Genomic DNA, 286,136 nt, shown 5'->3' with positions numbered 1-286,136 from the left:
AGGGGTACAAATGGTTTTGGGTTACACAGATGAATTGTATAATGGTGATGTCTGGGTTTTTAGTGTACCTGTCACCCAAATAGTGTACATTGCACCCAATAAGTAGTTTTTCTTCCCTCACCCCCCTCCAAGTCTTCCCTCCTTCCCTCCCCACTTCTGAGTCTCCAGTGTCCCTTGTACCACTCTGTGTGCGCCTGCATACCTGTGGCTTAGTTCCCACTTATAAGTGAGAATGTGCGGTATTTGGTTTTCCATTCCTACATTGCTTCACGTAGGATAATGGCCTTCAGTTCCAAGCAAGTTGCTTCGAAAGACATTATTTCATCCTTTTCTATGGTTGAGTAGTATTCTGTGGTGTATATGTATCACATTTTCTTTATACACTCCTTGGCTGATAGGCACTTAAGTTGGTTTCATATCTTTGCAATCGTGAATTGTGCTGTGATAAACATACAAATGCATGTGTCTTTTTTATATTAATACTTTTAGCTCTTTGGGAAATCTCCACACTGTTTTCCACGGAGGTTGTACTAATTTACATTCCCACCAGCAGTGTATAAGTGTTCCCTTTTCACTGCATCCACCACCAACATCTTTTGTTTTTTGGCTTTTAATCATGACCATTCTGACTAGTGTAAGATGATATCTCACTGCAGTTGTAATTTGCATTTCCCTGATGACTAGTGATGTTGAACATTTTTTCAATGGTTGTTGGCCATTTGTATATCTTCTTTTGAAATATGTCTGTTCCATGTCATTTGCTCACTTTTCAATGGGATTATTTATTTTTTTCTTGCTGAATTGTTTGAGTTCCTTGTAGATTCTGGGTATTAGTCCTTTGTCGGATGTATAGTTTGGGAATATTTTTTCCGACTCCGTAGGTTGTCTATTTATTCTATGGATTATTTGTATTGCTGTGAAGAAGCTTTTAGTTTAGTTAAGTCCCATTTATTTATTTTTGTTGCATTTGCTTTTGGGATCTTAGTCATGAGTTCTTTGGCTAGGCCAATGTCCAGAAGGCTTTTTCCTAGATTTTCTTCTAGAATTTTTATTGTTTCAGGTCTTATATTTAAATCTTTGATCCATCTTGAGTTAATTTGTATATATGTTGCGAGATAGGGACCCAGTGTCATTCTTCTGCATGTGGCTATCCAATTTTCCCAGCATCATTTATTGAATAGAGTGTCCTTTCTGCAGTGTGTATTTTTGTGTGCTTTGTTGGTTGTAGGTATTTGGCTTTATTTCTGGGTTCTCTCTTCTGTTCCATTGATCTATGTGTCTATTTTTATACCAGTACCATCCTCTTTTGGTTACTACAGGCTTGTAGTATAATTTGAAGTCAGGTAGTGTGATTCCTCTGGATTTGTTCTTTTTGCTTAGGATTGCTTTGGCTATTTGGCCTCTTTTTGGCTCCATATGAATTTTAGGATTGTTTTTTTCTAATTCTGTGAAAAAGGACATTAATATCTTGATAGGAATTGCATCAAATCTACAGATTGCTTTGGGCAGTATGGTCATTTTCACAATATTGATTTTTCTAATCCACGAGCATGGATTTGTTTATGTCTTCTATGATTTCTTTCCTCAGTGTTTTGTAGTTCTCCTTGCAGAGATCTTTTACCTCCTTGGTTAAGTGTATTCCTAAGTGTTTTGTTTTTTGGCAGCTATTGTAAATGGGATTGAATTCTTTTTATTTTTTTTTCTTTTTGAGACAGAGTCTCACTTGGTTGCTCTGGGTAGAGTGTAGTGGTGCCATCATAGCTCACTGCAGCAACCTCAGACTCCTGGGCTCAAGCGATCTTCCCGCCTTGGCCTCCCAGAGTGCTAGGATTACAGGCATGAGCCACCATGTCTGGCTGGGATGGAATTCTTGATTTGATTCTCAGCTTGGTCATTATTGCACACCCACTTTCTTTGGACGTGCTTTTAGCTTTGAAGGCACCACTGTCTCCTGGATTTCTGTCCACAGTCTGGCCCAGCTTTTCAGCTCATCCTTGTTATAGATGAGGCTCCTAAGTGTTGATGCACTTGGTCTTCTCTTTTCACTCCTCACAGTTTCCCTGGGTGAGTCCATCCATTGGGTGGCTATGGTTGCATCCGTATGCCAAGGACTCTTGACTCTCTCCAACCTGGGCCTTTCTCCTGAGCACCAGACCTACATATCCAACTGCCCACTGGGCATCTCTATTTGGGTGCCCTTCAAGCTCCCATGTTCACGCAAACCTCAGCATCTTCTTCCCCAGGCTCTCTGTGACAGACAGTGTCACCTCTATCAACCACCACCCAAGCCAGAGACTTGCGAGGCCCGTTTGGCCCCCTCCTCTCTCTTGCTCTTCTACTTCCATCCAATCAGTAGGCCCTGCCAGGTCATCTATCTACTTTCAAACATCTCTTGAGTCTGCCCCTTCTTTTCTGTTGTGAATACAATCTCTCCAGTCTAGGCCCAGCAGCATCTCTTGCCTAGATACTGACACAGTCCCCCACTGGCACCCCAGCTTCTATCTGGTCCCCCGATCCCAGCAATACCAGCAGTGCTCTGCCCCAGGGAGGAAGTGAGATATCTGCAGAGGTCATTAAGACAGGCCTCTGGCCCTCCCATCCCCTGGACCCTGGTGGAACCTGGACAGACCTGGAATTCTGATTCCTTGTGAATCAGGTCTTAGCCTTGGGGATAAGGGGCACATGCATGCATGTGTGCTGCCTGGGCATTGTGTGTGCATGCGTGTGTGTGTGTGTGTGTGTGTGTGTGTTTGTATGTGCTGGAGAGGGAAGATGATTAAGGAGGCGTTCCTATCCCCATGGTCCCCAAAGATGTTTCCCAAGAGCCTGTCTCCTGCACGTTGCCTGCCCACGTGGGAGAACAAAGCTTTTTCCAGCTGACTGCGCCCGTGTTAGCTGAGACAAGAGTTGTACATCTCAATTTTTATCACACAAAAATGAGATAAAGAATGCTAGAATGGATGCTGAGGAGACGAAACGGAAGAGATGACTATTCCTTTACTGTGGAGACCCCTCATTCCCTCCACACCTCCCAGTAGAGCTGTCCCTGTTGAAATACAAGCACTCTCTCTCTCTCTCTGGGGCCTTCAAAGAGGGTGTCGTGGCTCTTACATCTTAAAACACAGGGAGAGTTAAACATGTGACAGTGGCAAGAAAAGCAGCTCCGAGACGCATTGAGTGTGTGCTGCCAGCCCGCGCGGCGCCGCCTTCACAGTCCTGCCTTGATGTTGCTGCCTCGACTAGACAGAAGATGTTTTCCCTCTCGATTAGGAAAAAAGCCACAGCTTCACGCCTGCCTGGGAGGTGGCAGTGCTGGAATTAGCACTGGGGGAGGGGACCAAGGCGACATCCGTCTCCCTTGTCTTGCTTTCAGCCCTGGCCTGGCCCAGACGAACATTCTGGCTTCCTTGGGGTCTTTCTGTCCCTCCCTCCGTCCCTCCCCTCCACTTAGTCACACAATCAATATGAACTTGAGCCGCTTTCTATCTGTGCCAGGCCCTGTGGTAGATCTGAGGTCACAGAGGAATAAGATGTGGTTCCTACCCTGGGGGAGCTCAGAGCTAGACAAAGAGACTGATGGAAAAATAAATAAACCCAGGTAGCAGGGAGGGTCTTCCTGCCCCTAAGATCTAGGTCAGATCGGTTCAAACCCCCATTCAACAGACTAAATCTGAAAGTCTCCCAGGGTTCCTGCAAATTCCTGGAGGGCTTTTCACGTACAGTGGTTAAGAGCACAGCCTGGAGTCGACTGCCTGGGTTCAAATCCCAGCCCTACGTCTAGCTAGAGCGCCCGGTGTTACTCAGCGGCTCTGTGCCTCCGTTTCCACATCTGCAGAAAGTAGATAATAATAGTACCGACTTCCTAGGGTGTTGTGAGAATTAAATGAATTAGTTTATGTGCAACGCTTAGAGCAGAGCCTGGTGCATCCTAAGCACTATGAAAGATTAACTCTTATTGTCATTGTCATTGCTAGCTCTGGGCTCCTGCTTGCATTGAATTAATTCAGTTTATGCATCTTCTTACCCCCTGCTGGTGTCGTCGGTTTCACCCTGAGTCAGCCCAGACATGGACCTCAATCCTTTTCTTTATGTTCCATTAAAAAAAAAATCAGCCTCACCCCTAAAACAAAGCGTGGCTGGGCACACAAAGTCTCTGTGGGTAGCCAACATTTCCAAAGGATGGGGAGAAGAAGGAATTTATAGATTGCAAAAATGCCAGCAGTGCAAAAGTCCATCTTTGATATTTCCATTCTTGAAAGCCCCTCAGCTGTTTCCACCACCTGAGCTTCTGCCTCCTGTTACATTGTTTTATTATTTTCCCCTTTGCTCCCTCCCTCTGTCCGCTCCCTCTGAATTCCCACTTGTTCCCCATGCAGAGCAGTTTAGCTATCTCTTTTGGTTCTTTGTCTCTTGTCAAATCCTACCCTTAGGATGTTACTGCCCTACCCAAGGGCCTTATCAACGTATTTTCTTATACAAAGACATTTGCTTCCCTAAGAGCAATTCTGGTGTCAGATGTCACATCAGTCAGGATCCAGCCAGGAAAAAAGAAACAGAGAAAGCTCCCTCAGTGTCGGGACAGAAGGGATTTAATGCAGCGTGTGGGTTACAGATGGTGGCGTGGCTGCTCCAGTGGAGAATGTGGTGAACTGTGCTCCTGCTCGGACAGAGCCACTGTCCCAGGCCCTCAGGTACCCCCTTCCCTCTCCCCATCCAGTCACTGGAAGGTTCTCCAGACACAGCAGCGAACCTCCAGGATCTGCCCCAGGGCGTCTTTCTCCCGTTGTTAGATACTTGGAATGTCACTGCGGTCTGGATGAACAGGGCGAAGGGGTAGCAAAGGCAGATGTGGTCACTGTGGAGGACACAGCAGGTGGGTGGGACGGAGGCGGTGTGGCCAGACCAGGGAGAAATCTGACACCCGATGCTGGTTTACTTCTCAGCAGCACCCTCCCACAGAGGGTGAGACCTGTGGGGAAACTGAGGCCCACGTCATAGAGCAAATGAGGGCCAGCTGGGGCCCCTGAAGCCCAGCTGAGTGCTCTCCCCTGACGTCCCGTCCCCAGACCTGTATTGTAACCACATCACAGCAGCGTCAGGAGGAGGAGATGAGGAGGAGGGAGGAGGCGAAGGTGAGCAGAATCTGCTGGAGGCGAGGACGAGTTCCCTGCAGGGCACGCAAGGCCGCAGGGGCCTTTGAGACGCTGCAAAGGCAGCCAGGCCAGCCAGGCGGAGCAGCCACGGGCGCACACAGCCCCCTTCCGTGAAGGAAGGAGTGGGAAGCACTTCCAGGGTGGCAGTGGGGACAGGGAACCCACCCTCAGCCTGACACGGGGGCTGGTTCACTGCCGGCTGAGCTCCGCTCATCTTATAAACACACAGCCCGTTGGAACTAAAAGGCGTCAAGTGGAGATGGGGCATCCGGTCCTTCTTGGGTTAGTCCAGGTCAATCTGGCTCTTGTTTAAAAGTAACAGGCATGAACTTTGGGCGACTTAAGCCAAAGGGCAACGACCGGAAGTCTTTGAGGTTGTCCCAGACTCAGGAGGAGATGTGAGGACGGGCCTAGGAACAGACAGGAGCTGAGGTGGTGATGGTGGGCCAGGCGGACAGAAGGTGGTCTCGAAGCCAAGGTCATGTGCTTGACCTCCAGCCATGGCCTCTGCCTTGGCATCCCTCAAGAGTCACATGGGAGGGTGAGCTGAGGTCCCACGCCTGCTCTCTGGCTGTGTAGGGTCAGGAGAAAGAAAAGCTGTCTTTCCAGATCAAAAGTTTTTTTCTTCCCACCAAGACAATATTCAATCCGGGAGAGGTAACTCCCTGCCCCTACCCCCAAAATCTGAGTGATGTTGGAAAATGGGCCTTGGGGAATCAATGCCCAACAAATACCCACTGACCGGAGCTCCTTGGGCCTTCCCTGGTCCCCAGGGACCCCCCCCTCCACCCTGTGCTCCCCATCCTGGTCTCCAAGGACCCCCCCTCCACCCTGTGCTCCCCATCCTGGTTCCCAGGGACCCCCCCATGCTGTGCTTCCTGACCTGGTCCCCAGGGACCCCCCTCCACCCTGTGCTCCCCATTCTGGCCCCCAGGGATCCCGTTCCACCCTGTGCTACCCGTCGAGGTCCCCAAGGCTCTCCTCCCTCCCTCCAGCTGTCCTAGGGACACAGTTTTTCATTTAAGCTGCCGCAATATCTGCTCAGACAATCATCTCTCCCTCTCCACTTTCCTTTGGCAGCGTGTTGCTGTTCACTCTGCAGCCAGGACATATTTAAAAGAGAGAAACTTTAAATTAACTTTGGGAGAGTTTAAATGAAAGAAAACAAACGCTCACTATTTTCACAGGTGAGAAAAGGGCTCCTGGCTCCTGGTGGAGAATTATGGGCTTCCCTTCATTTTAGAGCCGGAAAGAGAATCAGGCAGTTTTTTTCTTTCCCTCATCCCCTGACACCCCGCCAGCCCCCACCCACACCCCACCAGCCATGTGCCAGGTTAATGGAATAGGAGGTGTTAGCCCTGTCCTCCCCTGGATCCAGGCGGGGCTTGCTTATGGGCTCCGCAGGGTGGGAGGGAGCGGGGCCCCAGACCCAGGGATTATTGCATTCTCCTCCCCAGAGTCCCAAGCCTCTCTTCTGGAGGAGGCGCAGTGGGGAAGGAAGGAAGGAGGCCAGCTCAGCCTCCACCTGTAGGCTGCCTGCTTAACCTGGGGTCCCCCGAGGAAGGGCTGTCCTGTCCAGGCCTCTGCACTGGCCCTGAGACTCTCCTGGGATGAGCGACTCTCTGATGAGGTCCTCTCCGGTCCTCGACCCTGTCTTGGTGCTGCTAAGAGGGCAGGAGGGAAGATCTCCTTCCATTGCTTCCTCTGCCCACTGCCACCTCTCCCAGAGTGGGCTGGGATCCAGCACAAAGATGGGTATCAGCCACTGTGCTGGGATACGGAGCTGCACCAGAGCTTGGGGGCTTCTGCTGAAGTTCTCTCTCCCCTCCCCCTCCCCCTCCCCCTCTCCCTGTCCTTCTCTCTCCTCCTCCCCTCTCCCTCTCCCGCTTGCTCTCTCTTCTCCTCTGGTTTTAGGCTCCTGGGAGGACCAAGCAGTTGGGCTCATTCTGGGTGGGCATCTCCAGAGTGTCCCACGTGTTGAGACGGGTCTGGGGCTGCCTCTTGCTCAGGCGCTGTCCCTCCCACGGGGAGCAAGTGATGGATGGTTAGGCTGGTTCTGTTCTAGGCACTGGGACAAATATTCTTTTCCTCTTCTTTCCTGTCTTGCTTGCTTGCCTGCCTGTGGTGCGATTTACGGGGGCAGGCATTTGAGGTGCGGATGTGGGGGAAGGTGCCAAAGAAGCTGCCGGGTCTGTTTGCTGTTGTCAGCTGCAGGCTTGCCCGAGATGCAGACGGAGCTCCAGAGCTCCTTGTGGCCCAGCTCGGGCCCTAGGACAGCAGCTGGGGTCTGGGGCTGAAGCCTCATCCTTGGAGAAGCCCCTCTGCACCCCCTCTTGTCCAGGCTCCACAGCAGCTGGCTGCTCAGGTTCAGAGGTTCTGTCCCTGCCACCTGTCCGAAACATCGCTCTTACTACGGGCCAGGTTCAATGCGACAAGTTCCACTGACATTTTCTTTCTCTCTTGTTTTTCACTGTGGTAAAATATACATAATATAAAATTTATCACCATTCTTAAGTGTACAATTCAGTGACGTTAAATACATCCACATAATTGTGGAACCATCACTACCATCTAGTTCCACAACATTTTTATCACCCTAGATCCCTCCAGCAGCCACTGCCTATCACCCTAGACCCCTCCAGCCCCTGGCAACCACTGGCGTGGTTTTAGATTAGTTCTATGTTTAACTTTTTGGGGAAACTCCAAACTGTTTTCCATAGTGGCTACACCATTTTACATTCCCACTAGCAATCATGTTTTTGCCAATACTTATTCTTTTCTCTTTTACCAAAAAATTCTTATAACCATGTTGGACCTTGTAGCATTTATTGCTCACAATAATCCCAGGAAGCAAGCCCTTTTAATTACTCCCATTTTACAGATGAGAGAATGGAGTTCAGAAAGCGTAAGTTAACGTGCCTAGGTCACGCAGCTTGCAACGACCAAGTGAGAATCGAACTGAGTCCTGCTGACTCCAAAACCAAGGCTCCTAATCACAAGGCTACACTGCGTCCCACCTCTACCCACAGCAGACTCTGCCTTTGATGTGGGGAGGAACAGAGAGGCAGAGTTAGCAAGTTCAACTTGACCAAGTCACTTAATGCCCTCGAGCCTTAATTTTTTCACCTGTCAAATGGAAATGATGCCTGTTCCGCGGTGTCCGGGAAAATAGTCCATGGAGGGCTACATGGCTGTGAGGGAGGATTCTCGTTTGCTGAGGGCTCCAGACACTCATTTCCACACAAGCACAGCAGAGACTAAGTCAGAGCTCACAGGCAGACAGACAGATACACAGCCAGGCCCTTTTGAAGGATAGCACTGAGATGCGGAGGAGGTGGGGAAGCATTAGCATTAACACTAGCATTAGGGTGCAAAGACTTTACCATTAAATAAACAAACAGATAAATAAATACCCTTTAATACTATTTGGATGATAAAAGCAATCCATGTTTTTTTGGGAAGCCAGGAAAACACAGAAAAGCGTAAAGAAGGAAATAAAAATGACGCACGGTTCTACCAGCTAGCAGCACACACTGTTCACACTGATGTGTTTTCTCCAGTCTTTTCTTAGGCACGTGTGCAGGGTCTGGGGGGCTTTCCTGCCTATGCCTGAGTGTGTCCTGCTCTGGCATTCAGCCATGCTACAGCATATCCGATGAGCTGGTGGCTCAGGGCCACCACCATTTCTTCTGGGATTGAAGTGCCTCCTGGAAGAAAACGTATCCTGAGGGAGGAGGTGTCCAGGCAGGGCCCACTCAGCATCTGTGAACTCCCAGACAGACAGAGCTGGGTCTGAACACCAGCTCCACCATTGGCGCGTGGGGAACTTGGACCCATTTCCCTGCTTTACAATCTGTAAGGTGGGGGATAATAGTGGTGCCCAACTCACCAGCTGTTCAGAAGATTGAATGGGAGAATAATACATGTAACAAGGTACAAACTACAGTATTTTTTTTAAGTTTTAATTTAATTTTCTTTTTTCTTAGAGACAGAGTCTCACTCTGTCACTCAGGCAAGAGTGCAGTGTCACGATCATAGCTCACTGCAGTCTTGAACTCCTGGGCTTGAACAATTTCCCTGCCTCAGCCTCCTGGGTACCTGGGACTACAGGTGTGTGCCACCATACTCGGCTAATTTTTAAATTTTTTTGTAGAGACAGGGTCTTGCTATATTGCCCAGCTGGTCTTGAACTCCTGGTCTCAAGTGATCCTCCAGCTTCGGACTCCCAAAGTGCTGGGGTTAGAGGTATGAGCCACGGTGCCTGGCCAACAAACTACAGTATTTTCATATCCAGAAGCCACCATCTATTTCTCTGTATAAACCAGAGACAAAAATGGAGCAGAGTTTCTTTGTTTGAGGAAGCTACGGGAGGCTTTCTCTGAGTAATGCAAATGTAAGGCTAGCAGGTAAACTTATTGAGAGGTAGCAAGACATTTTGGTGTGTGTGAGCCCATGTGCACGTGTTGCCTAACAGAAGAGCTGGTACCCTGCATGCTCAGGTGGTGCTGGCAGCATTCACACTTGTGCACGGGCAGATTTCCACTGGGCAGACAGGATCAGTTTTTAATAGGAGCATCCTGTTTCTCTCTCCACTGGTATTTAGAAGCAAGTCTGACCCTCTAGGGCTTTTGAATAATGTAGAGAAGATGAGGGCTGAGGCCTCAAGATGGGGTCACTGGACTCTGAGATTAAGATTGGTGGGCACTTAACTAATTGGAAACATGCTAACAGATGTGTTTGTGTTTGTACCCTCACCTGCTGGGCTGGGCCATGCTGGTATAGGCATGTTAAGTACTCGGAGTGCTTGGCACACACAAGGTATGCAATGCATAGAAGTGGTTACAAGGCTGTAGGGCCAGGTGGGGATGGTGAGGCTGAGCATTTCATAGGGATGAAACACAGATTTTCCCATGGCCCAGACCCGTGGACACCTATGTATGTCCCTGGGAAGAGGGAGGGGACTTAAGCAAAACTAAAAAGAGCAGTTTGAGTATAAGCCCCATAAGCCCTTGGGGACATTGACAGCACTCTCTCCAGGAGAGGAATGTGACCTGCCTGCCTGCCCCTGTCCCCTTCGTCTAGGGGCTTCATCTCCTATTCCACCCAAGCCCATGGTCCAAGTGGGAGCTGCCCATCACAGAATTCACCCTGATCCTCACGTGAGTGAGCACATGACCCAGGCCCAGCCAGTCAGGAACTTTCCCTGAGAATTTTCAATTGGAACTAAGGGAAAGGAGCCAATCCTTCTCTGAAGGCAACGCCATGAGCTGTGATCCTCCAAGTTGCTGGCAACCTTCCCCACGCTGTGGGAGAGAGCAGTCTGAGCAGGAAGGAACAGAGCTAGCACATGGAGAGAAGCAGAGGTGAGACACAGAGTGGGAGGGGATGCTGGGGGGGCATTCAGGCTCCTGGCTCTGGTCACTTCTGCAGTCCAAGCACACCCCTCCACTTCCCGAGGTTTGGACACATGACCCAACAAACTTTTCTTTTCATCCAGCTATTTAAAGTTGGGATTCGAGAACTTGAAAGGCCCTGGGTGCTAGATGATTCCAAATGCGTTGATGGTGTCTGGCTGCACATGATAGAAGCCTGTTAGGGGTCATGGTGCCTGCTGAGAGGGGCAGTGCCCAGCCAAGGTATTATTATCCCAGGGGAACGGCAGAGACAGCCAGGAGAGAAGCCAGTTCTACAGAAGACAAGCAGCACCTTCTACAGAAGGCAGATGCAGCAGAAAGTTGCGGGTGGTGGAAGTAGGGCCAGGTCATATAATTGCACAGACTTATTTGTGAAATCTATCATATGTACACGCAATCGATGCAGTCTGGTATTCGCTTTATTTCCACTTGACTTTACAGCTTGGGCATTTTCCCTTAAAATTAAATATGATTTGAGAATGTGATTTTAATGACCATGTAGCATTCCATCATATGAATCTAACTTAATCTATTTAACAAATCCTCTAGTGCTGGGGATTATAAATAAATTGTCTTCATATTTGGGGGGAGTTGTTTTAATTTTTTTGTTATTGTATACTATGCTGCTAGGAGCTTCCTTGGAAATAAATCTTTGTGCACATCTCTAATGATTTCCTTAGGAGAAATTGTTATAAATGAAATTGCCGTATCAAAGGGTATGGACATTTTAAAGCCTTTGATCCATATGAATAAATTGCCTTGCAGAATGGTTGTGACAATTCACACTGCCACCATAGGGTAGAAGAGTTTCCTTTCCTCTGAACCTTTGCCAGCCCTAAGTACTATCATTTTTTAAAAGCTTGGTTAAGGTGACAGGCAAAATGTATGTCTCATTGTTTTAATTTGAATTCCTTTTATTACTAGTGATGCTTAAATTTTTCATATATTGATTGCCTATTTGTGGTTTTTCTATTGTAAATTTCTTATTTATGTCCTTTGCTCATCTTTCTAATGGGGTTTTCAGATTTTATTGATTTGTAAGAGTTATTCACCTTGCCTGTGATATACGTTACAAATATTACTTCCTGGTTTCCCAGTTTATAGTTTGATTTTTAATTTTGTTTGTGATATTTTTATCTACATAATGTTTTAATTTTTGTATTTTCATATTTGTCATTCTTTTCCTTTGTGCTTGCTTCTTGTTAAAACAAATAGTGCTTAAAAATACTTTCCTTACTACAAAGCAGTAAATATTCACCCATATTTTCTTATGGTTCTTTTAAAATTTAATAGTTTAAACTTCCTCATCCATCTAAAATTTATTCTGATGAAGGTGAGGTAAGCTTCTAACTTTTTCCCTCTCCAATTAGTCAATCATTTGCTCCAACATCATGTGTTAAATGATTCTTTATTTTATTGATTTTATTTTTATTTTTTACCACTCATTTGAAAGGGCACCTTATCACCCACTGAATTTTTTCTGGTGCTAGGATTTATTCTGGGTTTTTTGTTAGGTTCGTCTGGTCTATTTGGATATTCTTAGACTAGAACATAATTTAATTTATGGTTTTTTAAAAAACTTATATCAAGGGTCCTTGTTTTTCAATAGGGAAATTTAATCCAGTTGTATTTGTTGTCAAAATTTATCATGCGATTTTGCATTGTCATTGTGTTTTTTTTCTTTTTTCTTTTTCTTTTGGTCTGTCTTGTTCGTTGCTGTATCTCCATTGGCTAGAACAGTGCCTGGCATAGAGTAGGAACTTGATAAATGCTTATAAAATTATGGAATTGTGAATTTAATATAGGATAAAGGTAACCATTTAAATAAGCAAATAACCTCCTTTGCTTATCTTGAGTCAGTTGTCTAGCCATCCAGAAAATAAATAAATATAGATTCTTACCTTATATCATGTACAACAACAGATTTCAGATGAATTAAAAACTCAATTTTCAGAATAAACTAAACAAATCTTAGAAAAACTGTAGGAGGATATGTTTATAACAGTGGAGTAGAGAAGATTCTCTTAAATAAGACGAAAAATGCAAAAGCCACAAAAGAAAAGATAGATTATTCTGTCTGCACCCAAATTTAAAATTTCTTCACGATAAAGGATGCCATAAACCAAGCCAAATAAAGTAACACGCTAGGAGAAAATACTTGCAATATATATATCAGACAATAATCTCAGCATAAATGAGATCCCACAAATCTGAAAGAAAAATAAAACAAAATCAGTACAAAATAGGACAAAAGATATGAATTGGCAATTCACAGAAGGGAAAATGGCCAAAAATACATTAAAAATATTTTGATAATCAGGATCATAAAAACTAAAATGACAAGGAGACAGTTTTCACTCATTTGGTTAGGAAACATCAAGTGTGGATTGGCTAGGATGTAGGGAAGAGGGTGCACTCGTACACAGCAGGGGCAAGTGTAAATTAGCGACATGCAAGGCAGTTGGGCAGAATCCATTAAAATTAAAAACAGTGCACCTATAGTCCTAGCTAATTGGGAGGCTGAGGTGGGAGGATCTCTTGAGCCCAGGAATTTGAGACTAGCCTGGGCAACATAGCAAGACCTTGTCTCTACAAAAAAATGAAATGCAAATAAATAGCAAGGCATGGTGGGATACATCTGTAGTACCAGCTACTTGGGAGGCTGAGGCAGGAGGATTGCTTGAGCCCAGGAGTTCAATGCTGCAGTGAGCTGTGATCACACCACTGCACTCCAGTCTAGGTGACAGAGGGAGACTCTGTCTCTAAAAAACTAAAAAAAAAAAAAATACACACGCTCTGACTCAGCAATTCCACTCCTTGGTATTTACCCTCCAAGAATTACTTCCACATGTACAAAAAGAGGCAGATATAAAGATGCTTCTTTCATTCTTATAAGACTAAACAACTGTAAAGATTCTTATTATTTTTCTATAGAGGAATAATGAAATAAACCAAGGAATATCCATAACAAGAGTTTTAACGTAATTGTGCCATGAACCTGTCTGGCAGTCTGGTGAAGCCTGTCGATTCCTTCTCAGAATAATGTTTTAGTACATAAAATAAAATACATAGGATTACAAAGGAAGCCAATTATATCAAATACAATTATCAAACTTTTAACAGTAATATATCATGATATATGCATTTTTTATTAATATATTTAATATCAAGATCTAGAGGCAAGTCTATTAACTACTGAACATTTGAAGTTGAGTGTAAACAGTATTTTGAGATACCTGCAATAACAAATGTGATATGACAACATCTGCGATTTCGACTGGTGACAAGGTGCTAATCCTGTTGTTTGTTGCCCATTAGATCTGTTTCCTATTGCTGCTTAATGAATCACCACAAGTTTAGTTTCTTATCTTACATTTCTGGTCCAAAATCGGTATCAATGGGCTAAAATTGAGGTGTTTTGGGAGCTGTTTCTTTTGGAGGCCCTAGGGGAGCATGTCTCCTCATCTTTCCCAGCTTCGAGAGGCTGCGCATTCCTTGGCTAGTGGCCCCGCCTCGTGGCTTCTGGTTCCGTCATCTCGTCTCCCTCTCAGACTCCCACTCTCCTGCGTCTCTCTTACAAGGATGCTTGTGATTACATCAAACCCACTAGGAGAATCCAGGATAATCCCCCCATCTCAAGATACTTGATTCAATCACACCTGCAAAGTCCCTTTGGCCTTGGGTCACATAGTCATAGATTTGGGGAATTAGGACATGGATATATTTGGGGGCCATTTTTCCACCGACCACTCCTGCATTCATAACTAAAGGAAACGCTAAGTCACAGTTAGAGTTTAGTAAAAATAAAGATGCAAAACTGGCCACTCAAGTTCATAGACTCCTCCTGAATATACCCATGAACCCTAGATCCACAGTACTGATACCCAGTAAATTGCCATCCAGAAAGGTCGTACTGACGGGCACTCTTTCAACAGGCTATGAAACTGGCCATTTCCCTCAAGCTGTTACCTATACCAGGTTTTATCATTAAAAAAAGGAGGGGAAAGGAAAGTTAGAAAGAAAGAAGGAAGGAAGAAAAGAAGGAAGGAAGGAAAGAAATCTCTGCCAATTTAAAAAGGGGAAAGACACATATAACTGAGAATTTGTCTCTAGCTAGACATTATACTACCTTTTACTCTCAAAACTTGCTTGAAATTTCCACACCATATTTTGGTATTTATGACTCTAGAGCAGAGGTTGGCAAACTTTCTGAAAATGGAAGATAACAAATGTTTTATGCCTTTCAGGCTATGTGGTCTCTGTTGTAGGTACTCAATTCTGCCATTGTAGTGTGGGAGAGACGTAGACAACATGTAAACAAATGAGGGTGATGTAGACCTTTATTTACAAAAAAGCATTGGTGGGCCTGAATTGCTGTGTAGGCCGTAGTTTGCCAACCCCTATTTTACAGCTTCACTTTATATTAAAAATATAATGCAAGCCACATGGGTAATTTAAAATTTTCTAGCAACCACATTAAAAAGGTAAAAAGAAACAGATGAGATTAATATATTTTATTGGCTTCAACATATCCAAAATATTATATTTCAACAAATCATCAACATAAAAATTATTGGGATACTTTACAGTTTTTATTTTGTAGTATGTATTCACAATCTAGTATGTATTTTGCAATTTCAGTGCATTTCAATTCAGACTAGTCACACTACAAGTCTCAATAATCCTATGTGGATAGTGGTTACTGTATTGGACAGTGCAATTCTAAAGCACAAGTCTAAGCATGATTTTGTTTTTTTCTTTGCAGGAAACAATTTTTTTTTTCTGTTAAACAATTAAATTTAGCTAGGATATGTTTAGGCCTTAATTTTTTTCAATATTTTTGTCTATTATTTAGAGATTTCTTTCAAACTGTGGACTCAGCTTTTTAACACAGGACACATTTCTTCTATTATATCTTTGATTATTGCTTTGGTTCTGTTCTTGTATGTATTTTAGAAGCACTAGTTATTTGGGTGTTGGGTCTCAGCTATCTCTTACTTACATATTTTAGTCTCTTTTTTCCTTTGTATTCTAGGGAAACTTAAAGTTTATCCTCCTCATCGCTAATTCCATTTTTCTGCACTGTTTTTTTTTTAATTTTGTGGGCTTTTATTGAAGATACTGTAAAATTTATAATATTTCCTCATCTAGCCCTCTTTTTATTTCTGCCTGCTCCTTTTTCGTCTAAACCTTTTGTTTTATCACATCTAAACCTTTTATCACTTACTTTCCTCCCATTTTAAATTCAATTAATTGAACATAAAAATAAGCTTATTCACTTAACCCTCTTTTAAAAACCTTAATATAGTATCTTTAAATTGTCTAGTGTATTTGTCAGCTACTGCCACAATAATGCTGTGTAACAAACCACCCAAAACAGCATGATGAGCAACAATATGTATTTATTCTCATGCTCACAAATCTGAAGGTTGGTTGGGGTGCTTTAGCCTCGGGCTGTGGCCTGTGGCTCTGCTCTATGTCTCACTCTGGGCCAGTGGCCACCTGGGACATGCTGTTTTCATGACAAGAGTCAAAGCTCCCTGAGAGGCAAGAAGAAACACTCTATGGAGCTTAAGGCTGAAGCTCAAAACTCACACACTGTCACTTCTGCCCACATACCATTGGCCAAGCTGGTCACATGGCCAAACTCAAAATCAATTGGGTGGCATTTTATCATTTCACCTTTTATCACTTGTTTTAAAGAGCCAATTTATAAAACCACAGTGATATACTACTACATACCTATTAGAACAGCTAAAGCAAAAAAAAAAAAAAAAAACCAAAAAAAAACCTGACAACAACATGTGCTGGTGAGGCTGCAAAGAAACTGAAATTCTCATTTCATGCTGGGAGAAGTGCAAAATGGTACAGCCCCTTTGGCAAACAGTGCAGCAGATTTTTATAAAGTTAAGTATATATCTACTATATGACCCAGCCATCCTGCCCCTAGGTACTTACCCAAGAGAAGTGAAAACTTATACTAAGTGAAAAAAGCCGGGTTCAAAAGGCTACATACTGTCTCATTCCATTTGTTAATCTATGACATTCTGGAAAAGGAAAAACTGTAGCGGCAGAGAACAGATGAGTCAGTTAATAAATGATTGCAAACGAAAACTGGGGCTTTCTAAAAAGATCTTTTGTTTTCTTTATTAAATTGTTTTTATCAGAAGGCTCTTCTCCTTAGTATAAAGTGATGCAAACACTGTTTTATATTATGGTATATTTCAAAGTCTGTGCTGTTGGTTTTTTCCTCTCTCTAGTTTTGAATGAAAAAAATTTCTAAGTCTAGTGTTTAACCCTAATTAGAGAGGGTGACTCTTCTTTGGTTCTTCTCGATCTACCTGGTTGTAGTTTTTCTATCTGATTTCAGACAAGAAGGTCAGTTTTCACACTGGTTTTCCTATCATTCAGAGCTGGGCCTGGCCCAGCTGGTACCTCGGCAGGACCAGAAACAGTGTCCAAGGGGCACTGTCTGGGGTACCAGGGGAGCTAGTCCTGGATTCAGGAAATCCAGGTTTAGGATATGACATGTGATACCTTTGGTGAAGCTTGAAAGAAAACTCTACTCAAGAAAGGGGTCCCAGGACAACAGAGACTCAGGCCTCCAGATTGCTAGGCTAGGTGACAGCGGAGCCAGAAGAAGTTGCAGGGACTGAGGGGACAGGACTGAGGGAGTTCAGACAGAGACATTCCATCCCCTGACCCTGCCCCAAGGGGAGGCAGGGGGACCAGGTGCCATCTAGGCTTGCCAGCCCTAGGGCCCCTACTCTGCCCAGCTTCTTCTCTAATTGAAACCCTCCTTGTCTTCCGCCATCAGCCCCAGCTCCGGTGCCCGGCAGGCAGAGTGCGTGTTAATCATTAGCAGATTTATGGCTACGCAGCCTGCATAGTTCTGCAGAGATGAGCTCCCCAAAGGAAGTTGATGGGTTTGGCTGGTGCCTCTTGCTTCCTCCCTTGTTTCTGAAATCACCTCTGGGCAATCAGTGACTTGCTTCCGTCCTGTGGTCTACTCTGGGTGTGCAGGCAGCCCACTGGTCTCCTTGGGCCGGCCTTGCACTTGGGGGATGCCCTGGGGCAGTGGCAACATGAGTGCCCAGTGGGGCTAGGGCAGGGCCTGCTGCCCGCCCCCTGCCCCATGCTACAGGCCTCCTCTCCAGGTGTAGCATTGACCCCTTATCCCTGAGCTCCACTCGCTTCCCTGGATCAAGCTCCCAGCTTGGCCTGTCTGGTCTTGGGCAAGGCCCTTCTCCTAGGCCTCAGCCTTCCCTTCTCAATTATCCAGGGCAGTGACTAGTCCTGGGAGGGGAAAGGAGGATGGGGTGGTGGGTCCTGGACTGAGTGGGGGAGAGTCACCTTCCTCTCCTGGGCCTGTGTCAGTGGGGCCAGGACGGAGCTGAGCAGCACTGTGGGCAGCCCAGGAGTGCTGGGCCTGCAGATTCAGAGAAGCCACATCCAACAGCAGCTGTGTGTCGCTCCATGTCACGCTTCCCTTCGGTTACTCTCAAACCTTCAGCAGTGACCTTGTTAAATATCACAGCCTTGTCTCCAACACACTGGAAAACACAGTGAGGGGCTCTCCTCCCTGTTTAGGACAGAGTGCTAAGGGGGGTAGCCCCGCTTTTGCCAAAGACCCTTTGGTGGTATCAGCTGGCGCCCCATGGAGGTGGGGTGAGATGAGGCATTTGTGGAAGGTGGTGGCAGTGACATCTTTCTGAGTGAGTGTCAGACAGTGCACTGGGGAGCATTTCAAGGTGGGGTAGGCTCTTGCAAGGGTTGATGGTGGCCGACAGTCCAATTTACTGTAATTTAAAAACTCCTGGGGATAGGGCCTCCTCTTGCAATATCCACGGGAGAAGGTGGGGACGTTCTGGTGACAGGTTATCACTGTTTGCTGTGCCGGCCCTGGGGAGGAGATAAGAGAGGCTTCCCAGATGGGCTGTCACCTGAGTGGCTCTTGCAGGGCAGCTCAGCAGCCAGCTTTGCCCGCACACACTTGTCTGTGTCTTAGACTATTTCTTTAGCACAAATCCCCAGAAGTGAAATTTCTGTGCCAAAGGATAGGGCATCAGTCAAAATTCTTTTGGCTGTGGTGACAGAAAACCCCTCCAGCGGCTTATGAGACCCTAGACACGTGTGGGTGGGGCTGCACGGGCTCCCCTGCAGGAGGGGACAGATGTGGCTTCCCCCGGGGTGGGCACTGGGACTCAATCAGTGCTTCCGGGGCCCATTCTCTCTCCCTGCATCTCTCTTCCCGGCTTTCCTCAGAGGTGACTTAATTCCCAGGCAGGCCCTACTCCCTGCAGAGCCCCTGGAAGCTCCAGACTTGTCTCCTGCCAGCTCAGCCATCTGCACAGAAAGAGACTCTCTCTTTCCAATTCACTCTGCACATGCCCCGGGCCGAGTCCCCCTGGACCAGCTTGGGCCCTGAGTTGGACACGAGGGCTGGGAGAGACAGTGCCTCGGCCAGCTAGTCCTGTGTCCCAGCCCACTCCTGGAACCTGGTGTGGGGTGTCCACCCAAACTCGTGGACTGAGAACGAGAGAAGGGGGGCTTCCCAGAGCAAAACCAGGATCCTGGTACCAAAAGATGCTGCACAGCAAACTCCACCAACACCCACCTCCAGCAGGGACATTTCTAACCCTCTCAATATTTAATCAGATTTTGTCCTCAGCAGTCACCAGCGGCTGCAGAGAAACCTGCTGGAGCAGAGGGTCAAGGGAGCCTACAAATCCGCAAAGGAGTCATTTATTGGTGTCACATGGGTTCAAAGCCACTGCCCGTCGGGAGCTGCTGGGAGCCGGGAATGGAGAGTGGCCCTGTGTGCTGGGCACTGTCTGGGCCCAGGGCTCACTGCCTGAGAGAGCTCCCATCGTGCGTGGGGGATGCGCACACAGGGATAACGGACGGGCGAGTCAGCAGGGCACAAGGTGCTCCGAGAGCACAGAGGCCGGGCCCTCAGGCGAGCCTTGGGTGGGGGGTGTGTGCCTGGAGAGGAGGCTGGGATTTGAGACTGCGAGGATGACTGCTAAAGCCAGGAGGGGCCTGGGGGTGACGTTCCAGACAGAGGACACAGCCTGAGCGAAGGTTGGAGCCCCGAGAGAGGAAAGGGCATTTAGTAAATTCTGACGAGCACATGTGGCTGGAGGGTTGGCATGGGCATGGGCATGGGCTGTGGGGACAGTGGTGTCTGCTGAGTCCCAGGGGCCTTGGTAAAGGACAATAATGGGGAGGGACATCCCTGCCAAGGGCTTGGGCTTGATCTTGGGCAATGGGACGCCAGTAAAGGGTTCTGAGTGCAAGGGAGGCGCGCTCAGGTGTGTGTGGTCTGAGGTAGCCGGGCCGTGGAGGTAGGGCCTGTGCCTAGGCAGCCGGAGGGAGCAGGGGACCCACGGAAGATGAAGGGTGACACAGGGCCATAGCTCTCGCTACTGCTCCCTCTCCTTCCTCTGGTCTGCCTTCCCTCTCCTTCTCTTTCTACCCTCCATTCCCTCTTCCCTTTTGTCTCCTTAGAGGGCGGGAGCTGCCTTTCCAGAAATAGAAGTTTATGGGGAAGTTTATCCTTGGCACGAGAGACATCCGCCTCACTCCAGAAAACCCAGGGTAAAATAAATCTAATTAAATCTGTTACTGTTCACAGAGACTAGTTTTGTGGGCAATTGACCTGTTTTATTTATTATGTAAACCATCATGAAACCCGAGCTCCATATTATTTATGCTAATGGAAGGGAATAGGTAATAAATCCCGCGTGAAGATGTGGGCAGACCAGATGGTGCTGGTGGCACTTTGATGGCTCGTGCTGGAGGAGCTGGTGCCAGACGTCGCTCCCAACCCCACGAGAAGGACTGGGAGGTGCTGGGAGCGGGTGGGATTGCATCTTGGGGGCAGCCTCACTCTCAGCAAATTGCAGAGTGCTGATGAGAAGAGAGGTCTTTCTGGATCAGCTCCTGCTCCCTCTTGGAGGAAACTCCAATCTGTGTTATGTCCCTCGGAGACATCGGAATAAAATTAGACAGCACGCCTCCCATGTGCCACGTGCTAGGGCAGGCCTGTCACCTGCGTGCTCGGATTGGATTTCCACAACCACCCTGAGAAGTCTCAGGGTTTTATAGGCGACAAAACTGAAGCAGTGTCAGGGCTGGGGCTTGAACCCAGGTGTGTTTGAACCTGGATGTGTAAGCCTGAAATCTTTTCAGGGTGCCCTGGCCTTGGAGAACACGGATCTGGGAACGAAGTAAGGGTGTGGACCGAGAGGGAGGGAGGCAAAGAGGGTGGGAGCAGTGAGGGAGTATGGGAGGATTGGAAGAGGGGCAGGGAGGCGGGGAGAAGGAGAAAGGAGAGAAGGACGGAGGGGAGGATGGGAAGGGGGGAAAGAGGAAAGGGAGAGAGGGAGAGGCACTTCTCTCTCCCCCTGAGAGCAGCTGGCCCTAGGTCTTCTGGGGAAATGAAAGACAAGATGTGTGAGCAAGAGCAGGGACAGTGCACGTGCAGGCCGTGTCTGTGTCTAGCTGTGAGGGCAGCTGTCCCTTAGAGAAATGGAAAGGCAGGGGGCATATTTACTGCCAAAGGCTAACAGCGTCATCTTTTCTTCAAAGAAAGGAAGGCAGACACACAATCAGGAGGCCACGAAGAAGGATCTGAGTTTGCAGTAGCCTTGCAAGTAAGCGGAGTTGGCTACCAGCCTGCACTGCCTTCCCCAGCCCGCTCCACCCCCTGCAGGCAACACCAGGCAGGTGCAAATTCTTGCTTTGCTTTGGGCAAAAGGGCCAAAAGAAAGGAATTTAATCCCAAAGTGGTGTGATTTATTTTCAAAGATAGCAAAGGCCTTGGGGCTGCTGTGTGGCAATGAAAAGGGTTTTTTGGACTTGCTATGTGAACTTGAACAAGTTACTTAGTTGTTTATAAGCCTCAGTTTTCTCAGGAGGACAGCAGTGCCCACCTCCAGTGTTGCTGATGGGAACTGAGCAGGGCAAGGCACAGCCAGCATGGTGTCTTGCCCAGAGGGGGTGCACGTCTAGGTCTCACAGGGACACCAGTAAGAGGTTCCCAGGGAGGCACATTCTGAGATGGGGGGGGTTCCAGAAGCTTATTGCAAGGTATGGAAGAGGGAAGGAAGTAGGATTGGGCAGAGGTTGTAGTTGCAACAAGGGGCTTAGCCCTTGAGAGCTCTGGAGCTGGGATGTGCCTGCAGTAGAGTGACCAAGTGACCCACTGACCCAGTTTGCCCAGGACAGCAGGGATTCCTGGGATGCAGGACTTTTGGTGCTAAGATTGGAAACTTCCTAGGCAAACTGGAATGAACTGGTCACCCTACCTACAGAGTTTTCCTGCTTAGCAAAGGAGCTGGACCTTTGTATCTCCTTGAATGTGGGCTGCCTCAAAGGAGGGGAGTTAACCTTGAGCCAGGTGGCTTTCCTCGGCTGAGGGCAATTCCTGGGGAGAGACTCAGCTGTGAGCCATCAGTTGCCAACATTCCAGGCAGTTGGGGGAATGAGAGTCTTGTTTCTGAAGGTAGGATCTGGGAGGCATATCACAGCATCCACTGCAGTTGCTGGGTGAATTCTCTCCCCCTCACCTGTGATACAGACCAGGGTAGTTATAAAGAGAGGTTCCAAAGGTGCCACAACTAGTGTCAGCTGCTGCCATCCTTTAAGAGCTCAGGGAGGTCTCCTCCAAGCCCTCATGTTGGCTTGTTCCAGGGTAAGATCTTGCACCTCTGCTGCAATATAGACCCATAGGGTCTGTACTCCAGGGCCCCAGAGGTCCCCATTACAGGTATAGTCTCTTGGAACACCACCTCGGGGCAGTGGAACTCATCAGATTTTTCATCAGGAGATCTTTGGCTTTTCTTCCTGGTGATTAATTTTTTTCCCTTTCTCTAGTATGGGAGTCTCAGACTATCCTCATCCCAGATAATTACAATAATTATAAATAATAACAGCTGACATTTATAGAGTCTTTACTAGTGTCAGGCACTGTTCTAAAATCTTTGCATATAATAGATCATTTTATCCTTCCAGCCATCCTATCAGGTAGATACAGTTATCCCTATTTTGCCAGTGTAAAAGCTAAAACCCAGACAGGTTAAGAAATTGATAAAGTTAAGCTTTATCATAGCTAAGAGGTGGTAGAGCCAGGATACAAACCCAGACAGAGTGCCTCCTGTGCTCTTCTCCATTGTGCAAATGACACCACTAGATTGAGACTGCCAAGTCAGTCAAAACTTGTAATTGGTTCTGGCTGGCAGTTCTGTCCCTGCCTCCTTTCATAATGATAACAATCCTAAAAATAATCATAGGTACAACTTATCAGGTTCTAACACTGTCAGACACTGCGCCAACAGGTATACCTTCTTATCTTTTTGATTGTTATCATAAGTCTACAAGGTGGTCACTCTTATTATCCTCATTTTATAAATGATTGTCACTTACCTAGGTCATAAAACTGGTAGGGTTGTTCTGGCTACTTATTGCTGGGTAGCAAACTCCCACAAACTTAGTGACTTAAAACATCCACCATTTTATATCTCACTGTTCTGTGTGGGTGAGGAATTCAGGTGGGGCTCTGCTGGATGGTTCTTCTGCTCCTCACAGCATTGCCTGGGGTCCCTCAGTGATATTCAGCTAATTGCTGGATTGGTCTGGAGGATCCAATACAGCTTTTCTCATATGCCTCGTGTCTTGGTGGGCCCAGCTGGGTTCCTCTTTCTCTACTTACAGTCTTAGGGCATCCTCATGTGGTCTCTCCAAGCCAAATCATTGGACATCTTATGTGGGAACTAAGGGCTCCAAGTGTGAGTGTGCTAGGAGGCAGCAAGTGGAAGCTGCCAGTCTCTTAGGGCTCAGGCCTGGACACTGGCATAGCATCACTTCCAACATATGTTGGTCAAAGCCATCACAGAGGTCACACCAATGCAAGAGAGAGAAACATAGACTTCACTTTGCTGCCATCTTAAATCCACCCCAGAGACCAAGTCTGTTTGTCTCCAAAGTCCTGGTGTTTAACAGGCTCCCTGCATGTGTCTCCCCTTTCTTTATGAGCTTTCTCTTTCCTCTGTGATTCCTTTTCACTGCAGAAAACTCAGCAACCAGCAGTTCCTCTGCTCCTCAGCTCTCAGGCTCCTGAGAGTGGCTGGTGGTGTAGAATTGCCTGACCTTCTGAACCCTCTTCTCCTTCCCCTCCTTCTTTGCTTGCCTTCCATGTCTGTGCTCTCAGCCTTCAGCTGCCTGGCAGCTCTGTCCTGAATTGGCACGTGGGCCCTGGCAGGGGATCAGGCCACCCACCAGGCAGCACGGTGGGTCAGAACTGAAACCTGAAAGTGAGGCTGGCAGCTGGGGCAAGTGGCAGGTAGAGTTTGCCTGGGGCAATGCTGATGGTGGCAATAAGGCAGCACAGTCCTGCCAGGCTTGGGGGGCTCAAATCTGGTCAGGTTGTTCTCCTGCTGAAAACTTTCTGTGGCTCCCCATTGCCCTGAGGCTAAAGTCCTGTAGGATCTGAACTCACCTACTCTGTAGCCTCACCCCTCCACACTCCTCCTTTGTGCTCTCTTCTCTGGCCCACACATCTGGGAAGATGCAGGGGTTGGAGCTGCTGTAGCCATCTTGAAACCATAAGAGGCCTGGGCGGGGAGTGGGACATGGGCCTGAGAGGCAAAGATAGAACCAGAGAGGGGGGTTAGGCAGAGAGGGAGAGAGAGGAAGAATCTGGACAGGTGGTGTAGACTTGGATTGAACCAGACCTGATTACGTATACCCAACTTTTCGGTCACTGAAATGACATATTCCTATATGCTTAAGCCAGTTTAGGTTGGGGTTTCTGTCATTTGTAACAGAAGAGCCCCAGTGGTGGTGGGAACTGAGGCTCAGCCTGGACATTCAGACTGAGTTCAGCCCTGGGTAATGGTAATACCTCTGTCCTCTGGGGAAGGAGCCTAGAACCTGGCTGTCTTGGCTGGATGACTCCAACTTGTTCTTGTATAGATGGGGAAACTGAGGCCCAGAGAGGTGAGATCACATATGGAGAGAGTGAGGTCTCTGGACTCTCAGCCCAGTGGTCCTTCTACCACTGGAGATGCTTCAGAAGGGAGCAACTTTCAGATCTGGGGCTTCCTACTGAGGCCCCTGACCTTGCCCTACATTGTGGGCAGTGTGTAGGGCTCTGTGCACACACAGAGGACAGACAGAAAGGCCCAGGCTGCACTTATGGGAAACGATGGTAGTTGGACCTGTCTAGCCTGGGAGGTGGCTGAGATGCACCAGGCAAACCCTGTGTCCCTGGTCTTAGTGGTACACAGAGGCTGCAGGGCTAAGGGCCAAGAGGGCCTCATGCAGGCAGCCTCAGGACTGCCCACTGGCCAGGGGGCTGGAGAGCCACGGGCTAGGCCTGATTAAGTGGGGTGACACCCCATTGTTCTGGCCAGCTCACTGGATTCCAGCCACCCTGGCCTGCTCTGTTTCTGGAATGTGCCCAGCAGTTTGTGCACCAGGGCCTTTGCACATGCTGTGCCTGCTTCACTGAAAGCTCCTTCCACCCTCCCGCTCTCTGCCTTGGTATCCTCTTTTCATCTTTCAGGTCTCAGCTTAAATATCACTTCTCAGGAAAATCCTTCCTTATCTGCCTTCAATAATTCAACAAATATTTATTGAGCTGCTAATATTATATATGCCAGACATATTTTCTGGCGTATATTTTCTAGAGGCCAGTGGTGAACACCAATTTGAACTTACAATATCCCTGGAGGTAGAGGCAGGTGGGTAGAACACACACACACACACACACACACACACACACACAGACAGGGGCACCCAAACACAAACATACACAGACACGGACAGACACAGACAAAAACACACACAGGAAACCGAAGTAGGGAACAGGGCGAATAAATGCTCGGGGAGGAGATGAGGAATTTCGGATTCTACAGTTAGAAAATGGCGCTCTAAGGAGGCTACATCTGAGAACAGACTTGAATAAAAATAGAAGGTAGGAGGCAAGGGGAGATCTGGGGATGGGACTTCCAAGCAGAGGGGGCAGCAGATGTGGCCGGTGGGGGCCCTGGATGGGGAGCAGTGAGGGAGGGGGAAGAGGTGGGGCCCCAGGTGCAGACAGGGATGCAGGTCAGGGGCCTAGGCTTTCTGGTCCCAGTAAGGATGTGGGGCTTCACTGGATTTTGCCATGAGAACCCATGGCAGGCTTTTAAGCAGAGGGTGGCAGGGTCTGAGTCACAATTTTGCAGGCTCCCTCTGGCTGCCGTGTGGGTGGCAGGCTGTGGGCGGAGGAGTGTGGCAGCAGGAAACCACGCCAGGGGTCCAGGCAGGCACCATGCTTGCTGGGTGTGGGACCGTAACCATCGTGCTGGCTGCAGGGGTTGGCTTCTGGATACAGGTTCCAGGTCGAGCCATCGAGACTTGCCAAGGACCCGGATACGGCATGTGGGAGAAAGCTGGCAATGGCTTTGGCCGGAGTGGCTGGGTGCTGCTTACTGAGAGCGGAAGACCGGCAGGGAGGGGTCGGTGGGGAGGCCCAGGGTTCATTTAGGTTGTATACAATTTGGGTGCGTCTCAGGCCAGTGGAGATGTGCAGCAGGCAGTTGCATATAGGAGTTTCAAGTTCAGAGACGGGGCTAGAGCTGGAGTGACACATTCGTGCAGCCTCGGTTTAAAGAAGGCATCTGGTGCCACCGCGTCCTCAGATGCACTCGCCCAGGGAGAAAAGGAGGAGAGGGAAGAGGGGAGTCCAAGTCCCGAGCCCCAGAAATCTTCTCCACTTGCTTCTGGGACATCACCCTCATCCGGCTTCCCCCTAGTTAGTTCAGAGGTCAGGACTAGCGGGGGGCTTGCACCTGTCATAACAAATTACTACCGACTGGTGGCTTCAGACAACAGAAATTTATTCTCTCAGTTCTAGAGGGCACAAGTCCAAGATCAAGGTATCTACAGGGCCACGCTCCTTCGGGATGGTCTAAGGGAGATTCTTTTCTTGCTTTTTCCAGCTTCTGGTGGCTCTAGGGCTGGGATGTGCCCCCAGGTGGCAGGTGGGGGGCGGGAGTGGGGGGCCCTGCAGAGCAAGTCGCTGGGTCAGGCCCCGGGGGCTGCTTTCAGGGCTGGATGGGCAGAAGTTTTGAGTTTTTCCTCTTTCTGGAAGGAAAATTCACCCTCAAATCCTCCCCTAACACCTGGGGAGTGTCACCTACTCTCTTCAGCCAAGGTGCCAAATGCTAATCCTGGTCTGGGCCCAGATAAGCTGCTGTTTAAATAGTCAGAGATTAGTTTTCAAATTGACAAATAGAGCCCATCTGGAGTGCTTGGAGCCGGCCCCTCCAGGGCCTGGCTGAGCAAACTCAGTTTAATTAGTCCTGGTGCTCAGCCCGGCAGGGGTGGGGACAGGCTGGGGGAGGGGGTGGTGGCCATCTTCCAGCTCAGTGGCCTCGCCAAGGCAGCTGGACTCGCCCTTGTCTGTCTGTCTGCCCAGCCTCCGCCTGGCTGTGCTGAGCCCCCAAGGGCTAAGGGACAGGAGCGGGGTGGGGGGGGTGGGGAGAATTTACTCTGCCTGTCCCCCAGGAAGGACAGATCTCAGCACCCCCTTCCCCAGCCTCCCCCTGCTTCTCCCCACTCCTTCACACACCTCATGCTTTTACCCAGGCCTGTGCGTGCACTCCATCCATTCATTCACTCATGCACTCATTCATCTGTCAGATAATCCTTGAGCACCTACTGCTGGCCAAGCATCGGTCTAGGCACAGAGGGGCGAGGGTCCTGCCCTGGGAGGGGCAACAGATATTGGTCAGATAATCACACAAACAGATCTTCAGTCATAGACTCACGGAGATGCACAGTGTTGGGAGAGTGGAGGGGGGCTTGCTGTGGTTGGCAGAGGGGGGGCCCCAGAGCTCTGAGGAGGCCCCAGAGGAAATGCCACTGGAGCTGAGATTTGGAGCAATGGGGAGTCAGCCAGGGAGGGGGAATGGGTTTGAGAGTGTGTGTGTGTGTGTGTGTGTGTGTGTGTCTACACATGTGCACACACATACATGACATTCCAAGCAGAGGGAGAGCTGGGTGCCAGCCGGGTGTGTGTGTAAGCAGGGGGAGCACTGGGTGCCAGCCAAGGTGCAGAAGCCTGGCACTTCTGCGTACCCAGGTGAAGCCTGTGTTCTGGGGACAGGGAACAGGGTGTAGCCCAGAGGGGCCAGGGCGCAGGCTGGGCTGCCTGAGGTCCAATCTGTCTCAGGCTTCGGTCCCCAGAGCAATGGGACACCTTCCCAGGCTCGGTCAGACCTGCATTCTGCAGAGATGGCACCGCTGCAGCGTGGCGATCAGACCTCCCTCTGCTGGAGTGCTGCTCCCCAGCCACCTCGCCCTCCTGGCCAGCTCCCACCGCAGACCACCCAGCTGGCTGCGTGGCTGCTGCCCGACCCCACGTCGGAGGCTCCCCTTGCCTTTGTCTCTGTCTCTTCAGGGTCCCCCTGTGCTAGGCAAATGCAATGACAGAACGGATGGAGTCCTGGCTCTGGCAGTACCTCCATGGTGAGTAAAGACAGTGCTGACCGAGCGTGGGGCCCTCGGAGTCACCCACTCTTCCCTGCGTGTGCTCGCTGACCCTGCACAGACATCTGTCATCTCCCCGGCCCCAGGAACTGGTGGTGTGTCGGCAAACATTGAACAGCTGGCTCTCCAGAGGGGAAAAAAGCCCTGAATTGTGGCGTTTGCTGATTTCAGTAAACATGCCCCCCATGGCCAGTCTGAAGCTCCGTACCTGCCATTGCTGAGCACAGAGCTGGGCAGGACGTGCGCGGTCAGCACCTGGAGGCTGTACCAGGCAGCTCCAGCCACCACTGTCTGGAGCACAGTGTGTTACGGGAACCCAGGCCCACAGGCTGGGCAGGGGTGTTTGGCCCAGCCGGGCCTCTGGCTGTCGCTGCTGCGGGGGAGAAGCAGCACAGTTGGAACACGGACTCTGGAGCCAGGCTGCCTGCGTTTGAGTCCTGGCTCTGCCACTGAGCAGCTGTGTGACTGTGAGCAGGTTGCGTGACCTCACTGTGCCTCAGTTTGTGAGACAGGGATGGTAACGATACTAACGCCTTTCCTGGAACGGTGGGATGACTAAATCGGGCACCATTTGCAGAGCACTTGGAAAGGTGTCCGGCACACAGGAAGTGTTTACTAAGTCCTGGTGGTGACTTCAGCATCGAGGCATCCTTTGGATCCCCACCCCCCACCTGTCCCAGGCCCAGGACCTCACTTCCCCTGAGCCCAGGCAGCTCTTCTCGGGCCTTTCCTGTGGTCTTCAGAAGGGCCCTCTGGCCTACGGCCAGTCCAAACAGCCTCCCAGCCCTCTGTGCCCAGATCTGGGATCCCAGACCTGGCCCTTTGTGGAACCAACAGACACTGCTTAAATGCCAATGACTCAACTCAAATTCTGTCAGAGAAACTGGGGTTTTATGTCAAGTTACAATTCAGGAATTTTTAATTGAGGCATCTTAGAAATGTTCAATATCATGAGATGTACACCCCGTAAAAGGCACTGGAAAATCCCAGCCATGACCAAGGAAACAAGGAACAAGTCCCAGGCGGAATGGAGCAAGAAGAGCCCAGTGTCAGTTTCTCATTAAGAACCATTTCTTCCTCATTCGTTTTATTTTGAGTAGTCATAGACAAGGACTTGATGTTAAAAAAAAAAGTTAAAAGGGAGAAAACCCTAAAAATGGGGGGAAATTGTATCCATTCATGTCATTTTTCTTTTTTCCTACAGATTTGTAAAAGACAAGTGCATTGGGAAGTCCTGGTGAGGTCCAGTGTCCTGGGAGGAACGGTACTCAAGTGTTTATAAAGGTGAGGGCAGGGTGTAGGAGGGCCACCAAGGTGATGGCAGGGGCTACCGCCACCCTGGGCTCCAAGGATGTAGAGAAGTGGCCCTGGGGCACTCGCCAAGGCCGGATCTTTCCTGGGGTTGTGCACAGGAGCACCGGGGCTGGGGGTTGTATTAGGTCATCCCGTCCTTGAACCCTATGCCTGTTCTTCTCCCAAGTTTGCTGCAAGTCCCAGCGTGCAGGAAGATGGCTGGGGCTTGCTGGGAGGATGTCTCACGTGAGACCCTTCCTTGCAAACAGTCTCCAAGGACCCCAGCCAGGCTTGGCCTGGACTCACACATGCCCAGTGGACCAGCAGCTCTGCCATCCTTCAGGACACAGAGGAGAGCTGGCCCTTGAGTTGAAAAGGTGGCAGTTGGCACAACAAAGGCAGGGCCAGGCTGGGCGGAGGCCAGGGCTCCCTGACGGGTCTGCTTTCTTCCTGGTGATTACCCATTACCTCCCGTCAGTGCTTGATAAACCGTTATCAAGGAATTATCCGCCGCAGGCTCCAGCATCAGTATGAAATCCATTACTGTCCGTCAAGCCCTATGGCTAATGGGAAAAACCCGGCAGCTGCCCGGTGTGCCAGGCGGGGCTCAGGCTGATTCGTTATCTGTCTATTACTTCAGCAATCACACCTCGTAATGGAATCTGGGATGGGAAATGACAAGAAGTCCCAGGATGTGTTGTTCTGATGGGCAGCTGGTGGGTGGGGCTGGCTGGCTGGCTCTGGAGCACGGAGTGTGGCAGGAAACTGACCCAACGGGTCAGCCCGAGTGCCGGCCCCATCAGCTGGGGGGAAGCCCTCCACTTGTGGTCCACGAAACGTTCCCAATACAGAGCCAGACAAACATGTTGGGGACAGAAGCCTGAATGGGTGGATGGATAGATGAATGGATGGACAGACGGATAGATAGATGGATGGGTGGATGGATGGATGGATAGGTGGGTGGATGGACAGGCAGATGGATGGGTGGGTGGATGGATGAATGGATGGATTAGTGGATGGACAGCGGATGGATGGATGGAGTCCTAGGCCATATCCCAGCAGTCTGAGGTCTGTGCCTCACTCTGTTCCTACAAGCCCCGTCTTCCTGGGCTGAGTGCCTCCCTTGTCCAAATGCAGAGATCAGCTGCTGTAGCAGCCTGGTGTGAATGTGGGCACTGGAGTCACACCTGTGTTTGAAGCCCAGCTCTTGAGCAACATGATCTCAGGCAACTGACTTGACCTCTTTCTGCCTCTGTAAAACAGGGTGATACTAGAATATTATCACTTGGCTGAGAGTCTGTGGTGCTGGTTGGCCAGGAGGCATCCCTCATCTTGTCCCTCCCTGTTTGTGACACCCCGGATGATGGCAGCATGCACTCATTAAGTGAGCTGGCTCAGGAGCCAGCCCATGCTTGAGTTCTGACTCTAAGCCGTGCTGCAAACTTCCCTCCACTCCTCCCGTGCCTCCCCTGTGCAGTGGGGCTCACGGTAGGTAGCTTGTGTGGCCGAGGGGATCCGTGAGGTACCATCACCTCTCTGGCTGCATTCCCAGTCCTCTCTGCTCACTCACTCTGCTCCAGCCAGGTGGGCCTCTTTGCTGTTCCCCGGACATGCCAAGCTCACTCCCACCTGAGGCCCTTCACGCCGGCCGTTCCCTCTGCCTGGAATGCCCTTCCCCACGTGTCCACACATCTGGCTCCTTCAGCTCATGCAGAGCTTCACCATATGTCACCATCTCTGCAAGGCCTTTCCCAGCCACCTGATCTGAAATGACAACCCATTTCCCATCCTGCCTCCCTGGTTGTTTTCCTGCTCAGCACTGACACCTACATTTTACCTGTTCATTGTCTAACTCCCTCCCTCTGGGATGGAAGCTCCCTCAGGGCAGGGAGTTTTGTCTCTCTGGTTTGCTGCTTAGTCCCAGCAACGAGGGCAATGTTGGGTTCTAGTAGGTGCTCACTAAATATAAATATGAGTGAGTGAATGATGGATGTACACATACAGCACACAGGGAGACGCTGTGTGCTCATGCCTGCCCCAGCCGTGAGGGTTCCTTTGGCCCTAACTCGTCTTTGGCCTCTGTATACCCTCAACGTCAAGTTGAATTAACTCATGGAAGCAGACGAGGGACCTTGGGTGGGGAAGGGCTGGGGAACAGCTAAGCAGCCTACTAGCTCAGCCAGGCCCTGAAGAGACTCCCAAACCTAATTATCAGTTTTATTAAAGACAATTGGATTAGACACGTCTGCAGCAAACGTTTACTTGCATGAGCTGGGGGAGTTTATTCATTTTTCATTAACGTGCCTGCTCCCCTCTCAATTGTCAGCCCTTGGAGCACTTGGCTGGCCGGATGTCCACCCTTGTGGGCTCTGCCCTCTCACCTGGCTGTACCTGTCTTCTCCTGCCACCCACTCCCACCTCCTCCCTATCCCCCAGGACAGCACCCTGCCTCTCAGTCTCCCTGCTCATGGGACGGGGCGCCCAGCGGGTCTGTGACTGACCCCAGAAGAGGGGAGCTGCACAACAGCAATACTGCACTGTCCCTCCCTCCACTGTCAGCCCCTCCCCCACACACTGTCCTAACAGGGGGGCCTCCCCTCAAGGCAAAAGAGGGCACTTCACAGCCCTGGGCTCCTGCCCCTGCAGGGAAGAGTGCCACCCACATTCCCATAAACAGATCTCTTTTGTTACTCCCCTCCTCTGGGCTTGTGCACTTGCTGTTCCCTCTGTCTGGCATGCCCTTCCCCAGTCTTGGCACGGCTGGTGCCTTTCCACCCTTCAGGTCTATGCTCAAATGTCACCTCTTCAGAGACGACACTTCAGAGTCAGCTCCCTGACAACCCTACCTCAAGGGGCCTTCCAAAGTCAACTTGTTTATTTCCCTCGTAGCTCTTACCCAAGTGGAAATTATCTTGTTTTACATTTGTCGTGTAAGTAAAGGATCCTCATGACAACCATGTAATGTTAGTATTAGATTACCCCCATTGTTCTGGTTGGGAAGCGGAGACACAGAGAGGTTAAGTAACTTGCCAAGGTCACCCAGCAGCTTGGTGGTGGAGCTGTGCGTCCTGTGAATGCAAAGCCCCTGCCCTTTCTGGAGAGTCACTTCTTAATGCATATAGGGTCCTGGGATGACCTGCATTCATGACTTCTGCATGCACAATCTCGTTCAAACCAAGACCACAGGCGCCCTGCTCTGGGGTGGGTAGTGGGTAGTTCAGCAGGCCAACCGCCACATCCCCAAGCTGCCAACCGCTACAAAGCAGAGGTCATCCGGTGGACCCAGGTGCAGGAGGGCAGCCCCAGCCTGCGTGTCCTCCAATCCTCAGGCCAGTGGGGCCAGGAGGTGTCACCACACCCAGTGGCAGTATTTTCCCACCTGCTGCAGATATTAATTTGGGGTTTATAGAAAAATCCATACGATGTGAGTTATCCAGGGTGACGGTCACAGGCAGAGGCACAAAATCAATGGTGAGAAATTGTCCTATTTCACGGCTTCTGTAAACGGGGCTGCCTGGGCCACTCTGGGTAGGTGCAGGCAGGCGAAGGTCAGCGGGCTGCCTGGCCCTGTGTGGCTGGCGCTCCGCTGGCTGCCAGCCCTGGGGGACCGCTCTTTCAGCACCTGCTGGGGCTGATTTGTACTCTCCCTCGGCACTGTCAAAGGGCTTGGTAAATATTTATTAACACTTCTCCGCAGGCGAGAGCGCCTTCTTGGCTGCGGCTCCCTGGGCATCAGACTGCGCAGAGACGCTCCTTGCTACAGCCCAGGCTGGCCTGTGTCAGACAGCAAGGGAGCCCCAGGCAGCCCAGGGACCGGGGGCCCAGCCCAGGGCGGGAGCAGTGGCTTCACCTTCAGAGAGGGCTCCCGAGGTTTTGTAAGGGAGTAAAAGTTATGGCCAGGCAGATGCCCAGTCTGGGGGGATCCTACCCCACCCCACTGGCTCCCACTCGGGGCTGGGCCACGTGACTTCGTTGGCAAGCTCAGTCCTGCCTCCAGGCTGCGTCTCAATTCTGGTCAGAGGCTCTGGAGCAGTGCTGTCTGGTCGAAATCTAATGTGAGCCACAAATGCAACTTTTAAATTTTCTAGTAGCCACATTAAAAAAGGTAAAAAAGAAACAGGTAAAATTAAATTTAATACCATCTTTTACTTAACCCAATAGATCCCAAATATCATGGCAACATGTAATCAAAATCGAAAAGTATTGAGCCATTTTACCTTCTTTTTGTTATGCCGAGTCTTTGAAATTGGGTGTGTGGTTTGATACTTACAGCACACCTAAATCCGGACCAGCCACATTTCAAGGGCTCAACAGTCATGTGTGTTGGACAGCACGGTTATAGAGAGCGTGTCTGGGATTCACGTCTCTGCCCAGTGCCAACAGGGGCCAGCCCCAGGGTGGGCGTCGGGGGCTGAATGGGTGGCATGGCTGTGATTGCCCACCAGATGTTTCCAGTTCTCCTGGGCACAGTCCCTGAAGGTAGGGGTGATCACATGCCTTGCTGTGGCTAGTGGCGTGGGTGTGGAATGTGTATCTTTAAGCACATGTGTGTGATTGATTCACCGTGCTTTCCTTCCTTGCACTGCAGTGACCAGCAGCGATCCATCCATGTGGTGGCCGTGCTGTCCACCCGAGTCCCCAGGGTGAGAAGCTGCGGTGCCGGCACTGTTGTCTGGTGAGGGCTGCTCTCTGCTTCCAAGACGGCACTTTGTTTTGTCCTCACGTTGCAGAAGGCAGAAGGGCAAGGGACGCGGGGTGAAGTCTCTTCTGCAAGGTCCTCAATCCCACTCACAAGGGCTCCACCCTCACGACGTAATCACCTCCTGAAGGCCCCATCTCTTAATACTAATGCGTTAGTGATTGATTCTTTAACACATACATTTTGGAGGGGGACACCATCATTCAAACCTTAGCACCGGGTGTCGCTTGCTGTGTCCACCCTCTGGGGTGGTGGGATGCCAACCCCGGATCCCTGGCTCTCACAGCAGGCTGCAGGTGTGTGTGGCAACACCTAACAGATGAGAATTCCCGAGTGGCTCTTGAACTACCGTGGGGCACACGTGGGCTGCTCGAAGTGCTGCCCGTTTTAAGCCCCGTGGAGGCCTAGCCCCTTCCCACTACTGATCACTGTTTACGAAAGCCCCGGGTGAGCTCACAACTGGAAAGGCCACCTCTGTCCCTAGAACTTTAAGGGGATGGGATTTCCTTGGATCCTTTGGATGTTTTCCAGCCAAGGTCGTATTGGGGCTCGTTGAGAGCCTGGGTAGACGGCATGCCTGGGGGAGGATGGCTGAGGCCAGGCTGGACGTCGTGTGCCCACCACGATGGCTGCAGAACTATTTGTAACCACTCCTTCTGGAAGCAGCCCCTGGCCCATCACTAAGGGGTCTCTCCCAGCCGACGGATGTGGCCGTGCTGATTCCTGAGCAGCGTGGGAAACCCTCACCTTGGCTGGTGCTGAATGGCACCGGGGTGCCCGATGACTGACTGCAGTCTTATGAGATGTGCAGGGAGGCCAACGGAATCGCAAAAGGGAAGGTGTGGGGAGCCAGAGGATTGGGGGGATTTTCCCTCTCTTTACTGTTTGTGGGGTGGGAGAGTGATCATTTACCACTACTCCGATTTCTAGGAGAAGCGTTTCCACTGGGATGAACCTCAGACCCAGCTCTGCGTGGGCTCGGCTCACCCTCTCCTCCCCGCGGGAAGAGGAGGCCTCCTTTGATTGGTGGGTTTGGACGAAGGCACTGAGCACGCGCAGCTCTGCCCTCCTGTCCTTGGGTGCTGCCTGCCTGCAGGGGGTTCTCTGCCATCGCTCTGTGTCCCTTAGGGCAGCGGGCTCTGCCCAGGTGAGGCAGGTCTGTGGCTTGGGGGAGGAGGTTGAATTCTGGGGATCATCTTAATAAGATCACGTGGCTCTTACACCTAGACCAGGTTCTCCTCTGTCCGAAGGCTGGAATTTTGATCTCCATTTGTGTGATTCCGTTGGGAAGAGAGGGATGTCATTTACTGGACTTTCTTAAGCCTCATTGGTGTCAAAAAAAAAAAAAAGCATCTTGTTAAAAAACAAAAAAGGAAATGAATAATTTTTTTAAAAGGTCTGTTTGTGAATTCTTGGGCATTGCCCTTGACGCTTTACTTGGCACACCCCACTGAATGCCAAGGATGACAGGCCCATCTCACAATATGACTGGGCACAATAAAAAGTACCTGAATCTGGAAGTGGCTGGGTGGTGAAGCCAGAGATGTCACCCAGCCAGCAGGACACTTGGCTGCCACTCACTACCTTGAGACCTTGGGCAAGGCACCCAAACAAGTCTGGGGTGTAGGCTTCAGAGTCACACAGACCTGGAGCCTGACTTCCCCATTTCCTGTGCGATCTCAGAAAAATCACTTAGTCTCTCTGAGCCTCAGTTTCCCCATTTACCATGCCTCTCATGGTGCTGGCCATGATGGCCTTTCCCCACTGGTGTCAGCTGGGTCAGATGGACAGAGGTAGCCCAGGAGTACATACGGGATGAGGAAAGCTCTGGAAATGGGCTGTCTTCCCTGCCTCCCCCATCCTCTCTCTTCCTCATCTGTCTAATATCCTTTCAAAAACTCACCACACCACCCACAGCAGGGGCACAGAATACGTCCATGGACAGCGTTCACCTCCCAGCTCCGTGTTTCAGGCTGATTTCACGCCAACACGTCTTTGCATTTTGACTCTGCCGGATCGGGGCTCTTTATTTCGCCGCAGAATTGTGGTTTTTTCTCATAAAGTGTTTACTGGGTATGTAAAATATAATCACAGCTTTATGAATATGAACTAGATTATTTTAATGATTGCAGGTAATTTAGAACTTAAGGGCAATCACATTTTCCAGCCGTCTCAGGGTGCCTGAGGAGCACGGGCGAGCGGTCCTGAACAGCCTGGTCTCGCTCGCCTGCCCTCGGCGGCATGGCCGATCCAGCCCGGTGTTACAGTGATCTGATTATTGTAATTGACAACATTAGGAATAAAGAATCCGCACAGAATAGCACTGGTGCCTGTCATGCCAGAGTGGCTTTATTCATTGTCAGAGAAGTTCATAAAGTTGAAAGAAAGCATCTACGTGGGTTAGAACACCACAAAGCATGTTTCAGTCCTTTCTTAATTTGTAAATAAAATGATGAGTTACAGAAGCCTACTTTAACTGAATTGAAATCAGCCCTGTGCACCCGCCTCTCTCTGCTCTGTGTCCCTGGGAGTCCCGCGCTGTCGCCCAGTCTCTGCGGGAATCCCCTGCCCTGCCTGCCCACGGCGGCTCCAGGGCCTCTGCGTTTTCTTTGTCCCAAGGTCCCAGCATTCTGCTTATTCTCCTTTCATGCCAGTGTCCCCCAGTCTCTCCCTCGGGGTACCCTCTCCCCAGTTTGCCGCAGAGTCAGAGCCTTTTGGGTGTGGCTGTTCATAATACACATAGGGATCTAGAAGCTCTCACTCTTTTCTCTAGAACCTCAGATCCTCTTTTTAGGGGGCAGTTGTAATCTCTATGAATTTCTGCTCTCCATTTTATAATTAAATATACTAACCATCGTTTATTGACTGTTACGGTGTGCAGGTGTGGTGTTTAACCACACATGGGTTATCTAATGGAACATCTTACAGCCACCTCCTATCATCAATTTCGTTATGCCCATTTTACAGACCAGAATGCTGAGGCTCAGAGAGGCTAAATTGCTTGCCCAAGAAAGTACATTTTAGTTAGTGGCCGTGACAAGATTCAAAGCCAGGTTTTGTATGACTCTTAAAGGCCACAAAGTCACTTTTTCTCAGAGAGGTGAGGGAGGAACAAAGTGGGGTGTTCATGCAGGAAGTGTGGGTGCAGGGGCGAAGAGGAGTGGGATCTGGGGGGCATTCCTGATTGGTGGCGGTTGTTGCTTCTGGGAACGGGAAGGCAGGCCCTTGGCGGAGTGAGAGGAGTTAGTTGAGTGGTGAATTGCAGATTTGTGAAAAGGAAAGGAATTTTAAAATATGGAGGGGGGTTGGGGGGAGAGTTTTTATTGATCAGAGGCACTTAGAAGGAGGCGAGAGTCCAGGTGAGGGAGAGAGATGTCTAGGAACGAGGAGGCACTCCAGGCCATGTGGGTGTGTGATGTCCTTCAGCCGTGCCGGTGGCTGCAGAGATGGAGAAGAGGTGGGAGGGGAAGAGAGACGATGTCAGGCTGCTCCGTGGTCCTCACCAAGGTGGGGGCAGGCAGGAGCATGAGTCGCGCAGCTCCAGCCCCCTGCCCATGGGGACCACAGCCAGGCTGCCCTCACTCCCCCACCTCCACCTCTCAGGTCCAGCGGAGCCACTTTCTGCAGGTGATGCTATAGATTCCCAGTTTGGGGACCCAGTTAAGGCAGGACGATTTTCCTCTCATTCCTGCTAATTTGCTGCTTCTGCTTAAGCTCATAAAAAGTTTCCCAGCAAAACCATTCCGGCCTGAGTTCCTGCTGGAGCCCGCTGAGCTGCGGTAATTAAGCTTTGATTAGCCAGCTATAAATTCCCTTTTGGAAGCCAGCGTTGCCCTTGGAGGGCCTCGGCAGAGCGTTCAGTGCATGCATGCCCCAGAACGCGGGTCAAGTTTCCCGGGGTCAGTGGTCAATGAACGTCGTCAGGGATGGAGGCGGGGGTCATTCTACTCTGTCTGAGATGGCGATGTGCAGGAAAAGGACCCAGGCCAGCCTCGCCACGTCCCAGAAGTGGGACAATGTTGGGCTGGGCTTCTGGGTGTGCAGGATACCGGTGTGAGACACCCCTCTGGAGAGCCCTTCCTGGCCTCTGTTTTACAACTCGAAACAATAGGCCCCAGCCAAATATATTTTTCTAACATCACAAGCTTGTTGCAAAGTCAGTTTTATGGATGCACTAAACCTGCCTTTTAAATTATCGTCAAGTGTAATAAAACGGCAGAAAATCGTCAATTTTCCTGAGAATGTGAGTAAAGTGAAAGTTAGTTACATGTTGGCGTGTGAGCTGCGGTCCAGCTGTGTCTGTAATCGGAATTAAGCCCTGCAAGCTTTGTGGGAACAGCTGTTTTCTGGTGGAGCAGCAAGGCTTAGATTTTATTTGGAGGAGGTAGGGCCCTAATCTTGGAGAAGTGGCCCCTGTCTGGGAGGTGGAGAACTGAGAGTCACACAGAGACCAAAGAGGAGGAACGAAGGATTCAAAGTGTTTCCAAACCGAGGACCCCGCCTTCCACCCCCAACCGCAGCCCAGCGACTTCAGCTAGGAGCTCAGATGCTGTAGGATGGTCTAGACTACATCGTGGGGAGCAGGCAGCAGTGTGCTATGAATGTTTAGTAACTGGCTCTCAAAAAAAAAGAAAAAAAAAAAAGAAAGAAAGACGCAATAATGCCTGATGTGTAGTGTTTGCCAGGTTTCATGGTGTAACACAAATTCTTCCAATTTCAAAGTACCAGGGTTGGTGTCACGGCACGTGGGTTTGGGAAGGGACACCCTGCAACGCAGCCTTATATGGCATTTCTGCCGTACAGACGCAAGAGATGTAAATGAGAGCACAGATAATGAACTATGTTATGAAATAAGTAAAATATAGCACAATAATTAAGACGCGATGAGTTCTGAGCATTTATTACTGTTGTTTCTAATACAATTTACTTAATTGTAAGCTAATATAATTTGATTTTTAATAATGGCTGTGTTTAACAGCTGGCTTGAAAAGTCTTGAAAAATCAGCGCTTGACTCTCACGAGCTGGTTTGAGCCTGCACCTGCAAGCACTAGAACAGGCTGGAGCAGCCACCGGATGGCGGTCTCCAAAGGCGGGACCACCTCTGTCGTGCCCGCGGCTGGATCCTTTCCACCGAGCTCAGCGTTCAGCGCTCAATAAATATGTGAGTTTATGAATAACAGGTGGCAGGAAATGTCCTTTCCAGTGCGTTTTCCTGTGACAGGACTGATTCAAAGCCAAACAGCTCTGCCCTCCTACTGCCTGGAGCTGCCAGGGGCCCGACCAGGTCATCCTGGGAAAGAGAAGGGAAGGGAAGGGACAGAAATAGATACAGGATGCTGACACCTTGACTGTAGCCCCATGAAGCTGATTTTGGAATTTTGGTCTCCAGAGTTGTAAAAAGATAAATTTGCGGAGTTTTTTTGTTTGTTTTTTAGAGGAAGGAATACATCCCAAGTTATTAAATTTTGCATTGTTTTAAAGTTGCTAAATTTGGGTGATTTGTTACAGCAGCAATAGGAAACTTATACACACACCCTGAGACACACACCTAACTTCCACCACCCTCTCCCCTCTGACTGTGACCTGCAAGGCTCACCTCCAACCTGACCTCTGGGAGTCCCACTGAGCTCTAACTTCCAACTCCCCCCCCCTAGTCCTGACCACTCAAGATTCGCCTCTAACCTCTGACCTCTCCAGTCTCATCCCTGACTGTGTACCCTGATATCTCCATTCTCTCACCTCCCAAGGTTTCCTTCCAGACTCCAACCTGCCACTGTGCACCCCAACTTCTCATCCCTCAAGGTTTCTCTCCAGTATCTGGTCTTTGAGCCTCCTGCCTCCTTAGCTCCCCGGGACCTCACCCACTTAGAGCTCCCCATGGGCACCCTGTAGTCCCACACGGGCACAGCCTCCTGTCTGGCAGGCTCTCTATCCCGTGTCCAAGGATGGAGGAGGGGGCAGGTGACTTTGGGTGGCCCTGCCTTCCCAGTGTCTTGCATGGTCCAGTGGCTGCAACCACATCATCAGAGCGACTGGTGTTATAATCAACCAGAGTAAAGAATTGGCTTATTTTGATGACATACTTTAATGACTTCAATGAAGTAGTCAATAAATAAGGACCTGAATTGACCTGAATAATCTAATAATAATCAAAGCTATTGTTTATTGAGGATTTATTGTGAGTCTGACTCTTCAGCTACATTTTTCATCTAACTCCCATAGCTACCTCTGGGAGAGGAAGTATTATTATTTCTGTCATATTACAGGTGAGAACATTGAGGTTCGGAGAGGCCAAGGGACTTGCCCAAAGACACACAGCTAGAAGGTGGTAGAGCCAGGATTTAAACTAAACAGTGCAGCCCAGTGCCCATGTTCTTAACCACACTTTATTTCCTCTCATTCAAGCCTCAGTTTCCCCAACTGAGAAAGGGGATAATGGCAGTACCAACCTCATAGACTGGCACAGTGGTACCTGGAGAATTTCTCTGGGGGTCTTAAAATGCCAGTGGGTCAGCTGGCCTCTGATGCCAGCCCCCAGCCTGGCCTGGGCACCAGTCACTTGGGGTCCTCCAGGACTCTGCTCCTCTTGCCTGGAACATGCTGCTCCCAGAGAGCAGCCACTCTCCTCTGGCCTTCTCTGAATTTCCTGTCATGGGCTGCTTGGTGCCTGGACAATGCTCCTCATGAAATGCCGTTTGTCCCTGAGCGCTGCAGAGCAGGGCTGGCTGCAGAAGGAGGCGGCTGTCCTGCTATTCCCTGCATGTGACAGTCTTCCTGCACACTCCTGCCACCTCTACACTTCTCAGAAATGCTTTTTAAGTGGCAGATGCAGCTTATGTGTCCTCTGTGCCAACAGGGCATCAGGAGCGCTTGTTGCCAGCACTGATGGCCGCCCTGAGACTCGGAGGTGGCCTCATGGGTCCTGGGAGATGCAAAGGCTTAGAGCAGAGGCCTTGAGGTGGTGACAGGTGGCGTCAATGGACACTGAAAGGCTTCACCTCACCCGAATCTCCCCCGTCCTAATCCTGCTGCAGTGCCCTATCCCCCCCATTAGTGCCTGAGGGGAAAGGGCTGAGCTCCACACGGCCCTGATTAGGATGCAAATTGGTATCTAAGGTGAATGAGACATTAGCAAAGCTTCTTGGCTTCTTTAGGGACCTCCCAGAACTAGGTACACGGTGAGTCCCCCAAGGGAGGCACTGAAACAGGGTTCAGGCTGCTGTCTGGCGTCAGAGGTAACCCAGGGCGTGACCCGACTCTGCCTCCTATCAGTTGGGTGACCTTGGGCCAGCATCCTAACCTTGTCCCACCTCTAAAGTGGAGCTAACGCTGGAGTCTGTGTCAAAGAGCGCTAGGAGGGTTAAGTGGGAGAATGCGCATCAAATGCCTACCCAGTGCCTGCCTCCCGGTAAGGGACCAGTAACAGACAGTCGCCTGAGCCCCTGAGGACCCCTGGTGCTCTGGAGCCTGAGCCGTCTTCTGCCTGGCCCAGGCACCCTCAGCCCAGGACAGGGTGGTCGCTGCCCCTGCCCATTTCTCTTGCCTCCAAATTCGGGCCGAACCTCCCCAGTGGATACGGGCTCATCAGATGTGCCAGTCCTCCTCTGCGCTCGTTTGCCCTCTGTCCTCCCGCCTGGCGTCCTCTCTCCTGTGCTGCCTTCACCCCCAGTTCAACTCCAGCCTGCACCCCATCTCCTTGCTCTTGCTGCCGGGCCCTCGGCATCTCCTAGTGCCTGCACCTCCCACCCTGGGCCTAGGGGTGCAGACCTCACATGCCATCCGCCTGAGGCCCTGGGAGCTGCTGGCCCCTGGTTTTCTCAGATGAGCCCTTGAGCGACAGCGCTGAAAGCACCCTGGGAGCTGCAGGCTCAGCCCTCCCGGAGCAGCCCAGAAAGGGAAGGACTTCCCAAGGCCCTGCCAGGTGCCAGGGACAGTGCCTGTTTTCTTCACCTCCTCTGTTTATAGAACAGGAGACACACGGCTCTGGGATTAGACGGGGAGGACATCCACGAGGGACCCCAGAAGAAACTCCCAGTGAATTATGGGGATCTCATGACTCTTTGGGGACCCTGTTTCCAACAATGCGCTTTCCTTGTTGTCTAAGTAAGAAGCTCTGCCTTCATTATCCCAGTTAGCCTCCGAGGAAATAAAAATATTTCATTCCTTTGACATGATTTTGTGCTGTTTTGCTTTTACAATCATTCCCTTTTAAACGCATTTAGTTTTAAGCTCCTCAAATCCTGTTTAAGTACATGGGGATAAGTCATCAATGAATAAAGCAATAAACAGAGAAATAGGAAGTGTTGCGAGCTTCCTCTGCTTCCTGCTTTGCTCCACTCTCCTTGAAGCTAGAACCAAATGCCCCTCCTGACTCGCACCAGCTTGAGGCCAGTCCCCCCAGGCAGGGACCAAAGTTCACCCAAGGGCACATAGCTCAGTGTCTGGGCATGAGGCCAGTTTGGCTGGTCAGCCTGGGCCAGCCCGAGGTCACCCCTAGACCTTAGACCCTGTTTCTTGGAGCCCTGTTTGGTGCCTGTCTTAGGTTCTCTAGAAGCAGAGCCTGAGATGGGGATTTGGGTGCCCAAAATGTGTTGAGGGGATGCTTCTGGAGAAGGGGAGTGAGGACGCAGGATAAGGCAGGGTCAGGAGTGAACAAGGGCGAGGTCCCAGCAGGGGCCTGGCTTTAGGATGATCCCCCGGAGAGCCTGGAGCACACAGAACACCACAGGGTGGGTCCCATCTTAAGGAAAGGGGGAGGCCTTTTGTGTGGCCACATCGTGTGTCACTGGCTGCCCCAGGGGTGGAGGACGGGAAGCGTAACCTCATGGGGGAGAAGGCACCTGACACAGGGACAGCTGGGAGCCATGACCAGCCAACACTCCCAGCAGCAGAGGGGTGAGTGCGCTATCTTGTCAAGGGATCTGGGCAGGGAACCTACTTTTCCCACTACAGTGGCCCAGCATGTCCAGAACGGGCCTCTGCCTCCCTCTCACCAGGCTTAGCCAATCGGGGGCCAAACCTGAATGGGCTGAACATTTCCTGTCCATCTTACTGCAGTTTTGCAAGTTTACAAGGCTGGGCTCTGAGCACTGCTTTAGGAGGAAGCTTCCTCTCTGAGGAAGCTCAGAGAGCTTGAACAATTAATCCCAGGTCCCACAGCTGTTGGGTGATAGAACCAGCATTCAAATCGAATTTCCAAAGCGCGTACCTGCACTGTGTTCTTGTCCCTGTGCTTGTCAGTCCTGCCGGATGTCACTTGCAGGGACTCTCGTTAACTCCTACCCAACTGCCCGCATCTTTTACACGGTTTCTCTTCTGGGCTGCGGCTCAACTTTACACATCACCCTCACCCACAGAAGTCGGTCACTTCTGGTTTCTGATTCCCTGCCCTTTGCCCCCACAGCTGCATGTATTTGCCCCGCCCCGGCCCTGCCTACACCCTCTTCTAGGGCCTGGGTTCTGCCAGGAGCTGGGCATACCTGACTTGCCCACCAATTACACCTCGCGGGGGAGGGGTCCAGGTCCCGCCACCGCTGTCTTTGCCGACACCTCCGTCGGCGCAGTTCCTCCGTCAGACAACAGGCATTTATCCCTGACAGTCAGAGGCACAATTGCAATCAGATGCTGGAGGCCTGATTCTGGGTTGTCACCAAATTGATGATGGCTCTTCAGTCAGAGGGAAGGTGGCAGCGCAGGGGTGGGGAAGGGCTTTAGAAATAGCCCGACTTCTGCAAGAGACCGTGTCCTCTGGGCCAGGGCTGGGCTGTGGCCAGGGCACAGTGGGCACCTGCATCTCCTCTGCTGCTGTTTGGGAGGTCACATGACAGAAATGGGGGGATGTGAAAACCTCGGACAAGGTCCAGGAAAATGCAATGGACGTGTGCAGAGAAGGGCCAGTGACACCAAGTATGGAGGGAGGCTTTACTGGTGCTCACTGGGGTCTGGCTCTCTTCTGCCTGCTGGGCGCATGAGAGACCGACTCCCACTCCAGACAGCTGGAGCCACATGTCTGGCTCTGGCCCCTGACCTAAGACAGGCCACATGTCTGGCTCTGGCCCCTGAACTGTGAGTGGATGGAATGTGTGTCACTTCCAGGCTGAGGCAGCAAAAAGCACTTACACGATCCTCCAGCCCATTTATTCCTCAGCTGAGGCAGCTATAGAGCAGGCCTTGTGTTGAGATGGCAGAGTCACAAGATCAGAGCAGCCTGGACAGCTGATTTCACGATGGAGGACACGTCACCTGACCACGGAGGAATAAAGGTGCGTGGGAAATAAAGATTTCTATGTTAAGGGTTGGTTGTCACCGCATCGCCTGCCCTACTGATGCAGTTGCTGTTTACTGTTCACCTACTATGTGCCAAGCATTGTGCTGCATGCCTCCTTGGTGTCATCTTACTAAATCCTTGTGGCACCCCTTCCAGGCAGGCCCTACTATCAGCTGCTTTTCACAGATGAGGAAAATGAGCCTTAGAGGGATTGAGTGATGTCTACAAGCCGTCAGACAACTAGCAGGTGGCAGAGCTGGAAGTCAAGCCCAGCTTTGTCTGATTCCAGAGCTGTAATTCTTAGCACACACACTCCAGAGAGGACACTTTGGGTTTTCTGTCCTTATTGGCCTCCAGGCACCAGGGCTTGGTAGGACACTCGGGAGCATGCAAAAGCTGTCCCCAGCATGTCCCAAACATTAGCAGAGTCCCTGAGTTGTGCTTAGTCCAGTGAGTGGGAGTCAGTCAGGGGCCACAAGCACAGCGGTCTGTGCCCCTGTGCAGCTCACAGCCTGGGGGAGGGGCCGGCTAAGCAAATGTGTGGGGATTGGAGCGAGCGCTGGGTGTGTGTGTGTTTGTGTACCCTTGTGTGTGTGTGTGCGTGTGCACGAGTGAGGGTGAGAAGGAATGGGTTCAGCAGGAGGCTGGCCTGGCAGAGGGGACAGTGTGCTGACAAGGAGGGTGTGTACCAAGCAGAGAGAGCAAATGGAGGCCCCTGGCCTCTGCAGGGGGAAGTGGAGGTGGTGGGTTTGGTGGGGGCCGTGGGTCTGCCCTGTACCCATGCCCAAACCCTGCTCCCCAGCTCTGTCCTCCCAGGAGGCAGAGGGCCGGGTCAGTGCACCTCTGCTGGTTTCGGGGTACAGAGTGGGGCTGTATGAAAAGGCTAATGAACCCGGGAAGCAGAGTGATGGACCCATTTGTGGACTGTGGTCCTGTGTCCCCTCCAGGGGCCAGGCTGTCCGCCCACCCAGAAGACAGTGAGAAGCATTGTTTGGCTTAGTTTTAGCTTTTACCGAGTCAAAGGCTGAGTCCTGAGCTGGGCATGAGGCAGTAAATAGACTAGATAGAGGCAGACAGATTTGAGTTCAAATACAGTTTTACCGCTTCCCAATGAGCGACCTTGAACAAGTTTTGTTCTGATTCTCGATATCTTCATTTGATAAATGAAAACAACCACATTTCCTTCAAAATCCACTTATGAGGACTAAAGGCACAGGGGACATTCCTCTGCCTCCCTCCCTTCCCACCCTTCTGTGGGTGCTCCCTCCAGCAGCCCCCGGAGGACAGAGGGCAGGCCCAGGTCTCCTTCCCTGGCTGGAGAGAGCCCTCCTTGGGCCCTTCTCCGGACCCATGAAGGGAGGCCTGGAAAGGCCACCACGGGCCCTGCTGTGGGTGGCCCTGCCTTCCTCCGGAAAAGAAAGATCAACTTGAACATAAAGCAGCCCCAAGTTCTCCCAGCATCATGTCCCCGGAGGGAGTTTGCGGGCCGAGTAATGTATGGCTCCATTTTTAGATGTTGCCGAATTCCATTTGCTGGGGATCTGTGTTTTATTGCCGTATCAGTGTTTCTAAATTGCACTATATTTTCTTAGCTTGATGGGAATTTACAGCAACCGGATTGGAGCAAAATTGGACTCTCCCCGAGGCTGGGAAATCACTGGGGTCGATTGCTATAGCTGCTGCCTCCCCTCTGACTGTTTCTGCTAATTATTCATATTAAGAAGGAATCGGAATCTGAGGACGGAGGCCCAGGAGGCTCCCTTGGGGAGACATTCATCAGGGCTGGGAGGTCTGTGGCTGCGCCCTGGGGAGGGCTGTGGCGTGGGGTGGGTGCCCAGGCAGAGAAGAAGTCCAGGCTGGGCAGCTGGGGAAGGCCCCGCCAGCAGCCAGCCTCAGGCTTGGTGTGGCCCAGGGAATACCAGACATTCAGTTGACAACCTCAGTAACAGGAGCAATAGTGCTGCACGTTAGAACATTCCTTAGTGGCCTCAAAGCACCTCCATGTCTTCTTGATTCTCCTGTGACGGAAGAGGACACGGAGTATCAACCCCATTTTACAGATGAGGACGCTGAAGCCCTAGGGATTAAGTCATGCGGTAGAGCTGAGATTAAAACCCAGAACTGTCTGGCTCCAAACTGGTCTTTGCTCCTCCCTGCACACATCGTGGCTTTTCGTCCCCTCCATCTCCACACCAGAGACTTGGCTGTCATTTGCAGAGCCCTCACTTTGCACTGGGCACCGTGCTGAAGGTCCCAGGCACTGTCTCATTCAAACCTCCTACGGGGGTAGTTAGTACTCAGCCCATTTTATAGCACAGCCTCAGGATGTTAAGGTACTTTCACAAGGTCACCCTGTGACCCCTAAGTGGCAAAGGTGAGCTTCTGTCTCTGCCACTGTGCTCTCCTGTTTCTGGTGACACCAGCTCACCCAGCTCCTGCTGATGGAGGAGCGAGCTGCCCAGCGAGGGGTGGGGATCCCGGTGCATTCTGGGAGTCAGATGGCGCCTGTCTGGGGCCGACATCCAGCAGGCTGCGGGTTTGCACCAGGAGGCCGGGTGCTCAGGCTGCACCTGCATTTGCAAGTCACCACTTTCCTGGCTCTAGCCTCCCAGGGTGACACGGAACCACCCGGGGCATCGGACAGAGTGAAGAGGGAGTCCCGAGGATCCAGCTGGGGACTGCGGGAAGTTCTGGCCCGTCCCTCTGGCAGGTCCGGGCAGTTTATCTCACTTGGCAGCGATCCTCTGTCTTAAAAGCACGTCTGACGTTTTGTGCAATAAAGTTAATGGACTTCTCCATCTTAGAGCAGCTGAATTCTCTTGGAGCAGATGCTGAGGGTTATGGATGTTCTAATTAGGAAGCTGCCTTTGGCACTGAGGACGGGAGGGGAGGCTGGTGATGTTTCGCACGCCCTGCGCAGACCCCCTGCCAAACCGCTTTCCCGAGCTTGCTGGTGCAGACGCGCTGCGGCAGAGGAAGGAAGAGAAGACGTTGCCTTCCTCTCGCGTCTCCCATTCCCCTTCCGGCACCGACATCCTCCTCATCTAGCCGGAAGTGGCCAGGAGGGCCAGGCAGCATGGCCAGAGCCTCCCAAGTCTGAGCCACCACAAGCGGGGTTTACTGTTGTGACCAAATAAAACTCACAACCAAGTTAATCTGACACATTTATTGATGTGCGTAATTGTTATTGGACTGCACTGCAATTAGGCATAAATGGTAGGTTGTTCCTGTGAGTGACTATAATTAGTAATTCTCGTTTTTGGCCCAATCAAGTTTGGATGTTTGTTTTCCATAAGCACAGAAGTTCCCGCGTGTCTGCAAACAGCACTGGTATTGACTGTTTTCTGATTCACTCGTTCACTTATTTGTTCATTCATTTACCAAATCTAGGAGACAGAGGTCCCAGACTGGAGGCCTCATTCTGCTGCTTACGGGGTGATTGTGGGTGAGAAATTCCATTTCTCTCTGCCTTGGTTTTCCGCATCTGTAATAAGGGGATGACATCTCTGGCTCATGGGGTTAGGGTGAGAATCTTGTGAGATGAGGCATGCAGAGAGCTAAGCAGTGCCAGGCCTGGGGCTGTTGCTCAACTAGCTGCAACTTGTTATTACTATTATTACTGATGACAACTTCTCCTGAAAAGTAAGAGCCATGTACTAAGAGCTCTCAAGGCTTCGGTCCTCAGATGGGGGTGCAGAGAGGGTCTGTCCCTTGGACTTTGCAGGGCCTGGAGGTCTGGTTTATACAAGAGGCCACAGAGCCAGTGACGTTTGGGTTATGGCGACTGTTGTGACCTCATTCTCACAAGTAGGCGAGTGGGGCTGGGAAGCTTCTGGTTTTCCACACCTTTAATCTCACCGCTGCCCAGACCCTGGGGAATAAGAGCTCCCTGCTGGGCCCCCTGCAGAGGATAGCACTTGCACAGGCCCCGGGCTCAGATGGCGCTCATGAAATGCTCGGCTCTGTTTCTGTTCCGGAAGACACATTATTGGAGTTTAGGGAATTCTTAGTGACCCCAGGCTGAATTCAGGGGAAGGAGGGGAGGCTGGTCCTCACCGCAAACTGTCAGTAAAGGCTTTGGGCCAGAGGGACTGGACAAGAGCCTGTGTCCTCTTGGAGGAAAAATCTCTCCACATCTGGGAGCCGCTGGACTCACCGGGGAGAGTGTGTGCTTTGCCAGCACATTTCGCACTGGGAGAAAATGGCCTGGAGACAGCCTGGAGCAGGGAGGGATCGTGGGGCTGCAGTGAGACCAGAGCTGCAGGAAGGAGCGTGTGGATGCTGGACGGGGACCCTGGGAGCCTGAGCCAGGAGGGAGCTGCAGGGACCAGGCGGGAGTGAGGCACTGTTGGCTTCTTGAGCTGGGGAGGCAGAGAGCCCTGGGTTGGACTCTGCCACTTATTTATTGGACCTTGGGCAGGTTATTTGGCCTGAACCTCAGTTTCTTCATTTGTAAAACGGGGTCACAGCAGATGCTGTCAGTGTCTTGCATAATCTCCTGTCCTGACCACTTCTGTGCAAGCTACCCAACTTCCCACTGCCAACATGTGCATTGCTCTTCCTGAGGCTTCTTGTCCTGGCCCAGAGCCCTCCTGGCCACCCTGTGGCATGCCAGGGGTAACCCCGACTGACCACCGCTAGGGGACCATCCGTTACCAAAGATTGACGGGACGTGTTGTATACATACTCCAGCTCCCTCACCTCCTGAAGGGAAACTCTCGAGTTGCATGTTCTACACTGGCTCCCAGAGTTCCCCGCAGGACTGAGCTCAGTTGCCTACAGAGGCAGCTGGGTCGGTGCTGCATCCTTTGTTGGCTGCCTTCCTTTGGCGTCTCACGTCCCTGTTCCCCTTTCTTCATCTTGTATTCAAGTCCTGGTCTTGAGTCCAAGTTCAAGGCCTCTTCTGGGGGGATCTCAAACCAAGGGGGCAATAGTGTAGCCTTCTCCTCGCACTATGGGGCTTGATGTAGGTTAAGTATCTAATACGTTTCGCTCCCATCTTTGGCCTTATATCCTGTTGAGTGCTGGCAATGCAGTCTTCAAGGGGCTCCGGCTATTGGGGAATTAGGAACAGAGTCTTGAGCCAACCTGGGCTGACACTCAGGTCTTTGGAGATAACAGACCAGGGCACTTCTGGGACGGAGGCAGGACCCGGGGGCTTGCCTGGGGGGAAGCCGAGTGTTCCAGGCGGGATGGCAGCTCCGGAAGCCATCTCCATGGGGCCTCCTCATCCCGGATGCTGTCTGGAGGCCGAGGCAGGCAATAAATCCCCTCGGTGGAGCTGGTCCCAGCATGGGCCACCCTGCAGAAAGGCTTCATCAGCGGCTTCATTTGCATAAGATAATGAAACCGCAGTAAAAATAGTAAAAGAAAAAATGGCCTGGCAACTTTGTTTCCATAATGACAGATGCTTCTTAAACACTCAGCTTCTGTTTCCCAAGGAAGTGCCATCAAGGCCCTGGAGGAGCCGCGTGCCCTGGCCCAGCTTGATTCTTGGAGTGGGGACCTGCAGCCCCAGGAGTGGCCCAGCCCTGACCTCCTCCTGCCTTGGCTTCCTCCAGGTGCACCTGGGGGGCGGGGGGGAGAAGGGAGCAAAGGGGAAACTGACAGAGGAGTGGAGAGGAACTCCCACCCAGGAAGCCCGATGCCTCTCACTCAGCACACGCTTTCATGAGAATCGTTCTGTTTCATTCTCATGTGAGCTCCCTGATGGAGTTAAAATGGGCATCCCCAGCACATAGGTGAGTAAACTGAGGCTGGTGAATTGTCCAAGGTCACCCACTTAAGTTAAGATGTCAGAGGTGCCTTGGAACTTGTCTCCTATGTGTCCTTGTTTCCTGTCCAGGTGCCTCCTGTCCGGGCATATGTGGCCTTTGCCACGGGGGATGACTGGACAGAGGGCAGGTCCCTGACCTAGAAGGGTGGTGAAGACCTGTGGGAGGTGGAGCCGGCTCCGTGGGTCTCAGGCCTCTGTGCCCTGAGTGGGGTGAGGTGGCCAAGGTCAAAGGAAAGGGGCCCCTCTGGGATGGGACTCTCCTGGGCCTAGAGACCAAAAAAGAACTCAACCAAAGTGTGTTTTTGAACTGTTGTCCTGTCATCTCCAAGCCACCAGGTGCTGCAATGACTGCCTTGGAAGCAGAAATAGCAACAGTAATAATGATGATGAATAAAATAATGGGTGAGGGAGCTGTTTCTCCAGCTCAGAGGGAAACCTCTGGTCTCCTTGCGCTTGGTCCTGCCACCTCCTTCCACCTTAAGTGTTCAGAGCCCTGATTTCCTGATTCTGTGAAAGATGGCTTGGCCACACAGGGCGGGGACAGTGGGAACTGAGCAAATTCTCAGGGTGCAGATGGGTCTTTACTCCTGCAAGATGGCCAGTGGGAGTCACCCAGCTGCCAAGGAAGGTGTCCTGTGGAGGGACTGAGCAAGACATCTGGTGAGGCCACTCTCCCAGGCTCTGCGCTGACTCCTGGAGGTGGAGCTGGTGGGTCACTTCCTAGGGCTCCCTGAGGCTGGAACTGAATACGCACGGCAGCAGGGCCTGGGGTTCCTCCGTGGCTGACTGCATTTCTGTCTGTGGTCCCTCCCCAGGCTCCCTCCTGCAGCCTGTGGAATCTTTGGCCTACTGGGAGGGAGAGGAGGGGAAGCTTCCAGATGCTTTGGGTCTTAGACTGGAACTTAAAAGCTGAGTATTTGGCCACCTTGGTTTTCTGATTCCTCCATGCCTGGGCCAGTCCGGCATGTGCCATCTCATCAGATCCTGGTAACGGTCCTCAGAGGTGGGTCTCCCCATCTGAACCCAAAGAAGCCCAGAGCAAGGGGCTGAACCCACAAAGTTAGACTCCAGCATTCCTGATCCTACAGCTAGGAGGGGCTTGCACATCAGTCCTGGCAGAGGGACTTGGGGCACCCCCTCTAGCACAGACTTTCTGGGGCTAAGGGTAGGAAAGCATTTCATATGGTGGGGGACTACAGGCTAAACGGGGAAGGAGGGCCCAGCTCTGCGCTGCTCTTGAATGGGCGGGGTGGAACCTGTGTCCTCAGAGGCCAGATCAGGAGGCTCCCTGAGGCCTCTGCTGCATTAAGTGCCTACCCCCCACCCCCATCCCCACCCCAGCCTGGCTGCTTACTGTGCCCAGCGGGCCAGCAGCCCCCGAAACCCCTGTGTGCCTGCGGGCAGTGCAGACTCTCGGGCCTGTCCCAGACTAGCTGAACCACAGCCTTCATTCGCACAAGATTCTCGGGGCATCTGTACGTGCTTTAAAGCCTCACAAGTGCAGGTCCGGAGCCACGTCCTACACACCCCCCTTCTCTGAGAGCTTTGCCATCCAGCTGTCTCTGCTGGAGGCGTGGGCAGACAATGTGGAAGTGGGACATCCTCACTATAGGTAGTTGCTGTTGGGCCCTGGAGCCGCGGGCACCTGAGCGGAGATGGGGGTGGCCATTTCCTGCCATGAGCAAGGAGGGGGGAAGGGAGGGAGGAAGGGGGAGAGACGGAGAGAGAGAGAAACAGAGAAACTGGACTGTGCTTCTGTCAGACCCCTTCTAATGAAACCCCCTTTTCTCTCCAGTGGGTTGGAGCGGGTCTCCGTTCCTTGCCACAGTGAACCCTGAGCAATGAACCTCCTTGAATGTCCTGCTCCTGGGGCCCAGTGCACCAGGACTAGGAGTCCGCCTATGTCCTCATTCCTGGAAACAAGAAGAGCACAAAGTACATGGGCTGGGGCAGAAATGGCCAGGCTCACAGCAACTGGGGCCCGAGCCGGGACAGCACCTGGCTGCCCCTGCCGCACCGTGCAGTCAGTGGGAAGCTGGTGCCGTGCTGCGTGATGTGGGCTCCACGTCCTCCCTGGAGAGGGAGCAGCAAGGCCCCTCTGCCCGAGGGAGAACCAGCACCCCCCACTCTGCTCTTGGGGGGGCGGTGCAGGAAGGGCGAGGCCCAGCATCATTTCCTTGCTTCCTGGAGGGAGAGACGTGGCAGAGTGCTCCGTGCCTGGCAGGGACAGCCAGGTGGAGGCGGGCTCTGAGAGGCTATGACGGGCTCTGAGAGGCTCTGAGAGGTAGTGTCCGGGTTTCTCAGAGAGGCTGGGGGCCGTGTAGGCTCTGCCCAATCCAGAGACAATCAGAGCCACTCGAGGGGCTCGAGAGGCCTGGCCGACCCTCGTGCAGAGCCCAGAGTGCCAGAGATGGAGGGAGGAGTGACCACGCTATCTCCGGAGAGGACTTAGCCCATAGGAGGTGCCAATTTTTCTTCTCCCCTCTTCCTCCTCTTTCTTAATGAATTACTGTCATTTACTGTTGGCTTATGATGTGCCCCCCTGTGCTATGTACTCAACATGCTTTTTCTCATTTAATCCCCACAACCGCTCCATGAGGGGGTGGTTGTCACAATCATGCATCTTACAGATGAAGAAACTGAGGCTCAGGGATGTTAAGTTGCTTGTTGGAGGATACACAGCTGGTAGGTAGAGCTGGGACTCAGACACAAGATATTTAAGTCTGTGAGTGAGTGGATGGATGGACGGATGGATGGACGGGTCCTTTACCTACTCCCCCACCCCTGCCATAAGCCTCATTTCTACCAGGTCTCTTTCCACGTCCCCCTATTTTCTGATGGACCTAGAGTCCATCCTGAGCCCTGGTGGGCTTCCCCCAGGCACAGTCGTTACCTCTGCCCCTCAATGGCTGGGACATCCTTCAACCCGGGGCCTTTCCGTGCCTCCTACCTGGCTCAGACCAAGGCCTCTTCCTGGGCTGTAGCTCCAGGTTAGACCAGAGCTCTAAGACATTGCAGCCCACCGGGTCCCACCTCCTCTCCATTCTGCAGAGACCACTGGGGCCTGGGCTTGGCTTTCTGGCACTTGTCAGCTGAAGGAACAGGAGGGTGCATATTTTAGGAGGCTTGCCAACCCACGTTGCCTTCTTTGGAATTTTCCATCTTTCTCAACCATCCTAAAGTGATGAGCCTGGGTCCCACGATTATATTATGTGTTCCCTCACTTACCCAGGCCACAGACGATTGGACCACAAGTGACCACTTGACCCAAGCTGGTCCAATCATGGCCCCTTCCCTGGGAATTAGACCTGGGACGCCCGGGCTCAGCTGAGTCAGGGTCTGGGCTGTGTCAGCGTCTGAGGTGAGAATGCGGAAGGGTAAGAATATGTGTTAAGAGCTTAGCACAGCGGCTGCCACGTGGGATGTGCTCAATAACTATTAGCGATTTTTAGGATGATGTCAGAGGGGAGCATGGACGGTTCTGGATGGAAATCAGTCTCTCCCAGTGAAATGTTTGCATGAGACTTGGAGGCAGAGGTGAGGCAGAGGCCGCCTTCCTGCCCCCTTTGGGGCTGTTTCCGTCGTGGGAGCAGGGGGCTTTCCAGAAGCACCACGCCCTTACCCATCTCCAACTTCCTGGGTGGTGAGAAGCAACTGGGATGCGGGTGGTGGCCCCGCCTCCTGATGCACACTGCCTGAACCTTGGATTGCAACTCCGGGCTGTGTCTCTCCCTCTCAGCTCTGGCACTGGGCCCAGAGGTGGCCGTGCCCCTGCTGGGTCAGTCCTTGTTGTTCTCGGAGCTGCTCCTGGGTGCCCAGGTTGGCTTTGCTCCCTCATCTCTTCCCTTCCTGCCCGAAATATCCTGCCGGGAACTCTGATTGAATATACAGTTTCCATCTCCAACGTAAAGCTTCCTCTCTTCCAGTTTAAAAAAGCTCAGGCAAGATCTCTGGCCAAGCTTGGAAAAGATGTTTACCCAAACTCACCAACTGTGACCAAAGGGACAGGGCCACATGAGGATGCGGCAATTCTCAAGGGAGCACATGGATGGGGATAAGTTGGGGATAGATATGCCCCAAAGAAGAGAAGGCAGAGTCAGACAGACAGTCTCAAGGACAGACCCTACACCCTCGAGGTCTGCACCAGGAGGCTCCTCTGCACCAGGTCCCCTGCCTGGGACACAGTCATCCCTGGGGGAAGACGGCCAAGTTCATTGCCCAGCACCCTCCGGTTCTAAGGAGAGAAGAGAAACAGAAAACACATCTCAGGGGGGCCCTGTTTTCTAGAAACATTTCTTTATTTAAAATTTAAAACCATATTACTTCATACAGCAAACTGTGCACTTTGATATATCACAGTGTCTTAAAAAGGAAAATAATTGGATTTGTTTGGAAATTTATTTACATCAGCCTAGAATGATTGGCAAGTAACACAGTTACTATGAAACCCAAATTGTTACAAAATGCTTACAAAAAACTATATTCATAGAAATTCTGCATGTCCACAAAGGGCATCCCCTGAATGGCCCAGAGACCAGTGTGTGGGAACCATGTTGAGCGAGAGTGGGGGCATCCAGGCACTCTGGTCTGGGTAGTGGGACAGGCCAGGGGTCTCACAGGCCATGGTGCTGCCTGGGGGCTCAGGCTGGGGGCTGGGAACTGAAGTCCCCATATGGGAGGCCCAGCCAGGAAGTCGGCCCAGGCAGAGGCGGGCTGGGGACTTAAAGCACAGTGGCATGGGGCCCCCTGGAACCACTGATCTCTGTGCAGCCAGGACAGGCCCCTCCTCGGGAGGCTGGATTCAGATGTGCTTGGCCAGGGCCCCAGGGCAGACCCAGAGTCATGCACAGCCCAGCCTGGCATCTGGCCGCCGAGCGCAGGGAAGCCCACCCTGCCCTTCTCCCCTGCATGCTCCAGCGATGCTCAGACCTGTGAAAAGGGTAAAGGACGGGAACTGCCGAGAACAGACGGATGTGGGAGAGACAGGGACAGAGGTCTACAGTCTACCGGGGGGAGGCTCTCTGCCAACTGCCCTGCTGGGGAAGGTGCCACAGGAGAGAGCAGGGCAGACAGATGGCAGGGGCTGTGCCAGGACAGGAAATGCCTTGTTGCCTCTCATCTTTCACCTCTCTGGCTCCGTGGTCACTCCCTGACAGCTGGTCTCTGGTCAAATGGGGCTGGGGAGGTTGCCCAAGGTGTGACAAACTCTCGGCTGGCATTTGACTGAGTCTACGGCTGCTTCCCCGTATCTGGAGGCCTCGGGGTTTTGATCCATAAAATAGAGACAGACTGTGGGGTGATCTGAGGTCCACTGTTCTAGAAGGCAGGGGGCATGAGGGCAGGACCAACACCTAGGGCATCAGGACATTGTATCGTCATGCTAGCAATGCCCTCACGCCACTCTCTTTAGAACGTGTTTCACGTAGCTGAGAGCTGTGGGGAGAGCAGGTTGTGGTCCCCTCTGTGTGCGGGTGAGAATCTGACGCGGAGGCCTTTGCTCCCCCCACCCCCACCCCCCTTTCCAGGATATTAGGGGCAGAGCCTGACACCTACCTGGCAACTCTGCAGGCAGGTATGGGAGCCTGCCTGGGGTGGCCCCTCTTCCCCAGCCCTTCTGCCCCCTATTAATCACCCTGGGACTAGAATGTAATGTCGGCACAGGGGCCAAGTACTAGCATGACGCTGCTTCCCAGACATGCCCAGCTGCCTTGCCTCAGACAGACTCCGATGGAGGCAGGGCCTCCTGGTCACTCCCGCCCTCCCCAGGAGGCACTGGCTGTGCCAGGCCACCCGGCAACCCCATGCAGCTCTGCCCTCTTCTCCAGGGTCTGAGGCTCTGATGTATGCAGGGCCTTCCCCACCCACAAGGGGCTCCCCGCAATCTCCGTCCCAGACTTTGCTGCTGCAGCCCCTATCTCTCACCTGGTCCCCACCCATGCTGGCTGGGTTATGTACACTCTGTGTGCAGACGTGCGGGGAAGGGTTGTATACACATGGGCTACAGGTCATATATACACTGTGCATATATATATATATATATATATACAGTATATATATATATATTTTTACATTCATATATATATTGTACAGAACATTAACCTTCTACCTAAAACAGTTTTGTGACTTCATGTATGACCTCAGCTCTGAAATTTTAAGTCCAGGGCAAAGCCAGGACCGAAAGGAGGGCTTGATTCAAACTGGCATGGGACAGAGGGCACGGCCCTTCCACTGTGGCGAGTGGCTGAGCCCATTCCAGACATGTCCAACCAACCTGGGACTTGTGTCTAATCCCCAGAGCTGCCCTCAGAGTTGGGCCCATTTCTTTATCTGACCATGGGGCTGGGCCCGCCCCAGATGTTAAGTCCGTACAGCTGTTTGGCCAAACCTCTAGGCCCTTCATAGATGGGTGTCCACACAGGACCGTTCCAGATGTAGGCCACAGGGCGCGGCCTGTTTTCAGATGTTTGTGCATATCGCTGGGGATGGCGCAGGGAGGGATCAACTTCATGCTGAGCGATGAAGCAGCAGCTGCACCCCCCACTTCAGCACCCCCGGAAAAGCAGGCAGGGAGGGGGCTTCTGATTGTTCTTGGCGAGTGCGTGCCTGGCAGAGAGGGGGCAATTTCCAACCTGTTTGGCCCTTGCCCCAGCCCGGGCCAGGGTCCCGTCTTCCAGTTCCTGGGGCGCGCGGCAGCAGGGGGAAGCCAGGGCGTGTGCTTCCATCGGAGGCAGAGTCTCGGCCGTGAGGAGAGGTGGCCCTTCCACCCCTCAGAGACTCAGAGTCCAGCTAATCAGCCACGGGGACATTTCCACTCTTGACAGACACTTGCAGAGTGGAGCCACCTGAACAGAAGTCTCAGGATTGTCCTCTGTCCAGAGCAGGGCAGTCAGCAGCAGGTCCAGGGGAGAGAGATCAGGCGGGCTCCCTGTACAAACGCCCCAGGGCCTTGGTGGGGTGTGGTAGGGTGTCTTCTCACTGTCGCCCCTCAATTTGGCCAGTTTGAGCCGGTAGAGAGGAGGCGCTGGCATTTTGGGGTGAGGTGGGGGCATTCTTGCGTTCTGGGCGGGGATGTGGGATTAGACAAGGACATGCGGCACCTGCTCAGGCAGGGTCCGTCTTGGGCTCCACCCAAACCAGCTTTCCCGCTTCCCGTCAGCCCTCGGTGCCTGCATGAGTGCACGTCACACGCGTGCACCCCCTGCAGCTCAGCTCCACGCCCGCAAGCAGGGCAACACGTGACCTGCCTCGCTGGGAACACTCCCCTCCACCTCCCACCTCACAGATCCAGTGTCGCCTTCAGGCCCTGGGAGAGACACGGCGCACACGTGGGCAGAAGCAGTCCCCACTGCACTTCGAACACAAACACAGGCCATAGCTAGAGGCTGAGCATCAGCCGCGCCTACTGACGTGAGGCTCGAGGGGCCGGGAGGTCAGGCGGTGCACCATCCCACTGCCACTGGCGCGTCTAAAGAACATTCAGGGACTTTTGGGGGATTCCCAATTGAATTGTGCCTCTGTTTACTATCATTCTTCACTCCTTTTGTGAAAAGTCTTCCTACCCCATGGCACTTCCTTTCCTTCCTCCCGTCACAATCCACATATGTGCATTGCCTCAGAAGAGCATGGCATGCTCACATAGCGTCACGCACACAAGTACACACATGTGCGAGATGTGCACATGAACGAGGCGTGTGCTATCAAACTGTGCTGGACAGAGGAAGACGGTAGTTAACGACTGTGTTTGCTGAGAGCAACTTGGCAAATACCTTCCTTAGAATCCTGTTACCTGGACTTTGCAAAAAAAAAAAAAGTTTTCCCTTCAAACAGGACGTGCCATCTGCAGCAAAGCCACGAGTCCCTGAAGGGTTTTGCCCCCACTTGGCCAGTCTCCTGGTGCGTACGCCCACGCATCAGCGGGGAGTCTCTGGGACAGATGATTTCCCCGTGACTCCAGTGCACAGACCCCGTACCCTGCCTTCCTGACTGCCTCTGCTCCCACTGCGAGCCGGAACATACGTGTGCGGCACACACACTCACAAGCCACAACTGCACATGGCTCTTGTCTACGTCACGCATGGCCCTGTGTCCCACGACAGTCTGGTCCTGGCCTCCCCCTGCTCTCCACTGTGCGCACACACCTACACACACGTTTACACACATGTTCACACACACAGACCCCTTGGTGACATGGCTTCTCCTTTTACGTGTATTTGGCTAGCTGCAGGCTTTATCCCGTCTTCCATCCTCTGCCATTCAGTGCACAAAGGCGCACACACACACGCAAGCACACACACTCGTGCACACATGCACACACATGCATACTCACCGGAACCCCGTTACAACATGGCTTCTCCTGTTTTTACATACGTGGGGCTTTGCTCTTCACCCAGATTTGCCTCCGTCGTCCCTTGATGTACACACAAGTGCACATGAGAGCCCAGAGGATTCACCTATCACTGCGTGCCCTGAACTGTCCTGTGTCCACATCTGGCCTCATCCCAGCCCCCAAAGCTCACACACACAGAGACAGACACACACCCCGCATACACCCTGGAGCTCACCACAGCATGGCTTTTCCTGTCATTACGTGTGGGGGCTACACTGTGCGTCTGGCCCTCTTCTCGCGCCTCCAACGTACACAGCCAGTCAGAGCTGTTGTGACTCTGGGAACCAGCTGGTTTGGTCCTGCAGCTCCTGGCCTGGAGGAGCGACAGTATTTACCACATGAGCCCACTGTGGCCTTCGGCTTTGTTAGAGACTCCCCTTCACCCCAGCTGAGAAAGCCTTGAGATCTAAACGTCCCTCTTCCCTAACAGGCTCCCAACAGCAACGGGGCAGAAGTGGGAGAGGGTGGCTGGTGTCCCCTGCTTCCCTGTCCAGAGTCTCCAGCCTCCCTCCCCTGCTCAGATGGCCCTCTGTCCTCGGCCACAGCAAGCCTGCTGGCCCCATTGTATTCTCTTTAAGGACACTTTGTTCCTAACCCTCATGTCTCATTCTTTTCCAAGAATCTTAATGTCACACACCTCCAGAGCATCCATCACAGCAAGCTGGAACCCCCAGATCATTGGGTCCACCCCCTGCCTTGTACCCCACCTGCTGCCACTTCTCTGCTGTCTTCCCTAAGCCCCACAAGGTCGCAGCTGCTCTGGACTAGAGACAAGGGCCAGGGTGGTCTTGTGTCTCTGAGTGGGGTCTTTGGTTAATTTTCCAGGAAGCAGCTTCTCTCTCCCCACCCTTGGGGCCTCTGCCAGCTAAGACATCCTGTCCCTGAAATCTGCTTTCTTCTGGAGAGCATCTTAAGGTTTGGCCAGTCCAGGAGGCCAGGAGTTCTCTGGGTCCCCTCTGGCTTTCCTCACCCACCCCCAAGTCAGCCTGTGAAGTGGGACACTGACCCCTCTTTTGAGGAGGGGAGGGTTGACTTTCACTTCAATCTTGGCTACTCTTCTCCTTCCAGGAAGACAGAGGGAGGCGAAGGTCAGCCAGCCAGGAATGGGAGTTGCTGATGAGCAGATGGCGAAGAGCCCAGGTTCCCGAATGCCAGCAGGAAACAGGAAACAGCTCGCCAACCAGCACAGTAAGAACCATTGGCTTCAGGGCCTGCAGGATTTCCATGCAACCTGCTGTTCCTCTGCTGGGCTTCAAATATCGGCTGAGTCTCTGGGCATCCTTTGTGAGAGATTTAGGGGGTCCTCTCTCTTCTGGCCAGAAAGTGGAGAAGAATTTTCTGTGACTGCTCCCCCACTTATATTCCTAGGGACCTCCTAGAGGAGTGGGAGCCATTGGGACATTGTCCGTAAGAATCCAAAATGGTGGCCTCTATTTGTGCATTCTCTTCTCTCTCATACCGCAAACTCCTCTCTTCCCCTGTCTTCAGCTTTGCCAAGACAGGGACTGCCATGGGTGGTGCCAAGTCCAGAAGACCATGACTGTGTGAACAGCTGTGAGAGATGACGCTTTCCTTCTGCCCAGGCATCTGGGTGGCCACCCTCATCGTTGGCTCCTGTTGGCAACCACACTACAACTTCCTTAAGGCGCCAAAGGCTTGCGTCTCTGGCCTTATGGCCAACCCCTAGGAGGCCTGGGCTCTTAGGGAAGGAATGGCAATATAAGAGCTGTTTCCTATTTTCTGTGGCCTCTGCAGGGCCATGGCAGAAACTTCTGAGTCCAGAGGAGAGGTGAGGGGCAGGTGAGTTTGGCCTGAGAGAGGCATGTGCTTCCTTTGGCCTTGGCTATCTCGGCTGGCAGCTTTAGAAACCCATAGAAGAAACAAGAGGAGAATGAAGCCCAAGCAACTGGCCTGAGGGCCTGCTGGTGTCCTGGTAGGTAAGGGCAGAGGGCTCCTGGCCCAACAGGCAGGCAGCAGCTCTGGTCCCCAAGCCCGGCGTGGGGGTAGGGGACATTCCTTCCTGTCTCCTTTGCTTTCCTCTGCCCAGCCCCCAGGCCTGTGGTCCCCACCCCAACTGTGCCTAGGGGAACACGGGGGCTAACGATGTGCTGCAGGCCATGCTGTCCTTGCCCGGAAGCCGGCGGTCATTGAATGTGTGCATGTTGATGACAGCGTCAGTCTTGACCATCATGGGAGGCTGCGGCTTGTGCTTGACACGACGCTGGCAGGTGAGGGAGAAGCGGATCTCATCGGCCACAGTGCTGCAGAAGGAACGCTGTGTGGGGGACAGGAGGGGAAGAGAAGGACGAGTGGGTGAGGCCTGGTCCTGGCCAACTCCTCCCCTTCCTCCCAGAGGCTGCGCCGAGACTACCCATCTTTCAAACCTTCACCCCACTCATCGCCCCTCTCTACCCTACAAGAAGTTTAGGAAGCAGTCTCCAAAGCCCCACATTCTTGTTTGGAGACTAAGGTAGGTAGCGCAGGGGTTGTCATCTTATGCCCATTTTACAGGTGAACTAACTGAGGCTCTAACTGGCATGTACATTAAAGTTTCAGAGCTCTGGTTTACCTGTCTGATTTTTCTCCACTAGACTCTGAGGGCAGGAACCAGCCAGTTTCGTCACCATGAGCCCAGCTCTTAGCACTAGGCCTGGCCCAGTCAGGGCTCAAGAAACACTTGCCACATGTATGGCTATCGCTTCTCCTGGAAGGGCTTCCAGCTAAGGGGAGGAATGACTGTCCTCCCGTTCAGGAAAGTCCAGCACGTTTCTCAAGGTGGGTACTGGGAGGCAGGTCCCTGTAGGGCTGTTGGGTGGCAGTGGTTTCCTTCTGGCCTGGGTCCCTGCAGGTAGCCAAGAGGGACAGCAAGAGTGTTGCGTTGCCCACAGGTGTCTGATGGTGGTGGCTTTTATGAAACCAACTGCCAGAGGTTGTCCTGTGGCTTATATGGAAGGCAGTGGAGGCTACTGATGCCTCAATTTACCCAGTGAGGCCAGGACATTAGCACCAGGACCACTGGTATGCAGGCCATGGGGTGCAGAGGGATAGGGACCTGGCTTTGAGTTCTGGCCCTGCCTCTTCCCAGCTGTCACCTCTCCAGGCCTGCCCATCCTCACCTACTAAATACAGAATATCATCCCTTCTCACCCCCTTCTCAGTCCACAAACACCTAGTGTGACCCCACTATGTGCCAGGCTCTGTGCCAGGCCTTAGGCATATAGCAGTATGGAACGTGGACAAGGTCCCAGCCCCCAGGGAGCCTGTGGTCTAATGATGGGACAGAAAGAGATGACAAACATGTGAACAGAAAGAATTCCAGATAGTGACAGCTACTATTAAGAGAATAAGGCAGGGACATGGGACAAAGAGGGGCTGGAAATGGGGACAGGTAAGGAAGCCTACATGAGAAGGTGACATTTGGGCTGAAACCTGAATGGCCACAAGGTGCCAAGAACACAGCCCTCTAGGGGAGGGGACCTGCCAAGTGGCAGGTGTGAGGGCCCTGGGCAGAATGTGCTCGGGTGTTGAGAGCTCAGAAGCAGGCTGGTGCTCGTGGGGCAGAGAGGACCAGGCAAGGGCAGGATCCCATGAGCTTCTTGGTGGCATTCGGAGCTCGTTCCGACTGTGATGGGAATTCCTAGAGACTGGCTGTTCTTCTCTGCCACGATCTTTAGTAACCGTTCTCTATTGTTGAATCGTTCAAAGGTTCCCCCCTCCCTTATTTTTTCACGCTATAATTAACACTTCAACAAACTTCCATGTAAATAAAACCGCACATATCCTTCGCTACTTCCACGGGGAGCGTTTTTTAAAAGTAGAACACGACTGGCCAAAACGTATGGGTACTTTGAAAGACTCTGAACCTGCTGTGAAGCTGCCTTCCAGAAACGGACTGTTCAGATCCCCTCAGCAATACTGGGAAGCATCCCTTCCCTGAGACCCTCGCTGACTCTGACACCGAGTATAACACCATCTTCCCCCTCCTCTTTGTTGACTTAGGCTTGCTGGTTACAGAGGACGCCATTTCGCCATTTCGTTTTGGTGGATTTGTAAGCGGCTTGTTTATGTTCTCTCTACACAGGGCTGAACTGCAATCTCCTTGCATGCTGGACCTGGACCTCTTTGAACTTCTCCATGAGAGATGCGTCCCTCCAGCCCAGCAGCCCTCAACACAGGTGCACATTTAAATCACCCCGTAGGCTTCCTTAAAATGGCAATGCCAGGCTCCACCACAGACCAATTAAAACACAGAGTCTCCGGGAATGAAGCCAGGGCATTAGCACTTAAAAACTTTCTCCCTGTGATTCTAATTTGCTACTGGGACCAGAACCACTGCCCAACCATGCTTGAATTAATCAGACGGCTGGAGCCTGGTTCTACCATCTGTACGCTTGGGCTGACCGGCAGGTCTTTGCTCCTCTTTTTTTAAACTTTTGATTATGGAAATTTACAAATATATGCAAAAGTAGAGAGAACAGTATAATGAACCCCTATGCAACCATCACCCACCTTTAACAATTACCCTCGAGGGTTTTACGCAGGGAAATAATATGGTTCGAATTCAGTTTTGAACAGGGCACACTGGCTGCTGTGTGCACTGTGGACCGCAGTGGGGAAGTGTGGGGGCTGCAGGCCAGTTTGGGGGTTTTGGCAGACTCCAAGCAGGAGGTGATGGGGGCCTGGCCTGGGGTGGGCGACAGTGATGGGAAAACATGCCCATCAGGACCGAGGTGGAGCCGGCGGCACTTGCGGGTGGACTGGATGCAGGGTGGGCTGTTAAGAGGGTGAGACGAGACACCACTGTGCTCCTGGCACCTAGGACGGCGAAACCAGCACAAGCCCTCCCTCTCCCTCCTTCTCCGTCCTGTGCAGGCCCCAGCTCGGCGGCTCACCTGCTCTCTCTCTGCTGTTTTGCGGAGCTTGTACACAAACTCGCCCACGGCCACCAGCACAGACAGGACCAGCCCGGCAGCCAAGACGATGAAGATGCCCCCGATCTTCTGGATGCCCAGGGCGCTGGCCTCTTTGTTCTCCTCCTCGGGACACCCGCTGCCCCGCCACCACTTCTCCTTCATGATGTGCAGCTTGTCCTCCTCCTGCAGCTGAAGGATGGCAATGGTGATCTTGTCCCGGTAGGGGGAGCCTGGGTGGGCAGAGGGGAACCCTGGCTGTCAGTGGTGTCTGGCCCATCCTGCGTTTGTCCCGCCAACACCTGGGTCAGTGCCAGCCACCATCACTAGCCCCCCAGTTAGCTCTTAAAAAGGGGGACCCTATCACTGTTACGCCCTCCGCTTAGATCTGTATAAGGTATCTGAGGGGGGTGGAGGTGTCCTGATTTGGGGAGGGGGGTCTTGCCCATTGGGTATCGTCCCTACCGTACCTGTGCTGCGTCAGCAGGGGTGGTGAGAGGCGGGTTTGCGTGGCTGCTGGGGACCGACCCCCACCTGTGTTGGCCCCGTCCTCAATGCTTAGGCCAGAGCCGCCCTCGAGAGGCACGTGGCTCATCCCCTGCTTCTGGGCTCAATGGAACGAGCTGGGAGAGGGAGCACGAGAGGACGGGGGGACACGCCCATGCGTTGTCCACACCCCCGGCCCCTGCCCACCTCCAGCCCCCGCTCACCCATGGGTGTGCCGATGCCATAGCCCTTGGAGTCGATGAGGCCGCCGATCTGCGTGAGGTTGCAGTTCCTCTGGGTGACGTACTCAATGGTTGTGGACTCCATGAGCAGCGCGTAGTCGGCCGTCAGGGTCCTCTGGATGCCCTCCTCGTTGTTCTTCACCAGCGCCGAGGGCTTGCTGCTCATGAAGGCCCACATCTTCTCGAAGGTGGAGATCTTGGATTTCTGAGCCGGGAGGGAAGGGGTGATGCACACATGGTTACTGGGCACACCAGGGACCAAGCACCGCATACCCCACCCGCCAGGGCTCGGGGCACTGAACTCCGTCTATGGTCTTCAGAGTAAGGGAGTGCCACCCACTGCTCAGATGTGGAGACTGAGGCCTGGGAGCAGAGGTCCCAGGACACACAGCTGGTGAGTGAGAAAGGTGACGCAGACTCAGGCCCACCCCCTGGAGACCCTGAGTTCCTTGCTGTGGCACGAGTGGTCTTCAGACTGAATTTTTAAAAATTAATTTTCTTTCTCTAATATTTGTTTAACAATTAGCATGTGCAGGCCTTGTTCTAAGTGCCTTACCTGCATTAACTCACTGATTCTTCACAGCGATCGCACGAGGCAGGTATTAATATTACCAAGGGCCCTATTTTTCAGATGGGGAAATTGAGGCATGGCCAAGTGCTTGCCTAAGCCTACCCAGATACTAAGTGGCAGAGCCAGGCTTTTCAAACCCAGGCCACCTGGCTCCGGAGTCCATGCCCCTAACCACCCAGCGGCTCTGCCTCACAGAAACCACTGTGTGGGCGGGGAGGGAGACATGGGTGCCGACGAAGGCAAAGCTGGGTGGGTCCTGGGCCCCCACCTCCACTTCAACCAAAGCAGGTCTCTTTTCTGTGCTGTGTTTCAGGGGAAGACTTTGTCTGCAGCATGTGCTCCTGTCTGTTCCACTTCGTCAGTGAGAGAGAAGCAGGGTGCGAATTGCAGGGAAAAGTGAGGGCGCTCAGAGCGGGTGGTCGGCAAGTCCCTCTGGCTGCTCCAGGCCCAGGGCTGTAGGGCTGGGACACCATTGTGTGAGCAGAGCCAACGTCCCCAAGACCAAGTTGGCGGGTGGGCTGCTGTGCCTGCCCTGGGGAGACTCAGAGAGGTCACTGGGGTCAGGAGAGAGCGGGGCCAGGGCTGAGTGTCTTTTGCTGCCTGGGGAGACTGGACGGACCAGGATGCAGGGCATTCGGGCGATTTCTTGGGAACGTAGTGCCTGCCAGCTGCCTGCTCCCAGCAGGGATCAGCCCTGCCCCGGTGGGCCCAGGGGAGCAGGTGGCTGTGCAGGCCCCACTGTACCCGGCTGCTTCCAAGTCTGGCTGTGCCTGTCTGTGATGTCAGCCTGTCTGACTGGCACCCGGCCAACTCCAGTGTGCACGATGGCATGGGTGCGCTCGAGCAGGCTGGCGCAGGGCTGGGGGCTGGGCGGGAGGTGGGGAAGAAGCTGTGCCTGCCAGGAGGAGGCCGTGGAGCCTGGGAGGCAAGCGTACGTTCTACTCTCCTGGTGCTTCCTGCTCTGGCAAGGGTGGCCTCCCAAAAGACTGGCTCCTGGAGTCCCAAGTACCCCCTGGGGGGGAGGCGACAAGGACAGGAGGGAGCCCCAAAGCGGCAGGCAGGACCCCTTGGAATTCCATCTGAGCATGGAATCAGTACCGGTGATGCCTCCCGCTCGCACAGGGCCTGGGAACACCTTCTTAGACAGGTGTCCTCTCCCCACCCACAAATGTACCTGCCCCAAAGCCAAAGGCACGAAGGACTCAGATGCCTGCAGCTCTCACTGGGCTGCTCCCGGCCCCTGGTGGTCCTCAGCCTGCCCTACTTTAGGCTACTCCTGCTCCGCAGCTACTCCCAGCTCAGCATGACTCTCTCCCCTCTGCGACTCCGGCCTCCAGGCCTTTGTGCCCTCTGCTGTCCCAGCTCCCCGGCTCTTCTTGCCCCTCGGCTCTTCCTGAGGTCCCGGGCTCCCCCTATTCTATACTCTCACCCTTAAAAATACTCCTGATGTCCAGCTCTTCTGACCACTCCCTTTACCCCTGTTGTTTCCTATTTTCTAGATAATTTCTGGTATGCAGATTTTCCCACTTCTGACTTCTTTTGCTCCCTCCGTTCCTTCCTCACTGTGCCATGCGCCCACTGACTCTCCTGTAGTGGAAAGTCCCTAAATGGCTCCCAGGGGTCCCCGTCTCCTGGTGTTCATATGTTTGTGTAATCCCCTCCCCTTGAGTATGCACTGGACCTAGTGACTTGCTTTTAACTCCCCCAGGTGATGGCATGTCACGTCCAAGATTAGGCTAAAAGAGACTGTGACTTGTTCTCTCTCTGGCTCTTCTCGCTCTGATGGAAGCCCGTGGCCACACGGAGAGTTGTCCTATGAAAGGTCCACGTGGCAAGGGGCAGCGGGCAGCCTGTGGCCAGCAGTCAGTGCAGAACTGAAACCCCAAGTCCAACAACCCGGGAGGAACTGAGTCCTGCCAACAACCATGTGAGTGAGCTTGGAGGCCACGCCTGGACATGACGGTGGCATCGGCCCCCACCTTGACTGCAGCCACGTGAGAGACCCTCACCCAGAGGACTCGGCTAAGCCACCCTGGGTGCCCGGCCCACAGATTGCGAGGTCATAACTGTACCTGCTTTAAGAAACACAGTTTCTTAACACAGATAATCTGTTATGCAGCAATAGAGAACTTAACACCTTCTTGCCCACATACTCACCTAGGCTACTTCTGTTCCCAATACACAACTGAATTCCAGCTATTCCTATAATCAGATTATCCAAGTCCAACCATCCCTGCTTTGCCAGATACACAACCTCCCCAGACACTCTATCATCCTGGTCACTGGAAGCTAAATGCTGTTCTCTCTCCAGTGACCCCAGCTCCTTTCCATCCCTGTCTCTTCTGCTTTCTAAATTCTCTCTCTTCTACTGGAGGTGGGAACCAAGGGTGGATGAAGCAATCAGGGCTCCCCTTACACCTCCTAATGCTCCACCCATCCATCCACCCATCAATCCATCATCTATATATCCAACCACCCATCCATCCATCCATCCATCCATTCATCCACTCATTAGTCTGAGCATGCTCTCACCATGTACCATCTACACACTAGTTAATTCAACTAACTATCCCAACTATCCACTTAGTTACCTATTTATCCACCCATTCATCCATCTACCCAACCATCCTTCCCTCTCTCCTCCTCACCCTTCCTACCCACCCACTCTCCCATGCAACCAGTCATCCATCCAGTAAATCTCGAGTCCTGGCAAATGCAACTTGACAGTGAACCATTCCGAGCCTTCCCCCACCTCCTGCTTTCTAAGAATGGGATGAGAACTTCTCCTCTTTCTCCAAACTCCTCCTTGCATACTCCCCCACCCCAACACCTCATTCCTCCTATATCTAGGCCTGCCTGACACCAAAACACATGCTCTTTCCAGTAACACACCAGAGATGGAGACGAGATTTCAGTTGGGGGCTGGAGGGAGAGTTGAGACAGATGGGCTTTGCAGAAGGACAGATGACAGCCACTAGTGGGTAAAGGAACTGAGTGAGGAAGATGGGAAAAGACACGAGAGAGCGTGGACAGTTAAGATGGGAGGTGACAAGGCATGAAGCTGGCTGTGATGCTGATTTCAGGAAGCTCCACCTTCCTGGCTCCAGTGCCAACAAGTTTACTGCCTCCATCACTTTTAGGCAGATGGGTCTGAAATCTGCTTCCCTAGAATGGCCACCCACTGTTCTTGTCTTACTTCTTGGGGCCCCCATTCTCAACCATGTCTGTTCATGGCCTCTGCGCACCCTTAAGTTCTGTCATTCTGTCCTTGAGTGATTCTGGGGCACAACCCTGCAATGTTTCCCTCTGGCACGTCCGAGGCAGACAGAGATAAGGCCAGGGCCACCCTGGAATCTCAGCCCCTCTCCTGTCCCTGGTCACCGCAGGCCTGAGTTCTTGTCACCGGTCTGAGCTGTAGTCACCACCCCAGAGAACAGAGTCCCAAATACCTACAGCTCCTGTGTCATCCTGCCAGCCCCAGCCCCTTTGGGAACCTTAGTAAGGATCGCTTCAGGGCCAGTCACCCAAATCAATTAATGGAATCGTCTGCAGCAGCCAATACAGGGGCGAAGTGCCAGGATGGAGATGCCTTTTTTATCAGGAAAACTGGCAAGAAAGTAAGTTTCAGGCTCACGACTTTCAATTCCAGCCTCCTCAAAGAAGTAAATTGATTTTCCCCAAGTGAAGATACTTAATCTTGAGAATTTAACATTTCTGTATGAGAGAATGTATATAGGTCTATACATGCATACATAAATACATATTTCAGTCCCAAAGGCAGCTGAATCCCGGGGAACGTGTGCAGAGGGGCTGTGGCAACGAGACTCCATGCAAGGCCCTGGGTATTTTCCATACTGGAAAGGACACCTTTTCTAAATTAATTGGCTTTCTTATCCTTGGTGTGAAGTCTTTGGCCTTATCGGATCTGTGGACTTGAGCAGTGAATCATTTCTCTTGGGTTGTTTCCGTGGGGACCGGGAGTCCTCTTGGAGCCCACTGCCTCTGCCTGCTATCGCAGCCTCCCCATCCCCCGTGGGACAGACTCGGTGGGCCTCCCCCAGCAGCAGCCCTTGCTGTCTGCATGTGCCCTGAGGCTGCGTGCGAGGGCCGGGGGCTGCAGGCTGGCCCCTGCTGGGCAAGAGTCTGAGGTGAGGCCTCGGGCTGGGGGTGGAGGGAACTGCATTGCTCAGACTTGGGTGTCATGCCAGCCTGGGTTCCAATGCCAGCTCCTTCTGTGACCACAGACCAGTGACGTCACATCTCTGAGCCTCACTTTCCACATCTGTAAAATGGGGGTTATCAGAGTGCCTACGACATAGGGTTATTGTGAACATTCAATGAGAAGAAGGCGTGTGAAGTGCTCAACACAGATCCCGGCCCCCAAGTCTGCATACGTGGCTGGTGTCATCGTTTCTCTTTAAGGCTCAGTTTTCTCATCTGGAAATTGGGGATAAAAATCTCTGTAGTGCCAGGGAATTTAAATGACATCATACTCAGAGGTAGAAGACTCCAATGCTGATGGGCCAGGCAGAAATAACCAAAGATGGCTGGGCAGGACTATACCAACTGGAGACAAAGGTTGCCTCTCAGATCCTGACAATTGCTGCTAATTGTTGTTTTAAAAATACACATATATAAGTAAGCAATGTGTGCCCCCCAAAATCATAACTATGGGCTGCACAGGCCTATCGCCAGTTTGCAGCAATCAGCAATAAGAATGGTTAACATTTATACCATGCCTACTCTGTGCCAGGCACTGCTCTAAGCTGTACACATGAACTGTGACATTTAATCATCTCCATAACTCTATGAGGTGGCTGCTATTATTACACCCATTTCACAGATGAGACAGCTGAGGCACAGAGGGGTCTTCAGTAGCTTAGTGGCTTTCAACAACTTCCTCGTCATTACTGGCCCTCGCCTGCCCCTGTCCCTGCTCCACTGCCTGGTCTCTCTGGGTCTCTCCCCCTCTGAGGACCTCAGGGCAGAGGGAGTTGGCCACCTGGTGAGAGGAGGCACCAGTGTCCCTCACGAAGCTCAGCAGGACCCATCCGGAGGGACCTGGAAGAAGGGAGCATCTCTAGGTGTCCGTTGGCTGGTCCTCTCCAATGTGCTCTGGTTAAGTCATCTGCCCAAGAGGGGATAAGGGTCTAGCCAGCTTCCCTGTCTTCTGGGTCAGCCAACGGGAGGGGTGTGCAGTGGAGAAAGCCTTTGCCCTCAGTGCTCTGATATGCCCGGCCTTGGGCTAACCACTGCACGTCCAGGGGCTCACGGAATCCTCTCGCCAATTGCTGCATGCTGGGAATCAGTATCCACCTCATCCACGTGAGCAAAGTGAGACTCAGAAGCGCAGTGACTTGCCCAAAGTCACCAGCAGCAGAGATATCACCCAAGACTCAAATCCTGGTCTGACTTTGAAACTGATGTAACTTGACGGCACCAGGCTGCGCTGCACTGCATTCTGCCTGCTCACCGCACCCTGGTCCTCCCCCTGCTCCTGCTTGCAGGCAGGGATGAGGCTGTATGTGAGAGGCCAGCAGACGGGTCAGGAGAAACTGGAAGCTGAGTTTGGGGAGCATCATTCTGAGCCCTCCAGCTCAGGGATGAGTCTGCGGTGCAGCTGGGAGGCAGGGGGTGGGCCGGATGGCCTCTCCACGCACCTTCCAGATGAGATGCTAGGATGGAGTTGTGCCAGGGGGAGGGCTGGGGAATGCCCAGGGACCCGGGAGCCTGGAATTCTCAGCCCCAGCTCCCACTCCTTTCCTAAGCCACTATCCCTCCTGCCTGTGCTGTGTCCCCTCCCCCAAACACGGAATACGGCTAAGTGCTTGGAGAAGCTGTGTTCCAACATCCTCTCCTTTCAACGCCACCCAGCCCTCCCCGTAAAGAACACACTTTCCCAACGTTCTCCTTTACATTTTGCCTACATATTTTTACAGCCAAACAGTGCTTTCAAAGGCCTCCTTTTTCATCTCCTAATTAATTTTTATCTTCCAAGACGGAGGGAGGACAACACAGGAGACGCTGTTTGTGATGTCTGCTGCTCCCTGACAACTCTTCAAATGAAATTTCCTTTGGAATGATGGGGCCGCCTCCAGCCACGCATCTCCCCGGCTGCAGGGCGGGGGCCACGGATTTAGAGCCCCTGGAGGGCCCGACGTCCTGCTTCCTGCTGTTGCTGTGTTTGGACATAAGCTGGTTCGCTCCCTCGCATTTGACTCTTGGCCAGGGGCTTTTAAAGACCGTGTGCAGCCTAACCAGGAACCTGCGAACCACAGAAGTGCAGTTCATCCGTCCTGCACTCTGAGACCTTCAGGGGATGACACCTGCTCGGTTCCCGTCCTCAGCACTGTCTCCTGCATTTGTGCCACTTGGCTCCTGCCGTCTTTAAGTCCACTCAACATGTGTTATCTGAGTGACTATGATGTGCTAGGAATGAGCTGGGATGGGCACATGGTCAACTGACTGTGGCTTCGCTCTTCCCCAGTGGGTTCCTGAGGACTGTGGCTGGGTCCTTAGGGATGCAATATGGACATAGTGACCAAGAGCATACGCACTAGAGTGAGACTTCTTGGGTTCAAATCCCAGCTCTGCATTCCACTAGCTGTGTGATGTTAGGCAAGTCAGTTCGCCTCCCTGAGCCTTACTTTCATTATGCATAAAATGGAGACGCCAATAATCATCTACCTTCCTGGGATGTAATGAGGATAGTATGAGTGAACATAGGTAAAGTGCTTGGAACCACACCTGGTACATGGTAAATGCCTAATAAGTGTCACTGTTATTGTTGACTTTGCTAATGTCCCCTGGACATCTGATGGCTATTCCTGGAGCTGTCCTCTGCTCAACCCTAGTGCCAGCCTTGCCGTGGGCAGGGGAGAGGACCACCCCTCCAGGAGAAGGCCCTAGAGTGGATGTGGCAGAGGGCACTGTATGTGCAGACGGAATGACTGACCTTGTTCCTGGCTCCACCATTGACCTGCTGTCTGACTGTGAGCAAACCGCCCAGCCCTTCTGGGCCTCCGTTTCTCCAGGTTAAACTCAGGTCTCCTCCCAGCTCTAACTTTCAAATGTTCTGTGATAATAAGGAGGCTGCCACCTGGTCCAGGGGTGCAGGTAGGACTAGAAAATCCAGCTAGAGACGGCAGGGGGTGGAGAGGCAGGGGAGTCAGTCTGTCCAGGGACCTTTGGGGTGGCCACCTTGCTCCAGCTCATTGTTTGGCTGGGGCTAGGGGGTCCACACCTGGGCTCCTCTCTGCCTCCACAGCAGCCCCACTGCCTCTGCCCATGAAAAACAGCCTGGGCAAGACAGGCGTCATTTGAACGAAGGTAGGAGACAATGTGGCCAGACATAAAGAGCAATGGATTGACCATGAGGAGAGCGACAGAGTGGGGTTGGTTCTGCAGGGGGCTGTGGAGTTGCTCTTTCTGGCCTGCAGGCCCTTGTGAGCCTGGGCCCGTGAGCCCCAGCATCCCAGCTGGGTGGCGGCATCTGTGTCCCTTCTCTGTCCTCCTTGCTGTGCCGTTTGCAGGGAAGGTGGGTGAGGGCAGAGGAGGCTGCGGGAGGTGCTGCTTGATGCTGAGGATGGCGGCTCGGTGGGGAGCTGGGGCCAGGCTCTTGGAAGCCAATCTGAGCATCTTAGCATGGAGGGAGGCAAGGGCATCCAATCAGCGGCAATGAGCCTGCACCGGGCTTATTTATGCTGTTTCCCTTTGATCGGGAGCCCTGCTTAGAGACGGGCTCATGGGTTATGCATGAGAGATGCTCTGGCACAAAGGGCTGGGCTGCAGCCTGGGGACAGGCACAAGCAGGCAGGCATGCACACATACACACACATACACACACACAGACACACGTGGGTCACTGCACACTCACACAGAAGCTAGTATGCACACCCATGCAGACACATATGTATGCACGGAGCATCACACACACAGAAACTAGTATGCACATATACATGCAGATACACATACATGCATGGGCCATCACACACAGAGGCTAGTATATATACACACATGCAGACACACATGTATGCATGGGCCATCACACGCATACAAACACACATGGGCCATTACACACACACACACACACACACACACACACAGGCCCATCCTCCCCACTTATCCAGGCACATCTCAGGGGACATTCAAGCAGACAGAAGTGCATCTATTGTCTGCACACATATACATGTAGATTCTCTGGCACACACTTGCATACACTCGCAGGCACATATCTACATGCCCAGATCACAGAGCTGCATCACACATATGCTCAAACACTCATGTCCAAGCACAAATACATCCCCTCCACAGACTCTTGTGCATGGGCACACGTGTGTGCATGTGTATGCAAATGCATATTTCCACATATTATGTACTGCTACATGCACACATGCAGCCATGCATGTATACACATCCTCCCATGCTTGCTCACACTCATGAATGCAAACAGAGTCCCATCGTGCTCCTAACATGCCTTTGACAATACTCTTATCTCCTTGTACTCTAAATAAGGAGTGGCCTCTTAGGCAGGTTGTGTTCACAGCTTCCTGTGGCAGCAGCAACGTCCAGGAGGGAAGCTGCTTTCCTCTCTCCTTTCTCTTCACTAAGTAGCTACTTCCAACCTCAAGGAGGGACACCAGGGAGGCTGGGCGGGGGGCAGAGGGAGAGCGCTGGGGGCTCCAGTGCTCAGGAGGTGGGAGGATTTCCCACCCAACCTCTTCCTTCTCCCTTCACTCGGGCCCCTCTGGAGGCTCCATCCAGCACCCAGAGGTTTAGCCTGGGCGGAGCCAAGGGCTGGGGGTGAGGACTGGGGCCCAGAGGAAGGGAAATAGCCCAGGCATCCAGGCTGATTGAGAGCAGTTGATTAATTAAAAATAAATGAAAGAATGGATCTGTAGCCACAGAGTTCCCAAGTCTTGAGCATTTCCGAGAAATAATTGGAGCAGCGGTTCTCAAAGCACGGCCCAGCCCTGCAGCAGCAGCATCTCCTGGGGACTTTTTGGAAGTGCACATTCTTGGGCCCACCACAGACCTACTGAATCAGAAACCCTGAGGGTGGGGCCCACAAACTGTATTTGAAGAAGTCCTCCAGCGGGTTTGAATGCACACTCAAGTCTGGGAACCACTGGCCTAAAACACGGGCTTTGGAGGAAGGCAGACTTGGGTCAGTAACTGGTTTCTCCAGGTGTGAGTCCTTGGACAAGCCACTTAACAGCTCTGAGCCTCGGTTTCCTCACATGTAAAATGGAAACAATTATAGCACCAGCCTCACCAGATTTGTCATGAAGGTTAAATGAGGCCAAGCATTTAGCACAGTGCCTGGCCCACTGTGAGCTCTCTGTGGTGGCAATTACTCTTATTACTTTGATTTCTGGAAGAACATTTACAGCTGTTCGTTCCCAGCGTCAGCCTAAGAGTCTCCTAAACCCCCAGCTACTCTGGTAGAAGGTGAAAAAACACTGGGGAACTGAGCCAACGCTTTCCAAAGCAGGAGGAGCAACAGTCACGGTGGAAATTCATTAGAGCAGTGACTCGCGCAGGTGACAGGGACTTTAGCTGAAGACACCAGCATTCCAACAATGTAACATGTTAAATAATGTTTGTAGACACTTGTTCAAGTTTTAAGCCTCCTGCCTTCCTTTGAGGATCTGCCCCCTTTGCTGCTGTCTCAGTGGTGCAGAGCTCCCCCCTCCCAGGCCAGCCTCGCAGAGGGATGGCGCTGAGACCCAAAGCCAAGGGCAGGGAGGCCACCGGCCCCAGCGCCTGTCTGTGTGTCTGGGCCACTCTTCTCCTTCCCCCACCCCCCACCTGTATTCCTCCGATGGCTTAAGGAATCATAACACATTCACAGGGCTTGTCTCGGGTACAGAAACTTCTAGGATTTGTGCTGAGACCAACCCATATGGCCAACATCACCACACATCCCCAAAGTCAGCTCAGCTGAACAGAGAGGGGCTGGGCCCCGGGGGCCCATGGGCTCTGTGTGGTTAAGGAAGGACAAAGATGCCTTTTCCTCTTCTGTTCAGTAAAGGGTTTGGGGAGGGTCAGATCGTGGTGCTTCCACAGGAGGGAGAGGGCCTCACCTTGAAGAAGGTCATGGTGGCGCCGTCCTTGACAGCCCCATACTCGATTTTGGTTTGCTTGGCCAGGTCATCGGCAGAGTCGATGGGCGACTCCATGCGCTCCACGGTCAGAAAGGCAGCCAGGTTGGCCGTGTAGGAGGAGATGATGATGAGCGTGAAGAACCACCAGATGCCGCCGATGATACGCGTGGACAGAGCTTTGGGCATCAGCTCGGACCCTGGGCGAAGGGAGGAGACAGGCGTTCTCTTACAAGGTCTAGACCAGGACCACCTGGGGCTCCTGCGTCGTGGACTCCACTGATGCTCTACTGAAAGCCGGTTCCCTTTCTCTAGACCAGCGGTTCTCAGAGGTGTGGTCCCTGGATGGGCGGCATCAGCATCACCTGGAACTTGTTAGAAATGCAAATTCTTGGGCCCTACCCCAGAAGCTACTGAGTCAGTAATGTCGGAGGGCAGGACCGAGCAATCTGTGCTTCGAACAAGCCTTCCAGGGGACTCTGATGCAGGCTGCAATTGACCAACCACTGCTCTAGAACAACATACACATTCACAACATTTCACCAGCTCATCAGAATCTCAGATGCCTAATCACGGGCCACCTGTGTGGACCTGGGTTAAGAACACCTGAGCGTCGCAGCCCCTGGGTTCTCCAGTGAATCCTGCTCCCAACTCTCCGTGCGCTCTTGTGCGTGACACTTCCCCTCTCTGGGACTCCGCAAAGAGTGGAGAATTGTCCTTCCACTGTCCCAGCCTCCCATAAATATCGTGATGCCGCAATGATATAATTTGAGGAGAGATTGCGTTGGCAATACAAGTGGTATACAAATTCAAGATTGGCGTGCAGTGCTTTGCAAGAGGAGAAAAATCAACATTTTTTGAAGCTCTTTGCTGAAATATTATCACTCTTCCTCCCCGACCTTGGGTGTGGAGCACAATTTAGATGAAACCTTCTAACTGAAGTAATTAACTAGGTGGCTTTCAAGAGATTTAAATAGCAAGTGACTGCTGAACTTTCCAGAATATTTGGACCTGCAATTTGAAAAGCATCTGCTTTGATATGGATGTTTTTTTTTTCCTCAAAGAAATCACTCAAGGGAGAGTTTTTCAAATACATAACTATTTTTCTCCCTCCTAATCAAAACCACACGGAGAATACATCGGGGGCCAGTGCTTTGAATAGCAGCAGGAGGTGGAAGAGGAGAAGCTATTACTGCATTGAGGGGCTTCCAGGTCTTTCCCAGCTGTCACTGAACAAAGATGATGGACAAAAAAGCAAGGTGAGGCTTCAGGATACTCATTAATAGCGGGGACAGATTGCGGCACTTCTCTTGAAAGCTGCCTGTCACTTCGGAGCTGCTGGAGACCACCAAAGCTGGTCAGCATCCCCCCCCCAACCAACCAGCCACTCCCAGCCTCCCCAGTTTGCACCAAGCTGAGGTTCAAGCTGCTCCCAAAGGAGAGTGGCTGGACCCCCGCCCAGGCCCGAGCTGCTGCCCTCATCTCTGCCATGGCTGAGAGGTCCCTCCTGTGTGGGGCAGATTCACCTTCTCCTTTCCTCCGTCACTCAAGTGCGCAGCACAGGGCTTGGCATGGAGTGGCACTCAGGACACATTGGGATAGCACCACTCATTCATTCATTCATTCATTCATTTGGCGTTTGCTGATGGATGTCTACTGGGTCTTTCGGTTACACACAGACGAGTGAGGGACAAGGAAATTTTCTTTGTGCCTTGAAGCCCCTTCCCTCCCCTGCCCCCTAGTCAGTGGGGCTCTAACATGGGCAGAGACTTTGGTTGTCCCCATTTCCTGAGATAAGCGGCCCTGGACGTGGGACTCCATGGGCAGAAGCAATGAGCCCATGGCTCCTGGCCAGCAGGGCTGGGGGGTGGTGTCCTCCCTGGGGGTCTTTTCCTGGCTGGTTGTCCCCGTTCCAGTGCTCGCCCTCCTGTTCCTTGGTGTCTCTGCTTCTCACACCTTGGAGTGAGAGCAGGTGCTCTGCTTTCTGCTATACTTGAGTAGCTGCAGGTATTTCCAAAGGGTGGGCCACCAGCGCAGGGCCAGGTGCAGCACACTGGCCTTCCCTCCGGAGGATGTAAGAGAATCGTGTCCTTCCATGACCTCACCTCCGATGCACTCACACGGAAGTCCCTGCCTCAGCCACGGCCCCTCCTACACCAGGCAGCCCCCGGCCAGGTGGTCTCCTGAGTCCTGTCTGTGCTACATCCTGAAGTTCTTTTAGTCTCTCCGTCCTCCACCCCCAGGGCCACTACCCTGATCAGATCTCATCATGTCATTCCTGTACGGGCCTCCACCCAGCCTCCCAGCCACAGCCCGACTTTGCCCCAGCCAGCAGGATGCTCTATGTCCACCACAGCTGGGGCAGGAGGTGCTGGGGACACGTCCTGCATGCCAGGGGGCCGGCGGACTATCTGCTTCGGGCTCAGCCCCTGAGCTGGCTCCAGCCAGAGCAGTGGTGTGGGGTGGTCGGGCGGGGGGGATCCAGGGCACCCGGGTAGCCCGGGTGTCTCCAACCTTCTGACGGCCTGGCAGGCTCTGAGCCTGCCCTGGGAGAGTGGGCTGGCGCTGCTCACTCCACAGAGGCTGAGGGCCCCTTGGGGAGAGCAGACCCCAGAAGAGGAGGCCCCGAGAGAGGGCACCTACCTTGCTGCATCAGGGACCCCATTCCGAACCAGAAGCTGTTCAGCAGAGTGAAGTTATTTTCCACCACCTCGGAGCCGGGGTTGCAGGGGTGAGCGTCGTACCACTCGTAGGGGCTGAACCTGCCGCAGGAAGAGAGGGGCAGTGAGGCTGAGTTGCAGGGACATCGAGGGAAGGGGCGTCCGTGTGGCGGCAGGCGGAGGTTTAGCAAACACCGCTGTGCCAGCCACTTGAGCGCTGATAGCCTTGTCGTTCTGCGGGGAGGCAGGGAATGGGAAATCAGGCCATTTTTCTTCTTGTTCTTTATTGTTAGTGCCTGTTTCTGGTTATAAAAGTAATTCAGCAGCATCTCTTAAAATTAAAAGTGCATGTGCCCTTCAACCTAGCAATTCTGGAACTCATTATCCACCCTGGGAAAAACATTTGTACGTGAGCATGAAGAGGCGTGCACGGGTGTTTATCAAAGCATTGTTTGTAATAGCGGGAAACTGCAAACAACCTAAATGTCCTTCAGTGGAGGAATGATTAAATAAACCACACCACAACTATATTTTGAAATATTATGTGGCTGTTAAGAGAGAACGAGACACTTCTAGAAATACCAATAGCGAAAGACCTGCAACACACATTGTTTGGTTACAGAAAGCAATAAAACATAAGAACAATATGACCACATTTATATAAATAGATTCCTGAAGGCATAACCATACAGCTCTTTATGTTTATTCGTATGCAAATGCATACCAAAGGGTCTGGAAGGATCCATATATGAAAAATATCAGTGTTTACCTCACGGGAAGGGAGTTAGCGTAGCAGAAGGAAGTTCAGGAAGGCTTGTTGCTTTATATGGATCATATGAATTTTTAAAAATGAGAACATGCTTTTAAATTTTTTGTATAATTTCCTTAAAACGGAAAAATGTAAGAAACACTCTTTCTAAAATATTCAAGCAGTATAGAAGAATACAATTTGAAAGTGAAAGTGCTCCAGCATCCTACCCCCCCGGAGAGAACAATGTGGTATGTAATTTTTCAGATTTTTGTCTTTGAATGTACAAATACATATATGGCAGGGAAAAAAATTGTTAAAGCCCCCTACTGCCTTCTAGGGAAGAGGAGTCCTGATTACTGAAGGGAATCTTTGTTTACTGTGTGGGCTCCAGTGGGAGGGGCCCTGGAGAAAGTCCCCGGCTGGCAGACGGGTGGGGGTGTGTCCTGGGATGAGGAGAGGAGGAGAGACCTGGAAGGAGAGACAAGTCCAGAGGAATTTTGTTTTGTTTTTTAAGTGCAATGTGGTGGTGACTGTCCTTTTCCATCTCCTTTCTCAAAGCTTTAAGATTATACTGATCACCGGTGCTCACGGTGGGAAGAACTTTGTTTTCATGAAGCAGGAAGATCCCTCAGACAGGAAATCCCAAAGTGAGGCTTCAAACCAAGAGGGGGATTTTCAGAGGAAATGACCATGAACTGGTTAGAGGCTCTAAAATCCACAAGGAAGAGATGTAGCATCAAGAGGGCAGAGATGAGAGGCTGTTGTGAGAAGGGATTTTGGAGAAAGCCTTTGGAGCACCCTCCCTGCCCCCGCCAGGTGGAGAGAGGGGTCTCACAGGGGGCTGGGGGCTCAGGGTGCAGCCCTAGACCTGAGCAGGCGCACGCGGCGAGGGGTGGGCTGCTGCGTGCTCCGCAGGTGGAGGCGGAAGAGTCCCTGCTGCACAGCATTGGCCCCCGGGCCTGGAGCCCGGCAGGTCTGAGGACGCAGCGTCCACGGTGTTCCCCTGGACCAGATGGACACGTGCAGAAGAGAGACCCAGCCCAGCCCACCTTCACTGCCATCCTAGAAGGGCAATGGGACTGTGACAGGGAGAGGCTACAGGGACACGGGCTGCTGGAAGACCAGGGGCTGAGCAGGGAGTGGGCTGCAGAGGGGGCCCTGCCGGAGGGGCCGTGGGGAGAGCTCCCACCTCTGGACACTCCGGAAGGTGGGGTGGGAGGAAAAATAAAGATGATTTTTGATGAGATCCCATGAGTCCTGCTCTTTCAATGTACCAGTTACACACACACACACGCTATATATATATATATGATATCTTTTAAAACAAAAAATACCATATCATGCATTACACTGTCCTAGCATTTCATAATTCACATAACATCATCAACCTCTTTTAAGGATCCAGCTGATCATCCATAACCACTTTGTAGATGTTTCTAACCATTCCTCTACTGATGGCATTTAAGCCGTCCTGTTTTCCACTGCTGTGTTCTCTGCTGGAGTAAACATCCCTGGACACACCTCTGTGGGCACCAACGCCAAGGGGGTCCTCTGGGGCTTTGCTAAAAGGCTTCTGGGAGCCTCTAGAGGGTGGCTCAATGGGGGTGTTGCAGCGGGGTGAATTCCTAGAGGTGGGATTGCCTATCACGGGCCTCTCGGTCACCGAGTGCCATTGCAGGCTGGGGTCCTCACCACCTCCTGAGAGGCAAAAGCACGGTGGGTGCTCATTTCACCGACAGGTCACTGGGATCCTGCAGTCAGTGGGATGGAGGGTGCAGACTCTAACCCCGAGGCCACAGGAGAGAAGAGGAGTGAGATGGCCACTGGACAAGGGAGGAAAGTGCCACTTGAAGTTCTTATATTTGTGGATCTTGGGTTTATAGCCTGTGGCTGCAAGGGCTGCTCCAGTCTTGCGCGCAAACAAGAGTTAGAAGAAGCCGACCTGGAGACAATCTGGGTCTTCACAGAGAAGCCTACACTCCGGCTGCAGCCACGGAGGTGTAGACAGGGCACCCGCTGTGGTCGTAGCTCTCTCTTCCCTGGGACACTTATCTGTGCCAGGTTTGGCTGAAATGTGGCTCCCAGGGGCTGGAGGGGCAGCTCACCCTCAGCCCTGCCTCCTGGGTCAGGCACTTAGGACTACCTCCCTGCCACGAGCGCCCACTGTCCTGCTCTCTGTGCAGAGCAAGCCCCCTCCCCTCCCTCCCTGTTCCCTCCCACTTCACCAGGCAGGAAGTGGAATATCCCAGTGGCAAGGGAAGTCCTTGCACAATCCCTAGTCCCCTGGTGCGGGACAGGCACAGGCCAGGCCAGTCTGCAAGACAGACAGCCCTGTGCCAAGCCGGAGCTGCCTCACAGTGGGCCTGGGGACTTGGGGACCTTCACAGACCCCATCCCTTGCGGGTGTGGGCAGCTGTGTCCAGATCTCCAGCAGCCGGCATGGAGTGGTCCAAAGAGCACAGGTCACTGGGGGTGGGGTGGGAAGACACCTGCCTTCACCCTCCAGATGTGTTGTGCTTGACCCCAACAGTGTGGTAAAAAATCAAATCAGTGGCCACAAAGAAAAACCATGAGATGTCACATAAAAATCTGAATTTTCCTCTGAAAATCATGAATTCTGCAACACTGGCCCTGCATCTCTGCCTAGTGCAATCCGTTGGGGCTGAGTGGTAGCTGCCCCCTTTAGCCAGGTGTGAGCTTTCCAGTTTGCTGCAGTCCCCACCACTCCCTGCCACCTGTCACCAGGTCTGCTTCACGCCCTTACGCTACCTGTCTGGCCCCGGCAGGCACCTGTGTTGGCCACCCTTGTTGCAAAGTTGGGCAGGTCGGGGTTTGAAGCCCAGCTCTGCAGAAGAAATGCTTCCTGACTCTGGGCAATGACTTAACCTCCTTGAGCCTCAGTTTCTGCTTCTGCAAAGTGGGGATAGTTATAGCCACCTCACAGGACTGTCGTCAGGATTTGACAAGATGGGTGTTGTGTTATGTGGGTGCTGCACAAGGTGACAACTGTACTACGACGCTCTCCCAGGCTCTGTGGCCAAAACCCTTATCCCTCTCCTCTCTTCTCAGAGATCTCCTACCATTCCAGCAGCTCTAGAAATCACATCTCTTCCTGGAAGTCTCCCCAGACTAAGCTTGGGAAGGGGAGTCCTGCTTCCCTAGCAAGAGCAGAGGAGAGAAGCAGGCTGGGCTGGCAGCCGCTGGAGAAAGGCCAGGACTCGGAGGGGACGGGACACGCGTCCCACGGGCAGAGGTGGCGCTGGAACAGCCCGAGTCTCTGAGGGGGTGGGAGCCGAGAGGCCGCTGGAGCCACCAAAGTCAACGTTGAAGCTTGGAGAGGGGCTCCTGGCTTTCAAGGGCTTGTTAGGCCATTAGAGGCAAGGGGTGTAATGAAAGCCTCTCTGCCACCTGCCACCTGCCACCTGGCCGACCAGGCAGGGTCGCTGTAGCAGGGCCAGGCGAGCAGCACAGGCTTGGGGGCAGGGTGATCTCGCCTCTGGCAGCCTCCCCTTTGGTCTCTCTCTGTGTGGGAGGGGGAGTGGGAGGGAGCAGAGTTGGGGGAAGGCTTTCAAAGGAGGCTCAGGAGAAAAAAGGCAGAAACACCAAGTCCTTGGATCTCAAATTGCCTCTCCAGAGATGTCTCTTTGCACTGTGCTAGGATTTAGAGAAAAAAAAAAAACAACAGATGAGGGGCGTGGGCTGGGCCTGGCCGGAGGGGGCAGAGGGCCCAGTGGGGAAGGGGGTGGGGTGCTGGGCCCAGCAGCCACAGACATGGGGCAGGGAGGACCCCCGGCCAGAGGGGGTGGTCACAGAGAAGACGCCTGGGGACCCAAGCTCAAATGCCTCATGTGTCACCTATTGCTGGCATGGCCTTGGCAAGTAGTGAGACTTTCCGAGCCTCAGGTATCTCCTCTTCCAGGGAGGCTGTGAGAACTACATAAGACCACGGCTGTAAAGGGCAGAGCACAGTGCTTGGCAAACACTAGGCGCTCACTAAAGGTTGAGTGAAACCGGTCTCCTAGTGACCTCCTCCCGCCACCCACCAGCAAGGGAGCACTACGTCCACTCCATGTGAACAACTGAATGTGCAAGCATGTTGCTAGCATGTATCCCAGACGGTAGGGGTGTGTGTGTGCCATGTTTCTGCATGTGGGGGTGTGCATGAGTTCATGGGGCACTGTTCCCCTGCTGTTGTGGATTAGATAGACACAGCCCGTTTCCCAAGTGCTAAGCCACCCGCCAGGTCACCCAGTGCACTGCGTGTGCTGTACCAGGCAGCTGGGCCAAGGGGTGCAGCTTTGGGCAGTGACTCAGCCTCTCCAATCCTGCAACTGCTGCATCTCAGAGTCGTGGATATGGCCCAGGGTGAGGACTGGGTGACTCAGGCCTGGGGGGGCCATGGAGTGTTCCCTGAGGGATCCAAAGGGATCCGAGACACAAGGAGCGGGAGAGGAGCAGGCAGAGCGGTGGCCTGAGCCTTGGGCCGTCTGTGCCAAGGGCTGGCGACGTGCCGGCTTGCCTGGCTCCCTAAAGCTTCCACCTTGGGCCCGAGCTCTGGCCAAGGGATTGCCTTACCTGGCGATGACAAAGAGGACACAGCTGACACCCAGGTAGGCGAGGAGCACATACATCCAGATGTCCGGGGACAGGGGGTTGAGGAAGGAGAAGACGCTGGGGTTGGTGCCGTTGGGCTTGCGGTACAGGATGCTCACCCCGAGCGTCATGAAGGGCTTGGAGAAGTCGATGGCCTTCTCGCGGACGTGGGTGATGGTCAGCGGCGCCACGGCCAGATCTGCCTTCTGCAACGACAGACAGACAGACAGACAGACAATGAGCAAAGCCTCAGATTAGCCGGGCACAGAGCACCCTTCCTGGAGGAGGAGAGAGAGCGGGGAGTCAGTTGTCCGAGCCCCAGGTCACTTTGCTCTTTGGTGACAACACTTACTAACCCTCCTCTGGGCCAGGCCGTGCCCAGGATGTGGGGACACAACGTGGGATTGGACGTAACCTTTGTCCTGCAAGAGCCGTGGCCTTGAGGCGGAGGACATGGTGAACACATGCAGAGGATGGAACCCTATTAAAGCTGTAACCACGTGGTCCCTTCTCAAAATGGTGCTTTGTCAAATAAACACAGTCCAGCAACCTACAAACACTTAAAAATAGCTCATGTTCCCTATTCATGTCTTTCAGACACCACGAAGAGGACACAGAGTCCCCCACAACGCTCATTTAACCTGCATTCCTCTCCCATCCGTGGCTCCGCCCCAGTCTGGATAGTCTTCATATCCTAAAAGTCCTGCAGAACGAGCTGGGCAGAGACAGTCCCCTCCTTGGAGGGTCAGGGCAGGTAAGAAACTGAAACAGGCGCGTCCAGGCCCCTGAAGAAGAGGGGGTAGGGCGGGGCGGGGAAGCGCATATGTTAACAAATTTTAGCCCATCACAATTTTAATGAGGGGATTAAAGTTCTGTGTCTCTGGTCTGAAGCTTTTCCTGATTAAAAATCTAAACTCCCTCATCTGTCATTCCCATGCCATCTTTCCAGACTCACCCCACTGGTCTCCTCCCACGTGGGGCCCCGTGGAACGGCTTCCTGTTTGCCATGTTCCCTTTCCCAGCTGCCTCTGCCCCGTGTGGATCGCCCTCTCCCTGCTGTCCCCTTCTCACCCCGTCCGTACTCCTCTGCACATGCTGCCCCTTCCAGAAACCCTCCCTGGAAGCCTCCAGTGCCGACCACCCGTGAGGCTGGCGCTGTCCCACCGTAAGGCCCCACCCAGCCCTATTGCAATGGCGCGGTCTGTGCCCCCACAACCTCGTGTCTGATCTGCTCCTCGGCCTGTGAGCTCCTGAGAGTGGCTGGGGCTGTGGCAGCTCCCCGGCTTCCCTTCCCCATCCCCGAGCTCCAGCTCAGCCTCTGCAATGTTTGCTCATTAGTAACGTTACCGTCCGGAGGCTGCCTCTCGGGCGCCGGTGGATGTTTACTCCTCAGACTGCGGACAGTTATCAATTCCATTCCTCAGGTGGGGCAGACCGGAAAGACGGCTGGGTCCTGCAGGCCAGCACTGAAGACCCTGTGCCAAGTCCTGAAGGCCAGCAGTAAAGGCCCTGCCTCGGAAACCCCCTCCCAAGGCAATGCCTACAGGCGGCCACCCCCTGGCTTGGTCTAGCTTGCTTCATTCAATCATTCATTCATTCATTTATTCATGTCCACTAGGCACTAGGGATCCGGAGTTGCCCAGACAGACCTGATTTCTGCTCTCATGGGGCTTATAGTCCAGTAGGGAAGAGGGACATTAATCAAACTGTTTACCAAATGGTAGCTGTGAACACTATCTCTAACTTTACTTAAATTAGCATAGGAACTAGCAGTCCAGCCAAAATCAGACTTCAAGGAGGGAAGGGCTAGTGTTGGTGGAGCCCCAGCTTCCAGACGGCTCTGCAGGCGCCCCAGGCTGGGAGGAGCTGGGGCACTCACAACTCTGATACTGCTCACCCTGTGTTTCCCCTTCTCATGGCAGCACCCCCACGCCCCAGCGCTGATACTTAGAGCCCAAGGATTCGGTGAACTTCAGAACCCAGGAAAAACAGGGAGGAGGAGTCTGTTATAAAGGATTATTATACTGGGACCTTCCTTTTGCAGATTTCTGAATGTATGAGTTGGAACTCGCCTGGCTTTGAAGGCAGAGGAAGAAGGAACAGGGCAGCTACTGCCGCCCCAGCTCCCGGAGCCCTCTCAGGTCAGGGCGTGCGCAAAGGCAAGCGACAAAGGGAGGCAGAACTATCTGGGAAGGTGCAGGGTGACTCGTGCGTCTGCTCCAGACCTAGTGTGCACGGGCCTTGGCCCAGTCTGGTGAGCGAGAGACCAGACCCTGTGGTCACAGAGCTTCCGGTCAACTGAGCCATTGCTGGCGGCTGTAGGTGGGATTCCTGGGTGGCGTGGGAGCCTGGGTAGGACACCCTGGAAGGTCCCTTTCAGTCCTGAAATTCTGAGATCCTCTATAATGCCAATGTGACAGGGACGTGGACGGCCTTTGATTCCTGAACTTGGCCTCCCCTAGTCCTGTCGCTTCTAAGTACGGTCGTGTGCCGTATAATGACATCCCAGTCAACTGTCAGTGGACCACATATATAACAGTGCTCCCCAAAGATTATACCATACTTTTACTGTACCTTTTCTGTGTTTAGATATGTTTAGATACACTAATACTTACACTGTGTTACAACTGCCTGCAGTATTCAGTACAGTAACATGCTGTACTGGTTTGTAGCCTAGGAGCAACAGGCTAGATCATATAGCCTAGGGGTGCAGTAGACTAGACCATCTAGATTTGTATAAGTACACTATGATATTTTCACAATGATTAAATCACCTAAAGATGCATTTTTCAGAACGTATCCCCGTTGTTAAGCGATGCTTAACTATACGTTGCTTTGGGAGGCTCTGACTCCAAAGTTGTCAGCAACACCCAGAATGCATTTGGAACTGGTCTCTGGGAGTGGCCCCGGGGCTTGCAGTGGATTCTTGGGAAGAAGCTCAAAGTCAATGTAGGTAGAACTTCCTTTGACCTTTGATGGCAAGTTGGATGAGAGACTTGTGGCTGGGAGATCAAGGTGTTTTCAGCCAACACTAAATTTCACCAGAAATATTCCAGGGGCTGGTGAGGAAGCCAATCACAGGGCCATAGTCCCTGTTTCTTCACCCAAACCCTGTCTGAGTCTTCTGAATCTCCCTGTCACCGTTCCTGCTCTCTGGCTTTCCAGGGCTGGGAGGTGGAGGTGTCTGCGGCATTCTGCACCTACAGCAGCCAGACAGCTGGCCCATGTGACCTGCACTGGGAGTCTGGATATGTGTTGTCCCGTGGGCTGCAGGAGGGCTGGAGTTCTCCACTTCACCTTCGGTTTAGGCAGGAAATACTACATTTCATCATTGGTTACAATTTCCCTGAAAAAGGCATTATTTTGTCCAACTTCCCTTGAAAGATCGGAACAGATGTCAGCCTTTGCCGTTTCAGTTCATTACTCAGAATGAAAGGCCCAATCTTGGCAGGTTCTTCTCACTTGCGCAAGTTTTCTTTGAGGATGATTCATAAAATCATAGGCTGTCAGAGCTGGATGAGAGACCTTTAAGTCTTTTCGAGAGAATACATCTATTCCAACCCCACATTTTTTTTTTCAATAGAAGGAAACTGAGGCTTGGAGAATTCCTGGCTCTTTGCTGTCATATGTACGGTAATCATGTCCTCGAACACCAGACCTCCAACCTGTCCAACACTGTCACTGGTCTTACAGGTGATTTGTTGGCCCCTTCTGCCTCACTGAGGACCCTTCTGCACATTTTCTTAACCTCCGGAGCAGGCAGGACGGCCTTCCCAGAACGTGCTTCCACCAATAAGCAGCTCCACTTACCAAGGATCTGCTGGGACCTGCATGGCTCTAAGCCCCTCCTAGTCTCCTCTATCCTTGCACGAGGCCACCAGCCCCAGAACTGAAGGCAAGAATTATTTAACCAGCGACAACTCCACATTTTGGGCCTCAGTATCCAGGCTACTAGTTGACAACCTGGCTGCTAGTTGAACCCTGCCTTGTACCCTAGAGTGAATGCAGGACCACCTCCTGCCAGGTTCTAGGGATGGGGCTGTGACTGTGGTCCCAGTTCTGGCAATTTGTCACTGATCAGCCTTCTCTTAGGAAAGTGGTCCTCCCTGGGGATTAAGATCTGGTCCCTGAATCCCAGCTTGCTACCTGTGTCTGGTGTCCCAAATATGGTCTCCACCAGGTATTAAACGGTATCACCATACTCCGGATGAGGATAGGGTAGCTTACTTAGGCTAGGATGTTTGTTTAAAACTGGTGAGGGCAGCCAGGTGTGGTGGCTCACACCTGTAATCCCAGCGCTTTGGGAGGCCAAGGTGGGAGGATGACTTGAGGTCAGCCTGGGCAGCATAGCAAGACCCCATGTCTAAAAAAAATAATAAAAAATTTTAGCCAGATGTGGTGGTACACAGCTGTAGTCCCAGCTACCTGGGAGGCTGAGGCAGGAAGATTGAGCCAAAGTTGCAGTGAGCTATGTTAGCACCACTGCACCACAGTCTGGGCAACAGGGTGGGACCCTATCTCAAAAAACAAACAAACAGGCCAGGTGCAGTGGTTCACACCTGTAATCCTAGCACTTTGGGAGGCCAAGGGGGGAGGATCGCTTGAGGCCAGGAGTTCAAGACCAGCCTGAGCCAGAGTAAGACCCCATCTCTACAAAAAAATAGAAAAATTAGCCAGCCGTGGTGGCTCATGACTGTAGTCCCAGCTACTCAGGAGGCTGAGGCAGGAGGATCACTTGAGCCCAGGAGTTTGAGGTTGCAGTGAGGTATGATGACACCACTGCACTCTAGCCCCGGGCAACAGAGCGAGACCTTCCTTGTTTCAAAAAAAAAGGGAATTAAACATCAGTAGCCCAGGGCAGAGAAGAAGTCTGGGAGACTCTGTCTCAAACAAACAAATAAGCAAAAAACTGTCGAGTGGCTGAGCCAGTACTTGGACCCAGTTCACTATGACCCCAAAGCCTAGTGTTTCACCACTCTACCACACAGGCCCCTTGAAATGGGTTGAATTGTGCCCCTCAATTATGTTCAAATCCTAACCCCCTGGAACCTGTGAATGTGACCTTCTTCGGAAATAGGTCTTTGCAGATGAAGTCAAGTTAAGAGGAAGTCATATGGAATTAGGGTGGGTCCCAGTCCAGTGACTGGTGTCCTTATAAGAAGAGGAAAGGATGCACAGGTACACACAGAGTAGAAGGCCATGTGGTGATGGAGGCAAAGCTTGGAATGACGCAGACATAAGCTCAGGAATGCCAAGGACTATAGGCAACTGCAGAAGCTGGGAGGGAGCATGGGGCAGATTCTCGTTCAGAGCGTCCGCGAGGCACCAACCCTGCTGACGCCTTGATTTCTGGCCTCCAAAACCACAGGAGATTGAGCTTCTGTTGTTTTAAGCCCTGTGGTTCGTGGTCAGTTGTTGTGGCTGCCCTAGTATTCTAATGCATCCTGTGCATGATGCATGGAGCTCCTTCCACGGCCTGCTCCCGGCCCCAGCCTGGCAGCTCTCTCATTCTGAACAGCAGACTTTATGGCTGGTCCCACCCTGCCTTGTCCTGAGCCCAGTGTTACATTCCCAGAGACCTGAACTTGACTCTGGCTCCCGACCTTGGGGCTTCCCAGCATAAAGTTTCATTGCCTGGTTTGAGGGCCCTGTGGCCGCAGGAAACTACTGACACACCCCCGCCTCCCCCCAGGTCCCTCTGCTGCATGAAAACCAGCCTCACTCCTGCCATGAGTGCAGGACTCATCCCTGGGGCTCTGTATGCTGGCTCCCTGCCCACATCTCTGGTGTGTGGCATCGTGGAATTCGCCTTCTGATCTTCCCAAAGTGGTGTTTCTCGAGCCAGACTCCCCCATGCTAATTAAAATAGGTTAGGACTTCTCAGTGCTCTTGGGGTAAAACATTCTTACGGGGGGTTGCTAAGCCATACACGATCTAGCCCTGTGCTGTCCAACAGAGCTTCTGCAGTGATGGAAAGACTCCACACCTGCACCATCCAGTATGGCAGCCACGAGCCACATGTGGCTGTCAACCACTTGAAGTGTGGCTTGCGTGACAGAGGAGCTGAATTTATACTTTTATTTAATTTTAATTAATTTAAGTTGAAATTTAAATAACCCCATGTGGCTCGTGGCTGCAGTGTTGGCAAGTGCCCCCCAGCACCGCCCGGCCTGGCGCCACCTGTTCTCTCCCTGCCACCTCCTTTCGGATCCTCCAGCCCCGTCGTCTCTCCTGCTCACCTGGAGTCTCTTCCTCCCCAAACTCTCTGTCTAGCGAGTGTCTCCTTCGCCTTCAGATCTCGGCTCAAACATCATTTCCACAGACTCACTCCCCAGAGGAAACCAGGTCTCTGGTGACTACGCTCGTCACACCAGGCACTTCCAGCTCCTGGCACTGATCACGGCTGTGATTGTCTTGGGAGCTCGTGAGAGTGACGCCGGAGCCTGTCATCTTTTCCCTGCCGCGTGCCCCCAGCTAGCCAAGCGCCTGGCACCCAGTAGGCCCTCGGTAGAGATTCTGGGAGTGGAGAAATAGGACCTTGTCGGTTTAGAAGAGACACCACTGGGCCAGCATGTCCTCAGAGTCAGCTGGCTGAGCACACGGCAGCTGACGACAGGCGAAAGCAAGTCACAGACGGTGTCTGCCGCTGACCTACCTGCCCCTCAGCTTAGGAAAACGCTGTGTCCCTGAAGGGCCCTGGACCCTGGCCTGACAAACCAACATCCTGAACAACCCGCACATCTGAATAGAGGGGAAACGGGCGCTGGTATGTTCATAAGTGCCAACCAGTGGGTCAGCGACTGACACCTGCGACCCGCTCACTGGCTTCCTGAGCTGGTGGCAGCGTCCCTGCCTGACGGTGAAGAATGATGTGGGTGCCTCTCCCAGGCCTGGAGAAGTGCCCAATTCCTGAGGCCCCGCGGGCCCCACCCTGTGCCTCTGTCTCTCAGGAAGGCCAGTGGGTCTTCCCTGCTTCTCAGCCCCGGGGCCCCGGGATGGATGCGCCACAGGTTCCACCTCCAGCTGACCCCACTGTCCAGGCCGTCACTGCAAGGTCTCTTCCCTCACCCCGTAGGTCCCTGACAGTTGTATCTGCCCAGACAGGGCAGGTCCTGCCCTGGAAAAGTCCCAGGGCAGCGAGTGCCCTGCCCCCACAGACCAGGTTAGGTGCTGGTTATGTGCCCACGTGGCCGCTTGCACGGCTCCTCAGTGCCCTGTCACAACTGAGTTGTTATTTGCAAGTCACTCTTTAATATCTGGCTCCTCCGCCAGCATATAAACTCCAGGAGGGCAGGGATTAAGCTTGTTTCGCTCACTGATGTATCCCCAGGGCTTAGCTCAGAGTCGGGCTCAATCACGTTTGTCGGAAGAATGAACATCCAAACCCCATCGGGGTCCCGACCTCCTGTCCCCACCCAGTGGGCTGAGCTCTGGCCCCAGGTGCCCTGCTCAGCACCCCATGCCCCCCCTCCAGCTCACCCGACCTTCCCCTGCCTGTTTCTCTCCGGCGAGTGGAGCCTCTGCTGTGCCCTGAGCCCTGACGGGCTCACCTGCACCTTGGGAGCTCCTTCCTTCCGACTTGTCAGTGGATCCCCAGCACTGAGAGCTCTCACCTGCCCTCGTGGGCCACCTCAGGCAGGTCCTGGTGACATCCACAGCCCCATAGAGCTCCCCAGTCACTGCCCTGGGCAACCTGGCTCACTTGGGGAGGGTCCATCTTTGGAGCCCACCTGTCTTCCCCCCAACCAGCCTGCCTTGCTCCATCCAGGACTCTGCCCTGCCTCCAGGTGAGCTCCTAGCACGGCTGGCTTTAAAGTGCCCTGCCCCCGGCTGGGGCACAGCCTTCCCTGGCCTTGCAAGCAGGGGCTGGGACCAGTACAGGCAGGCCAGAACCAAGGTCTGCTTCCTGGTTGGGAGGAAGACAGGACCCGGTGGAGCAATGGTGGTGTCTTTGATACCAGATCTTCCCGTCACTCCTGCCAACCCACCTGGAGGCTGGGAGACCAGAGTCCACAGTGCCATGGCCATACTGGTGTGGGGGAACAGCACCCCAAGTCCAAGTCCTCCTTCACCCAGCCTTCAGCACCATCCTCTGCTAATTAATACCACGGAGGCAGAAATGACCCAGACGCCTTCCCTGGACGCCTCTGACTGTCGCTGGCCAGGAGGACAGGGCATGGCTACCCCTGTCGCTGGCAAGTCTCCAGGATCTTCCTCCAGGGTTTCCGAGGATGGGTCACAGCGACTCCCCCTGCTCTACTACCCATAGGACCTGTCGGCCCAGGCCCCGATCTGGGAGCCAGGGAAGGTCTTCTACTCGGCCGCATTCCTTGCTCAGACACTTATCTTGTTGAATCTACATCTAGTCCCATGTGCATAGACAACTGCCTGTTTCCTCCATTGGAAAGCAAGATCCTGAGAACCAGGGAAGCGGTCCTGCCTGTTTTGCTCACCGCTGTATCCACAGCACCTAGCATGGGGCCTGACTTAATAGATTTAGTGAATAAACGAGTAAACTGGTCAATGGAAGCACTGGAGATTTAAAGGGGTCCCCCAGCGAGCCCTCCCTCAGGAGTGCCACCATGCAGTGTTCAGGGGGTGCATTGGTAGTCATGGGGAGTGTCTGCAGACCACCCGCCGGCCAGCTGCCAAACGCAACCATTGGCCCGGAGCCACGGATAGCCAGAAAACTGCGCTCTAAATAGTCACGAGTGTCGGAAGAGATGGGTAATAGGTGCTAGAAAATTCGTAAGTGTCAGCTGAAGGGTCATGTCCCTGTGGTTCACAAACAGGCCTCCTGAGCTGACGGCCACCCAGCAGTGAGAAAGGATGGGTGTGGCTTTTGCAAGCCTGGAGAACTGCCTGGAGCCTGAGTGCCCATGAGGACAGTCCTGTGCCTGTTAGGGAGCTCAGCGGGATTTCCGGGCTCCATGGCACACTCTGAGGGATGCACCTCCACTGCCATCTCTAGAAGGATCCCCTGTCCCCACTCCCCATGTGCCCACACGGTGTGTCCGCCCACAGCCAGCCAGCGCTCCAGGGCTCCATGCGCTCAGCTGCGGCCTCAGCCAGCCCCGTCCAGGTGCGGACTGCAGCAGCCACAGCGCCCTGCCCAGGTGTGTTGCCTGGGACATCTCTTCCTCGTTCCCAGGGAAGCCTGAGTCACTGTCCTCTGGTTTGCACTCTCAGCACCTCCTGTAATCCTCTTTGCTGCAATGATCAAAATCTTAATGAAATTTCACTTGTCTGATTCATTGTTTTTTCCTAGAGGGCAAGAATCATGTCTGCCTTAGTTATCCCCACCCCTAGTCACTGCCCCGGGGTCTGGCACATCGTGGGTCGGTGCTGGGCTCAGACCCCTCTCGGGCACCATTTCAGACCCTCTGGCTCTGGCTGACCTCACGGAGGTACAATCCGACAGCATTTCATCTCTAGCCCTGTGGCTTCTTGTAGACGCTGCTGTAGGATCCTGATCAGCTCCCATACCCCCTACGCCAAACCCAGAATGCATGGAAGTTACCAGTGGGTAAACCTGTTCCCTCTACTCCAAGACACGGGCCTAGATGCACTCTGTAAGGCTCTTCCAGGGTGCAGACTCAGTCTGAGCTATTGGTCAGACTCAGTGGAGACCTGCTAGATTTTGCATCCTCGAGTTGACTTCCCCTCCTCGCTGCTCTGCCTCCCTGGCCCCTCGCTCTCTCCTGGCATCACACTCCCTAACCCAGTGGTGGCAGGAGGCCCCCCGCAGGCTCCACTCTCTAGGAGCCCAGACCCAGTGCTGTTGAACTGACGAACAAAGGGATGACACCCCATGGGGGATGGAGAGGTGCACATTCCAGTTGCTCCCTCTGGCCTCAGTTTCCCCCAATACCCCCTTCACCCTGAAGTGCTATTGCTCTCCTGCGCCTGTTTGTCTGGACCCTGACCCCCTGCCAGGTTGTTTCCAGGCCTTCCCCAGCTGGTCTGAGCTCTGTAGTGACTCTCAATGGGGCGCCAAGTCTTTCCTGAACCCCTCACCTGCTCACCTGGTCCTCAGACAGATCCTGTGACACCCTGAGCTTCCCCAGAGCTCCTCAGCCACTGCTCTGGGCAACCCTGCTGCCCTGACAAGTGTCTACCTTTGCTGTTCCTGTTTCCCCTGCCCTCCACTGCCCCGTCCCACCAGGATTCTGGCCTGCCCCAGGTGAGTTCCCAGCATGCCTTGCTTCCAAGTGAGCTTTCCCTGGTCACACAAACAGGGGTATGGAGCCCCTCCTAACACCAGTGCATGTAGGCCAGAAATAAGATCTGGTTCTTTGTTGGAAGACAGGAGACACAGTGGGCGATGAGGTCATGGCCTTGACCTTAGGCTCTCCCCTTGCACACTGTGGCTGGGAAGCCCATGGGTCAGGACTCTGCAGCTGCATCTCCGGGCAGGTGTGCAAGTCCATCTGCTCATTCATCAGTCCTTGCTCTGCGTGTGTCCGGCCTCGTGCCAGGCTTTGGGGTAATAGCTAAGTTCGGTCCATCAAGTGCTCACTGTCTGGAAGAGGAGTCATGCAGGGAAACAGGCACTTCCAGCTGTGCCACCCTCCCTGGTCTACACTCGGTGTTATGGGGAAGCAGAGGGGACACGGGGTGGTGCCAAGGCTACCCATAACCACTGCTGGTCCCCATCTTGTTTTATACTTCATCTGGGTCCAGCCCTATCTATGCGCAGGGAAAACTCATCTGGCCATATGTACCACTGTGAGAGGGAACAACTTACAGAGAAGAGAACTAGTGGCTTCCTGTGGCCTGGCAGGTATTTTCCCATCACCTTCATACCCTCTCCTGCCCTTTTCTCCCCCAATTTGCCCACCCCTGTGCGTCAAGGGCCTTGGAGGGCAGCCACGGCAGGATTCTGGGTCTCTGAGGGCAAAGTGTGAGGCCAGGAGCGCTCGAGGACCACGCTGGGGCTGGCCCTGGCCCTCAGGAGGTCACGCTTGTGCCAACTCATGGACGCTGCTCATTCCTCATCTCCCTTGACCTCCCTGCAGCCTGTGACCCTGACCTGTTTCCAGTAGCTTCTCCTCCTCAGGCCTCTGTCACCCCGTGCTCTCCTGGTTCTCCTCCTTCCTCGCCACCCTTGCCAGCCCAGGCGTCTTGTAGATTTCTCCTTCATTCCTGCTGTTCAGGGTCCCTGAGCAGTCCCCGTCTCCACCTCCCGGGCTCCCCGCAGGCTGTGGCGACCACCCACATGCTCAGCCTCCAGCCCTGCTCTCTTCTCCAAGTGCCCAGCCACAGGGCCGGCCACCTACCCGACCCCCATCCCAACGTGCCCCTAACTGACCTCACCACCTCTCCCAAATCCTCGACTTCTCCAGGGGGCTCTTGGTCGGGGGATGCCACCACCACCTCCCTAGCTGTTCAGAATTCCTCGCTTCCTCCTACTTCCTCCATCCAGCCAATCATCAATCTCATCAATTCCACCCTCTCGTCTCCTTCCCTGCTTTCCCACGGCAACACTCTGAGTCGAGGCCACCACGCTCACCCCCACCTAATCCCAGTGGTGGCCTCCACGCTGGCTCCACATTGGCCCAGCAGCAGAGAGACTTTCCTCAAGTGCCAGGCTGATGTCATATCTTTCAGTTGTGCCCTGTAGCTCTCAGGATTAAAATCAAACTCCTCAGTTTAGCACTCAGGACTCTTCAAGGCTTGTCTCTGGCCCCCTCCTCCAGCAGCAGCTCTCCTCTTGGCTTTAGGCTCTCCACTCCTGGGGCTCTGTTCCCACACTCCCCAAGCAGGCTCCTGGGCAGCTGGTGCCAGGACACAGAAGCTCTGGGTGGCAGGACACAGGGGAGTTCGTTCCCAGTGTGAGAAAAGGCCAATGTCCCAAGTAAAGGGGTGATACCAGGTATGTGCCTCAGTTCCCTGTGAGTCTGATCAATGTGAGTCAGTTCCCTGAAATTACTATTTGGATTCAGTGGAGTAAGGTCTAGGTCCTGAACTACTGTGGCCTAGCAGGATGACCACAGCTGAGGGGCCACCCTCCCGCTGTCCTCATTTCAAGCACGGCCATATTTTAGACAGGGAGGCTGCCTTGGAGGCTGCCTTGGAGGGAATAGTGATGAGCGGGACAGCTTCTGTGTACTGAGCATTCACTGAGCACTGGGCACTCTGTTGAGCATTTGGTGCCACATCTCATTAAATTTTCCCTCGAACCCTGGGTAGAAGGCTCTTTTATTATCCCCATTTCATAGATGTGGAAATAGAGGCCATTTCATAGATGTGGAAATAGAGGCCAGAGAGGTTGAATAACTTTCCCACTGTTGGCAGAAATGTGTCAGACCCAGAACTTGAACTCTTTTCTATAGGATCCCAGAATCACAAAAACACACGGGAGTAATTTAAAGCACAGATGTGAGTAGACTTTTGAGGAGGGGGACGTGAGAGCAAGCAGGCAGGAAATACAGAGAGTGACCACTGGGAGCAGAGATGGGGGACGGGTGGAGTCATCACCGCTCTGTCTAATCACATTAGTTGCCCCATAGTTCAAGGCAACTTGGGGACGGTGAGCGTGTGAGCAGGAGGGGGATGCATCCTCCGGGTGCCCCGTCTTCCTCCGCAGCCCTTGGAAGGCCACACGGCAGGGGACAGAGCGAGCGGGGAGTGTCTAGGAAGTGCTTTCTAAGTCCTGCTGTCAGAGGCCCCACCCAGGGCCCTTGGATGGGCCCCGGGGGGCAGATACTCACAAAGGTGGGCATTCATCATTTTTACGCCTACATTCAGATCCCTAATAAGGAAGTAATAATATTGCCAGGCCTTTACCATGCTTCCTATGGGCTAGTGAGAAGACTAATTATCTGACGACACTAATAAATGGTTATGATATTATTAAAAATGGCACCAAGCTAGGATTAATAGGCTCATCAATTGTAGGGAATCGGGTCTAACAAGGTCCCCTGCATGCTCTGTCAGGGCCCGTGGCGGTGATGGATACGGGGCTGCCGGAAGCGCGGCCCAGCTGCGCGGAGGACGCGGATGGGGCTACCTGCTGTTCCCCGGCTGAGGGTCAGCTCAGGAAGGTCCGGCTGCCGCTGGGTCTCTGATCACACCCCCTTGCCCACGGCTCTTCAGAGCTCTGGGGCCCCTGGAGCTGCGGTGGGTGGTGAGGCTGGCTCAGCCCTGCTCACTTCCGCACGTGGCCTCGGCTCTCCGCATGATCTGATCCCCTTCCCACCCCAGCCCCGCCCGTCTCCGCAAACCACAGCCTCAGAGCCCCCCCAGGGCCCCGGAATCCAGGGCCCCCTCACCAAGTGCAGGGGAGTGGGTAAGATGGAGATGCCTCCGGGGCCTGCTGACTAATTTCCATAATAATTATAGTTATTACTAATAACGGTGACAACACACTCCCTTCCATTTACACTGAGTTCTACAATCTAGAAGCTGCTTCCCCACCAGTTGTCTCCTCTGGGCTCACAACAAGCTGGGAAGAACGCGGGGCGGGCGTCATTATTCTCACTGTCGAGCAGAGTAACTGGAGCTCAGAGAGCTAAAGGGACGTCCTGAAGCCCCCTCCCCAGCCTCCAAGAAACAGCTGTAAGGATAAAATTAAATAAAAAAAAAAAAAAGCAAATACGGATATGGTGCCGCCTATGTAATCCACATATGTTAACTTCATCCTCACGACAATCTTATGAGGTAGGTCCATTAATATCATTTCCCTTTTACAGATGTGGAAACTGAGACACAGAGAGGTTAAGAAACTAGTCCAGGAACACACAGCTGGTAAGCGGCAGAGTGGAAACCAAACCTGGCCCGAGTTCACGCTCTGTACCGTTAGCGTCTCCTACCAGATTTCCCTGGGAGCCCAATTTGCTGGGGCCTTGGAAATGACTCCACGGACCCAGGCTCTGCTCAAGCTGCCATGCCTTCAGCGCCAGCCTGCCTCCCACGCGCAACCTGCAAGGTCTCTGCAGGGCAGCTCCCCTCAGACAGAGGCAGGAGAAGGCCCTGGCGCCGCCTACCCCAAGCCTGGAGAAGCAAAGCCATAGTCACCCCCAACCTTTGGCTGGCACTTTCCAGGCTGTGAAGATCTGCATGAACCTCTGCCCTGGCCCCTGGGGTCAGGATGGCATTTTGTAGGGGCTGGAGCACAGGGCTGTGAGGCCAAGAGCCTCTGCAACTCCACCACTGTGAATCCCGGCTCTACCACTTACCAGCTGAGGACCTTCAGCTCTCTCTGCCTCAGCCTCCTCATCTGTGAAACGGCTGTTGATAACAGTACCTACCTCGCTGGGCTGTCATAAGGACAAATGAGAGAAGGACCCTAAGGGGTCTAGCACGGATCCGGTCCCTGCATCCAGTGGCAGCTCTCTGATAGAAAATGCTTTAGGCCTGAGCCGGAAGGCAGGTGATATTTACCACGTGCCAGTCAGCTGTGCAAATGGGGCCTCATCTGATTCCCCTAACAGCCTGAGGAGCTACGGTGGTTGCTAATTACTCCTATTTTAGAAATGAAGAAATTGAGGCTCAGTGAGGTTGATGAACTTACCCAGTCACACATCTAGCAGGTGGCAGGGCTGGGACTGGAATCCCAGGTCTCCTGGACCACAGCCTGGGCTTCTAAGAACTATGATGTGTTTGCTTACAGCATCTCACAAGGTGCCCTTGTACTGACCTTCCTATGGGCTGGGCCCTGCACCAGTAGCGCAACAATCCTGCGGGGAGGGGTATTCATGCGCCCATTTCACAGATGTGCAAACTGCTCAGAGAAGTCAAGTGACTTGCCCCTGTTCACACAGCTAATGAGTGAAGAATTGGACTCAGACCCAGGGCCTCCTGGTTCCTCCCCTGCTGTTGTGACCCCAGCCTGTGGCTTCTCCGTTTTTCTCCCAATGTCTCAAGAACCCCAAGTCCCTTGCACTGGCTGCTCCGTCTCCCTGCCCTGCCCAGCCCACTTACGCGCCATACTCCCCTGAGTCCTCTCCCCCGTCCCAGGCAGGGTAAGAGGCCGCCCCTTGGTGCCTCCCGGCGGAGCCTTGCTCATCCCTTCGCCCCAGGCCTCAGCTCCCCGGACCCCCACTGGACCCAAAGTTACTCAAGGCAGTGACAGGTTTATCTCTGCGTCCCAGAGTCTGGTGAAGTGCCTCGTGCTGGCACCTCATGCACGGGGTTGGGACACTCTTTGGTGGTTTGTAAAGGGGCAGAAGGCACTGAGAAGCTGAGGGAATCCTCCAGAACCAGCAAATCGAAGACGCCAGTGGGGCTGGCGCTGAGTCAGGTGGCGGCTGGTGCGTGTTTGCATGGAGAAGAATGACAAGGGCAGGCCCGAGAGAGCTGGGGCACACGTCTTCACATGGGGTCCCCCAACCCCCAGGGTCACATCTCCCCTGCCCCCAGGGGCACCCCCCTGCTGGGACGGCCAGCCGTGGTGCACACAGCGCTCCGCCAAGCCTCCCAGGGGTCCCGCCGGGCTTACGTGGTCGATGAGCTCCTTGATCATGCCGTTCCACTGGCCCTTGTCGTCCTGCGCCCCGTACTTGCCGTCCTCCACCAGCCGGATCTCGTAGGAGAAGCCCAGGATGTGGGCCAGCTCCTTCAGCAGGTCGATGCAGTAGCCCTCGAACCGGTCGTTCCCGTACAGGGTCCTGTCGGACTTCCGGAACATGACAAACGGCTCCTCCTGCGGGACAGATGGGAGGGGACTGCTGAAGCCTGGCGGGCAGGGTGGAGGGGGGCTTGGGCTGGACAGCCTGGGCAGGAACTGCTGCCTGTGTTTCTATGAAACCACTGGGGTGGTCAGACGAATGGCCTGTTAGGCCAGGAGAGGGGAAGCACATTTCCTGAGGGCCAGCCTGGGGCCTCACGCACGGCCACCTACAGCAGCCCCTGCTACAAGGTGGGAGCTCAGTAGGTACTTGCTGATTTAAGTGCCCAGCAGCTACAGGGCTAGTGAGCGGTGGAACAGGGATCTGAACTGGGGACTGCCTGATCCCAAAGCCCAGTAACACAGGCCGGGGGCCTTACAGTGTGGTCCCAGGACCAGGAGCATCCGCACCACCTGGGAACTTGTCAGAAAGGCATGTGCCCAGGCTCCATGCCAGACCTAACTGAACCAAGGACTCTAGGCGGGGCCCAGGAATCTGTGCTTTCAGTGGCCCTCCAGGGAATACTGATGTCCGCTCAAGTCTGCAGACAATGCTGCAGAAAGCCCTCTGCAAGTATCTTCTCTGACTGCCCCCTCGACTCCCACTTAAAAGATTAGATCTACACACTCCTTGATACCTTTCTCTCTCTCCAAGGATCTCCTCAGTCCCCCGCCTTAGGATCTGCCGGGTGACTGACTGCTGATAACGGTGACAGTTTGCATTTATATGTGGCTGCGCCAGGGGCCAGTCAATCAGCACGTGAGACAGCACAGAGCCCAGCGGGGCACCAGGGCTCAGCAGACAGAAGCTGTTATCGCCTTACTTAACCTTAATGCCAACCTTTTGGGGTAGTTACTAGTGATCCCATTTTATAGATGCAGAAAGGGATGTTCATGAGGACAAATGACTTGTGTGAGGCCACCCAGCTGGCACTGAGGGACGATCTGAACTGGGTTGACCCCAGAATGTGAGTTCTCTGCCAGAGACCCTGAGCCCATGGAGCCTGTCCCAGGTGGGCAGGTGACCCCTCAGGAAGGTTGCCTATGGACCTTTCTAGATCCCCAAACCAGGTCGAGAGCTGCCACCCTCACACCTGCTCCTGGACAACAACTCTAGTCTTCTTGGACTTGTCTGGGCCTCCTTCATCCGTCCCTTGCCCTGTCTCTGCCTGAGCTCCTCTGCCTCTTCCTGTCACGAAACACTCCTCACATCCACCTCAGCGCCCAGGTGTCACAATGCCCCAAGCCTTCCGCTGGTGGGTGATAGCCGTTAGCTGGCAGAAGGCATGTAAGCCGGGAAGCTCATGTCCACGTGCCCACAATAAGGCACACACCCGTCTCATCATCCCCTCCACTGGCAGGGCCATTCCCTCGACCTCACGGGCCCCTGAGGTGAGGTGAGCAGCGGAGGCCCCGGTGCAGACCCTCGTCAGAAGTCCCAGGAGAGAAACGCACCGGCAGCCTCACGCCGGGCTCGGGGCTTTCGCTGCGGCAGGCAGGCTCCATTCTATGGTGCCAGCAACACTACCTGTCAGAATCCCATCCCACCCCATGACTGATCTATCCCAGCTTTTCAGCAGCCCTTGGGACACTTCAGAGAAAGCCAGGGAGTGTGTGACTCCCCAGGGGGTTCCCAGCTCTCCAGGGATTCTGAGAAAACCACTTCTCAGTCTAACTGGGTAGAAAGCTGGACCCTTGGGAGGCACCATGCTGAATCTCAGTGCCTCTCACGCTCACCCTCCAACCCAGCAGGCAGCTCATCAAGGTTGGAGAAGAGTCCAGGTGGGGACCTGGGAAAGGTGCTGAGGCTGGACAGGGAACCTTGTCTGGTCCATACACTGCCTTTATGCAAATTCATCTCTGGGCAGATGCATCCTGGCACCCTGGCATGGGCCCTGGCGAACAGGGCCTGGGTGAGATTTCAGTCCCAACTCATCCTTTTGGTTGATGCTCTTGTGCAGTGAACAAGCTACACCACTGTACCTGGTGGCCCTGACTTTAGTTCAAGGGAAGAATTAGAGAGAAGGTGCCATCTTTCCCAGGGGACCTACCAACCACATACAAAATCCTAGACAAAATCTATCTTCTTCTGTAAAATGTAAAAAGAAAAAAAAATATAGAACCCACCTTACAAGGTTGTTGGGAGGATAAAACGAGTCAATCAATGAAAACCACTCAGAATAGTGCCTGGCAAATGTTAGCTGCCAATATTATTATTATTATTAATATCGGCATCATCATCTTCTTCTCCTTCGGGTGCACTAGTTGTCCTGTTACCGCACTGACCTTTCCAGACTGGAGACCACTCCCAGTGTCATCAAAGGTTAAAGACCAGGGCTGGTGGAAAACCATTTCAGGAAAGGTCCCTGAGACAGCTCACTTCCTGACCCTCTCTCCACGCCCCTCCCCAGCCCAATCCTCTAAAATTAGCACTTCATTTGTGAAGCCACCACAGCCCCAGAATCTATACATCTCCATATAAATACGCTGCCTTCGGAGCAGCTGTAAAATGCCATTAATTTCGGGAAGTGCTTTGCGGATGGCATACATATTTAACAGCCAAAGCCCAGAGCATTAAAATGGTGCTCGCCTTAGTAATGTGTCTCTAGACCTGCAACATTTCCTAGGGGGTAATTCTGAACTCCGCCAACTACTTATTCATGGACTATTTCACAATTTATTACTGGAAATGTCCAGACAGCCAATTCACAAGCTCTCTCGGCTGCTAATCGATTGCTCAGTGAAGGTGCCCTCAATTTCATAACTTCACGCTCTCCTATTGCTCTGGGAGAGCAGCCGGAGGAGCAGGGGTAATATTTCTCTTCAACAAGTCACAGAAAACAAGGGCCCAGAAAAATAACCGTTTCCAACTTTCCATTGCCAGGGTTCTCGCTCTGGCTTCTCTACGATCGCTTACGCCAGTGTGAAAGCCAGGCCCGGTGCTAAGCTTCTCCCAGTGGCAGGACCCATGGAGTTGGAAGAGGGGTCTCCAGGGGTTACCCCCAAGTAGAGAAGGATCCAGGGCTTAGGCACCTGAGAGCTGCATTCCCAAGCCCCCTTCTGAGTTAGGCAGTACCAACCCACATGCACACACGCATGCACATGTATGTACAATGCTCCTGGCACAGATACACCACAGTCTCAAGTGCTCTGTCTGCTAGCCCTGCTTGGACCCTGGGCCTTGGCCTCTGCCGGTCAGAACCAGGACAGAGCACTAGGAGTCCTGTTCTCCCAGCAGGATGGGCCTAAAATGGTCCCCCCGCCTGGGATGGTTCTCCCAGTCCACATTCTGGCCTTAGCATTTTCGCTTTCCTGCTGCCGGGTGCTGAGGGTTTGGCCTGCCTGGCAGTTGAGTCTACGTGGGTCACGATGTGCACACGGCACAGACGCACCCATCAGCGAGTACCCAGGCACCTGTGCATAGCCGGTCTCTCACCCGCACACATACGCACACGCACGCCGACACCACTGCTCACATCAGCAGCCAAAAGAGCCTTGAACCTTCAAAAGCAGGGCCTCCAGGAGTGGGTCGGGTGTGTTTTCTCGGTGTGTGAGCTGAGGTTTGGGCAGATGAATTTTTCATGAGCTCAAGGAAGAGCGGAACCAGAACAGAGGCTGGGGCCAAGCAGAGAGGGGGCGGGGGAGGGCAGGCTTCCAGGCTCCTGCTGCTGCTGTTTCGGTCTCAGGAATGGGAAGGCTGCCTGCAGCTCTGAAAGGCCAGAGGGGGCAGTGTCAGGGCTCTCTGTCCATCTGTCTGTCCAGGGCAAGGCGTCCTTAGTGCCTAATCTCAGGGTTTGTGACAGAGGAGAAGAGCAGGTGGGTTTGGGGCTTAGCCGGATTCCAGGGGAAAGAAAGCGAGGAGAAACCCCTCTCATCAGGGATCTTGGATCCAGGCCCTGCTCTCTAGGGCAGGGCAGTTTGATGTTCCTGTGCTGGTACCCTGGGATCTGCCTGTCACTCAAAGTGCTGTTGCCCTGACAACACCCTCCCAGACAAGCAGGGGCTGTGCTCTCAGCAGGAGGTGGTGGTCCCGCATTCAGACCGCTAAGCATGGGCTGGGTTTTCAGCCAGAGCAGCTGCGGCTGGGCCAGGCTGGGCCACTCCCCACTGCCTTGCAGCTGTCCTAAAGACCCCAATCCTGACACCATCCCCTAGGATTCCAGGACATGCAGACCAGCTGAGCCTTTTGGGAACATTCCCTGGAGTATCTGGAGCAGCTCTAGGTTTTCAGGTGGCCTTAGACTTGTCCTTGCATGGGAGTGGGCATCTCTCTCCCAGGAGACCCTGAGGATACTTTCAGCTGGACACAGAGTTTCTTGTAGACCTTTGTAAAGGCTGTGTGTCACGTTTGGTCCCCATCAGGGGACATTCTCCCCATTCCCCTGCCTTCAGAGTAAACAAAGCTTCTCTCACTGCCCCACAGGGACAAGCAGAGCCTGCCCTCCCGTGATCTCCAGGCAGAGGGATGGAGAGAGCTGAATCGTGGGTCACCCCCAGACCACGTGAGTGCTGACACTGCATGATGGGGTTAAGACGGTTGGTGGTCCCATACACGGGCAGTGGGAAATCTGCATCAAGCGGGTCAGCAGCTGTGTCAGAGGTCAAGGCAATGGGGCCAAGGGGCAAGGAATTACTGTGACATCAGGCCCAGGAGCTCTGACTGCAAACCCAAGGCAGAGAATGAGGTGGTGGGCAATCTGGAGTTTTATGTCTCAGCAGGAGACTACAGGGGCTCACAAGGTCGAGGTCGCAAACCCTAAAGCCTTCAGGGACCAGTGGGGAAACAACAGTCTAAGAAGCAGCCAAGTGTAACCAATAGGGAGTGGTATCCGAATGCAAATTCAAATTTATAACACAACTCGCCCTGTGCTAGAGATCACCTCTGTGGCCATGGCCAGGGATGTCTTTCGTGGAATTCAGGCCTGTGGCCAGAGCAGAGGTTTTCTCCAGAACTCTCACTCTGCATGTTGCATTAAGCCTGAGCTCACCGGGGACCGGACCTGTAATCAATAATAACGAATACCACTAACAGCTATCACTTAGCACTCACTCCGTACCATGTATACGTATTAATCATTCGTCCTCTCGACTCTAGGAAGTAGGTGAGATTATTATCACCTCCCTTTTTCAGATGGAGAAACTGAGGCACAGGGAGGGGAAGTGATTTTTCAGGGTCACTCAGTAAGTCAACAGGAAAGCCAGGATTCATCCCCAGAGGTGTGTGTTCTTAATCATCCCATGGTTCTGACCCTGCGTCCCGAACATACCGCATGTCCCAAAGAACTGCTGGGCTCGAGTCTGCCTGGATGCCCTGCAGCTGAGGGGTGGGGGACAGACCGAGCTGTGACCAGGCTGTGGGCCAAGAGGGGCTTCTCTCCTTCCCTGTGTCCTGGGATGCCTGGGAGCCAGGCGGATGCTGGGGGCGGGACCTCCATAGAAGTTTGGGATCTCTGTGAGAAGCTGCAAGTGTTGACAAAGAAGCTCTGAGGATTCACAGGTCAAGGGCATGGGGTGTCTGCCGGATTCTTCCTCTGCTTGTGCAGAAAAATCCCTTGTGCCTCTGCAGAAGGGTTTCATGCCCTTGAAATCAGGCTGCTGCCATTTCAATAAAATTTAACCCCTTGCTCTTTCAAGGTGCTTCTATTTTGCCTCCTTTGGGTGCACGATCCTTAGCTACCTCTTAGTGTTCAGAGTATTGTTTTGTGACCGAGTCGCCTTAGCTCATTCAATCATCTCTCCTCCTAATCCCTTAAATCAGACTAGTTTTACCTTTTTAAAATCTTGCCTCATGAAAAGTGTTTTATTTATATCTCCCGTTCTATGCAGCCCTGCTTTTAATCTTTTACCACCTTTTTATTATTTTATTTTTACCCTTTTACATTTTAGCTTTGTCACACTTTTATCCTTTGCTTTTTGACATTTTGGTTTTACATTTTTTACCTTGCCTAGGCGGAGCTATAAATTATTTAATTTTTCGTCTTTCTTAATATCTTCCCTTATCATCTCATTTCTCATCTTCATTTCCTCTTTATTATTTTCCTTTTAACCTTTTCATTTTGTTCCCTCTCCACTCTCCTCTACCTTTTCTATTTTTGTCTGCATCAATATTCCTTTAATTGCGCGTCAGTCTTCACTCTCATCCCCTTGTGCTTGTTAAATGTTTATTTCTGTCTTTTATATTTTTTATATTACAGTTTTTTTCCTCTTCCTTTTGAGATCTTTTCAGTTATTGGCTTTTAGTAGTTTGGCTTTTAAATTTGTTTGATTAATGAAAAGTTGATCAATAAAGTCCGGCAGGGTGTGTGGCTGTCGGGAAGACGCTAGTTCGCGGGTCTTGCCCCAAAGAGGAAGGCGGGTGTCTCTCCGGCCGCCTCCTCGGGCTTTCCCAGCAGCTCGTCTAGAACCACCGTGACATCTCTGTCGCCTTTAGCATGGATCCTCTCAGTGATCGTGACCCTTGGGGCTGGTGATGAAATCCACAGGCTAAAGTTCCCCTCCAGATGCCGACAGCACCCTGGTGTCTGCCACCCCCTGGGACTCCTGGAAGGATGGGGTTTCTTCCTGTCACCCCCCTTCCTGTTCCATGACGTCCACCACCCAGCCACAGAGCACATACGTGGTGAGCTACCCCAGAGGGGAGGACATAAGACCATCCAACAGGGCCCTTTGAGCTGTCTGTGGGGGGACACAGGTGGGTGCAAGCCCTGTCTGAGCACTGCGGAAGGTTCCATTCCAGGGGAGCCTTAGTTAACCCAATGGGCTGAGCTCCCTGTGTTCAGAGGAACGACCTCAGCATATGGTCCTTATAGACATATAGGCTTTATTATAGCAGACGCTGACTAGAGCCAGAATTGTCCTCAAAGGGTCTTCAGTTGGAATCCACGGGGTTGTGATTGGGCTGCCTCCCCCCAAGATGCCCTGGCTGGGGCCCCAAGAGCAGTGCTGTGTCCCTGAGAGGGTCTGTGCTGAGCCTGTGGGCGCCCTGTGGCCTTCCAGGAGGGACTGGTGCAGGTGGAGCAGGCACAGCCCTGGTCAGGAGAAGGAGGCTGGTGGCCCCATCTGTCCCCTGCCTGTCCCTGAGCTCCACGGTGCAGAGCCGCTGTGGGAGATCCCAGGAGCCCCTTCTTGGGTTGGAAGGGGTGAGGAGTGGGGACTGGAGAGAGGATGGGATGCAATTCCATTCAGGGGCAGTGGCTGTGGCTGACGGCTGGGGACATGACGTTGGAGAGTGTGGCATGTGTACAGACTCCCAGCACCCACTGAGCTCTGTGGTGTGGCCACACCCCCACCACGTCTGGGTTGACCTGTGGGAAGGGCCTTTCCCTGGGAACTGAGTCCTGTTGCAAAGGGCAGTTTACCCGCTTGCTGCCACCCCATCGTGTGTCCTGCTCAGACATCAGGGCCCAGGGAGTGAGTGGGGTGGGAGGGAAAAGCACAGGGGCTCCTGCCCGTGGTCCTGGGCGGAGTTGCTGTGCCCCAGCTGCCCTCGGAGACCCTAAGTGTTTCCACCTTCCTGCAGCCCCACGGCCACCATCCTCTGGCCCCCCAGCAGCCTCATAAAAGGTACCCCATCCGTGACGGGTGGGGGACAGAGAGGTCTGTCCAGCCCACATGGTCACCCCACTCCAGGTCAGACAGTCCTTCTTGCAGGAGCTGCAGGCTCTTACCAGCACTGTGGTGACGATGAGTGACCTGTTTGTCAGAGAGTCTGTGACATTAGGACCTCGGCCTTTGGCGACCTCGGTGATGTTGAGCCCGTCGGCAGGACTCCACACCCCAACCTGGAAGGACAGACAGACAGAGAGCAGGGTGCTGAGTCCTCAATCTACCCGTCCTTCTCCATGTTGCCAAGATCATCATCATCCTCTTTATCTGCTGTCATGTTTTGAGCCGACTGTTCTGACAACAACCCTGCTGTCCTCCCTCCTTCCCTGATGAGGCCCCCAAGGTGTTGAATCTCCTGAATTCTGCCGTCCCCCTTGCTGGCAAACCCACCACAGCGGAAGGGGAAGGTGCAGAGGGAGACGGTAAGTGCACAGATAGCCCAGGGACCCCTGGGGCTGCGCAGCTGCTAAACGGTGCTGGAGGGAATCAGGGGTCCGTGGTCAGTGCCAGGTCCTGCCCTGGGACACCTGGGGAAGGCCCTGGGCACCTGGGCGCTCACTTATCAGGCCTCAGACCCAGCCAGCTCCCAGGGGCAGATCCTTCCAAAGCCCAGGACAGGGCCTGGAATGAGGGAGACGTTCACTAAACGTCTGTGGACCCTGTAAAGGACAATGAACAGTGTCATGTGCAGGAAGGCAGGCTGGGCAGGAGGCCGGCCTTGGTGGCTGGTCTGGGGCTGGTCGCACAGGAGGTGAGGAACCTCCCTGGGTTCACCTTGGGTGCTGCTGGGTTTGAAGGCAGTTTGCTTTGTGGTTTTACTTCTAAGCCAGCAGATACTCTGGCCAAGGTGGCATAATCTCTCTCTCCATAGCATCCTTATTGACATCAGGCCTGAGGCTAGAGGGAGGGAGGGAAAGGTCAAGTTTACAAATGGTCCTAAAGCCCTGGGCCTCTTGAAGGTCCTTTTTGACCCTACTCAGCCCAGCTCTGCCTGATCTCAGCCCCCCTCACTGAGGGAAGGCTTCAGCATGCCCACTCTGTCCTTGGCCCAGTTGGGGGGTACTCAGGAAACTTAATCAATTAAACAGAGAGGCCAAATGCAAACATCCCATTAAGAGAGCTGTGCAGAGCAGATAGCAGAGAGACATGTAATTATGCTTGGGTAATTCTGCCTTAATCCTCCCAAAGCCACCGGCTGGAGCTGGCTGGATCAGCTATGACCCGGATAAGCAAACAGAAGTGATAATATGACAGGCAGAGTGGCCGTGTTTGGGAGCTCAGCAATCCCCTCAGGGCAGGATCTCTGCCGGCGTGGACCACCAAGGCCATGAGGGAAAGAGACAGGCAGACGGCATTGAAGAGGCTCTTCTCTTAAGTGGGCCAAGCTCAGGGCCAAGTCAGCACGAGGGTGCCTAGCAGAGCACCTGGGGCAGGACGTGCTCAACAAGCATCTGTCCAGAGGCTGCATGGACAGCAGGAACCCTCACCCCGGCAGGCATCTATTGAGCTCCGACTGCATGCCCTGCTAGATACCAGGTGCCATGGGGCATGTGAGAACAGTCAGGACTGAGGAGGATGCAGCTTGCAGAGGCTCTCTGCTCACAATCCAGGTGGCTGTGACCAGGAGCCTCTGCAGGCCAACCTTTGTCCAGGGATAATGGAGTTTTTCTTGAGTATTAGCTATGGTCAATTTGTACCAGCTGCCTGGAGGGCAGTTGGGAGAAGGATGCTGCAGGTGGGCTCAGATGGAAAGAGTGCTCCAATGGTCAATTACTGATGCCTGCCGCGGCACGGAGCCGGAAGTGGGGGCATGCATGCCATTTCATTGCCCTCTCTCGAATTTTGGGGCTATCCCCAGAGATGGACAACAGAGAGAGCAAGAATGGGACAGTCACTTGAGTGAATATGGCATTCATCATAGCACTGCCAGAGGAGGAAGGGTCCTCCCTGTCACTGTAGGAGTTTAAACAGAAGCTGGAAGATTCTTGATGAGAACTCATGTAGTCTGTATAGAGTTGAATCAACTGGCCTTGACAATCTTAGGTAGGGAGGCCACAGCCCCTTTTCCTAAGACTGATGCTACATGTGGCATGAAACAGTGGCAGAGGAATGGTGAGGTTTCCCCCTCCATCCCCAAGTCTCACAGTGGCTCCCAGGGTCGGAGAGAAACTCAGGAGTGAGTGACTGCAGTGACCATGGCCACAGCCACAATGAGGCCAGTGCTGGCCTGGGCAGAGCCAGGCTCGTGCCTGAGTGACAAAGGTCACATCCCACAACCAGGGCAACTGCAGGGTCAAAGACCTGGAGGGTCAGGAGGGAGGGAGCGTGACTGGACCGTGGGTATGCCTCAGGGAGCAGTGGACACCAGGCCTGGAGAGGCCAGCTGGGGCATCTCTTGGAGGGTCTTAAAGGCCTAGGTGAGGGGCTGAAGCTTAATGACTCAGCCCTGGGGAGCCACGGGCAGTTTCAGAGCAGGGTAGTGCTTTGCTTGGGGAAGCTCATCTGTCTGTACACTGGGAATGGCTGGAGGGCTCAAGATTCAGGGTGAGGCATTAAAATAATCCACATAAGAGGCCTGAGCCTCACGGGGCAGTGCAGGGAGGAGCGAGCAGTCAGATCCCCGAGGTGCGGAGGCACCAGCAGTGGCCCCTCCACTCTCCTGGCCTCTGCTCCCTGCGTTTTATACACCCCGCCTTGCAGGGCTGGAGAGGTGCCCCAGTGGCTCCCGGGGACCAGCCTGCCAGGGCAGAGTGCAGCTGAGCCCCCAGACCCTGGGTCTCAGGGAATCCTGAGACTTGGGGGCTCACCTTAAATCCCTTCTCAGCCCAGCAGCCTGACTCTGACAGCGTATGTGGAAGGTGCCCAGAGATCAGGACTGGCCTCACTGAATCATTTCTGTGTTGGCCAGATCGAGGCCCCAGGCAGGCCTGCTTTCCCCCTGCAAACTCTCTGCAGTCACAGAGGCCTTAGGAGCCTGCGGGGGAGGGCTCAGAATCTACGTGCTCCAGCCTCTTTCCCAGGATAAGAGTCACCTCCAGTCTCCCAGACAAGCAATCGCTCTGTCTTTGCTTAAATGCCTCCAGTGACAGTGAGCTCACTACTCCCCAGGACAACACCCCCTGCTGTCTGTCCTTCTGCCCCATGACATCCCTGTGGGGACTCAGAGACAGTCTGTTTCCCCATGAAACTTCTGTCATGTTTCCCAGGCTAAGCATCCCCAGTGGCCCACGCTCACAGGGTGACGGTCTGTGTGTCTGCTGTAGCCAGGCCGCTGGCTGCTGCACCTTCCAGCCCCCCAGCCTTCCTGCTCTCTGATGGGCCCACAGAGGCACAGGCCACATGGGGTCTCGTCTAGCCCTGGGCCGGGCAGCTGGATTGGGTCTTGTGCCTGCCTCTGGGCCTCTGCCTGGGGTCTGTCATGGGGGATTCAAGAAACCCCTGCTCCTCCCCTGAGCCCACGCACCTTCTCCAGCCCATCCTCCTTCAGACTGACAATGTCCAGATCAAAATCGGTCCGCAAGCCACTGGTTTTGTTGAAAACAATCCGTCCAGTTAATCCTTCCCATTGAGCCTGCGGAGGGGAGAGGGCAGAGCAGCAATTCCTTGGGCTCATAAATCATCATTCGGTACAACTGTACAATGCTTCATTTTAATTACTCCTTGCACTGATACTGTTCCCCCAAGACCATGATTAATTAATAATCACCTCCATCATTGCTCGGGCTGCGGTGCGAGCCAGCGATTTCCATAAATTCTATTATGCTCTTTAGCCAGCTTTACATTTGCACCTTCTCGTGTACAACATCGATCTTGGATGTGCTCAAATGAGCCCCCGCCTCGAAGTCACCCATGTCAGATCCCCGGAGAGGGCAGGGGGGCAGGCGGGCAGAGGTGGGACAGGCGAGATCTGCTCAGAGGCAGAAAAGCCAACGGGCTGAGCTGGCCCTGGCTGCAAAACCAGACACTTGGAATAGTCCCCAGAGAGGCCGAGGGGGACCAAGAAGGTCGTCACTCCCATCCCCTGGCTCCAGTTCCAGGCACACTGTGGCTAAGAACTCTGGGATCAGAAGGCTGGGCCCAACCACAATTAGCTGTGTGACCTTGAGTGTTTCATTTCACCTCTCTGCCTTAGTTTCCTCATCTATAAAATGGAATTAATCATAGTTCCCATCTTACCAAAATGCAATGAGGGTGAAATGAGATAAGTTATGTAAGATATTGAGAACGGTGCCTGGCACAACTTGAGCCCTGAGTAAATGGTAGCTTCTGTCATTTTTAAATTGTCATTAGCTTCCCTAACACACAGAGAGGCAGGCAGAGGTCGGGGCAGACCTAAACTGAGAGCAGCTCCCTCTTCTAGATCAGGGGTTGGCACACGGTGGCTGGTGGGTCAGACTGGCCCGTCTGCTTCTGTAAATGTTTATTAGCTCACAGCCATGCCCGTGTGTTTGCGTGTTGTCTGTGGCTGCCTCTGCACTGCCACCGCAGAGCTGAATATTCGAGACAGAGACCATCTGGCCCACAAAGCCGAAATTATTTCCTATCTATCCCTTTACAGAGAAAGTTTGCGGACTCCATTCTAGATAACACCTTACCATACAAAGTATTTTCACACGTTCATGTCACGTGACCTCGGCAGCGGCCCTGGGCGGTGGGCCAGGCAAGGACTGTGCTTCCCATTTTACAGACGAGGAAGCAGGCCTGGAGGGGGCTGTGGGTCACGCAAGCTCACACAGTGAACAAGAGGCACAGCCAAACAAGAAGGTGGGGTCCCAGGGCTCCACTCCTCAGTCTGGACTCACTTCCCTCCTCTCTCTTCTCCAAGAGCAGCCAGAATACAGTTAAACACCTAAGCTTTCTGTGTCTGGGAGAACAAACCCCACACATCCTGGAGTCCTTGGGAACAGAGGTGGACTTGGGAGCAAGAGGAGGGGAGAAGATCTGGGGGCTCACAGCCAGCCTGGGCCAGAGAAGGGGCAGGGGAGTGACTGAGGGTGTCTCGAGAAGGGGCATAGGGCAGTGGAAGGTCTGAATGGCAGAAACCTGGCCCCAAGTCCTTGCTCTGCCACTCTGGGTCCTGCCCCCTTGCAGACTCCACGGCCTCTCCCTGCTGAAGTTCCCCAGCACCCAAGCACACACTCACAATCCAACCCACAAGTTCATGGGCCCACAGATCCCTGGGGATCTTCAACTAAAACCCTGGTAGTCTCCAACCATTTGGGCCACTCCAAGGTACTGTACAGTGTTCTGGGTAAATGGACAGGGCAGATGGGCAAATGAGTACACTAACTTAGGCAGGGGCAGCACCCTGAGGGGCCCAGGAGGCCGTAAGATAAAGGAGTTTAGACACTGGGCTTTGCACAAGCGATCTAACCTCTCTGAGCTTCAAAAGGGAGACATTACCTACTTCACAGGTATAAAAAGTGGTGTGCAAAGTACTCAGCACAATGCCCGCATATACAATCACGACTAAGTGGTAGAGATTATTATTTCTCCTTTGCTGCCTCCATCCGTGGAGCTCCCTTAGATCAGGGCTGGCCCCTGGCTGGGGTGAGCTGGGAAACTGGTCAGAGAGGGCCAGTATCCTCCTCTGCATGAGCTCACTGAGCTCTCTCTGTGACCCTGATAGTAGGTGTCACCATCGCCCCCATTTTACAGATGTAGACACTGAGGCTCAAAGAGGGATGGAACTACGCAGGTCCCAAGTATTGGTGAGGCAGGGCAGACTCTCCTGCTGCAGTAGCAGAGCTGAAAGGCCTGGGACGTGGCACCCAAGGAGCGCTGGGGAGAGCTTCTGTGGAGCCCAGGGCTTGGGGATCAAGAGCTTGGGGACAGAGATTAAAAGATGCATCAGAGAAGGTGAAAAGCACCGTTTATGACTTCACAGGGAGGCTCAGCTTCCCTCCGGCTGGCTCCCCAGTCCCTCCGCCTCCCCCTCCTCTGCCCCACGCCCTCAGGCTATCTCCTGGCCCCCAGGGGAAATCACAGCAGGTACCTTCAAGCCTGCCTCTGGGGGAAGCCTTCCAGCCTGTCAGCCACACAGGAATTAAATGCCAGCAGGTGCGCGGCCTGTCTGTGGGCGGCTGGGCAGGGCAGGGCAGGGAGCGCTGGCGGCTCCTCCCCGTGACATTTCCCGGGCCGCCTGCCCCCTCTAGACACCGCTCAGGACCTGCTAAATGAAAGATGCTTCGCACGCTCTGAACTCCGGCCTGGTATTTTCCAGCTCCTCTCGGAAATGCCAGGTCTTTAAAATGATTTACTGTCACGCAGTCAGATGGGGAGATGGGCCATTCGGAAATGGTCGGAGGGAAGGCTGTGTGGGCTCATCAGGCTACCTGGGCTCTGCGAGGCCAGCCGTGGGACCACGGACAAGCCACGGGCTGCTCTGGGCCTCCACGGCCCTACCGTGGAGACAGGATGAATGTTTCTGAAAGGACCCCATAACGGAGTATGAAGGGTGAGGGTCATTCTTTGGGCCTGGGGCCAGGTATGCCACCCAGGGCTGGAGGGAGAATGGGGCTCCCTCTCTGTGGTGGGCAGTGGTGCATCTGCTCCCCCCAGGGATCCACAGCTCAGCCTCAAAAATCCCAAGGGGCAAGGGGTGAAGTGTGAATGGGGTGGGTGTTCCCGAAGCAATGTGGCCTGGAGAGCCACTAGCTGGAACCCCACCACCAAACGGGAAGCCATAGTGACAACAGTAGTGATGATGTCACTGTCACTGAGATGACAGTGATGGCAGCCAACCTGCTCAGTGCTTGCTATGTGCCAGGTGCTGTCCTAAGAATGTCACACGTACCATAACCCACGAATCCTCACAACAACCCTGTGACACACATGCTATTGTTGTCTCCATTGCACGGAGGAGGACACTGAGTCGCAGAAAACTTCAGTAGCTTTTCCAAGGTCACACAGTAAGTGGTTACACTGCCAACCACTTTTGTCTGCTAATCTCCCCACTGAGTCAGAGGAGGGATAGGGCAGCGTGGTGGCCTGGGTCACTGAGACTCATGGTGGCCTCTGGCTGCTCAGCTGGGGCCCTGCTGAGGAAGGAGGTGCTGGGGGTCTGTTAAGGAAGGAGGTCAGGGCTCAGCGTCCCCAAGAGCAGGCCCACGATTGCCCAGCCAGGGGCCTGCCTGGGGCATCAAACGACACTGGGACGTCCTCTGCAGGTGTGACGGGCTGGATGAGAAGGGACTGCCATGGCCCTCCTCTACGAAAACAGCTGGTACTGGAGTCCCTTTTGGGGCGAGGGAACTAGAGCTGAGGACGTAACTGGTCCCTCACAGTGACTGTGAGGTGGTGTCTGCCAGGCGTGGAGACTGGCTCAGGGACGTCCTGGGACTTGTCTAAAGCCACACGGCCGGGAAGAGGTAGGTACGAGATCCAAAGGTACACGTGTCAAGGTCTAAAGCCCGTGTCTCATCCATGTTCCTTTTATCATTGTTCTAATACTTGGGAGGAGTTGTCCTTGGCCTTATTCCGAAGCAGCAATGATGAACTTGGGACCTCAGGGAAGCTGCCCTGCCCGGTAGGTGAGCTGGAGAGTCCCTCTGCTGTTTGCTCTCAGAGCTGCCTTCCTATGCATTCGGGCTTATCCGTGCCAGGATGTGACGAATCCCGCCCTGCCCCAGGCTGTGAGCTCTGTGCTTGCAGCGGCTGGTCTGGTTTAGCCCCGTTGGGCCCCTGGTACATAGCTCCATGCCTGGAACCCCGCAGGCCCCGAAAAAGGGCTGTTGACTAAACGAACGCATGGCCAAGGCAGCCCACATCATTTCCTGTACATTGTGGTTGTTAAAGAGACTGACTACCCGGAGCCCCCCTAACTGCCCTTGGTGTTGCCCTGCACACAGTCACTCCCTCTGGCCTAGGATAACCCTGCCTGGGTCTCGTCCTCCCAAGCCTTCTTTGTCTATCTTTGATTCTGGCCAGGCCCTGGGCTAGGCGCTGTGCACATGGTTTTTCATCGTCTTCCCGACAACCTTTTGAGGCAGGCACTCTTTCTGTGCCAAACTGAGGATCAAAGAGTTAATGAATGGTCTCACCAAAGTCACACAGCTAGTTGTGATGGAGCCAGGATGCCAGTCCAGGCCTTTGCTTCCCTCATCCATAAAATGGGCGCAATAAACCCTGCCACCCAGAGCTCACAAGGACAATGGCAGATGCAGAATCCTTTGAAATTAAAAATTGACACTGTGTTTCCACGGTCACCTCAGTGGCAGGACAGGTTCCCCGTTATGTGGTTTCTCTAGAATCAGCTCCACTGGTGGGGCTTCTCCACAGTGCCACGGTGCCAGGAGAGCTGGGTCCCCGTGGGCCCATGGTGTGAAGGTGCCTGTGTGGGGTGGGCTCCTCGGCCAGGCACGGCACCAGGCACTGTCCCGTGGCGTCTCAGTTTGTCTGCACAGCACTCCCACGAGGCAGGCACGCTCCACACCCCCATTTCACAGATGAGGGGACAGCCCCACCAAGGCTCTCCAGCTTGCCAAGGGCACACAGCAGGGAAGGAAAGACCCTCATCTGTGCTTTAAAGCTCGCGCCTCTCAGTACCCCGTATGGCTGGCCCTATCATTTTCACCCGAGGAAACTGAGGCTCAGAGATGTGAGGCAACCTACCCAAGTTCATATGGATTAGAAACCAGCTCCGTCTGACTCCCGAACCCGGGCCCTCAACGGTACCCACAGCTCCAGGGAGGCAGCCCCGGTGGGGGCCGCGGGGGCACTCACCTCCTTTATGAAGTTCATGAAGCGGCCGCCGAAGCGCCAGGCCTTATGCCGATGGCACTGCAGGGAGTTCACAGTCATCTGGGGCGCCCGCTGGTAGCACACGGACACGATGTGGACGGCATCGTACAGTAAGGCCGCGTCGGTCTGGAGGGGAGGGCCCAGGGCCTGCCTGAGAGCGGATCCGGAGCCCCTCCAGTCCCCAGCCTGCCTGCCCCGTCCCCCTCCCCTCCCCAGGCACAGGGACACGGTGTCCTGGTGAGGGACATGGTGTCCTGGGGCGCTAGAGGTGATCCTGTCCATGCCTCTGTTGAGAGGCCAAGCGTGGCTGACTGCTGCCCTGCAGACGCCCCCATGCCCCCTCTGCAGCTCAGACCTCCTCCTGCCAGCCCTGCCACCCCACCCGGCCACCCCACGCTGCTGTTACCTAGGCCCTGACCACGCCTCTTCTCCCTGCCCCCTCAGCCCTCACTCCTGCGTGTCACAGCCTCAGGCCCACCGTGCCCAGGATTCCTGGGCCTCACCCCTGCTCTCGGGGACCACGTGCTTACAGGCCTGGGTCCCCACCAGATGGGGCCCTTGGGGTGGCACTGTGTCTGCTTCATCTTTGTGTCCCCAGCCCCAGCCTGGATCTGGCCAACACATGACAGGTGTCAAGAAGAGAAGGGGTGGGAGGGAAGGCAGAACTGGGAGACAGGAGAGCAGCAAAGAAGGAAGGCAGGTGGGGCGCCCTTGGAACCCGCCCCCCCCGCTGCCGTACCATCATCACTCCGTCCAGGAGGCCCGACTCTGCCCGGGGAGCCGCCTGCAGCCGTTCCATGGACCACTTCTCCACGATGGCCGAGACGTGGGGGTTGTCCACGTTGAGGATCCGGAAGCCGGTCAGGTTCACCCCCGAGTAGCGGTAGGGCTCCAGGTCCAACGCGTAGAGATCCTTGACAGAGAGAGGTTTGTGTAGGTCGAGGCGTGGCCCTGCCGAGCCGCCCAGCCCACTCCCGCCCCTCCGAATCCGGCCCTGCGGGAGGTGAGGGCTCTAGGAGCAGTTCCGGGACCCCCCTAGGAGCACGGCCCTGGCGTCTGACTCAGAACTGGGGTCTGCTGGGCGACAGGCCCCACGTGCTAACTGGGGGCCTCAGCCGGTTTCTTCATCTACAAAATGGGGATCGCTCCCCTTTCTAGGACCCAGTGGAACAGTTCGCACCCGATGCCCAGCCTCACACACCAAAGCAGCTTCCTAACGCCCGTTTCCTCCCACGGGGGAGACCCACTGCCCACTCTGGGGAGACAGAGACACTGGGTCTGGGTATCGCCAAGTTACCTAGAGGGGGGCTGAAGGGAGTATTTATCCCCTAGAAGAGGGTATTTAAAAACAATCTTTTCCACCTGGGACTCAGAGTGCTGCTCTCTTCCCTCCCCTCGCCCCCCACATCCCCACCAGGGCCTCCTGGCCCCCCGCCTCCTAGGAGCAGCTGACAGCAGTCAGCCTGCCTGTCCCGGGCCAGGTCGCATGCAGCCAAAGGGCCAGGGGGACAGGGTATTAACGCTCAGGTGGCCTGCTTTAGCCCTCCCTGCAGCTCCAGCTCTGGGGGCAAGGTGGGCTGGTGAGGGCAGGGGGCAGAGGGAGAAGCCAGGTGTCCCTAAGCTGGGAGGGGTGGCAGTGGGGCAGGTGGCAGGTGGGAGTGCAAGGAGCCAGGCAGGCTCCGTCCTGTTGGAACCTCCCCGGAACCTGGAGTCAGGCAAAGGAGAGCAGCGTGTCCTTTCACTACGACAAGGAGACACAGTTTCCCAGGCCCGCCCAGCGGCTCTGGGACAACACAGTGGGTTTGATCTCATTGTCAGCTGCTGGTTAAAGGCCCAGACTCTGGTCGAACTTGTAGATTTTTCTCCAGTAGAAAAGGCAATCCTCAAGGTTGCGGTGCTATTGCCTTACAGGACATTAATCTGTTTTCTGTCTAACCTGGCAGTCTCATTCTATGCCCACCCCCTGCCTGAAACACTATAAATACCCAATTCCTTGAATGCTGTTTGAGCCGGCTTTACCATCCTCCTGGTTCCCTCATTAGTGGGTTGAATACATCTCTGACACACGTTCCTTCTGTATTTGCATGAGGCTCACGTTTCTGACTTTTTGAAATATATACATTGACAATCTTAATTGGCCCCATCCCACTAGCAGGGAAACTGAGTTTTAAGGTCATTGTCTGAGCTCTTCCTTGCCTGTTGTCTATACCCTCCTACACTCCCCCCACTAAGCAGCCTTCCACCTGGCCCCTCGCCTGTCGCTCCATCCTGTGCTGGGACACAACGTGGGCTGCGCTTGTCTCCCCGTGACTGCCGCCACCACGAGGCACACGCAGCCCATCATAGTCCCAGCTTCCGCAGATGAGTGACGGCCGCTGGAAAGGTGATGAGTGATAAAACCTGGAGCCCTTTCACACTGTGCTGGCTTCCTCTGGTCCATGTTCCTGATGGATGACAAACTCCCCTGTTACTCCTGCACCCGCAAGATGGCCCCCTCTGGAATGCACCCTGTTGGTTCCTTCTTGGACAATTTGGGAAGCAGGGAAGAGGTCTGGAGCAGGCTTAAGCCCAGGCGAGAAAGTCTAGCTCCAAGCTGGCCCAAGCAAATGTGGCCCTAACTCTCGGTGAGGATCGGGGATGGGGAAGGGGCTGGGGGAGAGCAGGACACAAGGGCTTCAGCAGATGGGGGGTCCCAACTGAGGTGGCTAGAGGGTGTCTATGTGGCCCCAGTCTCAGTGAGGAGCAGAGGGTGGACACGGCGCTCAGCCCTGCACATGGAATATATACGGTTTAATCTCCACAGTCCCAAGAAGCAGGTATTTAATATACTTGAGTCTCTTTTTACAGATGAGGAAAGAGGGTCAGAGGGATGAGGTGACTTGCCTAAGGTCACACAGCTCATGAAAGGCAGAGCTGAATTTGTTCCCTGGTCTGTTTCAATGCTGTGCTGGCCCACGCAGGGCACGAGAGCTGAATGTCAGCATTTCTTCCCAAGTCTGCGTTCAGTGACATCGCACGGGTGGCTGATATTGGCCATGGTGGGAGTATCTGCACCACAGAAATTTGCAAGCCTTACAAATCATGGTATTTGTGTTTGTTTTTGTTTGTTTGTTTTTTCGCTTTCAGAGGGCTGGCTGTTAAACATTTACTAATGCACCGTTGTTTGTCTTACTCAAAAACCCCGTGCTCTGTGTCCCCAGTGGTTGTCTCACGCAAGACATGCATCCGAATTGTCTTTGGAGATCTTTTTTTTTTTTGTTTGGTAAAGTAAGGACCACATCTAGATATTCCAATCCAGAGTCTGGGCAGGGCCTGGGAAATCTGTTTTTCGAAGCCACTATTCTACGCTGCTGCTCGGGAGTCGGGGACACACAGGGAGGGGTCTGGGTTTCGACTGGGATGCCTGTAGAGTCGGAGAAGGGCAGCAAGGCAGGGAGGACACATGTCCCAAAGGCCCCTCCTGGGGCAGACACTGAGGTGACGGGTATGTGGCCAGAACATCTGGGTTCAAGCCTCATCCACTCTGATCACCTCAGCGGCCTCATCTGCAAAATGGGGGTGACAATACTAGCTGTCGTGGGAAAGAAATGAGTTCATAGATATACTTGGAACATGCCAGGTACATACAAAACATTATGTAAGTGTTCAACAAATATTCCCGCTCTGCCTTTTCTAACAGCCGATCGGGAACAGCCCCCAGGGACATTACTGGGATACTGGAGCAGACATGGATTGGGCGTTCTGGTCTTACCCCTCTTGGCAATACAAAAACAATCATAGAGCGCCAACATTTACAGAGCACCTGTCAACCTCAGCACAGCAGAGCCTGTGCCAAGGGCCTTATATGTTAATATATTACCTTGTTTAATTCACATGGCCAGCCCACAAGGAGGTGCTGTTATCACCCCAGTTTAGAGGAAGGAACAGAGCCCTGAGAAAGCAGGCCTTCTGTCCCAGTAGTGGGGAAGCGGTGGGGTCAACTGCAGGCTGAGCAGCTCCAGAGTCCTCCCTCCCCGGTACCCTCCTCCCATCTGCAGGCTCTGACCACACAGCCTCCAGTTCATGCCCACGGGACGCGTGGTCACTCTGCACGCAGGGATTGCAGGGATCTTTCTGAAGTGTAAATTCAACTCTGCCACTCCCATGCTCAAAACATATCAATGACTCTTTATATTCTTCTTGGAATAAAGTGCAAAGTCCTTAGTACAGTTCTGGAAAGCTCTCCACCCTCCGGCCTCACTTTCCTTCCCACCCCTCCCCTTTTGTGTCCTGGGAACACCAAAATACTTTAGTCCCCACTTCCTGTACCCGGTGGCCTGGCCCCCTCATGCTGCTTCTCAGCCCCACGTCTAGTGCTTTTGTGCATGTTCTGTGCCCTGCCTGGAATGCATGTCTTCCTGCCCCTTCTTGGGTGGACTATTCTCTAAGAGTCACCTCTTCCAGGAAGCCTCCCCTGACTGCTTTGCTACCCATGCAAAACAAGGTGAGTCAGGGGTCCTTCTGCTCTTATCTTTGGAACCCCCGGGCTTTCACCCCACTGGTAACAACTGTCTGGGTCTGGGTCTGTCTCCCCTATGAGCCCCAGAGCCAACTACTGTCACCCAAAGTGGAAAGAAGGGCCAGCCAGCTGGGGAGCTGCCTGGGGCACTTAAACATCACTGGGAAGGGCCTGGAATGTGGAGACTGGAGTTTCACAGCCTCCTCTCAGGCAGAGCTCTCTGTGGGCCAGGAAGTTAGGAGTGGTTTGGTGAATTGCCTGGGGTGCAGGATGGTACCTTCCCCAAACTGCCTCTGAAGGAGGAGTGTCTGGGGAGCTGGGGGGACTTTGTTTTGCAGAATGGTGGATGCACTTGAGGCCGGGCTGCACTGCTGGGGCCACGGAAGAGAAGCGGAGCTCCGCCCCCAGGGGGGCGCCCTCCTCACCCTTCCTTGCATGGGCTCAGGCTCTCCTCCCATCCAACGATGACCTAACAGCTAAGGCTCGAGAGACGCCAAAGCATTGGCCTGCCCAGGGCCCCCATGACTCAGTTTATCCTCCTCTAGGAGCAGAGGCCGACCTCAGCGTGAAGGGGGCCATCCTTGGCTGTGGCGGGGGCTCGCTCGAGTGCTGGTGAAGCCAGCCTGTCCCGACTCCAGATGCGGCACTTGGCCTGTTGAGACGCACACAGAGGCTGCAGCCAGTCAGAGCTTGGGAGGGGGCGTGATGGGGTGGCAGACTGGGGGCCACCTTCCTCCCTGGCACCCTGCAGCCTGGGCTTAGCTGCAAAGTGTTGCAGGGCCCGTGACACAGTGTCCCCATCCTTGTCATGTGAGGGCAGTGACAATGGGCAGCTGGTCAAGAGACTCTTTTGTCCAGCTCCAGTTTTTTTTTTTTTTGCCCAAATTGCCCTGGGCCAAGACCCCAAGTGCTGTACACAGTGAACTGTGTGCAACCTTGCTGCTTGGCAAAAAGTTGAGTTCTTGATGCCAAATGTTGACACACTGAATTCAGTATCAACGAGGGACCTTTTAGAAACATTCAGCATAACATAATAGACTAATTCATTAGCACCCCATGGGTCTGAATGGGTAGAAGCTGAAGCTCGGAAAACATCGCCTTAAGGAATGACAGATGAAAATATCTTCCCCATGATATAACTGTTATTGCCGGGAAGTGGCATTAATTGTGATTGCTTATCTATTAATTTATTATAATTCTTTTTTCACCTCCAGGCTTTTACCTAACACATGACATGTAGCAGGGGCTCAGCTGGGGCTGATTAACGCAGGGTTATCTGGGAATGGCTCGAAGCTGGCTGGAACAGATAATGGCAGCTGGGGTAATTAAAATGTCTTCTACACGGAGGAAGGAAACTTGGAGAATTTTTTTAGAAAGAGTTGGTGATGTGGGATTCCTAAAGGGAAGGAAGTAAATGCCAAATGCCACTGTCCTCCCAAATACAGCTGCAGCTGACCAATGGGCGCAGTGAGAGAGAACCACGAGGCAGAGTTCTGGGCCAGCAGGGCTGGAAGGAGGGCCCTGAAGCTGGGGGCAGGACATAGCAGGGAGAGGCCCGCGGGGGGACAAAGCTGATGCCCCGATGTGGGGCACTGCTGAGAATACCCCGGGAAACAGCCCCCCAGTTTCTCCGTAAGCCAATGAGGAGCAAGACTCTGCCCTGCTGGCCTCAGAGGGGTGAAGAGGAATAACAGAAGGCTTTGGAACCAGTGAAGTGTGGGTGCCCTCGGATTTGCAGAGGCTCTGTTCCCTGCAAGAGCCTCAGTCACCATGCCTGGGCCATCGTGGAACTGAGCTGGCCAGAGGAGCCCAGGGAACGCTTTGTGTGGACTTTGAGCATGGCAGGTTTCAGCGGATGGCTTTGGAACTGGGCAGCGCCCTGCTGGGGAGAATCCTTGCTCTGTCCCTTTCTTGCTGAATAACCTCTCTGAGCCTCAGTCTCCATTTTTTCTATAAAACTAGGAGAGGCACATCTCCCTTGAATGTTATTCTGAATTTTGGTTGGGATGGAGTATGCCGAGCACACGGAACACAAGCAGGAGTTATTTATTTAACTTGCACAGTAATAAGTGCTAGGCATTGTTCTAAGCACTTTACCGAAGTCAGTACATGCCATACTCATCTTAATCATCCTATGAGGTAGTGCGTTATTGTCACCATTTTATAGTGACCATTTTATAGACGGTGAAATGAGGCACAGAGAGGTTAAGTAACTTGCCCAAGGAAGTCGAAGAGCCTTGATTCTAACACAGGCAGACTCGCACCAGAGCCCGTGGTCTAAACTGACTGCTGCTATGATGACGTATTGACAATTTCACTGATTATTTTCCACTTTGTATTGCCTTCATCCATCCATCCATCCATCCATCCATCCATCCATCCATCCATCCATCTAGGCATTAGTGAGCACCAACAGTGGACCAGGTGCTATTTGGGCGCTGGAGACAGAGAGGTGAACCAGGCACGGTCCTTGATCCTTAAATACCCAAAGGCAGCCCACCAGCTTGTGAGCTTTGAGTTAGATCCACCTCTGTGCACCTGCCCACCGCAGTGCCTGGCTCAGGGCCTGGGACCTTGGAAAGTATTTGTGTATGGCTTCTGGACAAACGAACAAATGAATGCTTCATTAAGGAAATGGAAGGTAAGAGAAATGGACACTGTCTGGGACTAGGGTAGGGCCCCGGGGGGCATTAGGATCCTTTTCCTAAGATCTCTGACCTTGACCCCAGTGGGCAATGGCATTAATGTAGAGGGTTCTGGGGTCACTGGGGTGGTGCCTTCTCCAGAGTCTGGCCCTGGAAGGTCAGCCAGGCCTCAGGGCTGAGGGTTCAAAGCTTTAGGCTCTGCTGTTCCACCAGTTCCCTGGGGGGATGCCCCTTCTGGCCTTGGAATGAGGGCTTGAGCTTGTTGGAAATGCTTTTAATTATTTACATCTTGGACCAGGAACAAGGCCCAGAGGGAGTTTGTCACAGGCCCTGTGTGGACAGAATGGGCAAGGAGGGTGTACTCAGGATGGGTGAATGAGATACACAGATTTGCTCCTGCCCTGACCACAGGATGCTTCTAAAGGAACCTCCCAGTGTCCCAGCCCTTCTGCTCGATGGCTCCGTCTTGGATTCTCTGAGCCCATGGGCAGACCTCAGACGACTGGCCAAGGAGTGGTCCCCTGTCCCAAGGACATTTCTATCATCTGGCTGGTGACCCAGCCCCCACCCTGGGAGCATTTAGAAATGTTGGGGCCATTTTCTTTCTTTGTCACCAAGACTGGAAATGAGTGAGTGGGGCTCAGAGATGCTAAACATTCTCTGGTGGGCAGGACATTCTGGAATGACGAATTGCCCGGCCCCAAATGCTTGCTTCTTCCTGTGGAGAACACTGACCAGTGCTTGGCCAGTCAGCATGTGACCTGGGAAAGTGGGTGGTGCTCAGCGAGAGCGGTGGTGAGCAGAGGCAGGGGATGGTCACTGGGGTGTGACGTGCCTGGGCAGCTGTGATGCGCTGAAGCCTCTGGGGACAGAGAGAACAGGCAGGAGCAGAAGCTCAGAGCAGGGGAGGGCACCGGGGGAGAGGCAGGCAGCAGACATGGGGGTGAAAACCACAATCCCTGCAGGTCCAAAGTTGCTCTGGATCCAGAACCACCCATGTGGCCTGATGGTTCATTCTAGAACTCCCTGATGACGTGAGGTTACCTGAGCGAGTTCTGCTCCTTGCAGTCAGGAGGGGCCAAGTGAGGGAGCTGGAGCCAGAAGCATCACAGCACACTTAGCCCATTTCACAGAAAGGAAGCCGGCCGGGGTTTCAGTAGGCTGCCCACGTGCACGGCTAAGAGGCGGTGGAGCAGATGCTCCCATTCTGCCCCTCTGCCTCAGAGACCTGCTCCCCACACTGTGCTGCAGTGTGCGGGGGGCACAGTCTGCAGGGACCCACAGCAGCCCTGGAAGGTTGGCCTGTCTCTTCAGTGTTCCTTGTCCCTCCCTCGTGCCTTCTCATCATGGACTCCAGGGCTTTGTCACACCAACCCAGGGCGCTGAGGCCCTAGGGAGGTGACCCAATGGGATGAAAGTCCAAGAAGGATGTGCTGGGCTACTGAAGCAGGGCTGGCTGGAGCCCCCCAGGGCCCAGAAGTTGGTCTCAGCACCCTAGGAACCCAGGGCGGGATGGCAGAGGGCCATGGGCCCCTGGAGTGTGCCCCGCCCCACCTGCCCAGGCCTGTTCCTCTGCTCCCAGGTCTGGACAGAGGTAGAGCATCAGGGATCTGGGGGCCTCACCCTAAGCCTCCAGTGACTTTCCAGGACTCAGCATGGCAGGGAGAAGCAGAAATCCAGAAGCGGTTTGGGGGGAGAAGGTGCCTGGTCTCAGTCACTAGCTTCTAGGATCCCTTTCTCCCAACATGGCTCCTGGCAGGTGCCCAGGTCTGTGCCCTGGACCAGAAGAACATGCAGGTGGCCCCTGAGTTCTGCCATGGGCACAGGGTGCGGAGGGTTGGGGATATAAGGAAGTACATGCTGATTTGCAGCACTTGCCAGCTTCCCACCAGTGCTCCCACCATGGCAATTTCAAGGTACCAACAGGACGTGGTTTGGGTGACATATGCAACCAGCTCTCACACCCGAGCACGCCAGCTCCAGCACACCACCGAGGGGCTAACCTGCCTCTTGGCCTCGACTTATGCTGTTCATTCTATGCAGACTACCCTTCCCTCTCTCTCCCTTGGTGAACTCCTGCTGACCCTTCCAGGCCCTGTTCCAGTATCTGCTTTTCTGTGAAGATGGCTTCAAACGTCCCACCTTTCACCAGGCCCTCAGCACTTAGCACCTCCTAGGCACCGGGCGGGGCACCCTAACTGGGTGCTGGATAAATGGATGAATGAGCACAGAGACCCGCAGCTCTGCAGCGGCCAGGCCAACACAGACTGCAGGAGGCTCGTGTCAGAGAGAGGATGGTCAGCGAGGCTGTCACTGGCTCCAGACCCGGGATGGGTGGAAGAGCCCCAGCGAGGTCTGAGGGCGTCTGGCTCCCAGGCGGGGCGGCTCAGTGCCGGTGCCCCTTGGCACAGGGAGCTCTTTATTCTGCTGATCTCAGGCCACAACTAATTATCCTAATGGGTTTAAATGGCCCTAAATGTTCTTGGAGTTTGGACAGGCCCCATCTGGAGCCTGTAGGTGGGCGGGCCCAGCTGACAGTGAGTGGGCAGACGTCAGCATGGATGTTGCAAGAATCCAAAGTGGCAATTTCTGTGAGGCCTGAGACGTGTGTGGGGAAGCGTGGGGCTAGGAACCAAGGGTCATGACAGTAAAAATAGCTAATACTTCTATAGCTCTGCATGGGCCAGGCATTGCTGTCCACGTTTTACCTTATTAACTTATTTAGTACTCACAACAGTCATGGGAGGTAGAAGCCCATTCTGCAGAGGAAGAAACTGGGGCAGGGAGGTTAAAGGACTTGCCCAAGGTCCCACAGCCACTGAACAGAAGAGCTTTGTTCATAACTGGCTCCAGAGTCCCTGCCCTTAATTATAACATCATGCTGCTTCTCAAAAGTGGGTGGGGCACACAGACATCTTTGTGCCCTTACCTAGGGTCACCTTAGGAAGCAAGTCCACCCTGGATCTCCTCTAGCTGCAGCAAGTATCCCCAGTGGGCTGGCCCAAGCTGGGCCACAATGACCTTGACTCAAGGAGCCCCACCCCCTCCCTGTGCCAGTTCCCAGGGGTACGTTACCAGAGTGGTGAAGATGAAGTGGTAGTACTCGGTCATCATGCCCATGGCCATGGCCTGCAGGAAAGCAGAGCATTAGCCACCTGCAGGGACACCCAAGCAGCCCCCTCCTCCTCCCCGCCCCAGGGGTGAAGACAGGGTGGGGGTGGGGGGACAGGATGGGACTGGCAGTGGGTTGGGGGAGGCTGGCCGCATGGAGCGAGGTGTTTTCTGAGGCCACCTCCCAACAGTGACAAGTACTGGCTAGTGACAGCAGTCAATTTCGCATTGGAGTGCGCAGCCAAATCACCTGGGACAGATTAAAATGCATATTTTTGGGTCACATTCTCGATAGATTCCGAATTCTGCAGGGCCAGGTGGGGTCCAGTTGTCTCTTTTTAGTAAGCGTCTCTGAGCCTGCCACGCTTGGAGAAATGCTGACGGAATCAGCACGAGACTGAGACCGCCTTCGCCAGTGCTCCGGCTCGCTCTGCTGAGCTCTCTGCGCTGGCTCCAGAGAGTACATCCTCCCCCCACAGAGTACACCCTTCCCTGACAGCACCAGGTCCTGGGGGCGGGGGATCTGGCCTCAGTCTGAGCCTCTCCCAGAAGGGCTGAGACATTCCTCCTTCCCCAGTCCTGGCTGACCACAAAGTGGGTCACATGGCTGCCATAGAATTATTATTACCTACCATCAGGAAGTCTATATTGTATTGGGCTATTAAGTATGAAATGTCTGATTTCTTTAAGTACTAAGTGTGACAGTTGATATCTGTGACATTTCACTTTGACACTTCTTGTTTTATTTTTATTGTGAAGGTACATCCTCAGTCTTTCAAGCACACATCTTGGCTTGTGATTATTTTTCAGAGATTTTTTTTAGAGCAATTTTTGCGGAACCATGGATAAGTCAAAAATTCGTGTTATTTTCGAATATGAGTTCCGTTGTGGAACCAATGCAGCGCAGACAGCTCGAAATATCAACACAGTGTTTGGGAAGGATGTCGCTAATGAATGCACAGTATGTTGATGGTTTGAGAAGTTCCATTTTGGTGCTTTTAATCTTAAAAATGAGCCACGTGGGTGATCTGAGACCAAGGTGGATAATGATGAGCTGAAAGCTGTAGTGGAAGTGAATCCACCTCAACTTACACGTGGATTAGCAGCAAGGTTTGACGTTATATTCCAAAAATATTGGACCCTTTGAAAAAAATTGGCAAGGTAAAGAAGCTGGATAGATGGGTACCTCATGAATTAAATAAGCATCAGAAGAGAAATCATCTCGAAGCTTGCCTTTCTTTGTTGTCATGACATAAAGGCGAACCATTTCTACAATGTATTATTATGTGTGATGAAAAATGGATTCTTTTTGACAATCGCAAGCATTCAGCACGATGGTTGGATAAAGATGAAGTGCTGAAACACAGCCCAAAACCAAATATTCATCAAAAAAAGCACATGTACTCACGACTAAACTGGAACTAATCGATCAACACTCATGTGCACATATGGTGGTAAAACTCAGTGGAAACCAAGCAGGTGGGAGGGGGGAGGAGAGGATGGGTAAATCCACACCTAACAGGTACAATGCATGTTATCTTGGTGATGGGCACACTTGTAATTTTGACTCCAATGGCACAAAAGCAATTCATGTAACCAAAATGTTTACACCCCTGTAATACTCTGAAATAATCATTAAAAAAGAAAAGCTAATGGTGTCTGTCTGGGGGTCCAGCGCTGGTATTGTCCACTACAGTTTCATGACACCTGGTCAATTGATTACAGCTATGTCTGTCGCACTCAGTTGGATGAAATGATGAGGATGCTTGTGATTAAGCAGCCGAGATTGGTCAGTAGAGACAGGCCAATCCTCTTGCAAGACAAACTCTCTGTCATCCACCGTATTCACCAGACCTTGCACCAACTGACTACCACTTCTTCCAGGCTTTGGACCACTTCTTGCAAGGAAAAATATTCAATTATCAGCAAGCAGCTGAAAATGCCTTTCGAGATTTCATCACCACTCGCTCTTGAGGCTTCTTCGCTGCTGGCATAAACAAGCTATTAAATACCATTAAGATGGCAAAACTGTGTGGATAGCTTAGGCGCATACTTTGATTAATTGTATTGCTTCTTGTTTGAGATGCAATGAACTAAGCTTTTTTTTCAAAATCGGACATTTCGTATTTAATGACCTGATATATAGTTTACGTATTTTAATGAAAGCCTGTAATCTATAATAATAATGGCTATAATTCATTTTCTACAGAGTGCTTCAGAATGCTGGGTCCACAGAGTGCTCTAGGGGGAAATGTCACTGGGTCAAGTACATTTTGCAAATGCCATGCATTCCTTCCCACCTTGGGGACTCACAGGCCACATCATAACCTTAAAGGCTCAGAGAAGTCCTGCAGTAAGAGACGGGCTTAACTTTGTTTAATTCCTGATTTAGTCAAACCATTTCTAATTCTAGAAGTTTTCAAATCAGACAGACCTAGGGGTAGATTCCGACTCCCTGGCTGGATACCCTTGAGTCTGTTACTTCCGCCTGAACCTCGGTTTCCCTACCTGTAAAGTGAGCATGATCATCCTCCCTATTTCCCAGGATGGTGGAAGGAGGAGTGACATGTACCTGGCACAGAGTAACTGCTCAGTGACCTCAGGTCATGACTGTCCCTACTACTCTGTGCCACGTGCTGGCAGGGGAAGAGCAGCACTGGGTACGGTTGGCCAGGAGGATGAGGGCTGAGGGATTTCTGGGGTGTGGCTTTAAAGGTGCCACTGAAAGTGCCGACTGCATGCTGGGCTCTGGGAAAAACTCTTCGCTTCCCTGCTCTCACTGAAGCCCCCAGTGCTGCGTGGGGTGGGGATTACTGACCCCATCTGCAAGGCGGGGAGGGAGTCTGGGGCCACTTGCTCCAGAGCCACACGCCAAGAACGGGTAGAAGCAGAACTCAAACTCTCAAAGGAGCCTTTCAGCCACCATGCGAAGGAGCGTCCTTTGTGGGGGCAGGGGACAGGGGCTGCCACTCGGCCTGGGCATCCCTTATGGGGCCCAGCTGGAGGACAGGACTTGAGCCCCTCGAGGCCTTGAAAATGCCCCTGGCCCCAGCTCAGCGCATGGCCCGCTGCACCCTCTAAGTCCCCTACTTGCCACCTGGGCCTGGCCAGGTCATGCGTCAAATAACTGCAGAATGCCTCTTCCAGTCACCAGCATGCTTTCTGGGATGACATAATTGCCTTTTACACAAAGCGCCGGCTCAAATCAGTGTTTTTGGTGTCAGCTGCGGCACCCTCGGAGGGGGTTGCAGGCGATTTCGCTGTTTATTTTCCTAGGTGGCTGGCAGAGCTTGGCTCTCGTCCCCAGCATGCCACGCTGAGCTGGGAACGGAGGCCCGTCCCGGACCGAGAGCCGTTCTCCTCCCCCACGTCACTGCAGAGCTGAGCAGATGGCACGAGGAGACTCGATAAACCTCCCAGTAATAGGAGAGTAACACCAAGTGCCGCAGGCTACGGGGGATGAGTCACTGGGAGAGGCAGTGAGGCATTCTGGGGGCTGCGCCTGAGAATCTGAGGCCCCTCTGCGTCCCCCAGGTTCTGCTCCCGTGTGGCTTCAGCCACCAGCACGGAGGTGGGGTGGAAACTGGCGTCTACTCAGGCCCGGCTGGGGCAGATCATCCACCCTCACACCAACTCGGAGCCCGTCTTGCTGCTGTGACCACCCAAGGTCACACAGCCGGCAAGTGGCAGAGCTAGGAGCCAAGCTTAGATCTGGCGGCATCACACCTGTACCTGGGAAAGAGGAGGTGGGAGAGGCGGCGGGCAGACCCCAGCCACCCGCCCCTGCCCCGTCCCACCGCCGGCCAGCGCTCACGCACCTGCTTGAGGATCTGGGCCGCCATGGTGTGGCTGCAGTCGAAGATGATGCGGAATTCCCGGCCTCGCTTCATCTCCTTGAGCAGCGGGCGTGAGTCGTCGGAGTCGATGGGGAGCTGGCGGATCTTCAGGCGGATGTTGTATCTCGATGGGGCCATGATGAGCTCCTGCAGCCGGATGAGCCCTGAGGGCCATGGGGCACAAAGACACACGTGTACACACATGGACACACAGGCATCCACTCAGACTCGTGTGTGCGCACGTGCCTTGGCTATAGGTCTGTGGACACACACAGACTCAGGTATGTGGCCCACAGAGAAGTGTACATGTGCATGGACAAGATCTGAGAGCAGATGTGTGTGCCCATACAAACACATGGTTCACGCGCATGCATGTTGATACGGATGGGACATACACTTGGGTTTATAAACACATGTGTGTACATGCAGATTAAGGCCTGAGTACACACAGATACCTGAACACATGCATGCATATTGAAAAGTAGGCATGGACAGAAAATTCCCACTGTCCACACCACCTGCTCTGCTCTGACACAGAATGGGTGTGGAAACTTGCAGAGCCTAAACCAAAGGCCACCCTTCTTCCTCTCACCACTGACACTGTGTGACATGGGGCATAATTTCCCTAAACATCTCCAGCAAACTGCTTCCAGGATGTGGGCACAAGAGGCAGCTCCAGCCCTATTGTCCTAACCTGTACCAACCCTTGGACCAGGTAGGTGAGGTCGTATTTGTGTCTCCTCCCTGTGCCAAGGGCAGGCTCCTTGGTAAACCCTATCCATTCTTCCACGTTTAATGCAACCACCTCCTCCAGGAAGCCTTCCTCTATTGCTCTGTTCAGCAAAGATGCCCCTCCCCAGATGACCCCCCACCCCAGCTTGGTGGGCTCCTCCCTCAGCATTAGCCTCCTCTGGCCTCACCTCCCTCTCCTTGTCCTGCTATGAATACCTTGATATCGGGGGCTGGGTCCCCATCACCCTTAGCACAGGGCCTGCCATTTAGGGGGAATGCAACAAAAGTTTCCATAATTGGACTGACTTACTGTTTTTTTCTCCCCACACTGAAAAATCTATCCTCCACCTTGGTTAGCATTTTGTAAAACCACTTAATCTGGGGACTTCCAGGGAAAACTGAATGTCACTGCCTAGAGACAAATGGCTTGCTTAGGTCTAATTAAGTCCATTTCCGTCCCCATTTCAAGGTCCATTCTTGCCAACTTCTCTCTGCATAGCCTGGGAGCAAGCCTGCTCGCTGCTCTCTATACACTCACCCCCACTGGAAGGAGGGGGCGAGGTCCCAAGCAGGCCATGCCCTGCCCCACCCCCACTCAGGGCTCAGTGTTCACACAGCATGTTCCGTCACCCCCACTACCAGCACTCCGATTTTCCTTCGGGGAACAACGCCTGCCCCGCTCTCATTCTGTGACTCAGGAGGGATCTAAGCCCAGCACTCCCGGCAGGGCACGCGGGCCCAGCCTGGCCGGTCAGTACAGCCTCTAGAAGCAGGTATTGACTTAGAGATGGAGACATGACACAGTGGGTTCTATCAGAGCGACTCCCAGAAATTGTGCTAGAACAACTGGCACAAGAAGGGGGTAAGAAACATCCCCTTTTCCATTCAGCTTCAAATAGGGAGGATGTAAGTCTGAGTGTCACCAACATAGAACTGAGAAGGATTCCCACAGCGCAGGAGTGAGAGAGGAAGAAGTCCTGATGGTATGCATTGGAGCCTCCGGAGCAGACAGTACCTGAAGCTAACGCTACCCCTGAACTTTCCAGTGAAGGCAGCCAATAAATCCCCACCCCCGATGGACATGCTTGATGCTCTGACTCGGGTGGGGCAAAGGCAATATATGGAACCTAAACATTTGTACCCCTGTAATATGCTGAAATGAAAAAAATCCCTACTCTATTTATTTATTGCTTAAGCTAGTTTGCATTGCATTAAAGTTTACTTTCAACTGTTACAGTATCTCCTGATCTAGAAAGAGTCCCCCTACTCAGCCGACTTCAGAAGCCTTCCAACAGAGAGCCAGTTTCCAAAACAATCCCTGGTCCACATGCCTGGGGCTGTTCTGCTCTCATTCCCATTCCTGCGGGCTGGACGTCGGGATAGCAATCTGATCGGTGTCCATCAGTCCACTCTGCCGGGGAGGGCAGAGAAACATCCCCGTAACCTGAGCATCCCGGAGAGCTCCCAGACAAGCTTTGCCATGGCCGTAGGCATCAGGGACCCCCAGCCCTCCTGAACAGTCCCAAACCCAGGTACAGGGACTGGGAGAAGGCTCTGGACCAAACAGGGGCCCAGTGCCTCCTGGCACCAGACTGGGTGGGGACGACGAAGAGGATATCAGCTGACCTTAGCAAAGGAGGGAAAGGCCACAAAGCTACCCCCAAACACACACCCAGGCCTGTCCCCTCCCAATGTATCTCAGACATTCTAGGTTTGGCGGAATGATGCTGCCTTTTCACACCTGTTACCCGGAGAGGTCCAGAGTGCACAGTTTGCTCCCACCTGCTTGGTTTTCAGACTCATGCACAGCATTAGCAGGTGTGTGAGCTTTGGGGACCCAGGACATGAGGACTGGGACAGGCTGGAGGCTGGAGCAGAGGCCACTGGGACCTTCTTATCAGCCAAGCGCATTGCCCCGTGTAATGCATGGTGACCCACATTCCCCGGTAGCAAATGTCAGAGCTCCTTCCCATCAGCGTGCTCCCAAAGGAGACCAGAGGCTCCTCTCGGCCCACCCCAACCGAGGACTAGGCTCTGTTTGCCTGGGATGAGCTTTCCTTCCTGGCTGCTTCCCTAATCAATCTCTCTTAAAATATCTGCAGTGAATCATGGTTGTGGGAATCATGCTTTTCACTCACAAAGCACTTCTGCATTCATTACCCTATTTAACCATCTCCGAATCCTAGAAGGCATATAGAACAAGGATTTTCACTCCAGCATTACAGATAAAGAAACCGAGGACCACAGAGGTGAAGCGACCCTCCCAGGGTTTTGCAGCATCCTAACAATGGGATCATAGAGACCCAATATTTTGGCTCCTAGGCTGGGTCCTGTTTCTCCACCCCAGGTTATTTAAAACCTCTTCCTTTCACCCTTGATATGAGTTTGTCTTTGTGCACAGATTAGATTAGGAAGGGGGAGGCGTGGCAAAGCTTGTAGGGCAAACACCAGTTGCTTCCTTAGCAGCCATTCCCCCTGAGGTAGGTTGCAATGATGACCCCAATGCTTCACCCCTCTTTATGTCCACACCCTCCGCCATGGAACCTTGCAGTGCCCTCCAACTGGGCTCGACCACGTGACTTGTTTTGGCCAGTGGGGGATATAAGGAGGCACAATGTAGGCCGACACTTGAAACGTAGCTGCACATTGGGTTTGTTCTCTTGCACTCTGCCATTGTCATGACAACATGCCTGGGCTAGCCTGCTGGAGGATGAGAGACAGGCAGAGGAGAGCCATGTTCCTCCTGCCGTCCCAGTCAAGGCCAGCCTCGATCAACCAACAGCCAGCCAACCCCTAGGCCGGTGAGATCCAGCTGAGCCCACAGAAACTGCCCAGCCTGCAGGCTTCTGAGTTAAATAGATATTTTTATTTTAAGCTACTGAGTTTTGGGGGTGGTTTATTATGCAGCATTATTGTAAAAATTGATAACAGAGGCACTCCCTCCTAGCATTTGAAAAGAACTGTGATTTTGTGCGGATGACAACGTGCCAGTCCCAAGAGATCACTCATGAATGGTAGGAGCCAATCAGTGGCAATCACATTCCCATTTGACAGTGTCTAGCGTAGTAGGCATGGACCTAGGGAGCTACACAGGACTGTCTTCTAGAAGGATCTGAGGCAGATTTCCCTCTCTGATAAGAGGCATGAGTCACATGAAGAAAAATCCCTTGGACCCCCACCTCCTGTATGCTACTTACTGCACGCTCGGAGCTGCAGCAGCCCTGTTGTGACTACGAGGGGAAAGCCAAGAGAGCCGTGGCAACACCAGCACGGCACCCTGACTTTGTCAAGCTGCTAACCTCACCCTGGAAAGGCCCGACCCAGACTTCTTGTCAGCGAGATGACTCAGTGGGAACTGTTCAAGTTAATTTAAGTTGTGCTGTCTGTTACTTGCAGCTAAAATACCCATATGGACACAACCCCCAAAGCAAACACAGACAAAGCCTTGAGCACTTCCCACTCCACGGGGTTGGACGACCCACAAGTTGTCCTGCCTCTTGACATATCCTGATTCTGGGAGTGCACTTCTTGCTACCCACTATTCATCATTTGTTATATTATTATTTGGCCGAATCCAACCCTGAATCCCTAGTCTCAGTTGTTTTCCTCATCAAACCCGCTCCCCCGTTGACTCCCCTATGTTTTTAAATGTTTATTGAACTGAATTGAGTTGAATTGAAAATCAAGTTGAATTAAACTGTAATTGAAGATTAAGGAAAGAATGTGCCGGGCCTTGGTAAGTGTGAAGAAACGAAGACGCTGTTACCCTGTCTCCTTTTGAGAAGTTGGTCGTATTGCAGGAGAGCGGGTGTCCAGGTCGCTGGTAATTCCAGGCCATCGGAGCTAAGGACCACATGACATGTACATTTGGTCAGGGCACATGGAGGAGCAAACGACAGACCTCGGCATCAGCTCTGGCCAGGTTCACTAGATGGTGTCCACCGCCACGCCGCAGCGTCCTTTCCTCTGCAAGCCACTCCCTCCACCCCATCCGGCCTGGAGGCCCCCGCCCTGCTGGGCAGTGGTTCACGCCAGCGTCTGTCCTGATGGCTCTGTACCCATGGCTCCATGGCTTTCCGGTTCTTTATTTTCAACACTACCCCGCTCATATCCATTGCTCTTCCATTTTGGCCCCCAGTGTGCTTCCAAGCGACTCCTCAAATTCAGGCCCCCTTTGTTCCTGCCTGGACCAGCACAGCCCCCTCTGCTCCCAATCCTTCCTGTGCATCGATTGCTCTCGGAACCATGTTCTAAAACTCTGCTTTGATTATTCCACTCTTTTGCTCAATACTACTCAATGGTCCTCCGCTGCTTAAAAGATAAAAATCTAAACTCTGAGGCTGGACATCAGAGACCTTGCCCAGCCGGCTACCCCTGCTTATCTGGCTTTCCCTCCCACCTCCTTACTTGAATCCCCTGCCCCAGCCAGGCTGTCCTCTTGGTCCCCTTGCCATGCACAGCCCCATCTACTTGTTGCTTAGGCTGTTCCCTCCACCTACAATAACCTCAGGATAGCTCTCCCCATCCATCCATCCTCGAGGCCCCACGCAGATCTCTCCTCCTCTGGTAAATCAGCTCAGACGAGCAAAGGCCACAGAGGGTCCTTTCCCTGAGTCCCGCAGCTCTGACCATTTGTACACGTCACTTCATCCTCGGCTCTGATGGCCTGGAATTACCCAGGATCCCTGGACCGGCACCCACTCCCCTATAATATGATTAATTTCTCAAAAGAAGACAGGATAACAACCTCTTCATTTCTTCACTCTTACACTCTTTCCTGCAATTTTTAATTCGAATTTACTTCAACTGGATTTTCAATTGAATTCAATCTGTTCCAATTCAATTCAGTGCAAGCAACATTTAAAAACATCTACACTGCACCCATAGTCCCCGTGCTAAATCCTGGAGGCACCAAAACTCCTGATCTGGAAGCAGAAACAGGCTCCTAGATCAACAATCACTCATGCTGGTCTGTTAGGACAGACAGCTCCGTGGTGCTGCAGAAACCCTGGGGGTGGCTTGGAGCTTGGCAGGAGCGCCCCTCAATGGCAGAGCCTTCCTGCCGGGGGCACTAGGAGGGCTGGGGGGTCCCTGCTCTCAAGGATCTCCTGTCTGGTGCTTTGCGTATAGCAGATGCTTGTAGAAGCCCAAGTGAAATAAACAACTTTCCGATTACCCTTTCTGAGGAGTCTCTCCCTACTATTTCCACTGCCCATTAGGATGTAATCAAGAGCTGACATTGAATCACGGGCAGCTGAGAGCTGGAGGGCTCTTGCGAGGCTTGTTGTGGCAGCTCTTGACACGTGGGAAGAGCGAGGCTAGATGGGTTAAGTGACTTGCCAAGGTCACTCTCTCTTAAGAGGCTGGACTAAGAAATGTCTTGAGACTTGAGTCTTTGGAAAGAACGAGGAGAAGAAACAGCTCCACGCTGGCTATGAGGACTCCAACAGGCCTGTGGGTGGGTGTGGCTCTGACATTCACTAGCCGGGTGACAGCAGGCAGGACACGGCACCTCTTTGAGCCGCAGGCTCCTCATTTCTAATTTATCACCCCATAGAGTTACTATGAGGCTTTCATGGCATTAAATGAGATCACACCTGTACCACTTGGTTCTGAGTAGGCAACAGTGGTCTTTTTCAAATGTACGAATCCAGAAGCGGCATTCCTCTCCTGTCACTAGAGGACTCTCCAGGTCTGTGCCTGTCCTGCAGACCCTCGTGAGGACGACTCAGGATGAAGGCAGGGTCCAGGCGGTGCTCAGCACCCTCTGTGGCTCTCCTCCCCCTCCCCCTTCCTGCTTGCTCAGGCCTGTTTGTGACTTACTGCAGCCCACCAGCCCTCTGCACACAGTTGCATACAGGGAGCTATGTGGTACCTGTCTGTGCTCCCCTATGATGCAGAGCTTGCCAAGACCAAGAACTGAGTTTTATTTACCCAGGTATCCCCAGCTCCCAGCAATGGATGGGGTCCAAAGAAAAGGCCCAGAATGCATTGCTGGATTTGTTAGTGGATATCTGCTATGTGTGTGCTCTGGGCCCACAATGAAGGGCCTGAGACTTGAGAGGCAGGGGAAACACGTTGCAGCAAGAGTTTTCTGGAAGGGCCCAGGCTGGACTTCGAAGGTTGGGCAGGACTGGGCCCAGCAGGTCGTCCCCAGTAGAATGCTGGGGTTAGGTCCAGCTGGCAGAGCGTGTGGGACAGGGGCCTCTACACCAGGGAGTCCAGCCTTAGGCCCTGGAGCCCATTTCCTCCGTCTGCCTTGGGAGGATGAGACAAGAGCCTGGTCCTTGCTTCTGCAGGGCTGGCCTTGGCTGGGGTCCAAGGTCAAGTGGGTAGGGCAGGGGCTGGCATCTGTGTGTATGGCTGGGAGTGTACAGATGTCACTGCATGTGAGTGCAGGGGGAGATGAGTGCGTGTGGTGGGGTGCAGGTGTGAGGATGACCAGAAGAATGAACCTTCAGTGAGCACTCACTGGGTGCCAGGTGCTTCTGCATTATGCCCTTCACATCCACATTTTACAGATGAGAAAACTGAGGCACAACGAGGCTGCACCTCCAGCAGGTGATAGAGCTAAGATTTAAAACCAGGAGGCTTTACTCCAGCGTGTACACACATAACACTACACCCTACCACAAGTAAGCCGCGTATGCGAGTGTGCACGTGTGAGTGGACGTGTTTGCTGCAGACGGGATGAGTGAGTGTGAGAGTGTGGGCAGGTGTGGGCGTGGCTTGCAGGTGTGCGTGTCGGTGTAGGTGGGTGCCAAGGGCAGATCAGCACTCAGGCTGCTGGGGGTGGAGGTGGAAGTGTGGAGAAGGTGTGAGGCAGGTGTGAGGTGAGCTGGGGTTGAGTGTGTGTGACCAGGTGAAGTTGGGGTGTGGGACACAGCCCTTTCCCTAAAAGCAGTTGTGCTGAAAAAACAGACAAAGGCCCGATCCTAAGGCTCTGTCCCGCTTCGCCCCTGCCCCAGCCACCCACCTGTACTGTCATCGTAGACCACGGTGGCCGACCGCCACTTGAGGTACTGGACCAGGTCGAGGATGGCGTGGCTGAGCGAGGCGTAATCGGGGTAGAGGTTCACGTAGAAGGTGTCCTTGTTGTCCAGTGGGTGGTGCTTCCAGCGTAGCTGGATGTGGGGCACCTCCAGGGCGTTGCAGATGGACTGGACGGCATTGGTGCAGGAGCCCTGCGAGGGCCCGAAGATCGCCACCACGCCCAGCGCCAGCTGGTCACAGGCTGCAACAGAGGGAAGGGCAGCACACGGGTCAGCGCGGGGGCTGTGGGCATGGGGGGGCGGTCAGTGATTCTCATGACCCTGTAAGGGTCAAACGGCAACCACCCTCGGAGGGCAGACAACGGATTGTCTCTCTGAATCTCACTTTGCTCACCTGGATGTGGGGACTCTAAGAGTCCCTACCTCATGGGATCGGAGTAAGGTGGAGCGAGGTGATGCGTGTGAGCACAGTGCCTGGTCCTAAGGTAGCACTCGTGACTAAGAAATGATCGTCACCTTTGATGTTATTATTGCTGTGATAGCGTCACCAGCTCTGTGCCAGGTCCTGTCCTGGGGGAACTTGGGAAAGATACAGGAATCAAACATCTAAAGCTTCAGCCTCCAGCCTAACCTCTTCCTAAAATCTGACCGGTACGGCTCACCTGTCACTCGCATTGCCACCTGTGTGTCTAAGACACTCTGCGGACCTAACACATCCCCGCTTCCCCTCCCCCACCTCCCCACCTCAGGAATGGCAGCTCCGATGTCCCAGGCCTTATGCCAGAAGCCTTGATTTTGTCTTAACTCTTCTCGTCCTCTCACACCCCACATCCCAATCCGTCAACAACTCCTGTTGCTTCGCCATCAATACGCATCACAATCTGAGCCCTTCTTCCCACACCACCTCCCCCTGGTCCAAGCCACTGTCGTCTTTTGCTGGGATTCCTACAGAAGCTCCTCAGTCACCCTCGCTGCTGTCTATTCTGCGCTCAGCAACCAGAGAGCCTGTCACAGTGTAAGGTAGGTGCTGTCACTCCTTTGCTCCAAGGGCTCCCAACTCAGTGTAACAGCCAAAGTCCTCACGGTGGCCAAAGAGGCCCCACCTGTTGCAGCTCCTCCCTGCCCTTGTCCCCACCCCAGCACTCTTCTGACTTTGTCTCCCCTCCCTCTTTCCCCCCTTGCAGCACTCAAGCCCCGCTGGCCTCCACGATGCTCCTCCAACACACTAAGCGCACTCCTGCCTCAGGGCCTTTGCACTTGCTGTCCTCTCTGGCTGGGATCTTTTCCCTCACATATCCTCGTGACTCCCTTCCTCCCTTCCTTCAGGTCTCTGTGTTGTGTGTCTTATTAGGGAGGCAAGCACTGACCAACTTGTCATAGCAACTCTTGTCCCGCCACACACCCTAAGCCCATACCCTGTTTTATTTCTATCCTTATGAAAGACCACCAGAAGTCGTGTTCATCTGTTGACTTTCTCCTTCCACTGGAATGTGAGTCCCAAGGAGGCCAGGGCTTGATCTATGTTGTGTACTGCTGTCTCTGCAGCGCTGAGTCAACACTGGAACGTCGAATGAATGCCCAGTCTGCCTCCAAACGGTTCATGTTCTTGGAGGAGCTGGAGGGCTCAGGCAGGAGAGACAGCAGGTGCTTCCGCTTATCTGGGGTCACCAGATGAGCAGACCCAGGGCAGCCGGGGCTCAAATGGGGGACTTTGCCTGAAAGATCCATAAAAAGGTGACCTCTCAGGGTCATTCTAGGGGGAGGGCTGTCCAGGAGTCACCCCCCTTTCTTCGGACAGCTGTCCCTAATTCTCCCTGGGGCCTGCCTCCCTCTTCCACTCTCAGCCCACAGGTGCAGAGCATGTGACTGGCACCCAGGCTGACCACTCACTGCCCTTCCCCAGTCCATGGCCATTGGTGTAGAGGATGGTCATGTGACCCATCAGAGCCAATGGGATGCCGTGAGCCCCAGGGGGCTGGGATGGGCACATTTTGCTTTCACTGAACGTAAGATGAAGTAAGACCTGGAGCTGCAGCAGCCATCTTGTGCTCATACAGAAAGAGTGGCACTTGTCTGTGGAAGTTGTTGGTGTGGAGGTGAGCATAGCCCAGAGAGAGAGAAATATGAGTCCCCCACCAAGTGAAACCCTGGAGTCTGGATTTGCAAAATACTTAAGTCATTTAGGTTTTGGTCTTCTGCCACTTAGAACCATCAGCAATCCACCAATAAAATGTGAGCAAGCTCACCTGCCCATGGTCGTGGGAATGACACTACATGCACATGTATGAACACATGATGAACATGGGAAGAGGCAAGACCGAGCGCCTAAGTGGAATACATTATGGATTCAGACTTGTCCTGGCTGCCTCGAGGGCCTCTGGGAGTGACCCACTGGGTCCAGGCCCACCCTTAAGATTTGCAAGGCCCAGGCTGAGAGTACACGTGGAAGCCCATGTACCACGTGTCGCTGAATATTTACATGTTGTAAGTCAAGCTAATAAACTGTTAAGTGAAGCATGTCCTTTTCTCCTACCTTGACAAATGCACCTTCATGACACCCTGGGAAGTCAGGTGGGAATAGAGACTGTTCACAGACAGTGATGTGGGAGGGAGGCACCAGCCCCCACCCTGCCCCCTTCCCTTTCACCACCAGCTCCAACCTGGACCATAAGGGCCTTGCACGCTTGGTGGACACCCCAGCCCTATGTCCCAGCACTGCCCACACTCTCTGCAAACAGCTGGCCCTTGGTCACCCCCAGGGCCTAGGAGTGTGCACCCTGGACGCACGGCTCTCCCCTAGAGGACAGGCCCAGGGAAGAGGCTCATGCAGGCCCTGGAAGTGGGCTCAGGGCCCCCTGCGCAGGAAGTTCAGGGTTCTAGATACTTCAAGCAAAGTCTGGAAGGGCAGGGCACAGGCTTCTAGTCAGTAAGTCCCCTTGGTCCCACTGACCTGGGAGGAGAAAGGAGGGAGGGGGCAGGACCTCCAAAGCACAGGCCCTGGGAAAGGGTCCGTCCTGCCTGGGTTTAAGGGTGGTATGGACTGATCCAGAGATAGAGGGTGGTCTCGAATCCATCAGAACATGTGGTCTTGGAGTACTTTTACTCTTGACTAACATCCACCAACCCCACTGCCTCTTAGAAATGGGAGATATTATGTAAAGAAGTCATTTTTCCTGAAATTTGTGCTTCCCCCAAGAACAGCAGAGAATGCTACTTATGACCTAGGTGAAAGACACAGCAATGTCGGAGGCCGGCTAGTTATTTTTAGGAGTCTTCCGGAACCACCTGGAACATGGGGCAGAACAGCAGCAGCGCTGCACAGAGGGCATCTGCTGGTGACCCGGGACTCCTTGTGACCAATGCCAGGTGCAGGAGAGGACGCGCAGCGGGACACGTGGCATCTTCCTGGTGCTCCTGCCGTTCTGCAGGCCAAGGCAGGGAAGCAGCATTTTGTCCCTGCTCGTGTCACCCTGGAGTCAGTCAGCCATCCTTTGTGTGAGTGTGTGTGTCAGGCAAACCAGTGACAATAAATGCTTCAAATATAGGAACTTGGGGCTTATTGGTAAATTGTCAAATTTAGGGACAGTTCTCCTTTTAAGTCATGCTCTGACCTGCTTTCTCCCTGTCCACTCACGTGATGCTTCTGCTGTCTGGTGCGCTGGGTGTCTGTCCCCACCACCTTGTCACCTTAAGGTGAGGCACTCTCTGAGGAAAGGGGCCACGTGTGAGTCACTCTGTGGCCATGGAGGTTGGACATCAACACAGACGAGATAGTGACAGTTAGTGACAACTGTCCAGGATTGGTCTCTCACTCTTGTCCAAGCCTGAGGCTGTGGCATCCTATAAAATCGTTAGGTTTCTCTCATGCTGTCCTCCTACCTCTGTTTTGAAGGCTGGCTGTCCCCTGATGTCTGTGGTTTCTGTCTCTGGCTCTATGTTCTTGTCCTCCCCTAAGACCTTCTGGTTGAAGACTCGGGTGAGTGACTTGGGTGTGTCACTGCTGCCATCACCGCCTCCAAGAATCTGCCTCGTGGATTCCCCGTGTGATCTATGCCTTGACGCAGGCAGGCACACGCTGCCCCGCCACGCCCACCCTTATACAGCCCACCTCTTAGGTCATGCCCCAGCTGGGCATCCGTCTGAGGGAGGCAGGGGACAGCAGACCAAACACAGGGTATGACGATCAGAGGATTACAAGAGTGCTGTTGAAGGAAGTGACTTTGATTTGACATCAGCTGTGAGGAGGATGATAAAGGTAACTGAAGTAGTAGTTGTGACGTGGAAGACCATTTTGTGAGGCTGTTGATGACAGTGGTGAGGGTGTTGATCAACAGCGTTGATGAGGGTGAAATTGACAATGATGTTGATGTCATGACAGTAATGGTGAGATGGCATGTTGATGTTGGTGTTGATGAAATTGACGATGATAAAGGTGTCAACAACCTCAGGGTAATGATGATAATGATAGGAATGATGATGGTGATGACAGTGTCAGTGGGATGGTGGTGGTGGTGTTGGCATTGACAAGATGGGTGACGTTGACGATGCTGTTGTCATGGCAATGATGGAGATGATGACAGTAGGGGTGGTGATGGTGGTACGGATATTGTTAGAGTGGAGGTGATATGCCATTGCTGCTGCTGATGACAGTCCTTGTGGTGCTGGTGTACTGGTGTTGATAGCAGTGTCAGTGGTGACATGATGATGATGAGCGCACTGGGTTTCATTCTGCCAGACGCAGCGATTAGACCTCACTCTAGGGTAGCAGGAGGCATCAGTCCCGCCCTTCCCCTATTTCTCCACCTTGGCCTCTCTCCATATCTCTTTTCCTGGCCCCTCCATGCTCCTTCCATCCTCTGAGGACTTTCCAGCCCGGAAGAGCCCTGCTGCCCCAAAGGGACCGGGGCAGGGGTTATGGCCACAGCAGTCGCTGCGGCAGCTTTTCCTCCAGATGTTTCCAGGGCAGCAGCCAGCCCCTGTTCTGGCAGCCCTGAGCGCACTGCAGTAATTACATTATTTGTGGCTTCAATTTTGAATCCATTTTCTGGTCATTTTACAGTAACTCAATGGTTCACAGTCATTGCGGGAGTCCACAGCCTGAATGTCTCCCCCCCACCCCCCTTTCCATGGCAATCGTAGTTATAGCAAAAATTATCCCAATCAATTTGTGTCTTAAAAGGAATTGAGCAGCCCGGGAATAAGTGAAGGCAGAGGAGCCCGGGGAGCGCTGGGTCGATTCCAGGCCCGCTCCGGCCAGGCTTGGAAGAGAACACAGGCACGCTCTGGGCGGCTGGCGCGGGCGCTGCCTGGCAGTCACTCGTCTTTTAATTTTCCACAAAACATTTAAAGATAAAGACAATAAGTGAAAGTCCCTTTTAATAGGGAAAGGCCTCCTGGGCCTCATGCGGAGGGAAGGACTAACGCGACCGGAGCTGGCGGAGCTGGCGGGGGCGGGCAGTGCCAGGCTCTGTGCCTCTGAGCCCCTCACCCACATGGCCCGAGGTGGCTGGTCCCAGCTGGTGGGGAAGGGAGCAGCGACAAGAACTTCCATCTGGGGAACATGAATTCCACTGGATTAATTAGAATTAGGCCCGAGTCCACCCCCTGGAAGGGTCCTAAAGACACTCCTGAGGAATGCTGTTTAAAAAAACCCAAGATCAAAAGAAAAAAATGAAGATCGTGGAAACATGAGGCTCCCCAAGGGATGGAGGGTACCCTACGGGGAGTGTGACCCAACAGCAGAAATGCCCCCGGGTCAGACGGTGGCACTTCCCACCAGCAGAGGGATGTTACCTGCCTTGTGCATGCTATCAGAGGGACACTGAGGGATGCAGAAAGGTGCCACTTCATTTTTTTAAGTTGAGACATAACACAATGTAATAAAGTGCATTCATCTTTGGTGCATGACTTTTATGAATTTTTATGTATAACTGCACTCATGTACCAGGCACTCACGTATCATGTACTACCTTGGTCAAGATGTAGAACATTTCCAACACCTAAGAAGGTTCCCTCTTGCCCCTTCCCAGGCAAGATCTGCTGCACACTACTCCCTCCTCTGGCGGTACCCACTTTTCTCTCACTCAACACTACGTCTGCAAGGTGCCTCCAGAATGTTGTGTGGAGCAAGTTTGTTCTTTTTTATTGCTGATTAAAATCCTATTGTATAATTATACCCCGATCTGTCCATTCTCCTGTTGATGGCCCCTTAATTTATTTCCAACTTGTGGTTATTATCACTAAAATGGCTAGAAACATTCTGGTAAGCACAAGCTTTAGTGGATACTGTCCAACAATTCTCCCGAGGAGTTGAAGCTTTCACTACCATCAGACCTGCAGAGAAAAAATAAACCTCAACCACTACTCCCCAACGTCAATTTGAGATCATAGCGCTAGCTACGAAAGATAAACAACAGAGCTTCTAGAAGAAAACATGGGAGAATATCTTCATGTCCTTAGGATAGACAAAGACTGTTTAAACAACACGAAAGACCTTAATCACAATGGAAAAATACTGAAAAGTTAGACTTTTTTTATATTAAGAACTATGCTCTTCAAAAGAAACTACTAAGAGAATATAAAGGCAAGCCCATGTGCAATGGATTTATGAGATATACATATCATATATTATATATATGTACATATCATATATTATATGTGTGTGTGTATATATATAATCTCCAACAAAGGACTCTCATCGAGAATATATAAAGGACTCCTACAAATCAACAAGAAAGTGACTAGCAACTCAATTTTAAAAAGTGGTTGAAAGGCTCAAAAACGTCCTCCAAGAAAGAGAATATGCAAATGGCCGACTAGCAGAAGACATGTGCTCCCTGTCTCTAATCGTCAGGGAGATACAAAATAAAACCACGATGAGATACTCATTACATAAACCACTAGAACAACATAAACCACTAGAACAGCCAAATTTAAAAATAAAACTGACTTTCCCAAGTGTTAGAGAAGGTGTAGTGCACCTGCAGCTCTCCTACATTGCGGGAGGGAGTGCAAATAGGCACAGCCACGTTGGAAACCTCTTTGGCTGGACATATGCACGTTCTATAACCCCTGCACTTCCACTCCTGAGTATATATCCAACAAAAATGAGTATATATTTGCACCAAGAGATATCTACATGAATGTTCGTAGCAGCACCACATATAATAGCCCCAAGCAGAAGCAACTGAAAGGTGCAACAAAAGTAAAATGGATTTTAAAAAACTGTGGCATGTTCATATTAATACAAAGGAACACTATACATCAGTGAAGAGCAATGGGCTGCTGCTGTATTCAACAGCATAGGTGGCTCTCATGGCTGTACTGTAGAGCCAAAGAAGCAAGGCTCAGAAAGGTGGTCACTGGATGATTCTATTTATGTAAAGTTCAAAAACAGGCAAACCAGTGTGGGGCACCAGCAGTCAGGATAATGGTGACCTTCAGTGGGTAACAACTAGGGCCACGAGGGAGGCTTCCGAAAGGTTGCACTGTCTGTATTTCGATTTGGGTGGTCGCTGCATTTTTCCTGAGCCAGCTTGAGTAGGTGTCTGTTTCTTATAACCCAACACTCCTTGACCAAGCCAAGGCTCCACCCTCCTTATCCTGCCCTCTCTTCTGCAACTCCCAGTCCTGCATCTGTTGCTTCAGCCACTAGATATAAGCTCTGTGGTGGCAGGGACTGGCCACCTCACCTTGCCCACCTTGGGATCCCCAGCACCCAGCACACCATGGGTGCTCAACAGAGGATTTTCAAGTACATAAATTGGCCTCCATCTAATAACTTGCATTTTCCACTCCACTTTCTGCCTTATCCCACCCCTTACTCTTTCCCACCATCCTTCAAAGCTCAACTCAAAGTTCTCCTCCTCCAGGAAGCCCTCCTGCTTGTGCCACAGCACACATGTGGCTCTCTCCCATTTTCCAGCTGTTCTAGCTATTAGCCCTATGGCCCAGCTTTCTACCCCTTGGGTGTGACTTGTGAAGGGCAGGGCCTTGTCTCCCACTGGGAATTCACTCATTCTTTCATCTATGTATCCAACCAAACCACCAATACTGATTTGGTGCCTCCTGTGTGCCGGGCCCGTGTTAGGTTCTATGATGGAGCAGTAAGAAGGCAATGGGCTTGCAGTCTAGTGGAAGGAATGGACAATAATCACACAGTCACTCACACACACACACACACACAGGTCAGGGTTGTGAAAGAAAAGTCCAGAGTGTTATGAGATGGAAGCAAGGAGACCTGACCTTGTCTGGAGGTTCAGGGCGGGTGTCCCTGAGGACAGAAGCCTGAGAGCAGAAGGATGAGTTGGCTCAGCAAAGGCAGGAGAGGGGTGGGCTGGGGAAAGGGAATTACATGCAGAGGGAACAGCGTGTGCAGGAGCCCTGAGGTGGGAGCAAGCACAGCACCCTGAGGATGACACATATGCCTAGAACCCAGAGGCTGAGGAGCAAATGGCACAGGTGTGGCTGGAAGGTCAGGTTGCAGCTAGGCGGGCAAGGCCTCCCAGGGCTCTGAGGATGATTTGTGGGAAGAACACACCATCCAAGGTTGTAAGCCATCAAGCCATGTGATCTGGTGGCAGTGGTGCTGGCGGTGGTGGTGCCGTGGCTTTGGTCACTTGGAAGCCCAGGGCAGGACCTCCAGGAGCTGGGGGCTTCTGTCTTGGGCCTGCTCACCAACGCCCTGGCTACTGCACATAGGCTGGGACTATTAGCTCCTGGAGGAAATGCCTCTGGCAAGGCTCTAAACTCTGCCCCGGGCTCCCTTCCTGGCTGGCGAAGGTCCCTGTGCTGAACTGCAAGTGCAGCACCAAGGAGTCATTATATTATTTTAGTAATTTCTAGAAAAAATGGACAGAAACCCAACCTTGCCCTTTGGGGGCGGTTGTACGCATGTGGGCATCTGTGTTCTGACTCCAGGCGTTTGTTCTGTGTCCTGACCTTTTTACTGAGCAGTTTTGGTTGAGTTCAGTCATTCTGTAGTTGGACAAGGCCAGGTAGAGAGAGTCAGCATGGACACTCAGCAGGCAGGTGGACACTCCACTGCACAGCGTCGGCCGCAGGGCATGCTGGAATGAGAGCAGGAGGACACGGCCAGGGGGAGGGCATGCCAGCACCGGGAGAGGGGTCATGGGTGAAGGACCATTCTCTGGGGCTAAACCAGAGTGCGGTGCCTCTCATCTGTCTGCAGGTAGGCTCTGACATTCAGGGGAGCACCGTCAAAAATGTCAGTAGTGACTATGCTCAGTATCAGGGGCCCTCTGACCTTCGGCACACAAGGCTAGGAGGGTGAGACACAGGAGTTGGCCCCTGACCTGATGGTTCAGCATGTGGTGGGCAAGGCAGCTGAGGGCAGTAAGACTAAAGTCCTCTATGGCATTTACTATGTGCCAGACACTATGCTAAGCACTTTACAGAAAGGCATCTATTTTGTAAGCGAGGAAACTGAGGCACAGGGTATTTTGTCCAAGGTCACAGAACTAATATCGGAGTTGCTAGAATGCAAGTCCAGGCAGTCCGGCTCCAAGCCCATGCTGTGCTGCCTTTCTGTGCTAAGATGTTTATCCACAATGGGGCTTTAGAAAACAGAGCCAGCAGGAGGCAACACCTTGGCAGGTCTGCACCTGGGGGCCCACGAGATCAAGGGTCCTGGCCTGGCAGAAAGGTGTTCTTGATTAGACCCTGGGAACCCCTTAGAAAGACAAGGGGTGTTGGCCCCCTGTGGATGGGTCTCAGTCTTCCCAAGCAGCACAGATGACACTGTCCCCTAAGCTCAGCTGATGGGGGGCTGGGCAATCATGCTCAGGCTTGCATACCCCAGTCTAATAGCATTTATTCATTCAACAATCATTTCATTGAGCATTTACTACACACCAGTCTTTTAGGTGCCAGAGGGGTGTATCAATTAACAACAGAGAGCCTTCCTTGCAGTGCTGTTGGAGAAAGGGGGAAAGACATTAAACACTCATGATACTTAACTACAAATTGTGACAGGGGCTTTTAAGGAGAAAAGCAAGGGGCTACGATAGCATATTATGGGAAGGATGACCTAGTCTTCTTTGGGAATGAGACTTCTAGACCTGAGATTTTTTTTTCAATAAAACTCTAACTTAGATCTGTTTACTTTATTTGGTGATACCTAATACAGTGTTGAAAATATTAAAAAAAAACATTTGAGAGTTTTAAACAGAGTTGCATGGAACTCTAGGGTTCTGTGGAAGTTATTTCCAGAATTATGCAACCCTTTAAATTGAATTTGAAAAAATAGATATATGCACACATCCTATATATTTTTTTTGTAAAAAGCAGTAACAAGAAAGCACATTTGTGTAGTCAAGTATACTATATACCATATTGGAAACTGCTAGCTCATTCAGGTATCGATAAGTTACCTTGCTTTTATTTTTAGTGAGGACCTTAGAATAAATTTCTCTAGTCCTTTCTGTGTAGTCATTGGAGTTTATAGTAAATGCATTTACTAATTGGGAAGGATGTGGTACAGTTTTTGTTTTTATTTTATTTTTAAAAATTCAGGTGTAGGAAAACTGTTTAATTGGATTTATTACAACTTATTTTTATGAATTATGATTTTCTTATGATTATGCAGCCAAAACAAAATATAGAAACATATTGAATACAGAGCCAGTGTCAGACTTCAAGGGTCATCCATAGCCTCTGGGGTCAATCGCTGTAGCCACTGAAACAGCTCTGTTGTTTCCATGAAGTCTTTTTATGGCAATTAAATGTTGCATATTTGAACTTATAAATTAATCTGTTTTATATGTATTTTAAATATTGACATTCTGGGTCGGATTTCAATGAAAGTAAAACCAAGTGTGAAAATGCCTGCTTTGGTTCAGGGTCATTGGAGACCTGGGGCTGCCTCCCTACTGCTTCCTTTCCAGCCCAATCCTTGGCCATCCACCCTCCTCTGCCCTCTCATTCCCTCACAGCCTCTGACAGGGCCTGGGAATTCTTGGTAGAAAACCCACCCCTCCCTGGGGATGGCACAGCCTGAGCTGAACGGGGACTGAGGCAGGTCCCCAAACCATGTGGGAAAGGCTGCAAGACAGAGCTCTGGCCCGTGCCCAGGGCCTTGGACTGTAGCCCTACCCCTCCCCAGGCCAGGAAGGAAACAGAGCCAGGAGCTGCACACTCACCCTTCTTGGTGGCCTCGAAGCTGTCATGGAAGTGAATCCTCTGGATGTCATAGGTCAATGTCGTGTTGGGCAGCAGAGTCCTGTTCCTGTTGATGATGTTGGCAGAAAATCGAAAGGCGTGCTCCTCAGCATTCATGACCTGGGCGTTGGGGCCATCCGCGTACTCAAAGATTCCTCCTGTGAGAGACGGTGGGTGAAATTGTGCGTGCTGGGGAGGAGGGCTGGGGCTCTAGCAGCGCTCGGCTCAGAAGGTTTTATGGACAAGATCCCCCTGCCCCAGAAATACTCAATAATACCCTAGATAATTGCCCGACACAGACACTGTGCTGGAGCATAAGAAATATGAAAATCCTCCTAGCTCATTTCACTCAACCAGCAAATTCCCGATAACAGAGCCTGACAGGGCCAAAATAAGATTACCAACTTATTAATATTGCTGTGAAAATCCTCAATAGAGTTCTGGCAAGTAGAATCTATCCCAATATTACAAGGATAACGGACCATGACCACACAGAATTTTATTCTAGGAATCTAAGACTGGTTCAACATAGAGAAATCTATGAATATCATTCCATCCCATCAATAGTTCAAAGGAGAAAAAAAAAAAACCGCACATGATCAAATCACAAAATGCAAGAAGGCTTTTGATAAAATTCAATATCTACTGCTGTTAAGAAAGAATGCTTAATAAAATAGCACTAGAAGAGACACTTCCTTGAAGCATCTTTAGCACAAATCAGCCTTTAATATCATAGTAATGGTGAAACACCAGAGGCATTCTCATTAAAGAATTTAAAAAAGGCCTGCGTGAGGGTTTATATCACACCATTAACCAATCAAATAAAAAAGAAAAAGAAGTTAGAGGCACAACTTTTGGAAAGACATAAATTCTTATTTGCAAATGATATAGATGCCTCCCCCCAAAAAACCCTTAAAATAACCCCTAAACATGAAAACAGTAAGAGCTAGTAGGAGACTTAAGATAAATGACCAGTTAGCACAAATTAATAGTATTTCTTTATATCAGTGACATTCAGTAAGAAAACTTAATGGCGAATGAATTTCCTTTACAATATCAGCAAAAATATTAAATAGCTAATAATAAACCAAGGAAGAAGAGTGCAATTCCAGTTTTAAAGCAATGACAAAAACAAAAACACCTTAAGTGAGAGATAGAAACATAAACTTAAACGAGGAGGCATAATGTATTCCTGAATAGTAAGGTTCAAGGACAGAGGTGTCCATTTTTCCAAATTATTTTTTAACGCAATTTCAATCAGAGTCATGGAAGGATTTTTCTTTCACTTGACTAAATGACTCCAAAATGTATCTGGAAAACCAAATATAAGATAATGATCAAAACATGTTTTAAAAAGAATTATGAGAGGTGACTTGTACTGCCCGATTTTAAAATATATCATGAAGCCAAATAATTAATTCCATGTTGTAATTGCATATGCAAACACAAATAGATCAGTGGAACAAGATAAAAAGCCCCCAGAAGGAGACTCAAGTAGAGATAAGTATTTAAAACATGATAGAGATGGCTATTTCTAATCAGTAAGTAAAGAATGAATTATTCATTAATTGTACTGTGACAATTATTCAATTATTTGGGAGAAATTTAAGTTAGAACCCAATCTTAATCTATACATAAAATAAATTCTGGATGAATTAAATATTAGTAGATAAAGAATAAAAAGAGGAAAGAAAATACTATAGAAGTACCAAAAAAGAAAATATAGGTAAATATTATACAATATTGGGTTGGAGGAGGTCTTTCAAAGCATTTCAGTAAAGTCAGAAACCACAGAAGAAAAATTAACTCCATAGAAATAACATAAAACTTCTATACATCCAAACTATCATATACAAAATTAAATTGCAAACACAAACTTGGAAAAAATATTTGTAACGTATATGGCAGTATAAAGTATGACATTTTGATTTTATAAAAGGCACTTAGTACTCAACAAAAAAGACAAATACTCCAGTAGAAAAATGTGCAAGGTACAAGTATGGATGTTTCACAAAAGAAAAGAAAATAATACAAATGAGCTATTAACACTGAACAAATGTACAACTCCCTAATAATTAAATAAACTCAATTTAAACCAACAGTGAGATATCATTTTTTGCTCATCCAATGGGTACAGATATAAAATAAAGTAAAACACCAGCTTTGGTGAAGGTGTTTGGCAACAGACACCTGCTTAAGTATTGCTGGAAGGGGAAACTAGTACACTGAGCCTTTCTTCATGGCCGCTAGAAATTTATAAAAAGCCCTAAAAACGTCCATGTCTTTGACACAATACTTTGATTTCTAGGAAGTGACTCTGACGGCAACCATGGGCACATGGATAACATATGGGGAAGCAGATCTAGAGATATCCAACCAGAAAAATAGTAAATAAACTGAAGTATATATCCATATAATAGCAAAAATTTAATGACATGGGAAATATCCATGATATATGTTTAAGTGAACAATGAAGGTTTCTACAGGAGGTACAGTAAGACCCCACCTTAGAATAGGAAGAGTCCAGATGTTCTGTAGAAGGTGAAAGTAAAAAAAAAAAAAAGAGGAGGAAGAAGAGGAGGAATTTGTCATTAACAAAAGAACAGAAGGAAACTGCATATTTTGTTCTTAATGCTTTTCTATATTTTACAAATAAATCTTTATTCTTTTTAAAAATCAACTTTATTGAGGTATTAATTTCATCCTAGAAATTTCACCTGTTTTAAGTGTACAATGATTTTTAGTAAAGTCACTGAGTTGTGTGACAATCACCGCAGTCTAGTTTTAGAACCCTCCTGTCACCCAATAAGATCCTTCATGTCCATTTACAGTCAATCACAGTTTTCACTCCCACCCTCAGGCAACCACTAATTTACTTTCTGTCTCTAGAGATTTGTCTTTTCTGCACATCTCACATAAATGGAATCATGCAATATGTGGCCTTCTGTACCTGGCTTCTTGCCTTTAGCATAGTGTTTTTAAGGCATATCCGTATTGTAGCATGTGTCAGTACTTTACTCCTTTTAAATGCTAAGCAATATTACTCTGTATGGATGCACCACATTTTGTTTGTCCATCCATCAGTAGATGGGTATTGGGGTTGTTTTAATTGTTTTGAAAATTAAGAAAATATATAGTGGTTTCCAGTTTCTGGACTGACACCTAAGAAGCTTGGAAGTTGCCCCTCCGTCCTAACAACCAGTGACAAGCTGAACAATCTGAAAAATCAACAACTCTTCTCAGATCTGTGAAAGACCTGAGGTCACAGGGCAAACCATTGCCCCCTAAACTGGAGATAGGTGAATAGAATTACAACTTACTGGAGCAGAAACCTCCGTGGGAACCAGGGCCGGGGTAGGAAAACCTAAAGTGTGATTGACAAGTTCCTGGATGCTCATCTGGACAAGTCCAAGAGACAAAAACCCCAGGGAAACCCATTCGTCAGGCCCTCAGGACTTCCGTGAGTAACACTCACAGAACTCTACCGGGTCCTCGTAGTGAATACTGGAGAAACAGCCCCATGTGCTTCTGGCAGCAGGAGGAGAAAAGGAACCACTTTGACATATGCTGGAGCATTCCATTCTTAACCACGTTTGTCCTCGGGTGAAACAAGTTACCCAGAGCCTAACCTGCTGAGGTTTCATCAGAGCCTGACTGACCTGGTGGAAGAGAAATGCCCCCAGTTCAGCCCACTCTAGCCATCCTGTCCCACCTGGGTAGGGGCTAGTGAGAAGCACTTGTGAGACTCATAGCCCAGGGGCACAGGCTCACTAAAAGACTGACACCTGCTCATAGGACTGTAGCATGCTTCTGCCTCCCCCTCACCTTACCACACATCACTAAAGGCCTGTTTACTGCAGTTTCTTTTACACAATACCTCATGTGTGGCTATCAAGAAAAAACAACAGGGTCTATTAAAAGGAAAAAAAAAAAACCAACACAGTTTGAAGAGACAGAACAAGTATCAGAAACAGACTCAGGGATGGATGTTGAAATTATCACACCAGAAATTCAAAACAATTATGATTAACATGCTAAGGGTGCTAATGGCTAAAGTGAACAGCATGTGAGAACAGGTGGGCAATGTAAGGAAAGAGATGGGAATTCTGAGAAAAAAAAAAAAAAGAAATGCCAGAGGTCAAAAACGCAGTAACAGAAATGAGAATGCCTTTGATGGGCTTATTAGTAGACAGAACACAGCTGAGCACAGAATCTCTGAGCTTGAGGATATCTCAACAGAAACCTCTAAAACTGAAAAGCAAAGAGAAAAAAAGACTGGAACCCCCCCCCCCAAACCAGAACATCCAAGCACTGTGGGACAACTACAAAAGGTGTAACTATGCCTAATGGAAATGCCAGAAGGAGAAGAAAGAGAAATACTCAGAAAAAAGATCTGAAACAATATTAACTTTCCCCAAATTAATGTCAGACACTAAAGCACAAAGCTAGGATGCTCAGAGAACATGAAGCAGGATAAATGGTCCCTAGGCATATCATTTTAAAACAAAGGAGAAACAAAGATCAAGAAAAAAATCCTGACAGAAGCCAGAGGAAAAATACATCTTACAAAGAACAAGCAAAGAACAAAGCAACAAACAGAAAACAGTGACAAACATGGTAACAGTAACAAACGCAGAGGAGCAAAGATAAGAAGGACCTCTGACTTTTCCTCAGAAGCCATGCAAGCAAGAAGACAGTGGAGTGGAATATTTAAAGTGTTGAGAGAAAAGACACGAACCTAGAATTCTGTACCCTGATAAATTATCCTTCAAAAATGAGGAGAAATAAAGATGTTCTCTGACAAACAAAAATTAAGGATATTTGTTGCCAGTAGACCTGTTTTGCAAGAAATGTGAAAAGAAATCCTTTAGAGAGAAGGAAAATGGTATAAGTCAGAAACTTGGATCTACATAAAGAAAGGAAGAATGATGGAGAAAGAATAAGTGAAGGTCAAATAAAAAATTTTATTTCTCTTATTCTTAATTGATCTAACAGTTTGTTCAAAATAATATCAACAATGTATTCATATATATATATACACATACTTATGTATGTTTATATGTAAACAAAATGAATAACAGCAATGATAAAAGGATGGGAGGGTGAATTTAGGATTATTTTGTTATTATAAGGTATTTGCACTACTTGTAATGAAGTGTAACATTATTTGAAAGTGGACTTGGATTATTTGTAAGTGTATTTAATATATTGCAAACTCTAGGGTAACCACTAAAAAAAGTAAAAAAAAGAAGTACAACTAATATGCTAAGAAAGAGGAAATGGAATCATAAAATATGCTCAATTAATGGTGGTGGCAGTGGCTCACACCTGTAATCCTAACACTTTGGGTGGCCAAGGTGGGAGGATCCCTTGAGGCCAGGAGTTCAAGAACAGCCTGAGAAACAGAGTGAGACCCTGACTCTACAAAAACTAAAATAAAAAATTAGCTGAGAGTGGTGGCACAAGCCTGTAGTTCCAGCTACTCGGGAGGCTGAGGCAAGAGGATTGCTTGAGCCTAGGAGTTTGAGGTTGCAGTGAGCTATGATGATGCCACTGCACTCTAGCCTGGGCAACAGAGTGAGATGCTGTCTCAAAAAAGAAAAAAAGTGTTTGATTAAAACCACAAAAGGCAGAAAAAGAGTAGAAGACAAAAAATAGGAGCAAAGAACAAGGGCAACAAATAGAAAACAGTAACAAATATGGCAGATATTAATCCAACTATATCAAATCTCATTTTAAACATCAATGATTTATATGTATCAACTAAAATACAGAGATTGTCAGAGCAGGTCAAAAAATAATTCCCAACTGTATTTTGTCTATAAGAAACCTACTTTAAATATAAAGACACATATAAGTTAAAACAAAATGAATAAGTAAACAAGTGGGATTTATTCCTGGAATGTAAAGACGGTTCAAAATACAAAAATCGATCAACATAATAAGACACGTTATTAGACAAATATGGCTTAATAAAAAGTTTTTAAAAATTGTGTATCAAGAGACACTATAATAGAGTAAAAAGGCAACCCACAGAATGGATAAAATGTTTGTAAATCATATACCTGATAAAAGATTAATATCTAGAATATATAGAGAACCTCTAAAACTCAACAACAAAAAACAACCCAATTCAAAAATGGGTAACGAATTTCCACAGACTTTTCTCCAAAGAAGGTATACAAATGGCCAATAAACACACACAAAAAGATACTCGACATTGCTAATCATTAGAGAAATGCAAATCGAAACTACAATAAGATACCACCTCACACTCACTAGGATAGCCAGTATTAAAAAAAAAAGCAAACCAGAAAATAAGTATTGATGACGATGTGGAGAAATTGGAAACTGCACTATTGGTGGAAATGAAAAATGGTACAGACATGATGGAAAACAGTATGCTGGTTCCTCAAAAAATTAAAATAGAATTACTATGTGACCCATCAATTCCAATTCTGGATAGATACCCAAAAGAATTCAGAGAAGAGACTCAAACAGCATTATTCACAATAACAAAAACATGGAAGCAATCCAAGTGTTCACTGATGGATGAACAAAGAAGCAAAATGTGGCATATATACACTGAGCAATATTATTCAGCCTTAAAAAGGGACATCTTACTTAATGATGAGAAACTTAAAGCTTTTCCACTAAGATTGGGAACAAGGCAAGCATGTCCGCTCTCACCATTGCTTTTCAACATCACATTGGAAGTTCTAGCTGATGCAATAAGACAAGAAAAGGAAGGTATTCGGGTTGGGGAGGAAGAAATAAAACTGTCTTTGTTCATAGATGACATGATCATCTGTGTAAAACTCCAAATGAATCAACTATAGCAAGGTGGCAGGATACAAGTTTAATATACAAAAGGCAATTGCTTTCCTATATACTAGCAATGAACAAGTGGAATTTAAAATAAAAACCACAGTACTATTTATATTAGCATTCAAAGAAAAGAAATACTTAGGTTATAAATCTAACAAAATATGTATAAGATCTATAATATCTGAGGAAAACTCAAAACTCTAATGAAAGAAATCAATGAAGAACTAAATAAATGGAGAGACGGTCCATGTTCATGGAGCCAATATGGTCAAGATGTCAATTTTTCCCAACTTGACACAATGCAATCCCAATCAAAATCCCAGCAAGTTATTTTGTGGCTATTGACAAACTAATTCTAAAGTGTACATAGAGAGGCAAAAGACCCAGAATAACTAACACAATATTGAAGGTGAAGAACAAAGTTGGAAGACTAACATAATGTCAAGACTTACTATAAAGTTATAGTCATGAAGACAGTTTGGTATTTGCATAAGAATAGGTACATAGATCATTAGACCAGAATAGAGGGCTCAGAAATAGACCCACATAAATAAAGTTAACCGATCTTTGACAAAGGAGCAAAGGCAATACAATGGAGAAAAGATAGGCTTTTCAACAAATGGTGCTGGAACAACTGGACATCCACATTCCAAAAAACAAAACAAAGTATCTAGATACATACCTTACATCCTTCACAAAAATGAACTCGAAATGTATTTATAGACCTAAATGTAAAATGCAAAACTATAAAACTACTTCCAGAAGATAACCTAGGAGAATATCTAGATTACCCTGGGTTTGGAAATGACTTTTTAGATACAACACCAAAGGCAGGATCCATGAAAGAAACAAATGATATGTTGGACTACATTGAAATTAAAATTTTCTGCTCTTCAACAGACACTGTGACAAGAATGAAAAAACAAGACACAGACCGGAACACATCTGATAAAAGACTGTTATTTAAAATGTACAAATAACTCTTAAAAATCAACAATAAAAAAACAATCTGATTAAAAAATGGGCCAAAGACCTTAATAGACATCTCACCAAAGAAGATATACAGATGGAAAATGAGCATATGGAAAGATGCACCACTTCTGTCATCAGGGAAATGCAAATTAAAACAATGAGATACCACTACACACCTATTAGAATGGCCAAATTCAGAACACTAACAACAAATGCTAGTGAGGATGTGGAGCAACAGGAAACTGCAGTCATCGCTGGTGAGAATACAAAACAGTAGGCTTTGGAAGACAATTTTTTAGTTTCTTATAAAACTAAACCTACTCTTATCATCCAATCCAGACATTACACTCCTTGGTATTTACCCAAAGGAGTTGAAAACACATCCACACAAAAACCTGCACATGGATGTTTATAGCAGCTTTATTCATAATTGGCCAAATTTGGAAGCAGTAAGATATCTTTCAGCAGGTGAATGCAAACTGGGTACATCCATACAATGGAGTATTAGCACTTTCAAGAAATGAACTATCAAACCATGAAAAGACATGGAGGAAACTTAAATGCATATTATTAAGTGAAAGAAGCCAATCCCATGGAGAAAGGAAAGGATCAGTGATTTCCATGGGTTGGGGGGAGGGAGGGCCGACAAGGTGGAAGGAAGCACAGAAGACTTTTTAGGGCAGTGAAGCTATACTGTGTGATACTGCAATGGTGGATACATGTCATTATACATTTGTCAAAACCCATAGAGTGAACAACACCAAGAGCAAATCCTAATGTAAATCATGGACTTTGGGTGATAATGATGTGTCAATGCAGGTTCATTAATTGTAACAAATGTGCCATTCTGGTGGGAGGTGTTGATAATTGGGATGCTATGAACGTGTGGGGGTGGGGGGTAGCAAGGGGGGTAGATGGGAAATCTCTGTACCTGCCACTCAATTTTGCTGTGAACCTAGAACCGCTCCAAAAAATGAAATTTATTAAAAAGAAAAAACAAAACAGAAAAAAACAATATATGTTTTAAAAGGTGAAAAAATAAATCCGCCCCTTCCCAGAGTACTTGAGCATGCTTACAATTTATAACACATATGTGTGTACGCATGTGAATCTGTGTGGGTGTGCATAAACATCTAAACACACACATCAAAGAAGGCAAGGAGAATTTATAACAAAGGGAGTGGTTTTCTCTGCATGGTAGGCTTATAGGTAAATTTAATTTCCCTCTTTGTGCTTTTCTGCATTTTTAAAAAGTAACAGTGAACATGTGTTTCATTTCTAATCGGAAGAGCCATCATGATTGTGTGTGTGTGTTTAAAGGGAAATAAATGATCAAAATACCATATGACCCAGTAATTCCATTTCTAGGAATATAAATTTAGAAAAATTTTAGAGATATATAAACACATTTTTGTATAAGGATTTTTTTTACATAATATTGAAAAAGCTAGAAACAACTTAATGTCCAAAAGCAAGAGATTACTCAATATATTAAAACCCACCCATATGGCAGGAGAACTTGCAGGTGTTAACAATGAAAGTATAGGATGATACGATACAGTGCCTGGAATTTGCCTCAAAATGTGGGAGGGGGTGATGCGAGGGGGTGTAGAGGGGGCAGGAGAGGGCAGGAGAGGCCATGGGTTGACAGTTGCCGGGGCCAGATGATGGGAACATGAGGACTGATTCTGCTATTCTCTCCACGTCTGTATGACAGACATTCTTCATAAAAAAATATTTCTTAAAATCAGGATATGAATAAGATAAAAATAACAAATCATGGTATTGCAATCAGAAAAGAGACACAATTAATATTACTTGCAGATGCTTATTACTGTTCCCTTAAAAACTCAAGAGAATCAGAGGAAAACCTAGCAGAAAGTAAACAGAGAACTCATCAAAGAGCCAGCATACAAATATAGAAAAACATACAGCCTTTTCACATATCGGCAATAAACAGCGAGGAATTATAGGGAAAAAAGAGACCCTATTCACAAAAGCAACAACAAAAAAAAATAAAACACTTTACAATAAATGTGCAATTCCTATATCAAGAAAACTACAAAACTTTACTAGGGGACATAAAAGAAGACTTGAATAAATGGAGAGACATAACTTACTCCTGGAAGGGACGGCTCAGTATTGTAAAGATGTCAGTTCTCCTCAAATTAATTTATAAATTTAATGCAATTCCAATTAAAATCAAAAAGGACATACCAGAAGGACATACACCGAAATGTTAACAGAGGTTCTTTCTAGAGAGTAAAAAGATAATGGATTGCTTTTGCTTGGTGTGGTTTTGTTTTCCAATTCCTTCTCATTGAGAAAGAGCTTTGGCAATAAGAAAAATAAAAGCTTTAACAAAATGCTCTTAAAGAATACTTAATGGCATAGAGAATTTTCATCCTCTCCCCCCACCCGAGGCTACAAAATATTAATAATATTACGTTATGATACTTGTTACCAGTGAATATCTCTGGATACGAGGGGTTTATGGATAATTTTTATCTTGCTCTTTGTACTTTCTTAATTTTTCCAAATTATTTACAAGAAATATGCAGTATCAATTTAAAATGGGCCAGGCATAGTGACTCACGCCTGTAATCCTAGCACTCTGGGAGGGTGAGGAGGGAGGATCATTTGAAGTCAGGAGTTTGAGACCAGCCTGAGCAAGAGCGAGACCCTGTCTCTACTAAAAATAGAAAAAATTATCCAGGTGACCAAATATAGAAAAAAATTAGCCAGGCATGGTGGCATGTGGCTGTAGTCCCAGCTACTGGGGAGGCTGAGGCAGGAGGATTGCTTGAGCCCAGGAATTTGAAGTTGCTGTGAGCTAGACTGATGCCACGGCACTGTAGCCTGGGCAACAGAGTGAGACTCTGTCTCAAACAAATAAACAAAAAAAATAAATAAATACATAAATAATCTAAAATGTAAAAATATAAACAAAAAACCAAAGAGAGGCTGGGGGGATACCTAGTTGTCATTACCAATCTGAAGAAAACTACCCTGGCCCATGCCAAATGAGGGTCAAAGCGTGGGACAAAGCCATCTCGACAGGGCTTCACACCTTCTTCCTGGCCCCTCAGACCTTGGCAGGTGGGGAGGAGAGGAGAGAGAGGGGCTGACAGCTCAACAAGGGTGGTGACATGTCACATCTCAGCCACTGAGACCCAAGCCTAAGGGATGGAGCGTCAGTCATAGCCTACACAATTTAGTTCCATAAACACCCACCGATCTCTGCCCCAAGCCAATGTGACACTGGGCCCTGGGATACCAAGAAGAAGTCAGTCATAGGCCCTGCTCTCTGGGGAGTGCTCAGCCCTGCAGATCAGCTGAGAATAGCCACGTTAGCAACTGGCGTCTGTTTGGCGCTCCACTCTTATACGCAAGGGTGAAGATGTTCCCACTTGAGGTCTCAGGGACAGTCATGCCTCAGTCCAAACCCTAGCTTTATCCATCGAAGGAACTTAATCTCTCCGAGACTCAGTTTCACCATCTGCAAAATGGGATACATGTCCAAAGGGTTGACCGTTATGAGGAAGAAATAAAACGATGTAAATAAATGCGCAACACACGGCGAGGACTTAATTCATGGCAGCTATCAAAGGAGGAGAGAAACAATGCTATTTAGAAAAACAAAATGAATTGTGAGCTTCCACATTCTAGGGGAGGGCTGACAAACTTTGTAAAGGACCAGCTCGTAAATATCTTAGACGGTAAACATTTTTGGCTTTGTGGGCCAGTCACAGTTGCAATGACTCAACTCTGCCACCGTCGCATGAAGGCAGCCACAGACAATGTCTGCACCAATGGGTACGGCTGTGTTTCAATAAAAATTTATTTACAAAATCAGAGGATGAAGAAAGGTTGATTCATGGGTACAAATATACAGTTTGATAGAAGAAATAAGACCTAGCGTTTGATAGATCAGCAGGGTGACTATAGTTTACAATAATCTATTGTATATTTCAAAGCAGCTGGAAGAGAATAATTCAAATGTTTCTGGCATAAAGAAAAGACAAATATTTAAAAGGATGGCTAACCCAATTACTCTGATCTTCACAAATGATATGAATGTGTTAAATGATCACATGTACCCTGAAAATATGTACATCTATTATGTATCAATAAAAATAAAATTAATTTAAAAAACAGGTGGTGAGCTGGATATGGCCATCAGGCTGTAGTTCGTACCCAGCTCTAGGGGCAGGCAGCCTTTATCTCAGAGCTGGGTGATTCTTGCCGTAAGAAAATCAGCTTAGGGCCCAGTGAACAAGATAAGCCAATGACAGAACTAAACCGTGGTGCAAAGGAAACAAAGACGGGATGTTCAGTTTGTGATGGGGAGGGAGGCCTAAGAGGAAGGGGATGGACATTAAGTAGGCCCAAAAGGACAGAACCCAGGCCCAAAGGTGGGCGAGGCCAGTAAGAAATGCCCTGTGGCTGGAAGGGGCCGTGTCTTTTTGTTAGTAATATGGTGATGCCTGGTGTTCAGTCTTCAGTGAGCCTGCACTGTGCTGTGATCGCCCTATCGTCAGAAAAGCCAGCCACAGGGAACTGACGCCACTCGCGTCGTTTGGGGCAAAGTGAAGGAAGGTGAGCAGTGTCCAGCACCAAGGTGACTCGGGGCAGAAAGAGGACAAGGCCAGCAGGAGGCAGGAAGAGAGAGGAGATGGAGAAGTCAGCAGGGAAACCAGGCAGAGCCAGAGGCGGTGAGGAGGAACTGGAAACCCTGGAGCACTCTCAGAAACGGTGTTGGGGAGAGGCTGCCCCCTCAGGCCCCAACCGCAGTGCAAGGATGGGAATCATTCTACTTGAACATGTTAGGGCAAAGCAACCCCCCAAAGCCTCAATGTTTCAGGACATCTAGGCAGCAAATGCTTGGGTACAGCACAGAGGTTCAGAGAGTGGGTTCCTGGCACAGGCAGACCTGGGTTTGAATCTTGGTTCTACTCACAAACTTCGCTTTTCTCTAGAGAATTGTTCTCAGGGGTAGGGAACCACCTTGCCCAGGGGGACAGGCTGCTCACCTGGGCCCTGGGGGCAGCCTGCAGCCAGTGCCTGACTAATACCAGGGCTCAAAAGGGTAGTCTCCTTGCCTCAGGGTGGGCATAACCTGTGGTGTGACGTGTGCCCCGCCCAGTACTCCCCACCTTGCATCAGGTAAAGCCCTGTCCCCTGCGCTATCCTGCCTTGCTCCTTCCACTACAGGGTTTCCTGAAGAGTAGGATTCCCCTCTGTAAACCCCACACACCCCAGTGCCTGCGCAGGCTCTGCCTCCGGGGTCAGCGCACTCACCTTCAGTGTTGTCGAGGAGGGGAAGGGGACACTAAACCTCGTTAACTGACAAAGCACCAAGGTTCTCCACTGCCCTCTCCCTCCTGGGTCCCCTGTGCCCTCTCCCTTTTGTGCAGGCAGCTTCCATAGAGCTGATGATTTTGGAAGCTCAGGCGCGCTGTGGTCCAGGGTTCGGACCCGAGCTCCGCCCCACGGGAGAGAGGCTGCTCCGCGTCTCGGCTTCTGGAGGGAGCGCCCTGCCCCACGGAGGCTGCTCCCCGTTCAACTGGCTCCTCTCCATTCTCTCCCTTCCCATACATTCCTCATGATCGTTATTTAAAGAGGCTAATAAGTAGGTTGGCACCGTTGATTAATGCATAATCTTAATCATGATTGCATAGTGTAATTGGCATTAATTTGAAGAGCCAGTTCATTATGAAAATAATTGTCAGTGCTTTCTGCTTTAATAAAATGGAGCAGAGACACCAGGGCCGCTAAGGAAAGGGGATAGGGTGTGTGTGTGTGTGCGTGTGTGCGTGCGTGTGTGCGTGCGTGTGTGCGTGCGAGCGTGTGTGTGTGTGTGTGTGTGTGTGTGTGTTATGTGTGTGATGGGTCTTAGGAGATGTGAGCAGGGGTGGAGCAGGGTGCAGCTGGGATATTCAAACGAAACCTCATGTGGAAGCCCAATGGGTAAAACAAATAACAACAAGAGCAACTGATTGTGTTCCAGGGATGTGGCTGCTGGCTTTCCACTCACTACATGTAACACTCACAAGAACCTCTGCAACTCCATTCGATAGAAACTATTATTGCCCCATTTCACACGAGAGAAAACTGAGGTCCAGGGAGGTTAGGATGTTGTTAAAACTACTAAATGGCAAATTCTCTTCTACAACCAAAGCCAGTGGTGTGCTGGAGCCAGCTGGTGCCAGCTTTGGGAGCCAATCGTTAAATTTTCAGGAATTCTGGAAGCCCCACCCCACCCTCTGGACAAGATGGTCCTAGAGACTCCTCCAGGCCTAAGTCCCAGGCAGGTGGGCGCAGAGGGCTGCGTCTCTCACTGAAGCTGCGACCTCATGACTGTTTAGGGATCTTCTGGAGTCTGTTGAGGTTTTCCTTTCAACAACTTTGTGCTCTTGAATTTGACCCTTGCAGAAGCAGCCCAGACGGCCCTGGGTGCAGTGAGTGGGGAGGCGCAGGCACGGCCTGCGTGCGGGATGCCACCAGCGTCTGTCTGGCAGCTGAGTCCCGGAAAACACTCACGTTCCCAGCACCAGGCCCAGGCTCCGTCTGTCTCAGAGCGGCCTGAGTCCGCTGTTTCTTTTCTAGTCTGCTTTATTCTCTTTCTGAAGTTTCCAAGGTGTCGTAGAGACTAATTGAGAGGCTGATCAGTGAGATTGTTGCTAACAGCCTCTTCCCGGGCCCGCCTCCCTGTCTGTTCTGATCAGTTCTCTCCGCTCCCTGCCAGGGGCCCTGCGGCTTGGCGCAGCCATGGGCTGCAAGATCCAGGCTCTGCTCCCTGCTGCACCTTAGCCAGCCCTTTGGGGGCCCCGGTGGTGCCTCTGAATCTGCTTCTGGGGCTTCTCTGTGCCCTCAGCTCAGCAGGAGGCTGGGGGGGCCACGTCGGCTGGCTGTCTCTGCTGGACACGGTTACAGGGGCTGAGCAGCACCCAGCGGAAAAGGCCCAGGGACAGGCTTTCCGTCATCCTGGGAGAGGAAGGGGAGAGAGGAGTATGTGTGCCCCACTTCTTGAACAAGCGGGTTCAGTCCTTCATGCATTCACTTACTCATTCATTCATTCACTCGATCAGAAGTCTATTGGCCACAACCACAAATAAGGCACTAAGCTGGGCACCAGCGGGGTCAGTGAGAGACAAGAGCAGGGGCACAGCTAAAAACACCACCAAGGTGAAAACCCTTCCTGTGACAGCAATGGTCTAAACGCTGGGGACACAGAGGAGAGCCTCCTGTGGCCGTCTTCATGGGGCAGGCAGCCCCTGACCTGCCCAGGGCTGAGCTGGGGGAGGAACACAGCAGCCAGGGGGGCCTGGCTGGGTGGGTGGTCACAGTGATGGGGACTGTGCTCGGGCAGGGGCTGTGGGGACAGAGGGAGGGAGGGGGCCTGGCAGGAGGGGAGCTGCAGGGTTGGCTGGTCAATAGTAAGTTGAGGGGGAAGTGGGGGTGTGCAGGGGGTGCAGCAAAGATGACCCTAACATTTGAGCAAGGATGAGACATAGCTAAGCATGTGGGCTCTGCAGCCAGACTGCCAGGGTTTGCACTGACGCCACCACCCTCCAGCTGTGTGACCTTGGGCAAGTCCTCTCGCTGCCCCATGCCTCTGTTTCATCATGTGAAACAGGGACACTAATGGTGCTTACAACACAGGGGTATTTTGAGGCCTAAATGGCATAAATCACCTAAGGCACACTGCAAGCCCTTGCTAAGAGTAAGAGATTGTGAATGGCAGCGGGGCTGGGAGGCCTGCAGCTGGGCAGCCGGAGAAGGGGCAGATGTGAGCAGAGGATGTGCACTCCCGTGGGGTCCCAGGGGGGACCTGATTGAGTTCCGGGGCCTGGTGGCAGTTGTTTTAATTGATCTGGCGATATGCGGAGCTTTGTCTGTGCAACTCAGGGACATGTAAGTCAAATATTGCAGAATCGACCGTGTCAGGAGGATGGCTGGAGGCTCCTGTGCTGCCCAGAGACCCTGATGAGGGATGGGCTGTCATCAGGCGGCCCGGGCAGGAGCCGGGGCTGTGGGCAGAGGGCTGAGCAGGGGCCCGGTGAACAGCACGTGCCCTTGCCAGAGGGGCCAAAGGGACGGAGATCCAGAACCGCCACACAGGCCTCCCTGAGACACTGGTGGGGCTGTCCCCGCTCCGTGATCAGTCAGCAGAGCAGTTCCATAGCCCACCCTCGCGCACACCCGCCGACAGCAGAAAGGCCAAGCCCCTCGCTTGGCGTTCGAGGCCTTCCCCGTCCAGCCCAACCTCTTTCCAGCCTCAACTCCTCAGGGCAGGATGCCGTCCACCCACACTGTGCTTCTCACCGTTCTCCTCACTCACACCTCCCTCTGGGGATCGCCTCTCCTTCCTCCTGTTTCATCTTTCCCACTGTGGCTCACGAGTTTCTCTTCCGAGCCTCGTGCAGCAGACACAGTCCCCGTCCCCTCGTGCCACCCCAGAGGCCACCTGCAGACACGTCCTCTGCACGCCCTCAGCTTTCTCTGTCGCGACGTGCTCTGGCAAAGGTGCGGGTTTGGCCAGCACGTGGGACCAGCCGCAAGTGCCAGGGTGTGAGCAGCTCAGTGGCAGCCTTAACCAGGGAGGAGGGAGCGGTGGGTAAACAAACGCCCAGCTTCCAAGCCCCCGTACCCACCGTGTGACCCACCTGCCCGCACACCCCTGCCTGGCTCTCCTTCCTCCACTCTCACTTCCCTGCTCCATCACGGTGCTGCTGCCCCAGCTCACCTCCCAGGTAAACTACTCGCACACTAACCCTTGTCGCAAGGCCTGCGTTTGGGGTCCCCGACTAAGACACCTTTCCTGAGCTCCAAATGTGTCCTCCTCTGCACCTCCACATGGTCCGGTGCCACGTCGTGTTGTGGTTAGCCATGTCCCCTCTAACCTTGAGTTAGGCTGTGGTCATCTGGGGGATGGGGACACACCTCCGTCACCCTGGCATCTCCTTCCTTCCCTCAGTGCCTAGCACACGACTGAGCACAGAAAGGATGTCAAGATACGTTTGTTAAATAAATGTATTTGTGTGTCTGTCTGTCTGTCTGTGTGCTTAAAACGTAGATGCTGCTTATTTGAAGAAGTTAACTCTAGTTCAGGACTTTGATATTTAGGTGACAAATGAGAAAACACACAAATATCCTTCAGACCATCTGCAATGATTATGCCAGCCAGGAGGACACCAACCCCTGCCCCTATCCCAGCCCCAGCACTGACTGGCTGTTCTTAGATGGGGAAACTGAGGCTGAGGTGCCCTCAGTGCACACTCTGCCCTGGCATGGATGACAGGGCGCCATGTGCCTGACACGGGCAGGTGGCTGCACAGAGGGTCTGGCTCTCTTGGCTGGGGCGTGTCCTGTAGCTGCCCCCGACTGGAGCTCATCTCCACACCTGGGCACCTGCTCCACAGTGCCAGCATCAGGAAGAAAGCCCTGGCCCTTTCATGCCAGCCTGCCGCCCACAGACCTGCCCTGGGAATGCCAGACTAAGGCCACTCCAGAAACGAGCGTGGGCAGAGGTGAGGGTCGGGGAGCAGGCCTGGGAAATCAGTGGAGAAGAAAGGAGCCCGTTCTGCATTATTACTCCCATCCTCATCTGTTTTAAATATCAATTGCTATGCAGGTTAAATACTTATTCAGATGCCTTTTAGCTTAAAAGCAAGCTAATTGATCTCTGGAGATTCTGAATGAACAGTGAAGAAACTGCACTAATTATAGAATCAACTTCCACTCTCGATTTTGTTTTGTCTCTTCTCTGACAATACTACCGGGGTGACAGAAAGGGGCCTGTGGCATAAAAGCACATGTTTTTATTAGGCGACAACAAACATCGCCCCCCAGCGCCTCCCCCCCAACCCCCAGCAAGGCCCCTGACCATCTGGGAGGAGGTCTTCCAGGCAGGCCACCGGCAAACCTCTCCCAGATGGGAGCTCTCAAAGGCAGGACTTTAAGATGCTGAAAATATCAGTACAGCCCACCATTGGCTAGAATCCTCAGCCCACCCACCTGCAGGTCCTAGCTTCCTCCCCCAACCCGCCCCCCCACCCCCAGCAACACAAATGCTGCCAAAGCTGTTCCCACTACTTCTAGCTCACATATTCTGTCCTCCCCTGGGGTCTCAGCTCCTCACTTTGTACCGGCTACCCAGAATCAGAGGCGCAGCATGGCTTTGGTCTTGGCACACCTCTGGTCCCTGTCCACAGCTCCCTGCTTGCCACAGAGGCAGCCCCATGGTGCCCGGGGAGGTGTGGTCTTTTGTAAGGTAGGAAAACTAGAAGTTGAACAGGATTGAACAGGTTTCCTTCCTGCAGGACTTCTCTGGGCATTTGCACCACTCACATGCACACAGCGAGTCTCCAAGAAGTGGGTAGCAACATTTCCCAAACTTATTTGACAACTGTGGAAACCTTTTCTGGCAGAACATCTCGCCAGAAACATGCTTTGGGAATCGCCATGTTACAGTGATTTGGGGAAGTTTTTTATGCCCCCTCTGGGGTGTGAGCTATCTGAGGTCCAGGGCTAGATCCTCCACATCTCAGACTGCCCTGCACACCTGGTCCCCAGCCCTGTGCATCTGAGACGCACAAGAAAGAATGAAGCAGGTATGAAATCAAACGTATTCGATCTACTGAACCCCGTGGGTCCTGTGTGATAGATTTTGTTTTTTACTGGATTGATTCTGGGGCATCAGCAACTGGTTGTTTTAACACAGCCTTAGAGATGTGATTACTCTGCTAGGCTTTCATCTGTGTGTGTGTGTATGTGTGTGTGTATGTGCACGTGCGCACCTGGGCAGGTGTGAGCACACAGGAGGGAAGCGTGGGGAGCCAGTCCATCAGCCCGATGCTTTGGTCCTTCTCCCCAAGGCATTGGGTTGAAATAAGAGATTCTGACTTATGATCATTAGCAAGTGAGGCTGCTTGAATCGTCACAAGCTCGGGGCTCATACAAAGGAATTCTGAGTGACCTTGTCCTCCACCAACACCACTGATACACACATTCATCCACTGGGCCCTTCATTCACTCAACAAACACTTGGGGAGCACCCACCGTGTGTCAGGCACCAGACATAAGCACATAAACAATGGGGGAGACCTCTGCCCCTGTAACACCTTGCTTATTTCCCCAAAGCTCTTAACGCAGCTTGAAATTATCCTAAATATCTGTCTGTTGTCTAGTTTACAGCCCACCCCTGCCCGTCACCATCAGCACTGGAATATAAGCTCCTTGGGCCTACAGAGCTTTTCATCTTTTTCATCACTTTCTCTCCAGTGCCTAGAACAGTGCCTGGCACATAATAGGCGTTAACGAAACATCTCCTGAACTTACATGAGTATGTACGAAACATGCAGGTATAAGCAAGCATGAAACGGTTAAACAGCGTAACTCCCGGGAGGTAACCTGGTGGACAACAACTTTTAACCAGAGCTGCTGCCTTGGGGAGGTAGACAGGACACCACAGGAAGAATGCGATTCAGGGCTTTTAGGCAATGGGGTTGGGGAGATTCTTTACAGGAGCATCCAGGTCAGAAAGCTGAACCCTTCTTGCCAAAAGCCAGGAAGACTCATACATCCCCCTAGTTCACAGCTACTCAGAAACCCCAAGGCAGTTCACAGCAGGGAGGCCGGCAGGTGCATTTGCAGAACTGGAGCAAAGTTGCCATCTCAAAATTTGCATGGACTGTCAGCAGTGATGGAGAAAAGGAGCCTGAATTTTTTCAATGCAGGTTTAAAGACGCCGTGCTCCTCTGAACTTCGAGCAAATGCAAACATAGAATTTTCTAACCATCTGGTGTAGCTTAGCAGGTGGACCAAAAGCAGTTCTGAGGTCAAAAAAACAATAAGAATCACCAACACCTATCGAGACTGTGTTTCAAGCATTATCTCATTAAATCCTCACAACCACCCCAGCCAGGAGGATTCCACTATTATTCTCATTTTTCGGAGGAGGGAGCTGGACCTCAGAGAAGTTAGTGATTTGTCCAAAACCCCACAGCTTCTGCAGATCCAAGAGTCGGGTTCTGGTTTGACTCAGAAGCCTAAAATTGTACAGACCACACAGCAATGAAATAGAGAATCTGTCCCAGCGTCAGGACAGAATCTCTTTCCTAAGCCTCATCTGGGAAAGGGTCTCACCTAGGAAATGCTAGTGCCCACAGAGTCCTTAAATCTGTAAGTTATTCATAAATTATTGTTTCTAGATTTATGTTTATTTAGTAGATGGTGTGTGGTTCTCATCCTGCAGTGTGGCTTCAGTCATTGCCAACTATTAGGTTATTAAGTATGAAATGTCCGATTCCCCTACGTACCAAGTGTGACAGTTGGTATCTCTGACATTTCACCCGGATGCTTCTTGTTTTATGGTTATTGTAAAGTTACATCCTCAGTCTTTCAAACACACATTTTGGCTTGTGATTATCTTTCAAAAAAGTTTTAGAGCAATTTTTTAATAATTCTTTTATTGCCTTAAAAGGTTATAATTCACCAAAAAAGTTCAAGTATTTCCATGTAGAAGGAATTAGGCCATGAGAATAGAACAGGTGAAATCTTGTTTTCCAGAAGTGTAGATTAAGTAAATGCCCCCCCTCCGAAGGGGGCTGTTCATGCCTGGGTGGCTGCCTGCCATCTTGCCCAGGAGCAGGGAACTCTGCACCTGTGCCCAAATGCTCCGTACCTGTGCCCCAACGCTCCACACCTCTGCCCCTCTCTTTGCTGAGAGGCTGGCGGCCTCCACGCTGTGGCTAAGGAACACATCATGTTTTGTCTTGGTAAGGATCTCTGTTTTATGATCTACCTTAAAGTCTTCTGTGATATGGAGGACTTTTCTGAAATCAGATATAGCATTTTGTCCCCAAACCTACTCTCTCCCTGGGCTTCCCATCTTAGGAAAGGGCACCAATGCCCTTCAGTGTTCTAGGCTGGAAACCGTGGTGTCAACATCGCTTCCTGCCAACTCCCTCCTCACCACTTGCCCCAGATGACTCTGGGCCTGTCTTTCCCTCCCCCGTCCCCTCCAGCTCACACTTTGCACCATGGCACAAGCCTCCGCATGCCCTCCTACCCTCCCAGAGGATGGGGCCAAGCTTTCTTTCTGATATTCAGTGTCGTCGTACTTCCCCTTGCAGTGTGCAGTTTAGTCACATCAGACAGGTCTCAGACTAGGCCATGAACTGCCATGTCTTTGTGTCTTTGCTCACGACATTAGGTTTATTATTAATGGTGACAAAGTATTTTCATGCATCAGGAATTGTGCCAAATGTTTTATGTGCATCCTTTTGTTTAATCTCTGTAACATCCCTAAGTGTTAGATTCCCACTACATCACAGGTGAAGAAATCAAGGTTCAGACAGAGGCGTAACTTCCCCATAGGTCAAATCCTGCAGCCAGGTGTGTCCAGGTGTGCCTGCCCCCCTGGGGTACACCGGTTGGTCCAATCTTTGGCTTAGCACTTGCCCCATCACTGTTTCCATGTCTGCCCTCAAGCAGACGTATGGCCAAGGGACGTGCGGCCCAATGCGCACAGTGCCCAGAGACCAAGCCGGCGGGATAAAGCCCACAGTTTTGGCCCTGTGTGACTGAACTCTCTGAGCAGGCTTTCCCTCTTTCATTCCTTAACTCAACCAGTACTCATCGAACACCTATGACAGGCCAAGGACTGTCCCAGGCACTGGGGATATGGCATTGAACAAGCTCCCTGCCTTTGGGGCACCAACCTTGCCGTGATAAAAGCTGCAAGGGAGCTGTGAAAGGGGATATGACAGGGAGTGCCTATAGGGCACTGTTTGCACGGCTCTCCCAAGGGAGGTTCAATGCCGCAAACATCCATTGGCACCTTCTCAGCACAGGGAACAGAAAAATGAGTAAGCGTCAGTCGTCCCCTTGGGCTGTTCACAGACCAAAGGGAGAAAGAGTCAAATAAATAATTAACGATCAGGGTGATGCGTGCTCTGTTGTGATAAATATAGTGTTTGGGGTGAACAAAAATGTCCTGGGAGAATCCCAGAAGGCCTCTCAGAGGAGGTGATATTTCAGCTGGGCCTTGAGGAACAAGCAGAAGTTGGTGGCATAGGAGGAATAAAAGCGCCTGACATGCAGAGGACACAGCAGCAGCAGCAGGAACAGGCATGGTGATGGCAGCGAGGCCCGGCTAAGTCACGCCCTGCCCGGCCATCTCCACCAGGCCGTCAGTTTTTCTCACTCTCTGGCTCGGAGCAGACGTGCTGCCTCGAGGAACTGCTGCTCCTTTCTCCGGCGCTGCCGTGCCCGGCTGACAGCTGACACACTGTGATGCATCTCCACTGCGACTCCCCGCAGCACAGTCTGCCAGCGAGGCCTGGTCAGGGAGTCTTGCAGGCAAGCTCAGTGCCCGTGGGCCCAGCCCCTGCCTGCGGCTGGCGCACATCCTCATCTTCAGGAGAGAGGCGCGTGGTGCAGGGGAAAGGAAGACAACACCCCTCCCGGCTGCCCAGCCAGCTCCACCCCGCCGTCAGCAGAAGCACCGGGCTATAGCTGTGGATGCCGAATGGACGCTGCTCGGCTCCCAGCTGTCAAAAGCGAAGCGTGTGTCCCACTGCAGGCTCTGCTCTGCTGAGGGCAGAGGACCATGGCTGAGAAGAGACGGCATGGAATTAAGGAGCTGCAGCAGACCGACCCCTGAAGCTGGTCTGCCCTGGCTCTGTCAGCACATCTTGCCCTGCCTGGCTCACTTGTCTGATGCCTCAGTTTACCTAGAGGGCCTACAGTACAGTGGCCTGGAGCCAGATTGTTTTGGTACAGGTCACATTCCAGCTCAGCCACTCACCAGCTGTTACTCCCTCTGCACGTCAGTTTTGACATCTGTGAAATGGGAATTTCGCCTCCCAGGGCTGCTGGGCAGGTTAGAGGCTGAGGCACATAAACCCCTCGGCCCAGTGCCTGTCACACACTGGGGGCCTCGCCAGCTCCTCATTCTCCCTCCCTGCTGTTCTCTGCCTGGGGCTTGGAATAAGGCCCTATCCTAAATTTTCCACTCCTGGGCTCAACCCCAATTTTTGTCCATATCTGACCCCAAAAGCCACCATCTGCTGTTGGGGTAGCTTTGGGGCCCTGGGTCCTGGGTCCATCTGCCCTGCACCTGCCCCTCCCACCATACCCAGTGGGGCCTGGCCTCTCTTGTCCACCTGTAGTTACCGGAGGTGAGCCTTGACCTCCTCCCCTCGCACAGCTCCTGTGCTCCAGCCCATTCTTCTCTGAGGAGGCCGAGCCAGACCAGCCTCCCAGGCCTCTGAGCCCCTCCGGAAGGGAGCCACGCTGCCCCGATGCCATTCCCCACACCCACACCTGGGTTTCGCTCCAGCCAAGGCCCTCGCCTGCCTGCCTGGTAATGGTTGGGGGAGTGAGCTGATGGGCAAAAAGAGGCTCCATTTCTCTCTGGGACCAATTTGTGAGTTTTCCGCAGCAGCTCTCTTACTCTCTGGTTCTGCCTCGTCCCTGCCTGCCTGCTGCTCCCCCTCATGCACACGGCTGTTAGGATTCTAGGGGAGGCCAGGGAGGTGGGAATCTACCTCCAACAAGCAGCCGGCAGGGAAAGCAAGTGCCTGTCCAGAGGTGGGAAGGGGTCAGGGCAGGAGCAGCCTCCAGAGGGCTGGGAGGGCCAGAGAGAGGGTGAGTCCCGTGGGTAGCCACGAATGCAGGAACCACCCCCTCTGCTGGCCTTTGCTCTTGCAAAGAGACAACAACGCCTAGCAGTTAGGAGCACAGATCGGAGCTGGGGGGAGCAGGGTTTGAAGCACAGCTCTGGCCCTGCAGGCTGAGCGGTCACCCAGGCAGATGCTGCCGGGGTTCAGATCCTAGCTCCTCTCCGCTTACACGCTGCATGACCTCAGACACACAAACTCTGCGTGCCTCAATGTCCTTAAGCACCGGTTTGTCAGATGACCATAGCCAAATACTACAGAAGTATGATTATGATCGTCTGTGTGACCTTTAACATTGCTTAGCCTCTCTGAGCAATATCTCAACTCACAGGGCTCTGTGAGGATGGAAGGAGACTCCGCACGCACAAGCCTCAGCCGGGAGCCAGGTGCACGGAGAGCTCTTGGTAAATGGCAGCTAGTGTTATTTTCATTACCATATTTCATTGATTCCAAATCACACTTTTTTTTTTCACATTTAACATCCCTGAAATTGAGATGGGTCTTGCAATAGATGATAAGAAAGTACTGTCATAGTTTAATTGGTGGCATTTTTTTCTCTCTTAGGGAAGTACATAAAATTATGTATCTTAGAGTTGACGTGTCTTAGATTTTATGAAATCAAAGCAGACCAAGGCAGGAGGAGGAGTTCCCACTGAGAACCTGGCCCTGCTGTGTCCTGAGTGTATGCCACCTGCCCTGGTCCCATGCCATGACAAATCCCTCTGATCATCAGGGGTCCAGTGGCCCCCTCCCTCCCTCCCATCTTTCTCCTTCCCCTAGGGGTGAGCTCTCAATGTTGTTGGAGACAGGGATGTTGGGAGCCCTAAGAGCGGCATTTGTTTGCTTTTATGCTGCTCCCCGGGGCCCCATGTGGCCACAGCACCAGGCTGGGGGTAGCAAGAGCTGGTGTCTGGCAGAGTCTGCACTGGGATCCAGTCCTCATCATGCACTGGGGGGCACACAGTGGCCTTGCCACCCTCCAGAATCTGCAGCACTGTGGGAAGACAGGACACAGAGCTGGGCGGGCAGATGTCAGTCCCAGAGGTGCAGGTGCAGCAGTGGGAGAGTGTACCCCGAGTTCTGGATGCCTCATGGTTTCAGTGAGGACCCCAGGAAAGCCAAGATATAGGGAAGGTCAGGCTGTGGACTCTGCCCAATGGCTGGCACCCCCCACCCCTCCTTCAAGCAGCATCCTCAAGCCCCTGGAAGTTCTGCCGCTGCATCAGCTGCTTCAGTCCCTTCCCTGTGGACCCTCTCCCTGAGCTCCCCATGACCCAGCAACTAAATGGTTAATGCCTAACCATACAGGAGGCTTTATCAGCTGCCACCCCTCCCCTCAGACTGGTGAATACATACATTCAATATCACCCTTGACTCCGCCACAGTAACTCAGACTACCAGGCTCACTGGGACCGGGCCCAGTGATATGCAGCCCAGGTTATTTATTGAGGAAGGAAACCACTCAATGCCAGGTGCTGTGCTTGGACTTCACGCAGACCTCCTCCCCAAATCCTGCAGACATAGCCAAGAGGTGGATGAGGAAACAGGCTCCAGAGGTGCGGCTGCTCACCCAGGGAGCAGCTAAGCAGCGCTCAGCGCTCAGAACTCTCTGCTGCAGCTCCCTCTCTCACGGCCCCTCTACCCCCGAGCCTGTAAGCAGGGGTCCAGCCTCTGCAGCCCAGAGTTCAACAACAAAGCAATGATCAAAGGCACAGGCAGGAGATGGGTAAAGGGAGGCTGCACTGCCCAGCTGAGGCGCAGCCTAGGAGCCCACGCCAGGCCGGGGAGCTGCACCCCTAGCGCTCACCCTTGGTCTACAGCGCCATCAAATATGCAGAATCTCATCTTGTTCCTGGGCAGCCGAGGGCTCTGAGTCTCAGGAGGTGACATTGCTCTCCAACAGGTAAGTTGTTCAACAGATGGGCAGTCGAGTGGCAAAGAAATACATTATTAATGTTTCTGGTTAAATTAACTGATTAAAACCACCCCAGGTAAAAATGTACGTATCAGCGCTTTGCCCACAGCAAATGAGGAATTAATGGAATATGGCTGCGTCGTGGTAATGAAACACAGACAGGGGCTGTCTGGAAAGGTTTGCTCTCTTCAGAGGCAGTGGCAGGGGGTGGGGGTGGGGGGTGGCCTGATCCATCTGTTAAAGGGACCTGACTGATTGGCGTAGGGGCAGGGTGGGGAAGAAAGACCCAAGGGGGCTTCATCGGGTCTGAACTGGAGACCTGAGAGATCTGGAATATTTGACCCCTGATTTGCTAGAGGCAAATTTTTCTGGAGGGGGCTCACAGCAGAAGCAGCATGCCACTAATGAGGGGTGGGCACGGTGCAGACCACGGCATGGGAAGGGTACCGTGGGATGCTGCCCCTGGCTCTGTCCTTGCAGACTTCACACAAGTCAACTTCCTGGCAGGGCCTCAGTTTCCTCATCTACAAACTGGAGAGAATGAAACAGTGTTCAGTGCTCTCTCCCAACTCCTGTTTGTCTCAGTCATAGGCTTCTAGGATAAATCCCAGCACTTACCATGTCTTTAACCCCAGAGGATAACCCAGGGGGAAGCAGAGCCCCATTCAAGGTGTCCGCAGACAGCCCCGTCCCTTGCATGGCTTTTGGGAAATCCCTGTTATGACACAGGCCCGAAAGGCACTCCCCTATGTGTCTGTGCAGTGGGTTGTACACACATGTATGTACACACGGGCACACATGTGCATTCAAGGACCCCCCCCCACACACACGCAAGCCTGCACATGCACGTGGACACATAGATCCCAGATCTGCACATGAGCGCACACATGTGCACACACAGCTGAGCGGAAAGCTGAAGTCCTGTCGTGCATGGGCAGAAGGGTGTCAGGGACATGCAGGCTGAGCACATTCCAGAGACAGTGGTGGGAGTGAGGGCACCGCTGGGGCAGAGGATCAAGGGCCAGTTTTCTCATCACTGCAATAGGTTTTGTGCCAGGGTTTCAGGAGCTCCCAGAGGCTATGACCCAATTCAGGCAAGAATGAGGTTTCACATAAATTAACCAGGTAATCGCATGCCCACCAGGGCTTCCCTCGATCCAGAGACTTGGAGTGGCCGAAGTCCCACAACCCCAGTCCTGGCTGCCCCTGGTGCAACTGAACCAAAGCAGGGGCTGGTGCGGTGCCGCTTTGGCACCCTCTGCCCCGCCTCCCCCAGTGACGCGTCGGGAGCTCTCCCAGGTGCTGATGGCGGAGGGCAGGGAGAGATTGGCTAAGAGAAATTGTTTTCTCCACAGCTCATCTGCTGGCTGTGGGGAGGGGAGGGAGAGCGGGTTGGGTGCTGAGGCCCTATCACACACACACTTGCCGCTGGGTGCCCTGCTGGGGGAGCGGGAGGGGAGGTGCCAGCCAGAAGCTTCCTAATGACTCTCAGCCTGTGAGGAAGCCTGCCGGGGGGTCAGCGCTGGCACCGTGGTTCATTAGCTGTTTACCCTGGGAAAGTTCACACTTGTGGAGGCCGTGCTGGAGCTGTCAGAAACAGTACACGGCAGTGCCGGCAGCTCTGCCAACTGCGCTCCCCAGGGCCCAGGAAAGCAAATATTTAGCAGGCGTCTGGCTCTGGAGCACACGTGCACACAACTACTCTCAGGAGGCACGACGCGCCAACACATGGATACAAACACCTGCACAGACTCACTCCCCAAACCCACAGCGACCCAGGTGCATATACACCATTGACACTTCGGCAGTTAGACACACAGACGCGCACATGCAAACCCACACTCTCAAGGTAACAGAAGAACGTAATGTGTGTTGAGCACCTACTATGTGTCGGGCAGTATTTCTAAGTGGTTAATTTGCATTATGTAACCCAACTCTCCCGATAACCCTAAATAGCAGGCAGTATCACATTCCCATTTTTCAGGTGATAAAAAAACAAAGTTCTAGCCGCAAGACTCCACAGCCAGTGCTCTTGCCATGCACGTCTCTGACACGTACCTGCCCACCCAAAGGCACATGCACACGCAGATGCACAGGCGCAGATATGGACACACCAGCACACAGAGGCCAACTTGAACTTGCACATTCACAGAAACATACCCAAGTACACACGTACACACACACTCCGTGCACTCCCCTCCCAGTAGAGGTACTCTCTGCCCCAGCACCCCCAGGGTGCACACCCCAGGGAGCCAGTTCATGCCCTCTGAGCCGTTCCCCTGCAAGCTGCCCAGCTTCTGGTCAGGCCACCTGGCTGATGCCGATAACGGCACGCAGCCACCAAGAGAAAGTGAGCTTTGATCAGGAGCACGCCCAGATGGTGGCAGTAAGCCCCAGATGTTGTGTGGAAACAAACAAGCCTGCCAGAATTGAAGACTTGGCTCCAGCCTGGCCTTGCAGAGTGGCTGGCCCTCCCAGGGGTTCTGCTGAGGGCACAGCCAGTGTGGCCACTGCCCCAGGCCAAGCATGGTGCAAGAGCCTGGCAACAGAAAGGAAGGGCTCAGCTCTGGGGTCCAGACTTCTCCAGAGCCCTGGGCAGCTCAGCGAAGGGCTATCTGGAATGTCTAGGTCCTAGCAAGCTCGGGGAGGCAAGGGTGTTCAGTGTTGGTGTAGTGAGCCCGGTTAGGGAACCCTGAGCATTACCCACTATCTTGGCCCCCAGTGGCTTGGCCCACTTGGGCGCCTGAGCCTCGGCTGCCGCCTCCAAGCCCCTCTGAGTGATGACCCTGGGAGTCATCACTCACCAAGTCACCACCAGATCTCTACTCACTGGCTTCCAAGGTTGATGCTCTAGATCAACTCCTCACTCATTTTTCAAGGTCATTGCTCACTGACTCCCAAGGTCACTGCATGGTGATTTGGGTAGTCATTGGCCAGAGATCTTCAAGACCATTTCCTTGTGACCCCTGAGAACACAGTGATTCCTAGGGCCTTGTTTCTGCTTTAGGAAAGCCCAGCCCTGCCCTCTGCTCTCACTGTTCATGCTCTGAACAAAGAGGCAAGGTCCCTGAGCAGTGCCAACTTCCTGACTGGGGCGTCAGCACCTCAGAGCACACGGGGAAGGGGCAGGCAGGGGGAAAGGTGACTGGGAAGGCGAAGCCCGAGGCTTTAGGGGAAATTGCTGGTTCAATTCAGTGTTCAAGTGCTGTATGCACTTCAAGTTCCTCCCTCCTTCCCTCTCCCTCCTTTCTTCCCTCCTCCCTTGTTAGCAGTATCTCCCAGGCCTGTTGAAAAGGAATCTGCTGTTGTCTCTGGGGCCAGGGCCAGGGCCTCCCTGCCTCTCCGCATCCCCAGATGCTTGTAATCATTCCTGTTTTTTGATCTCAAGAAAAGATCGTATTAGCCCACCCTCTGATCAGGTAAGTGATGGAGTCTGTGTGGGTTCTCCTGGGGAATTTGCATGAAAAGAGATAACACACTAAAGGAGTGACCCTCTAACGGCAGAATTTCAGACATCATAGAGCTACAAGGAGAAGCTCCTTCCTAGAGCTGAGCAGACACATCGCCCTTCCCCAGGTACTGCCTGAATTGCTAAGCAAGGAAAACACACACAAATAAAGTGTCATGTCCTGACATTTGATAATTTAAATTGAGTATCGAGGAGCATCTGCTTAATTACACGCAGAGCTGTGTGTGAACACTAAGAGACAGGCTCCAGGGGAGGCAGAGACCCCCGTTCAAGAGCACTAACAGCCACGGAGCCCAGGGTGCGCAGACAGTGAGATCTGTCTTTTGAGGTTAAATTAGAGCTCACGTTTCCTTTTTGATGCAACCTAATTCTTCCAGTTTTCTCCATCTACCTCCAAAAACGGGGGCCTTAAGTGGAAAAGATGCATTGACTAGCAAATGCAATTCAACAAATATTATGACACACTGTTCATCACGAGTCCTAAATATTTAACTGTTCGACTTTATGGGCTTTTCATTTTGTTTTATTTTCTTTTTTGCCAGATGCGATGAATTTAGCACTAACAGGCCCCGTGCCGAGGAACTGCCAGTGTCCTAGTTTGCAATACGAACAAAGTGAATTTCGTTCAGGTGTTTGTGACCTCCGTTCATTCAGGCCACACTCCACCTCGCCTTATCTTGGCTGTGCCCAGCTGGCTTTCTGGAAAAAAATAAAAGTGAGATAGAAGGAGAAAAGAGGGAAAGGGAGGCAGGAACGAAGAGGGTCAGAAAGCCTCCGCCGGCCAATTCATTCCTGTTTAATCCGTCTCTGCGCTGCAGAAAGCTCCTTTGTGGTGGAGGAGACCAAAGGTCGGTAATAGATTTCAACAGGTTCCGAGAGGCTGTTGACTGCTCGGAGCTGAGTGGGAGAGTGCAGGGGTCCCCCAGAGGCAGGGGGAGAGAGATAATTGGAGACCCGGAGCCCCGGCTTGCCCTCTGGTTCCTGATTTCACAGATTTAAGAAGAAAAAGAGATTGTCTAGAATTCCGCCTCCGGAATTGTGTGTGAGAAGGAAAGAGAGCGGAGGTGGGGGCACTCAGCCTCGCCTGGCCTTCCCCGGAGCTGCTGGCACGTGGCCACTTGTCCTGCTCAAAGAGAGTGGGCTGGGAGGGAGGTTAGGGAGCCCCCGAGCCAGGCCTGCTGGTTGGGAACTGCCTCTGGAGAGCTGGGAAGGCCGTGGGGTCATCTCTGAGGTTCCTTCAGAGCTCCGTCTCAAAGAAGAGGTAGCCCCTCACCTGGGGATGGGGTGAGGAGGGGAAGAGGTGAGACTAGGCCATGGCCAGGAGGCAGCTCCTGAATTAAAGTTATCAGCTGTTCTCTGCAAAACCCCTCTGAGTGTGCAAGGTAGCTGCAGCAAGAAAAGGAACTCCTACAGCCATGGTTTAGCCCACAGCTACCTCTACCCCAGGGATCCACGTCCAAGGACCTAAGCAAACTCCACCTTATCACTCATACCTCTCACTGTGGCTGTCCAGGTGAACAAAGGAGGGTGTGGCCTGGTATACCAGATGTCTGAACCGGGGGTGGGGAATCTGCGGCCTTGGGGCCACATGTGGCCTTCTGGATCCTTGAGTGTGGCCTTTTGACCAAATCCAAATTTTACAAAACAAATCCTTTTAACAAGGGGATTTGCTCTGTGAAGTTTGGATTTGGTCGAGGAGCCACATCTGGGGATCTGGAGACTCTGAACCAAAGTGGCAGTGGCAGGGGGTGGGGGTGGGAGCAATGATGTCCTCAGCTTTGGAGTTGCTCCCTGCCATGCAAAACCTCTGTCCACCAACGCAGGGTTTAGAATGGAGTTCTGCACGGGTACTTGTAGGTTCAGCCTTGAGATACATCATTCCAACAGTAGGCTGAGCCGGGCCTGGGGACAGAGGGCCATCTGGCCAGACCTTTCCTTGCAACTCTCCCTGGCTTCCCACCACTCAGGAATCCAGCCTACACTGCAGTTTGGGGAAAAAAAATCACCTGAAATCTCTTCTTAAAACAGCAATAAATATTTTCTCATGCAATTTCTTTATATAATTCAGAAACTTAGATGCAACTTAGCCAAATGATTCTGGCTCAAGGTCTTGCATGAGCTGTAGTCAAGATGTCAGCCTAGGCCACAGGCATCAGAAAGCCTGGCTGTAGCTGGAGGACCCACTACCAAGACTGCTGACCCACGTGGCTGGCACAGCGGTGCTGGCTGCTGGCAGGAGGCCTCAGCTCCTGACCACCCAGGGAGTTGCTTAAGTGTCCTCATGACATGACTTCCTAGGAGAGAGTGATGCAGGACAGCCAGGTGGAGGTGGCAATATCCTTTACGACCTAGCATTAGGAGTCACGGCCTATCAGTCCCACCATATTTTATCGGTCACCCAGGGTGACCTTGATACAATGTGAGACAGGAATAAATAAGGCATGAATACCAGGAGGCAGGGATCACTGTGGGCCTCCCTGGAGGCTGGCTATCCAGTTGTCCTTCTGGTTCAAGCTTCTGGAACCTGGTGATAGGGGTGTGTACCCTCTCGAGACCTGCAGGTGCACACAAACGTCTATTTTGAACTATCTTAGCCACCACATTTCCCCAGTGGCTACATGGCCTTTACACTCTGTTCCCATCGGCTGCCTTCTCTCTTGACCTCCTAAACCTCTGCACCTTGTAGAATCATAAATCCTAAGTGTCAGAGTTGGCAACCACCCTGTCCAAACTCTCATTTCACAGAAGAGAAAATTGACGCCAATAAAGGCAAAGGAATGTCCCAGGGTCACAGAGAAAGTTAGTGATGACCCACGTGATATGGTTTGGCTGTCTGGCCCCTCCAAGTCTCATGTTGAAATTCTATCCCCAGTGTTGGATGTGGGACCTGGTGGGAGGTGTTTGGCTCATGGGGGCGGATCCCTCATGAACAGCTTGGTGCAGTCCCACAATAATGAGTGAGTTCTCACTTTATTGGTTCATGCGAGAGCTGGTTGTTAAAAGAGCCTGGCATCCCACCTCCTCTCTCTCTTGTTCCTTCTCTCACCACGTGACACGCCTCCTTCCCCTTCCCCTTCCCCCTTGATTGGAGGCTTCCTGAAGCAGATGCAGGTGCCATGCTTCTTGTGCAGCCTGCAGAACCATGAACCAAATAAACCTCTTTTCTTTATAAATTACCCAGCCTCAGGTATTTCCTTTACAGCAACACAAAACGGACTAACACCTGGTGGCTTGCAGTTACGGTGCTCCATCTCCATCACACATGCCTGACAAGATGTGAATGTAAGTCCACGGCCCAAAATTCCAGAGGTGCATTCCAGAGCCTGACCTGCTGGCAGACCTGACCACAGTGGGCCAAGGGGATGGTGCAAGTGGAGCCTCTGTGGAGGTGGAGTATGGGGGAAGATTATGGGATGGGCCCTGTATAGCCCCACTCATAAAAGTGTCATTTCCTTGAGTGACTTTGCCACCACTATCCAAGGGAACAACAGGAACTTGGAGCTTTCTCTTTTAAAACCTGTACCCAAGACCCACACTTCTCTGCCAGCATGAGCTCAGCCAGCCAGGTGGTGGTAGAACCAGCTATCCCCGTGGGAGGGAAAGCAGAGCGTGCACACCCGAGGTGCCTGCTGACCCTATGCCTCTGGCATAGCCTGAAGGTGCGCAGCACATTCCCTGGGACCATGTCCTTCTAGGCACAGGGCCTGCCTTTCTGGTCACCATCACCAAGGCTGAGGGAGCCAGGTTCCTCAGGATCTCTTTCACTCAGGCTGTTGGGACTCAAAAGTATTTATCACGTTTCCATACTAGCAAGTTCTTTCTCTATAAAGTAAATTTGCCCAACTATTATGGTAGACCTGAGATGACTCTTAATGAAAGCAGAGTAAACAGGGAAATTCAATAAGGAGCAAGACTGAATAGAAATGGAAACGCCTGCCTGCCCTTCCTGCTGATGTAAGCTCCATCTCGGCCCAGCCTCCCCTGGAGAGAGGCACGAGAGGGTCCTCATTGTGCCGCGGTCTCAGCTCAAACCTCATCTACTCGAAGAGCCTTCTCTGATCACCGTCTCCAAGGTTTCATGGCCCTGTCACCCTTCCTCCTGAATCCTGTTGGTTTCCCTTCTCATACTTAACACACCTTGTAATTACATACGTATTTATTTACTTGTTTACTGTCTATCTCCCTTAGAAGACTGCAAGTGTCATGAGGATGTGGACGACGACGGTTTTCTTCCCCACGCTGTACTCAGCGCCCAGCACAATGCTGGCGTTCGGTAATTGACTGTTCCCGCCTCTGTGGAAGTGTTTTCCTTTACCATATGCCTGAGAGTGGAGACATCTGGGGGAGAGTCCATCTTCCTAATTTGGCATCAGGACCAGATGAGAGCATCTCCAACCCACCCCACAGAGCAGCCTGCACATCCCCTTCTGTCTGGATCTCAGATGCTGCATCTCAGGCATCTGGCAAGGAGTTCTGTCTGCTCCCCAGCTGGCTGGCTGGGGCTGCCTGCATGACCCGTCTGTTGTCAGCCCCCGTTTCTCAGGAGTGGACAGTCCATCGCATCTTTGTTCTGTCTGGTCCTGGCTGGACCTTCGGGAGGACACTGCGAGGCATCAGCCCTTCTGCCAGCCCACTCCTCCCCTGTGTTCTGTCCCTCCCTGAGACAGGACCAGCTCTGCCTGATGCTACGACAGCCTGGACCCATCACCGTCTCCCCTTCCTGGGTGAACGTGTTCTATGCTTGGGGCTTCCTGGAAGGGCAACACCCCACGTATCTGCTGGCCTCTCAGCTTCTTCCTCCTTCGTTCTCTAGGGCAAGGCTGTGAGTTCTGATGCTGTTTCTTGCTGATTGGCCTTAACTCCAATGTGACCGATCTTAGTTTCTATATGACTTAATCGAATGCCTGTTTTAATTCCTATCATGCCATAGAACTTCCAGATGTAGAGAGCTGGCCCTGGGTTCTGGTTAGTGCTCCATCTCTAGAAACTCAGGGAATGCCACTCCCAAGAATGCAGCACTCAGGGTCTGCTGTGGCCCTTGGGGACTCAATGTGTCACTGTCCCCTCTTCCACCTGGGCAGGAGGTGTAGGAGACACCTGAGTACTTCCATGGCCTTCCTTGCCTTTCTTCATTCATTGCTACCAGGGATACTTGGAGTTCTGCATCCTTTCTCTTCTGGGGTTAAAAGTCAGAGATCATGGAGGCAACACTCGAAGGGCCTTTTGTTTCCAATGAAAGTAGAGCAACCAAAACGACCAGTTTATAGCCAGTTCTATTAAGCTTCTGTTAAGAAGCTTCTTGGCAAAATAAGGTTACCATTGTCTTCCAAAGTGCTGCTTTGCATCTATCCACTCCATCTCGTAAATGAGCTCTATCTTCTTCCATCTGAGCATTTTTGAAGAGGGCAGAGAGGCACTTACACCTGGTCACTGTCACAGGTGTACCTACCAGCTCTTGCCTGGAAACACCCTGAGGCCAGGTACCAGGTCTGTTTGCTCCCTGTCGTGTCTCTAGCCCAGTGCCTGGCTCATAAATCTATTTGGGATGCACGTACTAGGATAATGTAGGGGGAGAGAGGTCACAGAGAACCCTTTACCATTGCTAATACTAATAAGCAAAACATGCCAAACAACAGATTTAATGCAGACTGATTCTGTTACAATCGCATCCAATATGAAGAAACACATTTACCATTCATTCCACAGTCTGTTACATTGTCTGTTTCTATCTGCGCTATCTTTTTTTTGTGAATAGAGAACAAAGCCTACACTAACACCGTTTGTCACTGAGCAACTGAACTCCTTGCTTTCTAAATAGCCCGGCAGCCCGCGTGGGCCAAGGCAGCTAAGCCCAGCAGCTTCAGTCTTGATTTTGTGACCACCCCCCGCCCCTGCCCCTGCCATTCCCCAGCTCTCTGCCAAGTGACTGCACTTTGCTCAAGGTGTGAAACCTCAGTTCACACTCACTACAGCCGAGTCACTCATGAAGGTATTTTCATCAACGTGCCCAGTGCTCCATGTGCTGCCTGAACTGATTGCTGATGGGGAGGGATGTTTTCCTGCTGCCAGAGACAAGGTGTAGGACTACTGGAAACCAAGTAGTTCCAAACCGTTAGCACCTTCTGACATAAGATGTTATTGGTGATTAGTAATCAATTTGATTTCCCCCCTCCACATCTGTCCCCCCCTATTATTTTCCTTATTATCATTTGTTTTCCCAGGTTTTATCTGCCAGCCAGTTAATCCACACACAGATAACTGAGTGACTATATCATAATCAAAGGTACAATATCTCTAGTGGCTTTAGCTGGCTGGAGGCAGCAGTAGTCGTTCATGTGTCTTACATCATTTTTTCCAACATTACTTCCAAGTTCAGGGGCAGCAGCAAGGTCTAGTAGAAGGCACACAGAGCTGAAAGCCAGAAGAGATCAATTCCCTGCTCCGTTTCTTTGACTGGTTAGATTAGGTGCGTCCTGGGTGTGAGGAGGGGACATCACTGTCCTCTCCTCATACTTCTGCTTTTCACCAGAAGGAGGAGCTTCCACCCGAGCATCTTGCCATCCACCACCCGCTCTCTGTGCACCCCTGTGAGATGAGGAGTTGTCTACTTGCATATTCAGAGTCCACTGGGCCACACTCACAGTGGGCAGGGACACTGTGCCTTTGAGGCTAGGACCTGAGGAGTAATGTCACCAGGGCTACCCTTCTGCTCTCTGTTCCAATGTCTGTCTGTGAGTGGGTGGGCAGGTGGGGACAGGTCTTCCCTGAGGGTCTGGCAGTACTTGGTGGCACAGGGTGTCGAGGAAGCAAGGCTCTCTCATCCTGTATTTCCCAGGTGAGAATCTTTATCCAGTCTGTACAGCTGCTCCTGACCTCCCCTCCCTGCACCTGCCCTGGGCCTCAGGGAGCCTCCCCTTCCTGGCACACAGCCCAGACAGGTGTCCGAGAGGTCTCTCCGCCTGCCCACACTCCTACTTGCAGACTCCCGTGACATCACTCTCTGTTCCTGGTCACCCAAACACTTTTCTAAATCTCACCTTCTTCTGATTCTAAACCCACGGTTCGTTCTACCCTAGTCACAAGGACCTTGTTTCAGTTCCTTGAACAAGGAGCACTTCCCCAGCACAGGGGTTCATATTACTGTCCCCTCTGATGGCATGAATGCTCTCTCATCCACTCTTCTCAGCTGACTCCCACCCTTCAGGTCTCAACTCAAATGTCACGTCCTCAGATAAGCCTTCCCCACCTCCCAGGCCTTGTTCTCTTCCTGCACAGCTCTCGTTACAAATTGCAATTACGTATGAAAGCTGCAAAGGTGACAGACCTCTCCCGGTGCCACGCTGCTGCAGACTCGCTTGTCGCTGCACTGAGATGCACACACTTGCAGGCACACTCACCCCCAAACGGAGACACACGCAATGTGGGAAGGTGGAGGAAGGGAGTTCAGCACACATTGCCCAGAAAAATCGTGTTAACGTCTCTTCTTTCCCCAAAGTTCCAACCCCAAGGCAGCTGCCAGTTCTCTACTCTTTCATTTCTTTAGCCTCTCTCCTGGCGCTCCACCCTGGTGCCCACGCCTCCTTTTCTTCTCCTCCACGTCTGGCACCTTCCCTCCCAGGCCTTGGTTTCCCTGTTGTATTTGGAGAATCTCTCAGTTCTTCCAATCCCTTCCCCCCTGTTGCCCACCAGCCAAACAAAGGGTGTCAAAGGAGCAAGAGAGTATCTAATAACTTGATGTGTATTCTACCATGTACATGTATGTATGTTCGTTTAGTAACTGTCACCATTACTACCTGGAAGTTCTGTGACACCCCAACAGCTTCATGGATGTTTTATTCACCACTGTATATCCAGCACCCGGTAGATTCTCAATAAATACCAGAAGAATGAAGGAATAGCATGTTTTCCTAAGGCAACTCGTTTTTTATTTCCCTTTGAATGTCTGGTGCCCCTGGATCTCCAATCTTGGCTGCCCATGTACCCAATGTGAAGGCCACCACAGATGAGCACACATTCCCTGGCCTTTTTAATCTCTTGATGCAAGCATTCGCATCCAGAATTCCCAGCCATGTTTGGATTACACTCGTCCCATTCAGGCAGGGAGTGAATCTGGGATAACTGGAGTCCTCGGGACAGCTCCGTTTCTGGGGACAACAAACTCCCCTTCTCCTCCTCTCCCCTCCCCTCCCCATCTCCTCATCCCTGCCCTGCCCCCACACCCAGTAAAGATGAAAATGACTGACACAAGCATTAAAGATATGGAAACTTCCCTCCTGAATGATCTCACTAATGGTAAATTGATGGGATTGAATACATCCAAGTCGGAAATGATCCAAATATATGCTAATGAAGCTGAATATGCATTATTTAGACTAAAACAAACTAACTGCGAGTCACGAAATAAAGTAGGTGAATTATTAGTTTGGCAACTCAAAGAATCGGAAAACTCAAGCACCGTTCCAGAGGCAGGCAGGCAAACGTGGTTAATGAATTCTAAACCAATTAACCGCAAATTGATGGCGCGCTGGAAGACTCGCCACCCCCGACTCCCTCGGATTGCTTTCTGAAAATCCGAGAAGAAAATGCTGTTGCCGTGCAGTGTTCTCGTTTCCCTTCCTAAATGTGCTGTCCTGGAAACTCGCGTCTCAGGGAAAAAAGGAAACTACAAACAGATCCCAGAAACAGGGAATGGGGCTATTTTGGCTACAGGGGAGATGAATAATGCAGATAGAAACTTCTCAACTCTTCTTTGTCAGAAAGAACCATCCTCAGACGGAAAAGAGTAAAGCCTCTCTTCCAAAGCCTTGATGGGAGGAAACCGAAGGCTGAGATGGGTGAAGAACATACAAAACTATGCTTTGCTGGTCTAAACTAGATGAATCCCCCTGTCCTGGAGGAATCCCCCCTGAGGGCAGATCAGGAGTCCTGTGGGAGCTCACCAGTGGCTTTCATGAGCTCGATGAGTGACTAGGAAGGGTTGGAAGACAAGATATGGAACCGTTTTCCAAAAGTAGAGTCTATAAATCCCAAGGCGGTTGATGACAATCGAAGAAAAATCTCAGGTTCAGTTCTTCAAAGGTTATAGTTTCCAAGATCTTAGGAAAGCAAGGTGTGATCCGTCAGAGCCAGCATCGTTCACCAGGAATTAGATCTTTGCTGAAAGTGTGTGATGGATGCTGCCCTCATCTCACTACAGAGAGCAGCCCTGCCTCCCCACCTCCCCAACCTTCCCCATTCCCAGACCCTACCTAGCTTTAGTTTTCTCCAGAGCAGCGAGCACCATCCAACGCACACATTTACTTGTTTACTTTCTTCTCCTCTCGCTGCAACGTAAGCTCCATGAGGACAGGGACTCTATTTAGTCTTCTGCTGGGTATGCCTGGCACCTGCTAAGGGCTCAATAACTATCTTCCGAATGAATGAGCGAACAAACTCCATGTCAGGCTTACACTTCACTTCCTTTCCCGACAGAATATTGGGATGGGAAGGGGAGAGAAACTCTGTAAATTCAGTGGACTGGGGACTCTAATAGAGCACCGGGCAAAGCGTCTCATGACAGTATTGCAGGGAAGGTGTGGACTCAGAGCTGGACACAAGAACAGCAGGGGGACAGGCGATCCCCCAGAGTGTACGATCACACCAGGTGATCACGGGCTCGCCGGCGGGGCATAACAGGTGTCCATCTGCTCCACCACTTTTCTTGCTGGCTTGGCTGAAGACTCAGAACACAGGGCTCTTCAGACAGGGACATGTGACAAAGCCCTGGCGCCGCGGATCAGAATGGAAGACTCTTGGCGAGCTGCAACAGTGGGCTAACTCTGAAAAGATGAACTGTCCCACTCTCAGAGCACAGGGTGGGGTGGGAAGACACAGCTTAGTGCCACCCCCTCAGGTGTGAACCAGCTTTCTAGACAGCTAAGGAGATCAGCCAGTACGTTTGTGGAAGTGGGAAATCGAGAAGGAAGAATACCTTGCTCCACTCTGCATGCATGGATGGAACTGGACTCAGTTTTCAGGTTCAAAATTTGATGATGAAAGATATAATCAGGCGTTGTGAGCTATTTCTGATTACGGGATGACTATCTCAGACATCACAGACGTTCAGCCTGAGGTTACTGTGATTTCGGTGAAACAGAAATCTTGAAGAAAAACGACCTCAGAGATGAGCCCTGCCCCTACGCCTGCCCACATCTCTATCTGATTAGGCTGGGGTGGCGGGCAGGGTGGAGGTGCAGAGCAGAGGTGACAAAGGTCTAGCTCCTGCCCTTGTGGAAATGACAATCCAGTTGAGGAAACAAGTAACACTCAAAGAAAAAAAGAAAAGAAAAGCAACTAGCTCTTCGGAAATAGCTCTCCCAATTGCAATCACTTTGGGTTTATAATGAACAATCAAGCATCACATCAGTTTACAATAATACAGGGACCATGACCCCCCTGAACTAACCCAGATGGAGGAAAATGCCCTTACGTAGTCCACCCGAGGGGGGCCCTCAGATAAATGCTGGTCAGGATGCCTTGAGTGGTCCCTGCTGGACAACTCAGCCCACTGCTCACTTAATCTGCCAGCATGCACATTGAGCATTTACACGTTTTTTAAATTTATTCAATAGGCATTCCCTTAAAGATGCACTGGGTGCCCAGCCCTGTGTTAGGGACAAACCTATGAACAAGACCTAGTCTATGCCCTTCAGGTGCTCGTGGACTGGTGGGAGAGAAAAACCTCCACGATTTCAGTGCAATCTGCAACTGCAGAAAAGACAGCAGAGAGACCAAGGGCAGGGGCTGGGGCTGGAGAGCAGGGGCGGGAGTGGCTCCAAGGCAGAGCGTGACGGCACCACCCCCTGGGTCCTAACTCAGACCAGGCAGAGGGAAAGGACAGGGGAGACAGGACCCCTTGTGGGCCAGGCAGTGGGGGTACTTCTCCATAAAGAGTGTGAGGGCTCTTTCTGCTAAATCCAGCACCTCTGAAACCCGGAGTTGAATCACCGACCACCTAGCAGGAGTTTGCAATGATTACACAGTGAAACCTTGATCTGCTGCTGCCAGCTAAGGAATCAATAGTGTCAGGAATTCCGTGGTGCCGTGTCTCTGTTCATTGGAGAAATGTGTTTTCAGCCTTGGATTGACTCTCAAAGTTCTTCCTGCTGAAAGGCCAGGAGATGAAAAGCCCCCCTAAGTCAGTCACAACCTAGAATGACCTTCCCAGCTCACATCATCGCCCAGCAGTGGAGTCCGTGTCACCCCTGGCCCCATCTCCTGTGGGACAGTGACCTGGTCCTCCCACTCCCGGCCTGTGTTCTGAGCGGGAGCTGCCCTCCTCGTACCTGAGCCCACTGTCTGACCGCAGGGATTGCTGGGGGGTCAACAGCTGCCCCGACCTCAGCCAACAGAGTCCCTTCCTGGGGGTTTTCAAACGGGAGATGGGAGAGAGAAGACATTTTCTCTCTTGACATAAAACTACAATAAATGAAAACCTGGAACTCCCAGGGACTGTGAATCTGCCTCCTGGAGAAGCCAACTTGAGAGACTGAAGATGACTCACAGGAAAAAGCAGGGCACGTGAGCCAGAGTGAGACTGGGGGGGTGGGCAGGGAGAGAGAGAGAGGGAGGAAGGGAGTCTTGTCTGTGCCTCAGTCCTTGGCTCTGGCTGTCCTAGGGCTAAGTCAACCCTGCCCTTCCTGCGTTTGGCTATATGAGTCAGTGAATGCCACTCCTGACACGTCATCTACTTGATAGGAGGTTTCTATCCCTGACAGTCAAAGCCTAATGTCCTTCCAACACACGACCAAGGACGCAAGGAAGTGGAACATAAAAAGCTGATCGTGCACCCCAGAGGGAGCCTGGAGGAAAGGCTCGGCCCCCAGGGGAGGGGCAGCCTCAGAGAACAGCAGCCCCTCTCCTCGAGGGTGCTGCAAAGGGAGCTGGGGGAAGAAAACTCTCGAACAAGGGAATAGAAAAAGACCCTGGCCTTGGCTTTGCACACGTGCAAGCAGAGAACAAACCCTTTCTGTACATAGCAAGAGGGTCACACTGCCACCAGGCTGCACCAGCCCAGCTCAGCCGAGGCAGGACTGGAACTGCACGGAGAAGAAGAGGGGCCTCCCAGGAGGGCTGGCTGGGCAGGAGGAGCAATCAAAGCACAGCACAGCCTCCGAGGCCGGGCAGGGAAGACGGAGCAGATGTGAGTACTGGAGCCCAGCAGGGTGAGCTGCAGAGGCTGTCCATACACTTTCTGAGTTCACTGGTAGAAAATTATAAACAGTGTTTAGTCATTGTCAATAATCCTGCTGTCATCTTCATAAAGTTTTAAGTCAGGCCCCACCCCCTGCCAAACACCAACCCCAAACCTCCCTTAATAATTGCAGCTAAGATGTGTGCCCGGATCTGAATGTTGCTACTTCTTACTGAATGGGGATAGAGAAATCCCACGTCAATCAGAGAGGGTGACAAGGAAGCAACAGCACAGACCAGAAAGAGGCTCCCAGAGGTGGCCTGGGCCACCACCTCCCTCCACTAAAGCTGTCCCTGGACCCTCCTGGCACAGCCATCCTGCCGCACCTGGAAAGTATCTGTGAATGAGGTGCCCAGGTGACCTCCCAAATCCACCCCCCATTCATCAAAGGCCTGCTGGTTCTGGGCACTGTGCTGGGAGGTGGGTGGACAGCCGTGAATAAGACAGACAAGGCTTCTGTCCTCAAGGGCTTACATGACAGGTGGGGACACAAGAATTAAGCAAGTAAACAAATAAAGGAGCAAGGCAATTACAGAACATAATAATTACACATGACGCTGGGATGCTCAGCATCTCAAGGAGAGGAAACGGAGGCCCAGAGAGGGTGAGGGACGTGCCTAAGCGACGGCCCCAGGGCTTGGAGCCCGGCTCCCCACGGCAACACCCCGGCTACAGCTCCACCTTCATCCTGAGGCCCTGGTAGCCCCAGGGAGGCCCTGTGGCCCTCTCCAGGTATGTCCAGTGTTCTTTCTGGCAACTCCTGGGAAGATAATCTGTATCTGTCTTTGTCTCTATTGCTTCTGCTACACGGTCAGAGTACTCATATGTCCCACTTTGCCAGGGACAATTCTGGTTTACACCTATTGTCTTGGAGTAATTATTAAGAGAATCCACCTTCCTCTACTTGCTTTACTCCAGGTTTGGAAGGCAAATTATACAGCTCCTCCCTTCATGGAGCACCCAAGTCTCTGGATCCCTGGAGCATCTTGATGCCAGAATGAAATATTTAGCACCTTCTCTAGATGTTGTGCAACAGTAGGAGTCCTGCTGCATTCTGCCCCAGAAAACCGTGGGGCCTGCCTCCCTGGCACTGCCCAGCATCTATCCACATGGCCCTCCCTGCCTGATCCCACTTCTGATGGTCTAGCTGGGGCTCTGCCCTGCCCATTAGTCCGCACCCCCTGCAAAGGATTTCTGCTGGAGACAGAGCTCAGACCACTGCATTGGGAGTTCCCGGAGAGAACCAGACACACCCTTGGTACCAGGGAGCACCACCATTTGCTGATTTCAAGGGGAAACACAACACCCTTAGGTGAAATATGTCTCAAAGAGGAGCCTGTGGTTCCTAATTTGACACACATGGATTTTAAATACCCACCTCCCCTCCCAAGAAAACTGGATGCCATTTTCCATGTGCAGTGGTCCCTGGCCCTTTAGGTCTCCTGACTGCCTGAGTTTCTGTCCCCTGAGTGGTTTCTTGGGTCTCAGCTTCCTGGCTAGAAGCCCTGTCCTGCCCCAGAAAGGACAGGTGTGGAGCAGGTGCAGGTATCCTTGGCACGGGATCCAGGAAGCCTGGTGAGATGAGCCCCGAGCCGGGGCGCGGGCTGCGCCTACCTGTGCACCCTCCACACCGCGCCAGCCGCCTCCCCGAAGCACAGCGCACAGCTGGGCGGCAGCAGGCAGCCTCTTCATGCAAATTAAATAAAACAACCTTTTTATCTGTTGGCTGATTCTCTCTTTTGAAGAAATCAACTACAAATTCATTTTTCGGGAGAAGCAATTATGATGATGGATGGAATGTCAGGGAGAAGGAATCAAACACAGCCTAGAGCCCCAGGCTGGGGGGCGGCTTCACGGGACAGGAGAGTGGGGAGGACGCTTCCAGCTCCCATCCTGGCTGGCTCTCTCTGCCCCTCTGCCCCCTCCAGTGTGGGGTGCGAGGGGGCTGCATAAAGGGCCCCTCCCACCATGGCTAACAGTCTACCTTGGCTCTGGGAGAGGCAATCAGAAAAGGCACATTAAGAGGCGTGACTTGTACCCAATAAACCATGAGCATCTATTGTGCCAGGCACTTTCTAGGCATCACTTCATTTAATCTTCACAACTGCTCTGCAAAATAAGGATTATTTTACCCATTTCACAGATGGAGAAACTGAGGTGCATTAACTGGCTCATGATCATGGAGCTAACAGGAGAACAGACTTAGGACCCACCCTCCATTCCACTGCAGTATGAACCCTTCTAAGGAAAGTGAGCTCTAGCTCGGGGACTTGAGATCAGTTGGCCCACCCTTCCCGACCCTGCCCGTCTCTAGCTTGCAGGGGACATGGAGGCCAACTCCAGGCCACCAGGCTGTCAGTAGAGGAATCCATCCATTTACCCAATAATGACATGCAGGGCCAGGCACTGTTGAAGGATGCAGGGGCTCCACGTTCAGTCAAGGGCTTCTCCATCTAGCCCAGGGGTGGGAGATTTGACTAACAGGAAAATCCCGTGGACTTGACACAGGCCCTGCTGGAAGTCCAGCTCCACTGCACTGCCTGCGGTTGCACAGCACTCGTTCAATTCTCCATCGAGCGGCAACCAAGGACACCAGAGCTGCCACAGCGGGGGGACCCCACGAGTCCTGTGGTGCCAGCCCAGAGCCAGAAGGCCCTGGCACTCAGGGAAGGGCTGAGCTGATGGCAGCGTCTGCCAGCCTGTCAGTTCTGGGGAAATCTTTCCCAGAGATGGGTCTGGGCTTTGGCTTCAAAGGCTCCTCCGGTAAAGACCTGCTAATTGTTTGAAACACATTTTCACTGAAGTGTGAATTCTCTCTCTCCAAACCTTCTGTGAATTTCAGGGGAGCTCAAAGCTGGAAGGAGCCGGGGAGGATGCTCCCTTGCCTGTAGCTGGAGGGGGACTGGGGAGTCAGGGGCCAAACCCCACTCCATTGGTCCACCTCCCAGTGGCACCTGGGCACTCGCCAGCCTGGGAGAGTCAGGCGAGCCAGGAACAGCCCTGGGAGCTGCTAACCCTGGGAGGGGAGGGACTACTCTCCTGAAAGGGGGCTCTGTGGGCTGAGGGTTTGGGGCTCATTGCAGACTCTCCCCACCTTCAAGTGATAATAGGTTATAAGGTTATCAAAAAATAATAGCTAACAATTACTGTTACATAGGTATTAACAATAGCTACATGGCAGGTGCTATTCTAAGTACACATTACATATTCCCACTCACCAGAATCCTCACTGTACCCCATAAAATAGGGATGATTACTGTGTCCCTTTTTACAGATGAGGACACTGAGGCATGGGGAGCTTAAGTCGCTTGCCCAAGGTCACACCCCTCTACTGTAGACACCCTGTGGTCTGTGTTCAGGGTGCAGGAGATGGGGGCGGGGGTATAAAACAAAGAAGCAAGTAGCTGCAACTCCTCTTCTCTCCCCCATGCCAGGGCCCTGGCTCAGAGGTCAGGCCAGGCAGGGAAACCGAGGACCACTGAGAGGAGAGAAGGAAGGCACTGAAATCACAGATCTGGGATCAGAAATTTACCATCCAGGTAGCCAGAGGAAGTAAGGTAGCCCTTGTCTGACTCCATGTCCTCGCCTGTGCAATGGGAATCACGTTACCTACGAGCAAGGCTCCTTTCAGGAGCTGCATGGATCAGGCACTTGCTTGACCCTGAGAGTGAGCATTTCCTTTAGTTTTGTGCCTCAGGTGCATCACTAGTGTCTCCCTAGTCCTGGCCCTGGAGATAATTATATGTTAAGATCTGGACCAGAAAATTCCTGGCAAGAGTAACAATAAATGAGCAAACAAATGAAAATGAATGAACAGTAGCTGAATGAATGATAGCTACCAGTTATTCATTCATTCATTCATCGCCTGCTCTTGCTAGGCCCTGTGAGCACAGCAGTCACCAGGACTCTAGGATGAGCGAGCCCCTCTCTGCTTACGGTCTAGGGAAGAGCCCTGGGAAGCCAGGGAGGCCCCTCTCTGCCCCATGCCGACCAACCACAAGCTGGTCTGCTGCAGGCATCGGCCCCACCCTGCTTTTCCTGGCCCTGCAGGTACCTGCCAGGTATCTGGCTGTAGCTAAAGGCTCAACTACCAGTCAGAGACCTCAGCCTGGCCTTAAAGGTGCACCCCTGGCCCTTGGCACCTTCTCACCAGACTCTCAGCCAGCTCAGGATGTGGCATCTCACACAGGGCATCCGAAGAAACCTGAGAGCCGTGTCACTCGGGCTTCCACGCAGGATACACACAGCCTAAACCGGGGGCTCCTGCAAGTGCTGCAACCCACCTTCTAAGTCCCCGTCCCTCATGAGGAGGGGAAGTAAAAAAGAGGTGGAGGGAGGAGAGGAGAGAGGAGAACAGCTTTCCCAGGGCTTGCACTGCTAGTAAACACAACAGCTAGAAGGCACAGGTGGATTCTGAACGTCTGAGAGATTGTTGTGCCCTGGAGACAAATACAGGCGATGGCAAAGGGGCAGCCTTTCCAGAAAGGCCCTCAGACTGCAGGGGTGCAGGCCTCCCACTGACTTCTGTAGTCCCCTGAGTACTGGAATCTGGATGCGGGGCCGGAAAGTGAGGGTTGCAGCAGGGAGGGAAGAAGGAGGGGGGAGAAGAAGAGGAAGGAGGAGGAGGAGGGGAAGGAGGGGGAGGAGAGTGTTCTAGGGCTGCAGAGAACTTGCTCCAGGACTGAAGCCACCAGAGAGACGAGAACCAGATCAGAAGGGAAGAGGAACGGGGACCCAGAGACATCCCATAAGGCTTCCTGGACCCATTTCTGGCAGCAAGTCTCCCCTTACATCGCACCTCACTCCTCTATTGCACCCTCTTCCCTGCGGCCTCCCAAGGCTGTTGAGAGTAGTGCTTAGGAGCACGAGCTTTGCAGTCAGAGAGATGTGGGTCTAAATCAGTTTTCTTGTCTGTACAATAGGAGAACAACAGCCTTGACCTCTCAAAGCTGCTCTTATTTTCAGCCAGGAAATATCTGCAGAGTGCTCAGCCCATGGCTGGCAGAGGGCGCAGGAAGAGGCCAGCAAACGGTGGCTGATGCCATCTTTATATTATGGCCATTAGCAGCGGCTGAGCTGGCCCCAGTGCCTTCTCCAGCCTGGCGGGCCAGCTGCCGAGCTGGGGCGGTGAGCAAGGGGTGGCGCAGCGAGGCTGCCCCCGCCATGCCGGCCTGTGGGCAGCAGGTGTGCCCAGGGTCCCACCCCCTGGCCACCGGCCATGCCGTTCATTAAGCAAATGGCCCACAGTGGCCAATGATCAGTGGAGCACGAGGGCGGATGCCTCTCTCAAGCAGGACTCATCAAAGGCCGGCACCGAGCTAATTTAAAGATCTAAGTGGAACATACTTCTCCTGATGCAGCAGTTTCAATCGACTTGTATTGTTTCCAAATAAACAGTGGAGTCACAGCAATTAGTTTTCTGGACAAAGCACCAGTTTTGGGTAGAAAGGGAAGCAGAGTGGAGAAGGGAGAGTGGGGAGTAGAACGGGACTGGGCAGCTGGAGGGGGCTGAGCCAGTCTCGAGGACCAGGCCTGGGCCCTCTGCCTGGGCAGGGATTGGCTCTCAGGACTCCGGGTTCCTGCCAGGGAATGGAAAAATCCAAGTGTCAATCACAGACTTTCAGCACTGGCAGAGACTTGCGACATCATTTAGACTGATCCTCCACGTGACAGACAGGAGGACACCGGAGATGCACAAGAGAATACAGATGGCTCAAGGTTGTCTATCAAGTTAGAGACACAATCTGGGCCTCCTGGCTCAGGTACTGAAAGGTAACCAGTATTCTCCAGCAAGCTGCAGCTTCAAAGGTGCTTTTGGTGTGTGTAACTTCATAGACTCGGCATGCTGTCCCTGAAAGGATGGCACTACTAGTCTTACATCTGAGTTGAGGAAACAGAAGCTCAGAGAGGTTAGGTGACTGGCTCAAGGTCACACAGCTGATGAATGGTGGCTTTGGATGTTCTGCTTTTCCCGTCACCCCATGCTGGACAAGGATGTGTCTTTCATTTCCATGGGTCCCTGCAGATGAAGCCCTGCTGTGCTCCAGAGAGACCCCCTGCTGGGGCACCCTGGTTTCCCTAGAGTGACAAACTCTTGGCCCTGGGGAAGTCTCTGCCCAGGGTGAAGAGCCAGGCGACACACATGAGAATGCCTGGCACAAAATGAGAGGGAAGGCAGAACCAGAAGAGGCAGCCCGAGAAGCGCGGCCAGGCTAGGGCTGGGCCTGTGGTCAGTGCGAAGCCCAGGTGTCTGAAGTTCCTCCATCAAAGCCATGGTCCAGGCCAGGGGCAGAAGAGTCTGCACCCACAGCCTCCCAGGCAAGCCCTGGCACCTGGGGCCTGGGGCTGAGAGAACAGATGGGACACGGGCCCTTGGCCAGAGGGCCCGCAGGCTGCGCATTGCAGACTGGGGCCCTGACCTGGGGGCAACCCAGGGTGCGTGGCTCCGGCAGGCAGCACAGAGGCTGCAAGTGCCCACTGGTCCTTCCTCAGGGAGACAGAGGGCCCAGCGCCTCCTGCGGTGGTAGGAAGGATGCCCACGAGGCTGCTGGCAACCTGTCTGGAGTGGGGACTCTGGACACCAGGGACTGCCCATCCCGCAGAGGGAGGCGGCCCATCAGCCTGATCCTGAAACACACGTTCCCCACCGCAGGTGGCTCTGACATCCTGAACATCCTCCAGGACAGCCTCACATTTGGTTAATAAGTCACAATTCCACAAACTACAATCATAGCAGCGGCCACCGCTCAGGAACCCCGATTTTGTGCCAGGCCCTGTGCCAGCCCATGAACCTTCCCACTTGACAGATGAGGAATCAGGGGCCCAGGGGTGCCAGATAACTCACTCGCGTCGTGCAGCTCATGAACGGCGGGGCTGGGGTTCAAACCTTGTTTTGTTTGACACAAAATCCAGGGCAATTAACTGCCCCGACATTGTCCCTGCCCCAACAGGCTACCAGACACCCCAGGAAGACCTCAGCAATTTGACTTCTATTATTTCCTCTAGGAACACTGGCTCAGAAGGGCGAGATAGAACCGAGACGGGGAAAGAGAAACACGTAAAAGGGAAGAAGAGGAGAAGCCCAGACACTCAGGATCTGGACTGTGGGGCTTCTCGGACTGCTGGAGGAGGCGCTAGAGGAGGAGGACAGGGGACAGGGGACAGGGGACTGGGGGAGGAAGAGGAGGCTCAGGGGCAGGGGAACATAACAGTTTGGGAGGGATGGCCCATCTGCTCCCCAGCCCACCCCTGGGCCTGGTGTTGCCGTTTCTGCCCTCGGTGCCCAACTCACCCTCATACGCCTTTTTGTTTTGTGCCCCTCCCCCCACCTCAAACCAGGCAATGCCGCCTGCCTTCCGATGGCATCTGTCCCTCCTCTCCCCCTCCCCCTTCACACCGTGCTCCAGACCTGCCATCTCCCGCCCGGGCCACCGCCACCCCCTCCACCCTGGTCTCCCAGCTGCCCACCATCCTTCCTGTGGCTGTCGTCACGTCCCTCCTCTGCTCAGAAGCCTTCGGAGTCTGGCCGCAGCCGACAGAATCAAATCCAAATTCTTTGCCCTGGCATTCAAGGCCCTTGGCAGTCCTGCCCTCCCTCCCCTCTGCCTGCCAGGCTCTCCTCTGCCATTGCCATGTTATTTCCCTTCCTGGCGGCAGGTTTCAGCTCAAATGTCATCTTAGCAGAGAAGTCCTCCAAAAGAGCTCACCCCCTCCGGTGAGCTTGTCACCCCCACTCCTTTATTTTTCCTCAAATCACCACCAGCAGCTGACATCCGATGTACTGCTGTTTTCTATCCTCCTGCCCCCCATGAAGCAGGGACAGTATTACTCAGAGCCGACTCATCAGAGCTCAGAGCCACGCCAGCCCCTCACAGGCCCCTGATACTCGTGGAGCAGGTGAATGACTACCCGGGCCTCCCACAGTGTGCTCTGTGCTGCAGCATTAAGTGATGCTTCACAGCCATCCTGACAGGCCCCACTCACCCTCTGCACTTGTCTTTGCACTTGAGCTGACATGGGACCGTCTCCTCCAGGCAGCCCACCTTCTTACACCTGCCTTGGTCAGCCTCGTGATGGATTGCTTGTGAAGGGCTAGCATTTCATCACCTGGCTGTAGTTGCCTTAAGTAACAGTGAAAGGTCTGTGTCTTATTTGCCCTGTTCCCCACTGCAACACCTGGTACCAAACCGGGTAGATACTAGGTACTCAGCAAATATTTCTGGAGCACGGCAAAGAGACAATGCAAACATTTTCTGAAACTTGCCTACTTACTCCAAGGCACGCTCTGGATTGGCTGAGGCCCTCCTATGTGCCAATGCCGGAGGAAATTCTACCGCACGCCAGGTCTTGTGCTGGGAGAGCCCCTACTTTGTGCCGGGCTCCATGCTGAGGAAGCACCTACTGGGTGCCGACTTGAGTTGGCTGAAGCCCTCCTGTGTATCGATCTCGTTTAGATGCACCCCTGCGAAGGACAGGGCAGCCGTGTGCTGGTTTCCCGCTGAGAATGCACCTTCCGTGCACCAGGTCCTGAGCAAGGCACTGGGCATCACGGTAAGTACAAGGCAGGCCCTGCCTTCGTGCACCTCATGATCAGCCCGGGAAAAGCAGGAAAAGGGAGAGGAAGGGGAAGAAGGAAAGCACAGGAGAGATTAATAATAACTATTTATTCTGGCAAATTATGAGCACATGTAGGGCCATCTGTGCACACAGCTCCATGCCGGCTCCTCACCAGCACGGCCCAGCGCAGGAACCCAGCTCGGCTCAGGGGAGCAGCTGGGCCTTCCATCAACCTGTCAGCGCCCAGGGGAAGGAGCGCCCGGCCTCCTTGTCTCCAGCCCCCCGGCCCACCGTCCTCCAGGTGGATGGGCAGGAGCTATTCTAAAAATACAGCCAAGGTTTGGTACAGGTGCTGTGGGGTGCCCCTCCCCCCCGCCAGAGCTGAGCTGGCCGCTCCCCCGGCTGGAAAGAGCTTAGGGATCAGGACACAGAGGGCAGCTCCTGGGGACAGCCTGAGCAGGGGTCAAGGGCACTGCTGGTGGGAAGGGGGGCACCACATGGCCTGCGGGCAAGTGGAAAGAGGCCAAAGGGGTGAGGGCGGGACCCAGAGAAAGGCCATTCTGTCTGCCCAGCCCAGCAGGAAGGAGTGCGCCCTAGGCCCTGCCTGGCTCCACTGGACCCTGGCCCCAGACAGCTGTGACTTTCCTCAACTTAGCCTTGACTTTAACTCCAGTCTGATCTCTGACCCCAGCTGGACACTGAACCCCAGTTTTCATGGTGGCCTCCAGTCCCTTCATAGAAGCTGCCGGAGAACCATCACTCTCTGTCCCTCTCAATCCTGAAACACACAGGCGGGCAGTGCCCTCTCTGAGAAAGGGAGCCCCACGGGTCACACAGGAGCCGGAGAAAGAAAGTGAAAGAACATGTATTCAGTAATAAAATAAGAGCAATAATAACAGCTAGCGTTTATTGTGCTCTTATTGCATATAGGTACCATTTCAAATATTTTGCATGTATTAGTTTCTTTATTCCTTGTCACAATCCCATTTTATAGATGAGAAATAGAGAGGCACAGAGTAGACAAGCAACCTTCCCGAAGACACACAGCCGGCAAGTATCAGAGCCAGGATTCAAATCCAGGCCACCCGGCCCTTGAGTGCCTGTGTGTGCCCGTCATACTGGAGTTGCTCTAAATGTGTGCCAGATCTTGCTTTGGCGCGTGCGCACACACACACACACACACACACACACACACACACACACACGCGCGCGCGCGCGTGCACACGCACACGCGCTCACACACAATCTCATTTTTCTTTCTCGGAACAGCGCTATGAAATGACTTTTATTAGCCCAGTCCTAGAAGTGTGGAAGTTGGAACTCTGAAAGGAGAAGCGGCTTGCCAAAGATAGCACAGCTGAGACACGATCAAATTGGCATTCAAACTCATTTTTAAATATAATCATCCCTGCTTACAAAATGCATGTCCACTGAATAACAGAGAGGAATTAACACTTATAATTACGCCATCCAGAGAAACCAGCATTAGTATTTTGGTACAGGTCCGGCCAGTCTTTTCTCCATTTATAAAGTGATATTTTTCCAATAAAACGTGAATGCTCCATCATTTACTTGACAAATCCTAACAGATTGGCAGTCAGGTTGTGGTGAGTGTTGAAGCTCATATTTCCACACTCCCAGATAAATCAGATTTCAGGAAGACAAAGCTAGAACGGCCTTTGGACAACCTGTTTCAGGGCTTGGCTAAGCCCGTCTCTGGCTGGGCGGCTGGTGAGCCATGCTGAGCAGAAGCCTGGGGTACTGAGGCAGTGGACCAGCTGGTAACCCCCACTGCTGCACAGTTTGCTTTGGTTAAGGCCAAAGTTTCCCTGAGATGTGTCTGTTTATTCTTAGGGACTGTCTCTAGGAAAACTTGAAGTTTCCCCTACAGCGGAGCAGAACTGTGGCTTTGGGGTGGGGGGGCAGTGGTCACGATTTGCAGGACTGAACTCGTGCATGATCACGTTTGCCTACCAATCACACATCCTCCTGGATGTGTGGGAGGCTGGGGGCCTGTGAAGTTACAGCGAGGGGGAGTGGAGGGTCCGGGTGGGGCATGACGGAGCCTCTGCTGTAGGCTGAGGTCAGAGGTCTTTCTAAACATTAGCCAAGGCAGGACAGAACAAATGCACTCGGATCCAAAGAGAACGCTTCCCAGAGCAGGTCACAGGCAAGAAGGCCCACAGCATGCACCTGGGAGCAAGCGGCTTTGCAAGGAGCTAGCTGGGGTAGGAGGCCAAGCTGCTCCATGTCACCTGCACTCCTGCTGCAGAAGTCACAGCTGTGAAGCTGGACAGAGGAGGCCTTTGAGGGTCAGTGCATGTGAGCAGAGGCTGGGACGGGTGACTCCAAGGCCAGCGGCACCCTCTGAAGGGAAGGCCCAACATAACCCTGGATTCAGGGTGAAGAAGAGTGACCATGCTCAAGGCCACACAGCAGAAAGGAACAGCAAATACTCGGGGTCCTTGGGCTGGGAACAAGGACACATGGCAGAAGGGACAGCAGACACCCTGGGGTCTTTTGTTTCTCCTTCCTTCTCCTTTGTCTTCCCTCTGCACATTGGGGATGGCCACGTGACTGCTGGGGGGCCAAGTGGCCAGAGCCCAAGGCCCTCTCTCCACGGCAGCGTGGCTTCTGTCCTACTTACGTCGCACCACCAATGCTAGTCTCGCGCAGATTAATGAGGCCACGGCTGAGGCCCTGCGTCAGGGGACTGGCCTTGTTTCTAGGTGACCAGGTACTTGAGCCTAAATTAACTTTGACTACCCTTTGTGCTCTCCCCCTTGGGCAGGGCAGCTGGAGAAAGAAGGGGGAGAAGGAAGAGAAGGCAAGGAAGAGGAAGAAAGAGGAGGAGGAGGAAGGGATGGAATAAAGTGGGGGAGAAGGAGGGAGGAGAGGAGGAAGAGGAGGAGGAGGGGTGAGGAGGCAGAAACAGGGAGGTGCAGGGAGGGAGCACAGGGCAGGAGGGGAGGCCGCTCGCACCCCCAGGCCTCTGTCCCCTCTTGAGGAGGAGCAAGGGGCATGAACGTTCCACCAATCAGCCACTTCAGCCCACAGACCGGCCGAGCAGGGCCAGTGCCCCGCTTCACAGAGGCAGAAACAGGGCCAGGGAGGGAAAGCGACTGTTCCAAAGTCAAAGGCACGGGGAAGACTGGAACCCAGGCCTCCCACTCGCTGTCCAGTGCTCTCTCTGCTGTACAGCGTGGCCCACTCGTCCCTCAAGCCTCCCTCTGGGGCGTCTCCTTGGGGCTCCCGCGACCTTCCTCAGCACTTCCCGCAGAATCCTCTGTGGTCCTCTCCCCGCCAGCCTGAGAGGGCTCCCAGGCAGCAGCTCCGACGAGTCACCTCCGTGCCCCAGTGCCTGGCATGGGGCCCCTGCACAGCATGGGCACTGAATGAATGAATGAATGAATGGATGAGATCAGACTGTCTAGTCGGTCCAAGCTGGACCTCTCGTCAGCTCTGTGATCATGGATGTTTCTTCATTTCTCTGGACCTCAGTTTTCTCATCTCTAAAATGGATGCCTTGCAGGGTTAGGAAGTAAGCTGCATGATGCCGCCCTTTATTTACACGTGTACTGAGCACCTACGGTGTGCCGGCAGGCTCTAACAGTCACCAGGTAGCCAGTGGGAGGCAAACAGGTTGGCCCTTGCCCTCAGGGAACGTACGGTTTGGTGGGGCAAACAGACAGTCAAAAAGCAGGTGCATGAAGGAGTGAATATTCAATTGTGATAAGTGCCAGGAAGGAAAACGCCAAGAAGGGATATAGATAATTGTGGTGTAGGGGGTCTAATCTATACACGGTGGTCAGAGAAGTCCTCTTCAGGGTGGGAGCACTCAAAGCCAAGACCTGAGGGACGAGAGGGAGCCCAGCCATGTGACTAGAGGAAAAGCTCTCCAGGTAGAGGGAACAGCACGTGCAACTCTGTGCAAGGCAGATGACAGGCAGGATCGGTGTCACCATCAAGGTGTCCACACTGTGTCCTCTGAAGGGGCTCTGCAGGCTGACATGGGACTGCTTGGAGGAGGAGGAGGGGGGAGAGGAGGAAGGGACTGCACCTGTGTGCCCTCCACTGACCCATTTACCTGACACACATCCACTGAGGTCCCAGTCTGTGCAGACACTGCGCCTCACTGCCAGCACCCAGGACAGTGAGGGACAGCCCTCCCCACACCCCGGCCTCATAGCACTGAGTCAGGAGGAGGTACCCTGGGGCTCTGGCAAGTGCTGAGGGTGCCGAGGGTTAGCAGAGCGGGTGGCAGGGAGACCTGGCCTGGCACAGCCGGGGGAAGGGGAGCGAGGTGAGATGGGGCCTCCTTGAGGGTGTCCAGTTGAGCCAAGATCCACAGGGTGAGGAGTCAGGGGCAAAGTGGGGGGCGCAGGGCTCTTCCTAGGAGCAGTGGGGAGCTATTGATGGCTTTAGCAGGGGAATGCCATGAGCCAATCCACAGATCCCATGAGTGGCACAGACTGAGGGGCAGGGGCCAGGGCGGAGGCAAGGAGAACAGCTTAGGTGCTGGTTACAATGGCCCAGGTAGGCTGGCGGCCGAGAGGGTGGAGAGCGAGGGCTGGTTTGGGCATGCTTCAGAGGTGAATCTGCATGGCCAGGGAGGGGAAGAGGGAAGATGGACAGAAGGAGTCAGCAGTGACCCTGCAGGTTCCCAGCTCATGGAACTGGTGCCATCGCTGGGGGCTGGGTGGGTACCTCTGAGACATCCAAGTGGAGCCCAGGCAAGTGGTGGGAGTTGTGAGTGTGGGGCTGAGAGAAGACACTCACGTGGGCTTCACCGGCTTAACAACGGCCAAAGTGTGGCCCTGGAGGAGCTCCTGGGGTGGGGGGCAGGGTGGGGAGGGGAAGTACAAAGGAAAACGCTGAGAGTTAATTAATGGCTTGGATGAGGAAGGCTGCACTTGGAGCCACAGCCAGGCGCCTGCCCCCCGGGTGTGCCTCTGCGTTCAGACTGCCCTTGGCCAGCCTCCCCTGTGCCCGCTGCTAGACCAAGCCCTGGCCTGGGGAAACCTCCAGTTCTGAGAGAAAAGGGACCTCCCAGGAGTGTGAGGTCAGGGAGGACACAGGACACACTTTCATCTGGGGGACCAGAAGAGGGGCTGTGCAAGGGACTGTCAAAGACAGGGTGGGGGCTCCTCCAAGCGAGATGCAGGGGCCGTTCCTGCTGGAAGCCCTCGCTCTTCCCTGAGCTTGCTGGTCTCTGTAGCACGCCTTATACGTGAGCTCTGAGCTCTTGCCGCTGCACTAGCCTAAGACGTCTTGGAATGCCGGCCTGTGCTTACTGTCCCAGAGTCCAGCACACAGCATCAGGACCAAAGGACTTGCTCGATAAAGGGTGATGGAGGAAGCCACGTGCAAATCAGAGAGGCTGGAGAGCTCGTCCGAGGGAGCAGTGAAAGAGCAGCCTGGAGCAGGCCCTTGACCTTGAAGGCCAACAGAAGGCATGTTGCCTACTGGGTGAGCACTGGGAGCCACTCAGGGCTGTGGGCAGGGGCAGCACTGAGCGCTGCGTGTGGGTCTCCAGGACATTTGAGGATGCAGAGAGGGGCTGAGGCTGGCAGCAGGAAAACAGGTAGGAGGACATGTCTGTCTTAAAGGACAGGTAACTGAGGCCTCACCTGATTACTGTCAGGAGGCTGGGGAAAGTGTGCACACACATACATGCACATACACACAGGTCCACACACACACACCTGCAGAGAGGCACACGTGCACACCCCTGCACACACACGAGGACCCACACATGCACAGACAAGCCACAGATACACTAGGTCCAGACACCCAAGTTCAGGCCACACAAAGGCATCCTTCGGCACACAAGCGTAAGTGCACAATGGACAAGTGCCTGCTGGTGTGGGCAGAGGGACACGTGCCTATGTGTAGCCATGTGTGCACACACACATGGGCCCATGGGAGCCCTGGGTGAGGGCCTATTTCTTCAAGCCCAAGCCAGCCCTGCAGTGGCCGGTGGTGCTGCAGGCAGTGACGGGCTAGTGGTCAGCAGAGGCCTCACCCACAGCCCTCGGCAGAGTGAGGGGCTGGCCCAGAAGGGGCCTTAAGCGCACCGATTCACTGAGGCTCAGGTGGACACACTATGTGCCCGCAGCTGCTTCCCCTTCTAAAATAGCAGCCGTAGGTAAGTGACAGCCAATCTGGCTAGTGGCAGGCCTGGCATGGCTGTCATCAACCCTGCCAGCAGGACAGGAAGGGGCAGGTGTGGGACGTGGGGGCTGGGCCTGACCTGACACCGCCCCGACTGTGCTTCCCCATCCACACCCTTAGAAGCACACACGTGCGCATGTGTACATGGTGGGCGTGCACACAAACACGTGGAGCCTGACACACAGGCATGAGCACACACACAGCACCCGACACACAGAGGAACACACACACTGGGTCACAGGCCCTCACCAGGAGGCACCACACGTCACCCACACACAGAGCCACAGACACATGGCATTCACACACACACCCCACAGACACCCCCCAGAGCACATGCATGCATACATAAGCTGTCCAGCTACATACAAACACAGGGCACATGCACATACATTCACACACAAGCATATCTGGACAACTGCAGCCAAGCATACAGCAGTAACATAAGCTACACCAAGCACACACATACGTGGGCACAACAGCAGAAGGCTCATAACACCCTGGCACAGGCTGTATGGACACAGATGCATCAGATACACCAAGGCGCTTAGGACAAGGCACACATGCACAAACACACTTGCACACACACAAGCAGTCACGCACGCGTCCAGAGTGCCAGCAGACTCGCTGGCTCATAGCCTCAGCCCTGGCAGTTAGGGTCCCCTCCTCCTCCCTCCTGGCCAGCAGGGCCGGAGTCTGGTGTCTGGCTGGCCATCCATGAGGGCAGACAGGGCCTGCAGCCAAGGCTTCCTGACCAAGGCTCAGTGTCCAGACTGGATCTCAGAACTGGTAGGTGACAGTGTCGAGAACAGAAGTCTCGGGGACACTGCCTCCCCCAGGCCTTTGGGCTCCCCCAGCACCATGGAGGGCCTCAGTGGGGAAGGAATCCTGAGCCACGGAGCCCTCAGCTTGGGGGACGTAGGCGTCAGGGCTCCGACACCAGCCCTTTCCAACACCAGCCTCTTCCCTTCTCAGACCGTGCTGGCCAGCGGCTTGGAGCCAGGGAAGCAGCACAGGGCAGAGGCCCCTGGAAAAGCACGCTGGGGCAGGGGGCAGGCATGATTGGTGGCAAGAGGCAGACACCTTGGCTGGGGACTGGGCCCAGCTGCTGCGTAAGCAGAAGCCCAGAAGAGGAAAGTTACTTAGGAAGATTAAATGAGTCAGTGTAGTGTCTCACCAGCAGCCATTTAAATGACTCAAAGCCTCGAATGCAAAAACTGCCACAATTTACCAAGACGGCAGCATTCTGCACACACACCAGAGAGAGGGAGACACCCGCTACCTCCTTCCACGCTGGCCTGTGGGCGGGCAGACTTCTTGGCGCCCAGGAAAAGCGCTGCCCGGGGCCACGTCCCCACCCACGCCACTCCTCTGACCACCACACTGCGGCGGAGCTGAATCCTTGCAAGGCTTTCAAGGACCTAAGAGGGGCCGAGCCCGAGCCCAGCATCTTTGCGAAGGTGTGGGGGGCACACGGGAAACATTTACAGGTGAAACGAGGCAAAGTTGGCCAGGAACAGATGACACGAGACCGGCCACGAGCCACCCACCGACTCTGGAGAATGAACACGTGAGGGCTTGCTGTTCTAGTCTCTACTTTGGCAGATTTTGACAATTTCTGCAATAAAAGTTTTTTAAAAAAGTTTGGCCCCTCTCTTTTAGAGACAACACTCATTCATCTTTCATTCACTTATGTACTTGTTCACTCCATCCATGTTCTCTGAGGCCCTGCCCTCACCGTGGGGAGCTGTCCTGTGAGTGGACAGCACGGCCTCATCTGTGTCACTCTGGGTGACGCCCAGCACCCCTGGGCACCAGAAGCAAAAGCCCCTCTGCTGGAGCAGGTCACAGAGCCGCAGGCCTCTGCGGATGCCCACGCAGCTGGTACGGAAACTGAGCTCCGACACACAGGCCCCAGAGTAAGGCTGGGCGAGTCCTGAACCCTCGTCAGACTGACTGAGGGCCTGTGCTCTTACCAATAGGGAGAGAGGACATGTGTACACTGCAGGGAACTGTCCACAGGGGGAGTGGGAGGACGATTCTGAGAGGCTCTCATGAGTCTACGTGCCCTGTGAGTCTACCTGCTCTGTGAGCCTACCTGTCCCGTGAGTCTACTTGTCCCATGAGTCTACCTGCTCTGTGAGTCTGCATGCCCCTTAGTCTATGTGCTCCATGAATCTGCCCACTCTGTGAGTCCATCTGATCCACAAGTCTATGTGCTTCATGAGTCTACCTGCTCTGCGAATCTACCTGCTCCTTGAATCTGCAAACCCCATGAATCTACCCACTCCACGAGCCCATCTGCTCCATGAGCCTACATGTTCCATGAGTCTACCTGCTCTGTGAGTCCAGATGCCTCATGAGTCTGTGTGCTCCAAGAGTCTACATGCTCCATGAGTCTGCCTATTCCACATCTGTGGCTCAAGTGCTTAACACAGTACTTCGCACCTGCAGATGCTTGATAAACACAACCGAGTGAATGAAAGTGAGAGGCAGGTGAGGGTATTGCCCCCTGGACGAGGCGGGGGACCCTGAGAATAAAGTGGGGTGTATGAAGGAGCCTGGGCTGCCTGAGCAGTGGCCTCCAGGGCACTGGGTCCACTCCTGGACTGAGCCCATGCTCCTCTGGCCCACTTCAGAGCCTCTGAGAAGCAGGGGGGCAGAGCAGAGCCCCACGTCTGGCTCCTTAGGGATCACTCCCCTCACCTCCTGGCAACCCTCTGAGCACAGAACTGCCCCTCTGGCCCTGCCTGGCCAGCCCTGTTGCCTGATACACCAGCACCTCTCTTCCCTAGCCCGTGATGACCAACCGTGCCGGGGAGTAAGCTCCCCAAGAGACCTCAAAGCCTAGAACTGGCTGGGGAGCTGGGGCGGGGACAGAGTACACTCTCCCACAGAGGAAAGGTGCTGATTTGGTCTTTACCAGGGAACCACAGTGCACATGTCACCACTGTCACAGCTTAGCGGTGGGTCAGTGGTCACTCCAGGGCTGGAGCCAGACACACAGACATGACCTGCCCTCAGCTTTCCTATCCCAGGGATACTGGCTCTCTACCATCCCCTCCATGTTCTGCTGGTTTCTGCAGACATTTCGTTGGACATCGTGTCCCCTAAACACAGAGGCGGGCGCTGTGCAACACGTGTGCTCATCTGTGCACACACCCACATCCTCACAGAGCTACCTGTCCCCAGGCGCCCACCATCCCTCCCTGCACAGACCTGCCCGGCTCAGGCCCTACACGGGGGTAAAGGTACACACAGAAGCAAGCAGGAAAGGGGCCTTGGCCTGGATTCCAAAGTATGAAATAGCCCACCACAAATTATCTTTGTTCTGACAGGCTGATTAGCATAATTATCCCATCAGAGGGAAAAAAAGTAGGAGAGAGAGGACAAGGACAGTGGCAGACAGAGAGACAGCCAGGGGCAGAGACAAAGACAGCAGCAGGCACGGAGAGAGGCTGCTCTCAAGACGGCAGCAGCCCAGAGAGAGCAGGGACGCCCACCGGCCCTGAGCAGAGCCCCGGGGAGCCCCTTCCCTCCGACAGGCCACACTCAGCGTGGGCCTCGGCCTGTCTGTGAGTCAGGAGGGCTGGCCAAAGCGATCTCCAAGGTCTTGCCGGCTCCAACACTAGCGCTTCGAGGTGGCAGAGCCGGGATGTGCTCAACAAAATCATTTTGCCGAAGGATGCAAAGACCCTTGAAGGAAGGTTGTCCTGCTTTAAGGCAAGTCACGTCTCCTTATTCCCCACCCCGCCTATCAAGAGCCCAGGATCTGTGCGCCCCTGCTCTGTGCCAGGCGCCGTGCTGGCGCTGAGGACTCAGCAGTAACCAGGACAGCCAGCGATCCTTGTTCTCGGGGAGCCACGGCCTGGGGGAGGGGGGCAGAGAAGCCCACCCAGGTGATGCGTACACGGTGATAACTGGTCCTACTGCAGAGTCCAGGTGCCCCAGGGAGGCAGGTGAAGGACACCTGACCCAGACTTGTTGCAGGGAAGACATGGACAAACCCGGGACGGGAGACCCAAGTGGGACTGAGTGGGGAGCAGTTGCTGGCCCCAACAATCCCAGACACTGTGATGCTCAGCTGCTGCCCCCTGGCCATCCGGTACCTGCTTCTGAACAAGTTCACACGTATCAGCTTCTCTTCCACAACCAGAGAGAAAGATCCTTGCAAACAGGCACTCTCCACTTCCCCTGCCCCTGCCACAGTCCTGGGCACACAGCAGGCTTAATACATCCTGTGTGGAAGCTCTGTCTATTCCCAGAAACAGGCCACGATGGAGGGTGGCCTCTGGCCTCTGTTGCTCCCTCCTGCCCTTCTTTCTCCTCCCGAGGATTCAGGTTCTCTCCCGGGTACATGCCCCCAGCAGGTCAGCCCTAGTCCCCACCCCACTTTTCAGGAAAGAACTGAAGTGATGCTCTGAACTCTGGGGAAAGGGCAAGAAGGCCAAGGGACTTAGCTGGCCTAGGGCACCTGGGGAGCCCTGAGCTCATCTGCAGTGGAGGCTGGTCACACCTGAGGCCATCAGGAGGCTGGAGAAGGGGCCAGCGGAAGACAGAGGGAGAAAGAGAGAGGACAGAAGTGCACAGAAGGTCAGAGAGAGAGGGACCAAGCCAGGCGGACAAAGTCCAATACAAACGGATAGCAAAGGAAGGATGGAAAGAACAAGAGCTAGAGGGATGGATGAATGAAAAAGATGAGGAGACAGCTAGCCCAAAATGACCCGGGCTGGGTGGAGGAGGAGAGGGCAACAGAAAGGACAGAAAGGGTGGTGGGGACAGAGCCAGGGAGCTTAATGAGCAGAAAGGAACCTGGAAGTGGGGAGAGTAGGAAGGAGCGAGTCCAGGCCAAGCCAACCCTGGGGTCAGGGCTGCAGGCGGGGAGGCCTGGGGGTGTTGGCCGCGTGCCCAGTGTCCTCTCCCCATCTGCCTGTCCACGGGAACTAATCCTCGGTCTTCCACTCCATCAGGCTGGCAGGGCTCTCTCCCTTGCCTCCTGCCCACTTGGCTCCGTAAGTGCGTCTGGGGGAGGCGGGTGGCAGAGACAGGCAACGGAGAAAACAGCTCCGGGAATAAACAAACCCCCTGCTCAATTTTCTGAGACCAGGACACTCAGGACGCCAGGTAGAACGTGAAAGTCACAGCACCATGCTTCCCGATGGCTTCCTGCGTGCCTGGAAGGAGGCCTGGGAGTTGCATTAATAACCACGATGCGGGGAAAGCTTTCTGTGTGCAGGCACTACGCTAAGCTCCTACACACTATCTCACTGAGTCCTCACAACACCTCTGAGCTGCACACCATTACTCACTCCCTTTGAACATCTGAGGCTCAGAGAGGTTCAAGAACTCACCCAAAGTTGCACAGCTGGGAAGTGGTGAAGCTGGGATTTGAACCCTTGCTTTTAACTTCTACTCCTTGTGATCTATAAAGAGGAAAGAGATGGTGCTGGTTTCTCTGGGGGAGCTCCCCACCTCCAAAGGCCCAGAGTCCTCCAGGAAACAACCCCCAGTGAGATGGCCCCCGCATCTTGCATGCTCCCCAGATTGGTATGATCCTAGAGGCACCTCTGCATTGAATGGCTGTTGTGGACAGGGCCTGCCAAAGCATGCAATGCTTGCAACTGAGTTCCAGATTGTATCTGTCAGCCCACCATCTCCAGGGACAAGGAAGAGTAAGGAGCCAGTGTTTAGAGCCAGAAGCCTCCTCTTCCCAAGGAGGAGCAAAGACTGGGAGGCGGGCTGGGGGCTCCTTGCACCACCCTGGCCATGGAGGCCCCATGAGACAAAGCCTGCTGTGGCAGGAGGTGCTGAGGAGCCATGGGCCCAGCCTGGGCAAGAAGAGAACCACACATCAGTCTGGGGACACCAGGCCTGGCACAGATGGAGCAGGTGTGTTGGGCTGCTGTACTTCAGCCCCCTGGATGGCACTGGAGTCCTCCCTGTGGAGGGTGACCATGAGCCCCCTCCTGGCAGCCTCATCTACTGCAGCTGACAGGCACCCCAAGGGCAGGAAGTCAGACCACAGGGCTCCACGTGACTCAGGGGTGGCCTCTGCAGTTACCCCCTCCACTCCTTACACATATGGCAAGTCCAGACCACTTAAAACCCAAAGCCCCACATCTCTGCCCTTCTGATACAACCAGCATGGACCAAGGCTCCCCTCGTGCAAGGCTCTGGCCTGGACACCTTCTCACACTTCACCTGGCATAGTTTCCACAGTGGCCCTACAAGGGACAGCTCCTGATGCCCACTGATGGATGAGGAAATTGAGGGTCAGCAAGGTGACTTGTCCATAGCAGAGCCTGGTTTCAAGACCATTCATGTCCTTCCCCTCATCAACACCCTCCACAGCTACCCCCCATTATGTGACCAGCACAGTCATCACCAATAGCATCAAACTCAAGCCTCAAGTGCCACTTTGAAGAGTGGACATTCAGACAAAAGTCCTATGCCAGAGCCCACAGGAAAGCCCCCACAGCTGCCACGTACAGCCATCACGGCCCAAGCCCATTAGCTGAGTCAGTTTCCTAGCGGTGGCTTTGAAATGCTGTTAATTCTCCCAATTATAAGACAATGCCTGTTGCTCCCATGATGGTGTATCAGGCAGGAGAGCAGCATGAGTGAGAGCTAAAGCCAAGGGCCCAGCACCATGGAGTGGAAAGTGTGCAGGACTAGAGAAAGGAGGCTCAAGTCAGCCCAGAGCTGCCCTCACTCAGAGTATGACCTTGGGCAAGTCACTTCACCATCCTAGACTTCCATTTCCTTGCCTGTCAAATGAAAGAGCTGAATTATATGATCCTGAAGGTCCCTGTAGGCTGAACCTTCTAGGAGACCATGATTCGTGATTCAATTAAAGTTTACCAGGCTGCCTACTGAAAATGTAATGACTCTTCCAAGTTGACCAAGGCAGGCAAAAAAGATTATAAATGTAATTTCGCTGAAATGGAAAAAGATGAGAAAAAGCAAGCAATAGCATCTTAACACGGACCACGCTCACCAGCGTGCAGTGAGTCACTGCCTTCGCAGAGGGAAAAAAAAGGAATGAAATTGGATTCTCTGGAGACCACGCTGGGCATCTTCCCAGAGCCTTGAAGAGCGCTGGCCATAGCCAGGGGCCAGATGGAACTCTCGGGGTTGATTTGAAATGGGGGGAGAGCGGGAGGGAGGTCCCATGATTTAAGCCTACCTGAAAGAGGAATTTGTGACAACTGCAGTCAGTTCTTCTCTGTTGACCCAAAGGCCCCCAGACCTGCTGGGATGTGGCTCTGAGGGCCTCTGAGATGGTTTAGATTGAGTCCCAATGGAAATTTTGGTCCCAGGGAGGTTAAAGGTCCTCTGTGGAACCTCAATTCCCTAGGAAACATTGCAAAGAGGGTAATTTAAACAAAAATACTATTTGTTTCCCAATTTACAAGCAATTACACATGATTTACAGCCCAGCCTGCCTCTTGCACAAGCAGCTCCGTAATTTACAAGACCATAAAGTCGGGAGCTCCCATGCTCCCGCCACCATAAATCTGGCCCGGATGGTGACTTGGGGCAGAAATGATTAATCTGCCCTTCCAGGAATAAGCCTGCACAGTGCTATATTAGCCAGGGAAGCATCCTGCTGAGACGGCACTTCTCAGCCCCACCCGTGACACCTGTTTTGCTCGGGAAGAGAAATATGGCCCATGGTCCCAAGAGATGAGGCTATGGGACATGCCTGCTTGTGAGGGGTGCCAGCCAAGGGTGCAGGTCTAGCCACTGGTACACAGATGTGCACCTTATCTGCTGTCCTGAGGCATCACCCCAATCCCCTCTCCACAGGCCCAGGTCTTTATCAGCTGAGGCAGCTTGTGGCAGATTTGTGATGTCTCAAGCAGGAGATAGGACAAGACAAGGGATGAGACAAGTGTCAGACAGGCCATGGTTTGGCCTGGACTTTGGCTAAAGACTTTGCCAAACCAACAGGGGCCTTGGAAGTTCATCAGAACAGGCCGGCTTGGACTGGGTCAGTCTGGATCAGAGACTCTTTAATGGACGGAGGTGGTGCTGGGAGGTCAGCACCAGGGACAGCTCCCAGCAAGGCTCTGCTTGGCTAAGGCTGACAAGGACAGTAATGGCCGTAGGTTTTTGACTTCCCACAATTCAAGTTAGCCCAGCCTGGGAAGTGAAGGTGAGAAAAATCTCTCGCTTGAAAGGCCAGGACTGGGAAGGCAGATCCTAATCTTTTGGGGGAGACTTAGTCCTCATCCATCCAAGAGGCTCTTTCCTTCCCTCACAAAGCTGGGTGTCTCTGGACACCCTGGGATGACTCTGGACACCACTAAACCCCTAATGGGTGTAACGGCAGCTTGTTTCTGAGACGGTTCTCATCAGAACCTTCCTCCAGGGTACAGACTCTCCCTCCGCCCCTTGGCATCCTCACCTTTGTGGGGATTCTGATTTCCAGGCTTGGGCCCTGAGAAGGAAAGAATAACAGATCCTGGCGAGGTCAGTCTCTCATTCATTCATTCAACAAATGTATATTAAGACCCACTGTTTTCCAGACAACCTGCTTATTTCTGGGGATACAATGGTTAAAAAAAAAAAAAAAAAGATATGTGGAATCCTTGCCCTCTTAAGAGGTGAGAAGGACAAATAAGTTCACGATAATAATCACTTACATTTGTTGGATTCTTACTAAGTATCAGGTCTTGTGGTGAGCCCCTCTATAGACAGCATATCATTTAATCTTCTAAGAAACCCTATGAAGCAGGCGATACTATTATCTGATCACACAGCTAGCAAGAGGAGGGGCTAGGATTTGAACCTGGGCATCCCAACTGCAGGGCCTGCCCTCTTGACTGCTAGAGAAGGGCAGTGTAGTTTGATCAGAGCTGCGATAGAGTGCAAGAGCCTGTGGATGCAGAAAATAGCCTTTCTGCTTCTCCGCTCTCTTCCCAAGCTCTTGGTCCTCCTGTCTCCACTGAGAGCTGAGATCAGGGGCTGTGTGCTCAGTTCTCTGTCCTTCTACTGGGTCCCACAAAGCCCTGAGAAGTACTTTTCACTCTGCTGCTGTCCTCTGGCCTGGCTGGGATTTCTGCTCCCACTTCCATGCCCACCAGGGCTCGACTACTCTCTGCTTAGGGTCACTCCACAACAGGGCTCAGGGCCCCTCAGAAAGTATTAGAAGTAGGAAGGAGAGAGTTATGGGGCACCTGTGGCTAGCAGGGCCACACCTGGGAAGGTGGGAGGTGACAGGGCAGGAGGTAAAGAGGAGGCAGGATGGAAAACCAGGTGGGAAATCCAGCTCGCCAGACACAGTGGTATGGACAAAGGGAGGGGTCCTTAGGCAGTGCTCCTAGAAGGTACACGATGAGAGGCGAAAGCCAGGGGGCTAAGAAGATGCCCTTGAGCACCGGATGTACCGAGTTAGAAGCCCAGCTTTGCCACTTACAGGCAGGTTACTTAAACTCTCTAAGGTTCAGTTTCTTCATCTATAAAATCAGGCCAATAATAGCAAAAATATATCCCTGTGAGAATTAATTGAGATAATGGACCTACGAAACATGGTAAGCACTCAATAAATGATAGTAACAATAATGCCATAATAATGACTTAGACTTTGTCCAGTGAGCCTGTCCTAAAGCACCTGGCCCCAGGCACCTGGGCACAGAGGCCCAGACTCAGCACCAGGCCCCTGGTGTGTTCTCCATCAGACCCTGCGTTCCCCTGGGAAGCTGAGCTGGCACAGGGCTGGGATTCTGTGATGGCAGCAGACCCCCCACACCCACCCCAGCTGCCCCATCTGTATCTGTCTCTTGCAGGTAGGAAAATCCCTGGACACGTCCACTGTGGGCCACGGGAGCACTACTGTTCACTTATCCCCAGTTTCACCTGTGCACTCTCTCCCTCTCTCTCTCTCTCTCTCTCTCCCTCCCTCTCTCTCTCCCTCTCTCTCTCTCTCTCTGTCTCTTTCTGCTTTGTCTCCTGTTCATGCTCTCTCTCTAGCTTTATTTCTGTCCCCTCTCTTCCTGTCTCTGCCCCTCCCTCACCATCACCACCACTGCCCTCTCTGTAGGGCAGGATAACTGGTGGCTGTCAGCAGTGACACACATTCCCACAGGCAGGTCAGAATCACTTTGTTAAGGAGCTTGATTGAGCATCCTTCCCCCAGGTATTGGGTGCTGATGTGCCCCCAAGAGCAGGGAACATTTTAGCCTGTTTCCAGGCAAACTTTGGGCAGCTCAGAAGATACCTTCGCCTGCCCTTTTAAGGCCCATGACTTGTAGCTTCCTCCCTCACACACATGCAGACACCCTGCCAGTCCACCAGCATGGGGACATGGGGACATGGTCACAGAGCTGACTCCTCCTTATAGCCTGGAGCCTCTGACCCCACCCCAAGGGGCCCTTGCCAAGACATTCAGGCTGGTAACTGGGCAGCAGTGCAGCCCCCATGTCCCCACCAGTAGGCGTCGGGAACAGATATGCCTGTCGGGACAGCACTGACACCCCCCACCTGGGCAGCACTCTCTGCTGTTGTTTGACAGTCGGCAATTTGAGCAAACAGAATGACTCATCTGGAGACAAAGCCAAGGCAGAGCCTCCCCAGCCCTCTCCCGGGGAGAAAAACCAATTCCGGGCCTCACCAAAGTGCCTACTCCCTGCTCTCTCTGCGCCCGTGCAGAAGCCAGACTAATGGGACTGACTGCAAATGCCACCCTCTCTTCCCCCAAATCACTTGTGCTCTCAAGACACAGCAACCTGTCTAGAAAACCAAGCAGGCATCCTCTGGCTCATCTTCCCAATCAGCCCCAGAAGTTTCCTCACCAAGAGCTTCCCTGGGGGCTGAGCAGGTCCCCACCAATGGCAGGAGCCAGTCAAGACAGCCAGGGAGCTGGCGGAGGAACAGCCCCAAACAACTCAGGTACCCTCGGAAGGCAGCAGAGGGTCTGTGTCGAATCACCATCGCTCTGTCCTGTGACAACAGTGGCCGGGGTAACAAGGAGAGTGGGATCCTTGTTCAAGTCTGCCACCGGGAACAGTGCTAGATTTCTTTGCTTTTGTTTTGTTTTTAGAACTGAGCTTTGATCTTGACAAATTAGCCCCCTTCCCCCAATACACCACACACATACACACACACACACACACACACACACACAGGCAATCATTGATAGATTCATTTATTCTATATATTCATTTAGTCCATATATTAAATGTAATTTAATATTAAATGGAATTTAATATATCATTCATTCAACATTTGTTGGCACCAATCACGTGCCAAGCCTGTTGCTAGGCCTTGGAACTGCAGAAATGAAAACCCTCACGATGGATTAAATACTACACTGGAGACATGTGTAAGGTACTCTAGGAGCATATGGTGGGGAAAGATTCCATATTTTGCAAGGGTACTAGAAAGGGCTTCGTTGCAGAGGGGGTGCTGGCATAAGTACTAGAAGGATAAGTGGAATTCACCAAAGGGAGACACGGAGCTCACTGTGTACAATAAAGTCTTGGGTCCTGGCTGTAACACACGTCTTCTCAAACCCATCCGGGGTACGGCACACCCAGAAATTCCAGAGCTTCCCATGGAGCTCCACGAATATGTGGATAAACAGAGCTCCACTGTGTGAGCTGAGAACAATTCAGCTAAGAGAAATTGTGATCGTATCAAAAACAACACTATGAAGCACTGTTAAGACGGTCGTGTTGGCAGGGGGAAATATATAACAGAGCCTTCTCCTCGATGGCAGTGTGAAGGGTGAGGCTGACAGCTAAGGCGAGGATGCTTGATGTCAGGAGTAATATCTGAAAACTGAAGAGTCACTGGTCTTGTCAGCTGCTACCACTTCCTGGGGACCAGTGTTAGCAGGCACCAAAGGTTTAACAAAAACACACAGGAGTGGAAGGGACTGAGAAAATATTATCAACCAACTACACAGTTTCTGCAGTTTGATTAGAGCTGTAGAGGGGCTCTCTGCTCCTGAAACCCCTAATCTGACCTAGGAGGTCATTCCCGTGGCATCCATGGGTGGTGAGCAGGGCCACCTCACCATACCAGGCCTCTCTGCCCTCAGAAAAATCCTTAATCCCTGACTATGGTATTAGAGATCCCCAGATGCTGACCCAAGCTACATTTGTAGCCTTTCTCTCATTCCAATCCTGCCTAATCTAGCTGGGTCATTGCACTCACCATTCACCCACATCCTCTACTCTTTTGCTCATCATTGTAAGCTTAATTCCTGGCACATAATTTGTACTCAATAAGTATTTTATAGGATGGATAAGAGGGTGGCCAGATGCATGCATGGTCCACCAGGTGAGTGAATTCCTACCACTATGCCGTTCTTTCTGCCTGGAACCCCTACCCAAATCCAGCTTATTTTAGAAAACTGGCTCCTAACATTTCTCCTCCAGCGTCCCTCCTCCCCCAGCCCACTGTTTTGCACCATGATTACTTGTTCCTCTTAATTCCTGGTAATGGGTTTGCCATGCTCACTGGGAAAAGAATCACACCTTGATTTCACAGAGGGCCCTGCAATGTCTCTTATATTCCTCTTGGTTTTACAATTGGCTTTTCATGACTTTGTTCTCCAAGGAGCCTACGACTACCACAGGAAGAAAGACCTTATGTGTTGTTCCAAGACAGCCCTGGACCACTGGGCAAGTCACGGTGGAAACTCACTAGGTGGTGATGTCCTGGTCAAGCCCTCCTTGGGGAGCCAGGCTGAGCCACAAGAAGCCACTAGCCAGGCAAAGCATAATTGGTGTAACCCTAGCTCTGCCGCTGGGTGACCTTGGCTGACCACTTCTTTCTGGACCTCCAGGACATACTCAGTCTGTCTCTTCTGTAGCCCTTCCTTTGGAGAGCCCCCTACACCAGAGTGCTGGGGGGCGTGAGTCACGGAGCACGTCCTCTGAGCCCTAGGGATGGGCAAGTGCCCCAGCTGGCAAGTCAGCACAGTCGCCCTCCTTGTCACAGAGATGGGCTCCAGATGGGCATGTGACCGAGTCCAGGCCAGTCCGGAGGGGTTTACGCTAGAGCTAGCAGGGGCAGCACCTTGCTCACACAAACAGAAGGAAGCCTATGCAGTAGACTAGAATGAGACCACATCTAGGCCTCACAGAAGCACATCCAGGGATGGCATGGCATGATCCCCCAGGTCTAGCCGTGTCTGAAGTTGGTCTACCCCTAGGTTGCCCAGTTCTGAAGGTCTGCTCATTCCCCTTTACTTAAGATACTTTGAGGTGGCCTCCTAAAATCAAGAGTCCAGGGTCTAAGTCTCCCCCCATGAGGGGGATGGGAGATGAGCAGGTTGCTCTGCTTCCAGAGGAGTGGGAGGGGTGCAGTTTATGCCCTGAAGTGAGAAGTCTCTTAGAGGCTCTTGGAGGCTCCTGGAACCTTGCACCAATCCCAGGAAGGCTCCTGGGTGGCCTTCAGCAGCTCTGACCCTCAGTGGTTGAGGACTCCCAGGTGGGCAGCAGAGTGAAGGGGGCTGCTGCCTGCCATCTCCTCTCTAGCACAGCCACCAGCACCCACGTGCCCCCACCTGTCATCCTCCTTTCCTTCTGCTCTTCTTGCAGCCACATTATGCAAACGGGCCCATAGTCACAGAGCCCTGGAGATGCCCTTTTGGAGGGAGTGGGGGAACGTCTCCAGCTTACCTCTCCGCAAAGTGCTTCTGCGGCGGAACCACTCCCCAGGGCCAGGCACCATCTGTTGTTAGAAATCCCCTTTGCTAATTATTAAACTTCTCTGAATGGAAATGAATCACTGAGCCAGGCAGGAGGGGGCTTGGGGAGGCGCTGGCAATTTACTTAGCGGCAGTAATCATCCCAGCCGGGCCACACGCGGAGGCTCCTGATCCATCTTTGGCGTGGGCTACGCCACGTGCCCGGCATCCCAACGAGGCCTTCATATCTGAAGGAGAATCCACAGGCCCCGGGAATTGACTGTCAGGACTTCAGTGGGCTGGAGCCCCCCTGGAGCCCCCGAGGACCCTACTCCGCCTAGGCCCCAAGAGCCAGCCAAGGCTGGAAGTGGACAGATCCTGTTGGAATGGCCCAGTCTGTCCCGACTTCGGCATCTTGGAGGCAAAGCAACAGGCCCATCGCACCCCCACCAGCTCCCGGAAGAGGAAATGCACTGAGGATGAGATCAACCCTAATTACGCTGCAGGGAGGACAGGAGGGGTGGGAGCAGGCTCTTGAGAAATGGGAGGTGGGTCCCATCCTAACAAAAGCCCCACCACCTCCAAAGCTTCCTGCTGCCACTGTTATTCCCCCTGTCCCCCAGGCAGGCTGGGCCATGTTACATTCAGGGAGCGAGATGAGTGTAGGGTACTGGGAAAGAAAATCCCTGCGTCTTGAGCACTTGCTATGGTCCCAAGCACTTTGCTGTGTCCGGGGTGAAGTTTTCTCATGGAATCTGCCCAACAGCCATGCAAGACAGGCATTGTTGCTTCCAATTAACAGACTAGGAAGCTGAGGCTCAGAGAGAAAAATGCCTTGCCCAGGTCCTTCAGCTAGCTGGAAGAGAGGCAGGTCCCGGTTCCATGTGACTCCTTTCTCTCGACTACACTGGGGGCTAAAGGATGGGCTGGAACGTGTGTCCAAGGGAGGATTTGCTGATGCTGAGGGAAGCCACATGGGGGTCTGGCCTTTCTAGCCAGGCAGCTGGGTCTCTACCATCATCACCATCAACTCTGAGCATGTCCTAGTTGCCCATTGGCCCTGGGAGTGCAAAGTCCCCTGGGAAGAAAGTCAGGTATCAGCAATCCATGCCAGTCTGGTATCTGCCCCAGGACAACAGGGGGAAGGCACATCTCCAGGCAGTCACCTCATCCATATACCCCTCCCTTGTTTGGACGTCACAGAGGCCCCCAGGGCTTTGCATGGCCTGTCCCCTGCCCTCCTCCCCAGAGCCATCTCTCCACCGCTCCTCCCGGCTTTAGCAGTGCTGGCTTTCTCTCTGGTCTGGAAACATGCTTGCCATGTCTGCACACCAGGCCTTTGCTTGAGCTGTTCCTTCCACCAAGAACACCCTTCCCACACTCTGCCTGGCTGGCTCCTCCTCCTTCTTTGGGTGTCAGCTTAGACATCACTTCTGTAGGGGCCAACTCTCCCAAAGTGGAGGGTTGAGGTGTGAGAAATGTCTGTGGATGACGCAGCAGATGTTCATGAGGCCGCCTGCCACATCCTCTCCGGGCTCAGATGATTTCAGCACAGCTGTCGTGGACAGTTCCCTGTTCACGTCTCACTTCAAGCACAGGCCATGGCATCTCTACTTTCTTGAATTTTGGGACGGTCGCTCAATCCCCAGGAGCACCCAGGAAGTGTGGGGAGAAATAAAGCAATGGGTTTTGGGACTTGCAGATACGAGCCAGCTGCCCTGTCCTCCAGCGGGGATACCTCTGGGTGTGTTCTGCGTGGCTCTCCAGACTGTGGTGGGATCGAGCTCCAACTGCCCCCAGCAAGAGCCAGCTCAGGATTTCACCGGCTTCGCCCCTTCCCTGTCTCACTTGCTCCACCCTCTCACCCCTGCTTCCTCCCAAATCAACGACCTGTGCTCAACTCTTCACCTTAGGTTCTGTTTCAGGACAGGTGACCACAGAAAACTAATTTTTTTCTTTAACTATTATGTATATACATTAAAATATGTTAACATATGTATATTTAAAATATAAATAGTACACGTAATAGTCCAAAGGTGGAAATAACCCAAATGTCCATTCCTGATAAACGGATAAACAAGGTAGTATAAACATAGGTGGAATATTATTCAGCCTTCCAAAGGAATGCAATTCTGACATGTGCTACAACGTGGAATTAACCTATAAGACATGCTAAGTGAAATAAGCAAGACATGAAAAGATAAAGCTCTTATTCTTCCACCTATACGAGGTACCTAGAATAGGCACATTCATAGAGACAGAAAGTAGAACACAGGCACCAGGAACTGGGCAGAGCGGTAACGGGAATTATTATTTAATGGGTACCGAGTTTCTGTTTGGGATGATGAAAAAGCTGTGGAAATAGGTAGTGATGACAGTGGCATGACACTGTGAGCGTACCTAATGCCACTGAATCGCACACTTAATAATGGTTAAAATGATCAATTTTATGTTATGTATATTTTACCACAATGAAACATCTAAAGCATTTTTAAAATATATAAATAGCACATTAAGACTCATGATTTCACAGATAATATTGGTTAGGACAAGGCTAAGAAAACCAGTGAGCCTATTTAAAGTTCATTTAAAGAAAAACAATGAGAAGTGAGCAATAGCACAGTCGGCATGCTGATACGGCAAGAACTGTGCAGGTGGAATTTAAAGGATCATGGTGCGGGAAGCCCTGCCCCAGAAACGACATCCCCGCCGCTGCGTGCGCCTCGGGCACCCGCCACCTTCTCCTTTCTATACTGCTCGTTACACCTGTAAACACTCACTTCCTCATCTGCTTCCCCACTCGGCCCACGGGTCACATGAGAGCAGTGGCCCGTCTGCCCCGTTCCTTTCTGTACTCGGCATGTAGCAGGTGGGAAGTGCTCAATAAATACACGTTCAACTGGATGAAATGGAATTAGAAGTTAGCAGGAAAGTCACCTGGAACAGGGGAGTCTCCAAAAGTGAGCAAGATTTCCTCTGGCAGCAAAGAGGCCGAAGAGCATCTCAAGCAGGGCCCGGAGGAGGGAAGTGCGTGGTGTGTTCTGGGAGCTGCGGGTTGGCCTGGGAGGCGGACGCCTGGGAGGCTGTGTGTGGAGGATAGTCACAGAGGAAGCTGGGAGTGAGAGGAGCTCTCAGATGCTCACCTACGGCATTTGGGTGAATCCTTGCAAGCAGGGAGGGCTCTCTGCCCCCTCCCTTTTGCCAGGGTCTTAAGTCTCAGCTACGTCCCCGAGGACAGGAGGTCCTGCCTAGGGATGGTCTTCAGGTCATCTATGACACCTCATGCTGTACACAACTTATTCTAAGAATGTGCATTTTTCCAGGGAAAGGGTCCACAGTTTTCATCAGGTCAGAAAGGACTTTGCAATCCCTCAAAGAGTAAGACATGCCTAGCTCTGGGGAAAAAGCCATTTGGGCAGGGTCCCACTCAAACTGCCCTGTCCCCTGGGCCTTGGATCTCGGCGGGCGAGGGTGGAGGGCCCACCCAGCAAGCTCAGCCACTACCCAGCCTCACAACCTCCTGCCCTGAGGATGGGGCTGCAGGAGGTATGAAACTCAGCTGTATCTCAAGGTAGGCTGCTGGTTGAAAGGACGCCGGGTGCTGATCCTGGCCCTTCCCCACGGTTCTTGGCTCTCCCAGTTCCTCTGTCCTTCCTGAGACTCTGAGTCATCACCTGGGGCTGAGCCCAAATAGCCTTTCACCCACTTCCTCTCCACAGCAGCCCAGTCCCAAAGCCCGATGACACTCAGGTGACCTCCCCTGTGACCCCCACTGCAGGGCTCAGGGTGGGCTGACCAATCCCCTCCCTGGTCACCCACACATCTGAACCACATCCCAGAAGGGCCTCTGGCCACAGGACAGATGAGCATCACTCATCTCTGTCTGGACCCCAGCATCCGGCACGGAATGGCCAAGCAGGGGCTAAAGAGCCCAAGAGCGTGTGAGCAGCAGCACTCGTGGGCAATGCTCACTTTGGTCTCTCCCTCCAAAGGCTGGCTGTGGGTCCCTTCCGTCCCCTCAGGAAGCCAGGCCACATGTGGATTCAATTCCCACGCGGGCCACTTGCCAGCTCTGGGCAAACTGCTTCCTCGGGAAGCCTCCATGTCTTTAGTTCTGAAATGGGGTTAATAATCCTTTCCTCACTGAGTCCTTATATGGCGACAAATAAAATCATGCCCGCTGCTCCCAAACCGGGTTGGAGCGTCTTAAAAATTTGAGACCCTTCTATCTCCCTCTTGGAAATATGTAAAATTCATTATTATACTATAGGTTCTGAAAAGTTCTGCATAAAAGAAACCCAGAGCGGGACCACGAAACCTTCTGATCCGAGAGCATCCCCACTGTCTGTGCACAGCTGGCAGAGAAGCCGAGCTGCTGTACGTAAAAACAGCTCAGGGCCTGGCAGGCAATAGATGCACAATTAACAGGCTCTGTCTTCCCCCAAACACTTCCTCCTTTAAGAGGCAGATATGCAGAAAATGTAGAAAATTAAGGTAATAAAGCCATCCCCTGTGAAGCTTCCTGTGACAGCTCTGAAGGCTCTGTTCAAGGAGGGGCTGCAAAGACAGAGGGCCCAAGGCACAGCTTCCTGGGACCAGCTGCTGATGCCGGAGGCCACCCTGCGCTGCTGAAGGGGGCGGGTGAATCCTGCCAGATTTGAATGTTGCCTAATTCCCCTGAGGGTTTCTCTCCTGACAGCCAAGACCCACCCACCCATTAGCAGGACTTGGTGGCCAGAGCAGTGAGAAGAGGAAATCAGTGAAAAGGATACAAGCCAATAAACAGAGTCCACCCACTGCCAGAGCCCCCAGAGCCCCATGTAGAGCCAGCTCTGGAGGCGGGCCCTGCAGGGCAGGACCTCCCCTGCGTGGCCACAGGCACCTAATGGGGCTGTTCTCACAGCTCCCAGGCCCCTCTCTGCACACACACACACCCCCATCGTGTCTGCTGATGATGGCAGCGTTCCCTACTACAGCATAAACGAATGCATTATGTCTTTGTTATGCTAATGTCATAGCACGACGCAATTTAAATAGCACTTCCAGAAAAATTAAGTATGTTCATTGACACAGTGAAATGTTTTCACCCTCGATGTAACCTTCACAGATTCTGTACAAAATCCATCAGTCAGTGAGCTATTCATTTGCGAATGCTTAGCAATTATTATGCTAATGCATCACAATGCATTACAGCAAATTCTCTGTAAGTGGCAGGAAGTGCAGCTGCCTGGCACACACCACACCCACATCATGGGGCATCTATCAATGTACCAAGCCATCACTGCAACTTGAGTCCGACCACATTTTGAGCCCTGCCTTCAAGGAGCAGACTTCCTTAGGCTCATGTACTCAGCTAGAAAGCAAACATCAACACATCCTAGGTCTCTCAGTGGCAGGGTGTATCAGTTAGCTATGGCTGCATAATAAACCACCCCAAAACTCAGTGGCTTAAAGCAATAAGCATTTGCTATTGCTCAGGAGTCTACAGATACACTAGGTGGATCTACTGACTTGGGTCAATGAGGCAGACGTAGGCTGGACTCACCAGTTTATCTGTGATCTGTGGGAGCTAATTGGTCTAGGATAGCCTCATTTATGCTTCACAGTTGGCTGACTATCAACTGGGACAATGAGGGTGGCTTGGCCACTCATCTCTCTTCATCCAATAGGCATATCAGGCTTGTTCACTGTGACAGTGGCAGGACTCCAAGACAGAGTAAAAACATGCAAGGAACTTGACGTCTAGGCTTAGAATTAACACAGTGTCCCTTCTATCACATTCTATTGGCTTAAGTCAGTCACATGGTCAGCCAGATTTGAGAGGTAGGAAAAGAGACCCCATCTGTTGGTGGGAAATGCTGCAGTCACACTGCACAGACAGTGGAGACAGGGAGGAATGAAGAATCACAGCCATTTGCCCTCAACCTACTACTGGAGAGATGCCTGAACTACACGTATGGAAGACAGAGAAGCTGGCACCGACCATGCCCAGTTGCCACCTTATGATGTTGGAGCAGTATAGTCTGCTAGGTAGGTCAGGGACGGATAACTTGCTACTAGTTATGGTGATTTCTATAAACTAAATTGCTCCTCTAAGTGTGATATCCACCTTCAATTTAATGGACCGTCTGCTGAGACAGAAGAGGACTCCAGATCCACCAGCCCCTGCTACGACGTGTGCTCTGGCTGTGGGGTTGGCCTGCAAGGAACCATTCACACTCCTTTGGTGGGACCAATGGCCCAGACTAGTGAACCAACAGGCTGGAATTAGTCCTTCTCTATGGCTGGGGATCGGTGTCCAGTTCCGGTCCACCCAGAGCTCAAAGGCTGGCTTTGGCCCCCAGCGCCACCCACTGAGCAGCCAGACCTGGAAGGCTGGTGCAGGAATGCTCGGAACGTGCGTGGCTGCCCTGGTCACAGCCTCCGCTGCTTGCCGGCCATGTTTTGTATCGCAGCCCCTTGGACACAGACGGTCGGATGAGGGGGCAAGCACTTGACCCAAAGACAAACAACCTACGGCCTGGCTCATAAAGCAGCATCGATCCAATCAGAGCTCTTCCCTTGGGAATGCGAACTGAGAAACATGGAAAAGGCTTGCTGGTCAGTGGTGGCAGGAGCCGTGGCTGAACCATCCTGAGGTGCCGTGAGGCCGGAGAGGGCACGATGGCCACTGCAGAGGACGTCGAGGGAGGGGGGACGAGGCTGGCTCTAGTTTCACGGAGCTGAAACCACATTGCCCCTGAGATGGGGGAGGGGAGGGGGGACAGGGAGGGAGAGACACTACTCTCCGGAGCCCCCAGCTTCCAGAGGGCTTTCCAGCTGCAGTTCCAATCCCCGTGCCTCTTGAGAGTAAGCCCTCTCGAGTGGCAACTTAGCAAACCCGACGACGACACTCCACACGCTCACGTGTCCCGTGTGTCGTTGCCGGCTTTCCAGCAGAGCTCGCTTGAAGAGTCAGGCTTTACTGCGGCAGAACCAGTGGGACCAAACCATGGTCCCCCAACCTGTTCACCACAGGTCAGAGGGATACTTTTAAAACACAAATTTGATCAGGCCGTAACACTGCCTAAAGCCCTTGGATGCTTCCCACTGCTCTTCAGATAAACCCCAAATCCTGCCAAAGCCTAGGGAGCTTTGTGTGGTTTGGCCTCTGCCTGGTCCTCCAGCCCCCTCCCACATGGCCCCTGGCCTGCCAGCAGCTCTGTTGCACGCGGGCACCCAGCCCCAGTGGCGTGAAGGTACCATGCTGCTCCCTACTCCCGTCTTTGCCTCGGCTGCTTCCTCTGCCTGGGGCACTCTCCCTCCTCCTTCTGTGGGGCCAACTGCCTCCCTGCCTATCGGGATTCCAGTGTGTGTGGTCTGGACACTGGACGTGCCTGGATGTCCTCACACCTGCACCCTTCCCACCCAGCCTCAGGGACGGGCTCACCCAGATCGGCAGGTGCCTGGGCTACTGCAGGCCTGGTGGTCAGCCCTGCCCACTCCCAGAGTCCTGCAAGGTCTGGCTTCCCTCAGTGGGATCTTCCCCCCAAGAGAGCGTAACCATAGCAACAAAGAAGAGGGGTCAGTTTAGGCTCCACAGTGGCAGAGAATCCCTTCCTGGGGACACTGACGGAGTGTGCCCACCCAGCATATGAAGAACCACAAAATCCCAGCCAGGGGAAGCCACGGAAGGACTCTCCCTCTTTACAGATGAGGAAACGGAAGCTCCCGCCATCCATCCATCCCACCTCCCCCTTCCTGGCCCACTGGCTTGGCAAGAGAACAAGGAGCTGATGGCCATAGCCAAAGACAATGACGACCATAGCTGAAATTTACTGAGTGTTGACTATATGCGAGGCGCTGTGCTAAGGGTCCTACATGGGTATTTCATTTCATCCTTACAACACATTCAATAGATGAGGAAACTGAGGCTCCGGGAGGTTTTAAGTGTCTCACACTCACTAAGTGCTAATGCGTGTTCTGCTGCCCTGAGCGGCCTCAGTCAACTCTGGTTCTCTGGGACTTCTCCGTAGAAGCGAGTGGCCGGAGTGTGGATGAGCAGACAGGGGCCTGCAGGTACTCATCTGCCCTCGCCAGGGCTGAACAGGGCCCCTGGAGGGAGAGTGGGTCTCGCATCACCATGCCCCCCTGGCTGGCTGCCTAGTGACCAGGGCGGTGGGATGGCGAGGTCAGGAATGACAGAGGGACAGGGAACAGGAACCACCATGTGAGCTCTATTCAGATGACAGCCACACAGTGCGGTGGGGACCATCGCTCCCATTTCACAGTTGAGAAAACTGAGTATCGGAGAGAAGAGTTTGTCTAACAGCACACAGCTTGTAAGTGGCCAAGCCAGGGAGTGCAGCCAGGCCTGCATGGGGCCTGCTTGCCGCCTGGTCCGTTATACTTCCCAGAATGCAGCCAGACACTCCTCCAGGAGGGCTGGGGGTGAGAGGTGAGCCTGCCTCTTCCTTCCTCCTTCTCGGGAGGGTAGACGGGCTGCCTGCGGCATTTGGGTGGTAAATGGTTTTGAGCACCTGCTGTGTACCAGGCCCTGTTCTAGGTGCTGAGAATATGCTGTTGAACCAGGTCCCTCCTGGACCCTGGAGTTTAGCTGAGGGAGTCGGACTATAACCGAATAAAGGCAGAATGCGGTGTCAAGTAGCAAAGGCTGCCCTGCCCAGCTGCAAGGGAGCAGCGTGCCCGAGTCGCTCTGGGAGTACGTCTGCAAAGCACTGTGAGCAAACAAGCAAAAGCAGAGTGTGGAGGAGGCGTTGCACGTGGGAAGGAGTCCTCCCCAGGGTCCTGACCCTGCTCCCGAGTCCTCCTCACTCCCTCCAGCTTCCGAATCCCACTCTTAATGAAGTCACCACCTCAACCCGCTCAGCAAAACAGGTCAGCGCATCCCAAACCATGTCTCCTACACATGCTCGGGGAACGTGCCAGTTGTCCCAGCTGAACCGGGTGGGGCAGGAGTGGGTGGGTGGGTGGTGCTGGGGAGAGGGGAGCTCCTGGGACAAGATGCAGATGCTCAGGGGCCCAGGCCAGCAGCCAGAAGCACCATGGCTGTGGTCCTCAGGCAGAGGTCTCACGTGTGGCTATGGCTCCCATAGCTTCCAGAGGTGGTGGCCTGGCTCCAGCCACCATCCAGAGGGGTGAGGAGGACACGAATTCTTGAAAAAGGCCACTTGGTCCACAGCTGAAAGCCTCGGGTCCTTGCTGCTCCGTGCAGTGAATGGTCTGCAGCAACTGCACCAGTGGAGGCTTGCTGGGAATGCAGAGTCTCGGGCCCTGAAGAGTCAGATGTATGTATGGACGATTCATGGATTCTAGCCGAGAACTGGCTTAGATCACTTATTTCAGGGAAACATCCCACAGAGCTGCAGGGAAGCAGGCAGGGCCCACCCCCAGGCCAGGCCAAGCCTCCTAAGGGACAGTCACTAACCTTTCCAGAAGGTCACTGGTCAGGGAGGCTGCAGGGGCAGCCCTGGGCGGAGGTCTTTAAGCAGTGAGGAGGGAGTGGGGAGAAAAAGATGGGGGAGTCAGGAACAGAGCTCAGCCCCGGGAGAGGGAAGGGAGCGAGCAGGAAGTGGGGAGGCGGGGAAGGGGGGCCGCTGCCAGCCGGGCTGAAGGCTGTTGGCCAACAAGTAGGGCAAGGAGCCGACAGCAGCTCTCAGAGGGCCGCTGACACCTCCCCAGAGCTCTATCATCTCCACGGACAATTAAAACCTGGCTGTCTCGAGTGAGCCCTGGCAGCCCGGCCCACCTGCTGCTGCAGCAACTCTGGCTCCAGCCCTCTCCCAGCCGCACACGCCCCCTCGCTCGCGCCGCACACAACCGCGCATTCCCTGCAATACTTATGCCACGCATCGGTGTGCACCCACGCATGTGCACACCCGAACAGTGTGCGTGCTCTCCCCCACACATCCTCCAAGCGCTGCCTGTGCTCTCGGGACGTCTGCCTCTCTTGGACATGGTGCACACACAAAGACTCACAAGCACACCCTTCCCCGCAAACGGGGCATACACCCACCAAAACATGTACACAGGAGCTCATACGCACCCACATACCCACATCTGCTCTGCCCGGCACACACGCTCCCACATGCATGGGACGCCTGCATGCACATGTGACACACACACCACACACACGTTCACTCCTCCCGACACTGGGGGTAGGGGGTGTAACTCCAGGGAACGCTCACTGAGAGCTCCTGTGTGCCAGGCACTGTCCTAGGTGCCCTCCAGGTCTTTACTCCTCCCTGCACCCTCGGAGGTAGAGGCCATGATCATTCTCATGTCACAGATATGGGGGCACAGAGAGGTCAGGCATTTGCTCAAGGTCACAAAGCTAATGAGCAGCAGAGCTGGGCCTCAAATCCAAGCTCTTGACCGCTATTCCACACTGCTTCATCCCATGACGCTCACGGCCAGGAGCCTTGAAAACTGAGGTCCTCCCTAAGCCCCCAGTTTAAATTAGGTTCCTGTGATATACGGTCCTGGAGCCCCTCTGGACTTTTCCTTGATGTTAATTACCACAGTTAATGACATATTTATGGGACTTTTAACTTTTACTCATTCATTCTACAAATGCGTATTGGGCATCCACGAGGAACCAGGCCCCGTTCTGGGCGCTGAGGCCAGTGCTAGTCTCTGTCTCTCCCACTGCCGTCCCCCGTAGGGTGGGGATTCCGTCCACATTGCCCAGCAGGAAGCCTTTGACACAGAGCCACACTCGATAAGCACCCGAAGGGCCAATTAACGACTGCATGCATGACACGGACTACACAGCACTGCATCTGCACACACGTTCCCCCCGGGTGAAGAGCCCTGGGTTCCAAGTTTCACAGACTTGTGATGTCACACTCAGCTTAAGCACCCACATGCCACGACTCACCCCCACATCTTCACACAGGCACTGTCACACGTGCACACACACATGCTCATACGCAATTCACATCTAGACATAACTGCACACCTACACACCTGCACACTTGCTCTAATGGTCACACCACATTCACACGTGCACACCTGCCATCCACACACACACACAATCTCTCCCACCACGTTCACCCCCACCCTCGCCCACCCTGGTGGGAGCAGGGATGTGAGTCAAGAGCTCCAACAAGAGCCAGGGGCCACATAAGGAGGAAGGCTGCCACTCAGTGCACCTGGCCCCAGAAAGTGACCCTCTCAGGCAGCCAGGGATCCTGCCCCAAATCCCCAAATGGCAACTTCCTGTTTGGACGTATGAGCCCTGGGAACCATGAAGACTGCATCAGCGTGGACAGTGAGGTGCTCTGGGGGTATCAAATGCCTCTGGGTCTAGCAAGGAAGGGTCGGGTGTCAGGTGGAAGAGTAGGGGGGTGGCTACAAACCCTTGGGGCTTGGCAGCCAGGAAGAAGGGAAAAGGTAGTGAATTACTGCTGGGGACTGTCCCAACCCTTCTCTTCCATGGCCCTTCCTCTGGCCAGGATAATCTGGCCATGTGGGCTGTGCAGAGCCCAGGCCAGGAGGGTCACAGTGAGCAAGGGCAAGGCTGGGGGTCAGGCAGGACATCCTGGGCCTCAGGAACATCGCAGGCAAGGCCTGGCGCATGCAGAATGGGCAGCTGAGGGGGTGTGGGACCAGGTTTAACCGGATGGAGAAAGGTCCCAGCCCAAGCTGGGTGGCATGAAGCCCGGGCAGGGATCAGCACGTGGTTATAGGCTCCATGCAGAAAGATCACGTTGGGTGCCGACACCCACGGGATTGTCCCCACGGTGGGTGTCCAGGAGTGTTGGGTGGTGGGGTAGCCCCTAGTTCTGGAGCCCATGGGGCAGGCCAGAGGGGACAAAAAGGAGGAGCTTGGTGAGGAACAAACATGAGACCCTGGGTAGCAGTGTGCAGGCCCTTTCTCTTTAGAGTCAGGAGGTGCTTGCCCTGCCTTGCCCCGCCCAGCTCCAAAGCAGAGCAGGTGGTCCTGCCTGTCCCTAATAAACCTGGTATTTCCCTGCGGCTGGAGCACCCTCCCCACCAGCCCTCATGCCTGACTACCTCCCGGTGCTGCCAGCATTTGGGGACATGGGCCTCAAAGCATGATCTTCATGGAGGCTGCCTTGATGTCTGGGGCCAGGCAGCCAGAGCAGACAGTGTGAATTTCATGCCCACATGCACCGCACAGGATCCCCACACACAGAAATGCAAGGGCAGACGTGGGCACACGTGCCTCAGGCCCTTGTCCCTGCTGGGCAAAAGGTGGTCCATCCCTGTGGTGCCCTGGGTGGGTTTTAGGTGTGGCAGGGGGATGGCCTTTCCTGCTGGGGCACTGAGGGGCAGAGCAAAGGCCTTGGATCCTGGCCTTCCTTTCATACAACAACTGCTAAGTGGCAGAGATGGCTTTTCAGAGGCCATGCCCGAAGCTCCCAGCTGCCATCATTAACTCTCAGAGGCACCCAAGCTTCCTGCCACCTCCCAGACCTCCCCCCACTGTGCTGTGTCACACTGCGGCCCTTCTCTGTCTGACATCCCACAAAGTAGGACCCAGCAATAAAGGGTGGGTGTCTCCTCCCAGCTGATTTCCCTCCCCCTCCTCACAGTGGTCTTTGTAAAGAGTGTGGGGGCAGGGATGGTGGAGAGATGAAGTCTCTCTGGACCACAGCTCTCCCAGCCATTCCTCACTCAGCCCAAGAGGAAGGGACATGCCTTCAGCCTAGAGGAGCCCTCACCCTATCCCAGGGGCTCAGACTCACTGTTTCTTCCTCTTGGAGCTCCAGGGAGAATCCTAAGGAGCTGGTTGCCCAAGACAGTCATTAGAGAAAGCTGATGTTTCCTAGTTCTGAGGCTCCACTTGAGTACAGAATACCATGATTCTTCAACATGCATCCATCAGTCTGTCCATCCATTCATCCATCAGTCCATCCATCATCCATCCATCCATCCACCCACTCACCCATCCACCAGTCCATCCATCAGTCTGTCCATCCATCCATCCATCAGTCCATCCATCCATCCATCCACCCACTCACCCATCCGCCAGTCCATCCATCAGTCTGTCCATCCATCCATCCATCTGTCTGTCCATTCATCCATCCACCTACTCACTCACCCACCAGTCCATCCATCCATCCATCCATCCATCCATCCATCCATCCATCCATCCATCAGTTCAAATCATGTGCTCTGAGCTCAGGCTGTGCCAGGCCCTGGGGCTCTAGGGACAAAGAAGAAGAACAGAAACAGTCCCTGTCCTCGAGGAGCTCCCAGCCTGGTCTGAGAGGAGATGAGAAGACACACAAATGACAAGACAATGTGATAAGTGCAGTTACCAGGCTATGAACAAAGAGCTGTGGAATTACACAGGCCAAAGGCTGGAGGAGCTGGAGGAGGCTTGGCAGAGGAGGTGACATTTAAGCAGAGTCTTGAAGATTGAGTGGCAGTCTTCCAGCCAGAGACATTGGGGAGAGCTCAAGCCGACATACCTTAGAGGTGTCTTGTGACAGTTTTAGCTCCACAACTAATAACTTTGGGGTTCAGATTAAATCTTCTCCAGCGATTGAGCTCAAATCTGATGCAGTCATGTTATACCTTGATCTAGGAATTGGAGCCTCATGGAAAATAGCCACCCAGCCCTCCCAAGGATACAGCCTCCCCCTAGAAATCCCAGCACATTCATTCGGGGTGCTATGCTGCAGCTCTGGCTGGTTGGGTGCTCCCTTTCCCCTCTTACAGATGTTCTGATCAAGGTTGAACTATCAAGAGCAGAGCCCAAAGCAATGGATGTACCATGTCCAAAGTCAAGCCGGGGGTTGAGGAGGCAGAGTTCAAGGTCACAGCTCTCAGTCCATCAGATGGGGGGCACTGTGGTTCAACTCCATGTCTGCCCAACAGAGCTTCCCCTGGCAGCAGACCCTGAGAGCAGGACTTGAGTTCAAGTAGTTTACTCGGGAGTTGCTCCAGGAGGCAGTGGTGAAGAAAGGGAAGGGAAGGAGGGAAGGGAAGGAAGCCGAAGAGTGTGTTGCCGAGCAGATTATCACCAAGGGCACCTTGGGCTCAAACCCACAGGGTGGGGGTAGTGGGACACATATAGATACACCCCAGGATTATCCTGCCAGAGGAGCACAGAAGCTGGGGTGTTTGTCCTCCAATTACCATCCGTTATTGGCGGAGGGCAGCTCGTGAGGCTTCAGCACCCCAGCACCTCCAGCCTGGAGAAAGTTCCTACAGAGTCTCAGGTGCTTGCAGCCAAGCCCCGCTGGCATGGCTGGAACGGTGAGTGCACAGGGCTGCGGGCGCTGCCTCTGATGGCAGCGGGGAGGGCGTGGCCATGAGCGACATGCTATCTCCTGGGACAGGGGAGTCTTGAGTTTGAGGCTCACCTCTAAACAGTGATCAGGGACAACCCAAGCAGATAAAGGACACTGAATGACAAGTGCCTGCCCTAACAGAACTCAGGCATGGTACAAAAGACACTAGGATGGAGGGTCCAAGAGCTTTAATGCAAATGAAAACCCAAGCCTGGGCCCCACCCTTCCAGAATCCTAGCTCCGCCTGGCCTCACGGCATCACTGGATCACTGGGAAGCCCTCGAAGATGGGGACCGACCGTGGCAGCAGGAGCAATGCTGTGGTTGGCAGAGTTGCCATCCCACCTATGAGACCGCAGGAAGGAGCACCCAAGCCCGCCCAGAGATCCGGATGGCAGGGTGGGAGGAAGCCGTGGCTGTCGGCCAGACAGGAGGCAACCAGAGCACCCCTCCCGTGGGAGGACTTCAGATGTACCCAGAGTTCCTGAGAGTGAGAGTAACTTTACTCCGAGTGTTGCAAAGTGAAACTCGACAAAGTGCCGAGTCACAGAAAACGCCAAGATTCTTCACACATAGAATAATGAGGCAATAAAACTCAACTGTAAAGTTAAATAATTTACCATAAATATCTAAAGCTCTCAAATTATTCTCTGCATTAACTGCCTATGTTTAAAATGATCTTTGCATTCACTATGTCACAGATGGCAAAAGCAGACAAGAGAGTCCTTGACAACTCTAACTGCAATTAGCCCTTCCCAGCTGCGGTGATTTAAAGGCCTTTTCAGTTAAGCTGAATGAAACACCCGCGCTTTATAAATAAAGGCTTTACCAGGGCTGACAATGAAGTATTTGAAACGTACAGGCCTGAGCTTGTGGGGAGGGGGCGGCGGGGAGAGGACTGTCACTACATCCCCAAAACGGAGCCTTACACACCCCTCAACCCACCTCCCCCCCAGCCCCACTCACGTGATGCTCAGACACACACCCCCGTCCACAAACGCAGGCCCACGCCCTCCTCCCCTCCCCACAGACACGCCCTCGCCCCCTCCACGTTCCTGCACACATCCTCGCAGTCCTACCGCCAAGCACATGCGTCCTCTCCCTGCACACACGCCTGCATGCACACGCGTCCTCCATGCCTTCCCCCCTTGTGCAAAAACACACACACACGCACACATGCACTGAGGCGGTTGTGTATCTCCGAGAAAGGTGCCCAGGTCCAGAAGCAATTTTTCAGCGAGTAAAGGCCAAATGAGGTCGGTTGTCTCGGGCAGAGACCTGAGTGCCAGCCTTTGTGGCCAGGCCCAGGAGCCCTCTGCTGCGGCCGGCAGAGGAGGAGGAGTTCTCTCCATGCTGGGGAGGAGCTGCCCTTCAGCAACACACGAGCACCTTGGAGACGAGAGTTGGGAGGCAGCTGCGGTAGCGCACAAAGGAGGTCAAGGTTACCCTGATTGCCGCCGAGCGCTCCTCCCCCGGGCCTGGCTGGTTAATTGCTTAGAGTCTGGTGTGGCAGAGGGAGCTGTCGGCAAAATGGCCCCCCTGAATCACATGCTCAGATCTTTGGGATCCTCCTGGGGGTCCCAGGCTGGGCTCCACCGCTTCCCCGCCCAGCCTCGCCTACGGCACAGTGGATGCAGCCAGGTCTCAGCTGGCTCAGAAAAGCTGGGGTCCACAGCATCCACTTCCTGCATGTCCTGCGGACACCAGGACTTGTCCCAACCACAGTCTCAGCCTGAATAGCCCTAAGTCACAGCCTCTCCCACCCTGGCACCCATAGCACAGTAACCACATCCCCATTTTCCTGAGCAGTTACTCACACCTGGCACCGTGCTAAGCTCCTCCCAGACATTATGCCTCTTGCGCCCACTAAAATCCTATGAAGCAGATACTATTATTCCCATGCTCAGTTTTCAGATAGGGTCGCTGAAGCACAGGGAGGCTGAGTAACTTGTTGAAGGGAGAAAGGTCGGGGTCCCAAGCCAGGCGGTGCAGCTTCAGAGGGCACAGCCTCAGCCACTGCGCTGTACAAGGCTCTCCTACTTAGTGCCCGAGAAGCAGCCCTGTCCTGACCACAGCCCTCTCAAAACCCAGCCCTGCCTGGCTGAGCCCCGAGCCCCTGCCCAGTCCTCCCAGCCACCTCCCTTAGGCTTGGGATCCCATTTCTGAAATACGAGCCAGCCCCGACAGTCACGACGCCCCATCTCCCTGACTGCGCACCCCCTGTGCACATTCTGCTGTATCCGCTGGGCTAGGCTTTCCCTGCACCGACACATCTACCACCCCTGGGCCACCATCTGGGTCCCGCATCACGAGATCCTGCTTTCCTTCCAGCTTGGAAGGGCCAGTACCCTTGCACCGGGGCCAGCAATGTTCCCTGGGGCCGGGAGAGCTCCAGGAGGAGCTGGCTCCAGACACTCTCTGAGGCTGTTGGGAGGACCAGCCAGAAGTTCCGGAGAAGCATTTGGACTCCTGAAGAGCTCCACCCCAGACAAGCTCTCATTAATTTGCTGTTTATAATATTTGAGTTCCAGGGAGCTGCCTGGGCTGGGACCCAACTTGCAAAGGAGGAAAACAGAACTTATTCTATCTCTGGTAGCAAATGAAGACATTTACAGGATCTTGAGCTCTGGTAAAGGGATGAGAGGGGGAAGGACGGACACAGTCACAAGGAACTGGTCTGAGGTCTGGAGCAGTTGGGCAGCTCCAAACCACTGAACCCAGGGCCCTGGGAGTGGTGGCAGCCAGAATGCCAGGCAGTGGGGAGGGTGGCCCCTGGGAGGGGATTGCTGGGATCAGATGAGAAGGAAAGTGGCTTCGCTGCAGACCTGAGCCCAAGCCCTGCTGTGGCCACGAGCCTCCTGGAAAAAGGCAATGCTTCTGCCCCCACAGTCAGTGTGGGTGTGGAGACCAGGTCCCAGGCCCTGCCCCACTTGTCCATCCTTCCATGTCCCCCACGTGCACCTTCCTTGGTGAGGGACGGAGGTGGTAGATTACCCTGAGCTGCCTGAGGAAAGCACATGGGCCCCAGATCCACATCACCACTTCCTCGCTGTGGCCTTAGGTGAGACCCTTCACCTCTCTGAGCCTGTCTTCTCATCTGTAAATTAGGAATACTAATCCTCACCTCAGCCAGGATCCAGCACGCTCACGCCCGGGAGGCACCTAGCACAGTGCGGGGACATCGTACATCGTAGAGGCTTCATAAATGCGGTTCCCTTTACTCTTTCTTCCCCCTTTTCCGGACTTCCCTTCGAGGGAGTCCTAGACAACCACAGGTCAGAGCCTGAAGGGGCCACGGGAACATCTTCTTTAACTCCTGCATTTTACAGGCCAGAGAGAGGCAGTGAACAGCCTCAATCACACCGCGGGTCCACGACAGAGGCTGAACTCACAGCAGGTCCGGCTTCCCCAAGCACCCAGCTGCCCCACAGGCTCACCTGCACGGAGGCTGCTGCTTAGCTTCCTGCCAACAGCCTTCACCTTACAGCTGAAGAACCAGGCTCTGGCAGGGGAGGCAACGTGCCCAGCACTGGCCTCACCACCGGCAAGGGAGAGGCCCGAATGCCAACCCAGGTCTTGCTGGCTCCACAAGGAGCTCTCCCCGGGGTTCCTGCGGGCTGTAGCCTTGCCTCGGGTCATTCGTCTCTCCCGGCGTCTGCTAGGGCTCAGCCAAGCCCCCAGGAAACAAGAGGGTGACCACAACAGCAAGAATCCTCAGCTGGGTGGCAGGGAGGGCCCAGGGCCAGTGGCGGGCTCTGCACAGAGGTGCCCTGATTCCAGCACGGTCCGGAAGGCTTGCCTTGGTGTGGCCAACCCTCAGCTGCTCCCAGCAGGTGAAAGGGCCCAGATGGGGCCTGGGAATCTGGGCAGGCCAAGCTGCAGGAAAAAGGGGCTGGCAGAGCTGTTCCCAGGAGAAAGCCCAACCCCTGCTCTGTGATGGAGACGGGGCCCCTCCATTGTTTGCTTCTCCTTGTGCCCAAGTTTGCTGATATCTATAATGAGGTGGACCCTGGGCACAGAGATGAATAAGATGCCATCTTCCACCCTTCCCGAGTTTGGGAGAGGAGGGGAGACTGACTTCGAGGACAGAGCGCTCTGGGGAGAGAGGGCGTGAGGCTGGCTGTGCAAGGGCCAGGCCCCAGGAGTTCAGGGAGAGGCTGGAGAGGGCGGTGTGGGTGGGACGGCAGAGGGTCTCAAATGCCCCGTCAGGAAATCAGACCTTACCCTGAGAGCAACGGGGAGCCATGGAAGAACTGGAAGCAGGAGAGGGCCACAAGGAAATGTACAAAAGTCAAATTCTGGCAGCTGAAGGGTAGAGGGCAGGTTGGGTGGGCACCTATGAAAGACTGAGTCGTGTGGAAGAAGGTGGTGGTGGCGGGAAGGCAAGGGGGAGGCACACCCGAGTACGCAGAGGTGGAGAGGAGGAGGCACGCTGACCCACGGTGTGAAGGGCGAGAGGGCACCTGTCGGGCCCTCCTGCCTGGGACTGGGCTCGAGCTGCCCACGAGCAGCAGGAAGAACAGCTCCCGTTTACGGAGTGCTATGTGTCCTCAGCTCAGCTGGTCCTCACAACTCCATGAGGCGGGATCCCCATCACTATCCCCACTTTACAGATGAGAAAGCCGAGGCACAAAGAGGCCAAGTGATTTCCCAAGGCCACAGCGAGAGCCAGGATTATGGCCAGGCAGTCTGATCCCAGGGCCTGACCTCTTCCCACTAACTGCCCTGCAGCCCTCAGGTCAGATGGTAAGTCGGTGCTGGACACTGGAGTCCAAGGTGTCCCTGAGACATCCGGGATAACTGGCAGAACATGGAAGTTCCAGACACATCAGCATGGAAATGGCTGATTAAGCCTTGGGATGGGAGTTGTGGGGGCCAGAGGAGGGAGATGGTCAATGGACCAGCCATTGAGTAAAGGCTGAGAGGGTGACCAAGCAGGCAAATCTAGAGTGCCATTGGCGGAGGGGGCATGGGAGGGCGTAGGGGGCATGAGAAGGCATAGGAGGCCTGGGAGAGCACAGGACCTGGTGCGGGGAGCACTCCAGCTGGGCTCGGCAGGCTGGGCTTGTGAGTCTCCGCTTCACCTCTTGTTGGATTTACACCCTTGAGCCAATCTCTTAACTCTCTGAGCATTGGTGCCCATCTTCAAGGGGGACATTAATAAATTCAGTCCACAGGGCATGTGGGAGGATCAAACGTGACAATGTCCAACAGGACCTCCAACAGATACTAACACACATCCTCCCAGTATGATGATGTGATATGATGTGAGTCTGGGCCAGGTGTGTGCAGATGACAAGCTGGAGACAGAGAGGGGCCGTGGCAGGTGATGTGCCCCCAGATTACTCCGCTATAGCTGGAAGAGCTGCTTGGATTGCTTGCACCTGTTTTGGGGATTATCTCAGCTGAAGAAATGTGCCTCACCCAAGGTCATGCCTCCTTCAGGACCTGGGTGGGGGACGTATAAAATAACTGATCGACACAGGGGATAGAGCCTGGCCCTCTTGTCCCAGCACAACCCAACTCAGAAGGGCCATCAGCTCCAGTGCTCCTCATGGGGTTGACAGGGCCCTTTGCTGTGACTGTGTTGTGGCCCAGTCTCTCTCTGCCCAGTCCTGCTCCCACTCCCTCCCTGCCACTGGGTTGGATCCCACGCACAGTCCTAACGAACCCGCTGCCCGGAGATCGCCAAGCCCACACTTGCAATGCCACTAAGACCAAGTGACCCCACCTGCCCATGGGTGGACAGAGCAGGCCATTACCCAGTTCTCCCAACAGGTAGCTGTGCTGACCTTTCTGAGGATTCTGCAAATCGTTGAGCTGTGTGGTCAACACAAATCACAGTTATCCCCTTTTCCCCTCTCAGCTCAGTGACCTGGAGCAAGTTAGCTCACCTCTCTGAGCCTGGGTCCCTGCATCTGTCAATTGCGGATCATAACCCCAACCTCACACAATTGTGTTAAACTAGGAAAGGCTTCTAAAGAGCCTCACGACTGCCTGCGAAGCCACATGGGCTCTGCCTTCTATTTGACCATTAAATTTTCTCATTTCTAGTGTCTCAAATAATTTACAAACATCAGGTTTTAAGTTATTTAAGCTGAGCAACCTTAAGCGAGTTACTTAACCTCTCTGTTCCTCGGTTTTAGTACCTATGAAGTAGCAGCAGTCTCATAGGTTGTTGTGAGGATGACTGAGTTAATCCGTGGAACACTCAGAGCAGTGTCTTGCACGTGGTGATCCTCCATAAATGTCAGCTGTTACCTTCAGAACTCCCCTTTTGTCAGCTGGAACCAAGAACTTCATGCAATAACCCTGGCTGTGGTCTCTTCCAAGCAGAACCGTGTGGCACCATCACCTCCCCTGTGTTAGATTCTTTATTTTTAATCATGCAGCCCGGAATTTTTGGAGAGTGATTCTTTTCACCTGCCACACCGCACTGAGCATCATTCTAAACTTCCTGGTCAAAAAACAAAATTAAAAATAAAAACAAACCAAAAAACCACCCTAAACTCTCTCACACATACTTCCATGCTATGTGTTTGCTTCTGGCTCCCGCTGGAGTCTGAATGTATGCACACGGCACCACCTTGCCTTCTGCTGCAATTCTCCTCGTTAGATTTGGTTCAGCCCGGCGGAAGCCCTTCACAAACAGGAGAGCAGAGCGAACTCACCAATGAGACGGACACACGCTGCCAGTGACCTTTGCGGGCGGCGGGGACTGAGTGAGCTGCGGAAGCCCGGAGCTTCACAGATGCCCGCCGGAGCGAGGGAGTGGTTTTGGGAAAACTACAGAGCCATCAAGATCCTTACAAATGTTCCCGCTGTCACCCAATGTAATTGCAATTTCCCACAATTTGACATTACACGTGAATTTAATATGCATACTTGTACCTGCCACACCATCAATAATAATTATTATCGTTCACGGTGGTCATGTTCAATCCACTGCATCTGCCAAAGGGACAGCCCTTGGGCACTTCTGGTTTTTGTCTTGTGATCCCCCAACCTCCTTCTCCCTGAGCTTCAAATGACTGACTAATACTGGCAGCCCATCCATGGGATGGTCAGGGCCCGTGACAATGGCCTCATCCACGGTCCCATCAGATTCCTTCTCGTGGGAATCTAAACTAGGAAATGCTAAGCATGAGCAACCAGCAGTGGGAGCTAAAAGGCCATTAGCTTAGAGAGGGCGGAGCGGCCTTGCAGGCACCACGTGCAAGTGACAGGCACAAGGTACCAGGAATAATGTGTGAGCAGAAGCTCCAGGACAGAGGACAGGTGAGAAGGCAATGGGCAGGAAAGCAGGGGAAACTGAGTCCTGACTATGGGCATCCTGTGGCTGAGGGCCCCAGGGATGTTTGGACCCCAAACTAACCTTCAGCTTCCCGAGCCCTGATTCCTACACACTTTTACTGGGTCCTACACACGTACACTGGCAGTAAACCCTCATGACCTGATATAACGAGAGGGCATCCTGTGCTTGTGAGCTGAGGGCAGAGCCCTGTGGCACTCCGGCCAAAACTCCTTTCCATGTGGGAAGAACTGTTAACGAGCTAGCGCCCTTGGAATGCCACTGTTGGGCCAGTTACTAATTCACCTAATTGTCCTTCTTGATATCTGCATTTCTTGTGCACAAGGAGAGCTTGAGAGGTTATCCCAACGCCTGACTGAACTCAGGCAGATTGCATGCCCTGACCTAAAGTTTAACAATCCTGCCCAAGAAAGAAAGTCTAGCCTGGCAGAATTTGTCCTCGAACCAAACATAGCGTGTGACACATGGCAGGTTTTCAATAGAGCTTTGTTTCTGGGGGACCCGTGTTGGGTCTAGATGCTCACAAACCTTGATCTCAAGCAAGCCCCCTGATCTGCAGTTTCTGGAAACCAGCCCCGCTTTTGAAATCTGCCATCCCCAGTCTTTGAAGAATGTCCCATCCTCTGTTCTCCAGAGGTCGCTGGCGGTAGGTCAATAATCTCAGCTGAAAGTTCTCTCTGTGCCCAGGCACGGGGGCTCCCAGCCCAGGACTGTTTCTCTTCCTAAGGTCTAGGCTTCCCCTTCTCTCCCCTCAGTGGCAAAAGCCAGACAGAAGTGCAGTGTCTCTTGCATCCCTTGCCACCCATCAACACGAAACCTTTTTCTTGTTCTTGGTAGAAATGGAAAAGACTGCTCTCCTCTGGCCTTCCTCTCGCTCCCTTCCTCTTCCACGCCGCAGCCCACTCGGGGGCGTTGCCCTCCACACTCTGAAAGGTCTGTTGAAGGGAAGGGAGCTCCCACTTATCGGACACAGCCACGCACCCATCGCTGTGTTCATGCATCCCACGGAAAACTCATTCAAGTCTCACAGCCTCCTTTCTAGAAAAGAGACCCAAGGCCACACAGCAAGGAAGGAAGTGGCCAAACTATAACTTGAATCCAGTTCAAGCAGCAGCTCAAACCTGCCTCCACCACTGACCACGTGTGAGCCTTTGGGCAGGTGCACGATCTGTGCCCTCAGTTTTCTCATCTGAACAATGGGTGACCAGTACCCGCTACCTCACAGGGCTGCTGTGAGCATTACTTGAGCCATTAGATATAGAACGCTTAGGACTGTATCTGGAACACAGTAAGTGCTCACTACACAACCATTGGTGTGACTTATGGTTATTCTCTCTGAGCATTTTCTACAGACTGCCCCAAAGTCTCAGCATTCAAAGCTCCCAGGGAATGATGAGTCCCAGGAATCACATCACTTCTCATGCGCCTTCATGGCCAACCTTCCTTTCTTTTCCGTACTTGGAATACGCCCACGACAAATCCAGTCCTCCTGAGAGCTCCCTACAAAACCATGCAGCTCGCTCAGGAAACATTCCACCCCCTTCTATTTCCTTGGGTCAATTTGCAGCTACACTGCCAGAGACAAGGGCCTGCAGTTTTCCCGATTCTCTGAGAGCCTGCCTTAGGCCACAGAACTGTGCTCAGGTGTCCCCTGAGCTTCCGTGTGTCATCTGCTCAAGTTCGGGCCGCATGCTCCCTGGACATCACAGACACAGCTGACAAGGCAGATTCCTCCCAGGCTCACATCATGCCCCTGTGCCAGCTGCCTTCTTTGTGGCCAGAATTAGGTCCCAGGCAGCTCCTCCGATCACGTTCACTCTGTGCTGGGAGCTGGACTGTCACCAGGCAAGTCAAGAAGGGAGCAGAGGCTCTGTGCCAGGCCAACGACACTCCTCGCTAACGGTGGCTGGCGGTCTGAGCTGTCCCGTGGCGGCCACCTCCTGCCTCTGTGTCAGCCTGCAGTCAGCTCCCCTTCCACCATGGTCGGGCTGAGGCCAGAGAGAGGCTTCGCGGATCAGAATCCACAGTGCCCGGTGGAGAAGGCCTCTGAGAGCGGAGTGGGAAGGGACAGGCTGGGTGGATCCCGGCTCTGCATCTGCCTGCGGTGTCACTGCAAGCAAGTCTCTCCGAGCCTCAGTTTCCCCACCCATCAAATGAAATTAATAACACCCACCCCACAGGGCCGGGCTGACATGAGATGGCTCGCGTTGGACACATGGCTTATCGATGATAATTCATTTCACGGCAGCTGCCCTTACCCTCAGGGACCACGTGGCGGGATGGGCAATGGCCGGCCCTTCCCCACCATCTCTGTCTGCTCAGGACTAAGGGAGCTGGGCCTTCAGTGCTAACACCGGGCAAACCAGGACAAGGCGGTCACCCGACCTTCAGCTTCCACCTGGAGGACAGGGCCACTCAAAGGGACTTGGCTGAGAAGAGGATGGGAGAAGAGATGAAGACCAAGAAGACGTGAAAAAGAGTTGGTTCATCATGGAGAAGTGTGTGTCTGTGGCCTCCCAGGCAGGCCCTCCTGTCGGCTCCCCCACCGGGCACATTCCCGGGGTCCTGGGGCACTCTGTTCCTAGTGGGGAACAAAGGTGTCCCTGTCTGTAGCTCCCATTCTGTTAGAACTCGATCAGGTGTGGGAGTGACAATTAGCTGCCGGGGGCTGCCCAGCTGTCCCCTGGCTCTGGGCATCCGGGGTGTTGGGTGGTGTCTCCCTCTAGGAGAGTGGTTCTCAACAGAGGAGTATCCCCCCACACCCCAGGGACACTTGAAAATGTCTAGAGACATCTTTGGTTGTCACAATCGGCGGGGGTGGGGTGCTACTGGCATCTCGCGGGAAGAGGCCAGGGGTGCTGCTAAACACCCTACAATGACAGCTCAGCGACCCACTCCAAAGAATCACCTGGCCCAAACTGTCAACAGCTGCCGAGGCTGAGAACCCTGGCTCTAGGGGAGCCTGAAGAGGCAGGTCTGGGTGGGGAACTGGGAAGGAAGGGTTCAAGGAGCCCGTCCCCGTGTCTCTCGGTCACTGAGCCAGGCCTCCGGGGGCGACCCCAGGAGGGAAGCAGATGCCTCTGCCCCCCAGTCCAAACCCGCAGTGGACAGTCTGAGGCAGGCCCTGGCAGGGGGTGGTGGGTGAGGGCAGGGACGGGTACGTCTGGCGTGAGGCTGGCAAGGAGCAAGCTTTATGGCTTGTTCTGTTCAGAGTTTTAATTAAGCGTCTCAAATAAGGATTTAATTGGGCTGTAGCAAGCCAGACTACTGTATGCGAGAGAAACACCTGGGGATTATTAGAAAACATTTTTAAGGCAGTAAAGCTGCAGCAAACACGCACAGTTGTTAAATCAGGAGATACAATTCCAGAGCTCAACACCACACACATGCACACATACACACACGCACACATACACACACGCACACGTACACACACACGCACACGTACACACACACGCACACGTACACACACGCACACGTACACACACACGCACACGGGGAGCCGGCCCCCCCATCACTGGGCAGGAGGGTCAGTGAGGTCTGGAGAGATGGACCCAGGGGCTCGGGCTGCAGCCACAGCGGGAGCAGTAGAGCTGCCCCCAGGCAGAGGGACTCTGCCCAAAGCTGGTGCCAGCTCTGGCCTCTAAGGCTGCTTCTGGGGACATGGGAGTGGCCGGGACCACCTTGGGAGGGGCCGGGGTGGCCAGGCTCAGCCTGAGGGGCACCATGATGTTCAGGCCTGGTCTGGGTCCTGAGAGGGGCCGGGAACGGCCAGGCTTAAGCTGGGTGGTACCGAGGGTGGTCAAGCCTGGCCCTGATCCTGGAAGGGACCAAGGGGACCAGGCCCAGCCTGGGAGGGGCTAGAGGTGACCAGGCCCACGGTATTGGCCATCCCTCCCTCAACTAGAATTTACACCCTATTAATCCAGGGACCAGGGTCTGCTTTGCTCCCTGCTGTGACTTCAGAGCACAGAACAATGCCTGGCACACAGGTAGGCACAGCTGGATGAATGAATGAATGAATGAATGAGTGACTGGGAGGGGGCAGTGGTGTCCAGGCTCATCTTATAGGGGCAAAGCTGGCCACACCGCTCCCTCGAGCCCAGGTCTCTGATTGGAGGACACAAAGGACACCAGGAAGACAGTGGCTGCTAACCTGATCCGTATCTGGGGACGGACGGCCCTGGCTGGCAGGCTGCTCCCTCCCGCTGGTAGAGAGGCCTGGAAGCCCATCCGTGGCTCCTCCCACCAGTGACACAGGAAACTTCCCCGCCCCGTCCTACTGCTGGCCTCCCGGGCACCCAGTCTCACTTCTGTCAGGGCCTGACCACAGGGCCTTGTAACTCAACGTTGCCCCCACGCTGGGACTGTCGCCTCCACAAGAACCAGCCCCATGTCTAGCTTATTCCATGTCTCCAGCATCGGACAAGGGCCCAGACACAGAAGATGCTGAATCAATGTCTGCTGGAGAGATTCACCAGTGAACAGGTGACTGGCACGCGTGCGACAGCAGCACCTTCTTCCCCGCAGCTCTCCTCTACCGGACTCCCCACCACGTGCCAAGCGCTGTGCTCGCTGCTTCACTCTCTTCGTCTCACCTAACCCTCCCGATGACTTTGTGGCTTGGGGTTGTCATCTCCATTTTATAGAAGAGGAACCTGAAGTTCAGAGAAGCCCCCTTCACTTCACTCTGCTGCTCCTCCCAGAGGCCCCTAGTGTTGAAGGGAGCCCCTCTCCCAGCCTGTGAATGACAGCCTGGATTTCAGGTCCAGGCAGGCAGGGGGAGCCGGGAAGCCTCTCGGAACCACTGAAGGGCCCCTCCAAGTGGACCAAGCCCAGAGGGCTTCCGAGGTGCCTGCTGTGGTGCTCAGACAGCAGCTGGCTGGGTTTGCAGCTCCCCTAAGAGCCCTTCCTACCCCCACTCTTCCCTATTCTGCTGAACTTCAGAAATGGGGTGTGTGTGTGTGTGCCGGGGGTGGGGAGGGAGGGGGCAGGGATGAGGGCTCCCCAGGGACTGGACCTGGGAGGGCGGCTCAGGAGGACTGAGGGGGCATGAGGTACACAGCAGAAGGTTCAGATGCTCAAGGCTGGGAGCTCAAGTGCAGAAAGTAGGGGGTGGGAGTGGGGTGAGTCGGTCACACATGGGGGGACAACCCAGGAGTCAGGGAGGCAGGTTAGGGAGCACAGACTCGGGAGGCTGGAGAGGAGCAGGGAGCTGCAGGGGCAGGTGGAGGAGCAGACAGCCTCTCCCCCAGTCAGACACTGCTTTCTCAGAGGGCAGGAAACCAAGTCAGGAGCCAGGTGAGCACCAGGGCAGGTCAAGAGTGCAGGACTCCATATCCCATCTTCCAGGCTGCTTTCTGAAAAGGTCCTTTCTGGAAAGCACCCTGAGGCCCTAACTCTAAGTCTATCTCCCCTACTCCCCACCCACAGAGGCCTGAGGCAGCTGGACAGGGGCCTTAAGGTGACCACTGAATCCGTCCCAGCCCAGCTCAGATCTTTCAGCCCCTCCCCTAGGGGCATCGGCCTACCCCCAGTCCAGAGCAGGGTCCTCTGGCTGGGAGCCTGGGGCAGCACACTCAGCCACACCGACAGAAGGCACTGCAGGGCAGGCCCGATCACAGTCCCCCTCATGTGGGTGACACGTCCCAGCTTTAAAGCACCATTCCAGGTCTGTGCCCAAATAGCCTTCCTTCTCACTGGGGCCACGGCGACCCTGCCCCACCTTTCCTCGTCCCTGTTTACTTTGTCTCCCTAGAACTGAGTATCGTCAAGCATACTCCATATTTTACTTTAATTATCATGCTGATGGCCAGTGTCCCCACAGAATGGAGGATCCCTGGGGACCAGGAGTTCTGCTACTTTGCTTTCTGTTCACTCCTCAGCACTTAGAAAGTGCTGGCACGCCGCACTTAAGAAATACAAATGGATGACTTTCAGAAATCCAGTGTCTCATTTGATCTTTCAGCCCTCCTATGGTTGGGGTTGACAAGACAGGTGTTACTTTTATTACCTCTATCACATACACAAGTGAGTAATTACAGTGATAACAGCCAACTTTTACTGAGCACTTACTATGTGCCAGATCCTGGGAAAATGTTTTACACACATAATCTAATTAACTTAATCTTCCATATCAACCCTATGAGGTAAGTGCTATTAACCCAATTTGACAGGTGAATGAAGTTCAGAGAGGTTAAGTAACTTGCCCAAGGTCACACAGCCATGTGCCAATTACCATGCTGAGTGCTTTATGTGAACTGTTACATCATTCAATGCCTAAAAGTATTTTATAAGGCAATAACGCTATTTTATAGAAAGAGAAACTGGAAACAGTGGCAGGGATCCAAATTCTTTTCTCAGGTCTGAATGCCCACGGGAGTCTTCCATCTCTGAGATCCACATTCAATGAACACCCACTGACAAATACCAAAGCATTGCCCTGCGTACCTGATTTCACTTAATCCTCTGCCAGGAAGGTGGGCAGTGTTACCTGGCTACAGAAGTTAGGGAGTGAAACACATAAGGGTGCAGTAGTTCCTACTTCAGTTCCTGTCAATAACTATCCAAGGATATTCCTGGGACTACCAACCAGTAATTCTCATTCATAACTAAAAGAATCAACACTCACACACTGCTGGTGGGACTGCAAACTAGTACAACTTCTACGGAAAGCAGTACGGAGATACCTCAAAGAGCCAAAAGTTAAACTACCATTTGATCCAGCAATCCCACTACTGTGTATTTACCCAAAGGAAAAAAAGACATTCTATAAAACAGACATCTGCATTAGAATGTTTATAGCAGCACAATTCACAATTGCAAAGATGTGGAAACAACCCAAGTGCCCATCAATACCTGAGTGGATTAGTAAGCTGTAGTATGTGTATTCCATGAAGTACTACTCAGCCACACACACACACAAAAATGGTGAACTAATACCTCTTGTATTAACCTGAATGGAACTGGAGACCATTCTTCTAAGTGAAGTATCACAAGAATGGAAAAACAAACACCACATGTACTTACCATTAAATTGGAACTAATCAATCAACAGTTAGGTGCACATATGGAAATAACATTCATTGGAAATCCAGCAGGTGGGAGGGGGAGGAGGGGATGGGTAAATTCACACCTAATGGGTACAATGCATTCTATCTGGGTGATGGGCACACTTATAACTTTGACTCAAACAGTACAAAAGCAATTTATGTAACTGAAACATTTGTACCTCTGTAATATTATGCAATAAAATAAATAATCAAACACCTTTAGATGCTGTGAATGTATGTTCCATGCCACCCACCCCCTTGCCCATAGCACTCCGAAAGATGAGCCCCCATGGGCCAATGGCTTCGTTTTATTGTCACAAACCCGAATGGCCATGATGGACAAGTGGTCCTTCATCTGCCTATTGTCAGAAAGAATTGTCTCAGATCAATTGTTCCAAAGCAAAAATCAATTGCATTTGGCAGTTGTCCTCTCAAATTTAATGAGTTTATATTCAATAACTCCATATGGCAGGAAACTTAACTTAGTTACTTGGAGGACGTTCTGCACCCAATTACCCTGGCAGGAAGCCACATTGCTCCAACCCTAGTCCTTGGGGGCATTATGGAGCTTCTCCCTGCTCATGGTGGGGGCCTGGAGTGTTTGATAAGAAAATCTTCCTGGCCAGAACCATCACACCAGGCACAGAGCTGGCCACTTGCTCGTTTGTGGGAAGACACAGAGCACTGGTTTTAATTTTAAAAAATTAAATTAAATAAAAAAAAAACCCGTGGACCCTCCTCATCAAAGTGAGAAGACAAGGTCCTTGAGAGGTTCTTCAATTTCCTCAAATTGTTTTACTTTGGATTTCCCCAGGGGCAAAACCTGAGATAAAGATTCGAGTTCAAGTATTAATAGTTCATTTGGGAGGGGAGCTGAGGATACACTGGCTGGGGGAAGGAAGGGAGAGAGGGAAAGGAGAGCAGAATGTAACAGGTGTGTCATCAAGCAGATTATCACTCTGGACAACTGGCACTCATTCCCGCCACCGGAGACCTCAGGGAGAAAGTGTGGAACCTGCCTCGGAGTCCTTACAACTGGGGGAAGAGGACACACCAGGTAGTAAAAGACTAGGTCCTCTTCCGTCATTGCAGGAGGCATTAACTCTGCCCCTCCCAGCAGGATGCTCCTGAAGCCAGAAAAATGCTCTCAGAGAGCAGCAGGTATTCTCCGTTAGCACTTGCTGCTTGCACAGGTATCCGAAGGTGGGGTGGGAGGGGGTGGGGGGGGTGTTCCCAGCCTAAGGACTGCACAAGACAATCCACCGGAGAAGAGGAAGAAAATATTAACTTCTACCTATGTGGATTTGAATCTCATCCTGTTTAATTACTTATTTTCGGGTATCATTTACAAGGTACACAGTAGATGAACCCAGTTGTAATAAATTACATCGATCGGGGTGCATACAAACCTTATTACTAATGGGTACATAGTCAAAGAAGCCCAGTGATTACTGCTCCGGATTAAATGGGAGCTTCCTCCACCCAACCAGCAGGATGCTGGGTCTTGCCAGTCACTGTTTCCATCTACTGCCCAACGTGAGTCAAAAATCTGATGAGAAGGCCAGGCGTGGTGGCTCTGTAATCCTAAAACTTTGGGAAGCTGAGGTGGGAGAATCGCTTGAGGCCAGGAGTTCGAGACCAACCTGGACAACAGAGCAAGACTCTATCTTTACAAAAAACAGAAAAATTAGCAGGGCGTGGTGGCACATGCCTGTAGTCCCAGCTACTCAGGAGGGTGAGGCAGGAGGATCACTTGAGCCCAGGTGTTTGAGGTTGCAGTGAGCTATGATGATGCCACTGCACTCTAGCCCAGGAGACAGAGCGAGACCCAGTCTCAAAAAAAAAACAAACCTGATGAAGAGAAAGGGCATTTTGGAGAACTGGTAGAAAAGCAGGCCAGCCACCTCTTTCCCGGAGTCTAGGATTTATCCTTGGAGCAAGCTGTGCACTTGAACCACATTCCTCAGCTCTTTGTATAGTTTCACTCCCTAAACTGTGTTTTGTCACTACGTCTGACATGAGGAACACACAATACCAGACACAGTCCATGAAACCTGCTACCCATTTGTCAGAAGGCTGTTGCATTTCTCAAGTCTTCCACATAAAGCCCCAGATGAAAAATTTGTTTTTAAATGAAGGGTTAATAGAAGCTTTATTTTGTCCCAGAGATACTAGGGTGATTTTTCCACATAGGAGAGGTGAAACTTACGTAACTAGCAGTAATTCCCTTTTCCCTTTGGTCACCAGGGAGCATAGAGCCAAGTATCTGGCTCAGTTATAACAAATGTATGCACATCATGACTTAAATATATTAATAGCATTTTAGTTTTCCTCCTAAGAAACATTTTATTTCTAATTTATATTTTTCCTGGCACTGAATTATTTTGAGTAAGCTAACTACCTTATTAAACATAATTCTTGTTAACAACTTCAAATTATTTTTGTGGAACGAGATGGAATAGTTACCAATTCATTAATTAAAAATTAAGCCCAGCCAATGGCCCAAACTGCACTTGCAGACACAGATGCGACACGTTAACAACGCTCTCCCAGGTCGGTGCCAGGGGCTGCCACCCTTCCCAGCCGATGGAGCATCTCCCATCTCTCTCACCACCCTCCTCACCCTGAGCTCCCCAGCTGACCCACTGCAGGGAGGAGGGGAGGGGAGGGAGGGAGCCGGGACTGGAGCTGCCACCTGTCAGGACCCCCAAAGCCAGCCTGAGGGAGTGGGAGGAAGATGAAACATTGGAGGCAGCACTTGGCCAGTCTCTGCCTTCCTGCCCACCCCCCAACCCTTAGACACACACACACCCAGAAACCATCGGGGCGTCACGGCCCAAGGAAGCCACTCTCCAGAAAAAGAAACCCACACATCAGAGGGCAGAGGGAAACGCAACAGGGCAGAAAGTCACATGCTCCTGGTTCGATCTAATCCCTGCTCCACTGCCCCCCTCCGAGGGGGCTCTGACAAGCCACAGCACCTTCTCAGAGCCTCGATGTCCTTATCTCTAAAGCAGAGATAATAATACCAGCCTATCTCACGGGGGTGCATCAAATGGAAAACTGTGCACAAAAGGGCTTTGAAAAGGATAAAGACTCACACAAAGAGGTAGAGAATTGTCACTGCAATTGTTCCCTTCGAGAGCTGAGTGACCCCAGAAGAATCAGGGAGAAAATGAGCTTCAGGATGTGGAGGGGGCAGGGGCCTGGGGTCTGACCAAGAGGCCCCCAGTCCCCACTTCCCGCCCCTCGCTCAGACGGAATTGCCACTCACTTGGTTTTCATTTGTGCCCTCGTTTCAGTCTTCCGAGAAGGGGTCCCCAGGGGCCATGGGGGGGCACCTAGTTGCTCCCTGAACTTCATGCCTGGTGTCCCTTGGTCATGGCTGAACTCGATGTGTGTCCTCTAAAGCCCTCCAATGGAGGAGATGGCATATGTGTGACATAGGAATGGTGACAACAATGGGGACAGCCATTATCTGCAGTGGCTGCAGCCCACATTTACAAAACACTGTGGGTAACTTGAGCTTCCTCACCATCCCCCTTGAGACCACTGGATTCCCACCTGCAGGTCCAGCTGAAGCAGGAGGGACTTGACCAGTACAGCCTGGGACTGCAGAGACTGGGCCCACCATCAAGGGCCCCTGTCGGCCAGCTGGAGCCCTAACCTAGGCCCCTGGGGGTGGTACAGGGTTCCTGCCTTGTTTCCTGGTCACAGGTGTCCATCTCAGACACCTGCCTAACAGCCTCTTCCCTCTAAGGACAGTTTCTCTGATGACAGAACTCCCAGTTCTGACCCACTTTACCTGCTGCCTGGGACTCTGAAGCTTACCTACTCCTAGGATTCCCCCTCTGGGCTCTGTCACTTTCTGGCCACTCCCCTATCCCATGCTATGCCTCCCTGGTGGCCCTGCTTGCCTGGGTCCCCACCTGACGCCAGCTGCCAGTCCCTCTGGCCATGACAATCTGTCCTGAAAGGACCAGGCCCCATCCCTTCCCTGTGGCTGCATCTCTGCCCCACCCTCCACCCCACTAGGGCTGGCTCTGCCCTCCTGGGCCGCTCGAGTTCCATCCTACCGGACCAACGCTTCCCACATCCACTAGCGGCCAGAGAGGAACGCTGAGAGGTGTCAGGAGGCCAAGGGGGTCGAGGCATGCCCACCTCTCTCAAGGGGTGTGCAGCCAAGTGTAAAAGCAGATGCGGCCCCTGGAAAGTCAGAGGACAAGGAGGCACACGGTATGTAACAACAGAGAGTGCTGCTGAAGTTAACAGGAGGGATCGCCAGGGCTGGGCCTTAAAGTGTGGAAGGCAGGCGCACAGAGGGCCGCAGGGCAAAGACGATGGTGGGAAATGTGCAGACCACTGCATCATTCGTTCATTTGCTTAGCCATTCATTCATTCAGCAAATATGTACTGAGCACCTACAACGTTCTCATTACCCTCCAAGGCACTGGGCAACATGGGGTGAAGAAAGCAGACAAAATCCCCCGTCCCCATGGAGTTCACCCGCAAGCAGGTTTACAGCTGCCAGCGAGGACAGAGAGGCAGAGGGGGCGAGAGCAGGGAAGGCTCGAATGCTGGGCTGAGAAGATTGGGCTTTATCTCACAGGCACTGGGGAGCCCTTGAGGGTTTCAGAGTGAGGGTGAGGTGCCCTGCAGAGACATACCACAAATTGTCAGAATCACCAGCATGAAAGGCGATGAGAGCCAGAGTCAGGGAGGACACTGTAGCAAGGGAAAGAAGAGGGTGCATTTGGGTCAACAGGAGTGTGACGGGGACTCAAGAGGGCGAGGCTGGGGGAGCCTCCCCTCACAGAAGGCTGTCTGCATCCTCGGGGTCAGTGGCCTTCCCTCCTGAACGCACAGCTGTCAGAGCCACGTATGAATGCCAGACCGTGGAGGGCAGACTCCAGTGGTGTTGGCTGGGACAGGGGCTTCTCCCCCCGCCCTCCGGCCTTAGCCCTCTCACACCCACAGTGACCTTAATAACGCAGCGAGGAAGGAATTCAAAGGCCTGGCAAGGCCTAAATATAGCCAGCCAGGCCACGTGCAGCAACGCTCCCCCGAATTTACTTAAGAGCAGAGGTTGCCATGTTCCGCTGGGGACTGCACTTTGTTTCAAATTCACGCCAGCCAGCCTGAGCCTGATGGGCCCTCAGAGCTTTCTTTAAACACAGAGAAAACATTAAATGATTTTCTGCAAAAGCCTCAGCATGAGAGGAGGAGGCAGCTAACAGGAGGTTCGAGTTGGTGCCCCACAGGACTCAGGTGAACTTACTTGTTAAAAATGTAAATCCTTCTGGACAAAGGGCAGGCTCCGTGCATGCCAGGCACGTGGGCGAGACAGCAGAGCGGAGCTGCTCCGAGTCACCGGCGGGGGCTGTGCCGTGAGGGAGGTGGGGACAGTCGAGCCCAGGCCCAAGAAGAACAGGTGGCAGCTGTGGAAAGGATGCCGGGGGGCTGCAGCCGGGCTGTGCTACGCACCTTTGGAGGTGGTACAGTTGCTGTCTTTACAGGTGAGAAAACCGAGGCCTGGGAGGGCTTGATGAACTTTCCCCAGGCCAAGGAGAGAGCCGGATTTGGTGGTGCAGCCAGGACTCGAGTCCACTTGTCACCAGAGCTGCTTCTCATGACCAAGATGCTGTTCCACGGCACTGGCCCCGCAGCCCTGCAGCCCACCTCTTCACTCAGGTGTGCAGGGCTCCGAGACGGGAATGGAGGCGGATAGTCCAGGGGGACAGGCCCCCAGCCCTGCCTTCCGAGGCCACTCCCAGGAGGAAAGCAGCCTGGGAGGCAGCCGGCAGAGGCTGTGGTCCGGACAAAACAAGAGCAGCCCCTGCACAGAGCGCCACTACGTGCGCACACGAGCTGATACTCTTCATATCGTAACCCACTTAGGCCTCACAATGAGGTGGGTACTACTGTCACACCCATTTCACAGCTGAGGAAACTGAGGCATAGAGCAGACAGGCAACTTACCCAAGGTCAGGCAGCCAGTAAGTAGCAGAGCCAGGAGTCAAACCAGGTGGATGCCACCAGACTCTGCTTCTAACCACTGAGTTCAGGTGCCAGGGAGAGGGAGAGGGGGGAAGAGTCCATTCCTTCTAGGGGCACCTCGTAAAACCTTCTCGGGGAGATGGGATCTGACTTTGATGGCTGTTCGGAAGGGCACTCCAGAGAGACAGGACTGAATGAACAAAGGCCAGGAGGCCTGAGTGCACGGATGGGGACGGGGTATCAATCTCCCTGGGAAGTTCCAGATGAGGCCACAAGAACAGCCCCTGCACCATGTGCCTGTTATGCACCAGGCCCTGGGATGAGCACTTCTGAAGCATTTTCTCAGCGCCATCAGCTCATGGGATCGGTTCAACAATTACTTCTCCACCTCACCGTTGGAGAATGGCGATCTCGCAAAAGAGGTGGAGTGACTTGTCCAAGGACGGCTGGACACCCTGGGAACCAGGGTTATAAGGAGAGCAGCGACGGGACACAGCCCTGGTTTGGTCCTCCCTGTGCGGCAAACCAAACCAGACAGGCGGTGGCGGCGGGAGGTGGCAGTGGGCTTTGGGCAGGAAGGACCCTGGAGCTGGGGACCCCCCAGCCTGGGCTCTTTAGAGCTCTGCTTCCTGCATGGACCAGGAGCCGCAGAATCATGAGTCACTGCTGTGAAGGTTACTGTGCCCAGCACGAGCCCGCCCGGGAGAAACACCATGTGTCTTATGTCTACCTCTTATTCTCTGCCACAGACGAATGTCCCCTCCCAGCACCCGGGGTTGGGGGGAGTCCTGGGGGAGGAGCAGCTTTACCTGCCACTATCAAGTGGACTGACAGAGGCTGGAGTAGTGGAAGCGGCAGGCTTGGGGGTCAGAGAGCTCCGGGTGCAATTCCTGGCTCTACCCTTGCCGAGCCGGCTTCCCCGGTCAAGTTTCTCCATCTGTCTGGGCCTTGGCGTCTCATCTGTAAAATGGGAGCAAGAAGCCCCACTCCACTGGGTTTGCGTGGGGACTGAAGTGACTGTATAAAGAAGCCACCCAGGACGGTGCCATCACACAGAGCAGATGGCGACTGAACAAACACCATGTGGGGAGAGGGGCATGTACTGTAAACTTCTTTCAACTTTTCTGTGTGTTCAAAATTTTCATCATTAAATGTTGGGGAAAAAGCAAACACCATATTTTCCAGACAAAGCAATTCATGTTGATGCATCTTTCTGCTTGTTCCAGAAGGAGGATGGGCAGGTCACCGCTGGACTGGCGTCCCATCTCCCTGGGGAGCTTTGCCCCCAGAGAGGGTTGGCCCAGCTCGCCTGGTTTGGTCTGAGCTCTGCCACCTCCAGCGAGATGAGGTCAGAAAATTCTGACGCTGATTCTGAGAAATGTCAGAGAGAGGGATGGTAGCCCACACCTTGCCCTGGGTTAGGAGAGAATGAAGCCATTATCATAGAATTAGAACAATGGATTAATTCCAGCCATCTCCCAAGGAAGAGGCAGTTGTGGTATCGTTAAGGCCATGGGCTCTGAAGCCAGATTGTCTGGGGCCAAATCTAATCTCCACCATTCACATGCTGTGTGACCCTCGGCAAGTGACTTACTCCTCTGAGCCTCAAATTCCTCATCTGTAAAGTGGGGATGTATTAATAATAGTTATATCAACCTCACGTTGTAGTAATGAGAATTAACTAATTAGTGCATGTAAAATGCTTGACAGATTGACAGATGGTGAGCACTCAAGAAATGTGAAGCTACTTTCTTGTATTTGGTTAAGGAAGAAAATTTCCAAGGACTTTATTTCAGACTGCCCGAGAGAGAATGAGCTGAGAATTATGGTGTGATGTAGGACTTGGGATTTTGCTCTTCTGGTGGGCTCAAGAAGGAGGGGAAACTAAGGCCTGGGCAAGCTCAGTGACTCCCAGAGGGAGGCAGGTCGAGGCTGGGCCAGAGCCTGGGTCCCCTCACTCCTCCAGCCCCGGATGCCCGGTGGAGCCGGGCTGTGGCAGCCTCACCAGGCAGGGCCCCCCGGGGGCTTGCCGAAGCTAAGTCTGCATACAAATCACCTTGGAGGAAAAATACTTTTTCATTTTTGTCCTTTTCATTTAAAAAAGGAATCTACAGAACTGGGGCTGAGATGGCAGTGTGTGTCTACGGCTGGAGGGGTGTGTGTGTGGTGTGTGTGTGTGTGTGTGTGTGTGTGTGTGTGTGTGGTCCATTCGTGCCGAGCCCATGTTACCAGAGTTCGGGGAAATGTCAGACTCTTGGAGAAGGAGATTTTAATTAGGTTAGAGTTGCCTCCAAAAAGTACTAAAATTAAATATGAATCCATAATGCATGGCATCATAGCTAATGGTATGCAAATGGCGCTGGGCTGGGCCGGGCTGAGGACGAACTTGGGCAATTGTGGTAATTAGGAAAAATGGCCCCTGGCCTGCAGCCACTGTCCTAAGGACGCAGTGGGTGGGGGGCAGCAGGGAGCAGACCGGGTGGCCAATGCCCTGCTCATGGGAGAACATGCGCCAAGTACTGGGCCTGCTGGGCAGGGGGAGCCACCCCCACTGACACCCACACCCAGGGGGCAGGGACCAGTCCTCAGAGGCCAGCGCGCTATGTTTACCCGCTTCACTGGGGGTGGCTGGGTTTCCCAGCAGTGTGGGGCTGTGTGACCTTGGACAAGTCACTCAAGCTGGGCCTCTCTTTGCTCAGCTGCAAATTAAGGTGAACCCTACCCTTCCATCTCCCAGAGTCTGCCTGGGTCAGAATGAGTTGTCAACATGTTAAGAGCTGTAGAAAAAGATGTTTATTCTTTTTATTTCAATGTTTATTCTTGAGAAAAATAAACAAGGGGTAACGTTTTCGGAGTACCTTCTATGCACCAGACTTCTCATCCCACTTAATCCTTCCTACGGCCCTAGGGAAACCGAGGCAGTTGGGAAGTGGTGGATCCAGGATTCAAACCCAGCAAGTCTGACTCGGGAACCTACTCTCCTAACAGCTATGCTACAATGGGTTAAAGATGCCCCTGGAGCAAAGAGGGTGCTATTCATAACTACACAGGACGACAGACACAATGAGGACCATCCAGACAACCAGCGCAGTCACCAGCACCCCGGAGACATCTGATCTGACTGCCTGGGTGCTGCCAGGGGAGGCACAGCCCCTTCCCAGGCTTCTGAACCACATTTATTCTGTGGTCCAGTATCTCCCAGCGCTTTCCAACTCCAAAACACCACGATTGCACCAGGCAGTTCAGCACTAGGGAGAAACGCCCAGGGCTGGAATCAGACCCACCGCGTTCAAATCTCTGTTCAGAGGTCCTGGGCAATCTGCTTGACCTCAAGTTTTCTCATCTGTAAAATGGAGACACTAACGGTTCTTGTTTCGTAGCTTTGCTGTGACAATTAAATGAGATGATGATGATGTTCACTTCTGTGCCCTAAGCTCTATGCATCAGACACTTTTCTGAGCACTTTACATGCATTAGCTCGTTTCATCCTCACCAGCGAAAAGCAGCCAACATGGTACTTACTGTGTACCAGCACCTGATGCTTCCCGTGGTCACTCACCTAACTGATTCTACATCTCTACGGGGTGAACACTTGTTCAGTCCCATTTCATAGCTGGAGACACTGAAGCACACAGAGGCTAAGAACTTGCCAGGGGTTAGGAGTCGGGATTTGAATCCAGGCAGTGGCTTCACCCGAGGCACACGATGCACGTACGCTCAGCACGGCTCCTGCCTTTTATAAACACATAATAAAGGCTACTGTTATGTCTGAGCAGGCAGAAGTTAACTTCCAACACTTGCCCTTAGGTTAAGGATTCATTAAGGTTACACAAGGAAAGCTCCCAGCACAGAGTAGGTGCTCAAAAAATGAACCATGAGTGAATTAAAGAGTGAATTTAACGGAAGACCGTGGCTTGTTCTGACTCCTGGCTCTCCCAAGCAGGGGGGCCGGTGCTGTAACTGGCGGTCATTTCTCCCAGCGGGGCTAATGACAGGTCTTGAATACCTCGGGAAAATGCCCAGCAAGTGTGGTGCCCGCTAGTGGATCCAGGGTACCCCGGAAAGCAAACCTTTCTTTGGGGCCTTGGCAGATGGATGAACTCTCCCCCCCTTCAGCCCCCATGTCCTGGGCCAGACAAACCCCTGCCTGTGGCCCCAGAGATCTCCGAGTCCCGGCCAGGCAGGGACCAGCTCAGGCAGCAGCCCCTGGGAGTGACACGCAGAAGAGAAAAATGGGATGGGAAATGGCACCAAGGTTTTCGAGATGGAAAAAGTGTAAAAGCCCTTCCTTTGTGTGGGAATGAGTGCCAGGGGGCCATTGTCTATTGAGTTTTCATCAAAGTAATTTATTGATCAATACAGCTAACATGGCTAGTTCAGCGATTTTGTAAAAAATAACCATGTGCTGGATGCGAGGCGCACTTTGCTGGATGGCAGCGGGCCGGGCCAGGCGGGATCGCCTTTATTTTATGGCCTTCTGGGAACTGGGCCCTGGCAGCTACATCTCCGTGGCTTTATCTTCATGACACCAAAACATTTGGCTGGAGAGGAAAAATGATGGGCCAGTCTTCCAGATGTTTTGTCTATTTGGCAGCAAATATCAAGATGTTTCCTGTGCAAGGTCATAACCGTGAACCTGAAACACCACCACGAGGCCGGGAAGACGGCGATACGTTAAGAAACGCGCTGGCTCAGAGTTGGGAGGCCAAGGGGAAGGGAGTTTCACATTTACAAAGCACCTGCTGTTTACCAGGCCCCAAGCTAAGCACTCTGACACCACATTTCTGCATGTTTTCAGATGAGGAAGATGAGGCTGGTGTTGTGTCCCCAAGGTCCCCAAGCAACTAAAGGTAAGAGAATGATTCACATCCACATCTGACTTCACGGCTTTCCTGATGCCGCTTTTACTAGTTTGACTTGGAATAGTTGACAAGTTTGACTAGTTTGATTGGACCTTGCCAAGCCTCAGTTTCTTCACGTGCAAACCGGGGATCCTCAGTCCTGCCCCGCCTACTGTGGGGAGGATCAAACAAGACACCATGTGAACACCCCTGGCAAATCAAAGAGAATTCTGCCCATGCAGATAGTGGTTTCTCTTCCCAGAGTCCCCCAAAGCGCTTAGCCTGGCCTCAGACTGTTAAATAATTCACCAGCGGATTGAACCACATGGCCTGGTGCCCCGTCCTCCAAACACGTGGGTGCTCGGATGAGTGTGTGTACCCTTCCGCCAGATATGTGGGCCACTTGTAGGTACAGACTCTGGCACACACACTTCATGGAAGGGGCCAACTGGAACCTTTGTCACTAAACTCCCCCCACCCTGTCCCCAGAATGATCAGGTTCCTTGAGGTCTCCACAGCTCGCTCACCCGGGTGCTGGGCTTGGCCAGGAGGCATGAATCTCCCTGGCAGAGAAAGTCCCTCTCCTGCACAGAGCTCTGCCCTGCCGTAGGTGGTGCAATGCTGCCTCCCCGACTGCTGCAATCAAGCATACCTGAGGCAGGCTTTGGTGAGGCCCCCAGCTGGGAGGGGCGTCCCTCACCAAGAGCAGCCCCATGGAAGGATGCAGAGGAGGGAGAAGGAGGCTGAGCCCTGAAGCCCGAAAGGGCGAGAGAAATCAACAGTCCGCAGTGTGAGGCTGGCCTGTGCCTCAGACCCGCACCTGGGCCGGCTCAGGAGGGCCCTGAGACAAAGTCAGAGCAGGGCTTTGGAAAACCACCTCCCCAGCCTCATCTTATGCCATGTCCCTCCCCTGTGCACCCCAAACCCTAGTCAGATGGCCTCTGTTCTCTGACCATGCCAAGCTCCTCAAGCACGCTGCTCCCTCTGCCTGGAACGCCCCTGCGTCCTTCACAATGCAGGTTTCTCCCATTACTCAGGCCTCAGCCTAAGGGCCACTTCCCCAGAGAGGCTCCTCCTGCTGCTAAACAAGTGTGGCCTTTTCTGATCGTCTTCATGAATAGCATTTGCTGTGAGTCATAACTGTGTACTTATTTGTTTACTTATTTGTTGTTTGTCGCCCTGAGTAGACAAGGTCCCAAGACAATGGAAATGTCATCTCTTTGATCATCACTCTATACCTGGCACATAGTAGGTGCTCAACCAACACTTATTGAAGAAAAGCAAAAAGGGAGGAGGGCAGGAAGGGGAGGGGAAAGGAACCAGGCAAAATGAACTGCAACCTGGCTTCTGAGCACCAGCAAGGACAGGTGTATTCCATCTACAGACCGGCTTTTCTGGCAGGTTCTGGGATATCTCTTCACATCTGAATGGAGTGAGGAGGTTTCCCATGTGTATCCCATTTAGATCACCTGTTTCCTCCATGGAAACTCTACCAGGTAACTCATGGAGCCCCACTCTGTGCCAGGTGGGCAAGACCTTAAGCATTTTACATATGGTGCTCATTCCATAGAAGATAAACCACACCCAGTGGCCTCTTTGCTGGGAAGCTAGACAGGCAGGGAGGGGATCAGAGAAAAGTGGTCCTAAGTGGGGCTCTAGGACATTTGAACCTGCCACTTTGACTGTGAGGATGCTTTGACCCCGCTAGACATCTGAGAGCTTGACCATCCCAATACCAGAACACATTCCCTGTTCGTTCTCTCTCTCTCTCTGTCTCTCTCTCTCTCTTTCTCTCTCTCTTTTTCTCTGAGTGTCTCTGTCTCAATTACTGGCTCCCATTCCTGCCTCACTCTTCAACTCTCAATTAGAATTCTTCTACATTGGTTCATTCAGGGGTTAAAACAGTAGGGTTCAAATAGCAGAGTCTAAACATCCTGTTGTCATCTTAGCATCAAGAGATTCTGAAACCCAGGAAACTCCTGCTCAGATTCTATCAGGACTCTAGGTTCAAAAAATCAGAAAGAAATTACTATTTAAGAAATCATTTAGATGTTCTCTAATTACTTCGTGATGTCCTAGAGTGAAATGGCTAAGGGCCAGGGCTCTGAAGCCTGACCTCTGGGTTGAAATCTCGGCTCTGTCACCTACTGGCTGCGTGACCCTGGCAGGTCCTTGAATCTCTGAAGGCCACAATTTTTTCATCTCTAAAATGGGAGTAACTACTATCTCATCGGGTCACTGTGAGGATTAAATGAACGAATTCATGAAAGTGCTTAGAATGCTCCCTGGCACAGTGAGTGCCCAGTAAATACTGGCTATATTTTTTTTTTACTGGTTTAAGTCAAGTTCTTTTTTTTGACTTGTTTGTTTGGTTTTAGTGCTAGCGTATTTCCTGGGTTTGGGCAATGAGGAAAGGTAGTTCTGTCCACCTTGGGTGGGAGAAAAAGAAGAAGCCATATCTCGCTGGAGACAGTGCTAAAGCAACAACCCCAAGGAACCACAGGGAACCTGGGCTCTTCTCTTCTCAAACCCTGGAGGGTCCAAGGTCTGCCCTAATAAGGGGGCCTGTGCCTCCTGCGGGTCTGTGTTGGAAAGTCACTTCCAGCTGGAACAGGACGCCCGGAGCCTGTAAGAGGCCACATATTCCCTGGTCCTCTCCCCTCTTTCTAAACACCTGTGCGGTGCACACACCAGGTCTGCTGCCCCACGGGTGGGCTGATGAGCCCAGCACGCCCTACCAGGGGTTGGGAAGAACAAAGGCCCCTCAGACAGACTGTCACAGAAGCCGAGTCTCCACTCTGATCTCTATGGCCACTGTCATTTCCAGGGAGTTGAGACCTTTCGGTTTCCACAGTGGGGCAGGGTCTGAGCTCAGCCCAGGGAGTGGGCCCTGAACTATGTACCTAGAAGGCCTCTGCCACCCTCCCAGGTGGTGTCATTCACTCCACATCCCTGCTGCAACATCCAACACCATCAGCCAAGAGCACTCTCTCCCCAGAAAGGAACCTGTTTCCAGGCCCAGAAAGGCCAGGTGTCTAGAATCCTAAACTGGAACCATTGTTGAGCCTCAGGATCCCAGAGTTTGGATTTGGGGGATAATTCATACACCCAAAGCATATCCTCGCAGGCAGGAAAGCAAAGCCAGCCCCAAATGCCAAGAAAGTAAGAGCCCCTATTTGGTCCAGAATTTAATCCACTTGCACAGAAAGCTGGAGGTTCTGCAAAGAAAACATCTCTCAAATTAATCTGAAGCTTCTCATTGCCACCTGGCTCCAAGGGGCCGGTGGAATAATGAAATCTCGGGATCTGGGCAAGGTGGGATTTACAGACGCTCTTCTAGGCTGGAGAGCCAGGACTTCATTCGTTGCTAAATCTCCCTTCGGCAGCCACCTCCTAACAACATCCACAGGCAACTCTTGGCACCAGAGAGCCCACACTCTTGCCACAGGGACTCCCAGGCCCACAGCCTAGCCAAGGACAGAGTGTCCAGCACCCTGTGCCTGCCTGGGGTGGGGGCAGTCACCGCACCCCTCTTCTCCCCATTCTCCCCTGATCCCATCCCAGCAGAGGGTGGCAGCTTTGGGAGCCCCTCACATTGCAGTCCGGGAGGGGAAAGAGAAAGAGCCAGTGTCCCTGTGCTTTATTATCCAGGCCCAATTAGTTGCTGGGACTGTGTTGGAGAGATGGGCCTGAGGCCACTGCGAGGACTGCAGAGAACGAACAAGGACAGAGGTTGTTAAAATGCTCCTGCTGAGCTCCGACGCCTGCACCATGTCCTCGCACCTCAAAGACATGGTAATGTGCGGGGGACTCGCAGCAGCTTCCCTGCCTGGCACATGTTAACTGAACTCTGGGTAATGCTGCCCTGGAGACGCACAGCAGAGGCTCACAGCCAGCCAGGTGCCAAAAGAAAGGAGGAAGACCCAGGAGCTTCCTAAATGTGCTGCGGTCCACCTTGGGAGTGGAAGTTTCCCACCTGGCTCCATCCCATCTGCGACTCCGGAATTTGAATTGACTTGTCAGGCACTCAGCAACTGCCTACTGCGTAGGGGCAGCTGCTGGGAATACACAGGGGATTACGCCACAGTCAAATCTTGGTGACACCCGTCACTTACTGCCACCTACCTTCACCTCACTATGGGTCAGATTCCTTATCTGGAAAGTGGGGATAATTACACTCACCTTAGGGTGAGTGCGAGGGTTCAATGTGATCGGGAAAGTGCTCAATAAACAATAGCTGTCATCATCCTGACAAACAGGAATGAGACAAGATCTCTGCCTTTGAGAAGCTCCTTGTCCATGCAGGAGGCCAGTGACTAAATGCCTGCAGGAGCCAACAGGAAACAAAGTGAAACAGGACCGGTGACAGAAAAAATTTTGAAAAAATGGGGCTTCTTAGTCTGTCATTTGTTTGCTCCTGATAATAAAATCATAAGTACACAGACATGTTATTAACACTTTTCCCTCTTAACCCTACTGAAAGAAAAGCAGCACGAGCAATGAATGGCCCTTTTGGAGGGGATGACTATAAGGAGAGGTGGGGACTGTGGCATACGGGGATGTGAAAAGAGATGCTGGAAACCCAAAATTTTATATAAAACATCCCGATTTTTGAATATTGGCTAACTAGACTTAAAAAACTAATTCAACTTAAAATGAAATTGATAGGGATGGGATAGCTAGAAATAGAGTTCAGAAAGAAAATTCCTTGAATTCCAAGCAAAGGGGTTTGTCTTCAAGAGAGGGAGCCATCAAAAGGTGTTGAGTTTTTTCTTTATAATAAAAAGAATTTTTTTAAAAACTTAAAAAGACGTGGAGGAGCATTCCTCACAACCCCCACACTGAGCCTGACCTTCACGGCGTTTGCATAACCAGGAGCAGGCGCAGCCCTGGCCTTTGCAGGGAACTCAGAAAGTCTGGATTTTTACAGCATCCCGAGCTGAAGGGTTGGGCATGCCTAGAATTTCACAGTGAAAGGAACCCAGGGCCCCTCTGTCACACCCCTGCCCAACCTGTGCTTGAATATCTCCCATGACAGGATGCTCACTCCTCCCCCAAGGCATATTGCTGGCCCATCACCCAATGGCTCCAGTTCTACTGGGACCTCTAAGACCAGGTTTGCTCCTTCGGCTACACTGCAGCCCTTAGAGACTTAGAGATGGAGGCTCCTGTCTTCATGCCTCCGAGTCCTGGTCTTTGAACACCCTCTCCGGCGCTCAGTTTCCACACCTGTGTGATGGGGACAGCACATACTGCACCTCATTCCTCTCCAGGTGAGAGGAGACTAACAAGAAGAAAGAATTAGCATTTTTGCTGGAAGAATCCCTGTCCTACCTCCCCATGACTCTCAGATACAAGCTCTGGGAGCAAAGTAGCTCACAGAAAAAAGCCACCTTTTGCCCAGTGATTCCAGCTCAAAGGCTGTCTGCCCTCCCCGGCCTCAGGGGCAGATGGATGCCTGTGCTGACGGAGCACTCCAATGTATTAGGTAGATAAAGGAATTGATTATTCTATAAATCATTGTCTCCATGAACAAAACCCCAATTTTTTAGAAAAGAAAATATTATAAATCTGTCCCAGCCCCGGTGAGTGAAAGTGTAGCCATTTCGATTTAATTGTCTGAGAAAGAAATGGGCCCAGAAAGAAAAGTCCCTGAAGCTACTGACTTCCAAACTAGACATTCCCTCCCATCGCCTACCCCCTCTTCCCCCAGGAATGGCCATGTCATGCCATGGATGAAAGGGATTTACACTGCAGCAGGAAGAATCTGAGTTAGCCAGAAAGAAGAACTTTCTCAGCAAAGGAGACAGAATCGTATCACTTGGAGGCTTAAAAATTGGATACTAAGCCCCCTTCCCCTACCTTTCCCCTCCCTACTTACACATGCATCCAGCCGTCTACAGAAGTTAAGGTTCAGTTCTCCTAAAGACAGGGAACTGGCCAAAATGAACCCCAAGGGGCTTGAGGATGAGTGTGACAGCTCAGGGGAGAAAGAACACTCTCAGAACAACATAAGTGATGAGATGATTCCAAAGTGGCAAGGGCAAGAAGGAGGGCAGGAGTGAAGGGTAAACGGGGAGAGGTGGCTTCCTGCCAACTCTACTGTGTGACTTTCAGTTTATCTCTTTGCCTCCCTGAGCTCCTCATGACTCCTACCCAGGACACAGGAGAAATAGGAAGATCCAAGTGCCCAGCTCTGGTCTGAACTGTACATACCTGTATGTTCAAAGAACCATGACTATCCTGAAGGTCACCTACTTGGACCTACCGTGAAGACAGTAAGATGCCACCAAGCCCGGGAATACTGCTCCACCCTCCTGCCCCAAAGCCCCCGCAAATCCCCTGCCCTGTGTACTCTGCAGTACACATAAATGTTTGGTGAGTCAATGAGTCAGCCCAGAATCCATGTGAAAAAGACAGGAAATAAACACGAAATTACAAACAGCATAAAAATAACCACATTTCCAAAGCAGATTTTTCTGATTCTGCGAATTCAAGCAGGAGCAGCAAAAAGGCCCCAGATCTCTTCATACTGAGACATCTTAAAGCCAGGGCCTGTGAAGGAGCCGTAACTTTGTAGATCCCATAGTCCACTTCCTCCCTGATCATTCCAGATCTTTCTATCTGCTGTGTGACTTCAAGATGCCGTCTTACCACCTAAATCCTTGGGGCCCATTTACCTAAACCTCACTCCCAGTTCAGAGGCAAATGCCAATTCCTCTGGCTCTGTCATTCTAAAACTCTTCACCTTCTCTGTCCCTTTGGCTTCTAGTCCAGGTGTTCCTGGACAGCTCCCATTACCCCTGTAAGGGACAAAACCTTCCCCTTTCTCTGAGACATGCTAAGGTCACCCCTGGCATGACTTTTCTGCCTGAGAGAGGCCTTTGTCAAATCTCACCCCCATCACAAGGCTTCGTAGACACATCCAGGTGGTGGAGCACCTGCAACGGCTGGGGTTGTTTGGGGAATGCCACAAAGCTGTGACACATTTAATTCCTATCACCTGAATGAGGACTAATTTTATTTACTAGCAGAAAATACTGCTCTATTATAGGTATGCAGGGCTCCACAACTCAGGAAATAATAACACACAAAATACTTTTTAAGAAATCACATTTAGCAAGATAAAAACACATAACACAAGCCTACTTACCAAATGCAATGTGAAAGATGACGCTGACAAGCTGAGCAAAGATGCTTGGTATCAGGTGTGATATTTGACAATGGGATGTTCACTCGTTTTGTCATCTGCTGCTGCTCCCTAGCAGACAAGCCATACAAGGCACCAAAGGTTTAAGAACAATTTATGTGGTAGGAAAAAAAAGAAGGAGAAAATTCTATCCATTAACTTCATTTTCTTTTACCATGTGTTACTCTGTTTGAACAACCACAAATAACCATTCTTACCAGCCTACTGTGTGCCTACTAAACACCTCCGTCCAGTTTGTGAATACCAGCGTCCTACAGGAATAGCATTTGAAAAAAGAATGCCTGTTTAGCAAGACCTTACAGTAACCACGTCACCCCTGCTAGAAGAGTCAGCATGCAGATGGCGCCTTGCGTTACCCCAGGGCCTGGCTGCTGTCCGTGGTGCTGAACATAGAGGTTGAGGTGACCCTTAATCTCCCTGCTCTTGCCACACCACACATGGTGTATGCATTATCTACGAATCTTTCTAAACACATAGGAATTTGATTTATACTTCTCCTTCAATGTGGAAAATGTTTCATAGGTTTGTTTTTCCACATTGGAAAAATCTAGGCTCTTTAGCTCTCTTAAGACTGCAAATCTAAAGCTTCAAATTTGCAAACACGTGTGTGTGTGCATGTGTGTGTGTGTGTGTGTGTGTGTGTAATAGGAATGTAGATAGGGTTTTCTTAATAGGCTGAGGGTGAGAGGACCCATGGATTTGTCTGGTTTTCCCAGGGCTCACCAAGGACATGGCACAAGTCATTTCCCTTTTCCTGTCCTCAGCACCCTGATCGGTGACAGAAAAGAATGGAGACAGGCAATACTCTTGTAGCCCCAGCATTTGTGGGGCCTCCACTTGTGTTCTGGTTTTTCCACGGACTCAGAGACCATCAAACAGGATGACCTTGCCTGGCTTCATCTAGCACTAAAAGACTTTCCGGATCCAGAGGGAAAACACAAGGCTCTGCTTCTCTTGCAAGAAGACAAGGATTCAATCTCTCTGCTCAACTCTCCCCCAGCCCTCAGTCCCCATGGACCGGCCATAATTCAGCTAAACCTGAGAGTTCACCCATATTTTATTTACTGATTCAATGTTACGAGACAAGTGAAATAGACGGCTGTCACCTCTATTAAACTGGGTAGGAAAAATGGTCATGTAGGCAACAGGCTCTTCCTGCTCATCATGTGTCATATGTTTCCCCAGGGAGGGAAGCAAGAAAGGGGGAGAGCCCAGCCTTGGGGGAGAGCCAGGTCCTGTTGCCTTTGGGAGGGGGAGCTCAGGGCTGCACTGCAAACCTGTCCCATCCTCACTCTCAGCTACAATGATACAGTCAGTCAGGAAGCGGGACCATCACTTACGTCCTCGGTTTCTCTACCAATCCAAAGGAAAGTCACCATACTCACTCCTCAGGCTTGGGATCAAGAGTGGCTGCTGAGCCCCAATTTTGGAAGCCTGTGCTAAAGAAGCAAACTCCATTTGGTCATCTCGTGCAAGTGCACAAACACACATGCACACACACTCCCCAGAACCAGTGTAGATGGTGCCTACATTCCCAAGGTTACATGGTCCAGGCTCACTGTCTATACAGCCTGAATCTCCAAATGAACTGTCAACACCTCTGCTTTACACAAAGCTGTCATGTGGACCAGGCATCTACACATCTAGCAGGATCCAGCAGTGTAGTGAAGACAGGAAAGGGGGAGCCTGGCAGTGGCACAATGGCTGACAACTGTCCTGAGTGCTCAGCCTATTGAGGATGGCACAGCAGAAGTTGCCTTCCTTGTTTCAGCTGCCAGAGAGCACAGGAGATGCCCAGGGGCAAGTGGGAAGGAGTGAGAGGTGAGGCCAGGAAAGGCAGGAAGATCGTGGTCTCTTCCTCAATCTCTCCATGAAGTAGACAGCTTGTGTCTCTCTCAAGAGGAGAATTGTCATGACATAAACCAGACAATGATGTAAAGTCCAGTCCTAGGCTTGGAAAAGAAGGGCCCACTCTCGCAAATACTCCAGCTCTACCCAATAGACCACATGGAAGAAGCTGCCGAATTGGTGTGTCAGAAGAACACCACGCACATCATTAGCACCCTGACTTCACAGAAAAATCTAACAACGTCTTTCATGAAATCCTCATTGACAAAATGGAAAGTGTTTGGCTGCATGCCAGGGCAGTTAGGTGGACTTACATTCAAATGACTATATTCATCAATGCATTCATCAATTCAACAAATATTTATTAATCATCTACTATGCTAGATGCACTAGATAAAGGGGTGCATGAGCCAGCTGTGGCCCTTGCTGGTCCAGTACTTATCTCTAAAGTGATGGAGACTCACAATGCAGCAGGTGCCATACCAGGGTGCTGTGGGGACAAACGGTGGGGGCGGGGGTGCAGGTTGAGAAAGGCTTCCTGGAGGAGAGGAAAAGACATGTTCTCTGAGACCTGAGTGTGAAGAGAAGTTGGCCGGGAAGGAAAGCAGAGCAGAGGCACAGGGTATGAGGGAAGCACAGTGCCCCCTGGGGACCGAGACATCCTGCACAGGGGAGCAGAGAGCACGAGGCAAGGAGGGACAGAACAGGAGCCAGCGACGCCACCATGTAGATCATAAAGGGCCTGTGGGCATAAGGAAGCCCGTCGGATTCCGAAGCTGGCTAAAGTGTAGGGTAGTGGGTCCATGACCACTGGGAGAAAGCCAACAGATTCTGACATTGGTCATTTCCTGCCTGATGTGTTTACAGAAGGCCTAGCTGAAGGGAGGGAAGGCATGTGTACCCCAGGCTCCAGATGGCATGAAGGATGCCAGGCAACAGAACAGGAACCCCAAAAGCTTCACTGTTCAGAAATCAATGGTTCCCAGCCTGAACCATACTATAGACCCATAACCACTTAACCTCTCTACCACGCACCCCAGGAGGGCAGCAGGGAGGAAGAAGAGGGTGTCATCCGTGCTTCCCGTCCAAGGAGGGAGCAGTGGGAATAAGCTTTGGAGGTCCAGAAACAATGCGCGAGAATAACCACCTGAAGGTCCAACGACAGAATTTACTGGGGATAAATGACAGCTTCTGCCTTTAGGCTCAAAAGATCAACTGCCAAAGGGAGGATGAGAGAAGTTATAGATCAGTGGCGATGCCTGTGGAAAAGCCCTTGTGATCTCCAGAGACCACCAGCTCAGTGTAAATCAACGGAGTGAAATGGCTGCTAAAAGGGCTGAAATTATCTGGGGTCATTTAACCAGACACTGAAGCTGAGATCTGAGGAGGTGACGCTCTTACTGGCTTCAACAAATAAGCAGTACTGTGGTCAGCTCGCAACACCATGCCGGAGGAATCAGACCCCTTTAGTCGGAAGAAATGCCCATACATTTCTGCAGAGATACAGTGTGGGAACAAATCCACACCAGCATCAGTGGGCAGGGTGACCACAATAGTAAGAGCAATAGATGACATTTATTGAGTGCTTGCATGGCTGTGTTCTAAGCATCTTACATGCATTAACTCATTTAATCCTTACAAAAACCCTGTGAGGCAGGTACTGTTGTCATCATCATCATCATCATCATTATTTTGAGAGACTGAATAGTTTGCCCAAGATTCTACAGGTGAAGAGATGAAGGCAGCCTTCAAACGCAGGCCACTGGATTCCTGAATCTATGAACTTATCCACAAAACTAGATTGATAAAATGTATTGAGAGCTTCCTTTGTGCCAGGCATGTTAATTCTCACAATAATCCCATGAGGTGAAATCTGCTATTATCTTCATCTTACAGGTGAGGAATTCTAACATTTCCCTCATGTTAGAAAAAGTAAGTGACTTACCCAAAGTCACACAGCCACAAGGGAAAGAATGAGAGTTTAAACTTAGACAGATGGATTTCAGAACCTACATTCTCAACATCCTGGTTATACTGCCTCCCCGGAACTACAGGGAGACACATTTCAGCTTTTTTAGGGGAATATTTGCAATAAAGATCGGAGTGGGCCAAAACACAATAAGGAATGGGTGGGGCCTAAAAGTAGGGTACTGCCTATCACAGGTGGCGATCGATCAGAGACTGGATATCCACCTGCACGTAGTGAGGTCCTCCACCCACCCGGAACGGTGGTTCTCAAAGTGTGGCCTTCAGACAAGCAATTTCAGTGTTAACTGGGAACCTGTTCAACAGGTAAGTTCTGAGGCCTCACCCCAGCCCCACTGAAGCAGAAGCTCTGGGGAGAGGGCCCAGCAATCTGCATTTTAATGAGTGATCCAGGTGACTCTGATGCCCAGTAATGTTTCAGAACCAGAGGCCTAGAATGTCCCCTTGGGTTCTTTCCAGTCTGGATTTGCGATGCTTCACCATAGTCAGAAAATCTGATTCCTGAAGCCCTGGAAAGTCCTTGGCTCCCGCTCCTGCTTTTCCGCCCAATTGGGCAGCTTTTGGAATAGCATATTTCAGTTCCGCAAAGCAGATGCGGGAAAGCTTTGCAGAAGTCTCCCCCATGCTCATATTTAAAGAGCTCATCCCTGCAGTTGTTCCGAGAACTCTATAAACCCCCTTCCGTCAGCAGCCTGTCTGCATCAGTCCCTTTAATAGCGCAAGACTTAATTGTCTCCTATGGATCAGAACCCTCTTCACAAAAACCAGAATCTTCACTCCTTCTTGCTCCTTTTTTCCCCTCTGCTATCCTTAACCACCATTCAGCGTGGCACCAAAGGATCTGGAGTCGAAGCCACCACTCCCCCCGGATCTCACTCCATCTCATTATCTCCGATCTGTATGATCACCATGGGGACTCTCTCCTCCCCGGGTTTTGCCCATGGCCTCATTACCAGGTGTCTCCCAGTAGAGCTGGCCTAGAGTCCATCCCCTAGGGCTCAGCCTCCAGCCACAGATCCTCCCTGGTCTCCACCGGCCTGCCCAGGAAGCACAACTGGATTCCCCATCCAAGAAGAGCTGATCAGGATTCCCCGAACCAACCCCTCAAGAACATCCCATAACCAGGGTCTTCCTAGCTCTGAACATATGCAAAATGCATTTCAATTCAGATGCTGCAAATGCAGGAAAGAACCAGAGCCCCATGGCTGCAGGTGTATGATAAATAATGGGCCAGAAGGAGTCTGGAGCTGACATCAGGGCATCCTAGGAAGGGCACCTCTTTGCTCCCTGGCTCAGTGAGTAATTGGCACAGGTGGACCCACTCATTCCACTGGGGGGCAAGTGGCTTATGTGCTCAATGGACAAATGCTGCATGCTGAGCTGCCCAGAGTACTGAGCACCGGGGTTAGCACAAAGCAGAGGGCACATGAGAAGCAGACAGCCTCAGAGCTCGGAGTCTGATGGTGGAGGCATGGCCTCCACCTTTGGGCAGCCCTCCTTTTTTCTCCTAACATTTATCAAGTGCCAGGCATTGTGCAAAGAACTTTATCTACAGCTCCTTTAATCCTCACAATAACCTTATGCAGACAATACTATAAGGTTCTACCATATGAAATTTCTGTAGGTCAAAAACAGCTGAACATGGATCAATATAACATAGAAGTAGAGGTTCACAGGTGGGGTGACTTCCCCAAGGTCACACAGCAAGTACATGTTAGACTCACACTCAAACACAGATCCACCACTTTTCATCAAACCCAAGGCACACCATAAATTTTTTGTAGTACCAGGAAAGAAAAATCCTGCAAGTAAACTTGGAAATGACACGACACGTGAGGCACATACCGATTTCAGAGATATGAAAATGTGGGGTGGAGGGAGTCCATCTTAGAATCAATGAAATATATTATTTGACTCAAAAAAAAAATCCATTGTGCATCTTGGCAGTGACAGGGAAGAGATGGCCTTCGACACCCTTGGGCAGGTCCTTGTCAATGGGGGAGGCATGACACGTGCGTTAGAGAAAGAATAGACACGCCCTAGCATAACCACAGCCAAGGTCAATGCCATTAATAAAAAGGGTAAAAAGGTCAAGGGAAGCTAAGAGAGGGACCTCAGAAACTTAGCTGTGAGGAGAAGGAAGTGCCAGACTTGGAGCGGGAGACAGTGTGGCCCTTGGTGGTAATTCCAGAGGAAATAAAACACAGGGAGGCCAGGCAGAGGGCTCTGGGCCACGGCTGCTCTAAAATGTGGCCAAAGGGAGAGAAAAGCAACATCAGAATGATCAGTCTTCCTCAAATCCAGTCCCCTGGCCCTCAATCCTGTCTCACCTCTCCAAATGAAACCCAAATAAGATCGGTCTCCAGAGCACAAAGAGAAGCAGAAGGAAACAATGACTCCAACAGCAAAGGGCCAGGATCCAAGGAGGCAGTCACTCTCATGGCCAGCTGTGCAGGCACAGGGTCCCCATCTAAGACCCTGCATAAAGTTTACTCCCTGGAGGCCTCACTGGCCTCACCTTAGTCACAGCCCTGTGCACAGACTTCTCGATCAAAAGAAATGCCCATTGCTGGACAGCATGTATGCTTTTGTGAAAAGACATCACAGCTATTTAACCCCATGGGCAGTATCATCTCCATTTTACAGATGGGGAAATGGAGGCCCTGGAAAATAACATGACCCCTCTGACCATGCTCATCCCAAATCTTTCACCTCTGTAGTGACTGAGCAATGCAGCTTCCCCCACCTCCAGAGTAGCTCTGTGCCTGGCAGCCACCATTATCCCAGGCACCCCTTTCCCCCTGCGAGAAGGAACATGGTGGACAGAGAAGGGTAGGTTTGGGTTAGGCATGGGAAAGAGGCAGGCTCTTGCATGCAGGTCCCCCACTCCCAAACCACGGTGTCTGTAAGTCAGCAACACATATTCCAGGGCCCAGTGGTAACAGGCCTCACCCTCGAATATTGCCCACTGGACTCAATTCCTGACAAGGCAGGCTCCATTTAGAAGGTTGGGATGTGACTCCTGCTTAAAAATAAAATGACCATAAAACCTATTAGCCTGGGAGGGATGTTGGAGAGGACAGGGGATGGGACTGAGGAGGGAAAGGGGAGGGGAGGGAGGCAAGAAAGAGCAAAGAGAGCTACTTCTCCAAGCACCTTCCCTTGCCAGGTCACGGGGTGATGCGGGGCGGGGGAGGAGGAGACACAGACACAGACCCTTGGGTTTACTCACGGCTTTGGCAAGGTCTTTGAGGACAGCCTGGTGGCTCCCACTGGGACATGTAGACTAGAGACCCCAGGGCAAAGGGATTCCTGTGGGTGAACTGACCTCGCCCAAAGGTGAATCCATCTTTTATTTCGGGGGCTGGATTAAAGCCTCAGGCAGAGCCCAGAAGCCAGGATGAGGCAGGATGCAGTAAATGGAGGGGTGTGTGTCCTCTGGAGGAAGCAAATTGGCCACATGCTTCATCAGCAAGGCCAGTCTGACACTGAGACTGGCACTGGTGGGCTTCGCTGTGGCAGAGCCCATCCAGCCATCCTCCCGCAGCAGGACAGCGAAGTCCGACCCAGACAGACCATGATCCGCAACCAGAACCACAGGGGCGGGGACACTGTGTGCAATCCCTTTAAAAATTGCTGCTTTGCATCTCCAGACTACACAGCCAGCCAAAAGCACAAGACCTGGAGGCAGGCTGGCTGCAGTTCCTATCCTGCCCCTACCGCTCACTGGCTGTGTGGTCCCGGGCCAGTGACTTCACCAAGCTTGGTTTCCTCATCCAGAAAATGGGATAATGCCTGCAGGGTTGCAAAGGCTACATAAGATGAAGAGAAAAACCCAACAGCTAGATTAATTGAACACTTACTATGCACCCACACTATTAGCCATTGTTTGAAAAGCACTTGGCACAGTGCCTAGCCCTAGTAAGTGCACCATCAATTAGGGCCATTGTATTGTTGTTGCTGTTGTTCTATTATTTTGATTTTGCTCCAGACCCCAGAGGCTGCCCCCCCCGCCCGGGCAGGAGACACTGTGGCCATCTCAGCACAGGCACACTGCCCTCTGGTGCTGCTGCTGGGGAATGAGCACTTGGCGGAAGGGTGACTCCAGGAATAGAGCCCGTGGCCAGGGTGCCAGCCCCATTTCCACTGAGCCCTCGGTGCATCCATCCATCCATCCAAAGCTGCAGCCCCCCACCCCACACCAGCCTCAGAGGACAAGCCAGAGCCTGCCCTGCTCATGGAGCATCAGTCCTCTCTGTGGCCAGGCAGGGCCTGGGGAGCCCCGGCTCCTCTCTGCATTGTACTGCGGAATGAAGCACCGGTTCTCTCACTTTGCTCCGGGGGTCCTGAGCGAGCGAGGCCCGGCTGCAGCTGCGGGAGGAAGAGGCAGGGGCAGCTGATTGTGACCGGTGCAGGAGGCTCAGCCTCAGAGGATGGAAAACAGTCCCAGTCGCTGAGCACACACCTGTCTCCCCCAAAAGAGCACCCCCTACAGCCCTGCAGCCTCTGCTGCACAGGGCCTTGTACTGCCCCCAAGAGGAGGGTGAGTTCTACCGCCCCCAAAGGAGGGGCTCTGTTTCCTGGGGCTGGGACACAGAGTGCCTGTGGAAACTCGGGGACTCAGGGAGGCTCAAAGGCTCCACAAAGGATCCTAAAAGCAGCCAAGCAGCCTTGCTTTCCCGGAGGAGTGGGGGATAAAGAGCCGCCCCACAAAGCCCTTTCAAAATAGCACAGTGGGCTGGACTTCTGAAGTCAGCTGTGGTGCCGGCCTGCAGGGGGATTGCAGGTAACCTTGGAAGAGCCTAGTCGGGCCAGGGTGCCTGGCTCACCTTGCAGAAACCACCTCTAAAAACCCCAGGTCATCCTGACGTTAAAAGACTGTTTAGCGCAATGCAAGGCAGGCATCAGGAAGAAATTAAACTCCAGCTCGAAAAGGAGGAAAGCCCAGGCTGACAGGAGCAGCTGGGCTGAAAAGTGGAAGCAGAAATTCCTCAAGTTAATGCTTTCTAAGGCCCCTCGGGCCACTCCCAGGTCTTGTCTGAAGCTATTTACTTCCAGGGGGGAAAACCCTATTGATCTTCATTCAGCTGCTGTCTGCTCCGACAAGGCAGCGATGTTTCAGCGCATCACCAGTCACTGCGAGAAATCTCTCATTGTTTTACACAGAGCAGCTCCCAAACTCAACGTCCTCAACGTTCAGGACAATTGGGGTGAACTGATCAGAGGAGCTGCAGAAGGGGGCTGGTCTGGGAACTCCAGGGGAGGGGCCTCACTGCCCTGGGATGGGCTGCTGTCACCTGCTGGGCCCTTGTACATTCAGAAAACTCAGGACCTCGCTGCTCTGTTCTGCTCTGTCTGTAGATGCTCAGAAAGCCCAGAGCTGGGCCAACCCTTCCCTCCCACCCTCCGTACACACACACACACACACACACACACACACGCACACGCACACGCACACACACCCCTGCTTTATGTCTCTGCAGTCATTTGGCTTCGAACCTCCCCACTGGCTGGCTGCAGACTGCCACCATCCACTCAAGTTCCTCATCACACAGAAGAGCTGGCGAGGCTTCCCCAGCTGCGCCACCACTGTCTGGTTCCCTTTTCAAATTCCAGGCTAGCCCTCGATCCTACATATGTCTGTAACGTGAGGGAAGAACTAACCATGAAACCTGCAACGGCACTAATAGATCCCACCAGCTAGCACTAAAGGGAACTTTTAAACCACCTTAATCCGAACTATTAAGGCCAACTAAATAGTGTACAGATGGAGAAACTGAGGCTTGGGTTCAAAGAGAGAGTGTGATTTGATCAAGGTGGCCCAGTAAACTAGTGGCAGAAAGAGCAGAAAACCCAGACCTCCCGGCTCCAAGCACAGCACCCCTTCCACTTCAGCTTCTAGGTCATGTAACCTGGAAATCCAGGTCCCCATAGGAGGTCACGGAAGCCCACTTGACTGAGAGAAGAACCCACGCATTAAACTGCTTTCTGTGAGTTAAGACCAGGATCCATGCAAACAATAATAACGATGATAATAATAATAAAATGCAGAACAATATGCCTTGAAAACCTTCAATGAGCAACACTTGATAATCACAGGCAGAATACATCTTCCACATATTCATATAAAATAATCAATGATCATTTTTCCCCCTGCAGACTACAATCCAATTACTCTCTCTCCCTCACTCTCTCCCTCACTCTCCTTTGTTACTTGCAAACCATCCAAGCAATCAATGCCTTGACCTCTCCCTCTGATAGACACAATTACAAAAAGACAGAGCAATGCAATTCATCTATTCAAGATGGATTGTTTGAACACTCTGTCACACTGCTGAGCTATCCATCTCCTTGTCTAAGAGGAAATTTCAGCCCCCAAAAGAGGCACAAAGAGAGAGGGCGGTACAGTGCTCCCCGGCCCAGAGAGCCCCTCGCACACCTGCAGGAAAACCCTCTCCGGGCTGGTGCTCAGGGACGCCTGGCTGCTGGAGAAGGATTCGGCTCCAAGCTCGGCCGACTGAGGCACCAGTCTGGGAACCAGAAGCACCCAGCACACTCCAGAGCCCAATTTCCAGGGCCCCAATTCCTGCAGCCCCAGCCAGAGCCCTGAGATCCCGGGAAGTGGGAGTGGGGGGCAGGTGGGAAAAGGGAGATGGCATTGGGCCCAGCCACGGCAGTGTGTTTGGGTTTCAGCATGACATTTCTCAGTCTCTCTCTCTGCCTCCCCTCCGCCCTGCCATGTCCACTGTACTTCCCTGGCTCCAGCTAGGGTTCCAGGGACAGAAGGACAGAAAGTCAGTTCCCCAGGAGGCTCCAGAGAAGCCCAGAGGCCTCAGAGCCTTCCCATCCTCCACCCAAGCTGGCACCGCTCTGGCGGTCACGTTTGGCACCAGCACAGCACCCCAGGCCATGGGCTGGAAATCAAATGGGGCAGGGCTCTTGGATATAAATGGCCTGGGCTGACACGCTAATTAATCCTGGGGCTTAATACGAAGAAGATTAGAAGAGAGGAGGGCTCTGCCATCCTTTAATTGCATTATTACACGCTGAACCCAAGAAACGGTGGGCAGGCTTTGGGATGTGCTTTTCCTCCGCGCTGGGAGGAACTAGCCCAATTCGATCCCACAGTAAGAGGGGGCAGGTAAGGATACATCATCCTGTGCCTCTTCAGTTTATCTCTCTGGGGCTGCCCTCCCCTGCTCCTGTCTTTCCCGGCCTCCAAAGACTTCTATCCCTGAGGCTGGGCTGGGAGCACACCCGTCCCATCCCTGTGGAGGAAGGACCAAGGTAGAGGCACCTACAGTTCATGCGAGGAGCACATAGAACCCAATGAGTCCCCCCTTTTTCCTCTCAAGGGCACCCTACCACTCAGGCCCCCAGAGAAGAAGAGGGAAAGAGAGAAGGAATAAAGGAAGTGCCGGTCCACTGCTAAGAGAGTGCCTGCCCCTGGAAGGGGACCAAGCTGGGTGCTGGGGCAGGCAGAGACACGGAGATAGAAGGCATTTTCAGCTTGCCAGGGAGCAGACTGGACTGCAAAGGGTTAAGCCTGACCGTGAGGGCTGTCCCCAGAGTCCCCTCCCGTGCCCTGCCTGTGCCTGGCCTCCACTGCCTCCCAAATCGGCCTGCCAGGGTCCTGAGCACGGACTGAAAGACCTGAGAGCGGGCAGAGCTGAGGACCGTGCTCTGTCCCATCCAGATATGAGTTCGAGAGGGTCCGGCTCTCGGGAGAGAGCTGGGGAGGAGACAGACCCTCTGGGGTTTCTGATCTCCTCCTAGGAAAATCTCAAGTCCGGAAACCAAGCCCGACACGGCTTCCCGGCACCCTTTCACGGCGTTGGCAGCCCAAGGTCCGCCCTGGAGAAGAGCCGCAGAGGAGGAAGGTGGCCCTGGCTCGGCAGAGTTCTACTCGCCTTGTGCCAGATGCCGGTGGTGGGGCCTCGTGAACCCAGGCGGCCCAGGTCTCCGGCCTGGCGGCGGGCGCAGGGCTCGCCGTGATGGAGGCTCCGGCGTAGCCCAGCCGGGCCCAGCCCTGCCGGTCGTCGGCCTGGGACGCGCAGGGCCCCCGCACGGCCCAGAGCGCTGCCCGCAGGGTGCCTTGGGCGGCCACAACAAAGTTAAAGCCCGGAGTAAGAGTCTCCGGCGAGAAGAGACGCGGAGAAGCCCCAGCCTCAAAATGCCGCGCGCAGCCCTGCCAGGCGCCGCCAGCTGCGGAGGGATTCCGGCTAACTTTACAAACCACTCGCAGCCCTCGGCCGCCTTCCTCTGCTGCGCTGGGCGGCCTCCTCGCTCCCTTCCCCCACCCGCGCTGCCCTGGGCGCGGAGGCCTGGGCCCCAAGGGACCCGCTGGAGCGAGCGTGGCGGGGATGGCCCCTCCCTGCCCCACGCCACGGGGCTGAATGGGGCCACCGAGGCCGAGGGAGGCCACCGGAGAGGAGACCGGTTGCCCGCGTCACGCGAATATGTGCCCTGCGCCCCCGCCGCGGCCGCTGGAGCTGTGCCCGAGGTGGGGGCGAGGGGCCCGAGGGGAGAGAGAAGGGGAAAGAAGAGAAGTTGGCGCCTTCCCCAGGGTTCCCACTCGGCGGAGAAGCCGGATCCCAGAACTCGGTCTGCTGCCGGTCATGCTGGCAGTCGCCGCGAAATGCGCCCGCGACTCGGGCTGGGACTGGAACCCTTCGCCACACTCCGCCAGCTCTGACCTCTCAGGAGCGCGCCAAGGGCCCCTCGCCCGCTGCGGCCCGGCTGCCTCCTCCCCAATAAGTAAGGCCCTTGACCCCGGCTTCGGAACTTTGTCCTCACCGGGACAAGCGTCCAGGTGGTTGCCGGCTCGGCAGCCCGGAGAGAGGTTGGAAAAATCTTCCGGGATCGCGTTCAGAGGTCCCCCATTCCCGCCCCCGCCCGGGCGCACGGAGACCCCCGGCTCCAGGGAGCCCTTACCGATCCGGATGACGTGGGGCATCCCGCGCGAGTCCGGGATCCAGAAGGCGCACACGAGGAGCCCGGCCCAGTATTCCCAAACCAGAGTCCGGAGGCGCCGCCAGGGAGCGGTCATCGTTGGGCGCCGCCGAGCGTGCCCAGGGCGCGGCCGTGGCGGGCTCCCTGGGGCGGCAGCTCTAGGCGCGGGCGCGCAGCAGCCCCTGAGGCGCCGCCTGGCCCAGCCGCCCGGCTCCCGAGCGCCGCTGCGAGTGGGGGGCGCCCCGCGGCGCCGCGCACATCTTACTGGGGGGCCGCCCCGCTGGCGCCCGCCCCGCCTGGCTGCCGCCCACGGGCCGCCCGCGAGTGAGGCTCCTGGGCTCCGCCCGGGCTCTGCTCGGACTCAGCTCCGGCTCCGGCTCGCGTCGGCTCGGCTCCCGCGCGGGTTCCCACCTGCCCCGGCTGCCGGGCGCTGGCGGGCGGGCTGCACGCGTCTCCGGCCGCTCCTCCTCCAGCCGCCGCCGATGCTATCGCCCGGGCTCGCACAAAGCCCCGGAGTGGAGTTGCACGCGCGCACACACTCCCTCCCAGCCCCCTCCCCCGCGCCCTGCCTCCCGCCTCCCGCGCCGCCCGCCGCCCGCGCTCCCTCCGCGCACTCCCCCGCGCACACACACACTTCACACTCACACCCGCCGAGGCGCACACTCGCGCGCTCACACCTGCGCGGGGGGCGGGGAAGGGGACCCTGGACTCGCTTTGGGGGGCCGCCCGGAGAACGAGGACTCTCCTCGCTTCCCAGACGTCCCCATCCGCCCTGCCGCCCCCAGTCCCTTCAACCGCGAGGGCACCGAGCCCGGGAGCCAGGCGTGGAGAGCGAGAGCTGGCACCGCGAGCTGGGAGACGGCGGCAGCCCAGCGGCCCGACCAGCTGGAGGAGACGCGCCCGCCCGGAGCAGCGAGACCCGGAGCCCGCCGTCTGCGGAGCCTCGCCTTCCAGCTCCCACGCGGCGGGCGCTGGCTGGACGGCAGCGGCGGGAGACCGACCCGGGGACCGGTTTCCCTCCCCAACCGCATCCCTCCTGGCAGCAGAGCTGGGGCTGGGGATTGGGGAAGACAGAATTCAAAGAGAACTATCTACGCTGGGCCAGGGCAGCTGCAGGGGCTGGTAGGGGTGGGAGAGCCCAGGCCAGGCCCCCTGCTGTGGAAGGCAGGGCTTGACCGCTCCCGCAACTCCCGGGGCTTCGAGGAAGACCGCTAACGCCTTACATAAGAGGGGCGTGTGCGCCGGCCCCGCTCACTCCCGGCCCTCTCCCCCAGCCGTGCAGCAGGGGTTGCTGCCCCCTCCCCTTTGCTCCTGGGAGAGAATAAAAAGAAGCTGCAAATTTCCGTGGGGCAGAGCAGGACTCGTGGGGGAGCAAGCTGAAAGGGTTAAAGAAACGTTGTTTATTAGCAATAATAATTTTTTTTCAAGTGGCGCTGGGTGTCGAGGGAAGGGAAGGGCTGTGGAGCGAGGCTGGAGCAGGAGGCTGCGGATTACGCAGTTAGGCGAGTTTAATGACCTTTTTGACAGAGACAAAGCGGTACCGATACAGTAGATAAATAAACGGATCTGTCACCGGGCAGCGGCTAGGCTGTGTGTGAATTCATTTTTCTCATTTAAATAATTTGATCTATTCCATCATTTCCAATCTCTCGCATTTGCCAGCTGTCTGGTAAGAGCATGGCCCCCAACATCTGAAGAGCAAATCTTTAATTTTCTTACAAATATACTATGAGTCGAGCTCTAAGCCGCCTGTTAATTTCCCTCTTTTCTTTCCCTCCCTTCCTGGGCTCAGGAGACCGTGGCATTGTGTGGGGATATGAATATGACAGTGTAGCCAATCCCACCAGTTAGGGAGGGGACTCCACACAGTGCCTGAAGTGGAGGAGGAGAGGCTCCCTGAGCTCCCTGCGAAGGAACAGAGAGAGGTGTGCCCATCCTGAGGACATCCTCGAAAATCCAGCAAATGGAGGTTACCGGTGTCGTCTTTGCCAAACTTGGGCCTCCCTCTCCCTGGTTTCCCAAGCAGCCACTGGAAAATGTCGCCCCGGGGACCAGAGGGAAGGACAGGCAGACCAGAACCAGAGAAGCAGCAGCTGCCATCTCTTGATAGAGGGCACCGTCCCCAGTGGGCAGCAGCCAGAGGGGAGTGCGGGAGAGGGGAGCAGAGGGCCACGCCCTCCAGGATACAGCTGGGGAAGCCTCCTCATTGAAGACTCAGCCTCCTCCCCATGGCCTGCCTGTCAGCCTCCGCAGCTGGTTTCGTTGCCCCAAAGAACCAAAAGGCCTGGCTGTTCTCTATGGAAGAAAATTCTTCTCCTGATGGAGATGGAAGGGGACCTGAACTGGAAGCAAAGGATGTGGGCTTAAAAAGGCATCGCCAACAGTGTCCAACGCTGCTTTAGGGATGGGGCAAGGAGGAGAGAGCCTGGGTGCTAATTCTGTATGGGCTGTCCTGCAAGCTTGGCAGGGAAACAGAAGAAGCAGGAAAGGTACAGGTGCAGATCTGAGGCCAGTGGGAGGGAGGGAAGAAGGATGGGGAGCAGGAAGAGGAGGAGCAGCCTCCAAAACAGCTAGCACGAGAGTGGCACTAGAAGTGAATGGATGAAGGCACACGGGAATCTGGGACCCCGAGAGGATGACAGTGTGGTCCTGTCACCCGTGAGCCCCCTCAGCACCCCCAGGGAAGCAGAGCAAGCTGGGCTTGCTCCTGCTGCATCCCAGAGTGGGCGGGAGTTACCCAGCGTGCTGCGGATGAAGGCTTTTTTCTGCTGCCACGTAAGGCTGCGGTGGGAAACAGCCTCCCAGCTGCACAGGCTGTGGGCTCAGTCACTGGTCTTGGATGCCCAGCTGCAACCCTGGGGTCAGAGGGAAGCTGCAGTCTCCAACCCAGGACTGGGCCTTATTCTTGACCTATCTGCAAGCCATTTTGTAACACAGAGCTTTCCCCAAACTGGCAGCAGCCTGTTCCCTCCCAGTCAGAGGGAGTGGGGGATGGATTGCAACAACAGCAATGATGATAATGACCACTACTATGTATTTATTATGTGTTTTCTGTGTTCCAGACAACATACTCACTACCTTACATGCATCACTTCATCTAATCCTCTCCACAACCCACTATGATAGCATCTCTGCTATTTTTCCATTTTACAGATGAAGATTCTGAGCCCCAGTGGGGTTAAGAGGTCCAAAGTCACACAGCTAGTATGTGATCATTCCTTCTTCCCTGCTTTTTCTTCCCGCCCTCCCTTCCTTCCTTCTTTGCTTCCTATCTTCCTCCCTTCCTTTCTCCTTCCCTCCCTCTAGAATTTATTGGGCATCACTGTTTGCCACGCACTGTGGATGAGGATCCAAGGTGCATATACAGGCTCATCAGCCCCCTGAGCTTGCAGGGTGAACCCTTGTCCTATAGCCCCTGGGCTGAGCTGGGGACAGGCTCTAGGGAAAGATCCTCATCACCTCTGCAGAGGCCCCCTGGGGCCCCAAGCTGCTTGTAGGAAGGCTGAGAGTAGAACAGGGTTTGGGCACTTTACCAGAACAAACTGGGGGGCTCAGTTTCCCTAACTCATGAAGAGAAACCTGCAGCCCTCTCTCACTGGCCGCATCCTGCGCCTCCCCAGGCTCCCCTGCCGCCAGTAGGCACCAGGTCTGGCACTATCTCAAACCATATCTCTGGGGATTGGGAGCCGCCAATCCCAGCTTTTCAAATTGTTGGTAAACAAGTCTACCCACCAGCCAGGCCTCAGCTCCCTGCTCCCCCACGAGGCAGCCAGCGCCGGATTTATGAGGCCTCCAAACCTCATTCAGACTAATGCAGCTTTTCATTCCCAAATAAAAGGGGCCGCTGTCTGAAAGGACAAGTGCTCCCGCATTTCATTAACATCCCTGAAAATGGCTGAGCTGGCCCAAGTTGCTGCCAGGGAGATTCATGTCTCCCACCGGCTCACAGGTGGGGGGTGAGGGTAGACTCCCAGGAAGAAATCAGAGACTGCCAGCCCCCTCCCTGGCCCCTCCCTGGCTTCTGCTAGTGGTGGTGGGGGGTGGCAGTGGTGGCTGATCGGACTCGTTTGGACGAGTCCCGTGTGTGCGTATTTTGTTTAGACTGATCCACTCTAGCTCTCAATCCCCCCACAATCACGTTGAGTGATGAGGCCCTGGGCTCGAGTTACCGAGATTCATGATCTCTGCTTCCCTGGGAAACCACCAGCAAACGCATGCGGTGGCTGAGTGCAGATTCCTAGGACGTGAGTGCCCTCTGCTGAAGCCTGCCTACCTTCATCTCCCTTCCGGCTGGCTGCCCGCGGGCAGGCTGCTTGGGCAGGCTGCTGGCAGTGGCTGGATGCTAAAGCCCTGGGGCTCAGGCCACTCCCCTAAGTGACCTACCACCAGCCTGCTTGTGGCCTCTCTACAAACCTGAGCTTGGAATGTCTTGGTGAGAATGGGGGAGGAGGCCCGGACTAGAAGGAGGCAGCTTCCAGCCCTTGCCTGATGTTTGCCAACTGCCTGAGCACGGAGGGGAGGGACGAAGCCTTCCCCAGTGCCCACATTGCACAGCGTTATCTCAACACAGAGTGCACGCTCACCACAAATGCAAAGTCCCAGCCTTTGCAGGACACTGCGACCTGCCTCTTGGCTCAGGGGCGGGGACCCTTCCATCAGCCTGGGGCTTTGTCCCTCACACCGGTCCCAAGAAGAGAGAAGCTCAGCCAGGCTGCCACCTGAGCAAGCAGCAAGCCCAGCGAAGGTTGCATCACCTTAGATTTTTGTCAACAGTCAAGCAAGTTCATTCCCACTGAAGTCAATTCCTGTGTTTATTGTCAGCTTAACCTGCTGCTGCAAGTTATTTCTCAGCAGTGAGGGATACAGGTAGACAAGCCACTAGAGATATGTTATTCCACTGACATCTGCATTTCTATGGTTCAGGTGCAGTTCTGGTGGAGGTGAAGGAAACATGGCAATCCTGTAGGTGCCTGCACAGAAGCGAACAGCCGCTGATGGGCTGACAGCCAAGGGGGCCCTGTGGCCACGCAGGGAGGAGGGTGGGGAGAACTGTCACAGGGAACCAGCATCGCCTGGCCTACCAGGTCACCAAGAACCAGTTCCCTTTCTGCAGCCCCAGGGGTGGGGACCAGAGTCACTTGCTCACCCACTCAGCCATTCATTCACTCCCATTCATTCCTTCATTTGTTCCTAAGATCATCCATTCATTTTTATCCACTCATTCACCCACTCATTGATTCATTTACTCCATCATTCCCTAATTAATCTACAAACCATTCATGCGCTCACCATTCATTCAGTCATTCCATAATTAATTCACCCAATCACTCAATGACCCACGCAGCCATTCACTTATTCACCTATTAATTTTGCTTATTCGCTCACTTTTTCTCACTCATTCATTCACTTCCAATCAGCTGCTTACTTCTTATTCATTCATCCATTCATTCATTTTGTTGTCTATTTTTTTATTCAATCATTCGGTTGCTCACTTATTCATTTGCTTATTCAGTCCTTTGCCCAATCACCATTCGCTCATTTACTCACACATTCATCCACTTGCACTCTCATTGGCTGGGGTATGCACCACCTCCCCACCAAACCAGCAAAGACACCTGCCAGCTCCTCCTAGCCTCAGTCACTTTTCGGGCTGAGCCTCAGACACCATCAATCTCTGTTATAGCCCAGGACACCTCACCAATGTGCTGAGCTCCCCAGCCAGCCTCCCAGAGCCCCAGCTTTCATATCCTCCACTTTATCACAAAATTCAGCAAACTTCAGGATTCATCTAACATCCCTGACCCTGGAGATGGTCTAGGAATTTGCCCTACTAGCGAAGACCATGGCCCAGAAAGACCCAGGGCCCACATCTGGTGATGGATATAACATCAGAGGCGTCACGAGGTGCCTCCGCACTGAGCCAGGAGCCATCCTGCCTTCCACTTACATCATCTCTTTTTGTCCTTGGAACACCCCAGAGATGCAGGGATGAAGAAATGGGAGTCAAAGGATTTGCCAGGAAGGGCAGAAGCAGGGCTGTATCATTGCTTGGTGTGATGGGGAGAGAACGGATAAATGAAGGAGTGAGTGAGTGAATGCACGAAGGAATCAATGAGAGAACGTGAAAGAATGAATGAATGAATGAGTGAATGAATGAATGAATGACTTGTGCCCAAAACATAAATGGCAAAACTGAGCTTCTAACCCGAGTTTCTGGACTCCCAACCCAGCACTCTCTCCACCGCTTAACAACTGCTACCTTCTACCACACCCTGACCTTGCAGGGTGGAGCAAGGGGGACGGTGCAAAACTGGAGCATGAGTCCACCAACAATAGATTTTTGTAGAGAAGTGCCTCCCTTGGGGCTGCAGCCAGCCAGTTCTCAGCTGCACCTGTCCCCTCTCGGGCGGGAGGCTGTCATCATTGAGAGAGAGGGAGAGAGAGAGAGAAAAAGAGGGAGAGAGAGAGAGAGAGAGAGAGAGAGAGAGAGAGAGAGAAAGAAAGAAAGAGAGAGGGAGTCTTGAAAATCCAATCACTGAGTGATAAGAAAATAAACAAGTGAACTTCTCCAAGTTTGCCAGACTTCCCTGCCCGAGGCCAGCTTAATTAAAAGTTGATGTAGAATTTTAAAGTGGGAAAATAATTAGGGCAAGTGGTAGAAAAGAGAGAGGAAGGAAAACATTGTTTTGTTTTGTGTTTTGCTCCCTCTTAATTATGCCACAGACTGTCTCTCCTGTGGATCCCATCCCAAGTCTGCCCTACGCCAAGATTCCAGCAGGTGGTACACTGTGAGAGTGGTGCAGACACACCTGTGCCTCTCTGGCACACAGGTATGGCGCTTCTCTGCCCGCAAGACAGGCGAGGCGGCAGACAGCCAGGCTGCGAGTGGAGAGGAGCACGTGCCGCAGACATGCAGGAGGAGGAGCCGGGGGAGAGGGGGACAGCAGGCTATGGGAAGAGATGCTGCCTCCCTGCCCAAGGTCCAGATGGGAGTGGGCTCTGGGTCCCTCCTGCCCTAGCGATGCTAGACATGGGCCCTGGTCGGGACAGTCCTAGCCCTCATCTCGAAAGATGGCAGATCCCTGATGATACAGCCTCTGTCCCCCCTTGGTCCAGGGAGACAAGATTTTCCAGCAACCACCAAATGTTGGAGGAAGGACTTGTTGTTTGTGCCCAGAATGGGGTCGGGAGTGGCCAAAATTCCAACTGCAGCAGGTGCTGAGAATCAAGCTCACCCCATACCCAAACACCTCTGTGTCCAGATGTGCTTTTGCTTTGCTGCTGTTCTTCCCCCTTGCAAGGGGGCAGAAAGACTGAGACCCAGCCTCATGGAACTGATTAGAGGCAGAGGCAGCCTGGGCAGGGGAGAGCTACAGGCTCCTTCGGGATGGAGAAGGGGGAAATTCCTCCCAATTTCACTGAAGGGAGCTGCGCGGGAGTGGGTTCCTGTCCCTGGTGCTAAGCTGTTACACACACAAACACATAGGTACAGGCACACGCCCATACTTCTGCATATGTGCACGCGCGCACACACACACACAAACTATTAATATAACATCCACCTTGGCCTGATGAAAGCAGGAACTCTGGAGCCAGACAGCCTGGCTTCACATCAGCCCTGTCTCTTACCAGCGGAGTATCTCTGCGCAATATACCTAACTTTCCGTGCCTCTGTTTCCTGTCTGTAAAATGGGGATGTTAATAGTTTCTGCCCTGCAGGGCTGTTGCCAAGATTAAACAAGTTAATGTGTGTGATGTGCTTAGACTGTGCCTGGCACACTGTAAGGGCATGTTGCACTGGGAGGGGAGGGCTCAGAAAGACTGGGCCATGTTGAGCTGTCCCTCAACCTCCTCCCTCCCCTCACCACATGGAATGCAACCACGGAAGCTGTGGGGTTGCTGAGTCGAGGGTCTTTGTGTTCATCCAGCAGTCTGGCTGGTTGCCTGGGGGAAGGAAACCCCTAGGGCTTGCACCCTAAACCTGCTGCCAGGTTTTGACATTCCTCCAGGATCCTTCCTGGTCCCCTCATGCCTTCACCCCTACACACCTGGGTTTCCTCTTGATCCTGACCTTGGTGATATTCTTGACTTCTCCCTGCATCTCAGTGCAGTACCAACCCATCCCCAGAGAAGCTGCCCAGCTTCTGACCTGAGGGAACAATTCAGGAGAACCCATTTAGAAAGAGAAGAACACCCCCCACACCTCCCCACCACCCAGAGCTGGGAGCCTTCGGGAGCCTCAGCTGCTGCCAAATGCTGCTGTGTCTCCCAGGGGCAGAAGGAATGAAGAGGTGTGGCAGAGGGGTGGGCGGGAGCCTTGGCCCAGGGAGGGGAGGGAGCAGGCTTGGCTGGAGGACCAGCCCAGCTCTGTTATCTCTGAGGCGGCAGGGACCCGAGTTCTGCCAATCAGTTAATCCCAGGCTTCTGCCCTCCACCTGGCTTTGGTTGGGTTGAGTAAACGGGCTGGGGACAGGTGCCAGTGGCCAAAGCCTCGTTTTCTGATTTGGCTTCGTTTTGTTCTATTGACTCAGCCAGCCAAGTCCCTCTGCCCTCACACATGCACATGCATCCCTTCCAAACACACGGATGCTCACAGACACACAGAAAAGCTGACCAGCTTGAGGACAGGTGAGAGCCAGGGCCTGGGGACACAGAGCAAGCTTCCGATGTGAATTCTTCAGGAATATGACCCACTGGCCCTCCCTGACAAAAGGACAGGAGGCCCTCTACACTTCGGGTCAGGGGCCATTGGTGGTGGCCTCACTGCCCCAGGAAAGAGAAGGGCACAACGAGCAGCTGGGATGGGACCACTGCCGACTTTTTACGAGACGCCTCTCCTGGGGACCCCTTGGGGGAGCCAACAGTGGGGTGCACTCCAGGAAGTGGGGAGCCCCAGCTAGATGGTTATTACCTTGCTGATTCTAGCTCTTGTGGCCAGAGCCAGGACAGAGGGCAGGGGTATGGACAAGAGCTCCACAGCCCATGGCGGGGTGTTCAGGGCTGGGCCTGCATCTGCACACATACCATTGAGTAAAAAACAGAACACTTTGCAGATAACACAGGGGAAAACACTTTCACACCAATCACACTTCAAGCTGGTTCTGAAAACCTGCCCAGCTGCATCCTTCATTCACTCTTTTTTTTCCCCAAGCATTACTGGTAATCCACCATCACAGGGAGACCAGGAGGGGTTCAGTGACACAGAAGGACCACAGGGTCACAGGAGGGGTCCAGGGGATAGGTAAGTGGGAGAGGCCAAAGGGCATGGGTGGTGACAGAGGGGAGGCATGTAGCGATCACAGGGATGCGGAAAAGTACAAAAGGGATATGTGCAGGGTTTGAGGGGACAGGTGAGAACTTGAGAACCCACACACGGGACGAAGGGGCACACCAGGGGTCATAG

At 52.7% G+C, this 286,136-nt stretch overlaps 1 protein-coding gene and 2 long non-coding RNA genes across 4 annotated transcripts; 2 read left to right on the top strand and 1 right to left on the bottom strand.

Moving 5' to 3' along the window:
• Positions 1-59,783: 59,783 nt before the first annotated feature.
• On the bottom strand, positions 59,784-276,845 carry GRIK3 (glutamate ionotropic receptor kainate type subunit 3). 2 transcript variants are annotated; one of them, XM_045548242.1, is made up of 16 exons: positions 276,716-276,841; positions 147,777-147,953; positions 136,602-136,859; positions 128,876-129,057; positions 125,022-125,075; positions 115,543-115,716; positions 114,786-114,929; positions 109,525-109,632; positions 106,124-106,237; positions 98,289-98,492; positions 82,829-83,052; positions 77,486-77,604; positions 74,825-75,042; positions 64,151-64,373; positions 63,423-63,673; positions 59,784-60,805 (listed from the first exon to the last, which is right to left on the bottom strand). In XM_045548242.1, exons 1-16 carry the CDS (start codon positions 276,828-276,830, stop codon positions 60,611-60,613), a joined length of 2,760 nt encoding a protein of 919 aa, XP_045404198.1. In that variant the 5' UTR covers positions 276,831-276,841; the 3' UTR covers positions 59,784-60,610. The 2 variants fall into 2 exon arrangements, with proteins under 2 accessions (XP_045404198.1, XP_045404197.1); XM_045548241.1 differs by lacking the exon at positions 59,784-60,805 and having other exon boundaries at positions 63,041-63,673; positions 276,716-276,845.
• On the top strand, positions 61,234-63,515 carry LOC123635753. Its single transcript, XR_006734203.1, has 3 exons — positions 61,234-61,305; positions 62,612-62,705; positions 63,403-63,515. It is a non-coding gene; the product is annotated as an uncharacterized LOC123635753 (long non-coding RNA).
• Positions 96,544-103,623, top strand: LOC123635756. The gene is made up of 3 exons (XR_006734204.1): positions 96,544-96,595; positions 102,880-102,958; positions 103,588-103,623. It is a non-coding gene; the product is annotated as an uncharacterized LOC123635756 (long non-coding RNA).
• Positions 276,846-286,136: the final 9,291 nt, after the last annotated feature.

The sequence above is a fragment of the Lemur catta genome, chromosome 3 (assembly GCF_020740605.2).
Source record: "Lemur catta isolate mLemCat1 chromosome 3, mLemCat1.pri, whole genome shotgun sequence".
In the NCBI taxonomy this organism is placed as follows: Eukaryota; Metazoa; Chordata; class Mammalia; order Primates; family Lemuridae; genus Lemur; species Lemur catta.
This window is presented reverse-complemented; position numbering and strand designations above follow the sequence as displayed.

What these genes read in the sequence shown, in the direction of transcription:
- GRIK3 (XM_045548241.1), bottom strand. Translation starts at nt 276,830, where the DNA reads ATGACCGCTCCCTGGCGGCGCCTCCGGACTCTGGTTTGGGAATACTGG. An exon ending in CTTCGAGGCCACCAAGAAGG is followed by an intron (nt 136,860 to 147,776) that starts GTGAGTGTGCAG and finishes CCTCTGTTGCAG; the next exon opens with CCTGTGACCAGCTGGCGCTG. An exon ending in AGGAGGATGGGCTGGAGAAG is followed by an intron (nt 106,238 to 109,524) that starts GTGCGTGGGCTC and finishes CTGTCCTTCCAG; the next exon opens with GTTGGGGTGTGGAGTCCTGC.